General features: G+C 39.8%; 1 protein-coding gene and 1 non-coding gene across 3 annotated transcripts; both read right to left on the reverse strand.

The window, feature by feature from the left end:
* Window positions 1–45,919: 45,919 nt before the first annotated feature.
* Window positions 45,920–224,993, reverse strand: FGFRL1 (fibroblast growth factor receptor like 1). 2 transcript variants are annotated; one of them, XM_088139448.1, is made up of 7 exons: window positions 224,404–224,993; window positions 223,010–223,115; window positions 142,588–142,860; window positions 66,049–66,129; window positions 55,983–56,267; window positions 53,526–53,879; window positions 45,920–51,216 (listed from the first exon to the last, which is right to left on the reverse strand). In XM_088139448.1, the coding sequence occupies exons 2-7, from the start codon at window positions 223,077–223,079 to the stop codon at window positions 50,810–50,812; spliced, it is 1,470 nt and encodes a 489-aa protein (XP_087995574.1). In that variant the 5' UTR covers window positions 223,080–223,115; window positions 224,404–224,993; the 3' UTR covers window positions 45,920–50,809. The 2 variants fall into 2 exon arrangements, with proteins under 2 accessions (XP_087995574.1, XP_087995575.1); XM_088139449.1 differs by lacking the exon at window positions 224,404–224,993 and adding an exon at window positions 224,272–224,297.
* On the reverse strand, window positions 75,449–75,555 carry LOC112540052 (U6 spliceosomal RNA). The gene has a single exon (XR_003084098.2). It is a non-coding gene; the product is annotated as a U6 spliceosomal RNA (small nuclear RNA).
* Window positions 224,994–288,358: the final 63,365 nt, after the last annotated feature.

Below are 288,358 nucleotides of genomic sequence, written 5' to 3' on the forward strand. Positions count from 1 at the left end.
ATGAAAGACACTCCTGAATGGCAGACGATAGAAACCAGCCACCGAAGAGGACCATGCCTTTCCTGGCCTGCAAGGACCTCCTCAAGAGGAAGCTGACTGTCCCCTGTGAGAAACTGGATGTCCTGTTGCAGCCAGGGTGGTGGGGTTTTCTTTCCTTCCTTAATAGCTTGCTTTCTAGATGCCCAGACTAGAGTTGCAAGATAGTAGGACGTTGTTGTGCCATTAGCGCAGCCATTGAACCTCGCTGCAGCAATACTCATAGTCCACCTCAGCTACACCCTTGTTAGGAAGTGTGTCGTCTCCTTTCCTTTTATCTTCTGAAACTTGATGTCTCAAACTAGCGGTACTGTTTGACATTATACATCCTTCCGAACCACCTGCTAGGAAATGCATCAAAGCTTTTCTTGTCAGTTTGCGTAATGCTCCAGGTCTCTGCAGTATCAAGCAAAGCTGATACCGCACAGCTGTTGCAGAGTTTTATTTTTTAGTTTGCAGACATGTCACCATCTCACACTTTTACCCTTCAGTTCATCTGCAAAACTGAAGTTCACCTTTGGTTGGTCTAGAGTTTGATGTCATCAAATGGAACAATAGCATTATGGAGAAAATCTCTCCTGGAGACCATCAAACACTATTTTAATAATGAGGTAGAGACATGGAAATGAGATGCAAAACGTCTGGAGGAAAAGACCGAGTGTTAAAACAATATATATTGTTTTATATATACACAGGGTGTGTGTGTGTGTACATACATACATACATACATATACATACTTTTTAAATTACTCATACATTTTGGCAAGGGGAAAAATGAATAAGCCATTTTTTTAAAGTATAATTTTGGATATCATGATCATCACTATTATACTGTACTACTGTATGCTTTTTTCTTAAATTCTGAATTGTGCTCTAGAAGAAGGGTTATAATCGTAAACTATACTCATGAATTATGCAAGATATAATATTTGGCTCATCAACAGGATTGATTGGGAATTTAACTGAAAAGCACATTTTGTTGTGCTGAGTGAAATTTACTCGCCAGCTGGGATGGTCCAGCTGAAGCATACATAAGTAGTGAATCTAGTGCTCATATTTACTGATAACAGCGTGGTTACAACTTTCTGCATGATTCTAGGCTGCATCAATTAGAAAATGTACTATTTGTGAAAAAATAATTTATACTTTGCAAATTTATGTACATTACCAAATACTCCTTTCACAAGCTGTTCTGTTCACAGAACAGATTTTACTTTCCTGTTTTGTTTTGACTATGTCAGATTTTATACATTTTTATATCAATATATATACAATCAAGTAATAACTATTTTCTCTCTTATTCTGATTATTCTTTTCCTGCATATTATTCAAGGTAGAACAAAAAAAACTTCGTTTCTTGATCTTCCCCTTAGATATGAATGTTTATGACGGTTCGTTACATATTCTCAAATGCTTACTAATCCTTTCCTTTATTGAAAAGATGTCTTTTGGATTTCATTTATAATTCACAACAATTCTAGTGGTTCCTTAGCAAATCAGATATCATTTTACCATCCTCAAGAAATAATTCATTCTAAAATATATTCTGAAAAACAATGAATATAAGATTATATCTACTCCTGTCAATTAACTTTTCTAAAAATTAAATATTTTAATCCTAGGATCTAATATTACATTTGATTATACAATATTCAGAAGAAATATCTTTAAAATATTTCTGATGGATGATGATGATGATGATGATGATGATGATAATAATAATAATAATAATATTTAAATGTTAAAAGAAATGTTTCTTAATAAAAGAAGTACATATTTATATGAAGGCTCAAATATGTATTTTAACTGAATGATGCTGACAGATTTGGACTACTGAATTTTTTCAAAAAAAACTAGAAGAAACTGGCTTTCTATAACATAATAAATTAATTTTAATTTTTTTCCCTGTTCTCCATGGAAAATATATTTTTTTCTGTTAGTTTAATTGCCATGTTTTTGGCAATTGCCAGAGCTGAAAGCGGGAATAGAAACCTAGAAGGGGGGGAAGTTGGGCTTAAAAAGACAAGGCTTTGCTATGTTGAGGCAGACTCAACAAACTATGGTGCTGTACGCTTCTCCTGAATAAAGAAATCTGTGATGGAACTCTTTGGACTCCAGAGGATTTACTGAACTTTGGGACTGAGTGTGCAGACTCTGACAGTTTGCTTTTGAGCATGAAATGTGTTTTATAAAGGTGTAAGTCCCAAAGAATTTAATGGAAATTAGTCCCTTGCTGATATATGTGTCTATGTATGTGTGTATGTACGCACATGCGTATGTGTGTTTGTTTAGGAGTAAAATTAATTGTAGTTAATATACATTAATAGATAACTCTTTAGTAGACCTAATGTTTATAATCTCTCTCTCTATTTAAAATGGGTAATATAAAATTTATTCAGTACTATGAACATGGAAATATCCAGAAATCAAAGTCTTTCTATATATTTGATTTCCTTATTAACATAGTGCATCAATTGTGAAGAAATAGATTCCAGAGTGCTAAACAAGAAGTGCTTCACATGGGGACATTTTGCAGACCACAACCAATGGTTTTCTAGCTGTTCCTCAGAGATTCCCAAAGAACTGTCTTTTCTGCACAATTGTGGGAGATCCACACAAGGCAACAATATTCCGAAGGAAGCAAAATCATCTTAATCTTCATCAATCTTTCATTGTCATGGAGCAGAGGCAATCTGGAGAACAATAAAACTGCTTTTTTGCCAGTTGCAGGCTTGTTACTATAGTTCTGTTAATGCATGCTCATTAAAGGCAAGAGATCCATAAATATTCTGAAGATGGCATACAAATCTGAAAGTAAAGATGATCGAGAATGGAGAGTTCTAGAATTTGAACGGAGTATTGTAGAATTCCCACAATTCTTAGACTGAGAGAGCTGGACTTATTTTCTGAAATCAAATTATTAAGGAAGAAAATATAAAATATTTTCTCTGGACATTGGTCATCCTTAAACTATAACTACATCTTTTTTGGGTTTTTTTGATGTGGTCGTAATATTTATGACTCTGGTCACAGATTAATGTTATCACAAGGAAGACTTCCCATATTTATGGGGGTCCCTCTGAAAACTGTGGGAGCCATTCAAGAGCTCAGAATAGCCCATCAATTTCAGTGGAATTTTCATTAAATATCAAATAAATAGATGTGTTTCTGTAAATTATTGAGACGGTTTTATTTGCAGTTTCAGTTTTGGAATTTAAAATATATTCGAAGTAGCTAAGAAGAAACATTGTTTGATGTCCATTAGGCCCCTAATGTTTCTCCTCTTTCAACTCCTTAATCCCCTTTTAATTAGAAGTTATTAGAGGAGTAACAAGTTTCATGAAATTTTAAAACCCGTAAATAAACATTTTGGTTAAAAAAAATAATGATTAGTAATAAAATATGAAAATCATCTTAAGCTATTTAATTTCATTTTCATTAATTAATGCTAAAACAACATTTTTTTCTCAATAATTCATGCATATGACCCAAATGAACATATATAGAGTCGTTTCAATGAGATGGGTGGTGACAAATTTGATATATAAAAATAATATATATATATATATATATCCTAAAATGCAGTATTTACTTACCTGGGAATAAATCCCATTGAATTCACTAGATCAAACTGCACTATTAGACCAGGTTGTTTCTTGTTTAAACAACAGAATAAATGGCCATGAATCATACACACACACACACACACACACACACGCAACCTATATAACAACCCATCTATCAGAAATCAACAAACTTTCTATTGCATGACAGATCTCTTCGTGGGTATTCTCATACAAATTAAAATGGGTGGGCAGATGAATCCTATTCTGACAAGTTAAAAATGGATATAACACGGCTGTGGATTCTTTTCTCTTGATAAAGCTCAGTGGGAACAATTCGATCCAACTTTTCAGATGAAGCTTCAGTTGAGGCTTTCCAAAAGTTAGTGTTCTCACACTTTTAGCATTTGAAGAAGAAGGTAATGTTTGCTTTTTATGTTGCAGTGACCAATCCTTTCACCCTGAATATCTGATGATATTTAAGCAAATTAATTTCATGACTAGAACTGAAAGAGAAGCCAAAAGAGATCATAAATGTGTGTCAAAAGTGTAAATGGTATGAAAGAGAGAGATTACATATATAGAAGGGTTAGGGATAGATTATAGACATGTTCATTCAGAAATAACTAGTGTAATTTAAATACAGATGTACTCTACGCTGTAGAGAAGGAAGGAGGTGAGCAGAGAAGCCACCAGCAAGTTGCAGATCTCTATTTCTCCTTTCCTGATTGTTCCTAATTTATTTTTAAATGGTTAGATAGTTCTTTAGTAAAACCTGGTGCTCTATAAAGTGCTCACATGATCATATGACATGCAGAGCACAATTTTGGAGAAGCCAGATCTGATCTGCATGGAGATGACCAGTAATCCAGACTCTGCTGAAACTCAAAGGGGCTCAGGACGCCGCATCAACAAAAGATGGGGATTAAAGCTAGATCTGTTAAGTTCTTCCTCACTTCCCTAGGCTTGTGAATACAACTGTAGTGTATAATGTCAATATAATGACTGAATGATTTGGCTTTTGGTTGAGTTTTATTTTCATTTGTATTAAAGAGCTGCCAGTCACATTGGCATACCCGCCAAATGTTTTGGATTCGCCAAGCAAGTTGTTCCCCCAGAAATGTTTCTGGAGGAGACCTAGTTGTCTAACAATAGCAACCCAGAAGTAGAAGGAGAGAGAAAGGACACAAACATGTCCTCTCCTGCTGTTTGGATGCCCTGTGCTTCCCATGTGCGAGTTTGAGGCAAAGTTGTCTACGGCAGAAGGGGTAGGAATGGCCAGGATTTAAAGCAGAAATTTTGGTTACAAGCCACCAGAACACACAATATACGTAATCTGAAGACTGGGCACTAGTTGAACCAAAGAACATTGAAGGGCCTGTCACTCACTGAAGCCAACCGATTATTTATCTCTTTTCTCTTTTATTTAAAATAATGGCCAGAGAAAGATTTCTGCCTACCCATTTTCAAAATCAGTTTAGAGCAGTGTTTTTCATCCTTGGCAAATTTAAGTGTAGACTTCAACTCCCAGAATTCCCCAGCCAGCAATTCTGGGAGTTGAAGCCCACTCATCTTAAAATTGCCAAGGTTGAGAAACAGTGGTTTAGAGGAGTGAAATGAAGGGCCTTTGCTCTCCAAAATAGCTCTTTATTTCTACAACTTGCTTCAGAGCTGAAATTAAGTCCTTTCCTATCCAAAGCAGTTTATTTTCAAAAACTGCTCTAGTGTCCAAGTCAATGCTTATTCACAGCCATATCTTATTTTCAAAATCTCACCGTTCCACTCTGCCAAAAGAGAAATCCAGGCAAAAACATCATGGAACTAAATTCATATTCCACGGAGGGCAGGAGATTTATACAGCTATCTGGAAAATCAACAAAGCAGGCCTTTGGCAAAACATGTTCCTGTGAATTCTCTGCTGGGTACGCTTCAGAATATAAAGGGGTATATACATCTTGACAAATCCAGAATGTCAGAAGAGTAGTCAGTCTTTCTAAGCAGTAACAAATTCTTGGTTCATTTTATACCACCCGGTGACAGCCAGGGCAGGAAATGCAGAACTGCATTTTCAAAGTTTTTATCATACATACTTCACAATTTGCTGTGAACTAAAATTTCAGGAAATGGATATTTGCACTCAGTGAAACAGAAATATGTATGCCTAAGCCCAAAACTCGGTCATTTTATCCACTGCGTTGAGAAAAACAGCCTAGCTGCCCTCCAGAAACATTTATCACAACGTTTTGATTCTCATTCTCTCTCTCTCTCTCTAGCACTGCTGACAAAGAAGGGACCTTTGGACCTCCTCAAGGTTTCCTGAGGATTCGCTTTTTGAAGATGCCCATAGTAAATCACACCAACCTGGAGGGCTTTGGAAACAAGTCTCTCTCTTTCAAGACTCAGAGTAGAAAACTGAGTGGCTTTTGTCTCTGGCAATGCCTCTACAACAACTGCCAGCAAAACAAAGTAGATCTCTGCAGCTTCTATCGAATTAATCAAGGGATAAAGAAATGGAATGCCCTGTCTTTTTTTGTGTGTATCTACCACACCGACAAGGCAAGGATTTTCCTTTGATTTCTGGTAGCTGTCGATTAACATTTTGAAACAAAAGTGCAAGGACAAGACATCTCAGAGAAGACTAGAAATCCATATAGTTGAATTTGTGGAGTGTATAGTTGCCCTGTTCTAAATTCTTATTATTTTGTGAGATTGTAGTATAAACCCATCTTCCTTCCTTCCTTCCTTCCTTCCTTCCTTCCTTCCTTCCTTCCTTCCTTCCTTCCTTCCTTCCTTCCTTCCTTCCTTCCTTCCTTCCTTCCTTCCTTCTTCCCTAGCTGGTTATCAATAAAGCTATTTCCCTCTTGTATGTATTACCTTGAGATCGGATATTCATCAAAACAGTATGCATTTTAAAATTAAGTATCTTACATTTATTTGCTATTAGTAAATAATTCCTGCTCAGAATAAATCTAATATCTCACTTCTTTCACACCGGCAGCCAATCCTAAATATTTATAGTTATGCAATTTGTTACAGCTCTTTTATGAATTTATATAATTTGCTCTAAGATGGAGATGGAAGATGAATACCTTTTTAGGTATTCTCCATAATAATATTGAGTCTTAGGCATGTTCAGTTGAGGAATGTGCACATAACTTTCAGAATTATAGTCATAATTGTGACTATAATAATTATAGTAATAATCTATAATTACTCAGTTGATGAATCAAAATGTACAAAGTACTCACTTTAGTCTTGGTAAAATGAAATGAGGTTATTATAGGCATTGTACTATTGGCTAATAAGAGCATATTTATATCTTTATTTTGTAAATTAGTTTGGAATGAATTTCAAAATATGTCTGAAATATTCAACTGCCTTTAAACACCATTCTTTGCAACAGAAATGGTGAAACATTAATTTGAATTTAATCAAGAATAACCAATAAAATTTATGAAATAAAATAAAAATAAAACTTATGAAAACATCAACAATTGTTGAATGATTTTCCTTGTTTTGAGTGGCAATATATTTTGTCAAATGAAGTGAGTATCAGAATTAGTAATGTTTAAGAAATGTTACAACAGTTGTTGGAAAGGAAGTTAGCTTCCCATGAAATACTGTCACTTCTATATTTTATCTGGGTGTAAATAATTTGGAAAAAATCTACCCCTAGAATTAAATAAAATGATTTGGGGAACAGCTGTGAAAAAAATTATAATAAAGATAAAATCTAAACAATAAGCAAAGATTGTTTGAGCAAGCACCTCTCAAGTGTGTCACGTTTAATTTTGGATAGGAATGTGACTCAGTATTTCAAGAAAGACACAACAATCAATTATAAAGATAAAGGCAATTTTTAAAAATGTTTTCTTATAAAAAGTTGGCCCTCTGTTCCACCCATTAAGAAGCAGCAGATTCTAGCCATATAAATAAAGTCTGAGGGTATTAAATATAAATAAACCATATGGCTAAATTCCTTTATTCCTTAATTCCTGGGTATAAATATTCTTGAAATCTTATAGAAACTAAATACTTAAATTTTCTTTATAGCATAATAACATGACACAGCATTTTAAGGTTGTAGAGCACTATCGAGCTATTATAAATACAAGATTTTATAGCAGCGATGACCTCAGATGAAGGAGTTAGGAATTCTCCTGTCAGCCAAGATAATGTCAAAAAGAACTCAAAAGATATTTTGATGTTGAACATGAACATGACTGAGATCATTATTTAGAGGGGGAAATGAGGTAACACAGTTACTTTGAAGCTGTACCTGGCCTGCAGTGCAGAACAAGTCTAAATAGATTGAAACCAACAAAGATTTCATTGGGTGTCTCTACACGTTTTCCAAAATATAATGATGCCAGAATTAGAGAAGGTCGTTCAGAATGATCTTAGCTGGGTTTAAAGGATTGGAATGGTGAATGAGAAGCATTGGAAAGGGAATGGTTCATTTCACATTAGAGGTTCAGAATATGTCTGCTTCTCAGAGCAAAATTCACCATATCTGTTAATTAAGTAATATCACATAAAATGAACACAAGTCGGAAAAGAAGAAAGATAATCTGGAGCACATTTGATAAACCTGTGATGATTCCACAGAAGAAAGCCATCTCTCTTTGTCCAGCATTTAAGGAAAGGAAGACAGCAATATTAATAGGGGAAGAAAAATCTTTAAAAGACCACGATACTTAGATATTCTTAGGATCAAATCCTTTTGAAAAATAGATGGAAATTCTATGTGGTTAATCTTCTTCTTGATCTTGCTTCAAACATTATTTAAATGTTGAAAAATGCAGATCAGGCTATGAAATTTCATTGAACATGACAAAAAATTCAAACCATGTATTTTTAAAATTTAATATGTTATCATAACAGGTATTAGAGAAAACAATTAGGTACAGCTTGCTCCCTTCTCACAAATAATAATAATAATAATAATAATAATAACAACAACAACAACAACAATTACAATTACAATTACATTACGTTCCTACTAATATGACTGATTGTAAGTTACTATTGTTTCTGTCTTTCTGTGTAGTTCTTTTTGGCTCATTGCAAATTAGTGGCACTAAATCTGTAACATATGATTAAAATAACATCCTTTCTGTTATGCTATGAATATATCAAGCACCTCAAAATTAAGTAAAGTAGGTTTTCAACAGTAATCAATTATTTCCAGAAGGAAAGATGTAGTAATTAATGATATGAAAGAATGGTAGCTATATCATTATCCATTCAGTTTAAAATCAGTCGTGTTTACCTTGTTTTTCTGTGGACTTCCTTCAAAGTTGAAGGATAGTCTCCATTTACTAATCAATGCAAAATAAATTCTCTCCTGGCCTTTTCATCTGTGCTAGTGGCAAATATCCCCAACCAGTAATCTCTGACTCTGAACAGCTCTGAACTATGACTGTAATATTGCTTTTCATTTCAAATTCACCTCTCCTCTCCTGGTTTAGTGCAGAAAGACTAACATGGAAATCTTCTGGAAAGGTCTGTACTGAAAACTGGTGACCGCCACTTCATATAATTCCTTAATGAAGATGATATAAAAGAAAACTTCCGTATTCACCCAGAGTCCCCTATTGTGGAGGAGATGGGCGGGGGAGAAATCCAACAAATAAATAAATAAATAAATAAATAAATAAATAAATAAATATTCTTAACCCAGTGCTCATTTTGTGATAACCTGAGATTAAGACCTTGAGAAGTTTACCTTGCAGTTCTAGATACTACTTAGTTAGATCAACATTAGATGCTTGTAGATTAAAGCATGGTTCTACAATCTTTATGAGTTAGGATCACAAGTAGACCTTATGTGAGGGATCCCTGTGGATGGGCAAGGAAGGGAGAAGCAGAAAGCTGGTATATCTAGAGTAAAAAAAAACTCTCACATTTTGTTACATTCTCTACACGATTTTCCGTGAAATTATGTTCTCTCAGCTGATGTAGAAACCTGTGCCTTTCATCAATTCCTTCTGTGTATGTATATGCCTGTGGTTTCTGTTTCTCTGTGGATGTGTGTCTGCATATGTAAAGAAGAGAAAATGATTTTTTAAAAAAATTAAAAGGTGTCTTTTTATTCTGATCAATTTAGACAGACAGTAAAACTGAGTCTTAATGTTGATCCCTTGTTGTGGAACACACGCCTGCCCCGCTCGGAGGTATAGCTGACATGGGAATTATTTCAACATCACGTTGATTGCAGGCTTTTCCCCAGTGCTGTGTTTTACAGATAGGAGCATAATCATCAGGTTAATTTGTTTTATGACTTGATCGATGCTTCTCTAAATTGATGGTATTTTGATGAATTTCAAATTATAGTAGTTTTCTATTTATACTGATCTGTTTGATAACTATATCCGGCCATGAGATCTATTAATATATAGCGAGTTAGAAATATTTAAACAGGTAAATATTTAATTCCTAAGGATAGGAGAATTTTTTTTAGTCTGAATATAATTTTAACTATTTTCCTATTTTCAGAACTACAGCTGAGATTTACAGTTCTCTAGATTTCGCAATGCAGTTTGTCCATCAAAGAAAAGGCATGCTAGGGAAAAGTCAGTACAAAAATGTCTATAGGAATGAATATGGAAGGTGTTTGCAAAACCTGTGCACATTTGGCAAAATGGGAAACAAAAGTGGAGAAATGTGTATATGGTCATAGGCCAAAATATCAGTTTTACAAACCGAAATAATTAAAAAAAACCAGCCCATTAAAAAACCAAACAGTGAATAAAGTGGGTAATGAATCATATCTCAATAGCGCTAAGCCAGCTGATAGACATTTCCAATGTTAAACTAAGAGCTCTCTTATGTCAATTACAATCCAAGAAAATCTGGCCATGCTCCTAGATCTTTCTATAGATTTCTATAGAAATTACTCTCCTTTTTCAGGTTAGTCCAAGCAGTTAGTTACCAAAAATCTTACTGATTCAGAGCACCAGATCCAATACAGAGGGCAGCATAGTCCCACTTGCAATGCTTGTCTCAATCAACCCACCAAAATAAGGTAGAGAACTTAAAAAAAAAATTTAAGTTCAGCAAAGGAAGCTTTTCAAAAATAAGACCCTGAAGGTGACAGGTTCTTATATTCCTATTAACTACTAATACCAGTAATAATAATTTGATATTAACTATTAACAGTGATAACATATTTTAACTCCATCAGTTGTATTTAAAAGCAGGTTATTGCAAGAAATTGTTCTTCAGGAACAGATAAAAGCATTCTTCTCTTTTTTTCACATTCCTTAATATCAAAGGAGTCATAAAAATGCTGAATATTATAGAAACAGTGCCATTGTATAAAAACTCTATAATGTAACGATTCACTCTCATACTGAACCTAAATATATAAAATTTCTGTGAAAGAGCGATTACATAAACCTGTATGTGCATGTGTTCTCAGGCCTTGGGTTTCTGACTTTTTCCTCAGATTTCAATGAACAATAACTTAATAATTCCATTGCTAAAATATATAAAGATATGAATTTGTTTTAAAGAAAACATCGTCCAATAGCATATTGTACAGATTAGTAACTCTTGCAGAATTAATAACCAGGTTAGAGAGTGTTGGTTTTGGCCCTTTGCAGGTATGAAATCATTTCTTAAACTTTGGAAAAATAAAGAAGAGATTATGAAAGATCAATAAATATCAGCATCCTAAGTAGAGCTAAGAAAAGAACTTGTTTCTGGATGGAATTTAGTTCCAGAACATTTTCTGCAGTAAACTGGTCAATTAACTACGATTAATGTTCTACTTTATGATGTTGGCGTTAAAACCAGATATTGTTGGCTCCAGCATAGCATGTTAGTCATTTCTATAATCACATATAACAGACTCAACATCTCTATACATGCTTTATTTCTCAGGAACACAAATTCTTGCTTATATAGATAGAATGGCCCGCAACTCTAGCTTTATTAAATAACTTCCACTGAGTAAGAGCGTTTAATGAAAACTCTGCATCCAGTTTGACACTTCATGCTATTTTGGTTTCTATTGCAAAGTTAGGAAAATTAAATAGCTAACTTAACAATTGGTTGAAATTAAATCACTAGCTTAAAAATTGGTTGAAATGAACCAAAATCTCACTGAATCTCTTATTGGAGAGTTCCAAAAAAGTTCTGAAAAACATTTGTATCGATTGCTTTAGGGGATACGTAGAATCCTTATATACTGTTAAACCAGAGATACAAATTGCTCAGGGAAAAAAACACACTTTAATTTACACAAAAATACATTGTGAAGATCATAGCTAACTGAGGATTTAAACTTGATAAAACTCTTCAACCATCTGAGAAGCAAGAAAACAAAATGGAAAATAAGATCTATGGATATTGCGAACATTTCAGAAGATAAACATAAAAATCTGAATGTTGAGAACTGGGCACTTAGTAGCAAAGCAAAAATATATCCAAGGCAAACAGAAATTTGGGAAGAAACTGATATTAAACATGCTGTTTAGTTTTATAAATGCAGCAATCACTTTATGCAAGCCGAGGAAAAAAAAGAGTGGGTGCGCCTTCATTTTTACCCCAGAGAGCCAGAGACATTAGACAAGATCTCTGGGTAATACTGGAGCAAGATCAATGGTAACGTTTCCCACCACCCAACACAAACATTTGTGTTTCCAGTGCAGCCTCCAACAGTCCGCTCATTTGCACACAGTAGCCCAGCCAAGATTCAGCTCCTATGCTTCGAACCAAGCCAGCCTAAGAACCCAACAATCCTTGGGATTCCACAAAAGAACTTTCTAAGCACACCATTCCACTTACAACCCCAGGACCTTTTCTGAATTCAGACAGATCCTAACTAGTTTCTTTCCTCTTGACCTGAAGATCTTCATTTCAGTAATTAAAAATGGGGATATGGGAATTTAGTTTGCTCATCCTGATTTGCACCCTCTCAGTCAGTATGCAGACTGCAATGAAGATCAGGGAATAGTGCACAAAATTAGTGAAAAATATATAACTTTATAAACTGATCTCAACATAGATAAACAGAGAGAGACAGATACCCACCACAGATCATTTTTAAAGTCATATAGCAATGTAATGCAAAAATCAGTTGAAATAAATGAAAGAATGAGAATGTAAGCAAAGTGAGAGTTTGTCAACGGGTGATAAGCTGTGTATCAGAAATATTCCCTTTCTTCTTTTGATAGAGAATCAAAACTCTGCTCTTCGATTTACAGACTTTCAGTAATTTACACGTGGTTGTCGTAGAGCTTTATCTGTGAAGGAGACTTTTCATTCCCAAAGATAATTTAGCAAGATAAGGGAGGAAGATTTCAATATGTTCTACTTTCATTCTAAAGGAACTCTTCAAAATATAGGCACAGATTTTAAGGGAATAATATATAGCCTTACAACATTAACTACAAAGATTTTTAAGAAACTTCTAAGTTTCATCAAACAATATAGTTATAAAATGTTAAGTAAAGAATAACCCAAAAATGAAAATAACATGGAGAAGTAAATAAATGAAGTAGTGACTATATTAAAGAAGACAAGCAAATACACAAGCTGTTTGGTTTCTATACTGTGTACAGAGAAATTACTGGAATAAAGTTCATGGCCCAAGATAAAAAAATTATGTAAGTGCTGAAGAACTGTAGCAGTGTACAGTATGAGTAAAATACAATATCTAATATATAATTAATCAATTAGCAATATTTACTGCATGTAATAATAAACAGTAATTTTATTTACAGTAAACAGTGAAGAGGTTAAAATACACTATAGAACAATGTGTATGATTAGATTTTATTTGGAATAAAGTATAATTTCTGTTTTCAGAATTAATCAGTTGGACTCAAGGTGCTTGAGTCTTTTCCATATTTTTTTTACATTTTGAAATTTGTTAATGTAAAGATTGTGACTGCATTGAATGGGATAGTAAATTAATAATAACAATAAAATAATAATTTAGAAAATATATAAATATGAACCGATTTTGGAATAATGCAAGTTCCAAAATCTAAACTTATATTAGCTTATATTGGAAGTTAATATAAGTTTGCGGCAAGAGGCAGGGTAAAACAATATTTGAATTTTACATGAATGAGTTCTCTTTCCATTAAGGCTTATCGATAGAAATGTGGTACTATGCTCTCTTACAGTGCACAAAATCCTAAACATTTCCAGATGCTAAAAAAATCTGGAAACCTTGAGTTTTAACTGAGAGCTTTTTTAAAAAGGATGAATATTGTTCCAAGTATTCCTATCTTGTAATTTCTGCTAATATAAATCCTGAATTACACTCACCTCCCAGATGATTCTACATCTTGTTTAAATAACTTCTTACATGTTCTAAAAGATAACTAAAACAAAAGCTAAAAGCACACTGTCTTGTGAATATTTTTTAAAAATCCACTTCCTTGTCCCAATGGAATATCTCCAATAATAATAATAAAAATGGATCTAAGGAATCGCTTTAAAAGAGCTCAGAGAAAATTTGTAACCATTTCTCTTAGTTAGATCTTATCCTACCCATGTCACAGGATAAACTGTTTTGAAATTCTCTGCACTTTGTAATAAAACATAGGGTGCTGACCTTCAATTAAAACGAGCCTCTTGAATTCATATTATTGGTTCTATGAAATCGTTGATTTTAAATATGGCCAAGTGTAATATATGAATAGTGTGTAACTAATATCTAAACTTTAAAAATACTTTGTCATCATTAATAGACGCAGGAGAAGAACATGCTTCTCAGAACATGCAAATTTGCAAAGTCATTTCTTGTGATGCCTAAATCACCGAGTCATTTAGCATTTTGCTGAGTTGAAGAAAAGTCCCTTTACTTCAAACAACTCAATTTAAAACATCTTCTGAAAACCACATAAAAAGCAAGATGGGAAACAATATAAGTATGACTGAGAAATTTATCTCTGTCATATCCGACTGCTGCATAGGACGGTTCAGAGCTTCCGCCTCCTTTTTCGCCTTCAGGGGGGCCAAATGGTGTCATTCTTCAAGTAGAGCTAGACAGCACAGGCCCACCTTCAGACTATGTCCTGAAGTGTTCCCTGGCTCTGCTCCATCCCAGATTAAATTTGACTCACTAAGCAGATTTCCTGTTGCTTTGTAATTCAAAGAACAAATTGCTAATACAAGTCATGCTGTTCTCTGTATCAGCAGGCACAGGCAAGAAAGCACCCATCACCAGACTGTTACCTTCTGCAGTGCAGAATTCAAATAGTTATGAGAAACCTGCTGGGTTTCCTCCATCGATAATGTGTGACCATAATAATAGCAGAAAGTGACAACTTAATGAGAACATGTTTTCAGTCTACTCTCGGGAGTCTTTGATGCATCACAACATCTCTGACTGCAGGCCAGAAAAGTTGGGGTGGGGTGGGAACAAAAACTGAAGGCATGGAATTTTGTTTCAAGGGTTCTTAGCAAGGTCCATTCATAAATAACATTATTCCATGCTGTTGCAACTGCAGTGATAATGGATATATTTCATGAGATCCAAAGCTGTAAATATAAATCCATATACAGAGTAAGATCCTCAGTCCTACTAATGGTAGCCATAAAATGTTGTGGGTTCCTCTCTCTTGCTGTGACAGGATCTGAAAATGAAATTGCTGTCCTTCCTCATTCTGTAGAATATTAAATTTTCTGGCTTCCAGCCCTCTTCCAAGTTTTCAGGCACAGATTTTTCCAAGCTTGTTATTTAAGACTCTTGAACAAGGTTTGGACCTTGAAGGTCTTTCTGTACATTTCCCAGGTTTCATTTTTTAAAAGAGAACATCAGCATATTTGGTGAAACATGCGCATATAAGAATATGCATATGAGGGTAGGTGGGAAGAAAATGCACAGAAGTTCCAAAGGAAACAAGATTGCCATGCAAAGAACTATCACAGAAGAGTTTCTGTTTTTCTACTCATCTCCCTGAGAGTTTTGGAAAAATCTGAGTGTAGAAAGCCAAGGGGTAGGCTTAGCTGATCTCTAAAACAGGGGGCTGGGGAGAGAGATGATCAAAATGAGTGACCCTGGATAAAGAAGAACTGCAGAACTGGATGTGTTCACACACACACACACACACACATACACACACACACACAGCACCTCATGATTCATTGGCCACTCTGAGTTAGATAACCATTTGGAAAGAGACCCCAAGAAAGTTCCATTCAGGCAATGTATAAGTTGTATGAGGAAAGATTTCCATGCATATGATACACCCTAGAAAAGTCACATTATTGTTGTAATTTGGGGGAGGGGGAGAGCAGAGGTGGGGGAAGCAATTTGAACAAGCCACTAGTGCTTCTTCAAGTGTTCCTGCAAAAAAACCCAGAATCTTAGTTGGCCATATCCATCTCAATATTCAGGGGCAGGGGTGGGGTTATATAGCAGACCACCCTTGTGGATTCAACAAGAACTCAATACCATCTTACAACCAAAGATGTGGAACCGAACATGACACTTGAAGGATTCCCCCCCTGCCCTTGCAAAACAGTATCTTGATTTTAAGTAACAGTGTCCAGGATTTGGAACTGTATTGTTATTGTTTTGATTTTAAGTTGGAACAGAAGCCTGCAAAGGTGTTCCCTTTTCTCACCCACTGTGGCCTCAATGAAAATATTGCCCAGCGTCAAAACTGCTCTTAACCCTGAAAAAGAAGTTTTCATTGACCATAACAGAAGCTTCCCCTACCTTTGAGGACTAATTGTGAGAGCTGCCTTTCATTTAGATCTCAGCAAGGAGGAAAGGGTTAAATCCACTCTTAGGCCACCATGTGATTCCTCCTGTGCTGCCACCCATACATGTGGGCTGATCATGGTAAGGAAAAACAGCAATGTAACCGTAATATGATGAAATTCGTCTGAGGCCAGGCACAGTCCCAGAGACAGATTTCTATGTCATGAGTTTGTTCTGAAATGTGCAAGGAAGTAGACGCGAGAAAAATAAAGTCTCCTTCAGTTGAGCATAACTCTATCTCCATGTTATTTTCTTGGCAACAATGTAGCAATGGTTTGCTACTACCTTCTTACAGAATGTTTTTTCAACTTCTCAAACTAGCCTCCAGGCCTCCCCCACCCCAAAACTGTGGTGGTCCCCCATCTAGTACTAAGCAGATTCTTAACTTTCTGAGAACAGCCATGGCAATGTTTGTTAATGTTTTCCTTTCTGCTGAGCTACCAATGTTGAGACTTTAGGTTAGGAAGCTGGTCTGAGCTTCCATTTCAGAAGAACCTTTGACCAACCTCTCCCTTTTTACAAATCCAGAGTGTCTACTTTTCAGAACAAGGAAAGCTGCCATGAAGTTCAAGAACATACAGAGATGCTTCTGTTCACTTGTATTTCCTTACTCATGGAGGGAGCAGAACTGGCTTCTCTCTTCCCTTAATCTGATTGGGAAGTATGGAGAAACACAACAGTCCTAGGATAGCCCTTGTGTCTTGTCCCCTTGTCTGCATCACTAGGTGTCTGCCTCTGGAGGGCGGGGCGGGCAAGGGGCTTCCCTGGAGGATAGAATCCTCTTTAAGCTTTGCATGAGCTGATAATGGGACAGATTAGTTTCCAGCACCCTCTTCTCATAGAATGTCTTCCCTGTCCTGCCATTTGTGTGCCAGAAAGTCTGTGGCACCTCACAGGGTCTTTTTTTTTTTTTTTTTATGGACAAGATTCACATTAATCAAAGCTCAGTAAATATTTTGCCCCTGCAGTTTTTCTCCCAGAATGGATTTACACAAGGTTATCTCTCTACTATCTATCTAATTCAGTTTATGGGAAAGCATAAGAAATCATAATGTCTCCAGCACATCATAGTTCTTCATGCACTCTGAAACATAAGCCTGACACATTTCATTAAAATGTGTTACTGATTTCATGTATCAGTATTAATATACTCAAGAGAGAAGAACAGTCATCTCTGTAGCTGCCTCAAAGACGCTGAGATAATAAAGCAACATGATTCAGCACCCCGTCTGGTAAGTTTTGGGCGAAAATTTCCTTGCCCCTAATCTCTAAACTATCTTGTTGCCTCTGGCACCTTTAGACCAAGATGAGGCAGGACTATCTGGTTCTTTGAACACCTTTGGTGATTTCCTCTGTTCACCTCTTTCTCCTTAGGAGAATTAAAATTTCTCCCTGCACAATATATTGATTGTTCCTTGCTTCAGACTCTGAGTTTGAATCTCCCTGCCCACCCTTTGGTGACTTAAATCCCATGACAGGATCATAGCCTCAGTTTCTAAGCAACTCAGACTCCTTCAACAGTCAACCCAAGTCCCAATCACAATATCTTCCTGCTTAGGAAATGCTCAAAGCCCGACTTCCAGCAAAACACACCACCCAGCCATGCTGCTGAATTTTTCTGCAAAGGGTTATTCACAAGAAGCACAGCATGTTTAGTGTTGACCCTGACACAGAATGAGTTAGCAAGGAAATGCATAACATTAATATTTAGTAGGTGTTACATCTAAATTTGTTACATACAAATAGAAATGTAGGCAGTTATATACTTGCATGAGCCGTACATGGATCATCTAAATGTCTGTGGTTCTTGGGCAAACCAAATGACCTCTTTCTACAGATAGTAAGATCAAAGCACTCAGTTTAGATACTCCAGCTGTCTTTCCCATTGGCATTTGACATGTAACGGGCCATTTAAATTCAGAGGGTATGTAAACATTTTAACCCTTGGCAGTGGCATCTGAAAAACATGCAGGCAATAAATGGACGCTCAATTCCCTGGGCTGGATACCCGCTTGATGCCTCTCCTTTGAAGTCTAAGGAACGTCGCCAGCTTTTCTAAATGACTTGAATGGAAACTATCTAATAACAATGTGCCTCCTTGCAGACTGAAACACTGACATTTGGAACACACGCCTACTCCGGCTTTCTCCTTGGTGTTTCGGAAGGGAGATGTACAGTTTCTGACATTAGATTGAGGCTAATGGAGACCAAATGCAGTCATTCCAAAAGGTGATTTATAAAGCAGGTTAAACAGCGTAAGCCAGATTCTTGGAGGATCTACACAAAATCAAGTCACTGTTGGTAACTAACCCCTTGTCTGATAAGGCCTACTTAAAGACTAAAGCTGAATTTATTCTAGAGGAATACTTTTGGAATGATCTGTGTGGCAGCAAGACACGTCAAAGATGGTCCACTGGATTGGGTCATCTGCATGGATTTTTTGTTTCCTGAAAACATCTCCAAAGAGAATAGTGAATAAATACCTCCCAACTGCTATTATCTTATGACTTTCCTGAAGGACCTGTTCTCAAACACTTTGTTATTGATAAAGTTCCATGAACAACCTGGGAAGGTACACATCAGAATGCACACTAATTTTCCTTTTCCTATCCAGCACAATTTTTATACTTAGAAGAGCAATTCCTTCTATGGTTTTATATAAGTCAAATGGGATACTCCAGTCAAAAGAGAATGAAGGAACTGGGAAAACAGTTGCAAAGGAGAGAAACCAGTTCTCTAGTTTTGAATTCAGTTGCCATCTATTATACTCAAGGGTGGAAATGGGGACATAAATTGTAGATTTCCAGAGTAGCCTCCAATATACGATAGATATAACTTCAGTATCCCCTCTTTTCACTAATTTTTTGTTGTATGAAATGCCATGCAAAGTGAGCATCAGTGTGGCATATTCAAAGCATTCCTCCTATGCCACATCAATAATCAATAAACAAGAGTCCTCTAAAGTGGACAGCTTACTGATTTGTGAACAAAGGAGTGGGGAGAGGTGTATTACTTTGAACCAGGGACATAGCTGTCTCTGGAACTTGGGCCATTGACGGCTTATCTTCTTCACCATGGTGCTGCACTAGAAGTTCAAAATAAAATGATGTCCCCTTCTGGAAGACTGAGCTCTAAGAACTGCCTCTTTTGAAAGGAATAAATAATGCTTTCTCCCATAATATGCACGGAGTTTGACTATATCTATTTTATTGGTTTTCACAGAGAAAATAGAGCAACTTGAGTTCTGATGTTTATCCAAGCCTTGTTGTTAGAAACACTGACACAGTTTCTGTAGCCACACCATCTCCCTTTTTTGCAGGATTTCAAAGCAGCGAATTAGCTACCAAGCTTCCTGGTCTTGTATTGCTCACTTTGTAGTGATTTTACTTTGGCTTGTTAGCCAGAAATATGCCCCAAAGAGCCTGCTTCCACTTCCTATTCGGGATTCGGCCAAATCAATGCATAACCACATTACTTTACCTTTCGTATCTATGCACACAGTCACACAGTATCAATGTTCTCAGAATAGTAGCAATGTTTGCAGAGTTTGTGGAACCACAGACTGGTTCACCATATTTAAGCCTACTGTGGTGTATAAACAAAGCCAGTGTGGTTATTGTGTGGTTCAGTGTGTGATATAAACCCAGAAAATTGAGAAAACCATAATTAAGTAAACAGTGGGTAAGTGAATATTGCTTTCGGTCTAAAGAGGGAGGGGAGGGGAGGGGAGGGGAGGGGAGGGGAGGGGAGGAGAAGAGAAGAGAAGAGAAGAGAAGAGAAGAGAAGAGATGAGAAGAGAAGAGAAGAGAAGAGAAGAGAAGAGAAGAGAAGGGGAAGGGGAAGGGGAAGGGGAAGGGGAAGGGGAAGGGGAAGGGAAGATTGTCCATAGTTGCCTAGAATTACTCCAGTAATTGAGGTGATAGATATAGATGATAGAGACAGACAGACAGACAGACAGACAGACAGACAAGATAGACTGACAGACCGACAGATCAACAGACTGACAGATAGGATTATGCGGCCATTACTGTACAAATAATTTGCAACTTGATTGTGGAACTAAATTTCACTTTTATTTTGTCCATATAAATGCATCTAATATTTCTCATACACCTAACTACATCTCTTGTCATCTATGCGTGGCTGGTTTCTTCTGGGATGGCTATTCTTTTAGTTTCCTGTGATCATCACCAAAGACAGCTTGAGTTGTTCACAGGTCCTAGAGATCTGAGGAAGATTTATTTGAGGGAAGCTCTTGAACTTCTACCAAGTTCATCTGATTGGAATATAGATTATCCTGAGTGAATGTTCAATAGCTTTTAACAGAATATGCCTTTAAGATGCTTGAGGTTTTCAAATAAATGCAAAATTCAGGGATTGCTTTGAGAGATGCTATAAAACACTGTGGAATTGCTGAGCTTTTAGAAGCACTTTTGGGTTATATCTTGAGATTTTCTAGTAGTCACGAAAGTAAAAGGGTCAAAATATGAGGACTAAGTATGTGGCAATTTTGTGACCACACAAAGCAGCTAGATATCCAGCTACTGAAGCAGTCCAACCATCTTGGTTTATTTTTACTAATTACATTTTTTTCACTCTTATTTCTTAGGATTCAAATACATACTTAAAGATGTGTTTCTGTGGCTGAAACTTGTTACAGTCTCAGATGTCAAATAGGCAGTACTTTGGAGCCAAAATTGCTTCTTCCTTCTCATCAGCTAGAAAAATCACTGTTTGTATAATTTCTACATTTTTTCCAGTTTTCCAAGTTACTGATATCTTAAACTTTTTCAGCATGGGCCACACAGATCTCTAAGAATACTCCAGAAGTGGATAATACTTTTATGCATGTACATTCATATGAGATGCCCCAAGGGCAGAAAAATATGTTATAAATCAAAATAATAAAAACAATATTTTAAAAACTTGGATTTCTGTATGTAGGATACAGAAGGTCAGACTTGGTTTTGACTGGTGATAGGATACCTGGACTTATGTGCACAAGTGATTCACACATCTTTTGTCTTTATGGGAAGGAGGGGCTCCACTCATATCATTGTTAACAAGATGTATAGGTCCACCATAAGAAATGGTTTATGTTCCTCCTCAGTTCTTTCTTTGGACCTTTGTATGAAGAACTTCCATCTGTTTCTTCTTTCATCTTCTTTCATTCTGAAGGAACTGTTCAAAATGACTGTATAGCAAATCACTGCTGCTTTGTCTGATTTGCAGAGTGAAGGCCCTACCTTGACTTGCATCCCTGAGATAGAAGAAAACAGGGCTGATTAATGGTCAGGAGAGGAGTCCAATCTCAAGAACAATCTAGAAGTTCTTATCAGTTCTGCATGAGGACTGTGATTGATCACACTGGTTGGGGATGATTGGGATGACAGTACACATGGAGGGCCATTGGTTGGAAAGGTGCTATAAATAGTCTTTGAGCCCAACATGACTTCAGCCAAAGCTTGGTGTGTGCTCCAAGCATCTACCCAGCAAATTTGCTGTCTGGTGTGTGAGAATTTCTTTCTAGTCTATCATTATTATTCTTTTCCTCCTTGCTGAATGAAATTAAGTGTGGTATTTTTTCCTTGTCAAGGTCATGGAGGGAATCAACCTCTCAATTACTATTACTGTCCTCACTCAGCTATTTCAACAATGTTGCTTGATGCCAATGCAACTGTTCAACTTTTGTGTCTTCAAAATTGCAGTCAAAGACAAGTGCGTTTAATCCAAAGAGACCTCAATCAACTTTTGCTATATTTGTGTTTAAAAGGCAGTGACAGCCCCTATTAACTATAAATAAAGCTGTTACTGCTCTCCTAAGTGCTCGGGAATGTATTTGCATTCAAACACTACCGTCAGTAATACAGAAGATATTTTACACTGACAAATGATCTTAGGGCAACATGATCTAACAAGAACAGTGAATGGATGTTCATATAAAATACTACTATCATCCAAAGTGTTTTGATTTTGTTTCGGAACAACTGGAAATATGAAAATGTCTTTGTTAAATGAGCAGTTTAAATGTTATAGCCAATCACATTTTATCTTCAGTTTAAATATCTACAGGCACTGGGGCATAATTTCATATGATGTGACAGATGTTAAATATTAAAACTAAAAAGTTATTTATAACTTTAAAAACCACATTTAAAATTTTAAAAATACTATTTTTTGAAAAAAAAATTAAAAGTAAATAAAAATAAGATGGTAAAAACCTCATGTTAGGGTACAGAAATTTTGCAGGAATTGGCTCTCTGCTGTGATCCTGTTTGTTCATTAATTTTTTTATAAAAAATTAAAATTAAATTTTGGATCTCAATGGCTGCCATCAAAAGAAGCTGCACTACCATGTGGCTGATCCTCCCTGCAAGAATGCTTTCCAGCAATAACTTTATTCCAATTTATAGCTATTTCAGTGGATGGAAGTTTGTGTGAGAGTCTCTTGAAAATCAGCTTTAATTTGTGGCATATTAAATTGCCCGGTGCTCAATGTTAATGTTTGTGGATCAAGGCCCTGCTGAGGAAAGAGAAAAAGAAACATTTCAACGAGTAGTTATGGAAGCTGCATAATGGAGTAGAATATGTTCTGTTTGTATTTTAGGTCTGAAACCCAAATGTCACTGATAATGAATTGAAATAATAAATGGAAGTGTTGTGATGTCAGAAAAAGTAGGCAGGGGAGGAGCTAATATATACTGATAGCCGAAATGAACTTACAAAGTGTAGGAAGAAGAGTAGAATTTCCAGTACTTCCACTGTAGGATTAGAGGCATTAATTCTATTGACAAAACTGCTCTATTAAGATGTTTTTCCAGTTAGAACTTCATTCTAACTGGAAACCATTCTTGGATTATAATGTCATATCTGGATTTGTGCACCATCTGAAATTTAGGTTTTCTTATCTATAGAATTATATCTTAATTTGATCTATAACTTCTGGTATTGACTTAATGTGTTGCTTATTGTTTATACTTTTGTCAGTGATTTGTCCTGTGTTAACTAAGTACGTTCAGCTTAAAGTTCAATAGGTATATTTGGGTTTTGTTTAGAGATAGGATAAGAAATGTTCTACCATATGATAAGTCCTTAACAATATATTAGAACATGCTAGTCTTTATGATACCTTGGATCCATTGTTTATCCACCCATACTTTATTATTTCCACCTTATTTCCTACTTCCTTACATGCTTTGTATTTCTTTTTACTTATATTCCTTCTTCAAAAAATACTTCATTATAATAAAAGAGAGGTTCTTCCTAATATTGAACCAACATCTGCTTTCCTGTTCCTTGAGGCAATTATTCTGTGCCCTACATTTGGAATGACAGAAAATGGGTCTTAAGTGTGTATTATATGTGTCAGAATGTATATAATATTGCATTCACATATTTCCCTTGATTCCGTCTTTAAAAATCAGTTAAAATCACTAAGGATTGTGCAAAAATGTAACTTGAGCACAATTGTTTCTATGAAGAATGTCATGACAAAAGCGTCTAGTGTAACCTAGCTTGGCAAAAGACAGGCTTTCTGTTGATTTCGTAGATCTCAGTGAAAAGTGGGACAGCTTGAAGGATGGGATGTAGAAGTAAGCCACTTATCCTGGATTCAGTTCAATATTATGCATTGCATCCAAAGATCCATTCCTTTTATGTGGTGGCTGTCAGATTCAGCCGCCACGGCACGGCTAGGGACTTGCCCAGCCGCGCTTAGTCTGTTTCACCGTCCGAGCGCCAGCAAAGGAAAAGGGGGAGTAAGAAACCGCAAACGGATTAATGGGCCAACTGGGACTGCTTTACTAAACCGCAAGTGGATACTTTGTGTCAACGCCAAATTGGCTTGAGCACTGCAGACAAAGGAGTGAGCAGCGGCTCGGGGCAAAGTGATCAGCGCATGATTGAGAGCCCCTGGCTTTGCGGGCAATAGAAAGACCCAGCGAAGACAACGACCACGCCATCAGGGTAAAGCAATCAAGAAACAAAAGAACTGGACTGAATCTGCCATTTCGGTGAAGGGGGGGGATTACTGCAGGTAATTTGTAACCAAGCAATGGAGCTAAGCGCGGGAATGGGGGGACTATAAATTGTGCTGTAAGATGTGCCAAGCCAATCCTGGCTTTGTGTAATTACGTACATTACACTTGAGTAAACTTCTTTGCTGAACACACATGTCACGAGAGTTTCTCTGAGTTGAACGGGGTAAACCTTACAGTGGCAAGGCGATTTTATATAACTGGACAGTTCTGGGTAAAAAGTCAGTTGAATACAGTGGGGTATAAATCCAACAAATAAAAAAAATCTGGGGATAAATCTCTATATCCTTAATGCAGGATCTCTTTGTAAGCTCTTGAACAAGCTGAAAAGTGAGACCTGTATCTGAACCTGTTGATGATCACATTTCATTAATCCTTGTGAACATGCATGTAAGATCTTGTGCAAGCATTTGCAGAACAATACCAGCAGTTGTTTTCCTTCCAGTTCACAGTTCTTTGGCTCCAGTGCCATGTGAGATACCTAAGACTTTGCTTTCCTTATTCCATAAAATAAAGATAAATGCTGCAATGTTCACATAATTCTGAAGAGGGATACAGGGCAACGAAAAATGGCACAACTCTCCAGAATGGTAACGGGTGCTGCCAAGCAAAGAGCCTCTGACTCTACCAATCAAAAGACACGCTCATTTCTCTCCTTCATTGATTGGCTGTGGTAAGAAGAAGCAGTAGAAAATACAGGAGTATCTCAAATGGAAATCTTGACATCTAAACACTCACCCCCGCATTGACATTTGGGGAAAAAGGTAGAGCAATTGAGTAATCAAAGCCTCATGAAAAAACATCCAAAGTTCCATAAACGTATACTATTTGACTTGGAATAGTTTCATTTCAAAAAATGTTGTCAGAGTCAGAGGATTATTTGATCTTCAGTTACGATCTTAAGTGCTGCCCTCTGGAATCACACAACCCTCCCAGAATATGCTTCAGAAAGCAATCTGGCTCTCAAGTCAAAAAAGTTCAAAATAAAAGAAACACTGATTGAGCCACTCAGTGAAGATGGTAAAAGGGTAACAGGTGACAGAGAAAAGGCAAAAATATTCAGTTCCTATTTTGGCTTAGTCTTCTCTGGGAAGAGGGTATGCATTCCACTGGGTGGTTGTGAAGAGCTTGTCGAAGGAGAAGAATTCCAGCTCAGGCTTGATCACAGGAAATAGTTATTGACCCAGTTCACATCTCTATAGGAATTTGTGGATTGTCTCTTCAAATCTTTATCCATTATACTTGAGAAAGCCTGGAAAATGGATGAACTACCAGATATCTGGCAAATGTTTTCCCCGTCCTCAGAAAGCTGGGGGATGATAACTTGGGGATTACAGACCAGTGACCTTCTCCCTCCCTCCCTCCCTCCCTCCCTCCCTCCCTCCCTCCCTCCCTCCCCTTCCTTCCTTCCTTCCTTCCTTCCTTCCTTCCTTCCTTCCTTCCTTCCTTCCTTCCTTTTTCTTTCTTTCTTTCTTTCTTTCTTTCTTTCTTTCTTTCTTTCTTTCTTTCTTTCTTTCTCTTTCTTTCTTTTTTCTAGTTTCATCACCATTAGACAGCAAATGTGGGCTGGGTGGCATGTCTAATTAGATAGAGTCAGAGTTGGGTTGAAAATAATACTCCATGGTTCCCCATCAGTTTGGAGTGACATATCAAGGGGAGAGCCAAGGATATGCTTTAGGGCCTGTATCCATTGTCATAGATGAAGAGGTAGAGGAATGCCTGCCAGATCTGTTGATGATACAAACTTCAGAAGGTGACTACTCTGCAACTTAGGAATTGGTCTGGGTTGAACATTGTGGACCAATTTTTGTTTTGCAGGCGTAAGAAGCAAATCTTAAGTCTTGTAAATCTGGCCACCCTCAATCAGGCCAGACTGTTCATTTGGGGAGGAGAATTTTAAAGAGTAAACTAGAGTCATGTTTTGCCCCTTAGCTCCATTCTACTTCCCTAAAATAAAACAAAAAAAGTCCATAATGTCACCAACCATGCTCCCCCAACAGGAAAAAAAGAGGAAGTGTAGCTACCAAGGTGAAAAAAGGTTACACACACACACACACACACACACACACACACACAGATGCTGAAGGGAAAAACAAAATTCAAATTAATCTAGATAACATGGAGGATCACAGGGCACTGGGATCTTTGGAAAAGGCACAAGAGATTTAATTATTTAATGAGCTACAGTCAGTATGGTCTCTGTGGCTGAAGGTAATAGAATCCCTAACTCTAACCTTAGCATGTGGGCAAGAAAGAAATGTCAAAAAGGTCAAGATAGCAGCCCCAACTACACAACAGAAGCCCCCCCCCATCTGCCATCTTGACTCTTTGTGACTCCCTGTGGATGTTCCTGCCCTGCCCTGACCTTAATCGTCAGCCTCTGCTAAGGAAGAAAGGGGACTTGATACCAATGGGCGAACTGAATACCATGGGGTAAAAAGCCAACACATTTTTTTTCTCCTTGGACGGGTTTCCTTGAAATGCCTTGTTATTTCTCATGGTGATGGTGTCTCATGCATATATAGAGTATGGAAAGAGAGTAGGCTGGAAATGGGTAAATTTCCACCACTTGATCAGTTATCTATCTATCTATCTATCTATCTATCTATCTATCTATCTATCTATCTATCTGTCTGTCTGTCTGTCTGTCTGTCTGTCTGTCTGTCTGTCTGTCTGTCTGTCTGTCTATCTATCTATCTATCTATCTATCTATCTATCATTTTGTTAACAAAATATAGGGGGAAGTAAGAAATCCATTTTAAATCAGGGAAGTGGAGGATAAATAAGTACCCCTTGTTGTTGTTCTTGTTCAATCATTCACTTACTTCTGTTTCTTTGTGACTTTATGATTTCACCAGGACTGCCTGATACAATTCTTATTTGGCACTAAGGTACAACTGTCAGCAACTGAAATGTCCATTAGAAAGCTTGGTCAACAGCTCTGGGTTACAATCCTTTAACTTTTCAAATTTCTGCATTCAGTTTCCTGTAAAAGTACACAACCAATTGTATCAGAAACTTTCCTTACAATTTACGGACCCTTTGGACTTTATAGCTGAAGATTAGATAGTGGGAATAAGATCGTAAAAGCGTTCATTATATGGCCTTTTTATTTTCTACAGAAAAAAAAAAATAGATCCTACCTTAATGTTCATACGTTTTTGCTGCAACAAAACACAACAGTTTAGTAAGTATATACAGTACCTCTACAATATGTATTTGTCATTTTATTTAGGGGAAATAATTTAATAAGGTTTGTGTAAGTGCAGGATGGAGAGTGCTGAATTTTATACACCCTTTCCCAGCCCCCTCCTGCAATTCCAAAATATAATTTATCTCCTATAATTCCCAGACCAGCAGATTTTATTGAAAGGAATCCACTTTCATGAACTTCTGATTTTTTCATTACCATAGGATAACAGGGTTCTCCTTTACAATTGGAGTTGGTGGAATTCTTGATTTTCTGACAAATGTGCGCTGGAAAGATGCTCTACTGAGACAGTTTACATCAGCATGGAAGCCCATCTGTCATGCACTTACCTTTCCAGTCAGCCTTGGAAAGCAGTACTGCATACAGGGGGTCCAGTGCTCTTTTTCCTTTAAACATATTAATAGTTTATACGAAGTATTTTCAACTAGGAATGTGGCTAGAAAAAATATGTATTTTTCCTACTGTTTCTCATTTAATTGGATGAATTTGCTTTCAAAATCTATTTCAAAGCAAAAGAGAATTTTGGTGATTTTTTTTCAGTGGTGGGATGTAATATTTTTGCATTTACTTATCTGCAAGATCATGTGTGTGTCCTGTCATTCACTGTGCAATTGTCTCTCCAGAGATCTGTAGCTGCCCTGCTTTCCCATTCTTCAAATAGATCCCAAGGGATCTAATCTTATCAGATGGGAAGTACAGCCAACCAGAGAGGTTTCTGAGTGATGGAAAAATGGGTAACAGAAAATAGTCACCCCCTCCACCCTCCTCCATAAATAGCTCCAACAAAACGTCAGAATAATTGTAAAGAATTTCTTCAGCACTCCGAGAATAAATCTGAGAAACAGAAGTATGGAAAGAAAAACGTTCAGAAATTTCAGAATACTTTATTTTGGTCAGTGATCAGACTTACATACCATAAAACATAGAAATAAAATAAAATAAAAAGATAGAATAAGATAAACCCAACAAAAGGGGATTTAAAAAGACACATTGAACACACCCAATGCAGATGAAACTTTCTTAGTTCAAGCAAACCACTTTGTACACTGAGTCTACAACACAAGGCTTCAATGAAGACATTGTTGTAAATATAGCTAGAAACAGATAAATAGGTGGGATGACAGTTATTGTAATTACTAGATATGGAGCAAGTTTAACCAAATCCAGCTGTTCCCCATGAGATCCTGTTGAATCTTTCTGGCTATTAAACAGACCTCGGTGATGGCATAAGAGAGTGCATTGCTCTGATCAACTAAAAAATAACTGAGATGAGAAGAATCAGTATGGCCTGCATATTGAGTTTTTGAAGGTGTAATAAACTTGTGTAAGATATCTTGATTGGCTTGACAGAAAAGAAATGCTTGGGCTGTTGTCTCAGTGGTTCCTGACAAAGGTGTTCCTTATGGGGAATTTTCTGGAATCTCCCTTCCAGCATTGCTGGTTTGTTTGGAGGGCATTACAGCATGGGAGTGCCTGGCTCTTCCAAATTTTGATATGGTAATCAAATTAAGATATCTCACAGGCTTGTGACTGGTAACTTGGTTGCCCAAGAAGACCTCAGCAAGAATTAGGCTATGCTCAGTATGATGCTCCATATCAAATATTTCTTATCTGAGGTCCTTCCTGGCCAGGTCCAACCCCACCATAATGGCACACCTTCTCTTCCAACTCTTTTTTCCATTCTGAGATAAAGGGGTCAGCTCACACATATGGGGCCAAGCCTACATGGAAAGTAACAAGCTTTAGCCAAAATTCAGCTGTAAGTAGTCCTGGTTCCATACAAAGAGCAGCATTAGGCATGCACCAAAGTACCTGAAGAATATTGCTTAGGAGCCTGGACCGACCAGACTCGACTTTTGAGAATCCAGAATAAACACTCCATAAAAGAGATGGTGAAAAGTGTTTTATCGTAGCTGGAGTGAACTGGGAACCTCAAGAATAGTAAAAGTTCTGGATATCTGACACAGATTTAGATCCAGATTTAGGTTTACAGGCCAGTGTCCGTGGCTTCTTAGTGAACCCCATGATTTTGGTGAATTGGAAGATATTACAACACAATGTTACTTTTAAGCCTCCAATAATATGTTTGCTTGTTCTACTAAATCCCCTGGCTGTGCTAGAATCAGGGCATCTGCAGGGAAGGAGATAAAAAAGTCAAGAGGGAGGTTGTGACCACGTGAAGCACCACCTCTTTTGAACATGTGTTGCACGTGCGCTACATGTAAAAAGAGATGGTCGCAGCTGCAGCTGCCATCTTGACTTTCTTGACCCTTCCAGAAAACCCTTTTTAGAGCATGCTGCTCAATGGTTTCCACCTGTGAAATGGGCATAGTATGTGCAGGAATATCTGGCATGGATTGAAAAAGTCAAGACTGGCAGCTGCAACTGTGCTATCAAGGATCTGCCCCTTTCTTACATGCGTTGTGTTTCTGACACACATGAAAAAGCATGAGGTTTTGATTGCACTGTCACAGCCACCATCTTGACCTTTCCGACCCCCCAACATCTCTGCTCCTTTGCTTGAAAGGGGTAACCTATGCAATTTTTCAGATAGCAGAATCAAGACCTTCAGCTCTTGCTGCAGTATAAATAACAGTTGGAGCTGTTCTTCACCCTCACTATGGCAAATAGCTAAATTTACCCTTGATGTAATACTTTGGGCTGCAAGAAGACACCCAAGGGACACGCTTTAGCCAGAAGTTCTTGAAAAATGGATTCGCAAATGAATAACCCTTTTTAGTTGAGTGGAGCATCCAAAGATCACATCAGAGGTTACTTAATCATAACTTATTATTTTATTGTTCCAAAATGTTACAGTTACTGATAGGCCTTGGACAGCTCCCCATTAGAAATTTTGGAAAGGTAGATTTGCCGCAGACCAATCTGAGCTCACTCTGGAGCAAAGTGAACTTCACCGTTCACTTCCTCTGCATCTCCTCGAAAAGCCTGCCAGCTTCGTTCTTTTATATAACCAAAATGTCTGGCACTTGCAGGAGGTGCAGAAAAAAAGGTTTTGCACTGCCAAAAACTGACACTGGAAAATGCCTTGGTTGAAAACATCTCGTTTTCTCACTGCCTGATGAGAGAACTGAGATTAATACGATACAAATCAACGCTGATGCAAATCAGCTCAGTGATTTCAAATGTCATCCGTCCGTTCTTGGAACCACTACGGCCTCTCACAAAATAGTGTCCGATTGACACCAAAATGCTAAAAGGGTTTTCCTGGAATTATGTCCTGCTTGATTTCAGGGAATCTTGCTGATTCCAGAGATGCTCTGAGCCAAAGTAGATGTTCTATAGAGAAATATATAGTATTGGCTTAATGGATTGTTTTTCCTTTTTTTTTTTTAAATAGGACATGCAGGTCTTGGTGGGATAATTAAAATGTGACAACAATCCTGAATCTTTCCTTGCTGGCCTTTTCCCCACTCTCAGTTGGTTTTTCCTTTCCATAATTCCAATGTTCAAAGCAAAACACAAATCCAGCTTTCGCATTATGAAGATTGATAGACAGTTTGAACAGAACTTGGATCTAGAAATGTTTCATGGTTTCAGAACTTTCCATTCTGATGTATTTACTAGATCTGTCCCCTGCAGCCACATCCAGTATTGAATAGGCATAATGTGGAACAGATTGTTGTGTACCTGAGATGGAATGAACAGATCTCTTCTGATTTGAGACCTTCCACGAAGATCTCTGGCACCCGGCAATCAGACCACCATTAATTGACCCAATGGGGAGTGGTGAGATATTGAGTAGAGAGCAGTGCAGGGCCAGCGGAGAGACCAAGGAAAGGGAAGGGATGGATAGGGATGGATCTCAGCCAGATTGTGAGCACTGATTATTGAGAATTTGGGTGAAAGCGATGGAAGTAGGTGAACAGGTGGTTCCTAAAGTCCAGAGATGAAGACTAAAATACAGTATGCGATGACTGCAGTAAGTCATTCTAGATTTAGGGCCTAGGGCTGCAGTCTTGCTTGAGAAACACTGATGTTGCTAGTACCAGAAAGGTTTACCAGAGGGTCAAGATGGTGTCTTGGAAGAGCAATATTATCCCTCCCACCTTTGGCACAGGACTGTCCCATCTTGCTCTCCAAGGAACTAGGGCATTGGGGCTTGCCTGATCCTATAGTGAAGGATACACATATGCAGAGTTCCTCTAGATAGCCTAGAGGAAGGGAGGGTCCCAGCTGCATCTCACTAGCTGTGCTCCAAGCATTTTTGCAGTGAAAGAAAAGGAGAAGAAGGTCTTAAAGGGACAGGTTCCTCCCAGCAGAATCAGACTTTCCCAATAGGAACAGATTTCCTAAATCTGCAGACTAAAAAAGGTTGTCCTTCCCTTTTCTCTTTCCTTTGTTGTATTCTCCGGTGTTGAAATTTAGGTTTAATGAATCCCATAGATCGGGGACTTGGCTTTTTCTGTTAATACTTCAAATAATGGCAATACCATATAAAAACATAGCAATGTGGTGAGCATAATGTCATCTTCCAGCTATTGTAATCGAGGGATTAATTGAATGAAGAGAGAGAGAGAGAGAGAGAGACTATTAAATGCACAGAAAAGGAAGCATTTCAAAATGGTAGGAAAAGAAATGTTTCAAATAACTCTGGCTATTGTTGGTAACAAAGAGTGTCGTGGCTTTATTTTTAAGTATTGTAAAATAGGAAAACTATTTTTAAATGATTCCTTTTGAGCAACTAAGACCAAGAGGACTTTGGCTAGACTATAATTAAATCCAGGCTTCTCGTGAAGTATCTTCATGGTAGACCATGGAATTTGTTTCATGAGAGTCCATTGTATGTCCCTTCTAAATATAATAAACAACAGAAAAATGCTAGCAAAGGACATTGTGAAGTTAAAAAGCAACGGTAACTACCCATATTGTTTTATTTTGCAAGTGCTTCTTTGCTTTTGTACTGGTGTACACATATTATTATTATTATTATTTTGGTTGGCTGCACAGTCAGCCCATTTAACCGCAAGGCTCTTCTGACACAGTTTATCCAGATTGTGATGATCTCGGCTTCCATTTTCCATTTCTATGCTTTTCTTTTATTGGAAAGAGGACAAAGTAATCTAACTTTGCCCGGACTGGAACCTTTAAGATTGTGACCCTCAATGTTGCTGCTAATGCAAGGGTCGCCTGTGATGTGACCAAAAATTTGAGGCATTTTTGTGCTCTTCCTGATTCACTGTTTCATCGTTCGACCCATGAAATCTTGATGTGATGGGATGGTTTGGCCTTTACACGACCAGTTTAAATGCGACATCCTCTCCAAGCAGATATGGTGTGCTGGCAAACTGCCCTGGAAATTAATCACCTCCTGCAAAACTGGCTTCATCTACTCATGTTGAGGTTCTGGACAAGGACAGTCTGGGTGCCATCTTGATCTTCCTCCAGTGTGTTTGGTTTATTGATCCACTGCTGAGAAATGAATGGGAAGTTCTCTGTCCAATGAGCCCTGAAAGTTAGGAGTATAACGGTGGGTCTTTTTTTTATTTTTTATTTTTTGGAAGTAAAGCCATCTGGGAAATGCTGCTCAGTCTATTTTACAGTCCATTTGACTTCTGCAGTCATTTTCTGAATGTGGTGCCACTAGAATTAAAATTTAACGATTAACACATTTGTGGACATTCAATCTTTAAAAATTTAGCAGCATCTTTCCAATAAATACAGAGAAAGCATCCTGAATCAAACATAGAAACCCCTATATTATTATTTATTGGCAAGCAACTTACTTGCTTGCTAAGACTTTTGTAAAAGAGCCGCACTCTTCCGGCAGTGATCCTTCCTTTAACAAAGTTGTAGTGTTTAACGCCTCGTGCTCCGACTCTGCTCTGGGTACCTTAAGTTGCAGAACACCATATGTTTTCCGATATTTTCATTGGAAGATTTTCCTTGCTGTCAGAGTCTGAAAGCCTGGGTTGAATAAGCTTGGGGACTGCCATTTCAACACATTATACACATCCCCAAGTACTTTTGTCCAGCCCTCTAGATGAATGCCCTACAACGTATCCTGAGTGATGGCTGCCCACCCAACCTTCTTCTGCCAGGCACTGGCTCAAAGGAGAAGCAAAGCTTTCCGCCACTCCTTCAGAAAGATGGAGAGGGAACCTGAGAGGTTCCTCCAGCCCCCATTAGAACCAAACCCTCTTAACTACACACCAAACTTCAAGAAGGTCAGAAAAGCTCTTCTTCTGTCGCAGGAAAAGCTATTTTTACATTTTTGAAAGTTTAAACCTGCTCTGAAGTTGGATTAGCAATGGCAGATCCCCCACTAAACTATAGGAATCTAAACTAAGGGTGGACAGCTGTTCTTGGCTGGGAATCCAGCTCGAAAATACACTTGATGTACATACACGGCTTCTTGGCTACTCCATGGGTGCCCATCTGTTCCGATGGCCCAGTGCCTGCTTAGCTGCTGGTCAGTCTTTTGCCCTTGGGTAATATCCTAGAGTCCTGTGATGCACCGGCTGGGTTCCGTGGCAAGCAAGGTCTCCTTGAAGAGCTCTTTTCTTCTTTACCCAGTGAGCACGGCTGTAGAACTGCCTTCTTGAACTTCAGTCCCACCTGTTCCCAGCGAATCCCCCGGTAGAAGAACAAATGAACAATAAAAGCTCTGGAATCCATGGAAACTTGTGGCTGTCAACAATCCAGCAGGTTCTGTTACACTGCATTCTTGAAATACACATGATTACCAGTTGGGATAGTCACATGAAAGTATCCGCCTATAGTCAGGCCCCGGGACCAACAGGACAAATCAAATTTCAAAGGAGTGAATGCAGCTGACACTCAAGACCCCACTTGTAGAGGCTACTCAAGAAGAGAGCGAGAGAGTGAAAGCCAGCGAGAAGGGACCTCTACCTAACAGGGCTTTGGGCATAGCAGAAACGTGACCTTAAGCTATTGAGGCTGAGATAAAAGAGAGTGAGGAGAATTAATCTACCTTTAAAGAATGGGAAATGTTAAGGATGAAGCTATTTTGGTCATTTAGGACCAGATCCAAAGCCCATCAAAGGTAACAGAGATAGCACTAAAATGACTGGGCTTTGAAGAAACGAACAACCGTGCAAATGGTCAACTTAAAATAAACACAGGATGCTTCAGGAAGACCCTCGCCATTCTACCTCAACAAAAGAGAAACAAAGCTGCTGGGCACTTTGTGGGGTTTATGTTTAGTTACAAAGCTTCCATGGACTTGGCCTTAGCTGGGCTTCCATTCCAGGTGGGAATTTATTCCCTTACCCCCCCACCCCCCCAGCTTCTCTTCTTCTGTGCCTAATGTGGCTACTTTCCTTTGTGTTCCATCTGTATGCCCTACTGGGAACTTTGGTGGCACATCGTGGCTGTTCCCAGAGATAACTGCAGGTGGAGGTCAAGGAAGGCAAATGATGAAGTAGCAGGACGCTACAGCGATGCAAGTTCCAACCCTTTTGTGATGTCAGCTGGAGGTATGAAAGGGGTGGAGCTGACATTGTAACATGTAGGGTTATCTTTTCGATGAAAGCCTTGAATCCTGTCAATGCTTCTGCGTCCCACCATGATGACAGAAGAATTGGACATTTATTAAACTACACTGGGGCCCATAATAAAAAATTCACACAATGCTTTCTTTTAAAATATGCAATAAAAATAAATACTGTCATATATGTGGAATTAAATGTATGTAGTGAATGCCTAATTCAGAATTTGTGATCTATAAGGCTGCAGGACTTGACACTGTCATTCTAAATAACCAGAGGCACCAGTTAGAAAGGACTTCAACTGTGTGGTCAACTTGACTTTTTGATTCCCCCACACACCCACCCATCCACATAGATGACTCTGTAAGCAACATGTCTTCCTGGAAGAGTCAAGTCACTTCCCTGGTTGTATGTATGGCAGGAACCAAACACTGTATTTCACTGCAAGTAAATGTTCAGGAGAAAGGATCATGGAGAACCAGGTCCAGAACTAAACCCCATAAAAATGTAATAGCAGGACCCAAAACAAGAAGTTTATGCTAGAACATCCTCCAGTGCTGCTGAGTTGAAGTAGTTTGCCCTGGAGAAATGGGTCAGATCTCTATAGACTGATTTGAGAGACTGATCACCAGTTATGGGAAGTGTGTGGTTGCAGTTGTTGTTGCAGCTAAAGGTTGCTGAATCTAAGAGATGATAACCTTTTCACACAGGGGTTCCATTTGTGGAATAAAATAATAGTTCATTTTATAAATCTCTGATACCATGCAAAGGCAAAGTTATTCAGAAATTCAAAAAAATCTGAAAGGACGCGAAAGGAAAAATTGTAGTTCCTCTCATCTTCCATGATTTGGATGGCAATACTGGGGCAAGTCAGAAATGCAAGATTAAGATCCACATTGCTTTCTGTTGGATTCTTTTCAGCTTTGGGGTCCTGAAGATGCCTGAAGCAGCAAGGTCTTCAGTCATTCCTTGTCCTTTTTGGCTGATAAAATTAACCAAGGCAGGACAGATGCCTCTCTGCAGGAAGAGTTGTTACTTCTTGTTTGATAAGAGATGCAATAATCAGAACAAAGTTAAAGAAATATTCTTTTGTTACAGTTGGTCTGTAACTAGGCCAGGATTCTGTTCTGTAAAAGTCCTCTATTCCCTGTCTGATTATCTTACAGACACAGAGGTTGAGGATCTCAGGGTGCAAATAAAGAGGATTGAGAAACAACCACTCTGCATAAAAAGTGACCCCAATTCCAGAAAGACACTTGAATCCAAGGTCCAAAGACCTCGAGCCTAGGTCATTAACCTTAGTCCCCAAGGGCAAGTTTAAAGATAAGCTTCCAACCTGATTTCCAAGCTCTCAAATCCATGCAATTCAGCAAAGACTCCTGCTTGGCATGAGTGCTAGAAGAGATGGAGTACTCAGCTTAGGTCCATGGCCTTATTCTTTGAAGACAGAGTAGTTTGCAGGAAGCCCGACAGAAGGCTTTGGTTACCAAATTATGAGAACTTTGTGTGGAGGATTCTAATACAACAATAGTATTTTGCTGCTATCCTATAGACCAGAGCAGAGAGATCCCTTAAGATGGCAATTGGAGGAAGGTGATTGTTGTTGGTGGGCCCAGCAAGAGGTGGTGTATGCATGTTATTTTCAGTCAGCAGATGGAGAGGTTCATTGGAGGGGCTGGGTAGAATGTTGGAGATGCACTCTGTGGGGAGCCAGAAATTGGCAGGGCGTTGGAGTGGGGCAGCCCTACCACAAAGAAGTGCTGAGAAAGAGATGGTGGCATTCTAGCACTGAGGAGATGGATTCTTGTGTAGGACTGCTCTCCAGGACTGGCATGCTTCAGGTCCACCATTATTGGACAGCATAGCAGGCCAGGAGGAATTGCTGTAGCAGGACAACTGATGATTGGAGTATCCAGAAGAAAAGGACATACTGTGGCACTGCAGTGAGGAGTGGGAACAGGGTTAGGTAGAGGTGTGAATGTCAAACCAACCTAAGCTCTGCACCTCTGCACCTCTTCTTGTAGCCAAACCAAACTGATCATTTTGAAGGAGTAATTTTCATCTGCTGGCTGCCAGGTTCACCTTTGAATGATCTGCTGGACTCCTTGCTGGGCTATTTACTGGCCTGCCCGCAGGACCAATGGACCTTAGGTTTGCCCTGGGTTGGGGATTGGAGATTAGGCACCTAGTCAGCTGTCAACTCTCACTGGCTTTGGGACTAACAAGGGGAACTCAAGTTAGCTCTGCCTTGGTAGCCTTTGGTATAAGAGGGAAGGAAGGAAAAATGCTGTCTTGCTTTCAAGATTCTGTTTTATATATAACCTACTGTATATCCTGACCTGATGTACCTCAAAGGGTTGACAGGTAGGCAGAAGAAGTTTTGACAGTACTGCTGGCTGCTGGCTAGGTTGGACTGTGTTGTTGATTGTTGAGTACTCGGTTAGGTTATTGGTGCACCCCAGGTGACTAATAGACCCAGACAGATTTCAGATGGAGCTTGGTGTTTTCTTGGGGATCTGGTAAACAGTTCAGTCAAGGCTAAGGTTTCTGTATGGAATGGGTAGGTGTTGAGATCCTTAGATCAGTTGTGCCTATATGGCCTCTCTGTGTTCATTTCTCCCTAGTTTTCCAAAGAGCTCTGGGAGATGAAACAATGGAAGACTGATAGCAGCCTACAGTACTGCTAGAGAAAGATGAATAGTAAATCTGACCAAACACGTGTAAGAGCCTATATTAGCGAGTAGAACATGGTGCTAAGAACAACAAAATATACTTATTTTTCCATTCTTGTCACAACTGCAGATGGCCAGCTAGCAGCCCTGTTTAATATGTCCTGTTCCCTGCTGGGGAGGGAGGGATCACTAGAATATCTTCAGAACCACTTTGAGGAATATTCTAGGTATCTGATGAATAAAGTCAATCAGATCTACCTAGAGCTGGGCTCCAATTGGAGAGATCCAATTGAGATGACTAAGGCATAGTTTTGTACCATTACTTGGGAAGTGGGCAGAGTCCTGGGGACTCCTGAAGAAGTGGGGGGGGGGGCAGGGTTCTTGGGACTGTTAATCTGACCACCTTTTAGATCCATGTCCCTCCTGGCTGGTTAAGGCCTTCTAAACATGGGATTAGGGGGCCATGCAGTGGAGAATTTATCTTTGAGTGAGGGGTTGGTTCTACCTGCCTTGATGGAAGAGATGGTTCACCCTCTCCTGAAGAAGTCTTCACTGGACCCAATAGTCTTGGACAATTTTTATTCAATCTCTGTCTATTCTTTTTGTGGAAGGCTGAAAAGATGGTTAGGTTGTAGCTTCAGAGTGCCCTGGAAGAAGTAGATTATTTGGATCTGTTTCTGTTGGTTTTTAGGCCAGCGTTGTTTGCACTTGTTGATGACCTCTGGCAGAACCTGGATGGGGGTGGCATAACCAACCTGATTCTCCTTGATCTCTACATGGCTTTTGATACCATCAGTGATGGTATCCTTCCAGACTGACTGTGGGGATTGGAAGTGGGAGGCAGTCAGTTAGTTCTCCTTTTTCCATGGTCAGTTTCATTTGATGTTGACAGTGGGAGAGAGGGTGAGTTTGAAACCCCTGGTTTGTGGGGTGATATAGGGCTCAATGCTTTCTCCCCTCCAGTTTAACATGAAGGCACTGGGTGAGATCATCCAATACAGGGTCAGGAGTCATCAGTAAGCTGATGATATTCAGCTGTACTCTAAACCATTGGTGTCCAAATAATGCTGTCAATGTGTCTGGAGGCTGCTGGGGTCTGAATGGGCAGGGACAGGTTTAATGAGAGTACTAAGGGCTGAGCTACCAGTGCAGTGTGCAATGTGGAAGCAACGCAAGAGGTAGTTCTTTTTTGCAGATCCAACCAATGGCCCTTGGTGTGTAGTGTAGCTCTACAAAATGCCTCTCCTGTGGATCTAAATACAGATTCATAAACAAATAGGTCTCCCTTAGGTAGCCAGGTTGTACAGCCTAAGTTATTTCAGGCTTTAAAAGTCAAACCAATATTGAAACTGGGTTATAAAAATAGTTGTGGATGGGGCTGTTAGAAGACTCTAATTTGGCCAAGTTTCACCCTTCAATAAATTTTTGAAATATTCTTACTGCACCTCTTTTAAGGCAGAAATCATGGGGATTAGAAAAAAGTCAGAAGAACCACCTTCAAACTGCCCAACAAAGAGCCAAAAGAGAGGTTGTATTGGACCAATGCAGGAAGTGCCTTATTCTAATTTAAAAATTAAAAGCTACAAACACAGTTTAAAAAGTCACCACTTATTATACCAGAAGGGGGACCTGCACATTGGCTCTGATCCTCTGTAGTGGCCCTAATACCATGAAACATGCTGCCCTAGACATCTGATTGGCCCTGTATTCTTAGTTTTCAGTGGGATTTCAAAATGTTGTTATTTTAATGGGCCTTTGAAGGTTGAAGATAGCTAGACAGGCCGTGAGACAGACAGACAGATATTGTCCGTAGCAACTTGAGAAGTAATAGAAAAGCCATCAGTCATGTGAAGCACTTTGAAAGGCTATAAAATACATTGATTCTCTGCTTTGAAACAGGCTCCATTTCAATTTGCAAGTCCGCTTTGATAGGGCTATTTTGTTGAACTGAAACGTTCTTTCAAAGCCTTGCTGAGCCCTATAAATAACAAATTGATAGAAAGAAAAGTCATAGAATTTTCCACCAATGCTCTAATCCAATCAATGCAGCAACTTATGCTGCATGTCAGGGTAATTGAACCCTATGTTTGAAGTCCATGTTCTGAGACACAAGATCAAAGCAAGTCTAACCTCCCAAGTCTGGCCAAAAGTGGGAATATTTGCATGCGTGAACATTCTCTCATCAGTTATGCTAGGAATGGATGGAGGGTGGGGGTGGCAGGAATGTCACCAGCGACAGTTCTACGTTCTTTACGTTCATTCAATGAAAAATTTGACCAGGCTTCAGAAGAGCATGAAACACATCTTGGCAACCTTCAGATGAAATTTTACAGTGTTCCAAATGAAGCTCCACATGGGATTTCACAAATCCGAGATAATTTATTGAGTAGGATTAATCTTGGTGACGGAGCAATATCTCCCATTGTGTTGAACTGTAGGAACGGTGACTTTCTGGGCAGATTTCATTATTTTCTTTAATCTATGGGTGGGGTGGGGGTAGGGGAATCTTGTATCTATTGGTAGTCTAAGTTCTGAATATCTTCAGGTGCAGTTCCATTCATATAAACCCTACACTACATCCACCACTTGCCTGGACTGTCAAATGCAATTCTGTTCAGAGTTGGAAATCTTCCAAGGGAAGGGCAAAATAAAACAATGTCCATAAGGAATTGTGCCTGTGGAATGCAAATGGAAAAACATCACACATCATTCTATTTTTTCTTGAGAGTGAAACAAATGCTGTGACACTAATAAACATCTTGGAATGATGATGACTAATATTAAACAATTATGGATTTTTCAAAACTTTCAGGCATGTTAATTGATTTCAGTTGTGGCTTAATTTGTACAATGCTTTGGGTCTTCTACAGCTTTTGGTGCTACTTGACATCTTTAGAAATGGATTCTTTTTTCAATTTCAATATTGATTACTGGTTGATGAGGTGCCAGCAAGTTGGTATCAACTCTTAGTGACCATGCAGATAGATTTCCTATCCTGGTCTTTCAGGTCTTCCAATGGTGCAATTTCAATATGCATTTCATTACAAATTTGGTTCCTGTTTTATGTGGATAATTCACTTTTGTACAAAAACAAGAGTAAAAGTTTAAATTCCTGGGATTGATTTATTCAAGATATAGTTGATATTCTACTCAAATGAGTACTGAGGTCAGATGCCATTCTCTTCAAAATTATTCTCTAAGTTCTCATATCTACTCTGAATTTTACTAACAAGTTTTCATTGAACAATGAAGCTACTCTGTATTTGATACAGAACACCAATGATGTTTTAGTAATAATCAAAATGTATGATCAAATATGCATTTTAAAAGAAAAGATGGTATTTGAGAGAACTGTATATTAAAAACACACCATTATTCAATTAAATATTTACTTAATTGCACTATTTTTTTTTAAGTGTTCATAGAGCAGTCAGGATGAAGCCAACAAATGGATGTTTACATGGAAAAGTGACATGGATTCAGCCCTGGATCAGCAGCACCCTGCTTGTTTGTGTGTGCGCGTGGATGTGTGTGTGAGAGCGCAAAACTGAGAGTTGCATCATCCCAACTGAAGCCCTGGCCTTTGTATGTGCATGTGGCATTGATGCACACACAGAAAGGACAGGGCATGGATCATGATGCTGAGACTACCATCTTTCAATGTTTGACAGACATCTCCCACAGATGCCACCGCACTGAATATAGCACTGGTTGCAATGAATCCTGAACAACTCAGGACCACCTAAACAGCGCTGGTGGCTGAAAGATTCTCCAAGGTTTAATGCCACAAATCAACTTTGATTTTTAGATGATTTAGTTGAATAGATACCCCCTCTTGCTTTCCACCGTAACTAGCAGGGCCACTTGCTGGCGTTGTGTTCATGCTCTGTTCTGGAATGTCTCAATTGTCTTCTGAAATCCTGTGGAGATTGACACTGGCTTCTGCCTTACTCTTTCTAGATATGTAGTTGGGCAAATTGGGAGTAACTTCATGGACTAACCAGCACTGCCGGTCCTCCTGCTCATAGGGGCAGCTTTACGTTTGATGCAAAGTGATTGAAGGATGGCGACTTCATTTTCATCCTCTCCCAATCTAGGAAGCTGTCTTTGATTACTCTCAAGCCTACCAAGGAAATGGTCTGAAAACAGGGGAAGACAGCTCTCTAACAGGTAGAGAGCCCCACAACCTACAAATCTTTAAATGCTCACTCCAGGAAAAGAGACTGGCATCTTGACTATGAAAAATAGGCTTTCTGGCCTGAGATGCTGGGGAGACAGAGCAGTTGGAGTAAGCAAAACCAACATCTCATTCCATTTCCCGAGGTACAGTTTACAGATGTTGATCAGCGTTTGGGTTTGTATCACAAGCAGGTTAGCATACATATTACAGAAATATTTTCTAAATGACTATTAGCCATCTTCCTCCATCCATATTTTATATTTTATACACAGGTAGTCCTCACTTACTGACAGTAGTTGGGACTAGGAACTCTGTTGCTAAGTTGTAAGGTGCAATGTCACATGACTGTGCCGACTTATGATGGCAGTTCTGGCAGTCCCAGTTGCCATCATTAGGCAAATCCCGCATGGTTGCAGGGCCCCATGGTCACCTGACTGTGGGGGCCCTGCAACGGCCACAACTACAAGGTCCTGTCGTAAGTCCCCTCATTCAGCACCATTGTAACTTCGAATGGTCACTAAGCAAGGACTACCTATACTTTATGTTTCTATATATTTTATCAGACTCTAGATTTGTTGATGTAACAAAGCTAAGGCAACATTCGCTAAATTCTATCACTGAACAACTGGATTAATACATGTATAATTTTATAACATAAAATTACTTACAACTATAGCAAAACTCCAGTAGACAAGTCTATTTCTGGATGCCATTGGCATGCTTTCTAAAATGCCACCTAGTGCCAATTGATTTATTTTATCTGAATTCATCTGAAGCCTAAATGAAATTCAGTCTGATTTGGCTACATTCACTCCCTAGAGTCACTCATTTGAGATGGGCAGCTATACAAATTGGATTAAATAAATAAATAAATTAGGGAGATGCCCAAAATTAAGCATTGCACAGCCTTAAGAATTAGCCTTAAACCCAGTAGGTAGGACAGGCAAGGCATGACTTCTGAAATTCTTTCCAACCCTATAGTGATAGCTCTGCTCTAGATCATGTAACCAGGAGGAATAGAGAGGGGCTCTTAACATGGAAAATTGGCACCATTCTCAGCCACTTTCCAACTGTTGTCCCACAGGGATACATTTGGGTATTTTTATTTTATTTTTTTGGAATTATTTTTCTATAGCCCCAGCTGGATCGTTTTTGAGTTTAATCTTTCTTTGGTTAGCTTCTCCATCTTCACCAATTTTGGTCCCATTCTGTTTGGTTTTCAGGGAGTTATCCTGGTGATGGACAGACAGACAGATGGAGTCCCAAGCCTTTTCAATCACTCCTTTCCAACATCACCAAACAATGAAACCATAATGTCACAATGTCAAAGCACACGACAAAGAAAATAAATGATACCATTTCCTGATAATTTTCACCAGAAAATCAAATGTGCTATACTTCAGAAGATCTTAATGTGCATATAGCAAGTCTTTTGTGAAGTCATGAACCAACAGTCAGAGATGTGCATTTTTGCTGTTACTAATTCAGTTATATAGCTATAATTGACCTCTACTGGGGTCAATTTTGTGACAGCACAGGCAGGCTACAAATAATGTAGCTTATTTATTTCTTCTACTACTTGCCATGAAAATTTTAAACTTGATTTAAAAATAATCCCCTTGGCCAATTTTTTTCATTAGTGGTAGGTGACACTATTCTGATCTTAGATGGAGGGAGAACTTATTCAAGTTACTAAACTACTTTGAGTTCTCGTCCCCTGTCAAACATATCTTACTCAAAATATTCCGGTGAGAATCTGAACAGGCATTTTTCATTTTTCACCCCATCTGAGGTATGAATCTATTAAACAGTTTTAAAGCAGATCATATGGAAACCTAAGAAAAATCAACCCCCCACTCCAAAGGCAAACTTACTGAAGCAAGGGCAAAAAAAGCTACAGCTTATTGGCAACTGTAGAAAATGAAATACTGGACTAGATTGGACCATAAATGTCAGAAAAAGAGCATTTTGCAAATGCAAAATTGTTCTTTGCATGTGAGTCTCCTTTTCATCATCAGAGAGGGAATTTAAATCAACTGTGCTGAGCAATTGTGGCAGACCTTGAGAATGTGGATTGCATTTATTTTCTGATCTCTGCCCAGCTAGAGACTGCAGTCAGTTCCCCATAGCACAATTAATGCAACGGAAAGCTATTCTGAAATGCAAAGGCTGAAGTGGCAAAATACTCTAAAGAATTATATTGTGGCATTTCCATCACGTAAGCATTCATTCAACAACAGGAACCCCCTATCTTAAGGGGTATAGTGTCTCGGTGGTTTCTTCTAAAGCTGTGTGAAATCTGAAGGGACTTTATTTTCAATGCAGTTCTGAGTGAAGTGTCCTTCCACAGCTACTTTGCAAATGCCTTGTTTCTAAAAAAAACAAAAACAAAACGTTGCTTCACTTCAAGTTACCCCAATGGCAGAGGCATCATGGGAGGTGTGGGAGGTCAAAACAACCAAGAGGAGCTGTGCCTGTGCCATCAAAACCACACATAAGAGAATCACATGCATGATGCATGTAAAAAGGGGAAGGGGCTTCGATCTTGCAGTTATGGCATTGAATTTTTGTCCTCCCCCAAGACATTCCTGTCCAGTGGCTTCATTTCCAATAGCTGTAAGAGGATCTGACTGCCCAGAAGCCTCTTCTGGCACTTCCAGTGGGGTATTGGAAGCATTGATCCTGGAAATGGAGCAGCCATTGGCCCAATGGGAAATGGCACAATACAGAAACTGACATCTTTGCTGCAGATTGCTGTCCAGTTCCTTTAATCTTGGTTTTCCTGCACTTTGCAGAGAGTTGGACATGACGATCCTTGTGTTCCCTTCCACAATTCTATGAGTCACAGTTCAGGGTGATAAATACAAGTCTTTTGAATAAATAAACAAATACGTTTTGTGTATGTCAAAAGAGAACATGGAGGCACGTGGGGCTTGCCCAGCCAAGTAAACATGATTATAGGAGTTTTTCCCGTTAGTATGGATGTGAAACAGATGTCATAACCCTGGGTTTTTGGACTGCACCTTGTAATTAACTAAAAACCAATCATTATTAATCAGCTGTCCTTCTTACTTACAGTTCTTCTGTGGCCTTTGTAATATTAAATTCATGGACACCAAGGGTGGTAGATGAGCAAAGCAGCTCAGGAGCTGTTGGTGTCCATATGTATTACCAAACCAAACTAAGACTGACCTGAAAAATATGCTCTTTAGTGGTGTGAGATGAAATGTAGAAATTTATCAATGCACGTCCTGAAATTTTGGTTCAGCTTTGTTAGCCGGGGCTTGAAATCTTGCCTCATCTTTTATCTTTCTAAGGTACTTGTTTCGTTCTTACTTCCAAAGCAGGTGACCCATCTTGTTTGGCCTTGGAAGCTAAGCAGAGTCAGGCTTGGATAGAAGATGACTTGGAAGATTGGGGGGCGGGGGAGCTCAAAGGAGGCCAGGGCAAACCATGTCCAAGTTTTTGCCAGTACCACAAGCTGGATTAAAAATTCTTCATACAAGAAGTAGCATCAGTATTTGGTTTAAGAAAGTGAGAAAGGAATAAAGTAATTGTTTTTAGAGTGGAAGCCCCTTCCTTCACACTTCCCACTCCACATTTAAAAAAAGGGTCTGAGCATCCATTACCAGCCAAAGTTACACCCACATCCCATTTGTGTGATTTTCTAAAATGAAACAAAATTATTCTGCCCCAGAAGACTTTCTTTTCCTCCACCTGGTTGATCCTAAAGCTGTGAATTCTCCACTTCATTTAACCACAGAACAGATTACTTGTGTGATAACATAAAACAGTGGTAGGGGATCCATCGCATAGTTACAGCTGCCATTTTGACTTTTTTAAACAATCCTGCCCCCCAGAAGTCCCTGATTCTATCACTATTTTTAAATGGTGCCATTATAACATTTCTTAATGGTTTAAACTGCATACATAAATCAACACCATGTCTTTTATACATATCTTTCCATTCCTTCTGGTTTTCTATTATGACTTTAATAAATTGTATTAACTGCACAATTCAGTTATTTCATATCTTCTTTTAATTTTCAACTTTTCAATAAAGCTTTCACCTTCAGAATGCTGAGAAATACAAGATTGTCAAAACAAACTTAAGAGACACCTCTAACATAGACACCAAGTTCATTTTTACAATCCAGATCTTATTGACAGGGAATTTATGATTGAACTTTGATCTGAGGGTTTCCCTAATGCCACTTCTGTGGCTCCAGCCCCAAAGTAACTCAAGTTCTTATCTCCATTACAGATGCCAGCAGCTTTTAGCAGTTTCCTGGGTCTGTAAAACAGTTGTGTGTTGTTAAATGATGGCACACCTGTTGTCTTGCTTTGTCACTTTGGGTGAATGGCAGACTATGCCAATTAGGTTATGCCAAGAAAGGAAGGGCGAGATTCTTGCCCAACTGTACACAGGTTCTCAGCATCTCTGGAGCCAAACATCTCAAAAGTGAAAAGGCCAACAATTTCAAGGAACACAATCTATGTGCAGGGAAGAGCAGTTCTAATCATGCATTTCAGCTTAATTCAACGAAATGCCTTCCCTGGTAGCTGAGAGCTAGGAATGGAGCACTTAACATGTACAAACCAAATTACAAATTCACTTGCTTTTTTTTTTTTTTTGCTCAGAACGGGGCTATTTCTAAGTAACAGTGCAGGCTACCAAGCTCCATGTGAACTGGCAGGATAAAATTCTCTCTCAGAGCTGGTTTAGGAATATTTGCTGCCCCAGTTGGCCAAATTATAAGCGCTGCAAAACATGTGTCTTTGGTGCCTGCTGAGATCTTGACCTGATTCTTAGGTGACCACCTTCAAAGCAGAGTATCTCCTCTTATGCAAAGCTTGATGGAATTAGGATTAATGTGGAATTTAAAACAGAACAGCCACTTCAGTGTGTACTGGAACTCTTCCCCATGATGCTTATTAGAGATGCTCATTTAGAATAAGAGAAAATACATTCACAGCAGATCTGTCTCAGAGGTGCGAGTGAAAACTGACCATGGGCCCATCAATATATTTACAGGCAGTGTTCCTACAACACGCTTAACCTGGTTGGCTACTAAATTCAACCATTTTCTCAATTTGCACAATAGATTGAACCATACACTAAAAATAAGCTGGGTTAGTCACCAAACAAATATTTAACCAAGGGCAACAATAACCTAGCCTATATTTCTTACATCAATGGAGGGCAATCATATCCAAGCTGCAAAAATCTAAATGAGCACAAGATGGCAGGAAAGAGGTAAGGCTTTTATGTGCATGCCTCCTGCCACCTAGTGGCCCGTTTGATCTTTGCAGCCCAGAAATTAAGCTATGACACCCCAAGAATAAGATTCTCAGAGGGGTTTCTTAATCCAGATTTGTAGAAAAAAAGGATCAGGTTATAGAAACATTAACTGGATTGTTTTCACTTTCAGAAGCTATTTTATCTCCCAGGCTCTTAAGGTGGGAATTCTTCCAGCCTCTCAGCCATGGCTTCTGGGTGAACTGGCAAACAGGTTATTCTTTTGGCTAGATAAGAGAGGATCGTCCATTCCTCCCAGAATGGGAATCTCTCAGGTTCTAAATACCAATAAAATAAATATGGTACATCTATTCAAGTGCACCTCCCAGATCTTTAACCAGGTTACACATGTTGGGGGAATACAGCCAGTGAGTTCTTAGAATGGTTTCACCTCTTCTTTTCTTTGGCTACTGCCAAAATCCTGCCAAGTTCTCCAGCAGGCTTTCCTCAGTGGCAAAAACATGCAAATAAATCTCTGTGTACAAATCAAAACTATCCAATCTGGATAATCAAGAGCACCTAATGGACTGATTAAATATTAAATCAGTGCAGACTTCTCAGGTGTAATTTTGCACTGGTGACCCTTCAGGTAAGCAGGCAATTTGTAGGCTTCTGAGTAGATAGGCAATCAACAGAGGTAGCAACCCAACAGCCACTTGGAGGTCCAAATGGATTTTATTAGACCTTCTCCCTTTCAAACTAGAAGGGTTGATTTTTATTCAACGTGCTTTGGTCGGTGCTATTAGACTGAAGTTCCAATTTAGACCATCCTTAGAGCTAAGAAAAGTGGAAAAACTTCTATAAATTACTGCCTGGAAAAAGTTCAGCAGTAATTCAGAGGAGACTGATTATTCAAGCCACCATTGTTAACTCAGGTGATCACTTTGAAAGGCATGAAGACTTGATAAGGCAGTGTGTGAATAAAATTTATTTATTCAATCAATCACACCTTCATCAAGGTTTTGTATACGTTAACAAAAATTGCATAATTACTTTAATTCATTTTAGTGGATTGCTCTGGACACCTACAATTTAATGCTCATTTATTTTTGTATCTCTGACCTCGCTATTAACATCTGGATGCACCTCTGTTCTTCCATGTGTTTTGGTGCTTTCTAAACCTACAAACTGATTCACAAAGCAAGAGAAGCTGTGCTTTATCCATTAACTTTAAATTTCACTGGGAGTCAACCCTAACAGCATTTCAAAGAGTTTCAGGATGTGTGTATGCAAAATATGATGACACATTTCGATCATAACACTTAATCCACTGCCCTATTCCTCTGTTGTCAGGAGGTGAATGGTCAGGGTGACTTGACCATTTATTCATTGGCAAACCAATGAGTAAAGCTCTCCAGGAGTGGGTCTGCAAAGGACTTTGGGAAATTCACTTAGAAGCAAACTCCAAACTGAAATCCCATCTGGAGGAAATCGTATTTCCCCAGCAATAAAATACTACTGAAAAAATGGAGAAAGGCAACGTAACTTTGAAAAAATGAGAATTGGATGGCTCTTTTGTCTCCCTATATAGAAGTGAGGAGGTCTTCTAGGAATCCTGTAGCACAGCAGCATTCAGTTTAATGGAAGATGCATTCTTTATGTGTCACCATAAAGTTTAACTTTCCCAAACAGAGTAGTAATGGACTGTGGAGAAAGGACAGGCAGTCCTCGACTTATTACATTACCTCTGCAATTCTCACTCATGTCTGGTTCCACCATATGCAACCATATGGCTATTTTATTTAAAGGCCCCTCTTGTTTCAGTTGACAGGGCTTGCTTGCTCATCACACTAGAAAATAAGCAATGGCTTCTTTGAACAAAACAACAACCAATCAACAACCCCACCAAGGTTTGCTGGACAAACTTTCCTTTGGACCACCGGAGGATAGCCTAGAAAATGATGACTAATAGTCTAAAGGTGCCCATTTCTAATTCTGATGATCTCAGAATGATAAACTGTGCACTGTGACGTCATGATGTCAGTTTCCCCTTTTTGTACTTGTAACTCAAGAATGCACGCAAATATATAAGGGGCAGAGTTTGCATCGAAATGTCACAGGATGGTTCATCAGCCTAAGATGTCAATATCACAGACCCCGTTATAATTATGACTTCAAATCTGGGACATTCAAGATGCTAAATAAAGTCCTATGAGAAATTACTTTCCTCATACTTTAGAGCCTGCTATTGACAGCAACCTGGGGAAAAAATCATGGTCAAAGATATGGATAGAAATGCTTACTTTTGAAGAAAATATACATTTTACAAAATAAATTAAATATACATGACTTTTGCTTAAACTCTATATAGAATTTTTTAAAGTTTAGGTTCTTTTTTTACTGAATTTATCTTTACAGGTAGTCCCCAGTTTAAGAATGAGTTCCGTTCCCAAAGTCTGTCCTTAAGTCAAATTTGTATGTAAGCCGAAACAGTATTTTGTATACTATTGTATAAGTAGTATTGTGTAATGAACTCAAAGCATTGTGTATTCAACTCGAATCATTGTGTATTTAACTTGAATTTTGCTACAGTAGGCTCCATTCTTAACTATGGGTCATCCCTAAACCGGGCGTTCTTAACCTGGGGACTGTCTGTACTCCATTTTAATAGAGTCAAATTTTGCCCATTTCTCCCCCTAGAATTGAAATGAAATATGCATGAATTAGCAAGGTGGATTCCCTCTCCTATCCCTCTCTGGACCTGCAAGTGCATATTAAGGAAATTTATTATTCCCTGGTGACAGATGATATTCTTTCACTTTTAAACACTTTATTTGTGCTCTCATGAAGAGGTTTTCTGCTATAATCCATGAAAATCTGATGATGAGATTTACACCTCAGATAAGGAGAGAATACTAGGCAGGGGTGTCATGTGGGGGGGGAGGGTAAAAAAATCAAGATGGTAGCCTTAAGCAGGCAATCAGAGCCTCATCCTTTTAAAGGCTACCATCTTGGCTACTATCTTGACTTTTGTGACCCCCCTCCCCCGCAGACATCCCTGACAGAGATTCTAAAAAAATCAGCAGTTCCAATTCTTATAATCATTATTATAATTAAATATAAATATAAACTTGAGCTGTACATTGTTCGTTTTGGGGGCAGCTGGGGGAAAGGGAAGCTATAGTTCCAAGGTTTGCAGGAAGGCCTCTAGCGAAAGAGAGATCAGCTTGATGAGCTTGGTTATTGCTAACTATAAGGCAGGATTTCTCTGCTTCACAACTTGAAACGCACCCACACACGCACGCACCCCACACACCCATCCATCCATCTTCTTTGTAAGGCCACTCAAATGCTCCCCTCTTCCGTTGGCACTTTGGCATGGTGCTGCTTCCCTCAGAAGGAGACGGGGCTGGGGTGAACCCTCTTGGCCTTGCATGTTAGCAAGGATCAGAAGCAGCTTTCCTCTTGGTGTCACAACCAGATGAGTGAGCTTCTAAAGAAGCAACCTTGCCAATTGGGAATTCCTTCATTACTCCTGGTCACAGTAACAACACACCCTGACAAACGACTGGTTTGTTTCTTTGGGCTGGGTTATTTCCCGCACACCCTGGCAGTCTAAGCTGATGCAAAGATATCTGGACGCAGTATCACAACGTTCTAAAAGGGCGACCTTTTAACATGGGTAGTGAATGTGCTGGTGCTGGTGTACTTTGCCTTCCACATGTGAATGGGTGTGAGTGTGGATGTCTGTATAAATCTTTGGGTACATTTTGGAAGCCGTGTTTGGAGCCAGGACTGGCCCTTGGGTCAGCAAGTGCTGCTGCTGGGCTACATATTCCTCATAGTTGATGGAGGACAAACAGTCTTTATCGGAGACCTGGGCTGTGCAGACCCGGTCCCGAGGCTGGGTCCTGTGTCCTGGAGTTGCAGCTGGAGGCGAACATGGCTTCTTCTTGGTTTGGCAGAGCCAGAGGATGATTGTCCCAAAGATGAAGACAGCTCCAGCTGGGATCCCAATGATTACAGGCCATGGTAGACTGCTGGCAGAAGGGGCCATTGGTTGGCTGGGGGGCTTGGGATCTGCATGAGATAAAGAACAAAAAAAGAGGAGAGGAATTAGAACCAGGCCAGGAAATTTCAGAACAGCAAGCTGGGTTTGGCATCCACTCCCCTGAATTATGCCTTATTTGGCATCTTTCTTTCAGCCATTTCAAATCATGGAATGGAACTGAAGAATCTGGAAGAACGACCAAGAAGCCAGAGAGCTGAACTAGCATTATGTGACCTCATTATGCAGGACAGCAGCTCAGCTTAGATGTATCACCAGGTTTTTGTCATGGCCACGTTGTGCAGGCAAGACCGCCAAAGATTCTGGAGAGGTTGTGGAGACACCAGGATGTTCACACATGAAGAGCTTTTTCAGGTATTCTGAACTCCAGAGAAATTGTCTGGGTTCAGAGAGTTTTGTTTCAAAGTCAGAACAAAACATGCTCCCTCTTACATGCAAACAGGGATCCTAAAACTACAACAGTGAGAAGGGAGGTGCCCTTAACTCTTTCTTTGCCTTACACTTCTCTTCAGTAAATACACCTAAGGCTATTCTAAATGTTCTGCTTGTCACATCAATGCCTTTGGAATCCTGTGGAGGAGAAACATCTGGTTGAATTATTTAGAGCAAGGAAGTGGTAAGGAAAAGAGAGTTAAGTATCCTGCTCTTCTTCAATCCAAACAATCTACTTTCAGATCTTCTTTTCACCAAAAGATGTGATAGTTCAAGGTCAGTGACAGGTGCTTGCATGTAATGTGTAGTTCATCCCTAGAGCCTTTGCCTCCAGGGAGAGCATATGCAGAATCCAACGTTACCAGGTTTGTATTTACAGTCCACCTTCCCTTCAACTCTCAGAGCCCAGAGATACAGAGATGTTATATTATGTCATGCCCCCATGTATGGGGTTTTACATGAACTTCTTGGAGGGGAGGGAAATTTCTCTATATTTATACTGTGTCCTCAGAGGTGGGTAGCCAGATGTTATTCTATGAGGTTCAAACCCATTGCCAAGAATTGATCCAAGGATCTGGATAGTTCCTAAAGCTGATCCACCATATATAGTCAACTTAAAGTGTGAAAGTTCATGAGTTCCAATTTCTGGTAGGGGTTCGAACCCCACAGAATAACACCTGGCCACCCATCTCTGAGGAGTCCCAGTAAGGATGAAACTGGTCACGTGGTGCCTCCTGGTGGCCACTGTAATTGAGAATCCATTGCTAAAACCTTCCAAATGACCTCTTTTGGTCTGGGTAGAAGGCTAAACAGTTTTGTGGATAACGAAGTTAATTTCCAGTCCCAAACATTGCTTTTTCTGTGTTTTGAATAAAAGCAATGCTTTTGTTTTCATATACAAAGCTCACAGGACAAATCTAGGGTTAGATCTGTTGGGCTAAAATCAGCCATTTTTATAGGAATGCCTTTTAGTTCTGAAATTTAGGAGGGCTGCTTTGTCATCACAGATCCCTGTTACGGGGAACAAAATTGAAATGAGGGATAAAAAAAGCCAAATAAAAGACATAAGAGAATTTATAAGAAAATAAGCAAGGCCTTGACGTCTCTCACGTAGTCTTCTATAGAATTAATGCCATTTCTGTGTTTTGTGTTTTAAGGCAATATGCTATTCCATTCCATTCCATTCCATTCCATTCCATTCCATTCCATTCCATTCCATTCCATTCCATGTATTTTTACTGTAATCTACTGAAGGGTTAAACACTAAGGATGTCAAAGAAATCCAAACAGATATTAATTTCTGGGGCTAATAAGGGGGATTGAAGCCCAAGGGCAATTAAAGTACGAAGTCTGCAAATTTCAGCTTGGCATAAGTTTTAAAATGTGTATATTTCAAATGTGAAAAAGCATACATTTCGGACAGCTATTTAAGCACATATTTTTAAAAGTTGCATGCAAAACTGTTAATGGTTGGGCATGCCAACCATAATAATTCTTTTTTTAAGATGCACCACAAGTAGATGATGACATGGACCAGAGTTAGCTTGATCTGCTCATCTCAAATGTTGATGAGTTTCTAATTCCTGTTCTACAGGAGATGAGTAAGTAACTTCCATTTCCCAGTGGGGTTTTTTGTTTGTTTTTTATTATTTTTTCTTTTTTGTAAGAAGCATCTTTCAGAATAATTGTGGTAGCTGAAAATAAGGTTCATTTAGTTGTTCTCAATGTTAGCCAATCTTAGTTTGAGTGAAGTTGATTGGACATGGGTGATATAGGCTCAGAGCTCAAAGTTCAGTTACAAAGTTTAAGAAAACAAAATTAATACAAATAAATACACCGAGGAAAGACTGAATGGTTAGTAGTTAGTAGGTTGAAATGAACATCTCACCTGGCAACACGGTGAGAAATGCACTTCGGAAGCTATATCCCATAGTGTTTGCACCTAGGCAGATGTACATGCCAGCATCTTCTTCCTTAGCTCGTGTGATCATAAGTTTGTTCAGATAGGAGCCATCAGGACGAGACCAAACGTCCCCGGTGGGCAGTACCACAAACTTCTGCCCGCCAACATCAATGGTGGAATTGTATCTGTTCTCTGTGCCATATTCCACTCTCTTCAGCCACTGGATCACAGGTTTCACATCACTCCTCACCTTACACTGGAATGAGGTTGTTCCTCCATAGTCTACAGTTGTGTTCACAGGGTGTGTTCCGGTAAGAATTGGCTTGGATCGTGTTCTCTCTAGAAATAAGTACAGGCAATCAGTTTCTCTTTCTTATGAGTTCCCTAAACCTTCCATGTGATGGAGCATTTAGTCCTTCTCTCAATGCCAAAGAAATCAAATGCAACCAGAAATTAAGTTTCAAAAGAATCCACAAGGTTTGTTAATCTTCTGTAAGAACTGTAATCAATCCATCAATTAATTACTTGAATTAATTCAATCATTTCTAAATTAAAAGCTAGTATCACTCAATCGCTTTTTAACACATTGCAACTGTTAACCTGAATGTGCGTAAGCATCCTGTCTTCCCTTCCCGTGCCCCATCCGTTTAGTGACTCTGTGCATTTGTGGTTCACAACAGCTTATGTCTCTTAATAAAAATGCATTCATCTAAAAGGTCCCACTGACTCCTAGTTTGCAGATCCAAGTTGGATTTACATTTTGCTGGCAAAAGTGGTTCCATTGTCTATATATCCGGTAGGACAATTCCCTCCATGGATCATAGTTCTTTTAAAGGAAAGCCAGAAAAGATGTACCAATTTAATAATGATTGCAGAGCCATTCTAGTGAAGAACACAGATCATAAGATGTGAGCCTGCCAACTGCACCAAAATGATCATGGAAATTGTGAGGATTAAAGCTGGAAAGGCAGTTAATCCTCACAATTTTGACAGGCAGATGAGCAGACAAGAGCCCAAGAGCTCAGACAGAATAGCCAGAACGTTTGAGGATAAATCTCTTACGTGTCCCTCAGGAAGCTGTTTGTAATAACCCTTCAAATCTTTTTAATAGCCAAAATCTGGCAATTTATGCCCGTCCCACAAAGGTTAACAAAAAGATGCTGTCCTTCTTTATCTTGAGGAGAACCAAGATAAATGGGAAGAGCAGAACTGTGACAAACACTGCCTGGTTTTGATGAAGGGGAAATGCTACATCGTACATGAAGCTGAGACTTGATTCATCTCCCTGTTTCTGCTCCTGGTTTTAATGTAAACACATGTTTTTACTGCTCCACACAGCTGCATCTTTATCAGTCCCAGATGTCCAACAGGCTTGTATCATCTACTCACAACAGGATTCCTCCACATGTGCTTTTCATTCACATTTTTATGTAACTGAAAAAATTATCATCGACGGGCTGATCATTTCAAGCGCTCTAATTGGATATTGGCTTGTGAATAGAAAGTTCCCGCCCCCAGCCTAGCCAGTGCGATAGTGGGACCCCAGCACATCCCTCTGTTGTCGACTTAGACTGGATGGGTAATTTCGGGGGTGGGGGGGGGCAAGGTAGCAGTTACTTAAGCATGGATCCAGAGCATCTGCAAGGGGATAAAAAATGCTGAAATGGCAGCCCTGTTTCTTTGTTATGAGTACTGTGCATGCAACTTATGATGCCTGTAAAGAAAGAGGGTGGTGCTTCTTCACATGGACCCAGTTGCTATTTAGACTTTTTTTGACCCTCTCCCCACACACAACCCCTGCGCAGGACTGAGCAGTCATAATAGGTCCTGCTCTCCTGCTGCAGAGACACAGCTGAGACTGACCACGCAACTGTGAACACTGTTGAGGTTCCAAGTAATTCCAACTTCCTGTTGTTTCTTGGCTGGATCATTCAGATCTTTCACATTTTTTTCTTCTGTTGAGTGGCAGCCAATTGAGAGCCTTCTGATAAATGTTTTAAATGGTCCTATTTCATTCCAACTTCAAAATGAAAACATTCTTCCCATTTTGTACATGTTGCAATATAATAATAATAATTTATTAAACATGTATGCTGCCTGACTCTATCTTATCAATTGTTGATCCTCTTTCCATAGGCACACCTGATCCAAAAGCAAAGCTCTGATATGGATTATACTGTAATTCTGGCCCAACAGGCAGTTGTTTCTACAAAGCTTGCCCGCCTTTTCATATCTTGTAGTATCCACTATGCTATTTACATCTCAGAATTGGACAGAGTTTAAAATTATTTCAAATCATTTCTGATCCCTCAACATGTTTCCTCAGAAGCAGATGTTCCCCTCCCCTGCAGATAAAATGGGCTGAGTCTTGGTGCCAGACAAATGTGTCCAGGACCAGAGATTTTGTCAGCCTTTCATGCTCAGTTGTGGTTCAATACTTACGGATCACTTCAACTTTGTAGGTGGCGTTGATTTCTCCCATTCTGTTGAAAACACGACAGGTGTATTTCCCACTGTCCTCGGGCTTCAGGTTCTTCAAATTCAGTGTCCATCTCTTCCTTTTGTTCTCGCCAATCTCCCGTGATGTGAGAGGCTTGTTGTCTTTTAGCCAGCTGATGTCTGGCCGTGGGTTCCCACTGGCCACGCATTTCAGGCGGATTGAACTCCCCACAGGACGGGCTATCACACGTTGTCTCATCTTAGCAGGCTGCGTAAATCTTGGTCGAGCTATAAAGGTAAGCAAGGCACCCGGAAAAGAATCACTAAGAAACATGCCGTAAGCAGAAAATCTAACAGCAAAGAATAATATGAGCGATATGCCTATAACGTGGGATAGTGTTTTAGAATACAAAGCCAACATCTTTCTATTATAGCTAAATATACATCACAAACATAATACACACACACACACAAACACCTTTCTTATAATGGTTTGATAGAAACAAGAGAAGTTTACACCAAACACTGCCTTGTTCCTTCTGCTATGTTGTTGTTTACTGTGTGGATTTCCTCCTTATTACAAATTTCCTTCAAAAAATTATGGCCAAACTTCACCCAATTCCTTTCAGAAAAGGGGGAGAGCTTTTGCTTAAATGTAGTTGCACCTTTTGAATAAATTACTGTTTAATATTCATACTGAAATAAATTATCTTTATACGAAGAACAAAAGTTCAGTAATATTTATTGGGCTTAACTTGATGAAAACTTCATGCAGGCCCAGCTTTATTAAAATAGATGAAATAAAGTTTTAACATGCTGCTTAACAGTTCTGTCTTCAGTAATTCTGCTTTAAGGAAATAAAATAAAGATGTCCATTGGCAGCATTTCTTTTCCTGCTGACTTTAAAACCAGCATCAATCGGCTATAATGTTGAAACATTAAAGAAATGTGATTTTAAAACCAAACAAAACACAAGGCTTACACAAATATTTGTAAATACAGTGGTTCTTGGTTGATATCTATATTTCTAGATTCTACAAAGAAAATGGAGATAAATAATTTGCTTCATTAAACCTATAAATGAGCATAGATCACATTAAAGGTAAATTGGGGGTATTAAATATATGGGTTAAAAATGTTAAAATGGTATCTACAGATTTGAGATTATGGTTGATTTATCTAAAAATTGTATTTAGGTGTATATTGGACTCCCCAAAGAAATAATGTATTTGAAAGGATGGAGAGCAGATTTTTTTTATGCTGGAGGTATAAAAAAATGTGAGGGCTCACTGACCTCAATATAGTCATGTGATCATTTAGTATCCTTTTGGGATGGTGCATTAATGTATATAAGCAGATTTATGGGAAAATCTCTAAATGTTAAAGATGTTAATCTAATGTTGAATTATATACCAAAGCTCTGGAATTTGACTGTTTATCAGGAATTGTGGTTTTATCAAGCATGGAGGGGGAGTGGCTAAAAGAATTGTATTAAGAAATTAGAAAAGTGATATTATTCCAGATGTCAAGGAATGGTGTTGGAAATATGTCACCTATCTCTTTTGGAAAAGGCAATATTTTGTATTAATCAAAGGATGCAACAATATGTGTTACTATGGCAGAGATTCTGTGATATCTTACAATAATACCTCCATATCATGATTGTGAATTCATTGGGAATCCAGTGACTGTAGATAAGCATAAAATATTAGATTTTTTCCCCTTTTCCTTCTTAATTGGGATTTTTAGTTTGTACTTCTAATTTTTTTTTAAAAAATTCTCTTTTTCTTTAAGACTAAAGATTGTTTTGTTAAAAAAATAAAGATAAATAAATAAAAGGATATTAAATATATGGGTACACATGACGACAAAAAATATTCACTCATTGGAAATATTCTCAAAAGGTATTAAGCGATTTAGAGTGTAATTGTATGCATTTGGAAACAGGTTCCCCTGAGATCTGTGGCATCTGCGGGAAACTGCAGTGACACCAAGATGGTGGGTCATAGTGACATCATCAGGTAAAAGCCATGATTATGTACCTGCATCTCAATGTCTGATGCAAGTAGGCAAGTTGTGGCATTTGTGTGATATCATTGTCCATTGCTCCAGACCCCCATGAGTGAGTTCCATGAGGTCTGCCATATTTAAATGCATTTAACCTCAGTGAGCATTCCTGAACACAACAGGCCCTTTTTCTGAGTAGACAGACATAGAGGGATCCTTTATCAGTGTCACTGTTCAAGAAGACTAAGTCCTAGGCAATTAGCTTAGGCCTCAGTGAATCAGGTGCAACCTGATTCAAATCATTGCTTTGATTTGATCTGATTCATAAATTAATTTGATACAGACATTAGAACTGAATTGGAAAAAGCAACTTCTGGGCCATCAACCTGTAGACATCCAATCCAACAATACAGATCGACTCTCCAATTCAGTTCAGGTCAATGTGTTTCACAGATCCAATCAAATGAAAAAAAAATATGCCAAATTCCAAAACCTCTGTATGTATCTTTCCTGTAATTTGGCAGGTTTCTTACCAAGTGACAGCTCTATGAGATCTACAGTAGAAGCAATAAGCAGGATTAGGGAACATTTTTTAAAATAGCTTCAGAAGAATCCAGTCTCTTAAACATGAAATTTGGCAAGCTTGATCCTTGCAAAAGGTACCTACATCTATTTCTGTCCAAAGTTGGTGGGGAAGCAAATGGTATTCATAGGTTTTCTTTCTCAAGAGTGTCAAATCTAAACTCTTTTTATTCTGGAGGCAAAGAATAACTTCTATTCAATCCCAAGTGGCAGGTGGCAGCAGAGAGCAGAGGACAGAAGATTAGCCCATGTTGGTCCAATGTTCTACCACTTTCAACTCCTCAGCATCTGTTAGCTGGAGTGCCTGTTTCACTCATTTAACAGTAAGGCCATCTGTGTCTCCAGTCTTCCAAGCAACCTTTCCGATCTTGTTCTGTCAGGCTTTTAGTCTGGTCAAAGGGTTAAGATGGCTTGGATTATCTTGAAGAAAGCAAGGGAAATACATCTTTATTGGATTTGTTAAACCTATCATCATCTTTCAGCATGGCGGGCCATGTTATCTCACTGTGGTACTTGTACTAAGTGGCACCACAGATTGTGATGATGGAGGATTATCTCAGATTGTGATGTTGGAACTGATCTGCAGGATGCCATTAAGAGAGATGGTTTGATATTCTGGAGTTAAGGTGTCAACCATATGGCGATGGCTCTTTTCGTCAGGTCCAAGAGCAGCAGCTTCATCTCAGCGCCACTGTCTGACAGCTGTGATGAGCCAGATAAGAGCAATTCGTCTGGATGAAAAAAGATGGAATTAACGGATGGGCCTAAGATTTGGAGAAGAAAAGGAAATGCAGAACTATCTCTAGATCTCATCCTGGATCTCAGAAGAAATGGTAGACAAAAATCAGCACTAGTCAAGGAGTTCCAACTGAAGCAACTATTAAATTTGCTTTTGAAACCTGTACTGTGTAACTATTTTAATCTCAAAAAGTTACATATTTATTATGGTATTTGCTTTGATAGTCTAACAGCCTTTTTAACACCTGCACAAGTTGCTATAAAGGTAGGAGGTGGAGCTATAAGTAGACAGGTCAGAAGGAAATTAACATGTAAAATGAATGCAATTTGCATTTGTCACTACTGCTTACAATTACAATGGGGCAGATATGTCTGCCAATTTAGAACAATGCTTTATGTATCCAATGATAATAATTAAGTAACTGAAATAGTTACAAATGAAACTTAGTTTTGAATATAACTTAACCAAGCAAATTAAATTTTAGGGGGTTATTTTCCCTTGCATGGATATATCTTCAAGCTATAGCCTGCATGGGTTATAGAGAAGCAGGGAACTTTCATCACATTTTAAACTCTTTCGTCTTCCATATTACATCTATACACTTAAGCAATCCTATATGTATTGTTATAAAACCTAATCTTCAATTCAAGCTTGAAGACCTAAATTTATCTATCTGCTAATATTCCCCTAGTTAACTACACTGTGCTGGAATAGATTGAAGGCAAAAGAAGAGGACGGCAGAGGATGAGATGGTTAGATAGCATCACTGAAGCAATGAGCATGAAACTGAGCAAACTCAGGGAGGCAGTGAAGGACAGGAAGGCCTGGCGCGAAATGGTTCATGGGGTCACGAAGAGTCAGACACAACTTAATGACTGAACAACAACTACACTGTGCAATTTGCTCACCTGGACAATACTTATACTGATGTCAGTTAATTACTCATACACATCTACACATGTCGGACAACACATCTGACTGAGGACAACTGTAAAACTCCTGAAAAGGTGCCTCAGAAGCCTTCTTCCTCTTAAGCCCTCCTTAAGAAAACAATCCAAGATAATGCATGGCTTGAAGTCTCGATTTATGACCTTGAGTAACTGAGATGCATTGATGCATTTCCATATTATCTATCTCCCAAGCAGTGTTTTTGAGCAAAACGGGCTGAAATGCGTGGAATAAATAGATTAATAAATCATTTTGGAATTAATGCAATGATTGATGGTGCAAAGGGTTCAGAGGGCTGCTGAGTTTTTCCTAGATAGAGTGGCTTGGCAAATATAGTCTGCAACTGGTGATTGCATTTGGCTCCTTTGCAGGCAGTGGGTTGGCAGGCTTGGTCTGTTCCCTTCCAGATTCTCCTCCTTATCTTGGCCCTCCAACAACAGGGTAAGACTGATCCTCCTTCCCTAGAAACAATGTGGAAGTGGGAAAGGCTGCATGTAAGGCTACTGTGTGAGTCGGTTTTAAAGCGGAGACTTTTGCTCTTAGCTCACCCCCATTCCCCTCCTGGTCAGCTCATCCATCTCTTCTCACACATTGACCTCATATTTCAGATGCATTCAAGGGGGAATCCAACTCAACATCTCCCTCTGCTCGAGCGTGCACCCAGAAACACTTTGAGTCCGAGCAAGAACAAATACCCCATCTCAACATTCTGGGTCTCAGCTACATCAGGAGATTTTATTTCAGTCTCTTCTTATGCTTTGCACAGAAATGCTTTGCTCTTTGCTCCGAGGCTTTCATGTGTAACCTAATGAACAACTTAGCGGACAGCTGGAGTGACAAGTGTGACATCCTAGCTCTTTCTATAGGGATTGGGGTGTAGGTCTTCCCCTGATGATCTTGAAAGGGGAGGTAGGAGAAACTCTCCTATCCAAGACAGTTTGTTATAACCCTGCAGCGTCCATCCATTTACTAGTTCATGTAACCTCTGAATGCCACCACCCATGTTTGCAGCACACGCATTTACAAAAGTAAAAATCCAGTCTATGTTAAATAAGTTACCAATTAAAATTGTCATCTTATTAGAAGATTGCAATTTAAGATTGCTGAATTACAAAGGATATAACCGTAGGGAAACAGTCAGGAGGAGCGTCTAGAGCAGTGTTTCTCAAACTTGGCAACTTTAAGATGTGTGGACTTCAACTCCCAGAATTCCCCAGCCAGCATGCTGGCTGGGGAATTCTGGGAGTTGAAGGCCACACATCTTAAAGTTGCCAAGTTTGAGAAACACTGTTCTTAAGCATCTCTGTGTGCACTGCTACTGTTCAGAAGCACCTCTTCTAAAGTGGCAAAATGCCCATAATGCTTTTCACCTCCATTCCATGCCTTTCATTCTTGTCTTATCACCTTAGGCTCCTATTTGCAGGCAGCCCCCATTTTTGAAGCTCTTACTTCTTTACTGATGACCTCAAAACATTGCAGAAAATAATGTGGGGAACAGAACTAGCAATCAGATTCTGTGAGCAGCCTCTCTTGTTTTACACTCACCATTGATCTTGTTTGATTTCCTGTGAAAGGATCTGATATCCCATTTCACACCCAAAGTTGAACAAAAGGAGCTTGGTGCCAAAGGAAATTTCTGAAGTAGACAGTCTGCTTGCCCAACTATTAAGATTTACCCATGTGTCTGTTACACTGTTTAGCATGACGATTAATCAAATGCATTTATTTGTGTTGTATTTATTTATTTACTCATATAAAAAGGCATGTATTCCCATTCTTAAAATAGACACATATTAAATTCAGCATCTTACTGAAATTAAGGTAACCAAATCCCAGGACAGATAAACTCATGAATCATATTCTTCAGATGTAATTACTGGCCAGGAAACAAGTTAGCTAGCCCAAAGCCAGCAACTGCAACATCTTCAGCAAAGTCACCATGACTTCATTGGGCAAGGTAGTCCAAAATATTGGTGCAGCCACTGAGAAAGCCCTATCTTACTAACCTGACTGTGCCTTCATCATAATTGGCCAGTCTGCATCCTACACAAGAATTTGTAATGTTACTTTCCTTCTATATAAAATATCTGTAATTTTTACATACTCTTTACTCCAGAATCATAACCCACATAATCATAATCCATTCAGAAATGAATGTATAGGAAGAAATAGGTTTAGCACAAGAACATTAAGAACCCCTTAATTTTCTGCTCCCAGTATGTCATCCATCTTCCTCATTACTGATGTGTCGTCTTGGCAGCTGGTAGCCTGTAGTCAACCTTGCTGCTAATGAAATGCCAAGCAGGGTCAAATCTTGATAATACTTGGACAAGAGATCAACAGATCTCAAGATGATAAACTACAGGTAGTCCTCACTTAACTACCACAACAGGGACCGGAAAATTGGTTCTTAAGTGGGGTGGTCATTAAGTGAGTCACCATGTGACTGGACCCAATTTTACGACCATTTTTACAACGGTCATTAGTGAAGCCAGCGTCCCCAATGGACACTTTTTGCCAGAATTTGCTTAACGACCACATGATTCTCTTAACAGCCACATGATTTGCTTAATGACATCATAAAAAGGGTTGCAAATCATGATCATGATTGCAGGGGGTGGTGGGATGGTTTGCGACAGTTGTAAGTATGAGTTCAGGTCATAAAGCACTTTTTTCAAGGCCATCGTAACTTCGAACCATCATTAAATAGTCATTAAGTGAGAACTACCTGTAGACTAGAAACTGGAAAAGGCATCTTGGAAGAAGGCAATGGCAAAACATCTCTGTACTGTTGCCAAGAAAATTACATGTCCATGTCTACAAAATCACAAGAAAATGAAGTCAACTCAAAGGAGAATTTACTACTACAGCTGAATGTAGTGATCTTCAGCAAAAGTGGTCTACATAACAGATGGAGTGTTGGATTTGAACTGGGAAAACCTGATTTGAAAAATCTCATTGAAATTTTGAAAGCCTGTGAGATAGATATATACCTTCCCCAAAACTCCCAGTGCTATCCTACTGTATCAGGCTCCTGTGAGACTAAATTAAGTTAATCATCCATCTATGTTTTTCCCACACAGACCTTTTGGTAGGCTGGAACACAAACAAACAAACAAACAAACAAACTCCTACTTCTGAATGGATATAAGGGTCTCAGGTTTCCTTTTGCTCCATAAGAATAGAACACACTCTTCTTGCCCCTGTGAGAACAACCTTAGTTCAACAGTGCCCTCTGAACTCCCCCTGCCTTCATTTCTGTCTCAAGCATTTAGTTTAGTCATTGTCTCTCTCACTGACACATAAGAATCAGGAGGTAAGGTTATACCTCTGAAGCTGCCTTCTTTCCTTTCTCTCTCTCTTTGAAATAGGTTAAGTGATTACCATCCCCTTGAAAGCTGGTCTCCATTCTTTGGTGTGATACACTGAAACCAGATCTCCACTTAAACAGTTGTGAAATGTCTCTCTCTCTCAGAAAAAAAGGAGGTAAGAAATGAGGAGAAAGAAAGCACAGGAGGGGGAGGCAGGGAGGGAAGGAAAGAAGAAAAAGAAAGAAAGAAAGAAAGAGAGAGAGAGAGAGAGAGAGAGAGAGAGCGAGCACGCACAAGCATTTGTAAGGGAGAGGGTCTCTTTTTAGCACATGCCTGTTCCCCCATTTATGCCTTCTATTAAAGCTTTGCCAGATCATCTGAAAATCAGGAGGGACTCTGGTAAAACTAGGAGGGCACCTCTGTGGTTTTTTGCTCAGGAGTTCCGTTGCGTGTCCTCAGGAGCTTGCTTTGTAAATATAGACAGCTTATTTAAGCAGCGTCAACAGTGCCTCACACCAAGGCCCATAAGAAGAGGTGGAGCTTTGGCCATGCGCTCACAGCTGTTTTAAAAAAACCTGCTTAGGCTTCTGCAAGCAAAGGGGGAGAGGGGCAGTTGCTGTCCCACAAAATTTGAGAAGCCCTAGCGATACGCAGATTAGAATTTAACTATTAAGAGTAAGTGGCCATGTTTGTTTCTTGCCCAACCCCAGCTGCAATGGAATCATTCATTTCCTTCAGGGGGAATGGCTCACACGACCTCAGTTATTATTTTGGGGTGCCACGACACTACAACATTTGAGAATTCCCACATTATGAAAGTGTTTTAGAGGAAGGCCTCTTTCCATTATTTTTTTCCTCTAAATACTTTTGGGACATCAGAAAAACTCAGGGTTGCCCTGAATCTGGCGCTCCTTCGTTCTTCTGGCTAAATGCCCCATTTTGGTGTTGACAAGCATGGGAAGATTTGGTTTAAATACAGATGGAAGGAGACTGGGGTGACGTTCCACTTGAACGCTGGCCATTTTACTTCTGCACTTGAAATATTTTATAAGGAAAATATCATTTTAAGCAGGGAATGTGGACGCAATGATGGGCATGCCTGCCAGTTACCCCAGACAGTCTCAGAAGCAGAGAGAGAACAGGGACTTTTTAAAATCTCTTCCACTCTGGATTACTTAGTTGCATTCTTCTTTTTGCAGGTCCCATAAGAAATGGACAAAGTTTCCTTGCACTGGATTCCAACACAATCCTGTTGTCTAAAGTTATAAAGTGAAGACTTAGACTGAGATCCCCCAGATATGCAGGAAGAAAACACTATGGACAGTGAATATCTGAAGGAATCAGGACCCCCTTCTGAATTTGTAGGGACCATCACTGGCAGGAGATACATAAATCAACCACCCACCCTAGCCTGGTGGGACCCATAATCTCTGATTAGTGAGCCAATTCATAGATGACTGACTTAATTAGTTAACAAGAATAAAAGACGTATTGTAGTCCGCCAAAGTGCTTAAGAAGCTACAAGAGACATGATGTAACAGCTCAGTTCATTTTAGAAGGTTAACCTCATAAGAAGCCAAGAAGGCTAGGCTATAAAAAGGATGCAGCACATTAACAAAGCATGCCACTTGGATTTGATAATGAGCCATTAATTTCCCACATGAAGGGAGCTGTTCAGACTAAAGAAAGGTAACATACTGAAAAGAAAAGGTAGTACTTACACATTTTTACTTCTTTGAACAACAAAATAATTTTGATGGTTATCTACAGTATTACTGGTACACCCAGAAAACAATCCACAAAATTCTCAGTTCCATGAAATCCATGTTTTAACTTAAACTGCTGTTCTAAAGGTTTGCTGAAAAGCACACAAGGTATGTGCAAAAGAAACTTGAGGAAGTTCACTCTGCAGTATGGCTTCTCAGTCATGAGCAGCAGAGACAGACTGGGAGGGAGTTTGGTCAATCTTCCTGCTTAAGTGAACGACCTGGATTTCTTTGCACATATCTGGTCACTGCCCTGCACTGCCAGGGGTTGTTCAGTTCAAGCTTGTTGAGCAGGCATTCTCACACATACAGGAACAGAGGCAGGCTGGCGTTAAAATGCCACAAAAATACAGTCACTCTGACACAGAAAGATGAAGGTATCCCAAGAATGCCAGTCTTCTGCATCGAGAATGTGAAATACGTCAATACAGAGGCTGCAAAAAATATACGGCATACTTAGCATGTGGTCTCTCTCACACCAACGGGCAGAGCAACTACCTAAGGATGCAAGAAATTCACCTCGCTTTCCTCCTCCTTTGGGAAAGCACCCCAGAAGGAAGGACGTTGGAAGCCATCTCCAAGGAGGTGACAGGCAGGCAGAACTCAGCCCATGGGCTGGTGGGTCCTCATCTTGGCCCAGTTGAAACCCCAGTTAATTATGCTCTTTCGTTTTTAACAGTGGCAGAGCTGGTAAGAGGTGATACATCCATGCTTACCCCACAGCTTCCCAGAATGATCTTCTGATTCAGTGTTAGGATTTTCAGGTCCCAAACTCTCCCTTCCTGAACTGGCATCATCTGAAAAAGACGGAAGGAAGGAAGGAAGGAAGGAAGGAAGGAAGGAAGGAAGGAAGGAAGGAAGGAAGGAAGGAAGGAGGGAGGGAGGGAGGGAGGGAGGGAGGGAGAAGCCAAGGGAAAGGAGGGAGGGAAGAAAGGAATATATATTAGTTTTTGAGACTTTGTAAAGTAGTGTTTGGGGCCAGTAATAAGAACATATTTTATTCCATTCCAACAGAGTTAATATGTTCCTTGCCTGTGCAGTTTATTTCCTGTTTTTTTTTTCAGCTGGCCTCTAACATGATGGGAGATTAATTAATGCTTCCATTAATAGCAAACTGAAGCCCTTTTGTTTATGTTTATGGCTTCGTGTTCCCAGGGAGAAGATGGAACTGTTTTACGCTCCTTGCAAATGATGGCATAAATCAAAATTACAGCAGAAAAGGTAATAGAAACTTCTGGGAATCAGTCATACTTCGTCACTTAAAAAAAATCGAGGAATTGAAAAAGTTGTTTATTTTGAAATAAATATTGCCACTTTACAGATGTTTGCTTATTTAGGTCAAGGATCGGTCAAAATGGAACCATTGCAGCAGAGTAACAAGGGGAAAGAAGCATTAGTAATGAAGTTACTTAAGGAATGGGGAGCAAGTACAACACCAGGGTGGAACAGCAGCTATAAGGTTCAACTACAAGGAGAGGCCAAAATTCAGATAATCTCAAGCCCACCCTTGCTTCATCTATTTCACAGAGTTTCAGAGACCTACTTGCCAGAATAAAACAGAGAACTGATTCTACTGTCTTGAGCTCCCTAAAGGAAACGACAAGAGACCCATACATTAAGTTTTGCTTTCCTTATTCCCTACCTCTTTTCCTTGTGGTTCCAAATTAACCACGACATTTCTAAATTATAATATTCTGAAATGGACCTCTGAAAAATGTAGTACCAAAAAGGATCACTGTATTCCTTGTCTTGAGTGTTAGACGAAGAGAAGAGGAGTTTCCATCCGACTTGGCACAGACCTAGTATTTCTCCCTATAACTCCAGAAGTGTGGTTTTCTGGCTGCACTGATGTTCTCTGTTAAAATTTGATTTCTGGAAGTAACTGAACAGATCTTCCAAGCATGCAAGCAGATGGTTTTCCTTCTTCTTTTGAAATACTCTTCGATTGTATAAGAGCTTTGTCTCATTGTCCTGACTGGGGGCCATTCCCCCTGAAATCCCTCTTATGGGATACAAAGTAAAGCTGATGTTAAGTTTAATCGACTTATCTAGCTATCCACCCATCCATCCACCCACCCACCCACCAGTCAATACTGATCATAACTCTAGGGCTACTGAGAGAGACACATGTAAGATCTGGATTTCTGTCTTAAATGTATTTTTGTGGACTCAGCTGGTTACTAGTCCAACAGCAAAAAGCCACATATTTCACATGTTTGTAAAAAGTGCATACAAGTGTCTGTGCACAAGTTCCTCCTGCTTCTGGGAACTTTAACTATATGAATTCTCGATTGCACTGATAATTTCCTCTTAGCCAGCATTACACCTGTAAGACCCCTTTTACAGACATTTCCTTGAGTTTCCAAACCTTGGTTTGGGATCTGTTCTCGTATGGATTCTATATGAGAAAATAAAAGGCTGAGAAATGGCAGAAATTTGCATACAATAAATGAATATTAAAGCCATATTCCCTATCATGGAAACAGCTATTTATAATCTGTAGCCAATCATTCTGACCTCTAGTGATTGAAATGCAGGACATAGTCTTATCTAAGCGTTAGTGTTCAAAACTACAACATAAGACAAACCGAGACGTTGATGGATGCAGGAGAAAGCCATGTTGCAGAAAGAGCACGGCGCTTGAAATCTGGCTTCTAATCTCCAGTTGGACACAAAGCCTATGTGATGATCTTTGGTCCATCTTACCTCTTAGCTTGTGCTACCTTACAGGATGCGTGTGAGGATAAAAGAAAAGGATTGTGTTCTTCTGGAAGCAGCTTGAAGCAGAAAGTTTCAAAAGCAGCAATTACTATCAATGTGGGTCCTATAATAAACATACAATGACATGTTCCTCTTAGGAGTAGCTGACAAAACAAGTTTCAGTGTATCAGCAGCATCAAATTTCAGCTTCCAGTGCAGGACATCTTTAGATGTGCTTCTTGCAGGTAGTCTGTAGCAAAATGTAATAACGCGGGAAACAATGCTTACGAATTTAGAGCCAAGCCCTAAATTTTTTGCAGGGATTGCTATCGAACCGATGCTAAATGCTCTCAGACTTCCTTGCACATTTCAAGCAGGGGTTTTGTCAATCAGTACCTAATCCTCTACAGGCGGGTCTTCTGAGACTAGCCTCCCTTCCTTTGTCTACGGTCTCAGGTTACAGTGTGTCCACCAAGCACCCACACCCCCCTGCCTGAAACTCCACTCGTGCACGCCACCTAATTGGCATTCGCAGCCATACTTGAGAGGTTGCCAAGCCTTTCATGTGAAGCTAAGTGCGGCAAACGCGCCAGATCCTTTGAAGATGCATCTCTGCTTGTTACCCAGCCAATGCCTCAATTGCATACAAGGCTAGTGAAAACTCTGCTCCTTGCATTCCCTCCCCAAAGAAATATGAAGGGGAGTGGCTGAATTAAAAGAGAGAGAGAGAGAGGGAGAGAGAATGAGACAGATCAGGTAACTTCACTGGACTTTAAAAAATGTCTTGACTGAGAAAACACATCAGTGTCCCGCGGCAAAAAAAATAACTGTAACAGACGTAGAGAGTGAAATAGAAGAACAGTTGGTCTTCCTCCTTCATTCAACAATAGCGAAAGAACGAGCTAAGATCTCCCCTTGATCTGCATACTTTCTTTATGCATTGCAGTAAATATTGATGGCTTTATCAACCTCCTAAATTAATATCTGTGTATCTCCACTTCCTAACTTTGCAATTCATATATAAATATGCGGAGTATTCAGCTACTGATCACTGATAGAGCTATCATCCATTAATTTGTCTAACCCTCTTTTAAAAGCATCAGTACAAGAACTTATCCTGCATGCTAATTATCTATTGACTGAGTTCACACATGGAACTGAGCCATTATTTGATTAATCATGGTTTATTGAGTTGATTAGTTTTTATACATTTTTATTTATTTTATTTTTATCTTGCCTATCAGCACCAGCGTGCCAGAGAATTAACCTGAGACTACAAGCCACCATGGTTGATTTCACCGAATGCAAAAAGCCAAACCTCTCATCCTTCCCCTCATATCCCCTCCCTAGTCATAATGTGTCCTTGTTTTGAGTTGCTTTCACCTGGATATAATGGCTAGTGCCCTTTCTCCCAAGGAAGTGACAGCTGGTGGCTTGGATCATGCCCAGATCTGGTGTGTTTTTGCACCCAATCCTATCCATGCCTCATTCACATTTTGTTTCTCTAGCCAGGCAAAGGAATAGAGGTTATCTTCTTTTTTCTTAATGATTGAATTGAGATATTGCATTGCTAAGCTAAATTATGTGTATGTGGGGGGGGGGGAGGTGTTCCCTCTTGGCTTAATGCAATGTATACATCTAGTCCTCGTGGCTCATTTTTCGTTTACCATTATGGTTAAATTAGGCTACGGACTGTAGTTTAAAAAGTCATAGATTATCAGTTCTACGGTTGTATTGTTGTTGTTGCTATAGGTGCTTTTGCATCTTCTTTTCCTTTGCAGAAAATGTATTAGTAATTTGTTATTGCTTTTATGCTTTTTTAGTATCTTGAAGCTTTTCTGAACTCTTTGAGGATGGGAAAATCAGAGTAAAACTAATTTTTGAAATCTACTGAATAATTAAAAATGATCCCATGAAGATCAGTAAGAGGCAGAACATCCTGCCTGATGACTCTGTGCAAACACAACAGAGACATGCTCTCTCTTGAGACAATGAAGTTCAAAAAGAAGGAAGTGGGTTTGCCTGCTCTCCCTACCTCTACTCATAGGAGTTCAAATGTCCACTACTCATCCACACGCAGGAGACCATGGAGGAAAGAGAGGTCCAAGATAGAATAAGCAATCCCCGCCTCAATCTTCTGTAGGATCTTGCAGTGAATAGTGGCGTCAATTCCTGTTAATTCCTTGCATAATTAGAAATAAGTAGAGCTGGCATTCAATGCAACAAACAGAATGTAGAAGAAACACCTGGACTTGGATCATTTTGTCCTTCTCATAGGATCTTGGTTCCATTGTGAAGGAGAATGCCTAAATGGATGGGACCCCAGCAAGCTGTATCAGGTCTTGTTACTGTTTCTCCTTGGAGTGTAAAGATGGAGGAAAGTTGGGTAAGATTTTTTGGCTTTTGTATAAATATAAATTTACTTTGAAAAGGAAAGCTAGGTTGATGCACAAGACAACTTGCTGGAAAGTCTGGATGAAAGAATATATTCTGCTCCTCTTGGAAGATGTAAACATTATCAAGAAAAACACCTTGGCTTTGTGAGAGACCTTAGTTCTGACAGAAGAAGGGTTAGTTAACTGGTTAATCTGCAAGATTAACAAAACCTTGTGAAAGTTAATAAGCCAGAAACCTCTGATATATTTGCTGCAAGCAGGGAATTTCAAATGTCCAGACTTTGTATTTTACAGTACCATACTAAGGTCCCTGATTTAAGCTTGCCTGGTAGAAAATCCAAAATTTGATGACCACACTATGGGACCTGAGGGCAAACTCTCCCTTTTTTCCATATTGAATGTCTTTTGCTGTATGAATGGCTCCATTCATTCCAATGGAGACAAATGGGTGGTCCAGTCCAGTGACAGGAACTTTGGAAGGCAATCTCAGATGAATCTCTTCCCAGAGATCCCTGAAACATTGCCCTAGAGATCTGTGTAGACCCTCCTCAAAAAGCAGAGTTACAACCCTAATCCCTCCCTAACAAACATTTCTATTCCAAAGAGCAGAACAAATTCCATGTTGGCGTAAAACGTCTAGTCTTAAGTAAACCTAAATGAACATATTTACTAGATATGTTTGAGCCTGGTTGAGAAAGAATTTGCATTTGACTTTCTGAGCTGGTTGTGCTTCAGCAAGGAGTGATTTAAGCCAGTGGCAGATTCCAATCAGGGCTCTAAACAATACTCCAGTTTATTTAACTAAAAATATAACCACAGCGGTCCTCTGTTGTCCACAGCATTTTTCTTTTGTAGAGCATTGAGGCTTCTCATGGCCCTAACTCACTACGGCTGGTTTGGGAGCATTCAATGTCAGGGGTCTTGAAAGCTCCATTTCACAGATGAACCAACTTTGCATAAATAAACCAAGCGACCTTTGAACAGAAGCCCAAGAGCTGAGCGCACTTCAAAGCCAGTAGAGGAGGCTGAATGGAGAATGAAGCGATCATCAACCCAGTCCATACATCATTACTGCAGCTCAAAGCAGTTCTCTTTGAAAGAACAAGGGATGAGAGTGAATGAATGAATGAGAATGAAAGGGTGGGCAGAATGTGAGATAGGAGAGAAGTGATGTGACCTGGTCAGGCTTGAAAAATTATAATGAGCGTTTCATGCAGGGACAAAAGAAAGATGGAACAACTCCACTCTCAAGATCTGTTATCAAATTCCAAAGCAAACCCAGCTTCCAATCCAGAGCTAGACTGTTTATAGGCAGTCGCCATTAGACATACGTTAAGCCAAGATTTTCAGAATCTTTGGGAGACAAAGGCACCTAAGAGAATATACCTCTTCTTCTTCTAGAGCACCATGGGGAACCTCTGGAGCTCCAGTACATGCTTTTGAAAACCTGAACTTGTTTCAAATTTGCCTGCACAAAAACAACACAAAACAGGAACCTCTGTGTATACAGCTATCATTTTTAAAAATCTCTGGATCAATAGCTTATTTCAGAATATTCGCAGACACAAAAACATCCCCACGTTGGAAGAAAGACACATGACCTATGTGCGGTCGAAACAGATAAAGTGAATCCTTCACCTAAGAAAGTCACTGAAGACAACCCAAGGTAACCGACTGCTCACTCTTGCTTTTTCTAAAGCCATTCCGAATAATACAATAAATGCTACGAATCAGTTTTCGACACCTGATGGATCAGCTTCTTTTTACAAATTGAACAAAGCAAGTAATTGCCTATTTTAGGATACTGATTAGCTAGCTGTTATAAGATTGTGCTGGATTTCAAAGGGATATAAAAAAAAAGAACCAGGTAACTGCCAATTAATCCATGACTGTTAAGTGGAGGACAGAAAAGAAAGCGTAATAAAGGCTAGAAATTCAAAAGGGTGAATTTAAATCATACAACCAGCTTGGGTCCTTGTCTATCTTAGAGTTTAAAAATGGCAACATGGTGGCAGCATTTCCCCCTTAAGGCAAGGAAGGACTGAAGCACTAGGATTCATTCTCTTACTAGAAATCATATCTATATTATGATATCCTGTATCATAAGGATGGGGAAAGAACAAATTCTTGAATAATAGGGACAAAATACACAAGAACATTCAGGAGCCCTGCACTGCTGTAGATTGAAAGAAAGTGAGCAAACTTCTAAAATCACCTTCTGGTCATTATGGTCAACCTGGGCAGTCCACAAGATTAGGCCACATTTGGACCTTTTAAGAACACAGCATGAACCCTTTCACAAAATGGTCAAATGCTTCACAAAATGGCTGTCCGGATGGGCACAGCCAATCACAAAACATTTATCAGTCTGTAAACCTGGTGAGGATATTCCTTGCTAACCCCTTTCAACCCCTTCTCTGGATCCCCTCAATCATCTCTCAAGCTTCGGTCCCTCCCATCTGTATGATTGTACTTCTGTCATTTTGAATGGGCCACTGGGCACGTTTCCAAAGAAAGCACAGAGAAGCAGTTAACTATTTTGTTTGTTTTCTAAGAATGCCTGAGGAGCTGATGTTCAGCACACCAGATTCCAGTTAATTTTTTATTATTAAAGTAATTTATTTTTTGGAAAAAATCAGATATGGCAGAGACCTTGATGCATGTCGAGCAAGGGGGCCATTAAGTTAACTGGTGTGTGACTGCACCATGTTGAAAACTGCAGGCAGACCCTGACTGAAAGCAATTCTCCAGGATTTCAGAAAGTGATCTTTCTGGGACCCAGCTGTAGCATGCCAGAGACTGAACATGCAAAGGAAATACCACTGAGAAAATGGAGAAGGGATGGCCATGTATGCTAATTTAAAATAAAAATATGACCTGCTTGCACACACACACACACACACACACACACACACACACATACAGAGTTGTGCTGGAAATATGGCATCTCAAATTGATATATGTTTCTTTAGCTAGGTGTGGACAGATTCCAGACTGAGACTACATGCCAAATCTGAGATTTATCAGAAGGTCTAGATCTATTGCCTGCTTGTATGCTAGACCAAGTCATGCAAGAACATGTAAAGTGCTGCTAGTCATGACTCCTTCATGATGGTATGAACTTCTGTAATAAGACTTGTGACTTTTTTGAATACCCAAACTTCTTCAATCTACCGAAGTAGAGATTGGGAATAGTGGGGGGAGGGGGGGGGATCCTCCTTAAGTAAACTGCCTTAAAACCTGAAAAAAAATTAACTTTCCCTGAATTTAACTTTGCAGGTAACTTAAGCTTCTTTCATCACTAAACTGTTGGAAATATATTGAGTAAACATTCTGTGGTTTACTTAGAGAAAGACCCAAGCAGAATCTTTTCAGTATGAAGTTTCAAATGAAGCAGCATATGATTCTTTTTTTTTTAAAATCCTAATAATGCCACTCTTTTTCATTATTAATATCACATTTCTTGCTTCTGGGACAGTCATCAGTTTTAGTAAACATTTTTTTAAAAAAACCTTTTCTCTTAAGAGACAGCGATGACCACAGCCCGGTATTATATTTTAACTGCTGAACTTGATTAAAATGGATATGGTATCGGTATCCAAAAATAGCAATTTGCAAACCATAATCTCACACCAGTCTGGCTAACAATGATATCTGAGACATATGTTCTAGTGAGGCATAGAGAACATGGGCTAAAAGTGCCAGAAATGCTCAGATGTGAAGCTGGGGGTGAAGGATTGTTAACATCATTTTGAAAAAGACAAACACTATTGTTACAGATATAATTTCACTGGCAACTATGTGAGAAAAATTCTCAGTGAAATGTCTCCACTACAAATACTCAGTTCTGAAGATCTATCCAGTAGAACTTTGATTACTAGATTTGGACAAAAATAATTACTTTCCTGATCACTTACCAGTTTTACAGGCCCTATGGCTTATTCTTTTGACCACTAATATTGTGGTTTCTCTGCAGGAAATGCTTGCATTCCAATTATTCTTCTATTTGCAACGTCCCACCCATTTAAAGAGCAATGGCAAAGGACATTGTCACCACAGAAAAACAACAGAATGTCTGCATGAAAGAAAATTTATTTTTGACTGTGGAACATTTTTTAAGGGTGGTGATAAAGCTTAGTCCTCTGAAATTCCAAATCAGGCTTAACAGAAATAGCATAAAGAACAGGTTAAAACAAGGGTTGTTCAGGGACAACCCTGTTCTCTCTCTGTTGGCCCAGAAGTTGTTTTCTTTCCAATTCTCGAGCATTATTTGTAAAAACTGGGGCTTCACTTGCCCATTGTCCAGTAGGTTCATGTGAATCAGGCAAAATCTAATTCAGTTCATCAAGTCAATTTGGAAAGTCAATCTGATTCTGACAGTTAGGAAAATCATATTCAGTTTGGACACTGAGATTTCTGAACTGATTTGGAAAAAGCCTTGTCTGCCCATCAATTCAGAGACATCTGATTCAATGATCTGAACTGGCATTCCAATTCAATTTGGAAAGAAAAAATGATTTAGAGATTTGATTCTACAGTACTGCCTTCCAATAGCATCCATAAATGGAATATACACAACCACTCTATTATCTATCATGGGAAAAACATACCTGTCCATTGGTAGCTATAACTTTCATTTTTATCAGACCAGTACAAAATTTGCCAGGAAGTGAGATCCTCATGAATGGATGCTCACTGATTGTAAGAGACATTGGTTTTCTGTTACATTTCTTTACACTCCAAGTTTTTAAAATGCCTATAACTTTTTTGCTTTTTATCAAAGCTGAATGGAAGATTCAGAAAATTTAGATCACTATGAGTGACATGTGCTAAATTTCATAGGCATCAGCACACAAATTAAACAGCCTCTTGACCACAGTGTCTGCTTGTTCCGACCACTTCTCTAGCACACTCAGTAATCCTATCTCTGATGACACTGCCAAATATACACAAACACACACCTATCAGTAAGGACAAAATGGGCCAAGGGGATGGATAGGCTTATAAGGAAAAAAGACAGAATGATATATTATTTACAACTATTTCTGCAGTCATCCTTGCCCGGGGCTCGTGCTAATCTTCTCTGTATCATTCTAATTTGAGCATATGTGCTGTTGAAGTAAGCCTGATTTACCCATTAAAAATCCAAGAATGAATTATTTGTAGGAAGGATCATTAATGGGGAAGGAGTAAGTAAAAATAAATAAATAAAAACAAAACACCAGTTCAACTGAAAAAAAAAATATTGACCTTAAATAATAAAATAACAAATTTGGAGAAAGGAAGGGAAAGAAAGGGAGGGAAAGAAAGATGGGATGGAACAGGAAAAGATCGGAAGAATATCGAAAAAGGGAACTGAGTCAAGAATGGGAGTAAGGGGGATGAAAGAATAAAGCACTCATTCACATGAGAAACTCTGATGCATTTACAGCAATGTTACATTCTAAGTAAAATGTAGATTATAATTGTCAAAGGTTGCTACTAGGCCAATGGCACAATTCTTTCTCTAGGAATTCAGCACTCTTATGGGAAGTCAAGTACTAGGTAGGAGTTGATAAGATACTTTACTGAAGATACAAATAGCTTTAATTATGATAAAGATCTACGAAGACTAAGAATCTGGCTCTTTATATATGTAAGACCCAAGGTTTAGATCCTGGGTTCTCTCTCCTGCCGTTTTGCTCTACTGTAATGGATGGCTTTCAGTCTATTCCGCATGCTGAGTGATAGGCTGAACCTGCCTGTGTTTACAAAATGTTCTTCATACTCCCAGACTCCAGGTTTCTGCCTTGCTATCTTCAGTATTTAAAATGATCTCTCTAGAGGATATACAGTATAATGTCAGATAAGGGTCTAGAAGGGACTTTGGTGATCATGCAGTCCAATTACTTCCCCACTGCTGGAATCCACTGCTATAGCATTCTTGACTCTGTTTTCAACATCTTCAGCGAACGAGGGTCCATCATCCCATTTGGTAGTCTGTACCGCTTGTGAACAACTTTTACCACGTTAGGAATGTTTTCCTTATGTTCAACTGAAATCTACTATGTTGTAATTTAAACCCACTGTTCTTGTCCTGTTTTCTGGAATAATTGAGAACAAGTCCACCCCACCTTCTACATGCCAGCCCTTCAGGTCCATGAAGACAACTATTATGTCTCCCCACAGACTTCTAAACATACCCCTCCAACTATTTATCACAAGTTAATCCTTCCAGGCTTCTTATCTTGGCTGCTGGCTCTACAAACTAACATTAATGAATAGTCATGGAAAAAAAAATCTCTCCTTTGGTTCAGTATAGAAAGGTCATCAAAATATACAGTGAGGTATTAGATCTCCAAACCATACATACAAATTCTTTGAACTAAAAGTTCAAAGTAGTGTCCATTAACTGTTGGCGCTGTCTGGAAATACATCTAAATAGAATATTTCTCAGTGTAACAGAAACTTACATAATTACATTCAATTAAGCTCTAAAGTGTTCTGGTTTAAATAAATCATATGTATTTAAAGAACGAAAATGTGGAAATACGTTGTGTTTGTTTCTCCCTCCTTTCCTGAATCAATACAATGATCCCATCTTTTGGGTGCTTTGTATCTAGTTAAGCCCAGGCAGGGAGATTATACAAATCTTAATATCTCTTGCCAATTTACCTTGTAGTTCCTGTTTTTCCCTAACTCTAAAGAGCAAATTGATTCTCTAACAACTGCATACCACATTAAATACAGTTAATAGTGCACGGTATATTCTTAACCTCACTGATGGCTGATCACCCCCCTTCCCAAAAATAAAAAATAAAGTAAGGGGACTCTTGAGAGGATTCTGAGTGACTTCTGGAGAAATTCATTCAGAGATGTGAAAACTGAAAGGAATTAGAAAATGAAGGTTAAGATCTATGGACATCCTTTGAAGATGGAATGCATACACCAATGACATCCATCACTATGACTATCACTATGATAGTGATGACATCCATCACCACTATCATCTCTCTAGGATTCTATTATCTCAGAAGGGAAACTTAGCAACTGGACAAAGAAGAACCTGGCAATTCCAGGTGGCCCTCCAGAGGACCTTAAAGATCTGGCTCTTCCCCCAACTTTGGCAAGGGTGGCTGGAGCCCCTTGTTAGGTGTATGATATGTTGCTGTTGAGCAGATTTGCCATCTTGCTTATTAGCTCTCTATTTTGATTGCAGTCTCGCCCCGGTTGTCTCAGCCCGCCCCACTCGGTCCAGCAGAAGGGGCAGGTTGCAGACCCCACCGGTCAGGGAATTTCGATTGGTGGGGTCTAGGCAGAGGGCCTTTTCTGCTGTGGCTCCCGCCCTATGGAACATCCTGCCTCCCAAGGTCCGGTGTGCCCCCTCCTTCATGGCCTTCAGAAAAGGGGTTAAATCCTGGCTCTGCCAGAAGGCCTGGGGGCCAGATGGGGGCTTGCATCTGTGGAGATGGCTGGTGGGGTGATGGGTTTTGGCTTCCCCCCCCAGCATCTTGAAGGTTTTTAGTGCTAAAATATACAGGGGGGTTTTAGGGCATTTTTAATGTATGTTTGTATTTTAATTATTTATGGATTTTAGTCACCGTTGGAGGGATTGGTATGTTTGTTCTTTTTTGTTATTGTGAGCCGCCCAGAGTCACCCGTTGGGGGAAATGGGCGGCATACAAGTTTAATAGATAGATAGATAGATAGATAGATAGATAGATAGATAGATAGATAAAATATTTGTGTTGTTTTTATGCTGGAACCATCCAGAATTGATTGGAGGTGGGCCTAAGTTGGAAAGATTTCAAACCCTTTCTGCCATGGGATAAGATGCAGAGTATGGAAGCACTTGTCCAAGAAAGCATTTTTGTCAGCTACGAGCAGTTGGATACAGGTTTCTTTTGCAGCAAACCTCTAACACCCAAACCAAGAGTTTCGTTGGACTCCTTATGTCCAAATTAAATCACCCTCCCCCGTTTGCTAAAGCTGTCTAAACTGTACGTGGCCAGTCGCTTTTCTCCTCTTTTTCCCCTTCTCCTCTGGCTGATTCTCAAATGTCCCTCCTGGAGACATTCAGGATCAGACAGCCTTGCATCCTGCTGCTCATATCTTTAGAGAACTGTAAAAAGATGCAGCAGCTGCGTCTTTGTAGGCACAAAGCACTATTTAGGGTAGATGTTATACCCACATATACAAGAGAAAAGAAAAGAAAAGAAAAGAAAAAAGAAAAAAGAAAAAAGAAAAAAGAAAAGAAAAGAGGAAAGGAAAGGAAAGGAAAGGAAAGGAAAGGAAAGGAAAGGAAAGGAAAGGAAAGGAAAGGAAAGGAAAGGAAAGGAAAGGAAAGGAAAGGAAAGGAAAGAAAAGAAAAGAAAAGAAAAGAAAAGAAAAGAAAAGAAAAGAAAAGAAAAGAAAAGAAAAGAAAAGGAGAATGTAAGGGAATGTAAGTGTAAAGGACTGGAAGGAAAGAGATAAACAAAAGAGAAATGCATTTTAGAACTATATAAAAAAGTAAAAGAAACCTTCTTTAGTTTGGTCTCAGGGGGAAAAGGGTTGCTCACTCCTGAAATTGGGGATGAATTTAAATAGAAATAGAAAACTGACATAGAAAACTTTCCTCTGCTGAGCTATCCCACAGAGGAATTTCATTGCAAGGTAACCCAGAAGTCCTCTTTATTTCTCATATGTTAGACAGAATACCCTGAAGTAACAGGAAGGTAACTGAAGAAGGTCCTTCTGGATTTGAGGGAGGGAGGGGAGAGGGCTCATAAATGACATAAACTCTATGTAGACATTTACTCTGTGATTCTTCTCCTATGAATACTCAGAACATGATGGAAAGGGCTGGTTAAAAATGGATACTACTGAATAACAAAGGAAGATTGATGTGAAAGGTCAACCCTTGGAAAACATTTTCAGAAGAAGGGATGAAAACAGCTCCCCATGTTATGTAAAATAACTAGTTTGAATCCTGAGCTACAAAAAGAAGAATTCCACCTGGTTATACTTTAATATTTTATAAAGTCCAAGACTTTAAATTGTATCTCAAAACGCACAGGGTAGCAAAAAGGTGGCCTGTTTGTAAAGTCCCCTTGATGTAGTTGTCCACACACATGAACTCTCAATGCCAGTTTATAAAGAATGGGGAAAAGTACTTCTGCGAAACCACATACTGCAAAGTGCCAGGGATTTTGCAAAAAAAGATTGAGAAGGCAAAGTTAAAACATCGCTTGCATATTTCAATTAACAGAATAAAACTCATCTATCACCTGATACACCATCAGTTTTTGCATTTAATTGTGTTGAGTCTTTATCCTCTATAGGAACATACAGATTAAAAAAAAACACACACAATTTTGAGTCCACCCAACATAGAGAAGGGACCTTTCACCTAATTTTAAGAATATAGGAAGGTTCCACACCCCCCACACTCCCCCATTTTGCTCAGCAGTGAGGAATCAGGCACAATTGGCAGTCTATATCCAGGCTGAGTTCTGATTTGCCTTTGCTCACTCTGACACTAGCAAAACACACACGCAGCCCATACACTTTTCAACAATTGTTTGGTATGACAGACCAAGGTAAGCAGTGCCTGGTGCAAACTGACTGTTAAAAGCTGAGATTTATGGCTTCAAGAAGAAGAGGAAGGACACAGCAGCTTCTTCAGTTCCTTATACTAATTCTCTTCCACATCTGCTGGCCGTAACTTTAGCAAAGATCAAGGAGAAGAAGAGGCTTTACTGAATTAAAATATTTAGCATACTGGCTAGTCATCATTCCCTTTGAAACCAATATCCATCTGGGATTTGACAGGCTGGAGCTGTAGCAGTCTTGCCATACCAGATCCCAAAACAGTCCAGAGGGGAACCACATTGCTACAGGTGGATGCCACGAATGAGGGGGTCAAGCCCTTCATCTCTTAGGACCTAACCTCCGACAGCTATCAAACAAGATTTGTTGCTCATTTCAGTAGCCCCGTTAATAACAATGACCTTAATACAATTCTTGGTGTTGAAATCAATAACTCTTCTATAGTCATATTGTTTTTTTTATACAGAGTAGCACTGATTCAGATTCAGACCAGTGAGTCAGCCTAGGGTGCCTTCAGAAACAAAGACGTTAGATCCATGTAGGAATTTATAGTCACATTTTGGCTGGAAAAATAGCATCAAAATATATTCTTAACTATATCAGGTTGTTTGGAGAGCAGGGTCAAGAATATGAAGGTAGCAGTGCCAGCTATGTAATCAGAACCCCAGCCATTTTATATGCATTATGATAAAAAGTTGGCCGGGATTCCGGCAGGCAGCCACATCTGCCACGAGGACTTCTTTGACCCTTTCTGCAAATGCACCTGTATCTGATCATTGTTCCATCTCTACTATACAATGCACTGTACATCAAACAGGTATATAACTACGCATGGGAAAATCGTATTCTCTAAGATGTGTCCCCTGACCTTAGCAAAAGACATTTTAGTGGGAAATAACAAGGAAGTATCTACTTAGAGCATCCCATTAAGAACGCTGATGCCACCTATGTTATTGCTTTGTTTGAGAAAGGAAAAGTCTATCAATAATCTGCATTAATAATGTTATAGATATTCTCATTTTTTAAAAATTTTGTTTTACTCCTCTTGTTGTTGTTTTAACATGAGGAGCTCTGGTCCAAGACTCAAGAATCATAGCACTTGTCCCTTACTGAACATAAATGCAGGCTTTATTTATGCAATTTATCCTCCACCACTGCTACCTCATGGACTCTAGACAGTTTACAGATGTTAAAATTGTACAAATTTGTTTATTTAGTAATGAACGTCTTCCCTCCAAAAACTATAGGCAATGTACAAAATAAAGTTATAGTACGATGCAAACTAGAACACTCTAATATATACATAAAAGATAAAATAGTAGTAGTATCTCCATATTTGGTGCAGATCTTATTCTAGCTACTTAATCTCCAGAGAGTTTTTGGAAAAAACAGGGTCTTGACCATTCTCTGGAAGGCCACAAGGGTGTTGACCATTCCTGATTTGGGGGATAGGCTGTTTCAAGGAAGGCGAGCAGCTGCAAAGAATGCCCAATTCCATGTCTCCTCCTATTATACCCCCAACAGAAGAAGTCCTTCAATAGGTGTGCCCTATTCACATCGTCACCAAGATATCCAGGATCTGAGCCATATATGGATTTTAGGTGATAACCAGTAACCCATGCAGCTCTCATAGGAATTGTGTTATGGGACAAAGCCATGACTGTCCAGGGAATACAGAGGGAGTAGACTTTTGACCAGCTGAAATTTCCAGATGATCTTCAAGGGAAGCCCAATGTAGAGCAAACTGCAGTAATCCAACCATAATCATAAACTCCAATTTCCATCTTGCACGGCCTATTTTAATTATGACTATTGCTAACCAGACTCCAGAAAGTGGAGTTCAGTCTCTAAAACTTGTAAAAAAAAAAAAAACTGTGGGTGAGCATTACTAATGATCAAGGCTAGTATTGATAAAACTCATAACCGTATTTAAGAAATTAAGAAAAATTAGCTTGGGGAGGGGCAGCAATGGGTAATCTCATAGTCAGTTCCTAAAACCTTTACTGTCCTTAAGGATGGACAACTCTACTTTAAATGTATTCGAGGAAAACTTGAGTGACATTACAGTCTCACTAGAATGGGAGCACGTCAAGCATAAGTCCAGCCTTTATGTACATTAACATCTGTCCAAGACCATAAAACATAAATCTGGAAATATGCTTGATAATTTAAACATGGTGACAAAGGCCTCCTTGCCCCAGCATTTTCCAGAAATATTAGCCATTTAATTTCCATTCCAGCCACAGTATAACAGGTAATTGAAGCTTCAAAGTATTTTAGCTTAATAGAATTTAGCCTGGGAAAAGAGAGAAAAAAATCCCTTCCCTTTCTCTTAATTTATTTACATGCTTGAACTTTTTATACTTTCAACTTCTTTGCAAATAAGTTAAAAGCAAACATACCATCTAACTTTTTTTCTAGCTCTAGATTATTTTTGTGATAAGAGCAGGGACTGCAGAAAATATTGAAACAATGGAAGTTAAAACTGTGAGCCGTTTCCTAACTATCAAACTGAAGAAAGGTGATTATCAAATTTTGCAAACAGCAGGAAGAAATGCATTCCATGGTTTATAGTCATAACTGTATTTCAGACCACAAAACGAAAACAAAAGTTTCCACTGGTAGGGATAAAGATGATATTTGGAATTTCGTTTTTATTTTAAAAGGAACCTGCCACATCCTGAACACAAAAACCTGCAAGGAGGGAGGGAGGGAGGGAGGGTTGGTTGGTTTAAAAAAAGGAGAAAGAAAGTTAAAATGGCAGACTTTAACATGTTAGTTATGGTTTCCTTGTATAGTGGCAAACCCTACATCTATATACACAAGAGTGCCCAGTTGTTCTAAATCCAAAGCCTATGAATGCAAGTTTTAAATAAGTGTTTCTGTTCAGTTCTAGAACTACTCAAATGTGGCTCACTGCAAGAATGTTAAGAAGCAGCAAGCAAGAGACCTTGCTTCAAATGCTGGAATTCTAAAGCTAATCTGGAGATGTAAATCCACTGTGAACTCCCCAAGGGCTTTTTAGTACAGTCTTCTAGGCCACCCAAAACACTAGTGTTGCTCTGGAGTGAGGACATCTGCAATAATCACAACTGTGAGAGATTAACAAAAGCGTTCAAAGCACTTCTTGAAGTTCCAGGGCATCTTCAAGTAATCCTTAAATCATGAAAAAAAAAAATGGAATTCTTAGAATATAAAACTGAGGGAACCACAGAATTACAGCAACAAGAATTAACAACAGGGAAACTACACAAAACGTAATAGAAATACCATTGGGAGTCATGATAATAAAAAGTAGGGGATTCTTTGGGGATTAAGGCTGGATTAAATTCCCCGGCTGTCCTAAACAATGTCTAAAAGTTCCCTAACAAGAATCCAATTCAGCAGTGACAGCAGAGGAATCAAGCAGAGGCTTCCGAAACAAAAAAAAAAAATCAATTCTGACATCTGAAACCCCAGTCCCATACAGCCCTGTATGCAGACAAGAGCTGTGACACTTCCAAGTCCCAATTGCTGGAGTGTTCTTGGATGAACTTTTTAATCATAGCACTCAAAGTTTCATTGAACTTCTCCAATTAGCCATTTGTTTGGCAATGGTAGAGGACTGACATGAGATGATGAACAGCACAGGCAACCTATAACCGCTCCATCACTCTGACAAGAAGGTAGCTGCTACTGTATATCAGTCTGGATCTCAAGGAGCTAAGCTATCTTGGTAAAAATGTCAATTTAGTCCTGACTTACACTCTTAATATTTATCCAGCTTCAGGGTATTGCCTTGGGCCATCCAGTAAATGTGATGTGCAGTCCGTATCAGTAAATACATACTGCTTCCCTCATCATAAGCCCATGATGTCTACTGCCATTCTCTGGAATGTAATGGCACCTTGCTGTTTACCACCTTCTGGCAAACATCACTTGGATCTCTTGGATCTTGAATAGGTTCTACTCCTTCTCTTTCTCTTCCTTGACTTCTCTGTAATGCTCCTGGTATCTCTGTAGCTCTCTTCCTTCCTGTGGGTACATTTCTGTCTATCCACCTACTGTATGGTCTCTGGTTGGGCAGGTTCAACATTTGCTTCCAGAAGTACTTGCCCTTTCATCTTGACAAGTCACTCAGAGCCTGGACCTGAAATAGGTCCCATGGCTCATCCCTGTTTCTCCTGTAGGAACAGTATATCCCTGGTTTCTAAGGGAAGCTCTGAGCAATCCCTTCCTGTCAGGATCAGAAGACCATCTTGACTGACTCTTGATCCTTCTCTCATGGTAGAATGGTCTCCCTACGTGTTCTGTTAACTCATCCCCTCGTAGGCAAGGCATCAGGATGGTCTTCCATCACTGAAATTCCCATTTCCCTTTCCAGCCTTTGCATTGAAAAGGAGGCAAAAAATTATTTCTCCCCCATCTTTGGCAAAGAGCATTTCTCCTTCATCTTTGGCAATCAGCATTTGCATTCATGGTGCCTTAACCATGTGTTGATTCTGACAAGCAAAGCATATACAGTGGAGATTATGGATCCAATATCTCTCTAGTCATTAACGAAGAGCCATCCACTTTTACTTCCACTCACTTCATGGGTAGAATATCATTCACAGAGAACTTAGGAAAGTATCTTTGTATATATGTATGTATGTATATAGTATATGCATATGTACTATTTATAGACTGCCTGACTCCCAATGACTCTGGGTGGCCTACAATTAAAAATAAAAAATTCAAAACACACACAAAAAAGAATCATGAACAGCCTCAAAAACAACATGTAATCAAAGAGAACTCATCCAGCATCCTTCATCTGCCTCAGACCCTGGGAGAATAGCCAGATCTTCAATAGCTTTCTGAACATCATTAGGGTGGGAGCCAACCGGATCTCAGGGGGGATATCATTTCAGAAGGTAGGTGCTGTGACAGCAAAGGCGTGCTTCCTGGGTCTCTAAGGAGACACTACTTATCAATGAGACCTGAAGCATACCTACTTTTCCACATTGCACCAGACAGGCAGAAACAACCAGAGACAAGAGGTCCCTCAAATAACCAGGCCCTATTACTGGGAGCTTACTCTTGTCCGTGAGCTTAACACTGAACCTGATTTACTTGGACCTTCACTTGGGACAAGTACTCTTCAGAAGTTCCACATCTCCACATCTGAAGGCTGATATGTCAGGAAATCTGCTCCTAGTGGTGGCTTGGGAGGTGCAAGCACAAACTGATCTAACTTAACTGATGCTTGATGTGGTGTAGCCATTGAGCCACTGACAGGGCAGGGATCCTCTCACCACAAGAATTCCCTGGGGAGGGTTGGGGCAAATCCTACATGACAAAGTGAGCATCTCTATCACGTAAGAAGTGGATTCCAACTTGTGTATGCCTGATTCTGTCTGGCATGAAAGGCAGGGAAGGGATTGTGTCAGGATAGTGAATGCAGGCTGGCCTTTACAACTCCTGGTGTAAAGAGAGCAGAGAGGTTTCAACCAGTGTTGAAAAAGACCAGGTTTCATGGTCTCATCACCCTATCTGAATAACTGCAATATGAGGTCAAGACTTACATAAATGTTTGAAATTAACTCTTAGATTAAGAATTAACTAAGGCCACACCAGGCACTAACAAGGAAAGCAGGTCTCTTTTTACTCTTGCTGGAAAGCAAATTTCACCAGCCTTTGTCTGTTCCACAATTGTTCTTCACAGTTGGTCCAGAGAAGACACATCCAGCCACGGGCTCAAGTGTCTGAATGTCTCTGTTTGACCTCTCTCCGTTCCCCAGGGACAGCACGAGGAAGATCAACCACATCTAGCTATTTTATGGACTTTATTTTCCTTACAAACATCACAGAATGAAGAACGCCTCTGCTTTGTTCGTTCATTTTGTTTTCCTTTGCGTCCCTTGTTCCTTTTAATTTCTGCAACATATATTTTAAGCTGTAAATGTGACATCAGAAAAGGTCTTCTTTTCACTAATAAGCCAAACTGCCTGAAGAAGAGGCATCTTAGAAGGGAGGAAGGAAAACAAACAAAACATTTCAATCTTCCCCTAAGTAACAAATCCTGTGCTTATTAGTGTGTGTGTATGTTATTAAACAAAATAAAAAAGCTTGTGGAGGTTGGCTGTAAGGGTGAAGCAATCAAACGTCCAAAGGAGATGGGGGTCATAGGCAGATTTGGTGAAGGAGTAGTTGGGATGACGATGTGTTCGGTAGGGAGTCATATGTCAAATGGTTGCTGCTTGTGCCTGGATTCTCAGGGGTTGGCTATTCACTAAAGTGCCTATTATCGGCTTTGAACAAAACCCCAGCTAGGCCCATTGCAGAAAACAGGGAACTTGACACCACGTTATCTATGATCACGCTACTAAAATGTACTCCAGGTGGAGCTTTTAACAGGTGTTCACCAAAATTCTTGTCTGCCTGTTCTGAAAGCTCTGCATTTCATTTCCAAGTTCAGTTCAAAGTGCTAATCCTTGCATTACAGTCTGGCTTCACTTGGCTTCTTGAGTAGGCAGGGAGGGAGGTCTCTCCTCCACCCCACCTGGCATGCTGCTCTTCCAGCTTTCATCTCAGACTTGTGATGTGACATACCCTTCCTCAGACCCCTTTACCCACCATCTAAAAACACAACATCCAAACTATTTCTTATTGCTCAGAATGAACATCAGAATTCAACCTCAGCACTCTGGTTTGAACAACCTATTGGACTTGACTACCCTAATAGAGCCATTTTGCTATTAAATTATTTAATTTCAATATTGCCATTTCTTTATAAAAACAAACCCAAACTCCATGTTCATGGAGAAAAACTATTTATGTGGTCACTGACTTGATGGCACATAATCGTTCAATCAAAACTCCAGATCCACTTGCTATGAGAAACTTGGAAGTGAAGGCACTGCTGATTGTGTGAGTGAGTGAGTGGGTGGGTGGGTGGGTGTGCAAATTTAATCCAGAATTCATAAATACCTTTCCCACCTCCTATTCTAGCTAACATGATTTAGGACACCTCAAATTCACTCCCTCTTCCCTACTTGCAATTCCTTTGTTCATTTGAAATATTCTCAAGTAAGGAAGAACATTTCATGTCAACACTGGACAACTTGAAGAGCAAACCATGCTACACTTTTACAGAAGATGCTATTCCTTAGAAATGGGACTGGTCTGGAAAATTTCTTGGCAGACTACTTCTTATCATACTGGTCAGACTGATACCTGAGGGAAACACACACACACTCCTTCACTCCTGACAGCTTGGTTTTGAACTCAATTCCTAAGGAGGTCTAAAACCTTAAAAGGGCAAAAAAAAGAAAAGAAAAGAAAAGAAAAGAAACCCACAGAGAAAGGCAAAGCTAGAATGATAAAATCAAAGCTCTGCAATTTCGGATTTCAGCAGAAACCTGAAAGAAAGCATTGCAAAAGGCCTGCCTTTTTCTATTTCTTTTCTTCCCTAGTTCTTCTGCTGGTGTTCTGTCTCAAGAGGGTTACATTCTCAGACCTGAATACTTCTAAATTAATTGGCTGAGAGAGTTTCCCTCCTCCCTTCCTTTTTTCTTCTTCAGCTGAGATATACACTTGTAAGCCATTCCATAATGAGCTACTGTGTGCTTGTAGGGCAGGAGGGGGACCAGCTACAGAAGAGTGGAGGAACGGGAACCCCAGGGAGAAGAAAAGAAGCTTGTACTTATGACAAACACTCCACGGGGAAGCCATGAAAAGCCCACCAAAGAGAAGAGAAAGTGCTTAAAGAGACAACCCACCCCCCCTCCCTCACCATCCAGCACCTTTTTCAAGCGGGGTCCTCGACCAAATATCTTTGCTGTCATTTAATGAGCTACAAGTTTTCTTTTCTCCTGGACAAAAAAGACTTTTTTTCCCCCTTTCTTGAACATAATCGCAGGCAAACGTATCCCAGCCGTGAGGTCAATTCAAATCTTGTTCCTCATGTTTGATGGTAAGAAGCAGGAGAAATGCTACAAGCCAACGGAATGTCCTCTTGGCGTGAATTCCATCATGATATCAGCTCCTTGAGGAGCTGATCTGCTGCCTTATTCTCAGCACTGCTATTATTATTTCTCCAGTACATTGAAAGGCATTTTTATTTTATTTAAGTTCTCATCCTGTCAATGTGATAAAACAGGGTCTTGACTCTCAACAGACTACCTCCATTAGCAGGGTATCTTTGGGGGAGCACAGCTATAGCTTTGTACCTTCAAGTTCAGTCTTGACTCCCGGCAACTGCCTGGACAAGTCCATGCAGTTTTCTTGGCGATGTTTTTGGAAGTGATTTGCCCTTGTCTTCTTCTTCCTGGGGCTGAGAGAGAGGGACTGGACCAAGGTCACCCAGCTGATTTCATGCTTAAGGCAGGACTGGCACTCACAGTCTCCCAGTTTCTAGCCTGGTGCCTTAACCACCCCACTACCCAACTGGTTCTCTCTGTGGGGAGGTGGGGGTAACAAAAATCAAGATGGCATGCATGTCCATGTGATTGAAGATCTGCAAGGTGCGGCTCTGACTACACAGTTGCACTTGCCATCTTGACATTTTTCATCCCCCTCCCCGGAGGCAGCTAGTAAATGCAAAATGCCCCATCAAGGCCAGTCCTGTCTCCTCTGCCTTAAGTAGCAAATCCATGGGCCCTGTGCTGCAACTATCACACAGCCCTTGAAAGTGCCCATTGCTCTTGGAATTAGCTGGCCTCTAAGAAAACGAGTCCGTGAGAAAAAGACACCTCAAGTTGTCTACCAAAGGGCATTTCTTGCAGGGAGTACGAAAAGCAATTAATGAGCAACCACAGGACAAAGGCCGTTCTGAAAGCAACACACGACACTTTTGTGCATTCTGCGTAATTACGTTCATCTCCGTGACACAGAATACCTTTCTTGAGTAATGCCTCAACAAGGCAAAGTGGAGAATGGAGCCATTTTTTGGTTGGAGCCAAAAGAAAAGCAGAAATCAAAAGACAATGTCCTTTGGGTAATATGATATAAGGCTTCACAGCCAGCCAGGCACTTTCTCAAGATGCCTGAGGGGAGAAGGTGCCAGGCCAGAAAGCAGGAGGTGGGGAGTTCTAGTCCTGCCTTAGGCATGAAAGCCAGCTGGGTGACCTTGGGCCCGTCCCTCTCTCACCTCACAGGGTTGTTGTGGTGGGGAAAACAGGAGGAAGAGGGAGTACTAGGTATGTTCACTGCCTTGACCTATTTAAACAATAATAAAGGCGGGATAAAAAATCTTTAAAAAAATTGGATTTCTCTCCCAAGTCTTCCCTTTCCTTTAACTGTTCCAATTCAATACGACCAGCATGATTTTCAGAGTTTTTCCCGTTTGCGCTGGAATTATGTCAGGAGTGGGCAGCCGTTGTGGATAGTTAAGAGCCACGGGATCTTTGTTGCTTTTGCTGTCCTCTCTAGAAATGCAAACACTGCCATATTAAAGAATGAAATAACACAGACCATATTTTGCTGGGCAAACTGAAAAACCAATACAAAACGCAAAATCGTGCCTTAAAGGAGTGGATTACAATGTACACCCCATAACCCAGATTTTATTTTATTTTATTTTTATTTTTGGTGCCTTTGAGTCAGTGTTGATTCCTGGCAACTGCCTGGATGAGTCCCTGCAGTTTTCTTGGCAAGGATTTTCAGAAGTGGTTTGCCATTGCCTCCTTCCTAGGGCTGAGGGAAAGTGGCTGGCCCAGGGTCACCCAGCTGGCTTTGTGCCAAAGGCAGGACTAGAACTCACAGCCTCCTGGTTTCTAGCCCGGTGCCTGTAACCACTACACCAAACTGGCTTTCCATACTCACGTAATGTAACTCAGATACAACAGATTACTTACTACCCATTGGAAGCGGAATAATCCATAGCACACAATCTACACAGTCTGGCCCTTTTTGTAAAAGAAACATCAGGTTAAATCTCAAGTTCTGTATAATAGTCAGGAAAGCAAAGGAAAGGCTCTGATACTCAAAAATGCAAGAGACAGCAACCAATTAAAAGGATCTTTCTGAGCTTCTAGTTCAATAAGAAGGCTATATAAATAGCCTCAAAGAGCATATTTATTCCTAAATCATACTGATAAATTATGGACATGTGATAGAACTTTGAAAAGTAAACAAGAGCAAACTCAGCAAGATTGATGATAAGCTTACTTTTGTATTGTCCTAAATATGAAAGGTAAAGTCTCCTTTAGGCAGAAAACAATACTCTAATCAAGGAACCACCAAGGAGGAAACCGCAGTATGTCCCCACCAGAACTGGCAAGGCAAGCTATTGCTTATAAACAGGCAGCAAACCCCACACCCATGCACTGATGATGTTACCCAGTTGGGTCATGAAATGGCTGCAGGTCAACAACCAAGCTTCAAGAGGACAAGAACTCCACAGTTCAACCCTGAGCTACAGATATTCTCTTCTATGGGAGTCTTCCTTAGGTCAAGCTCTATTCCAAGTAGACATATACATGTGGTTTTCTTGGACACCATACAGAAATGCTTTCCCACTACCTCCTTCTGAGATATTTTTTGTGATTTTCCAGTCTTGTCTGCAACCATAAGATTTCAATGTAGATGCTCATCTGACACTGCTTAGCTTATTTTGAGGACAGCTAAGGTCTGGTTCTTCTTTGAGGGCAGGTAAGGTTAGGTTGGAGCTGGTGCCTGCAACCTACAATGTTAAGACTCAGTCAAGCTCCATTTCCAGTGACTTCATGGAACCATTTTTTTCAACTTCCAAGTTTATCCCTGGGGTTTCTTGGTCATTTCCCATCAAAATAGTAACCAGACCTAGATAGCTAAGGTCTCATTGATTTTATTCTGTACAGCATTAGTATGGTTTGATTCTTTGATATCTTTATAGGAGATACAGTAGGAAATACACACACACACACACCCCTCTATTTTTGACCAACAAAAGATTGACCAGAACTTTCAAACTGAGAGAAAACAGAAAACAACATTAAGCATAATCATATAAAAATGGGAGATATGGGTACTTTATAGGAAGAGAATTGGAATAGGTACTTTAAGAGCAGAGAGACACATTTGAGCATCAAAATTTGGTGTTATTTGTTCGCGCACTCCATTTTTTTTAATTGGTAAGAACTATCCTGATAACATTCAGTGGCAAAGATATACAAAGATTTGGAAAGGAGGCAAATATTGTCTCAAAGACCTGTACCTGTCCAATCTTGCAGTTTCTCAAATGAGAATAATGATATTCCAAACTATAAGGAACTGTGGGGGACTAAGAGATAAACTGGGGAAGCCATAGAGAGGACAGAGAGCTCCTATTAAAGGAATTGGGGCAGAGGGCAAAACAATCTTAAGTGGAAGGAAGAGGCCAAGTGTTAGTAGAAACATTGTTTTATGGGACAAGAGCAACAGTTCTCACTATGTGCTTTTGGAACTAAGGAGCAAGACTTCTCCTGCAGATCCCTCAGAGAACCAATCAGGCTTGTATCTTGCAGGAGCTTCATCTTTTCCTCTCATTCTTACACATATCCGGTCCACCCTTGCGCAAGCCTACTCCCAATGTTCCTTGTTCCTGGACTTCCATGAGATCTGTTTCAAAAGAGCCTTTCACAACTTCCTCTTTCCCTTTTGTTGCACTGGCAAAAGCAAGGCTTTCAAGAAAGGGTCTTTGGAATGTATGTTCAATCCAAAAGTTTGTCCAGAGTCTTCTCCTCTGTTTTGAAAAATACACTCCTGGCATTCCTCTCAGTTCTTTTCATTCCCGCAACCTTTTGTTCAATCAGTCCCCATTCCAGGAAAGGCAGTTTAAGACACAGGAGCAACAAGAAGGGAAGTGGGGAAACTCAGCAAGGCTACAAAACATCTTGAGCCAAAGTTCTTGGCCCAGAGCAAGAATGGCCCAGTGAAAACAGTATTGTGTGTGGCCCAAATGCAATGGGTGACTTGGCCCAAGGCAAAAGAAAGTTGTCATTTGCTTTTCTATAGGAAATTAGCCTGAGGTTAATGGGAAGAACTTCACCCTTGAATGCCCTATCCACCATTTCAGCTCTTGTCTTTTTGAAAAAGAAAAAAATAATAATCTCACCAGCAGGGGGCAGTCCCTAGCTAACCATGGCTGATCTTAAAAATTCTAACCAGCCTTGGATCTGGCATTAGCAGTTGGTTACCAGAGCTAGAGTCTAGCTGGGAAGTTGAAAAACCTCTCAGAAGGTGGCAATGGCAAAGCTACTTGTGTCGCCAAGAAAACTGTATTGACATCTCCCAGCCACCAAACATGGACTGCAAAAAGCATGATGACAGCATATAGCGGCCATCTGGACTTCTGCAGCCCAGATCTGGCAGAGCTTTGAGACTCAGCAACTCACTCTGCATACAGAAGTGATTAGGCAGGTCATCCTTGGGGTACATTTGCAAATTGCCCTTTTTTTTCACTAATCGCAGTCATGATGCTTTGGAGTTCAAATCAAGCCAGGCTGAGCTAAAGTTATCTTTTTGCTGCAAACTGGATAGTTCTCTAGGATGAAAAATTCACTAGCTGCCATGAAGTGCACGAGGACAGTCTCCTGAAGAATACTGTTCAAGCAGAAAAAAATGGTGAGCTAGACTGTGAAGGTAAAAAGTAGAAGCAGAAGGCTGAAGCAGGAGAAGGGTGTTTTGCAGACACCTGCTGTGGTTTGAGGTTTTTATTTTTCAAGGCAGAAAATGGGTGCTCCAACCACATCCATCACACTTAGAAATCTGTAAATCTGCCTTTATCCTCACATCTGGCCCAGCATTTCTCATCCATCAGGAGCACTGCTCAGCCATTGCCACAATCTTTACTGCAGCAACCCCCAACAGCTCTGAATGCAACGTTAACCAAGATACTTATTTTATTATTTGCACCAGGGGTTTGAAAGCTGAAGCTTTAGGATCAAAACCCTTTTCTTCCCTGCTGCCTTGAGTCTTCTTCTTCCTAAAACCACTGTCAACTCACGAGTGTGTCTTTTTTTTCAGTGATCATAATAAAATAAAACTTTCCATCTGTCCTAAATCCTGTGGTTAGGCTCCTTGCAGGAATAGCCACTCTCAACTGAGAAGGATAAAGGATTAATTCCTTTGGCACAGGTCATATAATTTTAGCTTAAAATCAGATGCAGTTCTGAACAGTATAATCATCTATATCAGTCTTTTGAATCAAAGTGAAAAGGGATGGTCTAAGGATGCTTTATCTGTGGGATTTTTACTGGATAAGAAGCATCAGTCTTATGGCTCGCTTAATCCAGCCTTCTAGGACTGGATTTGAACCAAAATGCCAACTGTGAACTGTAAACTCAAATGTCCACACTCAGCTCTTTAAACTGTAGCCATCAATAGCAATACTTGTCCTAGTGAAGATAAGGCCTGTTGGTTTCTTTACATATTTTTCAGTTTATATGAAAACCAAGGTTCTCCAGGAATAACTCTTTGGTCTTTGTTATCCATTTTAATTTTTTTTTTGTTTTTTTTTCACATCCAGAACCAATACAATCGCTGAATGTTGTCTAAAACTTCAACCATTTACGCCCTCTTCTGCACTACACAGAATCTCAGCTTCTTCTGACAATATAATTGTCTCGTGAGTACACAAATTGAGATGGAAGGGATTACTCATAAGCATACAGTCAGCATACCACTTTTGGAAGAAGTTGGTTCCTTGCAAAGGAAACATACTTTTATTTATACACCGATGGGGGAGAAGGGGGTTAAATTACCACACGTATTTAAGAACATCAAAAGAAACCATAGTAGAGCTCTTTGTTTCATTCACAATAAAGGCAAATTATTTTTAGCAAATACAAATTAAATATTACCCCTCTGAAGCGACAGAAAGGGTGAGGTTTCTCTCACCTGCTGTACTGGGAACTTATGTTAGTCTTCCTTCATGTAATTTTATCCTCCTCTCCCATCAAAGCTATGTGGGTAAACCTTGAATCACTGCCCTTGCTTGCTTGACTTACAAGAATGTCTTTTGAGCAGACAAGTTGCCGTCTTCAGATTTATTTTCCCTTCAAATCCCTATTTTTAGTGTCAAGTCAAGATGACACAATAATAAAAGGCATTATTAATGGAAAAATGGCAACAACCCACAACTGTTAGCTCAACGCAATCCTATCACAGATTAATGTTTTCTCTAACTTGAAAGTTACACACACACACACACACACACGTGTGGAAGAATTCATCTCTGTACCTAAAGGGATGGAACAGAATTCTGTTTAAAGTTCTTATTTTATGAGCTACTCTGAATAAATAATTCTCACATTTTAATAGATTACTAAGCATGCCTTTTGCAAAGCTGTACAAAGGCAACACTTGGGACTAGATTATTGTACAGATTATTTTTTCCCCTATGAGCTTGCCACCTTTATTCTGTCTCATCACAGTCTGAAGGGCAGAAACTTATGATATAGCCTTCTTGCTAGTCTCCTCAAATTCTGTATCTCTTTCCCAAAGTTATTTTATTTATATATTTATTCAGATAGAGATCTCGCCTTTCCTCCAGCAGCTCAAGGCAGCACGTACATTTCCATCCTCCATTTTCCCCACAAGAGTTTCCTTGTGGGGTAGATTGGGCTGAGAGGAGGGACTGGCCCAAAGTCTCCATAGATGAGAGCAGACTTGAATCTAGGTAGCCCCAATCCTAGCCCAACACTATAATTCTGACTCCACATTTTACTTTATCTACCTCTTGGCAAGGTGAATAGTTTGTTCTGCTATCTGTGGATAGGCAGAATACCCATAAAACTTTATCCCTAAATCTGCTTTTATTTTTCTCTTGACTTAGGTTTCCACTACACCTAGTCTAAAACATCAACCTATAGAGAGGGCAAAGTTGTTGATTCGTACTACATCTGGAAGCATTACAGAGCAGTACCTCAGTTGGCCTTGTGGGAAACCGTTGCATAGCTGTGTTCTTGTATAAGCCTACTGACTTGGATGGTAGTTTTTGCTGCTCGATTAACATTAAAATGGAGGCAGGAAAATGGCATGATAAATAATGGTTTGGGTCTACATTCCCAGCTTCAAAAATCATGGATTATTAAACTGAGAATAAATGGTCAGGCTGCCTATTTCTTCCTGACGTCTCTGAGAATTTAAATCAAACTTTTTGCTCCTGACATAACAAAGAGCTTAAACAGGGAGGAAAGGATGGAGGAAAACCCTTTGACCACTATCTTTATTCCCAGCTTCATAAATCAGGCAGAGGAAACACCAAATAGGCTAAAATGCAATGACTGATTGGTCCAAACTTGATGGAAAAGTTAGATCCAGGACATTGTTCAGTCTGCTTTCATGAATTAATCCTTTCACCACTCTGCCATGTGAATCCACAAGCTGGTTTTGTTTTAAATTGCTCCTGCTAAAGTTTACGTGTCCAGTTCTATTATTTTTGTCTGGTTCCTTGAGAAAGTGCTACTTATTCACAGTATAAAAACTGCCATCATATGCTTGCTGAGAACTTGCACCTGGCTTAAACATGGCCCTCATTAAACTGAACTTGCATATTATTTTGTTTTCATTAACTTTTACACCCTCTGTAACATGATGACTCTTGGGGTACCCACTGGCAACTTCAAGAATAGGTTATATTGACTACATGGCTACTAAACAATTAGAGCATGACTCTTAAAGCAAAACTCATTAATTGTGGGGCCTTTTATCTTTTCACAAGGCATGCTTAATGAAACCATAAGCACACCATAGTCACATACTCATTAAGGAAAGATTAAGAATTTTTTCCCTCTCTCTAGCGGCACTAAACTGCCTTTACAACAAAGCAATTTTATGTTGTGAAAGGGCAAGTGTACACTGACTTGAAACTACATTTTATATACAACTTTGGTTTCAGAGTCTTTATATGTATTTAAATAGTGCTACTAGACATTCTTCCCCCAACATAATATTTCTCAAAGGTGTTGTCCCAGAAACCTGGTTTCAAAAGGTTTGAAAATACATAACAAATTGGGTTGAACTACATTTTGTAATCAGGAGCTAATGGACACATGAAAATGCTGACTTGGGCAGATTTTTACCAACTGAGAAAATGTCCCAATGAAAGTGGGACTCAGCCCAAATTAAAATTTGGATCCACCTGAGTCTTCATTAGTGATTTTGCATTTGGAAGGACACTGGGGCTATTGCCTAAGATCTGAGTGAAGTTTGAATCTCAGGTGGACTGAAGTAGTTTTCAGCTGATGGGTTTAACTCTTGGAATCAGATCACCATTGGTACCCCAATCACAGTGTCTTGGGGTGGGTAGAATAATTTTATAATAAATTCCATGTTATTGCTTTCCAGTCTTTCTTTAAGTCCTGATGTACTGAGATGTTTAACTAGATGACTGGCTTATCAACAGACTGATTTTGTAGAAAAAATGATTAATCTCTTTTATTTCTGCTTATCCCCAACAATCTTCCATTGCATTCATGCAGGGGACTTTATTATTCCTTACAATCACCCGTTTCCTTTGCACAAAATCCAGCATGCCATCACACTTTGTCCCCAAAGAAACAAATAAAATAATATTTTGAAGGCATGAAGCTCAGAACCCCTTGCTTTAAGCTTTAGGAAATGTGATAGACTTCACCTTTTCATAATAAAGTGGTATCCTTTAAAGTTTAGGTCTGTTCAGATTATTCGGGGAACTCTCTGAACTTTTTCCATGGAACTAGAAATTTGCGGTGGTCCTTTTGCAGGCCTCCCATTGTGCACACAGTGAAGTGCAATGGACTATTAAACAGAAATGCAAAGTATTACTCCCACCTGCCTGAAATTTGATTTCCCCAACTTAAAGCCCTCCAGATGACTTCAGACTATAACTCACAGAATGTTTAGCCAGCATGATCATTCTATGAATCAGCCTGGTTACTGAAGAGCAAGCACAGATTAGGAATTAGTGATCAGTTCTTCTAATGGGGGCGTGGACATAGGGTAGTCTCCAGAGGATCTATACTGGGACTAATGTTTTTCCATGTGTCCATAAAGGATATGGTGTTAGGGGTAAGCAAAGACTTAGCACTCAATGTCATCAAATTATTTAGAGCAGGGTTCCTCAACCTCAGCAACTTTAAGATGGGTGGACTTCAGCTCCCAGAATTCCCCAGCCAGCCATACTGGGAGTTGAAGTCCACCCATCTTAAAGTTGCTGAGGTTGAGGAACCCTGATTTAGAGCAGTTAAAACAAAAAAACTGTCGCACATGGAGAAATGGGCATTCATTCACTAATGCAGTTTCTGAGAAAGTGCAGCATGGGGAGATTCCATCTGAAACTATCTAGGAGATGCTTTCATCTGAACATACAATGTTCTGTATTTAAGCACTCATCTTACTTTATTTCTTTGTACTTTATTTTATCTTACACTATTTTATCTCACTCTATTTTATCTATTCCAATTTATCTTATCTTACCCTACTTTATCCTATTTTTTTCCATTTTATCTTATTTTTATTTTGTCTTATTTTATTTTGGGTGATGCCCATTGTTTCCAGATATGGTCAAATGGTGAATCAATAAAAATGCTACCTAAAAAATAGATCCTGGGGCAGCTTTGAAGGGCCATTAGACATATTAATCAAGTATCAAAGGCCTCTACTCACAATGGCTGTATTTTGCCCACAATAATAGTTATGATAGGCCTCTTAGAACCAACTGTTAGAGGACATGAGTGGGAAGCTATATTGCACTCCCATCTAATTTTTGTGCTTCCCATTGACATCTTGTGGTCAACAAGAGAACAGAGTTCTGGACTGGACTAGTCTTTTGATTGAATGAGCTGAGCTCTTTATATTTTTGTATGTAGAACAATCTGAATGAGAAAGGCCAGTGGTCTAACCGATATTATTCTCAACTCTAAGACTGGCAGCCAGTCAATAACACAAATATAGTGCCCCATTCTAGCACAAAATCACGGACATTCTCCCACAGTCCCTTCCTGATATCACATTGATCCTTCCATTCCAGTACCTAAAATTTAGTTTTGCTAAGAGATACTGTAATTGGAATAAACTAAAAAGTGAACTGAGTCAAAGAACAAAGGAAAGAAAGAGAATGTGTTAAAATACTGGATGACAACTCTAAGTTGCTTGTGTGAGATGGGCGACCCTATAAATCAAATAACTGACATGACTTTAATACAACAAACCAAAAATAAACTCGATTTATTTTTTTTCTTGGTTAAATGATGACAGTTATATTGTATGCAAAATGATAATTATGATGCATGTAAAAGAATAAAAAACAAAGATGACTCAGTTGATAAAGCTGAAAACACCACCATTTAACCTCTCTTGGAAGACTGTGAGGATTGGCAAGGGTTGTGGGTAATATTTTCACTCCATTCCCCTCCTTTGATGCAGATTCACTAGTCTTTATCATTCACCAGCCTTCTAGTTGCTTCACTGGAAGTCTTATATATGAAACTGGTCAAAAGCTAAGGTCAAAGACTGAAAGGATAAAACAACCCCATAACATGTGTAGGACCTCCAAGACCTGTTGCTACATGTTAGTGATGCTAACATAAAGCTATTTTTGAAATCACTAAAGGCATTTCATAAGCTTTGCCCCAAACAGAGACATTCTTTGCCTGGGCAGCCATCTCTCTTGCTGTCTCATACATAAAGTATTTAGGCTGCATTGAATAGGTTTATCTATAATAATATTAAACAACAGTAAAACCTGTTTGGTAAAACAGTTACAAAGAAAGAGGCTTCTAGTAATTACAGTAACTGAAGTTAGTGTATTGTTCTTGCCAAACAATGAAATTCTGATCAAACATAACCAAGGACTAAACACGTCATGCAGTGATGTCTGTCTCTGCTAAATAATGCCTAGCTTACTCGTAGTATCTTAAACAAAGATGAAAATAGCTTTAAAAAGGTATTTAAATGGAATTATAAGAAAAAGCACCATGCAGCAGAAGGGACATCTACTCCTAAGTCAAGGTGTGTTTTCAGATGGTAGAAATAAAATGCCCGGGTATAAGAGGTAGCCTTGGCTTCCTGGAACCATGGTCAATTATTGGAAGGTAGATGTGGCAAATGAACTAGCCCCCACTAACCATGCAGCCTGAGCAGGGAAAATCTTGCTCGATCACTGTCTTCTATCGGACAGTTACTTTGGCCACACGTTTAAGCAAGAAGTCATGATTGTTAGACTAAAACCCTAGAAATATTCTAACCCAATGATTATGAAGATTCTCTCTTAAAAGAATTGATAGTGGAGATAACAAAGTGGTTAATGATTTTATGTTGGGTGTAACACCAATAATTATGGGCATTTGCAGAGGGGACAAGTGATGTCACTGGGACATCATCACAGCTTCTACTGGCTGCATATGCTTAGAGTTAATAGTATGTAAGCACCATATCATATGAAATCTTTTCTGGTGCATCAGATTCATTATCACAGCATGTCATATCCCTGATTCTGCAAACTCAGCACCAAAAAATGCTACCCCAGGCATGAATCCTGAAAACTGGCCCAGTGATGTTTCTTATGTTTCCAGCATCTTCATCAGCGTTCTTCAAGAGCTAGTGCAGGTAACCTATTCACACAAGAAGAGGAGGAGACAAGCATGCTGTTCTCTAACCCTACTCTTAGGACTGCAGTAGGAAATCACCTCTTTTTCACATAGTCCAGAATCCTGAAAAATCTGGGTTCTAACTTTTGGAAAGAGGGTCTTTAGATGGCGAGGACCTCTGCTCAGTTGTCTTTGATACTACTGTTGCTTATTTTTCCTTGGAGACATTTCCATACTATTACATTCATTAGTAATATTTAGTGGATGCCCAACAAGTTGACATTTTGAAAATTGCACTTACTGCTTTTGCTCATGACTATCTCTAGAGAGTATCTGAAATACCACATATATACGCATCACTGATTTGGAAGCAAGTGGGGGAAATAAAAATAACAAATACACAATTCTGAAAGAATTTGTAATTTGTGACAAACAATTAATCAGGGGGCTTAACTAAAGCATTATTGAATACTATTCAGAATGCCTGTTCTGAACAAGGGCTGAAGACCTGATCAACATCAACGCTATTCAACTAATATTTTGGGATTATCTCTTGGGGGGGAAAAAAAAGATTGAATTAAGCAAGCATAGCACCTGTTCACTCAAAAATGCTGCAAGAACTTTGGCTAAGCCTGAGACTCTGGGTTCACTGCAGGTACACACAATAGCTTTCTTCCAGCCATTCATTTGTCTAATCACACACCTGCTTTCTGTCCTATCTGCCTTTGCTCTGCAGCCTTGGGAGTGAGTTTACATCATAGCTCTCTTGACACAGGTCAGGGGTCAAGGAAGCTAGTAAATCACAAGTAAATAATGCAGGGCAAGAGATTTGAAGAGGGAAGAGAGGAATCCTGGTAATAAGACTGTTTCTTTGATGATGAACAAATGTGCTTGCTTACCATCCTCTTTTGCTGAAATCCTATTTAAACTCTGTTTGGTCATCTGCATCCTAAAAGGTCTCTCTGAATAGCAGGCATCTCCTAGTTACTTTGGAGATTTTTAAGTAAAGCTTAAACCTGGTCTATAGTGGGAGGGGAAAGGCCTACTAAATTCAAATGTACAGTGACCAAAAAAAGAAGGCTAGGTTTAATTGGGTTTTCCCAGTTTCTTCACAGCATGGAAGCAGAGCTGCTTATTTTTTTCTGAAGGAGATATAAAGGTACCCTGAATTCATGAGCTCATTCCTGAGCATCTTCAGACCAGCACCTTCAAAGTTAATCTACCTATTGTGTGTGTTGATCTGGGAATGGATGTTTCAGATTCAACTCTCCTTGCTTTTTAAAAGAAACTAGAAATGTAGTCAGATGACATGGCAATTAGCGTTAAGCTGACTAACATTTCAACGTCAATGGGCAAACCTAACAGCAGAAAGACTTAAGTCAGTACAGAATGTCTTATTTTTTAAAAATGAGATCAAACCAGCTAAAAGTTCTCAGAATTTCTTGGATTAGAAGGACCTGCTTGGCATCACTGCAAGCTCTACAGACAACTATCAAGGTAGTGTTGACAGTGAAAAGGAGGTAAAGACAGGAATAAAAGGTATCAGCTCAAATTCAGATGCAAGACATTAACTTGGCAAAAAGCCATCCTTCCCAAGTTTGACTGATCCCCATAAAGTGACATCTAATCTCCTATTACAAAAGTTCAACTTTTGCCGTTTTAAAAAGTAAATGTTAACTTTTTAAAAGATGGTTCAAGAAATATGAACAGACGTGCACCCTCAGCTGTATGAAACAGAATGAATTTGATAAAATTGCTTTACAACTTTAAAGTTGGTTGTAGAGTCTGATTGTTGTTGTTTAGTCGTTAAGTCGTGTCCGACTCTTCGTGACCCCATGAACCATATTGCGCCAGGCCTTCCTGTCCTTCACTGCCTCCCTGAGTTTGCTCAGTTTCATGCTCATTGCTTCAGTGATGCTATCTAACCATCTCATCCTCTGCCGTCCTCTTCTCCTTTTGCCTTCAATCTTTCCCAGCATCAGGGTCTTCTCCAAAGAGATCTCTCTTCGCATTAGGTGACCAAAATATCTGAGCTTGAGCTTCATTATCGATCCTTCCAATGAGCAATCAGGGTTGATTTCCTTTAAGATTGACTGGTTTGACCTCCTAGCAGTCCAGGGGACTCTCAAGAGTCTTCTCCAGCACCACAGTTCAAAGGCATCAATTCTTCGGCGCTCGGCCTTTTTTATGGTCCAGCTCTCACAGCCATACATTACTACTGGAAAAACCATAGCTTTGACTATGCAGATCTTTGTCGGCAAGGTGACGTCTCTGCTTTTTAATATGCTATCTAGGCTTGCCATAGCTTTCCTCCCAAGGAGCAAGCGTCTTTTAATTTCATGGCTGCTGTCTCCGTCTGCGGTGATCTTGGAGCCCAAATAAATGAAGTCTGTTACTGCTTCCATTTCTACCCCTTCTATTTGCCAGGAATTGATGGGTCCAGATGCCATGATCTTAGTTTTTTTAATGTTGAGTTTCAAGCCAGCTTTTGCACTCTCCTCTTTCACCCTCATCAAGAGGCTCTTTAGTTCTTCTTCACTTTCTGCCATTAGGGTGGTATCGTCCGCATATCTGAGGTTGTTGATGATTCTCCCTGCAATCTTAATTCCGGCTTGTGATTCTTCCAGCCTGGCATTTCTCATGATGTACTCTGCATATAGGTTAAATAAGCAGGGTGACAGTATACAGCCTTGTCGTACACCTTTCCCTATTTTGAACCAATCGGTTGTTCCATGACCGGTTCTAACTGTTGCTTCTTGGCCCGCATACAGATTTCTCAGGAGACAGGTAAGGTGGTCTGGTACTCCCATCTCTTTAAGAATTTGCCACAGTTTGTTGTGATCCACACAATCAAAGGCTTTTGCATAGTCAATGAAGCAGAAGTAGATATTTTTCTGGAACTCTCGTGCTTTCTCCATGATCCAGCGAATGTTGGCGATTTGATCTCTAGTTCCTCTGCCTCTTCGAAACCCAGCTTGTACATCCGGTAGTTCTCGGTTCATGTATTGCTGAAGCCTAGCTTGTAGGATTTTGAGCATAACCTTGCTAGCATGTGAAATGAGTGCAATTGTGCGATAGTTTGAGCATTCTTTGGCGTTGCCCTTCTTTGGAATTGGAACGTAAACTGACCTTTTCCAATCCCGTGGCCACTGTTGCGTTTTCCAAACTTGCTGGCATATTGAGTGCAGCACTTTAACACCATCATCTTTTAGTATTTTAAATAACTCAGCTGGAATACTGTCATCTCCACTAGCTTTGTTGTTAGCAATGCTTCCTAAGGCCCACTTGACTTCACTCTCTAGGATGTCTGGCTCAAGGTCAGTGATCACACCAGCGTGGACATCAGGGACATTAAGATCTTTCTTGTATAGTTCTTCTGTGTATTCTTGCCACCTCTTCTTAATCTCTTCTGCTTCTGTTAGGTCCCTGCCTTTTTTGTCCTTTATCATGCCCATCTTTGCACTAAACGTTCCTTTCATATCTCCAATTTTCTTGTAGAGATCTCTAGTCTTCCCCATTCTATTGTTTTCCTCGATTTCTTTGCATTGTTCGTAGAGTCTGATGGCATCATTTAATCCTGTATTTTCAGAAATTTTTCTCATAACACCAAAGTAGCCCGTGCTGAGTCTTAATTCTTCTGATCAGCTGGCCAATGTACTGGTGTCTCTGAAAATAACATAAATGCTCTAAAGCCCAGAAGGGCCTATTCTAGTGTTCCTCAACCTTGGCTAGTTCTAGATGTGTGGTCAGCAACTCCCAAAATTTTCATCAACAATTATGCTGAAGTCCAAATATGTCAAGTTTGCTAAGGTTGGGAAAAAATGACCTATTCAAAATTAGTGAACAGCAGGACAAGACTCCATAATTTCTGAAAATTTAAAATTTTGATGAAGAAGGGAAGGGATCAGAAATCTTGGAGTAAACTCAGATGTTTCACAACCAATTTATTTACCAAACCTAAACTTTATTTAAGAACATTAATGCATTATATATAATATTGTTTATAATGTAGTTACTGTGTAATATTAATACTTGGTTCCTAGAGACTGAGAGTTGATGCCATCAATATTATGATAAATAAAAAGCTTAAACGTGACAATCATTCTCAAAATATTCACTCTTCCACTAATAACGTTTAGTATATTTAAACCTCACAATATATCCTGTTACGTTTATTAGCTCAGAATAGCTGCAACTGTCAAAATACATTCAGTCATAGAGGATTGGTACAAGCCATGATGACATCCCACGTGTCATGACATAATTGCATGAATGATGCAAATTGTAATTTGCATCAAGTCGCATCATCCTTGAAGAAGCCCATGCTTGCACTAGTGTTTACTAGCAGTATAAATGTTTTTCTGCCCACCAAGGAAGTGGTATGGACTGGAAGAAATGGGGAGTTTAGACAAGGGGAAGGAGAGGGAGTGTGGCCATGTAAGTTTCACTCTATGGTTGTGTCTTTAATGGACATTCTTTTTGCTCTTCAACTTAAGTTGCACTTGCAGGAACACACTGGAATGGCAGCTCTGTTCTGGTTAAACATTTGCATGTGGAAAAGGGAGGACCCCAGAACTTGCTAACTGCTATTTGCCTAGCTGGTCTACTCTCTTGGTGTAATTTATTTGTTGTTAGTTCATTTGTTCAGTTATTCATTCATTTTATATGACCACTCAACTTGCAGGGCGACTCTGGGTCTTGTTAAAGGCAACAGAGAAAACATCAGAACAAAAACTAAAAACCCTGTCTGAGGCCATTCACATATCTACCCAATGAAACCCTTAAAAACAGGCTCACCTAGCACCCTGGCCCAATGCCCAAGGGAGAAAACAGGTCTTCAGTAACTTATGAAAGGTCAACAAGGTCAGGGCCATCCAGATCTTGGGTGTGTGCTATTACAAAAGACAAGCACAGCGGCAGAGAAGGTTCACCTCCTGGGCCCAATGATATCGTTGAACAGAAAGGGTTTGGAGCATGCCCACCCTGTGGGATCTTGTAGGACAGGCAGAAATAATTGGAGACAGGTGGCCTGTCCCACAAGATCCTTTGCCATGACTGGGTTATGGTTGCTGCAAAGGTATCGGCAGGATCCAGCACTTTTGTCAAAATGAGAAAAGCAACGTCGCATCACTGTGAAGCAAGCTCTACCCCTTTTGTATGTACATGGGATGTTATGAAACACGTAAAAGAGGGATGGTGTTTGCATCGCTCTGACATTATGCAGCTTTTGTCATTCATCCCCTCAGACGTATCTAGGGTTCTGGATTTGTTAAACACCGCTGTTGACTTGCTACTGCTGAGTTAGGCAGATGTCCTCAGAGAACCCATGCAAGACAGCTGTTTCTGCCCGTCCCAGAAACAATAGGATGTTCAGGCATTCTTGGTGATAATTGTTTTCATTTGCTTTTATTGATACTCAGCAAAAAAGGGACAGAGAGGCAAACAGAACAATCTCTGCAAACCATACCACGAAAAAGAAGGCACATGAGTAGAAGGATCTGCCTGAGTGCTCCAGCAATGGCCGGCTGAGTCCCCAGCTGTCAGACTGCATGTGCTATAGCCTGCCAATGCCGTCGATAACATCTGTTTGCACTGCACTGCACAAGCCACAGCTGGTAGCCTCCATCTTATCTGGTTATTCCAGCAGTGAGCTTCTGAATTCTCACTATAATTTCAGTGCAATTTTGGAGCAGGGGAGCAACAAGCAAATTTTGAAGGAGAGACATTGATCATCCACACAGCTGATACTGTAACATTTATAGTCAATATTATAATTTAACCGTCTCAAGAGATCCTGACATAGAAGTCCTAATGTGTCTAAACATGGAACATACATTTTCTGTGTAAAAGTAAGTTAAAACTGAGTAAACAAGCTCAACTCGGCTGTAGAATAATGCTAGATAACTAATGTTTGCCTCTATATTGAATATTATTGTCCTGTGGCTTGTAAATATGGGGAAAATTGAGATGATGTTTTCATTATGCATTCCTCAACAGGAAAGTCCCATTGTTCCTTTCCTGTAGCACAGGATCCGTAAGTGAGATACAAAACAAAACGCATTCCTTTGCTCTTTGGAGAAAGACAAGGATGCAAATCTGAATAATAACATGTATCTATGTACGTACCACTTTGAGACTTGTTTTAATGGGAAGCAATACAGAAATATTTTCAATAAATAAAAATATTTTTGTATTTAGAGCTTCAAGTCCTGCCTTTCTTTCCTTGAACTCAAGAATAAAATTTTAAAAACCATCTTAAAAAAACATAAGCAAGACAGCTGTTTTTCCCCTTCCCAGAAACAATAAAATGTTCAGGCATTGCTGATGACAATTGTTCTCATCTGCTTTTATTAATAGACACATTGATAAAAACAGTGCTTCTTTAATGGAAATGTTCTTGCTTGTTTTTACATATTGCAGTATTGACAGGCTGTACATGGTGCCTGCAATTGTCATCAGGCTAAACTAAAACCACAAATGATATATGGAGACCATGTGAAGGAACAAATGGAAGGAAGGCTTTCTTCATAAGAAGCAAGAAGTACAAAATGATGAAAAATATTATTGCTCAAATGTAAGGGGCCTGCAGAAGTTCCTTGGCATATTTCAAACGGCTGTTAACGTTGGAGCTTATTAAACTAATCTTTAATTTAGCAAAACGTGCTTTCTGTTGCACTGGAAGAAGCCCTTCACGGTCTCCTTTACTTTGGTCTTATGCTGTTTCCACATAAAATCCAGGCCTGTGTCAACTATTGCTCCAAAAATCACAATATTCCCATGTATATAAGGGTAATAAGTTTCTGTGCTTCCTAACACCTCTGTTATTGCCTTAGCGGTGTGCAAACAATAGGTGTTCTGTTCTGCATGTAGACTGCAAGTGGGTCTAGTCTGCACAGACAGTCCTGTGAATATGGGTCTCAGAATGGGGTTTGCTTCCATGAATTGCCAGATGAATTATAACAGAGGCATTCCATCAAAGCCTTTATACTTTAAAGAGGTAAAAAATATGTTCTATTATTTATTATTATTCTGGAGTGGTAATTAAAACAGTGGTTGGTTAGAAGCTCAACGCAGTAGTTGCTTTAAGAGCTGCAGCAAGCTAGGTGGGACGCCATTTCAGCTACAAGGTTATTTGCTTATTAAAACCATCACACATCAGGATAATAGAAACAGTCCTGTTGTGTTAGTCGAGTTGCTCATTCACCTTGTGCCCCACGAGCAGCAACACTGAGTCCTAATGAATGTTTTTGAAACGAGATGAACAGCCTATAGCTGATTCAGCGCTTGCAGGAGGATCAGAATGCAACAGCCATTTTATACATCTTTTCTTAGCACGTAGATGTTTACTTAAATGGTGAGTGGAAAGGAGTCAGTCAGGGGAGGTTGGGTTATTTAATGTAAAGGGAACTACCCCCAAATTCTCTGTGATTAAAATGCTATCTTTGTCACAGGGACTCAGGACTTGTTTTTCAATCTGTGTTGTAAAAACCAACGTAGTATTTTCCTGGCACCACAGAGAAATGGCTGACTGTGCGGTTGTTATCTTGCAAAATACACAAACCAGGAATTTCTCTCTTAACCGACAAAGTACAGTGTAAGGTTGGCCTGAATCTGCAGTACTTTCTACCTTACACAACACCCCTAACCAACCAAAAAGGGGGAATTTTCCCTTTTATTTCCTGGGAAACATATTTGATCCCAAAAAAGAAAATCATGGCCAAGAAGACACAAAAAAAGGACAGAAAATGTATATTCCTGCTTGGGCAGGATTTATTATCCATGTGCTAATCATTGTTGGGAATTGATTAGTTACCCTATTCCTCAATATTTTTCCTATCCCATTTCTTTAATCCATAAGTCTTTTGGATGGAAAATTAAACCAAAGCACCATTCATACTCAAAAAAATCCCCAGCACCATTTTTCACAAAAAATACAGAAATGAAGTTCTAGATTTAATTTATGGCCCTCTCTTATTATTACAAGCTACGTACATTCTTCCTTCTAAAAATCCATCTGAACCTTCAGTTTGAAACACTATTTATTTATTCATTCAATTTATATGGACACTTATCTCAAATATATGACTCTGGGTGCTAACCATGAATAAAAACAAGATAAAAACATGATAAACAAGCCAATAAATAACAGTGCTGGATTAGCTACTCTAGTTTCTTTCTGAGTTACAGTCAGTATCTCTACCTGCTCAGAAAGAGAAAAAAAATCTTGCATTTAGTAGAGAGGAAAAAACAACAACTATACAAACAAGTGAGAAAAATTCCAATTCAGATTGTAAAGTTGAAACCTCTGAACTGAGGAATAGAAAGATGATACGAAAATTCAGTTCACTGTTTTGACTTTTAAGCATTTTTTTCACTGCTAGTATTCAACATTCTTTAGGAAGAAGACCCTCAACAAGACGAGGCAGAAGATAAAACTCCAGGTGTTTAGCAGACAGCAATGGTGGGTGAACACTCCTCAGCTTGGTTTACAGTTTGTAGTAACAAAGAAGTATTTCCCCCCCAAGAATCCCATCCTGACTCACACTGTTGGCTGCATCTGCTTGGATGCAGTTTTAATTCTCATATTCCACATTGCCTCTGAGCATAGGAGTGTGTTTATTTTCTTCTGTGGAACACTGAAGGTTAGGTATAAATTACTGAAGTTCTTCAAAATACAGCTTTAGAATAATCTGGCATTAGTTGAGGGTTTGGGGAAGCCATGCAATAGATGAAAGTATTCCACTGAGTTCTATCACATTTACTTCCCAGTAAATGCATGTAGGATTATAGACTTAATTATATCAAGACCAATATGCTTGATACTCCCTGAGCTTTGCCTACAAGCATTTTCAGCAGACTGAAGGAACTAAACACCCAGTACCCGGAGAATCAAAAAGTTAAGGAACCTCACTGAATAAAACAACTGATGAACTGAAGAAGAGCATTGTTAAAGCTCCCAATATCATTGCAGAGAGCTGCTACAGATGTAGTCTTCTTTGTATAGAAATCAAGTGTGCATTTCTCAAAAGCAAATCCCTTGATTTCAGGAGAACTTACTCTCAGGTAAGACCTACTGTGCCAAAAAGCATCTGGCTATTGTCTATTGTGAGTACCACTGCAAGTGGTCACATGATCCTGCCTTTTGTTTTGAGAGGAAAAGCAAATATTTGCAAAAGGGTACACTGTGACATTCTCAAGCAGAGCTGTTCCTGCTTGATTCAAGGGCATTTCTCTTGGAAAATTCTCTTCAAAAACTGCTCTTAAATGGCTTTTTATCTGAAATGCATGGTAGAAAGGCATGCAATCAATCTTTAAGGTCAGACATGCTTGTATGACACCAGCAAGAGCACCTGTATCCATCTCGTGTCAAGAGCTTATGACTAGCTTTGTCTTTTTCTATTCATCTCTGCCAGCTCAACCTGTCAGAACTAGCAACTCAATTCACCGGGCTCTGGAGGCCCTTTGCACATCCCTTTCCATTATCTGCCATAAGGGAGTATGTGGCGCAAAGGTTCCTTGCTTACAACCATCCGTGTTTGATGGTAAGTAATGTATATACAGTATGCCGAACCTGCATAACTCTGAAAAAGATGGGTGGGGGAACAAGGAGTGTATGCTTACCATGCAGTACTTACCTCACACTTTATCACGCAAGCGTGGTTGTGACAGGCCATTTGCTTTACACAATGTTTAAAAATCCCCCAAACTGCATCTCTCTCCCTATTTCCACAGGGGAGTGGAGTGAAAGTACTCTGCAAGTAAGTGACCAGACCCAGTTCTGTTCATTCAATCCAGAGCTGCAAGAGAAGCTTCACATCCTTCCCCAGAAAAGGTAGTCAAGAAGTAGCCAGAGTCGTTAACAGGTGGGGTGGGGGGGGCTATGAACTTCATAAATAATATATTAATAAAGTCAGGAACTTATAGAAATGCAATATAGAGTTGGAGTCTATAGAATCCAGATAGCTAGGAATTAGGGACATTCCAAGGAACTGAGTGAGAAATTGGTTGCGGAGAAGCAATTCAACCCCATTACAAGCCAGGCAAGGGATATGAGCAAGGGACTAAGGACTAGTCCACTATATTTTTAGAACAGCAACATCAGAGAATGCTGTTTATGAATGAAAGCCCAACTCTTGCTGTGATTTACATTTTTACAATCTGTAAAACTGTACTATGTACAGTCAGGCAAATGTTTTATCTCTTTTGCATAGATGTACATAGTAGGTGGCACCACAGTATTCATCTCTACCAGCAACTGGTGGGAGCTATCTGTATATAACCAAAATAGTCAATAAATATTTACTTTCCAGATAACTCCCTTATATTTCCATTTTTCAACACTATCAGGTCTCCTTGAAAGTCACTTGTTGTTTTTCCCAAGGATTGTTTCATGAGGGTCTGCAGCAGTTGAAGGAATAATTCCTCATCAATCATCCTAAGAACCAAAGTTCAGTGACAAGATGTAGATCAGTGTGTTGAAGGTTTAGCCAATTATGGGATGGATATAAAAAGCCTAAGAGTTGTGATAGATTAGAGCACAGGTTTGTCTAACCCAGCATTCAGTTCCACAATGGCCAACCACAAGTTGGTTATTGATGATTATGATATTCTCCAGTCACCATATCAGATGCTGGACAAAATCTCTTTTTGTCTATGATGCCTATTATCCTTCCAGGTAGGGAACACCAGGATTAATATGGAATACTAGGGTTGTAAAGTGGATTGATGCATTCATATGAGCTGCAAAAAAGGAACAGAATACGTGAGGAAATTTAGCTCTGTCTACGTATCAGTCTAGAGGAGGCCTAGCAGGCAATTTCACATTTTGAGAGATGTCCTGCATACTCTCAAAAAATGGCTGCCATGGTAGAGATAGCCAGCCACCTGAAACAAAAAAACCCAAAAACTTTTATTGGAAGGCAAACTAATGAAATAGTTCTGCAATCTATTCTTCTCCATAATCTGACAAGCATGGCATTTTGTCGTCACTGTGGATTTAGAAAAAAAGACTAGATACAGTAACTTTCACAGCAGTCTGTGGGATTAGGGAGTGATATGCATCTTGGTGGGTTGTTAAACATGGTGTATATATAATGTGTGTATTTGGCAAGACCTAAAACAAGGAAAACATGCTAGAAAACCCTCAAGCTGGAGTTGAACCAGTTTGCCAGGGAGAATTGGGCAAAACTTCCCACACAGTGATGTGAGAGACTGATCACCAATTAAGGAAAGTATTTAACCGAAGTTGTAGTTAAACATGAAGTAATAAGTTACTGAGTCTAAGGGGACATTACTTTTTTACACAAGAAAATAAATAATGGTAAAATGAGCATTCTTAAAGAACCCAAACAATCCTAAGATACTCTCTTTACCAAAGACCCAGAAAATGAGCAACTAAAATAAAAATGCTTTACAAAACAGTCCTGAACCTTGGGAATAGATTTAAAATGAATTCCATGTATATTGGTAGAAATGTTATTAAATATAACACTATTTAGGATATAGAAGGCAGGTACAGTACAGAATAGAACCACCAAATTAATCAAAGGAATAAAGGACCCCCCTCCCAGCAACAGTACTGTTTAATCTTAAGGAAAAAAGGAAATGATAAATGTATATAAAATTCTGGTGTGGAAATACAGATAAAGACTGATTATTTCTCTCTCATAATATGGCCGTCTGGTGAAACTGGATAGTGTGTGATTTTCACCCAGCTATTTAACTGAAACTATGGAACTTCCTCTTACAAGAAATAATCACTCTCTTTAGTACGTATGTCAGTATGCCTCTTGAGGCACTTTGGTGAGGAACATCAACAGGAAGCTGGTACAGTGCCCTGTAGCTATGGCCTGCTGGTGGCCTTCCACCATCTGGTGACTGGTCATTGGCAGGAACGAATATCGGTTTATGGACAGATTCAGCACAGGTCTCTGGATGCTCAGATATTCATAGACATTTACCTGACCATCTTGTAATTCTGTTCTTCTACAGTACTGAAATACCAACCTCAGTGCTCCCGTCAACAAGAAGAAAAAAACTAATAGCTAACCAATCAGTCATCACCATTATAGACCTTGAATGTAGAATTCCTCTTATGAATTCCAGTTGGTTACGCTCATATACATGAATGAATATACGTAGCTCAGAATTGAATGGACCTTGCTTGCAGCCATTTCAGGAAGCAGCACAGATAAACTGGATCAAGGAAGAAACAACACCCCAATCAAGGCTAGTAGGACAAGCTTTCATATTAAACAGCCAGCAAACTCCACTCCCCTGTGCCCTGATGATGTTACCTGGCATGGTAATGACATGTCTGCAAAAAGGAACACAAGCTCAAAGAACACCAAGAATGCAACTTCTACGCATACATATTCCAGTCAGTCGTGAATATAGTAATTCTGAGACTGAGGCGTTTTACCAATCTGAGAACTTTTTGCATAGCTCGTGAAACACTGATGCCCCTAATCCATACTCCACACGTGGATTTTTCTGCTGGCCACCAGATTCCATTATTTTCAAATGAGAAGACCACAGTGCATTGTACCCTGGAGTTTCTCAGCCTACGTTCATGATAAATAATAGTTCTTTGTTCCAATGCTCCAATTCCCACAGCTTTGTCAGAATGCTCTTTTCTTTTTGACAGATACTATATTTTTCTGGCTTCTTTTCATATCTAAGTGACAGCTAATGAGTTGGAAACCACAGCAGGACAAATGTCTCTTGCTCGGTGTGGAACTTCATTCCCTCTACTGCTTTCCTCTTAAAAGGAAGAAAACAGCAGCAGACTTGTGGACTGGGTCTCTAGGCTCCCCAAATTAGTCAAGGAACTGAGTACAGAGAAGGGGCTGTTCTCTGCTCTTTTTCTCTTTTTAACAATTGCTCTAAAAAAATCCCATGCGTGCCCTTTGGTTATCCATGGACAGAGCTTCCAAATCTAGCCCAGCACATTACATTACTTCTGGCTTCTAAGGACAATAATGAAACCTCCAGACACCAACTTATCAAAAAATTAGTGCTCGTTAATACCAAGGCTCAAATTAGACTCCTGGAGGCCAAAATTGGATGTGACATGATCAGAATTCCCCATGCCTTATTCTATAATGAAAAGCTGGTAGGGAGAATTGCAGATCAGAGTTGTGGAACTCAGAATGGAGTTAATCCTCCTCACATACCACTGTCTGAAATTGTACACATCCAAAATATGGAGAGAGAAAAAAGGCAGGCATTTGCTTTATCTGTTCTCTTTCATCTCCCTAACTAACCGCAACTTCACTGCAGAAGACATGCACGTTGGCTAAGGGAATCCCGCAGTTATACTGAAGTTCTCACATCATCTCTAAAGATGGACTTTCAATGTGTTCTGAGTACCTCAGAAATACAGTGTCAAAATTGATAGGGCCCAGTCTTCCTTTCCAATGTTGGTGGGGATTGTCATTTCAAAACCAAAACCATTCCAGTTCTCTTCCTTAGAACTATGGAGGTCTCAAGGATTGTTCCCAACAATCATTCTTCTGAATCCCAACACAACTGTGGGAAAGCTCACTCCATGTTCAACTCCAAGCTGGACAGGAGCATTGCTCAAAAACAGAAACAACAACAATTACGAACACTGATTGGAGGAATAAGTCTGGATTGCTAACTTCAAAGCCAAATGTACAAAGGGAGCCACATTTTGTGAACTGCATATCTTAAATAACACCTCAACTTGCATTTTTCAGGAAGTGAGCATTGTGAACATTCTGAAAAGGCTCATTTTTGGCTCTGTGCTATATTCTAGGCTTTTTTATGCACTCCTGCAGATTTGTGACCGAGACACTGTCCTAACCATAAACACATCAGAGCTAGAAATTAGTAAGTGGATTCCCAACACAGCTGGTGTAAACAAGACACCTTTTACAAAAGTCCAGCATGATGCACTGCATCCCAGAGTAAAGCAGGTGTTTGGGAGAGTGGTGGCAGGAACAATCCCGTGTCACAAAGAGCTCAGACTATCTGCTGCTTTATCCATCCTCTCACCATGGGAAGGCTGGGTGGGCAGACAGCCAAGACCCCCAGATGCACCAGACACCAACACATGGCTTTGGTTTTATTCAGCATTTGCACTAAATAAACACAGGAACATAGATTTGGGTTGTCAGACAGAAACCTAAATATACAGACCTGAATTGTGGAATATTAGGGTTGTGGCTTTGGGGCAGGAGGAGGATTTGTTTTTCCAAATGAGATTTGCTTAAAAGGATAGTGAGCAGATCTAAACACTGCCCTGCAATAATAACACAGCAAATTAATTCAACACTTTGTTATGCTCCTTTGTCTCCTCTGTTACGCAGAGCAGCTGCAGCTGGGCTAATTTAAGTACCCTAGATATCATTTCCCCCTACACATGTGTATATGCACAGGCACACACACACACATGTGCACGCAGAGCAATTGCCAGATACCACATCTCCTGCTGGACGTCTGAAAAAGATGTCCCTTTCTAAGTAGCTGTAACAGAAGGGCACAAATGACTGTGAAAGCCATGGGGGTGTCCTTGTGATGGAAATAGTCAATGCACCCAATTTATAGATCACAAGAAGCAGGACTTTCACTGACTTGCCCTCCCATAGCTACTCAAAAAGGTTACAGCAGTTAAATCAAAAATGCAAAACCTAACATTAAATCAATACAGTTAAAATCAAGTAACATTTAAATTAGACAGATGAGCATCTTGCTTCAGGAACCTCTCCAAGAGGTCTTCTCCCGCTAAGTAACTAGGCAAGTACATAGCAGGAGAGGTGGCCTCTCATGCCCTAAGTAGCTCTTTCCCACCCCAGAGTCTCCCTAAAGGCATCCCAGTCAGGACGCTTCCCTAGGGTCACAAGAGGTTCAATTTATTCTCTATACCTGCCGGCTCTTTACTCACAAGGCTAATATTGAGCTTCTGGCCATTTTTAAAGCCAATGGCCCTTCGCTTTTTAACAAGTCTCTGACATGCATTCATGGATTGCACTGTGAAAGTATTTTTGGGTAGCTGCCTTTACAACTGTAATGCACAACTGAGCTTATGTGGAATGTAGGAGGTAGAGTGCTGGTCCAGGAATATCCATGTAGGAACCATGGTGTCATGTAATATAATGCACTACCTTGCTTTTTAAGTATGGTGTAGGGGCAGAAAGACCCAGATTTAAGCCCAGCCCTGCCATGGAAGCTCTTCAGGGACCAATTGGCCAATAAATCTCTCTTAGTCCAATCCATCTGAGAATAGTGATAGGGCAACTCTATTTACGGGGTCTTGCACTCCCCAAGGAATGGTGGGACATGATATCAATGAAATAAATAGACAAATCCATTGCAGATCCCTCTCATTTCAACAGGAGACAAGCGGTTGCAAACCTTATGAGAATGGTTCATGATAAGCCATTACGTATAACATATGGTTTAAATGTCCCCATTCAAATCAGTGAAAGCAGGAAAAGCTTATATTTGGCTGAAGTGTGTCCTGCACATTCAGTTTATATATCACTGCCCTGTTTATAGTAGGGAGGGGCTAATCTATATGAATCGCAAGTGTAGAACAAGGTCTAGGCATCTGTTTCAGATGCATTCAGCTGGCCCTGGCAGTTAACAGACTTTATGGGACCAGCATAAGATCAGGTTATTTTATTGCAGTCAATGACCAGCATACAACTAAAATAAAACATGAATACTATACTCAGCTATACAATAAAATTCTATTATAGTATTTTGCAGTCTAATGAACAGTGCATGGCATACATGGAGACACAAAATTTAGCACTAAGGATTGAAGGAAACTCACCTGGTGCTGTCAAACATGTCAGTCCAAAAGTTTCTAATAGCTGAAAAGTGTTTAACAAGCAATTTCCAAGTGATTAGGAAAGGAAGTATGAGAACCAAGTATCCTTTTGAAGGCACCAACTGCAGTTTGAGCAAGATGGCTTCTCCCTCATCTCCCAGAGCTCTAAACTCGCCAGAGACCACGATCTTGCAGTCTCCCTGCGAGGAGCAGCTGTCTGGAGCATTTGTAGGCAATCTCAAGTCCTCTCCTTGTCCGGAGAGGAATTACTGAAGAGCCAGTCTACTTATTGGCTCTTCATTCCACCACAGTCATCAGCTTTGCTGTTTATTTGGTCAAGGTTAAAAAAAGATGTGTTGTTATTTCTGGTAACCATTAATGGACTTTTGCTGACACCAGGGCTGAAATGACGATCCTTGTTTATAGGTAAGCGATGGGATATGGGAAGAAGACATCATTTCTTATACTTTAAGAGGAGTTGATGACATTTTTAAAATTGTTTATACTTGTTGTGATGAAGGTGGAAAGTCACTTCTTTATATATTTTTCTTTTTTCTTTATTATATTCTTATAAGAATCTCTTTCTTTTCTATTTACCTTTCTATTTTTTCTTTTTTCTTTTTTCTTTCTTTTCTGCACTTTCTACTCTTTTTTATTATTAATCTTTTTTAGTTTGTATTAGTTTGTATTGTTGTAATTATAATCTTTAATAAAATTATTATATTAAAAAAAGGAATTTTCTGAAGGATAGGATAAATCAGCAAAGTTGGCAATCCCTATAAAATGAACACTATAACATTATAAAGCTTGGGGGTTTTGCAAAGGCACAGAAATAAATATATTATGGAATCTATCAAATAACACCACAGAGGGCAGAATGTCAAGCCTTGCCAAAATAAAGGCATGACAGTGTTTCAAAGATGTAATGTTAATAAGATAGAAAGACCTACTGTGTTTTTAAAATCCCATGATTCAACAGGCTAGGAGTTAAGCTGTGATCAGCTTAGCTGTCACAACCCCAGATATATTGTCCGATAAATCTTTTAGCATTGTCAAAACCTAGAAAGGATTACTATTTGGGGAAAAACTTCTCCATTCTTTGGCCAGCACTAGTTTAAATTCTATGAAATCACTGGGACCAGAAATACCGGGGGGGGGGGGGGGGGATCAGTTCAGCCATAGACCAAGAACGACACTAGCCCTGGTCTCCAGAAACTTTAGCCCCCTCCCCAGTTCAAGGTGAGGACCAGAGTTTCTAACAGAGCTGGGACAGATCTGAGAAAGTTTCATTATATAGTTTCCATTATAGCTCATTTTCTAAACATACAAATTTGTATACCAGAAAGAAGCTGAGGGCAAACTAATCTTCTCCCTTAAGGGCATGAAATGACAAAAGTCATTAAACAGCACCCCAATATAAATGGGGTGAATGAATGAATACAGGAATAATTATGTACCTGTTAATTTGCTAGGTGTGTGTGCCTTTTGATTTTGTCCCCCAAAACTAGCACTTTGAATTTTTGGTAGTCAACCACCAGTCTTTAAGTATTACAAAGGACAGCTGGCACTCTTTTCCCTAACCACCTTGGAGACAGATGCATCATCAACATATAATAAAATGGGAATCTCTTTATATGCCAGGAAAGGAGGATAAAGATTTGGGCCAGAAAAGGCCAGAAAAGCACAAGGGATTATATTCTATTTGGTAATGGGCTGGAGGGACATGAAGTGTATTTGTTCTGACATATATTCCATGGGGTTCCATGAATATATATATAGAATGTGTTTTGAATAGTCCTTCTGCTGGCAGAATCATACATATTAAAAAGTAATTTAAATGGATAAATAATTGATTGCCATTTTTCAAACTGGAATGTAATTTTATAGATGCATTTTAGCTGAATTCTGAAAGTATCTATATGATGTCCATTTAATGTCAGACTCATGCATGTGAGATGGGCGGCTATATAGATTTACCAAATAAATTAGTAAATAATGGTTTGGTAAAAAACCTCAGTTTCCTGACAGTCAAGGAAACCAAGCCCATAGCTTGAGTTAAACCTCAGCTTAAACTGAATATTTTTTGCTTTTACTCCCTTGTAAACATTTGACAAGGACAAAAATTACACCAGTAATTCAGAGGAAAAACATGATAGGCATTTTAATAACATGATCCACCACTTGTGATTAGAAACTCATATCCATCATCAGCCAACATTAGCCCTCTCTTCTTATTTAAGTACAGAGTTGCTCTTCTTGTAAAATACATAGCAAGAAATGCCCCCCGATTGAATGTTTAAAAATTAGAACCACTTATGAGATCAAAAGCATTCTGATCATGACCAATCAGCTATCAATGGAAAGGCTATGTAGTAGGTAGGACCATATCCTCCTGCTTACATGTCAACTCCACTAGTTAGACCAGGAAATCATATTTTGCAGATGCATGGAGGTCCAAGATACTTCGATCTTGGATGCTGCATGTAATTTAAGAGATATCTCATAGAAAATAAGACAAGTATCCAAGTGCTGCTTTTGGGGGGGGGGGGAAGGCCACCCATAGACTATAGATTTAATCTCAGTTCTCTTTATGACAGACTGACTCAAATATTTCATTTATTTGAGAAGAAAATCAGCCCTTTTAGTTTCATGTAGATGTTCTATGATGGGCATACTAGATGTCCTATCCACATAGAGAAACAAAAAGATGACCCTTCAGCTCAAGATGTCTTCTTGCATCTACTATCCTGCATGCTCACATGAAATCTATTGGTACATGAGTTCACATTTGCCTTTGTTCAAGTCCTGTTGTTCTCCATGTACATTCGAGAAGGTAAAAGGGTACATAATTTCAGTTCAGAAAATGGAAACTTCTCAGGAGGACTTCCTAGGAAAGAAACCCTCCAGGCACGGTGAAAGTTAAAATGGAAAACCTGACACCTTTTGCAATTTCCTGCTTAATATATAACTGTCAGCCATGCCTAGCAAGTTATTAGACTGTGGAATGCCCATGTAGAGTTTCCTATCTTTGCAGTATCATGGCAGCTGAAAAAAAGAGGAAAGTCTTCTTTACAGCCCTCACTTTCCTTTCCCACAATGTTTACTCAGCAAAATCTCTGCATGCAGGCCCTCATTGTAAGGTTCCCAGCACTCTTCTATACCTATTGCTAAGCCAGTAGTTAAAGAAGGTTTTCTGTTGGCATTTCTCCTTCCTTCGGAACATACAATGGATTTGTGTGGTTTGAAGGTTTGAGAGAAAGCATTTGCCTGGATATTCCTATTGCAGAATGCATCCAAAGCACATCAAATAACCATCCTCTAGAGCAATGTTTCACAACTTTGGCAACTTTAAGATGTGTGGACTTCAACTTTCAGAATTCCCCAGCCAGCATGCTGGCTGGGGAATTCTGAAATTTGAAGTCACATATCTTAAAGTTGCCAAGGTTGAGAAACACTGCTCTAGAGAGCAAAAATCGAGCGTAAGCTTTTAATTTGGTCTGGTAGCCCCTCAATTCTGTCTCCGAAGAAGCAATGAATGTCTTTCCTCACTGAGGTTTTTCTGTTGTCAGTTCAGAAGTGGGGAATGAAGGGGATTTCACTTTGATATATTTCTCTGAAACATAATTTTGAAGACAAGCTGAACATCTACTAGAACACATTCTAAGTGGAATGTGTGCTCCTAAGTATATAGTTTTCAACAGAATAGCACAAGTACAACTGCACAGAGGTACAGTTTTAAAAGCGGAGGGGGGAGGACAGAGAGAGGAAGTAGCACCTACAGGTTTGAGATGTGAAGATGGCAAGTTGAAGACAGTTTTAAACCACCAGGTTTTAGTACCGAGGAATAATTATGAGATGCCATAATTCACATGGCAAAGTTGCCAACATTCCCCTCTGGAAGACTCCAGGCCTTTCTTTCAGCTTGCCCCTCCGCTAGAAGGAAGAATGACATCACGGCCACTTACCAAGATTGATGGGCCAATCAAAACAACAGTTACTGACCAACAGTACTATTACATGGAATATTTTTGGAACCGTTGCCTGCATTCCTGAAAGTCCCTTGCTCCCTCGTCCAAACATATCATGGCCTAAAAATTCCTCACATTTTCTTCAGTGGCATTTCTTGGGGGCCTGTACAATGGGGCAGTTCTTTCTCAGAGTTGTGCTTGCACTGAAAACATCCAGGCCAATGACAGAAGGCAGCAGTGAATACAGTGAGCAAGAAGAAATTCATCCTATTTCAGACTTTGGAGAAGAAGAATAGGAAGAACTAGCATCTGATACCTTTTGAGTTCCACATCAAGAGATATAAACTTCCTGCTATAAACTTCCCACCTTCAACTAGCTCCCTAAGTTGCTGAAAATGATATAGATGAGAAAATTCCTGATTTGGATGAAACAGAAACATGACGAACAGAAAGCACAAGGCATTTATTTGCACTCATTCCCATCAGAATTCAATGGCATCTGAAAAGTACACAGAAAAGGGATTGCTGACTATAGACAGAATTCTATTCTATTCTATTCTATTCTATTCTATTCTATTCTATTCTATTCTATTCTATTCTATTCTATTCTATTCTATTCTATTCTATTCTATTCTCTTTCAATTTAGATGCTGCCCAACTCTAAACCAACCCTGGGCAGAATGTATCCAAGCCCCATTGGGGAACAGGAAACCCTTCTTGATGGATCAGTACATTATGAACCATCAACCTAGATGTAAAGATCCTAGTGATTTACACGTTGGTTTGATATTCACAAAATTGTGAACACAGAATTACAAAGATTGTTATATGTGAACGTGCTCTTGAGTTAAATAGTTCAAATTTGGAATTCATCACTATATAAAGAACTGTGGAGGTTTTATGCATCGGGATAGCAAAGAAGATAATCGTTCAATCTTGAAAAGATGGATTTATTACAGGTGCATATTCTTGAGTTCCAAATATAATCTTGGCTTCATTCTGGATAATGAATTGATATTCTATCAATATAGCAGAAAGACTGATGGCAATACGGTATGTTACATGAACTGTTTTTTTCTTTTTCTGTTGTGTATTGTTCTCTTTTCTTTTTTGCATTAAAAAAATCACTTTTTTTAGAAGACATGCACTATGGTTCTATAAAAATACTTTATTGATTTTTTTCCTGTCATAAAATATTACATTTTTTAAAAGAAAAGTGATCCCAGTGATCGAATAACAAATGAAGTAACTGGGGTCAAGTAAAGTTAGTGCAGTCCACCCCAAGAACAGAGTGTTATTGCCATTCCAGAAGAAACACTCAGACCTTAAACCCAGTCTGTGCAATTTCCTGGCCCATCCTTAAATGCTTTTGGGTTCATCATCTCTCACTTTAGTTCCAACACCCAATTTTTTGCATTTAGTGATGCTCTGGTATATGTCTGATGTTAACATGCCCCATTCATTTCCAACATTTGCAAACTGGAGCAACGCCTGTAACAAGATGGAGCATTCAGAGACAGAACTTTCGGACTAAATCTCAGAACCCGAAAACAACAATGGCTGGACAAAACAGTAACAATCGTTTCCTTTTGTAAAAAATAAACGTGGATTGTATGATGAAGCTGTCAGATCAAAGTGTAACTGCTGAAAGCGGGTGCAGCTCTGCAAAGACTTCTGGAGCATCTTGCAAAGAAAATAGAGCGTAAGCCAAGTGGAAATTAAACTAAATTTCCAATTCTAGAGGTTTAAGGCCAGATTACACGTTGATGCACCCCAGCTGTTATAGTTCTGGCTTTGAGGGTGGTGTTTAGTGTAGAAAGGGGGGGGTAGGGGTGCTTCAACCTTTTTTCTCAAGCTTCACATCTGTACTGCTTGAAAAGTATTTTGCTCACTCAAGTACCTGCTTTGGTAGCACTAATCCCAAGCATGGAAAGAAAGCAGAAACTGAATGAGGACCACAGCAAAGGGTTAAAGTTCACTACACTCTGTGTTGGGACCTCAGTTCACACAAGATGTTAGCCAGCTCAGGTCACAGTACCGAGCTGACCTTGGCTGATCTGAGAAAGAGAGGCAGGGTCTATTCTAATTACTACTTGGATAAGAAATCCTTGGATCGTATGTAGCCCAAGAAGTCAAAACTACATCCCAGATAAAATGGTTGTGCATCACTAACATCCAGCTGCCAGGAAAACTATGTGGACATGTTCACCTAATAATCAGAAATTGATTTAGACTCAAAAGGAGTCTTTTCCCCTTTAAAGGACCAATTCATTCACATACAGGTAGTTCTCATTTAGCAACCGCAGTTTGGACTGGCAACTTGGTCATTAAACGAAGTGGTCACTAAGTGAGACATCCCATGACTGTGACTGTGCTTACAACTTTACACAGGACAATACATACTAACTGACTGTAACGGCAAACATGGGACTGAGAAAGAGATGCTGCGAAGGTCGTAAATGCAGGCATTGGTTGCAAAGTTACATTTTCATCACTGTCATAAATGTGAATGGTTGCTGTCCGAGGCAGTCACTAAATGAGGACTGCCTGTATCTTCAGTTTGGTTAACCATGGTTGAGGATTCTGTGTGTGTGTGTGTGTGTTCACTCGCAAACCCGCTCTGTTTGGCTAGTTTATGGTCCAGGGTACTGTACAAATTCAGATAATTTATTAGTTTAGCAACTGAGTTAAATATGTCCTATGAACCCCCTTAGTTTGGGTCTTAAGTCATAATCATAAAAAGTCATAATCAGCAATAAGAGGAAGTGGGAACATACTAGTCTTTGTAATCACTTTGTAAAATACTGAGCTAACCCTGATTGATTTATCCAATGACCCATAAAAGGTGACTTACTTCCCCTTCATTGATGGAGATGTTCAAGTTAAGGCTAGACAACCATCTGTCATCTAGATTTAGACTGCTTTAATTTAGATTCCCACATTAAGCAAGGAGTTAGATTCACAATCAACTGCTTTTCTCTTTGTTAAAAATAAGCAAAAATCATAATCAAAAGTAGTAAAATCCTTTTTATTTCCAGCCATATCATAAAAATATAGAAGAAAAACTGAAATAAAGTTAAGCTACTTAGAAGCTGTCTGAAATGAAAACAGCCTCATGGCCCACAGAAGAAAAGTAAGGAGGGAACTAATCTAATCTCTCAGTAAACAATGTTCCAGGGACAATGACAAAAGCTGAACCTAGCAGGCATGCAAACAAGGCCTGGCGCTGAGGATCTTGGAGGCATCTGACCCCAGATTATCAGGGACTTTAAAGATCATTGTTAACGCTTGGAACTGTACTTTGCAAAGAATATGGAGTCACAGCAGCTGACCTAGGAGTGGTGTCATATGGTTATGGCAATTAATGGCATCTCCACATGAAGTACATGACAATCATCTTGTCTGGATCAGGAAACAAGATCAGCCCCACATTTGGATAAAGCCACAGCTGCCAATTTAGATGACATGAGAAAAAGCCACACGTAGCTTCCACCACTGCCTGTTCTTTCGCAGTGTTCAAGAGGGCTCCAAGCTATCACCTCTGCCTTTCAGAGGAAAAGCAACCAATGCAGGACCAGCTGAAACCCCCTCTCCAGAACCATCAGCTTCTACAGCTTGCAATTCCTTCAAAAGTGGTACTTCAGAATGCACAGAAGTGCACATACAGTGCCTCTTCTCATTAAAGCAGCCATGTCTTTTCCAGGTGAGAGTTTCAGCAGCTGTTTCTGCATCTCTGGGCGTGCACCGAGGCATCACTGTGCAATTTTCCCAGGGCCTCTTTCAAAGGCTTTGCATGGTCCTATCAGTTTCCTCACTTCCAGGTACCTCCATCTTTTCTGGATTACATTTCAGCTGTCTATCGTCATCCATCCCAAACCTGATCCCAAATTCCTGTTCCGGTTCTTTGGCATGGAAATAAGGAGCATTTTCTGTAAGAAGCATTCGCGTGGAGAGATTCACTGGCATCTTATACCCTGCCCTGAAATCTGATTCGATGCTGGATGGAACAGAAATGCTTTAATAAATCTACAATCAACCAGTCAAACATTTAATTATCACTTCCATAATTATATGAATAAACAAATGCCAGACCATTTATGCAATCTGACCCATGCAAAAATCCAGTGCTTACAGATCACTGACACAGAAAACAATTATGTGCATATTTCTTCATCAAGAACCATTCCAACATCTCATAAATATTATCTTGGGTCAAAGACATCAGGGGGAGGGTCAAAATGCATGCGAAAGAGGTACAGGGCTTCAATTGGCACTCATGGCTGCCATCTTGATCCATCTAATGCCAGTCTTAGGCCTGATTCTTTTTCATACAAAAACTGAGAACTGATGTGTACAATCAAGTCAGAAAGAGTCTAGCAAGACATCTTCTCAAGTAAGAAATTCAAAGCAATACCATTCTGAACAATAGCTTTCCATCTTGGCTGGAACACACAGACATGGGAGAGAGTTCCATTTTCCCAGGAGTTTTTTTTAAGCTGCTCTAACATTTTTTTCCTTATGTGTAAGCATGATATGCTCTTGAACTTTATCCAATGAGATCTAGTTCTGCCTCTGAGGCAGTGCAGAAAGAACCCTTCTTTCTCATCTTCTATTTGAAGAATAGATCCCCTTCAGGGACCTGAGTGATCATGCCATTCCCTGATTTCCAGCCAGTCACCAGGCAAAACATACTCAAATCCATCAATCATCTTTTCTGCTTTCTCTGCACCGATCCTAGTTTATTTGCATGCCCAAAACTGGGGACAGTTTCCACATTAAATCTAACCAGCGCAGACTAAAATAGAATTATTATTTTAGTGTCATGACCAACTCAGGCTGCAAGGAGGAAGTGGTAGTGAAAAGTACAGAAGCAGAGCCCACAGCGTCTCCCTTATCCTGAGAGCTGGGCCCTAGCTTCAGGCCTAGACTAGATGCTGCATATTCCACCTCTACAAACCACCACTAGATGGTAGCAAAGTGATTCAGAAACATATAACCCTTTGCTACCCCCTAGTGGTCATCTGGATTTTGCAGTCCTGATGTAAGAAACGAATTGCTTGAAGGCAGAGATGTCTGTATGTGTGTGTGTGTGTGTGTGTGTGTTAGAAAGTCAAGAAAGCAGCCCACACCATGCAATCAAAGCTCCACCCTTCTTTGGTGTGTCAAAAAGGGTGGGGCTTTGATCACATGGTTGTGTTTACCATCTTGACTTTTTGACACACACATGCCTTCTTTGCATGAAGATAAGTAAGATAAAAATGTAACAGCCTTAGTTTATTAAAGATATTTGTAAAGAATGTATGACCAAATGCCTTGCGTCTCTTGTACAGTGCCTTATAGTATCAAGACTCCTTCTAGGAGATCCAGACATGGCCTATAACTTTACATTCAAATTGTATACCAAAGGAATTCTCTGCCATTTTATTGATGGCCTTTTACTCATTGCACCTACTAAATTAATCTTTTAAATACAAAGCTATTTTGGGTTTTCATCATAAGCTTATCTTTTCAGCAAGATATATAGACCAAAAAAATCATTTAGACTAAACTGAGCTGTGTAAAAACAATCTTATCTGTGACCTTGCATTCCTTTTCCTCCCCCCACCCCATCCTCCTGGTTTTTATTGAAAGCAATAATTTGCCTGTATGTTTCATCATCCATTCAAAAAGGAAGTCTTCTGAAAGCCAGTCTGTTATAGCGTCCTCCAGGGCATCTCTTTTCACAGCTCCAGTTTACTTGTCTGAGTAGGTATGGAGTTCAATTTCATAACTATCTACTATGCCTTTAACTTTGTCAATCAGGAAGATGTATTCCCTTCTCCTCTGTTCACACCACTTCTTCATGAACCTTTGGAGGATGCCACCTGTCTCCTCAACCATGTACTTGCAGGACCTTCTCCAATCTGGGTAACCAGATTTGTCAGGAGTGAATAAGTTCTTTGTCCTGAGGTATACAGCATTTGGGAAACCTTCTGTCAAAGTTAGCAGGACCATAACCAACAGTACTTGGTTTCACACTTTTCACTTTCACACAGTATTCCTCATTGGATATATGTATTACTTAAAAAAATTAACACCCACATTCTGACACAGTAATAATCTATTCAATCATGCCTGCACAAACACACAAAGAAATCACATTCAAATGTAACATGCAAGTTCAACTGCGTACACTCAATATACCCTGAAAATTCTCCCCTTCCCAACCTAATTATGGCACAGGGACAGTTTTGGGAGGTTGTCACAACGTCCAGATTATAGCAACCCACCCCCCAAAAATACCCTCTGTCTAGTTACAAAGTATTTTAAAACTCTCCATTGACATCCATGTAGGATTATTAAAACTTTTCATTACTGTGCAGGGTGAAGAAAAGAGTAGGAACATAATAGGCTATTCAAAGGTACATTGCTATAGCATCTAGTCCAAAGACCAGATGTTCCCCACTGCTGCTCAAGAACTACTTAATGATGGGAAGATGAAGCTGGTAGACCAAATAACGGAAAGTACCTGATTTTGTGTTTTCAAATGTCCCAGGCAACATGGAGGCTCCATTTAACTACATCTAAGAGCAACTGGTAAGATATTTTCTTCTACATGCATTTATCTAATGCATCTTAAAATACCACCAACATCTCTTTAGCAGCAAATTCTGTACGTTAGTAATGACTGAGTAAGTTGACTCTTAGCGACTACACAGATGGATTTCACCATGAGGATCTATCCCCAATCTGGTCCTTCAGGTCTTCCAATGGTACACTCACCACCACTGTAACTGAGTCCATTCACCTTGCTCCTGGTTGTCCTCTTTCCTGCCACCTTTCCTAGCATTACAGCCTTCTTCAGGGAGCTAGGTCTTCACATAATGTGTCCAAGTAGGATAACTTGAGCCTGGTCATTTGTGCCTCGAGTGAGAACTCTGGGTTGATTTGCTTGATGATTCAAGCTGTCCACAGTATTCTCAGGAGTGTCCTCCAACACCGAAATTCAACAGCATCAATATTCTTTCTATCCTACTTCCGCAAAGTCCAAAGTTACTAATAAGTTCCATTATTTTATTTTTTTTAACCTCTTCCTGAAACACGCCATTCCTCTTTTCAGATGATGGTGGCACTCACTGAAAACAGCTCATCAACTACCATCTCTGCAAACTATGAGCATAGGATAAGAAAGTACCTGGCAATTTCTCCTCTCATTCTCCCACCAGGCCATGCAGAAGTTTGACCTCCACGGGAGGAAGACAACATGTAGACATTCTTCACTGAAAGGATATGGGGTTTCATCCCAGTGCTTAGACCCAAAGCCATTTGGAAAATGTTGCATGGGACAGGCAGGATCATGTGGGAAATGACTACACCAGCACTGCATCTCCCAAAAGGAAGACTTCAGCATGGCCATGGGAGCTGGTCCTTCAACCCTATCATTCAAATATAGTAAGAGTGTTATAAGCTGCAGCCACTATGCTGAAAGGGGCAGGACTCCTTCATCACAGACACTGTTGTAGAAATGGGAATGTCAGCAGACATTGCTTGTAATACAAATTATACCTTTTCTGCATAAATGGAAGAGACTTGTCTTTTTTTCTTTTTGCCACTTTACAACATACAAGAACAGGTCTACGTTCATTCCTCTGGATAGCCGTATCTGGTAGAAGACCACTTGGGGATTTAAATTAGTCCAGAATGCAGCAGCTTGATTGTGGGCCAGGTACACACTAGCATGAGCAAGTGGTACTGGTGTTCTGGCACCTTCACTGGTTGCTTATCAGCTTTCATGTGCAATTCAAATAAGTTTTTCCTTTAGTAAAAGGCGAAAGATCTAGATGAACTGAAGAGAAACTAGAATACTGGTTTGGACCCCTAAAGTCCTTCATGGCCTACCATCAGGGAGGACCATCTCCTTCTTCCAATTTCAAGCTGTCCATTGTGCAGTTCCTGGGAGAACCCATTAGCAAGTCCCCACTTTTGGGACATGAAAGCCTAAAGACCTTGTTTCTCTGTCATGATGGTGGAACCATGGAATTTGAGAAGCATCTACCTTATCAGATTTAAGGAAATGATTAAAAACAGGACTACTTAAGAGGGTTTTTGATGCTAGAATGCAACCATCTAGTTATTTATTTCTTGTCATTTGCTCCCTGTTTTTAGAACATACATTTTTTTAATATTATGGTGTGGTTTTTATTTTTGATTGTATGTACAGTGGACATTTTATTGCAAATTACTGATTGTAAGCCAGTAAGAATCAACTGGTTGGTCTTTAGCAGCATCAAACAAACAAATGAATAAAACTGATTGATTGACTGATTCACTGATAAAAATATAGGCAAGTATATTTTGCACTTTCTGCAAGCAGGAGGAGGAGGAGGAGGAAGAGGCACTGAAGGCTAAAAAATGATGGAGCAAATAAATCTGGACTGAACCTTCTATATTTGCTATGCTTTCATCATTAGTTCTATCCTACATGACAACATTAGTTAAGCTTGGTAGCATGAGGAAACCCAGTACTGAGGAAATCAACATGCATTTAAAGTTTATTTAGAATCAACTCATTCAATGAATTCCAGATGCTGACTTTCATTGTCACATCATGCTAGGGCAGCACAAATCTGAAAGGATGCTTCATAAATCAATCTGCCAAATGCACATTAAACCTTACACTCCACTAGCTATTTTATGGGGGAAAGAGAGAGATGCTCCTAAAATACCAAACACACAGTGACTTTTATTGATATCTTAATTTGGACCAACAGCATTTTTAGCTTCAGAGACCCCTACATACCAAAAGGGATTATTAAATCTTATGAGGCCAAAAAGCCCAGAAACATTCTTTATAGATATATCTTATTAATGTATCAATTTGAGATGCAAACTTTAAAGACTAAATGAAATAAGGAACTGGAGAGTCCCATTTTGTCTAGGCAATGGGAAAATGTTTTAATCTCAATACCAAAAGCCTCATTACAATACCACAAAAATAATATTTTAGATTTACTGGATCTCATCGTGTTTGTACAGAAAAGAAATGAGTAAATCATTGTGTTGCTGGAGATGCAATCAGAACAGCACTTCATTAAAATCCATGTTTTTGCAATGTCCTAAAATTACTATGTTCTGGGAAGAAGAAATTACCTACATGAATTTGATTTTGAGACAAAATTTAATATTTTTGAAAGCACATGTGTTTTTGAACGACTTTCCTACTGCACAGAAATTAACAGCTGGACAAAGGAAATAGATTCTCCATGCCCTTATTATTGCCAAGAGATTAGTTCTTCAACATTGGAATGACATATTTATGGCCCCAATTACCCAGTGGATTGAAGGCATGATGTTCCCTGTGACTTATGAACAAACTGACTATGTATCGACAATTACAATGAAACACAATGATCTTTTATTGAAATTGTTCTGTAAAATTTCATATCTATATCTATACCTTTATATATGCATGAGAAACCTTTATAATTAGTTTTTTCTCATTCTCTTTTTTGTTATTCTTTTATATTTTTTTCTTTCATTTTTTTCCTTTCTGATCTGTTCTATTGCATAAAGAAAGAAAAAGATAAAGGACTGGACCTGATGCAAAATTTTATGAAGATTTTCTTCGTACTATAATTGTAATAGAGAAATAATATCTAGGACATATTTCCCTGAATAATTATGAACATCTTAATATGGAAATTAAAAGCATTGGTGGGGGTATCCAATCTACCCATGAAGGACAATCAATCATGTAAAAGAGAATATTCTAAGCACTGCTCCTGCAGAGAGACTTGCCCAGTTCACACTGACTATAGTCATGAAGAATTCACCCAACAATTCATTACAAAATATCTTTGTATTTCATACAGCTTGCTGTTGCTATGCCAATAAAAGTCAAGAAAAATATAAGCCAGTTTAAAACCACCCCAAAAGAAATGATAGCTGAGGCAACAATCAGACCAGAGTAAGAAGAAATACACTGTACGCAGTATTCAAAACTAGACCGTCACTGATGATTAGTTTTTTTTAAAAATGCCTATTCTATTTAACTTAAGAGTATACACATCAAGTGGTATTGAGAATGTAACTACATTGTTACTGAAAGAGGACTCCAATAATAGAGATATCTAAGCTGCTAAGATAGAAGACATAAATGTTTTGAACAGTTTGAACTTAAGCAATACTGAAGATGCTAAGATTTGGAGAAAGAAGCTTTTAAATGGCTTGCATCTTCTGCTCTGTATCTGAGACAGGTTTCTGCTGATGTACCATCTACCCAGTTGCTCATTACCATTCCTTCCTACTTGAACTGAGTAAGGTGATCTTAGATTATGTTCAGAAGCTCCAAGATGCTGGCTCAAGGGGAGATCTCAACTTTCATGCTGAGACCAACTAGACTGTAAGATCTGCGATCTAATAGTAAAGGAATAAACATCCACTGTATTCTTTTCTCATGGGACCTATATATTAAGGTTAGAGTTCTCCAACATGCTACAGGAATGGGAGATCTGTTAAAATGAACAGAGGGTAATGGATTGTTAATAGCTTCTAGAGAGCTGTAGATTTGCCAGCTAATGCTTGTCATTCTCTAAATATAAAGTTGACTCAGGCAACTGATGTATCACAAACAGTATTTCATCTCCCTGACCAAAATTTGAACAGTTCTTTGGTGTACACAGTGGAAAAACTGTTAAAAAGTCCAGGATTTCAGTTGCATTTGACAAGGACAATAACAAGATCACAATTCATTGCTGACCTAGTCTATGGAGGTGATGGTGACAAAGGAAAAATATTTTGCCTTTGCATCTCTAAACTGCAGAGTTGAGAGTCATTCAACTCTGAGAGGTTAATAGAACCATTTTCTGAATGTTTTATAGCCTGCAGCCAAACCGGTAGAACCTTCAGTAGCACAGCCTGACAAATCTCTAAAGCAGTTTGAAGTTAAAATCCCTCACATCCATCACAAACTATGACTCCAGAGTTAATGCTCTCTGATTAATAGATGTGATCAAATCAAATTAAATCAACACTTTATTTCAGCCAAAAGATTAATAGATGTGTTAGAGCATCAACTCCTTTAGTGGTATTGGATGACTCTCAAGGATTGGGAGAAAGTGTTGAACCAAATGCATTCAAAAACTTGCACGCATGGTCTGTATGCCCAAGGTGGACTAAAATGAGTTCATGAAGGAGTAAAAGCAGTCAACTCCCGGCATTCTTAAAAGAAAATTATTATTAGATCCATTTCAATATGGTTTCAGGGCTGGATTTGGAATCTGCCCTTGTTATCTTATGAGCGAATTTCTGCAAAGAACAAGCACAGCTATACATTCTTTTGAGCCTCTCAATGATTTTCAGTACTGCTATAATTCTGGACTGGGTTTCAAAGGCGCTTTTTTGAGTGGTGGTTCTTTTCTTACCTTGATTGACTGAATCCACAAAGTACTGTTAAGGGTTATTGTTGTGCCTTTGTAGTTCTGCTACAGGGTTCTAGAGGAGATCTCAGTTTCCATGCCAAGATCATATTCTATTTATCCTCTATGCTGTTTAACAGCTCCATGAAACAACTGGAGAGAGGTTAGCCAGAGATATGGCTTTAGGTGTTACCAATACATAGATGACTCATTTTACTTTAAATTCTGCTCTTCATCCAAATAAGGCAAGTTAGAATTGAGGCAAGTTAGAGTTCAGAATCAGTACCTAGGTATAGTAAAGATGGTGAGAGCTAATAAACAGACATACGAGTTTAGAGAAGACAGAGCACTATTAGAAGGTACAATTGCTCAGTGAGTTGAGTTCAACCTGTTCTAAAGTGGACTGCATTTCTTCCAACAGCATATGTTTTATTTGGGCTCTGCTATTGTCACTGGAGGCAAAATGGGCCTCTGTAGCTCAGAATGCTTTTTTATCAGTTCAGGTTGATAGCCCAACTATCACTCCATCTGGAGGGAGATAACATAAATGGCTGCAATGAGCCACTTCCTATTAGCCTTTAATTTGAATTAATGCCATGTTACATTGATGTTTGCATCTGCCTTTGATCTTACAGAAACTTCAGATGGTCCACAATAAGGTAAGTAAGTCTATTAACAAGGATAGGTTGATATTATAGGAGTATTTTACAGTCAGTTTCCAAGCCTAAATCAAAGCGAACCGTAGCCAAGTGACATTTCATTAGGGTTTCCTAGAAGATGTTATAGGTCCCTTTTCTGAGCCATAATTGTTTAAGTTTGGCAAGGGCTAAGCTTCCTCTTGAAAACCGATGTCCAAGAAGTCCATGTTATACAAAAAGCTGTTGAATTATTTCATCGTTGAATGGACTAGTTTGCCACAGAGATCCCCAAACAACAATTTTGCACAGTGTAGGAGAAAATGCATACTAAATGGAAAGATGGAAAGGAAAATGCATACTAAATGGAAAGATGGAAAGGAAAACCTTTTTGTTTTTAAGTCTGTAAGGTCAGGTGAAGTCCTTGCTTGTACTGTATGGGTTGCACACTCAAATACTTAAAATAGTCAGGGGAACAATCTGCATTACAGGTAGTCCCCAGGTTAAGAACACCCGGATTACAGATGATCCATAGTTAAGAATGGAGCCTACTGTAGCAAAATTCGAGTTAAATACACAATGCTTCAAGTTCATTACACAATACTACTTCTATAGCATTATACAATAACACTGTTCTAGCTTACATATAAATTCGACTTAAGGACAGACCTTGGGAACAGAACTCGTTCTTAAACTGGGGACTACCTGAACTGCAAAGTTGACGTTAAAATCCCATATGTCCCAGGTTGTTCCTGGAATATACTGTGAGATCCTGGAGTAGCTGCACCTTCATGGATGGAGTAGCAGCTCTCCTTGCTGGAGAGACAGCAAGGTAATGTTTCTGAGACAGATGACTGGACATAAAAAAAAAAAAAAAATGGGTAGCATTCTTCTTGTGAACTGAGAATACAGCTAGAAGGATGGGCATCACCTGAGAGATCCAACAATGAAGAAGCCACTTCAGTTAGAGCAGTACCCAAAATCAACAGGCCAAGAGCTGCCTTAACACTTTCCCACTCCCCTTAAAAATACAAGGACTAGTGCAAGATATTGGCCCTGTCCCACAACACACTTACCCCGGTCAGATCTTCTGGCAGCAAACCATTACACTACCTGGGTCAGAATCCCCATTTGAAGAAGACAGAGTCTCATCCACCTTCATTAGAAAGTGCTCAATATCATGTGATCCTTGCAGCAGGAAAATAGTAGCAAGGCTTCATGACATCACTGGTTCCTTCTCCACTGGTCAGGCACAGGCATGGATTGGCTATGCACCCAAAGATCTAAAAACCCCAGCAGGTTTCTAGGAAAAAAAGCTGCCTTTTCTCTACAGTATGTGCTAGAGGCTGGTCCAGAGTGGTAGCAGTTTTATGAGTTCTTGCTAGCTCTTTGAAAAGTGCTTAGGAATGGAGGGGTAGCTACAAAGACAGCCACGACACAAACTCCACCCCTTTTGTACATACATGTGACATCACAACACGTGCCCAAAAAGGGCAGTGCTGCTTTCATTATTTGATACCACCCTATAGTTGTCTTTGAGTAGACACATCTTCTATAGAGCCTTGGTCAAAAGTCCTTCTGGACCAGCTGATGCAAAAGCCCAGATGCTAAAGGGGCAGTTTCTGCTACCCTTTCTAGGACTGTAGACCAGCATGCTGGCTGAGGAATTCTGGGAGTTGAAGTCCATCCATCTTAAAGTTGAGGAGGTTGAGAAACACTGGTCTAGACTGTGGACAGCTCTTTGCTCCAGGCCACACAAACCACAGCAGAAAACATTATGCAATTTCCCCAAAATATGCAGTGATGGAAATAAATCTCCCCAAATGCACAGGCACTCTCTCTCACACACGTGGAAATGGCATTGTCTACAGCTCACATCATTCTGTAGTCGCAGTAGTAGTAGTAGTAGTAGTAGTAGTAGTAGTATGTCATCAGTAATGAACAGTTTGAAATGGAGAATTCATCCCCAAAGATTCTTTTCTATTCAATTCACCCTTCCCATTCCAAACACACCTTTTTATGTTCAGGGTTTGTGACCATCTCCTTCTCAGAGCAGACCTCTGACCCGACCCTTTGCTCTTACTTTCCCTGGAAATTCTTGACATTCCTCATCCCAGAATTGTAAACCAGGTTTATTCCAGAGAGCCATTTACTGGCCAAAGGGCATCATGGCTACCAGAAAAAGCCAACACCAGCTTGCAGTTGTCAGGAGACAGAGCAAACAAATAAAGCATAAAGACTGGCCTGGACTAGGGATTGTGACGGCGCCGTTCCTCTCCCCTGAAAGATTCCTGGGATTTCTCTGGAGAGAAAAGGCAAAAGGCACGTCAGGGTGGGAATTCCACCCTGTAGTTGAAGAAGCGCTCGCCCCTCTCTCGTCTGCCAGTCAAGCAAAGGCTTGTCTTGTCTTCCTTTTAGTTAGAGATGGTTCATTGAATGTAAAAGCACAGAAATAAAACACAAACAGAATAAAATGATTCCTGATGAAAGGGAGTCTCATAATAAGGGACAGAAGAAAAGTGCAGCCTTTTTGGTTTTTATTGTACTGGAGGCCAAATCATTATTTTCCAAAGTGGGAAGACAAAGCTCACTCATCTATGCAGACCTACCACTGCGCTTCTCGGGACTGTAGCTCCAATCAGGCCCTTAGCAATATGAATAGAATAGAATCATTTAATTCTAATAATGTAAACAACTTATGCAAATATCTTTATTACGAGGAGCACTTCATGACTTCTCTTATTTAAAATAGACTGCACATGACACATCACCATCAAAGGTATCCTAAAGAAACCATGAAGACATCAAAAGGGCAAAGCACGTGTGATGATGTCATCACACAAGACCACAATTATATACTTGTGTCGTGATGTCTGATGCATGTACAGCAGTTGTAGTGTCTACCTGATGATGTCATCATGCCCGTGACATCATTAGTCCCCCTTTCTCCCCCTCTGGATGACCATGATCTTCTTGGAGAAGGATTACAGCCCCCACCTAAGTTAATAAAAGCTGTAGTCTTTTACCAGTGCTTTTCCTCCAGCCTTATATGAGACAACACATTTATATTGTGGGCTCACATTCTTCTCTACATTCCTGGATTCTCTGAAAAGATTCACTGTGGATCCACTGGGTCATTTGCCCTTCAAATTTTCGAATCAATAAAGAAAACGAATGTTTAAAGCGAGAGGGAAATCACAGTCATTACATTCACACATGAAATCAAAGTTATTTACATTAATGCTGAATGAAATATTCCCAAGTGTTGATTTTCAATTACAATCTTGCTGTTTAGAAAAGGGAAGGAGAAAAATGTTATTAAAAAAAAACTTTCCACTGTTTTGCAATTTCTTTTCCTCTTTTGGCATACTCCTTCTACACACCACCACGTTTTAGCCTTTCTCTGCTTGATCCATTCAATCTGGGATCACCCAGTGAGCAAAGTGATGTCACGACAGCATGTAGCTAACATATCACGTCACTAAAAATAACTGCTGTCAACCCAGACATAGCAACCTATCTTTGCTTGACTCTACTTCTTCACAGCCCCTCTACAACCTCTTCTGGCTTATGCAAGTATTGAGGGGGCTATGGCAAACTGTGTCTTCACTGTATCTCCTCTTCTGCTTACTGATTTCAGTACCTTGTGTCTTCAAGGGCTTTGTCAAAGGAAATGAAGACCTCCTCACATAGACCAAATGCACAGTTTGTTGATGGTGAATGTGGTTGTGGAAATGCACATCCTACTGAAAGCAACACAGACTCACACAGCCTGAACCGGTACCTGCTGTAGACGCAGATCACACACAAAGCATCATAATAGAGGAAGAGTCTTTGGTGTTGAATTCCTTTGATGGAAAGTGCACTTAGATACCAGTATCAATGGACATCTCCAATCAGCCAGGTACGACTAGATCAAGGTGAAAAAGCATTTTTTTTTCCTCTCAATCCCGTTGTTCACAATCCTCTTCTGAGCAGTACTGTACTTTCACACACACACAAACTACGAAAGAAACTGGGATCCACAAATATTTGTAAATCACACTTTTCCCAGTTAAGGAAGCGTATTTTCCAAGAGAAGGAGAAGGAGGAGGAGGAGGAGGAGGAGGAGGCGGCAGCTGTCGAAATTTGCATCCAAGGTACAAGGTGAGAAAATAGAAAAGGAGCTTCTCTACTATACATTTTTTAGAATGGAAAAGTACTGCCATCCTTTTATATAACTGACTTGGTTTTATTCAGATTGCTGGCCATGAAGTGAAAGTACAAATAACCACACTATTCTGCTCGGTTTGCCTTCTTATTGTACCGCGGTGCTGTGTCGCAACATCTCAACAAGAATCAAGACTGTGATGTTCAAATAAAAGAAAGTGTTGGATTCATTCTCTAATAGCATAGACATCTCTTATTCCAATCTCCTTTACAAATGCTTCTTGACAGAATCATAGGTTCAAAGGTTTATTTTGACAGAAGCAAAACGCCTTGAAAGGAACTGATAGAAGGAACTATTTGTCTCCTACTGCCATGAGTTATTATATTATTTTGTTTACTTCAAAGGGGAAAATGGATGGGCAACCATCTTCTCCTATCTAATGCAGGCAAAAGAAATCTGGCATTTTATGGATGATGCAGTTTGATGGATGATGCTCCATGCTTTAAACATTTTTACTTCTCAACTCCTGAGCTGTACAGCTGCTCAGTTTTATGCAGAAATCATAACAGAAGGACACTGAAAAGCCATGAAGCTGACAACAGAAGTAAACTGCAATCATGGCACGGTGGAGTCTGGCTGACATGATGAACACAGCACCATCTCAATGTTAATATATCGTAAATCTGTCATAATTAATAGGCTAAGAGGTCATAATCTTATTTAAAGAAAAAAGGAGAAGCTTAAGTTGCAGGATGAAATGTTTGGAATAAAGTAATCTTTTTGTATGCTTTGAATGGCTAACATATTCATAAGGAACTGAATATTTTGATAGGGAAAGCCCATGTGAACTTTTCGAGGCTGTTATTTGCAATGATGCAATGTAAACATTCACTGCATATTTAACAATGTGGATTAATATAAAATACAGTAAGTAGGCTGGGCATATATAAACACATTGTTTTATTGGGCTGAATACAAACTGAACGCTGAAATCCATTGTTTAGAAAGAGGATTTCCCCCCCCCCCCCCCACATTCTGTTGAAACCAGAAACTGAAATCTGCATGCAAATTACTTGGTTGAAAGCTGAGGACACTACCTTGAGAGCCAAAAATGCAAAGGATCTACAAGTCCTGGTAATAAAAGTCAAGGAGCACAGTGAAAAAATGGGACTGAAATTAAATATAAAGAAGAAACTAATGACCACAGGTAGAAAAACCAGCCTTAGAACTGACATCTAAGTGGTGGATAGCTTCTGCCTTTTACGATCATCAACAGTAAAGGAACAATCAAAAAATATGCTGCAGATTAGCACTTGGTAGAGCAACCATGAAGGCCTTGGAAAAGATATTCAAATGCCATGATGTGTCTATACCTACAAAGATCAGAATAGTGCAAGCCATGGTTTTCCCTGTGACACTCCATGGAAGCAAAACCTGGGCTCTGAAGAAACGAGATAGGAAGAATATTGATGCTTTTGAACTTTGGGCTTCAAGAAGACTCCTGAGAATACTGTGGTCAGCCAAGAAAACAAACAAATGGATAACTGGACAAATCAACCCAGAGTTCTCACTCAAGGCATAAATGGCCAGGCTCAAATTATCATACTTCGGAAACATTATGCAAAGACCTAGCTCTCCGGAGAAGGCTGGGAAAGGTGGAAAGAAAGAGAAGATGATGATGACCAGCAGCAAGGTGGATGGACTGAGTTATGGTGGTGCCGTTGGAAGAGCTGAAAGACCAGGTTAGGGACAGATCATCATGGAGACGATCTATCTATGTGGTTACTAAGAGTCGACAATGATTTGATGGCACATAATCAATCAATCAATCAATCAATCAATCAATCAATCTACCACATAGGTTAATGTGAATATCAGAGAAACTATTCCAGGTTTGCAAACTCTAACCAGGCAGAAAAAGTAATAATTACAGAGTAATTACATTTTATTTAATTTCAGTGAGTGGTATTGGAACATATCAAAGCAGCAGTATGAAGGGGAGGGGATAACCTATGACAAGTGGAGAAGACCAGTGGTTCTAACATGGTTCATTCAATTCATTCTATATTCATCCCCATCAAATTGTGCTATATTCCTCAAGGAGATGTATAAACAGGAAGCAGCTCTAAAGATAGCTATAGCTATAGCAGTTTAGGGATGCAAATAAAGCTAGAATTCCTAAAAGAAAACTTTCTGAAAAGCTGTGCTTTCCTGGTTCTGTCTAACTGCTGAATCCTCAGTCTGAAACGCAGCCACTAAGAAATATCAACAGGAAATGGACATCTTAACAGAGATGAGTCTACGATGTGGGGAGAGAAAAAGAGAAAGATGAGCATTTCCCGCATTCCCATCTACCTAGACGGAATTTACAGCAAGTTTAGACAATTCAAACAGAGTATATCATTGGGACCGTTGGTTAAATTAATTATATTTTTAAAGATTTTGGTTTTTTAAGGCATTGGCTGCACTTGCTCCTTAAAAATAAAAGACAGTAGAACCATAAGTAGGTGATCTCTCTTGGTGCCTTTCCTGATTTGGGATTCAGTCTTTGGACTTTGCTGCCCAAGATGTGTGGACTTCATGCTGGCTGGAGAATCCTGGGAGCAGAAGTCCACACAACCTAAAGTTGTTGAGGTCGAGAAATGCTGGTATAGACCATCACCGTAACCCGAAGTGTAAGGCAAGGCGTTTTCTGCATTTCAAAACCAAATTTTGTTGACAACATCTGTTCTGACTGATTGATAACTGGCATAGGGTGATCTGATCATCTGATTCAGAAAGTAGTTTAGCTTAGACAGTGATTTAATTTCTGTCACTAAATGAAAAGGAATCCATTGTATGGACTCAATCCAAATACTCCTTGGATGTCAAGACCAGTTGAGACTATGTTTTCCTTTCTTTTAAAGTAATGCTAATAATAAATATAATTATGCAGGCATAGATGTAATAGCAGTCATATACTCTAAAACATCTGCAAGGAATTGTGGATTAAACATCTCCATATGTCTTCCAGGGTTTAAATTTACACTGGCAGCAATTCTGCTTTGCATTTGTCTACCACAGAATGGAACACGCTGGTGAAACTGTATACATGTACGTATATGTATGAATTTCATGCTTAGGTCCATGGAAAAAAAATATCTTTTCGTTTCCTTTAAATTGTGAACAGGTGTTATCACCTTCTTAATTTAACTCCCATATTAAAACTGAAAGAAAGGGAAGCAAGAAAATCTTTTCAAACTAAAGGATTTTTGTTGGCCAACAAATGAAGGGTTGGTAAGCTGCACTGTGAAACAAGTCAGAAAATCAAATAACCCTAATAAACATGAGAAAAAGAATTTGTTAGAGAAACGAAGAAAGGGAATGAATGGAAGCTTTATTTTAACCCTAGAACAAACAAAGGAAGTTAACTTTGCCAGTGGCTACATTTGAGATGTCCCTTTCCTACTATATGAAAGACCGAAAGTTTGCCACAGGCAGTTGCCTCAATTTCCCCTTTACAGAAATGGGGCAACCTGGACACTGGGCCCTGGTGTGTTTTCTCCATTCAAGAGCACATCACACCTCACACAATATGTGTGTGTCCACGTGTGGAATCTCTTCCATGAACGGAGGTCTTTAAGGACATTCCTCCCACCACTCTTTTTAATCAGAAGGGTGACAAGCGTAAGGTGAAGAGTTATTAAATTTATTTATACTTCTTGTGATGAAGGTTGGAAGTCACTTCTTTCTATATTTCTTTTCTTTTTCTTTTTTATATTCTTTCTTTTCTTTTTCTTCTTTCCTTCTTTTTCTTTTTTCCTGCACTTTTTCTTCTTCCTTTCCATTTTTTTCTCTTTCTCTAAGATTAGTTTGTATTAGTTTTTACTACTGTAATTAAAATTCTTAATAAAAATTATATTTAAAAAAGAAGAAGGGCGACAAATGTATGAGAAAACTGGAAAACCTGACCCAATTTTAGACCCACATCCTTAAAGATGCATGTAAATAAATGGAGCCTGTGCAAGAAAACTCTGGTTTGTAGCTCTTCTTCCTTCCATTAAGATCCCAGTTCATATTAATATGAGCAACAGATGAGGGGAAGACATCCCAAAGTTGACTTTTGATTCTGTGTTTAACTATCTTGATCTACTTTGTGCTACTTATTAAAACAAGGTCGATTCTCTGGCTTCATTTAAATACCAAGTAAGACATCATGAAGGAACTCTTCCTGTGGAGACTTTTCAGATAGCAAAGCGCAGGAAGTCATAGAGGTTGCAGAGTTATGGAAAGATACATAGATAAAATATATGGCAGTATAAGCAGCTTTGCCTCTGCCACCTCCATTGAGAACGTCAGTACCAAGAGGACACCAACAAGATCAGTGATAAAAGAATTCTCACGCACCCTGAGAATAAAACAGGAAAACATAAGCCCTGTTCACAGGAAGAACGCTTCTAGAAAATTAAAGAATAAATGTTGGTCCTCAAGTTAAGAGACAACACCAAAAAAAAAAAAAAATCTGCTTTTCAGACTTTCTACATTAGTGAAAGTATTAGAAACAAAACAAAAGCCTTGCAACAGTCTTCGTTGGTTTGTTATCTTCGAACATTTGGATTTATCAATTACCATAAATGCATGCATACTTTATGGGGCCACTTCGCCTTCGATAGGCCATTGCTGAATGACCAGTGGTAAAAAAACTGTGACAACAAAAGAGCATTCAGTACTTGCCAGAGAAAAGGACTTAAGTGGATTATTTTAAACATAAGTTGCACATTTTTGTACACGTTTGTTTTTTGGGAAGATAGGTAATTTTGTAGGATAACAGACTCTTGTACTTAATCCATGGAATGTTAATTCTGATTAAATAGGAGACCAGTCCCTCCACTGTAATTAGCATCTCGAGTCTTGTGGTAAACCACAAAGTCTATTAAGCTCAACGATGAGAAGAAATTCTGCTTTCTCTTTAGCCTAGTTAACAGTTTCGCTTGTGGATCATGCTATTTATCCCCATCCTCCTTAGCAGAACAGCACAAGATTTCTGGAACTTAAGTCCAAGACCTACAATCATAACAGAAAGAATTGAGGCAGAAGCAGAAGAATGAATACCAGCTTTGCCACAGAAGGCAAAAGGCCATTCTTGCACAATCAAAATGTTCAAGGAAACCTGAGTTGGAGAACTTACCACAAAAGTTACCCCAACTGCTATGGCAGGATGGGTGTTGAGGAAGAAGAAAGAGAGTGCTCTCTTTAGTGGTTTGTTTTATGTGCTCCAAGGAAAGAGTGCTAAGCAGAATCCCCCCTCTTAATCACATCCATGAAGAGACAGCTCTGCCTTTACAACATGGTTGCCTGTCATGAAGAACCTTCTACGAACAACAGCCTTCCAACCACGGTGCAAGAAGAGTCAGATCCTTTGCTGCAAACAGCGGCTGCGTAAGAATGGAGACCAACTGTTCCCTTACACAGCCAATACTCTGTATTGAGAGAAGAGGAGCAGCTCACCACTCTTCATGAGGTGACAGGAACACCATTTTGTAGGGCCTGAAGAGGACTACATTTGCCAGCATGTAAAAAGGAGGAACCACCTATCTCAAAACCAGATGGGCCATATTGATTTTCCTTCTAATCTACAGAATCCTACCAGTTCAGATATACAGTATAAGATTTAAGAAAGCTCAGTTTGTTTCTCACCAGCCCCACCGTCCTGTTTATTATATAATTAATATTCTAGAATCTTGCACAACATGGAGCAAAAACTGGGAGCTTTGAAAAAGGAGTATTTTCAATTGCTCCGTCCTTTCTTTTCCTCCTCAATGTCTATTTGCAGCCGCCTTCTCCTCGTACGCAAAGATATTTTTATTCTGACACAAAACAAAAACCAGCTGTTTACTGAAGTAAATGGTGTGGTTATTTCTTTCACTGTTTGGGTTTTCATTAAATTATTTGCTATGTATAAAATAGTGTTTCATATTCTCTCTTTTAAGTTCCTGAAAGCGTTCATGCCCTCTAAAAGAGGTTTCTGTTTTACATTCTCAGCCAGCTTTCAGATTTCGTCCACACTTCTTTTGGTAGTGTTTCTGAGCTCACCTTTCCATTGCAGAGTGACCACCTCTGCAGCTGCTGGGGTTGTATCACTCTTGTTGTTGTTTTCTACTTTCCATAACTCAGAAACTTTCCTGGCTGCCTACATTTCCTCAGCTGCAAAAGCACCATGGGAGGGTTCCTCCTAGCAACATCTTTCACTGGGACTTAATTAAAGCAGGGGGAAAAAACCAGGGAGCCTGTAAATTGTGGAAGAGATGAGTATTCAGTGGATAAGATCTATCCCTCAAACCATCTTGCCACTGATTTTACCCAAATGTCCTCCTCCCTTAAGAAAAAAGGAGCAAAGTGAAAGCCATTTCTTTCCAACAAATTGAAGGAGAATGCTTGGGGGGGAGAAACACACAGGCTACGTTCAGCAAAGCAATAATTTTGTTTGCATGTTATTGTTGACTACTTCAGGTACTACCGTTCACAGAAAATTCATGCTGTATATTAAATAATATATATTTACGCCAGGCCTTTAAGTGTTTCTGCAGAGTAGTGTGAGCAGAACGCTGTGTAATTCTAGTAGTACAAGACAATCCCCACCACCACCTTTTTTTTTTAACTCCACCTTATGGCAGGACACAGAATGCATTCTCCTGAGACTCCATTTTTAAACTGTGATGGAACAGAAAACATTTAGGCTTCATGCCAGGTTGTTGAATAATTCCAGCACCTACTGTTATTCCTGATGATAACAGGAGTCGTGTGTCCTTGCTGTGGAGACTGAAACACACGTTTAGTAAAGAGGCTCTATGTTCTGGCAGAGACCACAAAGACTGGAGTGACCTCTTGTTATCACCCAACTTTTCCGGCATGGAACTCACCGAGATCTGTGTCTCAGTGATTATTAGATCACGCCTGTTTATTCATAACCTTTGGCCCCAGCCTTGACTAATCTTATCTTGACGCTGCTGACTGCCCTACGGAGATGTGCAACACCCCCACTGCCTTGGCCATCCTCAAACATTGGGACAAACTAGTTTGACTAGAGGCTGGTAGATTATTTACAGAGTGGATATATCAGAGGCAGATCTCACCCCGCATGGAACACAGTGAACTTTTGCTGTACTCACCGATCACAATGAGGGTATAGTTCACATTCATGCTGCCAAAACCATTGGTGGCCTTGCAGATGTATGTACCTGCATCTTCACTTTCCACTTCCTTAATTTTCAGGCCTTGCTGGAGGACGCGGAACCTTGTCCATCCACTGTGGATGGTCCGTCCATCTTTCATCCACATAGTAAGAGGTGGCGGATCACCTTCTACTGGACAGAGAAGCTTAATTGTTCTTCCTAATCTTACAGATTGCCGGTGGATTACTTTATCAGCAATTCTGGGTGGGCCTAGAAAAGAAATAATGAAATTCAAATGTTATTTAGCAATGTGCCTGAAAGCAATTACAATAATGCAATTACAGATTACCTCAACATGGAAACTAGTCACTTTGAAACTATGGTTCTGAGGTAGATCTGTAACCTTAAGAGGTCCTATGGCTACTTTGGCCACTGCAGAGGAGGGAACACTGGGCTCAACAGGATGACATATCTGGATTAGGCAGCTTGGTATAAATGCCAGAAGCCTGGATTTGGGCGGACAGCAAACTATCTCCTTCTTTTGGCTGAAATTGGCTCCAAATTTGGCTCCAACACTAGCTCTGGAAAGCTGAGGTCTAGATGAGATTATAGGAATGCCCCAACCTATTCCAAATCTACTGTCAACATTCACATCCTCACATAACAGAGGCCACATTGATAAATGGATTCAAATCTCATATGGCCTCTTAGAAGCACTAATCATATTAGCCAAGTTACAAATAGAAGCTGAAGGGCCTTCCTCAGCCTTACTTCCTGCACAAACATCAGAAGAAACAGACATCTTTATGGCCATACACTACCAGTTGTCTGAACCAAAACTTGGAACCAAAATGAGCAATGATACTAGCAGCAAAACAATCTATTTTTCCTTCACTGTTTTGCATGTGTAGCAATTCCCTTTCATAGCATCCAGATGGGGTTGATGAACAAACAAAGAAACTCTTATAAAAGTACACCAGAATGACTGCAATCACAAAGGAAGTGTTGGAGAGCATATTCATTTCACTTAAAAGGGTCCAGAATCAGCTGATAAAATATTAACTGGCAGTTTATATCTTTCTAACAGAAGATAAATCATCTGCCTCTAAAAGTTAATAACTGCATAGCGTTCTCTTCCTACTGTAAGGATAGAATATAATAAAGGACAGGTATTGCCCTTTATGAATATATGTGTATGCAAAAATCTAGCACAGACAGAAGCTCATTTTCTACATACAGAGCATTTAAAAATGAGGATTATTTTATGCTAATTTTCACCATTTTTCTGTGTCTGATTTCATCACTGACCAAAATAAAATGAAACAATGAAATGATATTGGTACTGAATCTATGAGAAAGCTCAGGCATTTTTCCCAACCTATCAAGTACTACACCCTTGGGAGGTACAGAAAATGTGATTTTCCTAAATTCAACAATTGAGCCAACGGAAGAAAAGTAAAAAGCTGAAGTTTGATCAGACATTAGGAATCAAGACTGCCTTTCTAATGGATACTAAATATTAGGGTACTGAAAAAACCAAATGGGGGGGGGGATCACCAATTAATGTTGGACTGATATCTCATTACCATTCCTGGTAACATTTGATAATAAATTTCAAATTCAATTCATAATACAGCAGACACATTGCTATAAGAAATTTTAACAACATATAATCAAGAATATTTCCAAACACATTGAAACTGGGAGTCTCCAATCAGTCCATTTGCATTCATACAGGTCGCTGGATTTTTTAATTTAATTTAATTATTTGTTTTTCAGTCAGCACTTCCAAAAGCTGATGCCCTCAGCACATTGTATTCTAAAGGCATTTGTTACTGCCTCAAGCTTCCTAAAATTAAATCTTAAATATTCATTATATTCATATGGTGACATATGCTTTACATTTTGCCTTATTAAACCAGCCCAGCAGATCTCTACTTCCTCCCCCCGCCCTCTCTCTCTCCCCCTTTTTGCCGGAAGACCACTTAAAAATCGCTGAAGGTCTTGATAGACCACTTAACACACTCATATTACAATTACATTTTTCTGCCATGCCCACATTATCGTTAAACCGGCCTTGTATTATGAGAAGCATGGGCCCCTAGGCCTTTCTTGATAAACTCAGATCAGAATGGCCTTGATCTCTGTTATTGGAGAAGAACAAAGTCATATGCAGGGCAAGTATACATAATCTCGACTATTTGAATGGAGTTTGCAAATCGCAGTTTGAGAATCTCTGCCCCACCCCTACAGCTTTCTGTTGCTTTTCTCATGTTCCATACATTTTTGGTCTAACTAGATTCACAAAAACAAGCCGTATAAAATATGATTGAAACAAGCTAATCCTATCAATTGTACTGGCAGCGAAACAGTATATTTGGAGAGCAGCATAAAAGAGGTCAAGTTTCAGAAATGTGGAGAAAACGTTTGCACTCTTGCTCATTCTCACACACACACAAACAGAAAATCAAAGGCAGGGTAAAATATATGCACAGTATGAAGTTACACAGAATGCAGGTGTGTTTATCTGCGAGGAGGATTTTATTTCCTAGTATAGCTTAGCAGCATCCCTAAGAAACTACAGTGAAGCCAAAATAACAATATACATGCAATTTTGTCTTCACCCCCAACACAGTTACACACTTGCGCTGCGATGCCTGATCCTAGCACTGCAACGGCAACATTTGCAAGATGCCATCTTCAAGGTCATGTTATCAGTTGTCTTGCTCCACTCTCCCCCCCCCCGCCCAACATCCATGCTTAGGAATCAATTATGAACACAAAAGCCCTCTAATTGTGACTCTCTTGTTAATTGCCTGGTGAAAACCATATTACCACTGGAAATGTCCTTTAATTTTTTTATTGTAAATTATTTTAAACACCAGTAGTTTGGAGCAGCAACTGAAATCTGTGTAAGAAATGTGAGATTTTGCTGTAAGTGTAATACTGCCTTTTCTCACTCAAACAGATTATGTTTGAACTGACAATTCTGAGCAAAAATACATTAGTTCCGATTTCCAGTTCCAGGAGGGCTGGTGCAAGAGAACTTTCTGCTTGGTTTGCCCTGGGAAACGTGACACAGTAGGAGGGTAAGCAACTTGCAAGCTAGTATAAATTTGACAGAACATAATAAGCAAACATTTAGGATAATTTCATTTGTTTCAATGCCTCAGCTTAAAGAGAAGCAGACAAATGGGCTGATTTATTTCCCTTACTTGGAACTACAAGCAACTGGAATACTTGCATAGCCTAGTTATTTAAAAAGAGGAAAAAAAGTCCACCTGTCACAAGGAACAGCTGACCCATCTTCAGTTTAGATCCTGCTCCTCTTCTACCAGATACCACAGATGGGGAATTTAGCTTGTTTCTACGCTGAAACCTAAAAACATACAGATGTCTTTTCGTTCTTCCCCTTGCTCGTTTCTGACCCACTGAATCTAGCCACTTCATTTGGGACACCATACTTTAAAAATGCACTAAAAAATCTTGACATCAGGAGAATTCTGAAAGCAAATGAGAACCATGTTCAGTCAATACCAGAACAGTATTTCCCAGCTGTCAGCATCACCTCATTTAGTCATTCAGTATTTCAGAGGAAAGTCTACTTTAATTATTTACTTAATTCATGTTCCCCATCTATACTTCAGATGTTCTGCACAGAAATGCATACTGCTTTATATACCAATTAAAGTGTATTTACAAATAAATAAAGCTTATCGTAGTGACAGCCTGATCCCCTCCTGAAAGTTAGTGGCAGCCTACAAAATTACATCAGTCACATTTATTTATATACATTTTAATTCTATGAGGAAGTTAATATTTTAAACAATAGTGTCACATGCACAGAAAAAGGATACAGGATACATTGCACTTTTTTCATTTCTGTCATCTTTGGAGACTCCAAAAAGTAAGAAAAAGAAAATATGATGCCACATAAAAATAAAAATAAAAAAAGCAGAAAAAGCCCCATTCAAATCAAACAAGCTGAACTTTAAGACATAATTTAAACCGTTTACATTTTTTTAAAAAAATGGTCTAGATGTGAGCCACCTCTGAACTTGACCTCAGACCAAATGATCACACTGTTCACACGTAAACACACCTGTACTCACCGTGACTATGAAAGCCAACAAAACAGAAAGTATATTTTTAAGTCAAATGAGGGATTATTATTCCACGTATGAAGGGTCTAAGGCACAGTTTATGCGAAGAACCAATTTTTTGTCATGAGTTGGAAACTAAATGCTGTTGGTAGGAGCAGGTCTCTGAAAAACAATCCCTTCTCTTTCGGACTTCCTGATTTTGTGCACCTTTGCAACTGAACGTGTTGAAAGCTTCATGTGGGTCCTCGTCATATCTAAAGAGAGTCTGAGGAACAAGTAAATAGGGGTGTCCATGGCAGGGAGGTCAAAAAAGTCAGGATGGCAGTTGCAATTGGGTGATTGAAGCCCCATTTTTTTACATGCATTGCAAGTAACCTTCCACTAAAGGGAGAAGATTTTTTTAAAACTGCAGATTCTAAAATTGTGAAAGACAAGGAAATAAATTACGGAATTTAGGCACTTAAGTCAGTGAAACAGAACTGCAGTTTTCCCAGCTTGCCTTCTCTGTTGGCAGATCCTTCTTATACTGAAGGATAAATACATTGAAGTGTCATATCTAATCATAGGCATCTGTAGGTTACCACAACAATGAAGAAATTATAGGCGTATGGTGACATCATGGATCCAAGCTTGTCTTTTCATACTAGTGTCCCAACATCAGATCCCTGTCTGGAAGTCATGGGGTTTGCACTGTAACATTAGGATGTTCCCCACAGATACTTAAGTGTGAGTGTGAATCTACAGTTCACAAAGAACATCAGGAACCAATCAATGCTCAACCTCTCTCCAAACAAGCTGAGCAACAGGTACATATGCAAAGAACATCAACCATCAGTGCTCTTTCCTCCTCACTCAATACTGTTCATTAGCAACAAAAATCTAATTCCCACTCCACACAAAATTAAAATAAATCCTTAGTCCCCCCCCCTCCATTTTTACAAATCCAGTTGTAAAGACATGTAAACAAATGTCCTGAAAGTCTCTACAGGTTCCTGGTTACCACCATGCCAGATCTCAATTGCATTCTGAGCCTCTTTGACTTATGACAATAGCATGGCACCATGCCAGACATTCTGAGACGAGGAACTATTTCCAAGACCTAGGACCATGCCTGTGTGTTGTGATATCAGACAAAAGGAGAAAAACTCTAGTGAAGGAAGACAAGATGCTGAACTTGGAAAGTTAAGGGAGAAATGATGGACTTAGACCAGATTGCTCATAAGAGCTGCAGAACCACAGCACAGAGGTTTCCTGACAAAAAATGAAAGAATGTGATTCAAAGGAAAAGTCCACTTTTTCTCCAGCTGCAAGAGAGGGAGGGAGGAAGGAAGGAAGGGGAAAGCATATCAGCCTTCCTTTGAGATCATGAGAATAACTCATAGGTAACATCTTGTTCACTTGGATTAAGAGAGGCGGTTGGATTAATACAGTAGAACAGAGGTTTTAGAGGTGCTTAATTTGCAAATTAAGAGATTATCCAGACAGCTTCAGTGGAGCACATCAGGCACTTACAGTGTTTTCTGCTGAAATCAATGCTTAAGATGACTTGACAGTCCCTGACCTTCTGTTTCTAGACTACAGTATACATCACACACACTGTACACAGAATCATCTGTTGTCCCATATTTATAATGGATTGCTTACAGAAGGCCTTCACCTATTCTCCCATGGCTCAGGGCTCGCACAAAATACTGCCAGTTGTCCTTCTCTAGTTTCTTTCAAGTAAACCTCATAAGATGGGTTAGACTCTTTTCAGACCTATATGAGACAAAATTATAGCAGAAATTGCAGATGAATTCAGAATACCACTAAGAAAGCAGCAGAAGTAGTGAGGGATTAGATAAAATAATTGCAATTGTGGATTTATTTATTTATTTATTTATTTATTTATTTATTTATTTATTTATTCCCTGCCCATCTCCCCCCAATGAGGAACTCTGGGCGGCTCACAACATATTAAAACAATAAATAAATATACAATTAAAATGTATAATAGCGCACATTAGCTTTCCAACCACTCTATCCTATTCCATGCTTCTATTTCTCCCTGTTTTCCTTTCCTTGTCCAATCCTCAGCATGTTTTCTGCTCAATGAGCATGTTCAAACTATTATTTATCTCCATTTGTGCATTTTCATTCCCTTTTTGGGGGAGACTGAGAAATGAACAGAAGGATGATTGCTTATGCTACATTAAAAGCCCAATATTTCTCCACTGAAGCTCATATGACCTTCTTGCCACTACAGGCACTTGGTTCTGGATGAAGTGGACTTTTTAGATCCATTTTCAGCTGGCTTCAGGCACAGGCAGGGAACAAAACTTATTCTGATTGTTCACAGGGTGAATCTTGGTAGAAAGAGAAGAGAGTATAACTCAATTCTCTTGGACTTGTCAGTTGTGGGACCCTTCTGGGATAACTGGACTGAACTTGAACTTAAGTCAGGGTGATCTGACAAGGTTCTTCAGACGCTGCACAAACTGTAACTCTGCTCTGTAGCACTGGCTGGGATTCCTCTGGGCTCAAATTTATCCCTCATTTATTTAACACCTACCTGAAACTGCTGTGAGATGTGAGAAGAGTCTTCATCATATGAGACAATACTTTCTAGAGCAGGGATGGGCCCCTGGAGGCACAGTTAGAACCTAGATACCTTGTTTTGGGCACTTTCACAAAATTATTCCAGTCAGAGCTTTGCCTAGTCACTCATTTATCAGAGAGAAAACTGATTCCTTCCTGCAACACTTTTTAGTTCTAACCTCTGTTTTTCTAAGAGGTTCTACAAGACCTATTTTTGAATTCTTGGAAAGAAAGAGGTGCACCAAATCATGTCATGTCAGATCTGGAAGTCCGTGTCTTACAGTGGTGAGGGAGGGTTCCTTCTCTCTTGCATTAATTTCTCCCCTAACATTTTAATACCATTGGATGAATGTTCTGGGACTATTAATCTTCTTGCCCTACTTACCATTTGTTGAGACTGCCTTTGAAAACAATTCAGAAGCTTCAACTGGTACAAAATGTGGCAGCCAGACCGCTATGTGAGTATTGTACCCATTCTCCAGTCATTATACTGGTTGCCAACGGACTTCTGGGTCCAATTCAAAGAGCTGTTTTTTAAAAAAATTCAACCAATAGCATACAAGGTACTCACTTAGGTTTGCATTGCAATGCCGACCATCTTGACTGACTTGACCGAGCTGTCAGGTAGACAGCTTGACCAAGTGGTCCAGACCCCCTGGATCACTGCAATCCTTTTTATCCTTTAAAACCACAAACCATAGACATGACTCCTAGGTTTAGCAACTGAACCATAACTTCCTTGGTGCTAATTTTACCATACTTTCCTGTTCTATTCGTCCCTGTCACGTCTGTTCCCATCAACAAGTTTGCTTAGTCTTGCATTTTTACTTATTTCCTGTTATCACCCTACAGGTCACATTTCAGCTAACTTGGCTTTATTAAATGCAATCAAAACTAACATTAAGACATACAAAAAGCTACTAAAATTTTCCTCTCACAATTCAAAGAAACATTGGTTCTCTGTGGTGGCTCCCGTTGCTTGGAGTACCTTATAACCAGGGGTTCACCTGGCACTCTCCTGATTTATCTTCTGCAAACAGTATTAGGTGGTTTAGTTGAATGTGTGAGCGATCCTCGTATTGTACTATTAAGTTTCATTATTGTTGTTCTTCAGGGTTGCTCATGTTAAATCATGTTTACTCCGATCAAGGTGGTAAGCAAACAAAGGGAGCCAGTTTGGTGTAGTGGTTAAGGACCAGGCTAGAAACTGGGAGACTGTGAGTTCTAGTCCCATCTAGGCACAAAGCCAGCTGAGTGACCTTGGGCCAGTCACTCCCTGTCAGCCCTAGGAAGGAGGCAATGGCAACCCATTTCTGAAAAATGTTGCCAAGAAAACTGCAGTGACTTGTTCAGGCAGTCACCAAGAGTCAAAAATGGACTTGAAGGTGCAAACACACACACAAATAAAATTCTAAGGCTCCATTAGGTTCTAATGGAGAAGCCTGTGATATTCAGTGATGCTCCTCCAATATCCTTAAAGGCCCCTCAAACTACATGGTGTTTCCTCCCACACATTCCCAGTGTTATTTGCAAGCAGCACCTGTTGACTGCAAACTCTTTCTTGGAAGATTTCATTCAAATATTGTGGGAACAGAAGGGTGGCCTTCCCCATCAAAAGATGAATTGATGGTACACATTAAATTTTATTTAAATACATTAAGGAATAAATTAAAATCAGGTGAAGCAAAGAACATGGTGTTCCAAAGGAAGTGTCTTTGGCAGACTGAAACCTGAAGGAAGCCTCCTGTCCACTTGTTCCACAGACTAGCACAGTTGAGATCCTGTTGCTCTGAAGGTAGAACTTTTTGCTCCTTCTGTGAATGCTGGGTGGAAAGAGATTTCTGCCAGCCTTTTAAGGAAGGCCAGGTCAAGAACTACTGGAACTTTGCTTTACTGTTGCAGGGTATAGTAACAGGATCTTGAAAGGCCAACAGAGTTTCTCTCTCCTGACACTTATATCAAAGAGAATCAAGGTGGGCAATCTTGAGTCTCTTTCTCACTTCCGTTCAGGGCAAAGCTGATGTCTACATACCACTCATTTTCCTTCTTTAACATTATCTCTGTACTCCTCTAAAATTTTATAGTTGAAAAGATGCACTCTTTTTTTCCCCTCCTCTTCCTTATCATGGGGGGGGGGGCTGCTCTTTTTCAAAAACTCCACCAGAGAGAGATCTGCAAACTGCAAGATCTGCTTTTCACCTTAAAGTTCTGATTCACAGAGAGCTTCTCTTTTCTCACAGACACCCATGGATTATTTGCAAGGATGGAATGAGCCACCCTAAAGTGGATTATTCCCAAATTTGTGACTCAATCCTGAAGCAAGTGAAAAAAAAAATAGCTTGAAACCTTCTTTTGGCTGAGTCTGAACATGAGACTGTCAGAAGAGGCATTCCCAGGTCCTTTGTGAAAGAGCCTGCTTCCTGAAACTGGGACAGAGAACCACTCATGCAGATCAACAAAGTCTGCTTATGTATGTATTTTTTAAAACATCACCACTTCAGTTTAAATGGTAAGTGCAGCATGTCAGCAGAACCTGGCTGTTTAACCACAAAAGATAAAAACCAGCTATGCTAGTCTTTTTTTCAAAAAAGAAAAGCTCCTTTAAATCAATTTTATCTGCTTTAGTATCTGCCCTCTTCTTATTTAAGAAAAGCCACAATATCTTACACATCCTCTGAAGTGAATTCTAGAGTTCACGCAGCCATGTGGCCCACAAGGATATAAAACGCAATTTATGATTCTGCAGGAAATGTCTTCAGATCTATGGTGTTTGATAGTGACTTGAACAGAGTGATACAGTTTAGTAACACTCTAAAATTGAAGGTTAAGTACTTTCCCACCCCACACATTCCAGAGTGCACACAGACCTCTTTTTATTGTTCATTCTAGGCAAGCAGGAGGACCCTATCAACAATTGTTTCAATTCAGCCTTGTTATTTTTACGCAAAGGAGCTATTATCTTGCTGGAGGTTCACACAGGACCTTCACACAATTACTGAACCACATCCTCCGAGACCATTTGGCCATGATTGAGTTCCAAGTGATTTTTATAAAAACATGAAACCTAACAACAGGAGCGGAAATTCCAAAGAAGGTACCTTTCTTGAAATGAAAAAAGTAGATGAATTAATTTATGACTATTATAATTGCAATAATATGCTGGGCTAAACTAATTCTTTTATACTAAACTCTTTTTTTTCCCCTTTGGGTGAGACCTTGTATGCATCCAGAAATTTGCAAAGGGGATGTCCACTTGAGTTGGGGAAACTCTGAAAGGTTTAGGAAGAAATGCTTCAGAGCTCACAATGCAGAAGCACTCTGTTCTTCATTAAAGCAGCCCAGATAGCAGAAAGGTGCTGTTCTTGGGCAAGGCCAGAAATATTTAATTAGGCAACAGCTACAGTTGTAATTATTCAACAGCTAAATCTAGACCTTCACCATCATAAAGCATGTATTCTGCATTGAGCTATGTTCCCACCATTGCATGACTTGATTAAACTTTAATTCAACAATTAGAAGCTAGATAAAATGCTTCAAGAGCTAAGGCTGGACACAACAGACCACTGGGCCAATGAATCACTGGAACTGGCTGGTTGCATTCAGATGGCTTGGTAAACCAAAGTCTTCTGAATTCTCTTTGTATTGTTGGTTGATCATGCTTTTTTGATTCTCCCAGCAGCAGGAATGGCTAAACATAAGCCACAGAAGCTCCTTCCAGTTTGTTTAGCAGGACATCCAAGCCAAGATCTGATCCCATCTAAACAAACCAGATTTAGAAGCCATAGTTTGCTCTTAGCTTCCAGTTCAAGCTTGTTAGGGCCAGGACAAGCAGTGATGTTCAAGTGCTTTGCAACATACCAGCTTAAAGTATCACAGTTCTCTCTTCAAAGGTTCAAAAAGAAACTGATTATGTCCATGAGCAGAGATGTGATTCCAATTAGTTTTTATATGTTGTTAATGTGTTTCAAATTCCCATGTAGTAACAAGATCTGCAGCAAATAAACAGGAACCAGATCATAAGACCCTGATAAAGATTTCTTCTACCTCCTACATGAAGAACAGTTGAACACAACAGAACACATTTTTCTATTTACTGATCTATTTGCTCTACTTGCAAACTTAAGCAAGGTCACCGAAGGGGAGATGTTCTTTCTGGCCTTTTCCCCAAGAACCCTGCCTCAGAAATTCTTAGCCTCCAAGAAATCATGATCTATCCCCTGCTATCTAGCTACTGTATGACCAGCTGGGATGTAGGGAAGAGAGAGAGGCTTAGCAGTCTGCTGAAAGCACTCTAGTGTGACAGTGCAAGAATGTGACAAGCTGGGGAACCCTGGGAACTGGAAGACCCACCAACATTTCTCATCAAATCCCAGAGGTGTCTGAGAAACAGCACCGTTTGTCTGAATTCTGTGGCTACGGGTCCAAAATACAACTCCATGATGTCACTGCACTGGCAAAATACACTGCAGGACATGCCTACCTGATGAATGTGGAGACACAAGCAAACTGGAATACCATTTAACAGAGCTCAGTTACCTCACAGTCTAGCAATGTGAAATCCCTGGAGCTCCTTCCAAAGGAGGCACGGGAAGTTTGTAACAAAGAACTTTCTTTAAAAAAAACTCCATCTGGAAATCTCACAATGAATTGAAACTTGCCTTCTACTACTTCGCTGACGAAGCTTGACATAAGACAAAGTAGTACTCACTTCCACCCACTCACTGGCCTGTGCAGGCTTGGTCATTAAAAGAGCAGCTGCCTCAGTCTCTTACTTGCTCTCTTGAATTACTACAACGGCGGCGGCAGGACTTCTACCCAGGGAACCAGACCCTCCCAACTGTGTGAGGGAGGGGAGGGTCTAGTTAAAGACCTAGCTAATCCCCCATTTCTCAGCAGGCAGGAGTATGCAAGGAGAAGCTGCCTCAGCCTTGCATTGCTCACCTGCCCACCCCTTCCTCAGTACTCCTTTCATTTCGGGGCAACCTTCAGCAGGACCATAGCAAGAGAGTGAGTAATTCGCCTTCTGGGTCACCGTTCTGATTTACTCACACTTTTTGCTGAACAGTGTGGAGAACTGGACTATTTGACTCTAATCCTGCCAAACTACTACTGGAAGTGTCGATGAGAGAGTTGGATTTACAAAGTGCCGACACCTCCATAGCACGGTTGCTCAAATGCTACAGGAGATTCCGCCTAGGAAGAATGGGAAAAGCTAGGGCTTAGAACAATCTGCTCAACCCCTACTCCAAAGCTAGTTTTGCAGAGTTTTCTCTGGAGCACGGGGCAGGTGGCTCCTCAGTGGCAGGAACCCCACCCTTGTTCCACTTTGTGGGATATTCCCATGTCTTCCTGTAGCAAAGACACTCTGGGGCCTTGTCCCATCTCCCATCTTTCCCAGATCCTTCCTGCACGCAGACTGGTTGAAAAGCAGTCATTATAGGAAAAGCAAATGTAGTAAGAGAAGAACAAGGGGGGCAGCCAGTTAACCCCTGGCGGCCATTTTTTCTGCTCTCCCATTGGCCAGATAGGAGCATTGCTAGCCCCACAGAAAGATGCAGTACAGTAGCAAAGACACAGAAAGTGTGTGGAACAGCCCTCTCTAAACATTTCCACAAGTATTCAAAACGCCTCTTTGCATGAACTGGAAAATCAGTTTGAAGAGTTTCAAGTTGGCTGCATACAGATGGAACAAAAGGTGAACCCGCTTAAATATTCTGTGTTTCCTTGAAACAAGATTTCGGAATGGGGCTTCTTTTGAAAATGCTTCTAAAGAAATCTCTTCTTAATCTAAGTTGTGTACGCCTAAACCTAATCTTGCAGACAGTCAGGAACGTGGACTGCTGCCTCCGTCCACTCCAGTATGTAAGGATTCACCTACAAATTTATCTCTTTTTGTTGTTGTTATTGCTGGCAACCTGGTACTGGCTGACTGCCAGATCAAACCTCCAGTAGTTTCTGTTTGGTATACTGAGAACATGAGGGGGCGAAAAGAAGGGAGGGAAGGGAAGGGAAGGGAAGGGAAGGGAAGGGAAGGGAAGGGAAGGGAAGGGAAGGAAAGGAAAGGAAAGGAAAGGAAAGGAAAGGAAAGGAAAGGAAAGGAAAGGAAAGGAAAGGAAAGGAAAGGAAAGGAAAGGAAAGGAAAGGAAAGGAAAGGAAAGGATGAGGGAAGGAAAAAGAAGGATGAGGGAAGGAAGGTGAAATGAAATCTGCAGTGCTCCGATTAAGCTCTAAGTGACATTTGGGTATATTCTGCTTGTAATTCTGTGTCAAGAACCAGACTGTCATTACTTGCTCTTATCCCACATGCATCACCATCTTATTGGAGAACCCCAATTTATGTAATCTGTCATTTATTTCGAGTTTTCAAAAAGAAGAATTATCTGACAGGATGTTTTCTCCAAGGTCATCTCTGGGCCGCTCCACACAAACTTACAAAACACATGTGTTTTGTTTCAGTAACAATCCACCTAAAATGTTGTGAGTTCAACCCACTTTGCACATCCATTTTCAAAACCTCATCTTTATAAAGCTGAATAACACTAAGCAGGAATTTTGAGAAGAAACCAAATCAGAACTGTGCTATATAGGGACATGATTTAATTGTTTGCTCCCTGCATCTTTTTCCCCACTGCAAATCCCCACCACCACAATTTCCTCTACAAAGACCCTATTTCTATTGAAATGCTTCTTCAAGGGATACAAGAGAAAATAGCAGAAGAATCAAGCCTCCTCCCTCTCAGTATTTACTTACAGTCACAATTAAATTGTGACTTACAGTCACAATTAAAACCAAGATACTTTGGGGCTACTTTTTCTCAAAACACAGAAACAAAAGCAAGTTTTCTTTTTTAAAAATGCATTTTTAGGGCAACATGCAATTTGACCTCCAGACCAGAAATGTGCAGTCTGTTTGTTGACCTATTGGCTGGGAATGCTTTTTCTAAAATTATAATGTTTTTAGGGAGGACAATTTAAATCCTCTACTCAAAATAGTAGGTTGCAACCGCTGAAAAGCCCTCTCCCACTCTGAATGGTGGCCATTTTAGTAAGGAGAAGGCCTCTGGATGAGTTATTCTTTATTGTCAGTTTGTGGTAAGGGAAAACAACACAAAAACCACCCCCACAAAAAAAAAAATGGTAAATTTGGCTCCTGCAAGTTCCTGTGAAATCAGAAGCCTGTTTACTTAGCACTTTTGCTTGCTCGCTGAGTTAGGTGAAGAACAATGCCGAGAAGATCAACGTTGAGGTTTCATTTAGACATGTCCAAGTATACAATCCTCCAATCTGTTTATGTTGGATGCCAAAGTACCAGGTATGTTATTTTGTGTCAGCTCTGTCTACTCCAACTCATTTTTCCCCCAAGTAAGAAGAAAATATGAATAAGCAAGAAGAACTTTTAATACTGTTGCACTCGACTCTACCCTCACTCCTCCAGATCCAGCTGACTTGCCTTTTACTACTGCAGGAAAAATAAATCTTACTCCTCAATTACTTTGAATACTTTTTTTTAAAGGAAAGACCCAAGGTATAACCTTGAAGGGGAGTCAGGAAACAAATTTCTTTTTGCCAATGATTCCTTTTCATGGTTGACTGCAATTCCCGTGAAAGACCTGCAAGTTGTTTAATATCAGTATATCATTTATGAGTCATCAGAGCCATTTGAGATATCCTAGAAATATAGGAAATGTGGTACAGAGGTTAAGCTGGTAAAATTGCCCTTTGCACCATTTTTGTTTACTTGGGCAAAAGGAAAAGGATTTTATCACCTTCCATCAAATCCTAATGAACGCATGTTCAAAAGCAATAAAAACAATAGTGTCAGTTGTTATTATTGCTGTTGTTACCTTCTGACCACCTTTTAGCCCCTGCACCACTTTCTATGCTGTTCCAGAGCAAACAGAAGTGCTTTTTGAAACGTTGAAGTAGCTTTTTCAGTAATAAAATACAGCTCTCCCAAGTTGTGGGAGTGAGCATGGTTGCCTTAAAGAGCAGCTGCCTGGTTGTATGGAAGTGAGCGGCAGCTGAATTTCCCCACCGTTGGGGGTCAGAGTTGTTTCCTCAACATGCCAACTGCTCTCATGTGGGTTGGAAGGTCTGCCCCCTCACCAGTGTTGATTGCTAGCACAGATGGGTTCTATAATTTGGGGAGGACATTCATCTCATGTAGCCAAATGCCATAGTTGGTCCCAACCACAGAATGCACTGATAGTGGAGACCAAGGCCAGCTCCTAACCCAAAAAGACCCTTCTCCCTCTGACACCTAGATGGAATGGAGGACTCCAGCAAGAGATGATGCTCCCATCATGATTTCAGAGGCAGCAGAAGACCATTAGCAGGGATGTCCACAAGGGGGCAGTCCAAAAAGTCAAGATGGTGTCATGACTGTGGAATCAAAGCCCTCCTCCTCTTGCACATAAGAAAGGCAGGGCTTTGATTGCACAGTCATGGCCACCAACTTGACTTTCTGGACTCCTCCCTTGCAGACACCCCTGCCAAGGAGCATCCTCAATGCTCAGTGCAACACAAATGAGATGGGATTTTAAAGACAAAGTGACTGCGAAAGTAAAGGGCATCCTTTCATTTCAGACATGGAGACCCCTCCAAATAACAAATAAATGTTCTGCAGCAAGATTATCATATGCAAAAAGCTGGAAAAGTAATGAAATGCCTAGAGTGGAAAACTGGATTATAAAATTAACTGAACTTGCAGACATGGCGAAGCTGACCAGTTTGGTCAGAGAAAAAATGATAAAGACTTTTTAAAAGACTGGAAACCTTATATGGACTTTTTGCTGAAAGAAGAAAAAAATGAATTGATGGTTTCAGGATTTGGAGATTAAAAAGGAGACGAAGAGGTTGGGGAAAAGTTTAAGATGATAATTACTTGATAGAAAGAAGGGCGGAAGGCACAGTTTTATGGGGGGGTTCCTTTAAATTTTTTTGTTTCTCTACCTCTTATCGTCTATCTTTGTTCTTGTTTGTTTTGTATATTTTACTACACTGAAAAATTCTAAATAAATAAATAACATAAAACAAATGAATGTCTAGCAATAGCCTTATCCCTTATTAAACAGTAAATTGGATGCGGTGCCTGGAAATAACAGCTTTCACACAAAGGGGTATGTCAAGAAGGTCACTAAACGGACAGGCAACCGCATGGAGTCTCCAGCAGGCTCACCCGCAGCCAGGCTTAGAGTCAGCATACCTAACTGCCATTTTTCCTTCTCCCTTGCTTACATAGCACTACATTTGGAAAATACAGTTTTAATTCAAATTTCAGTGAAGGTAATAAATATCAAGGGCTGTAAGCTAGACTGGGAAGACAAAAAATTCCCAAAAGTGGAAAACTGCTTCTGAGTTGTGGCCAAGAACACTGTGTTGTTGGATCCACTTAATCACCAGTTGTCCAACTCAACTCAAGTCCAACTCAAGGACACATTTATCCTTAACAAATATAAACTCAACTCAGTCCAACTCAAGGACACATTTATCTTAACAAATATAAACTGCTTCAAGAGCCCAGTAGGTATATGTATTTTTTTAAGATTAGTAATATGTTTCTATTATCTATAGCAATTGAGTATACAGAAACGAGATAAAAATAGCTAATATTATAGAGAATCAATCAATCAATCATATTTAATTGGTCAATGATCAGCAAAATTTAAAAAAAACAGAAACAGAATAAGCAAATGGATAGAATAATATACTAACAGCTAACAAAATAAATCACATAATAGTATAGCATTCACTCCTCTATTACTATATTGATTGATTGATATTGATTGAATATTATAGAGAATGCTAAGGTTTTGGAAAACAGCACAGTTTATTCGCATTTTGGGTGGCATAAAATTATTGGGAAGAAAAATATTTTTATTTGTTAGAAGTTCGTACAATCTATGATGGGGGTAAGGATCTGCCACCCCCATTTTGTGGCTTCTACCACAGCCCAGACTGTACTGCCAAAATTCAGCAACACAACAGCTGTGTTTCAAGGATTGTTTTTGTGATTACTTTTAGCTAAAAGAATGGTGAAAATGAACCTGTGTAGTCCCTGTGAGGCACCTCTGCATCTTCCTTATGCTCCTAAAAATAGGCAAAACTGGCCCAGAATATTCCCTGCCCAAAAAGCTGGAAAAGGTTGCCACCAGACATGTCTTCAGTGCTGATCCACGGGTGCCGGAGAAAATAAAAGGTGGGGGAAAGATGGAGAGTCCTGCTGGAGACTGCAGAAAGAAATCCATTTCTTTCCTCCAGCAAGGAGCTTCTCTAGGATTCTTATTCTGTTTGCAAAGAAAAAAAAGTCCTTCTATTTGCTGAGAGGTAATGCTGGATGTAACCACATCACTATGCCAGTTGCTGAGACTACAAATCTATGTGCACACAGTGGAAAGAGGTCCCACTTATTTCAGCCAAAAATATACACATAGGATTGGACCAAATGTGAACCTTTTGCTGTCAACGGCATTCTTTCTAGCCAGTTCTGCAGCTAGGATTCCCTTCTTGTTCCACAGAGAGAAATTCAGGAGCTGGAAAGAAGCCAGCAGATCATTCATCATAACCATTACTCTAAAATTGGGAATTATAACATAATGCATTCTTTTCTAGTAGTTTAGCAGGGATTAGTCCTCCCTCCTTCCCTTCCCCCGCTGATTTTTGCAAGACTGTCAGAAAGAATCTCCTTGCTTGCTATAGCACCAGTCTGTGGACTACATAGACTTTAACAGAAATTTTATTATAGAAAGCAACCTTTTTGGATCATCCAGCTCCCAAGTTCACAAATATTGCCAGGTTTTTGCTGAACGGCTGGAAGCAGTGAGATGACTGAAACTTCTAGTTCAGAGTTGTTTTTTAGATTCATGATAGAGCTGACATGGGGCTGAATTCAGATACAGGTGGTCCTCACTTAACAACCATTCACTTAGTGACCATTTGAAGTTACAACGGTGCTGAACAAAGGGACTTACAACTGGTCCTCGTACTTACAACCATCGCAGCACACCCCCCCCAGTCACGTGATCACGATCTGGGCACTTGGCAACCACCTTGCACCAACAATGGTTGCAGCATCCCAGGATCATGTGATTGCCATTTGTGACCTTTCCAACTGGCTTCTGGCAAGCAAAATCAATGGGGACTGTGTGATTTGCTTAACGACCACATGATTCACTTAATGGCCATTATGATTTGCTTAATGACCGCTGCAAAAAGGGTCATAAAATTGGGCACAACTTGGGTCATAAAATTGGGCACATCTGTCCCGCTTAACAACAAATGTTCCAGTCCCTATTGTGGTTGTTAAGCGAGGACAACCTGTAACATACTAAACTAGGCTAAAATAAAGCTAGTATGAGGTCAGCTTATGGTTCAGTGTTTTGGGGAAACCCAGCTGTTGTCTTAGCATGAAGTGAGTTATCATATGAAGCCATAAGACAGTTTTAGCTCTTTGGGCATTATATGTTACATGAAAAGAGCAACTGTGTTTTGACAGGGTTTAAGATGTTGTGGACAGCCAGGCAAACATTTGTTTAATATGGCAACAAGAGCAGAGAATTGTGCAGAAGAAGCCCTTCAGATCTGAGCAAAGCATTTCTTCGAACCAGCAAAGCAAAGCAGTTCTCGCTCCAAAACATGCTCTTCCTAATTCATGCACAGTGCACACAGAGGTCCACTTGCAAAGCCAAGTGGCCAACAGAGGGAAATTGCTCCATCTTGATGCTTCCTGTTAACACAGGCCCATCATAGATTTTGCAAAAATTACTTATTTTATGTGATTGTGCTTGATCTGTGAGTGTCCACTTATGATTCAGGGCTATGCAGGTTCTCCATTTCTTCATGTTAAGGTGTCCATTCATCCATTATTTCAGAACCACCAACAATCTGGTTTAAAATATTTCTTCCCACCACCAACCACCTCCAGTAAAGATTTACAGTAAATGTGTTTTAAAAATATATCCTGGAAGTGGCACCTTTAAAAAATAAACCTAAACCCATCTCTAGGAAGTGCTGTAAAAGTACTCTTGGGAAGAACTAGAGCACAGGGAACAATTACTTTTCATATTTAGCTTACTCCCAAGCCTGAACTCTCCAAGTGGGATTTTCATGATATTTCTACCATTCTGCACATGCATTGGGAGTCTTACTTACCATAAAGTTCAAGATACTTAAGTCCATTCACAAGCATTTTGCAGAACATACTAGGAAATTCAGAGCCACCCCTAGCAGATTCTAACACAATATCCAGTTTGTTATAACATTTTGTAACCCGCCCCCCAAAAAAGTTCATAGATGAGTGACCACTGAGAATCCTTGCCACTGGATATCAACCTAGAAGCCTTTGGGGCCTCTAAGGAGATTGCCTGAAAAAGAATAGAAATACATCTCCAGGAGCGTCTGCAGGGGGAGTAAAGGATGTCAAAATGGCAGCTGTGCCTGCACGACCCATATGAGAAGGAGTGGGGCTTCGGTTGCACCGTCATGGCTGCCCTCCTGACTTTACTGACTCCTTCCCGCAGAGGCCCTTCGAGTTAAGAATGGATGGGAGAAAGAAAAGACAAAGTGTTAAGTTACATTACGCAGCCTTTTTTTCGGGGGGGGGGGAACTCCCCAAACAGATTGCATAACCATTCCAGAAAGTTTATCATTCTACTGTTCCTAAAAGTAGGCATGGGAGAAAGCAACAGCAAGACTTTTAATCTGTGCAACTGAAGAACAAGGAATCACAGATATCAAAAACGTAACTATTCAAATAAAGCAAAGGTCTCATCCTTAGAGGTGACCAAAAAGAAGATACAACCAGACAACCCCGTTCATTCATTTCTGGACTGAAATTCTCAGAAGTTGCAGACAACCTTCAAAACCCTATCAGGTTTCTTAAATTTCTAACAATCAACACACTCAAGACATTCTTCTTGGAGGTTTGCACTCCCAAAGGTCTTTTAAGCAATACATAGATTCACCTCTCTATTTACTTCATTCTAATAAAAGGGTTTAGGCTCTGTGTTTTTAGTCATTCCTTTACAACCCAAAAAGGGTTTTGTTCCTAAAGCTATGAATCAAATCTTTCAGTTGTTATACATCTTCACAGTCTTTTTACTGCAGAAAAAAAAGGGGGGGGAGGGAACCTGGAAACAGCTAAAAGTTTTCAAGAAGTAGCCTCAGGGTCCGAACAGATGTCATGAGCCACTTCCTACAAATTAGAAAAGGAAAGTAGCCCCTCGGGTTAATTACAAGGAGAAGGCCACACACCGAGCAAGCCAGGAGATACGTCTAACACATGGAAACAAGGGCTGGATACTGTATTTTGAGAAAGGAAGCGTGAAACTTATTACAATTTCCATACATTCTCTTTTCAGGGAAAACTCAGTTGATCATCTCTTTTCAGTCATAGCATGTGCATAATGTCAGGCTTCATTTAATTTTAGGAACACCAGCAAACATTTACTAAGTATTACTTCCTCCAGATTTTCCCATCATTTTCAAGTTTTCTTAGGCCACTAAGCTTTAACCTTTGGCGTGAGAAGTTAATATTACCACAAACAAAAAAATGATGCATCAGCTACCCTTGTAAAAGAGGGCACTGGTTGTCAGGCTTGGTCTTTTCTTCTAATCCCAATGAAACAACAAGGATTCAATTACTTCCCAGTATTCACAGAATGTAGTGAAAGGAGAGCCTTACATGACAGCTGGTGTGGTGTAGTGGCTAAGGTGCTGGATTAGGAGAGATGGAGGCACTTGGACTGGATGGTTTGGTCAAAATGGCCATGCCATAGCAAGCTCCTCCCCTTTTGTACATGATGATGCAGTGTGATGTAACAATGCACGTGCAAAGGAGGAGGAGCTTGAGGGTGATGGCATGACACCATTTTCATCACCTGGCTCCACTTCACCCCGCAGACGCCTCCGAAGGGGAAATCCAGGTTCAAGTTCATCCTCAACCCTGGAAGCCCACTCAGTGACTTTGGGCCAGTCGTTCTCCCTCAGCCCAGCATACCTCATACGGTTGCTGACTTGCGGGAAAACAGGAGGAGGGAGAGCTATGTATACCTTGGGCTCTTGAATGAAAGGTGGGATATAAATCTAATAACTGGTGAGCAAATCCAACAACTTTAAAACAAGAAAGGCTCAATGACGTTAAACACAAATACTTCCCCATTTAAAAATGAAAATACCCACCTCACACACAAATATAACACAGCTATGTTTGAAATTCAACAAATCTGAATTTGTTGAATTTCAAATTCAAGTGATGGACCGATTTCAGAATCTTTCATTTGTCACTTTAAAAAGCCGAAGAAGTATCTATAAAGAAAATGGGAATACTATGTTCCAAAGCTGTTTAAGTCCTCAAAGTGATTTTACTGGTAGAAACAGTTGAATTGGGAAATGAGCTTTTCTTGGCTTCCTGACTCTAGCACACTGACTGTTGTCTAACTCTTTAGAGCAGTGTTTCTTAACCTTGGCAACTTTAAGATGTGAGGACTTCAACTCCCACAATTTCCCAGCCAGTCCACACATATTAAAGTTGCCGTGGTTGATAAACACTGATCTAGACAGTAGGACAGCAAATGACTTTATAGCAATTTCTTCTGACCATCAGGCTTCTATTAAAAACACAGCTTGCTAGAAAAGAAGTAACTTATGGAATGAGCTCATAATTTTGTAGCAGCACCACCAGTTTGTTCCTCCTCTACGCAGTTACTCCTTTGCCGCCTTTTTCCAAGATGCAGGTAGCTAAGAAGGAGACAATAGCTTTGAAGAGTTTAGTGGTTAATGGAGTTGCTGTCTGGAACAGCTCGAGATTTAGAGGCATTTTACAGGGTGACTGAATTCATATCGTGTATTATTTGTTTGATTTTGGATTAGCCTGTTGTGGGAACACAGCCATTGAGGTTTGTAAATTATGCTTAATGGCTTTGGATGTTGAATGAGCCCAGACAATTGTGGTCTATGCAATAAAACATGGTTAAAACTATGCCTCAGTTACCACAAATGACAAAGCCTTCTATGTTTGAAGAACACATTTTAAGTATATTCTAAATGCCTTCAATGTTATTTTCTAACTAGAAACAATTAACATTCAGAAATTCTCAACCTTTACTTTTATTTCTTTGGGAGAAAGCACCATATTGGTTTGTCTTTCTGTTCTGGACAGAAATTATTATTTTGCTTTTGCTTTGCATACAGAAAACTGCCAGATAACCCTGTTCAGACATTTGCCTGAATGGGTGGAGAGTTGGAACAAGTTGGAAAACTCAACGTGGAGAGAGAACAGAGTCTGGCATGCAACCCTCTCTCCTCTTTCCAGCTCCCACATGTTCAGGTGAGTGTTTGAATGGGAGTATAACTCTCCACCTGGCCCAGGAACCTGACCCCTTTCCACCTGACCCCTTTCCCCCACAGACATCTTTATCATCTGTATGGTGTTTACTTGCACAAGAACAAGCCAGGGCCACCTCTATTTTACAACAAGGGAATTAAGGCTACACAGCAATTTTATTTATTGGTTTCCTTGGCCTTTCTCAAAGACAGGGGCCCTCCCAGGCAGATCACCAAGCAAAATGTGCCTAAAAGTGCATAGCAGATGAAGTAAAAGCAGGATATAAAGACTTCTAGTCTACACTGAGCCACTGGATCACAAGAAAATCTGTTCTTCATCTACAAGCAACATATTCCAACTTGGCTTATATTCTACACAAAAGCAGTTAGGAACTGAAGGAAGGAGAGACAAGGAGAATTGGAGAATAAAACAGTAAATGGTCTGAGACTTCTTTTTTTTCCCATAGCGATGTAGCAAGAGAAATGTGCAACCTTAATGTGAACTAAAGAAACCTAACCTCTCCTTGCTTGTTTCCTACCCTTTGAAGACAATGCATTTCGTATTCTCTGCAATTACCATTTGAATCAATAAAAATCCAGCATCCTGATAAAGAGTGAGGTATGCTTTACTAGACCTCCATCCCCAAAGGTAACTGGAGGAGCTAATTTTGCATTAGCTATTGTGGCAGCTCAGATTAGGTTCTTCAAAGAGTGTCTCTCTTGTTCAAAGACAGGGTCCATATCTCGGCTGAACATTAGTGTTACTTGATAGGACTCACATACAGCTCCACCTTGCCCTTCCTGGTGAATTGGGTTTTAAAATGATCAGCAGAAGAATAAAGGTCTTTTTGTCATGGGTTGGATCCATCCTGAGAAACTGATCAGGGCCCAGGACTGATTACCTCCAGGGAAGTCAAGAACTGATAAACTCCAGTGTCTTTATGGAGAATCCTTTCTAAGCTGTCAGTTTTCAATTCTGAGTATGAGCTCTCTCCATCTGTAAAGCAGTCTTCGCAATGCATCATTGGAACAATGAAACAAGAATGTCTGTAACAGGGAATGAAATATTAAGTTAAGTATCCCATCCCCTTCCCCACCCCACACACATAATGGTACTATTTTGTATGAGTCTCTTAACATTTTGTTCTAAGCAGTTCGTCGTTTTTTTTAAAAATTGTATACTGTACCAGCAATGGCAGTTCTTACAATGTATGAAAAGTTGCAACTTCTGCATAAAATTTCATATGAGAAGCCCTTAGATATATAATTTGGTTTTTTTTCACTCTTGTATTTTTTTTTATGTTCTGTTTTATTAAACAAATAAAGGCCAAGGAATATATGAAAAGTGACTTTGTACATATGAAACCCAGGGGGGGAAAGCCCACTTATATTTCAGTTAGAGCCAGTTTGGTGTAGGGGTTAAGGTATTAGGCTAGAAACCAGGAGACCGTGAGTTCTAGTCCTGCTTCAGGCACAAAGCCAGCTGGGTGAACTTGGGCCAGTCACTTTCTCCCAGCCCTAGGAAGCAGGCAATGGCAAACCACTTCTGAAATCTTGCCAAGAAAACTGCAGGGACTAAATTGGGCAGTCACTGGGAGTCAAGACTGACTGGAAGATGCGTGCGCGCACACACACACACATACACACACACATACACACACACACACAAAATCCAACAGAAAGATAGCAATAGAATAATTGGCAATTGTCATTTTTACCCAGAACCATCAATTCTGGGTCTACAGCAATTCATAGTTGTTGTTTTACCGAAACACAGAAAAATATAGTTTATTATAAATATACCTTTTGTTTTTAAATTATAATCCCTTTAGCTGGGGAAAATAACACTCTATGTAAACCATTTACCCTACTGTGAATATCAGCTTCCATTTAAAAAAAAAAAAAAAGGCAAGATTCTATTTCTTATTATCATGAAAGTATATTGGGGGGGGGGGGGAATTGTCATTGAAAAGTCAGAAATCCAAGATGGGCAAAATATAGTCTTTAGAATAAGAGCATCTTCCTTTCAAAACACATAGAGTAAAAGTAAGCAAAATAAGTTGTCTAAATGTGTGCAATTTGCCCATTTTATATAAGTACAGTATTCCATTTCTTAAGTCCTGTGGTTGGTTCATCAGCTTTAAGGGGGTAATACACTCAGCGCTTTGCTTAGTTTCTGAACTGCCAGTCACACAAAGAGCCACTAAATTTTGTTGTGTCTGTTAGAATGTGCTAGGTGCAACCAATGGAATGAAATATGGAAGATTATTCTGAGTGCTGGGGGGATGGGAGCATGAGAAAAATGTCACTGTATAGTAAGGACATGTCCCATTACAATGATACATGAACTGATCAGTTTAACTCTTCCAACAGAAAGCACGTTACAAAGACGCAGAGATGCAACACATCCCAAATAAACACCATTCAGTCTAATTCATCAGAGCCCAGGTCTCACACACCTATATTGTATGTCCTTTTAAAATGTTCAGAGAGAGAAATGTAAACCATCCAGTATGAATGGCCAGCGATGGCAAGAGCTTGCAAAATGGGTGATAATCTAATCACTATTTTGAGTCCACAGAAAAGACACCGTAAGGCATTCTTTGCAGTGCTAGAGCTGCACTAACCCATGTTAGTGTTGCTGTCCTTCCTTTAAAAAGATTATTGTACTTCTTTTCATGGTTACCACTGTCCTCTGAAGGTGGTTCAGAAACCTCAGCTGTTGCAGATTACAACCACCAGGAATTGGCCAATCAGCTCATATGATATTGATATTGCTCCAAATATTCTCAGTGTGTTTTTGAGATTAGTGTAAGCTTTTTAACATTCAGAAGTTAAACAGTTGGGGCCCAAAGCAATTGAAGGACCAGTTTCATTCATATTAGTCTTCTCCCCTTTGTGATCATTGACAGACAGCTTTTTTGCTCGATCACCACCAATAACAGTTAAGTTGAAGAGGAAAAAGAACCTAGAAGTTCCATCCCTCAACGAAATTAATGATGATCCTCTGTTACAGATCTTTAGAGAAGTCCATGGAGTTCCCACCATTCTCTTAAAGTGTGACCTGTTGGTTTTATGTTACATGACCTTCGGGTTTTACCCTTAACTGTGATTCAACAAATATATACACACACATATACACTTACTGTAATACATACACACACACTCATCTGAAAATGCTACCAAGTAGAAGTTTATGCCTATCAATAAGCAGTCTGTTGATTAAGTCCAAATGAGAGCTATGTAGTACAGTGGTGAAGATATTGAAGTGGAGAGACCCAGCTGATGTCTATCCTTCACCGTAGAAGCTCACTGGATGACTTTGGGCCAGCTACTCAATCTCAGTCCAACCTACTTCAAAAGATTGTGGTTGTGGGGGGAATCGGTACCATACTGTGCTTAGATATAAGTATCTACCAAATAAAAATAAACGGAGTTACAGGTTAAGGAAAGCAAGTTACTTGAGAATAACTGAAATCACTTTAGAACAACTACTAAGCGTTCTGGGCTGATCCAGGGACAAACTTTACCAAAGAGTAATCACCTTGTTTAAAACCTACGTGCTATTTCTCTGTTGCTTTTTACACAAAGTCAAGTAAATCATTATCTCTTCAAATAGAGCTTGCTAGATGTCTAAGCTTATAATTCACATGCTGGCTTCTAAGGTTATTTCTTGCATCTTAACCACGGAATTCTGTAAATAGGAAGAATCCTGCATCCTCTCACAATACAGGAGAGTGAAGAACATTAGCCAAGGCTTAGAGCCAATATTGTCTAAAGTCAGATTAGGACATTTTGCTTCCTCAATCAAAGAGGAAGAAATAGAAAACACACCATCAGATGTTTTGGCTTGAAATTATACTGAGAACGCTCGCCCGTTACACTGAAAAGTTTAATACAGGCAATGCAACAGAACTGTGTTTACCAACAGTCTGGCTTGATATGGAGACGTTGCCTTTAACTGAACTGAAGACTAGGACATCAAATTATATACTAATCTATTTATTAAAATATTTCTGAATTGCTTTTTGTCCCAAAGGCCTTGGGGGCATTACACACCTTTCAAATCAACGTTTTTGACATTTATTCTTATTTTTAAAATTGCATGTTACCTCCTACGAGGCTTCAGTGACTGCATATTCTTTTCCTCTTTTACTTGAGACCTTCCAGTAAACCTAAAAGGGGTTTTGTACCTCCCTGTACAGGATAATACTTGAAAATCTAGGCTGATAAGCGTGCACATGCAGGCATCAGTGGTTGCATACACTTGAAGAACAAAGAGTCAATTTACTGGGATGCAAAAAAAAAAAAAAAGCCACATCTGTCAAGAAGACAGTGTTTTGGATTCAAAGGCAGAGAGATACTTTGGGGTACATGCTGCACCTTCTGCAATGCCTAAATCTGCTGAGTCTTTTCCCAAATCAAACAGCTGCCGCTGTAGAGATTTTTGTCTTAAGGGAATACAATTCTGCCTTTGAATCTGAAGTGCGGCACAGACTTCTGGATAAAGCACCCATTCCAGATGTACAATTGCCATCTTTCTTAAACCAAACCCTAACCCAACCATCCAGCATTATTCCAACCCAAGATCGTTGCCAAATCTGGATAGGAAGAGAAGAGGAAAACGTTTTTGATGGTCACTTCAGGATGCAACATCCATCTAAAGCAGTATTTTCCAAACCTGGCAACTTTAAGATGTGTGGACTTCAACTCCCAGGATTCCCTAGCCAGCATGAAGTCCACACATCTTAAAGTTGCCAGGTTTGGAAAAACATTGCTCTAAAGCTATTGAAATACCCGTCTCTGGACCACTTCTGTTCAGCGGCACACCTGAGCCTATCCAGCACTTCTCACTGACTGTTTATACAAGGATGTCTGCTGAAAAAAAAATCTACCTACTTCTTCAATCTGTATTGTCCTCACAGTTGACATAATTTGACACCTGACTGCTTCCCTGAGATGGGGAAACCTTAGTTACAGAACAGAAATCGGAGTTTCACATTTTTCTTTAGGCTTAAATTGACCAATCATGTGAACCCATGGTAGCTGAATTCTTGGTAGCTTTCAACTGTTACTATATTACAAGGGGGGTAAGAAGAATCAAGGTAATTTTACACTGAGAGAGATCTGACTGAATATGCTTAATTGAGTAAACTGTATGGAATTAATATGAGGGATGAAGAATCAGAACAAGTTAGAGTTTGGAATGAAAAGTTTGTGTGACTGGCCCTCCTCGCCTGCTTTCTGGATTAATGCATCCACAGTCACACAACATCACATGAGAGGAATCATCATGGGAAAAACATTTCCCTGTGGTTGGGTGAGTGTGTGAAGAAACCACACGCATTTCTAAAGAGGTTTCTGTTCCCATTCCGATGCTGTGCCGTAACTTGAACAAATTCCAATACAAGTGTCTAACCACAAGAGAAACACTAAAATGCTTTTTTTACTCTGCAGAAAAGTTTTGATTGATAAAACAGGACTTCACACTGGTCCTATCCTTTTATAACCAGCCTGGCAACTAGCTGCAGTTCTTCTGTTTTTAATGTTCTCTAGTTTTGTTTTGGTTTTTTTTAGAAATAGAGTAAAAGTAAAAACAGAGAGCCCCAAATAAGAAGCAATAGCATTTCTTCATCATTCAGTGCTGAAAATAACCTGTTACTCTCAGAAGAATAAGCAAGGGTTCTTACGTCATTTCTAAAAGGTTGTTAATGTTAAAGGTTAATCCTTAAGTTTTTAAGGAATGTTGATATATTTACACTTAGATATTTAAAAGATTTGTGTCCTGAACATATTTCTAAAGTGCTATTTTTTTGGATTTTAGGGGGTATGCATGCAAATTAATTAAGGCTTTTTTTATATAACTGAGAGACCCAATACTATAGCAAGCTCTTTTTAATATACTTAGCTGAATGCACTGTACCTGCTTTTTACAGCTCCTTTAGAAATCTGCCATGAGGCCACTTCCTTTTCCTAAAACCACATACCACATTTGCATCACCCACACGCGCACACACATATGTTCTCCCAAGAGCCCATCCACCTTCCTCGTCAACTGCATTTCAGACTCAAAGCCATGGAAAACTGCACCAGTCACTTCCAGAGCACCAATCAGCTTTTCCATTTGCCACCTAGCATGATTTCCCAGGAAGCCCTAAATGGAGAACGCTGTTTACCAGGACAACCCAAGCTGATTTCAACCAGCAATGTACATCAGGGGAGAGGAACATTATGTAAGCGTATCTCAGTACTTGCAGAAGATCTCCACCAGCAACCTCTACATAGCAGAACGTTCAGTTATGAATTTCTGCCATTACCTTCACCTTCTGGACATGCATTCACATATTCCAACACAGCAGTGACCTAACTACAGGTCAAGATTCCCTTGAGTCAAGCTCAATTCCTGGTGACTAACACAGAAGTGGATGGCCACTGCCTTTTTCTGAGATGTTCTTTTTCAATCTCTCTGTGTGGCTGACAGCTTATAGATTTCTTGGTGACATCCCTTCCAAATATAAATCAAGTCTGACTCTGCTTAGTTTCTCAAGGTCAGCCAACCCTGGCCACTTGCTGTAGACTACTTGGTAGTTAATTAACAATACCTTCCAGCTTCCTCACCTCCTTATGATTTCATTTATTTAGGTATTTATACCACTTCGCTAAGTGGTGTACACTCAGTGAAATACATAATAAAACAGAATCAAATAATAAAACTATAGGGTCGGTTTTCTTTCTTTCTTCTTTTCTTTCTTACTTTGTATTCTTCGTTTGTTTGGAGTTACCTTTTTTCTGATTTTTTAAAAGTTTTTTTTTAAGTTTAAAGATTATTTTGTTATTTGTGTATCCACAAATTAAATATTTTTTTTAAAAAAGTGAAATAATCAGCAATAAGGCACAATAGTAATAAAACTAAGGAGTCTCATAGCACAATATTCATGGGGCTGCAGCTCTTTCAGAACAATAAAACAATAATTCTGTCTTCTGATCATTCTTCCATTCTTCTTGTCCTGTATTTCTTAAGTGTTTTCTAAACATGTTTCTAGCTTTTAAAGAACAACAATGTACTTTAGGCCCTGGGAGATCCATCAACATTCAGGTCCCTTTAAAAACTAACAAACTCCTCAGCACGCCATTGCAAAGATGCTCAGTATCTCTTACAAACAATGTATATATATTTACATTTCCTTGCCGCCCATGGAAGCATGTTATGTATCCCCGACATCTAAATTGCCACTGATAGGGACTCTAAACCATGGCCATTATCTTGCTATATTTCAGTTGATAGCTAAACTATGCAAAGCAGACTTGCTGGAATCCAAGCAATGACAAAGTTATCAGGCGCAAGAGTGCACGAGGGTTGGGAATTCACTGGAAACCTTCAGAGGCCAGATGAGATTAAGCAGGGTTTGTTGAGGCTCCAAGAATGCCAGTGATTCAGGAATTACACACAAAGCTTATTTGCTGCACACAGTGCCCATCTCTTTCAGAAACCTGTGATGACTAAGAAGGGCTCTCTGTTTTTCTGAAACTTTCCCCAAACTGTAACATGTTTTATTTTCCAATAAATCCAGCAGACAGAGAAACAAAGAACAGGTTCCAAGAATGGCTGACCTACTTCATATAAAGATTGTCTTCTTTAGGTGTAGGGGTGCACAGTGCTAGCTTCTGCTTACTAAACCTAGCATCCTGGGCCGATGGACACGTAACATGGGGATACCAAGATACTGCAAGAAACAGCAATCTTTTCACATCAGCAACTGGGCTCCACCTGGAGATCCTTCGGCTGCAGTGTTTCCAAAGACCAGGACAAGCCACGAGCTTCAAATCTATCAACCCCTACCCAGTGGGAGAGAACAGCGAAATGCCCCCATCAATTACAGACAGCGCAAGGGAACGATTCCACTCTTTTGCAGCAAATGCAGTCAGGGAGAGTAATCCTGTCTACTCCTATCTGTTTCGGCCTATTCAAACGTGCAACGTCCTTCCCAACTATACCCCCAAATCTTTACCACTTTGATTCTGCTGAATGTATAATGTTTAATGGACCAATCAGAAGCCCAGCAAACAATTTATAATTTTGGTAACTGCTTTTTTATTCTGTTTTTAATTGTTAGCCACCCAGAGTTGTGTATTTGAGATGGGCAGCCGTATACATCAAACAAACAAACAAACAAACAAATAAATAAATAAATAAATAAATAGCAATCCAGCGGTGGACAGGAGACTAAAAGTGAAAGTGCATACTTAAAGAACTATATGTTAATTTCCTTTTAATACCAAAGACGGCAAGCGTTTAATATCTCCCAGTACAAACATTTGAATTATAGTGGCATATAGTATTAATCATTTAAATAGGAAACAATAAACACATTTAACTTCTGCCCCCTCACCTTTTTTTGTGCGGGGTGATTTTTAAATTGGAAAACCACAATAATGAGTGATTCAAACATGGCCCTGAACTCTGAATTAGCATTATTTACATAAAATGCAGCAAGCTTCAGGTTGAGGGAAACCCTCTTCCTTCTCTTCCTCTAGCAGAGGAGTATATTGGAAATATCTTTTTCTATTTCTAAACTAACTCAACTGTGTCCAAAGGGACAGCCATATTAGTCTTCTGCAGAAACAACAGGCTTTTGCCACCTTAAAAGTATCTAGCAAATAAATATTCAAAGGTGGGACTTAGTTAACTTGGGAAGGAATTACACTGGCCACTACATTAAGATGAAAATCTAACACTGCAAGGAAATAAGTAGTATTGTATCATAAAATGTTGAGTATCTCTACCTTACACAGAGTCCATTCCTACTCTGTCTCCCCTTTTGACTACTTATAGATGGGTAGCTATACACTTTGGGGTTGTATCTGCAATAAGACTGGTATCTTTCAAAAAAAATTTTGAGATGCCAGACATCACTGCCATCTAAAGATGCTCAGAGAATCTTTAGAGCACACTGAATCTTAAGAGCATGTCAGGGTCACCACTAGCACATGCAGCCCCAGAGTCAACATGCTACAACAGCTGAACAAACAAAAGTGAGTGTAATTACTCTAACATTGCTTCCTTCCACCACATTTCTGGCACCATGGTGCCATCCACAACCACAATGTTGGATTCAAAGGAACAAGCCAATTTCAATGGAGCAGAATGAAGGCCACACACACAAAAAGAACACTGAACTTATAGAAGGCAAGACCACAGCCACCCTGTATGGTATGAATATACTAGAAAGGTGAGATAATTATTCTGAATGAATGGATGAGCTGGGCATTAACTCACTGTGAAAGGACAATTTTGTAATAGAAACTGGAGAGATTGGAAGAGATCTTTGGGGGATTGTTCTGGAAATAAGGATCTTGGAAAGACTAACAGAAAACGCAGCAGGATTTCAGTCCTGGCTGTTCTGCTACAGAAGGCAGAATTTTTACTTCATAGCCATGGGACCTATCTAAATGGAAAATTTATATAGGATTGCCTCGTCCTGACTGTGTGCAGGAGAGGAAGAACAGAACCTTGAGAAGGTTTGCTCAAGGAAGGAGACAGCAGGGTTAGATTGGAGTTACAGGACCTTGGATAGCTCCAATCAGAGCCCTGTTCAAGTGTTCAATTGAATACAACCAAGGCAAGACTGGGTAGGGAGTGTGGGAATGCATGCAAGCTCCGCCTCCCAATATCCTAGAGCACCCAGCCTGCAGCATGACGATCTGCAAAACAGTGTTCATTACTCCCCTGAATACATTCCTGATCAGAAAGCCTATCTTATCAGCTTAGTTCTTCTGAATCCACCTTAGTTGTATTTGGACATAGGTGAACATCCACACAAGGCTAAGGTCAAGACGTTAGTTATGTTCTTTTACCTCTCTTGGGTCATACTTCCCTTCCTTGTCCCAGCTAGATGGTATCACATCATTGACTTTCGGCCTGATTAATACTTGGGCAGGAAACACCAGAAAACCAAACCTACAACTATAGGCTTAAAGGGGAAGTCAAACAACATCCTGGAAAGACAAGGGCAAAGCAATGAAACTGTATATATTCATGAAGTCACCTTCAGAAGTAGAGTCAATGGAAACTTCACTTGTACTACAGGATTTGCCCCTTAAATGAATGGGAGAATGAACAGGAGAATTAAAATGGGACCCTAGCTTTCCATCTCTTCTTCTGCTTTGCATGTTGTCTGCACTGGAAAGCAAGAGCAGGAGGAGGTTCTCTGGCAACTCTGACACATAGACCTTATGTGTCTCTCATATTTCAGAACAGCACTTGAGTCTGGACATGTGGCCAGGATTAGTATCAATCCTGCTCGACTCACCTCCAACTGGAGGATAAGAAAGAAGATGTGATGCTAAACTGAAAAAGACAGAGATTAAAATAAAGATAATTAATTGTTTTTCTTATTACCATCAATACTGTCTTTGTAACATCTGGTTTTGTTTTGCTCCAGCTGTAATTGTCTTCTGTCCACATCTACTGCTATTTTGAGGATGGCTGATCTTGGGGACTTTCAGCGCAAATCAGTGGAGCAATTCTGGTCTGGAACAACCAACCCATTGACCGAGCCACAAACATAGTTTATGCGTTCCTACTTCTATCTGTAGCAGTACGCTTAAGCATTCTGGGACAAATGTAAATAGCTTTTGTTTGTAAATAAAATATGGACAGAACCATCATTTCCTCCAAGTTTAATTTCTGTTATGGAAGAAAAGCTTGGGTTTCCTATGAACAGTGCATAGGGTTGTAACCTTACAATGAGATTCTTTGCAGGCCTACCTAGAAGAAAGGATTGCTAAGTATCTCATGAGCTTTTAATTAAGAGAGATATTCTTTACTTTTTCTAAGTAAGCTTTCTTTCAAAAGCTTTCTGTGTCATATTCTGACTTTTTTTAAGCAGCACTCTCAATGTTTTATTGGTCTTCAGCTTTATTTCTTCCTCTTAGAATTAAGCCATATCATCCACAGGTAATTGCTAAGATTTCAGACCAGTGATTCCCAACCTAGTTTTTCCTTTTCAGTTTTTACACTTGGCTTCTGTAGGGATACATACTAACTCCAAGAATAATTAAATTAAAATTAAATACATCCTGTACCCTATCTAAAGAAACTCTGCTGTTAAGACTGGTTTTCCAAGCTTTCATTGATCTTGGTGCTAAATTCGTCTGAACTAACACAAGTGGTTAATTTTCCAGTCAAAACCTTTACTATCTGTTTCCTGGAAACCCCTGTGAATGAAAAATCTCTACGTTTGTACTATTTCTACATGCCGCTCACAAATCCTGGGAAAAGAGCCAATGGCAGTCTTTCTAATTTTGTTTAAGCATGATTTGATTTAAATACTTTACGAACAAGTTGGTTTCTGTTGGAACAGTGATGGAAGATCATGCCAAAAAGATATGAACTAAAGATTAATTTCTTCCTAAAATTAAAATGTACAGTAATAAGGGATTCTCAGAATGCAAACCTAATTAACTTTTCTGCATATATATTATTTATCAAGGAACTGGAGCCCTGGATCATTTCAGCTTTTAAGCTGTACGTAATTTGCCTGCTGTTTTTTGTCTCAAACCTATCCCTACCTGTTCTTCCTTGAACTTAAAAATTATGGGCTTGTTTTACTTCCAGACTAGTATTGTTTTGCCAAGTTTTAACTAACCAGGTTAGGTCTTCGCATTCAGAGATGCTCTAACCATTCAATATCTGATTTACAATCTGGTTGTAATACAAATCACTTAACAAAAACCTTGCACCGAGTTTTGAATTTTTTCTACCACTAATACAACTTTCAGATACTGTGAGCAAATAGTAATCATCCCTCTACCCTCCAACATTAATTTTAAAAATCTTTCGTCAACTTCTATTTTTGTAGCTAGGATTTAACAAGAAAAAATTTTGAAGAGAAAAAAAAAGATGTTCCTATTGAACTACTAGACACAGCATTTTGACCACTGAAATTTCAGAATGGGAGAATATTCAACTTTTCACAGACTCTTCCTGCCTGAGTCTGGTGTAACTCACTCTCTGTTAAGACAGATGGACTAAAACGCAGTTGCTAACAATTGAGTGCTTGGGCTAGGAATTCTATGACACAACATTAAACCAGTGGCTGATGGCGATAAATAATCATGTATCCTAAAGAGCATGTGGCAACAGGCCATATATATGTAGGAGATCTGCTCCTATGTAATCAGTCTAAGCAAAATGAGATAACTGACTTTAGAAAACCTATTCTTGTTGTTGCTTACATTCCAAATATACATACAATGCACTCCAGCTTTCCCCGGGGAGAAATTCACATAAGAAAGGCACGCAGCTTCCCAGCAGCAATTTCCACAGGAACAATTTCTGGATAGCGATGGCATCCATAAGAAGCCTGGATGACCCATTGGCTCATTCCAAACTGAACAAAAACGGTTAAGGACCACTTCTATTTTTAAACCAACCAGAACTCCCTCTTATGTCCTACCTTAGGAAACTCTGATGAGTGAGCAAGCCAGGAGCATAAACTATAGTTTAAATCTTGCTTAGCTGACCTACCAACAATAGGGATGAACCATCTGCAGCTCTCAGTGGAATTTCATGCAGGTCCTAAAAGGGGGGAAAAGGAAGCAGGAGGGGAAGCGAAACCATGGAAGGGGAAAAGCTCTCACAAATACCCTTATGCAAAGGGGAGAACATAGAAGGAACCAAAATAGATGGGCCACTGGAGGAAGATGAAGGGAAGTGTGCCAAATCAGCATAGGCCTGGTAAGGGCTGGACAAAGAGAAGGGACTGGCAGATTTGAGAAATTAAAGCCCTGCATGATTCTGACTTGGATCCATGAAGCCCTCAGCTGATGACTCTTCAGGGAATTCAAGTGTCAACAGGTGGCCACCTTGCTACCAGCTCACCAGAATGGCTCAAATCCAGATATGACAGGCAAATCTGGCCAGTTGAAAAGTGGAAGCGAACGCTGCTCTTGACTTTGTAGACACATCAGAGAAGAAAGCGGGGGAGGGGAGGGGGACACTAAATGCTCTGTACCGATTTTCTGTTCAGGATAAGTGCATCTTTCTGTCCCCTGTAATTTCTCCATGCTTCCCTGTTAGAATAGTAAGCTCCATTGTGGATTTCTCTCCCTCGCTTTAGGCTTTCAGTGCCCCAGTCTGTCTTTGCTTTAACGTGGTGGTAGTAGCAGCAGCAGCCCACATGCCTAAATTCTGTTCTCATTAGTCAGGTGACCTTTGTGTTGATTTAACTTTTTTTACGGTCTCCCAAGATTGATCTTTCTAACACAGGCCCCATTCATGTTTAATCACAGCCTCTGTTTAACTTGTCAAGGCTTCTAGGATATCCAGAAAGCTTGAGCAGTGTCTTTACAGTATGTTACTCTTGTTTAAAGTTACTTCTCTTTGGCTCTGAAACATGGACTCAAGGTAGAGTGAATACAGAGTGCATATTCAGATGTCCCTTATAAAATAACTAATGGAAAAGTTCCTTGTAAGTTGCAGTTGGAACTCATTAACACAAAGGAACTGTGTGGGGATCTTCTTCAGGAGTCATGAGTTGTTCATGTTACTTGCTTGCTGTTACAGGAACAGATTGTGACAAAAACCATGAGTTTGCTTTAGTATCTGTCAGAGCTGATACTCTTTATTGTAACTATAAAAACATCAGCAACAGTATGCTGGAAGAAGTGAGAAAACAAGAAAAACTCAGTGTGCATCACATCGACCCAGGGAGACTAGGCCTTATATTAAGACAATCTGATGTCAATCACAATATTTAACCCCATTAACACCAAACTACAATTTCATCTCTAGGGGTGGAGAAAAAGTTCCACATAGGAACACTCCATGCACGAACCATGGAACAATGAGTTCAGGTTGCCTGTGCCTCAGATACAGTTCTGGGTTATTTTTGTCTGTCTACAGAACAGACATGGTTTTGGTGGAGGCAGAAGTGGTGGAAGAAAATGGAAAAAGCCAAAAATGTTGGTAACTGGGGGTGGGAGGTAGAGTGATGAGGGAGGGGAGGGAAATTGCTAGGAAAAGCAGGGGGAGGTGGGCAAGTGGGATACAGCGTGCTGTTGGCAGCATTGCTAGTGACTGAGGGAGGGAAGAAATGCCGTGGGAAGATCAGAGACAGACAGGGTGGCAGAATAAGCCACACTTGGGCATTGGTGGCAGCAACTGAGGGAGGAAATGAATGGAAGACATCAGGGAGATGTGTTTTAACTTGCCCAATCTGGATTTTGTTTTATCCAGAGCAACCAAAGCATTCTGGGTTTCAGTTGTCCAACTGCATCTGACCTGATGTAATGGTTTTGTCTGAAGTTCAAACCAAAGCATTTTTTCCCACTTTGCATTCCTTTATTTGTCTCTCTCTAGGGCATTTCCATTCTGGTGTGTGCTGATGTATCTACTATATCCTGGGCACAAAGTAGAATGAGAGGTGACACATCAATTGCTCTACCACTTTTCTTAATTATGCATACTTCCAAAGACATGGGCTGCAGATGTGGGGAATCAGCTCAGGCCGTCCAGATATCACCAAGATGTGAAAAAGTCCCAACAAGCATGGCCAATGATGAAGAATTCTGGGAGATGTACTTCAATATATCTGGATAGTGACAAATTCCCCAGCCTTGGTCTAAATGATCTTTCTCTGTTGACCTGTTGTATTGCCACTGCCTCTTGATCTCCATGGAGGCCCAAGTAGAAGAGTGAATGTGTCCATTCATTTTTCTGAGCAGCACATTCTAAAGGCAACTTCAGACACTGGGCTAGGATTAGGAACTTGGCCAAAAAGTCCCCCTCAGTACATACTTCTTCCCCCACCACCATTTTTATCTTCAATTAAATAAATATTTATCTTGCTGGCTTGGGGGGGGGAGTAAGAGTCACCCATAAAACCGAGCTGTAAGATCAAGTGATTTGGAATTATCTGTGAAAAGGAGAGCTACATTTTTTGAAAGCTGCTTTGTCATGAATTACACAGTGATCCTGGCAAATGGAATTACCTCAAACTTGGCGTCCTTCCTGATTTCTTCAAACATGTTTCTCTGTCTGACTTTTTTTAATGATCCAACCTTGGAATATTAAAACTTCAGATTAAAAGCCTGAGTCTAGATGCAAAGTAGAAGCAACCCTCAATATCTGTTTAGGGAAAGGGGGTCCTTGGGATATTTTAATTAGGCTGGTACAAATCCCTGTCCAAGAAATCTTCAGTGAAACCTCTAGCAACCCCACTTGCAATTGAGCAGCCACCTTATTATACAATACAGAGGAGCTGTCAAGGCTTTTCTGGACAAAATGCCTTCTAGAATAGATAGGCCAGCATCTGTGATCTCACAGAGTCCCCACATATCAGGAAAAGAGAAAGAACCAGGGAGGCTCCTGTATTCTGATGTCTCTTTCTTCAACCTACTGAATGTCCATATGATGAAAAATGTCCTCACTGTCCTTGGTTTCCCAAACTTAAATAACAGCGACAGGGCTGTATTCTGGGGCATTCAGGTCACTTGTGGGGATTCAGAGATGGTTTATAGATAAACCTCTGGGGAAACACTTAGTAAACCCACCATAAGTCAGCCTGCCACCTTGCTATGGCCATGATGAAGAGACGTAATTCCTCCTTTCTTTTTATATTTCATCATCAACATATAGCGGTATAAACTTACTTATTGACAAACATTGGATTTGTGAGTTATATGAAAGTTTTGTCTCTGGTGAGGGAACTATCAGCACCTAGATGGGTCTCTTGGTAATAAATGTGTACAACTGAAACAAGCCCAGGATGACAAGGAAAAGTTACAATGAATACAAATGAAAACGGGAATCTTCTGGTATGCTGTGAAACCTCGTGGCCAAAATTGTATTAAACAAACAAGAAGGTATTCACAGGAAACACAACCCATGAGGGAAATAAAGCAAAAAATATCCCATTAAATCTCTGAATTCCATGATGACTATTTCTAAGTGAGGGTCAAACATAATGGCTTTAAGAAAGATGTCCATAGTTCACAGTTTGGTCCAGATGCATTAACATCCTCTAGAACTCCTGAATTATCACTACTGAAATGTGTTTTGGATTATACCAAATCTATTTTTAGCTCTGTATATTTTTGTAAAGATTTTTATCTTTTTTTATCACTTTTTTACTTGTAAGAGTCACTTATACAGTGAGATGGGCAGAGCATAAATTTGATTAATAAATAAATGAATACTTTTTAATGGCTAATTAAAGACTATTTTTAAGGTTGATGCTAGTTATTTGCAAGAAATTTGGAATACAGAGTTGAAAATATTGTGAACTGACAAAACAACAGTTAAAGATCTTAAAGAACATTCTGTATTTTTCTTAGTATCTTAAAATTCAACAAAATCTTTTTTTCCCCCCCTGCTTACTGGATATCACAGAGAATGCCTTAAAAGAATTGGTGTCAATGTTGTTAGGCTGGAAATATAAAATGGAGGGGACACAAATAATATGGGCCTGTCATATTATTACTCTACTTTGGTGCAATATTCATACACCAAATAGGGTTGTTGTTAATATGGTTTTAGGAAAAAGAATGAAGTTTAAAGCTCTTAGGGAGAGAGATTTTGAATTATACACCGAACATTTGGAATATATACTTTGGATTTATCTAACATGGAGTGTAGCATCATCATGACCAAACAGGAAACTGAATCAAGAAATTCATGCTCAACTTTAAGAAACAGAATTGTACACACATTTCTTCCTTCAATATTTCACATAAACCTGAAAAAACACACTGCTGCTTTAGTAAAGCAAATCCTTTAAGAAACACCTATTTTGAAGCTGAGAAGCCTGGAAAAAAAAAAAAAAAGATCCACTTGCTTTAAGGAATAGAAGAGGTTGCACTCGCATGAGTTTTAGAAACTTTAAAAGTTTTAAGCACTTTTTCCAAACAGTTCTTCTACATCCCTATTAAAAATGGATGGCTAGAATACTATAACCCGGTTTGTATATACCATTTCAAAACTCCTGTTCCCAAGAGGCAAATTAGAGCATAGGGTGAGAAATTATTCACACCAAGAAAACTGAGTATGAATGGAAACATCAAAAGTTGTACAAAAAGATAATGTTGCTTGTGAAGAGAGAACCACTCCACGGAGTCCTCTTAACTGGGATTACCAACAGCCAGTTCAAAAGTTGCAGACTCCCTTGCCATTATCTTTTAATACCAACTATTAAGGAAGCGGCCTTCTCCCAAAGGTAGAACGTGAGCATAGCAGCATCCTCTAGCACGGTTCAGACTTGTCATAGGGTCTCTGAGGAGGGTCTCTGGGTTGAAAGCAAGAGCTCCAGTAGCTACAGAACTGCAGAGATCATTAGCAAGTTACCAAGTGAAAAGCTTCCATACCATTATATGGCACACATGTAACAGATAGACTCAAATACTGAATTGCCCACATGGAGTTCCTTCCTTCATATGGGATTAGAACATCTGAATAATTACTTTTATTGGAGTTATATGCACATGATGAATTATTGTGATCTACGTTTAAATGAAGTGAGATAGTGGGACATAGCATCTTTAGTTATCAAATTATCAACAGAAATCTTTTCAAATATGACGAACTTCCTATCTTAAGAACACAGCAGAAAGCATTTCTTCAGAACCTCCATCATGGTCTCCTATTGTACAAAGTAACTATTGTACAACAGCTTGATTCAGTTTCCAGTACCACATTCAATGCTTCCAGAGGCCCAGGTACAAGAAATGCAGGCCCAGAGGTTGATGGACTGCTTAGGACATGGACAACTGAAGGCCCAAAGGGAAAAATAAAATATCAGACTAATGTTTTTAAATCCTACTGCTACGATCAAAAACACTATACATCTGTTCTGAATTTACTATTGTGTGTCCTCATACCCTACCACCATCCTTACTTAACCAGCTGAAGAAACCTTGGTCCTTTTATATGAACTGAGTTATAAATGCAAAGTTTTCCAAGCTAATGTTTCTGTCCTGCACACTTTGTAATTACAGAAAGTAGTTTGCAAGGTCTAACATTAGAGAGGGACCACAAGATTACAGAGGGATTGTGGGCAACCAAAGATGAGCCCACCAAAGCTGAAACCATGGTGGGTCAGAACAGTAGAAGAAATTTGAGGAACCCAAAGCCTGTCAGCAAAGTAATAAAACGTAGCAGTGTTTTTATCCCATTTCATTCCATCATATCTGTAGGCAAAGTCAGTGATGGTTTTTCTTGCTCATTCAGTGACTGAGAACAGAAGAGTACCATTCTCAGCGCCAGTGACTACGCAATCATGTTTTGCCTGCTTTCGGGACTCTCATTTTAAACATACTTCTTTTGAAGGAAATCTTGTTGATTTCAGTAGAACTCACATCCAAGTAATGTGTTTAGGTTTCCAGGTACTGCACGTTTCAGCGATTTCTCTCTCTTGAGTCACACCAAATTACCAGCTGGGAAACAAAAAGGGAATCCAATTTCCTTAATTCCCATGAGAGGAGGAACCAGGTTTGCCATCTAGAATTTCTGAGAGTGAATGTTCAGTCTTTGGGAATCCCACTTAAAAGACATCATTTATCATGGCTGCAGCTGGGGAGAGACCAACTGCCGACACCTGTCTCCACTACAGCCACCCTGATCTCCGGAATGAACAACATTCTTGGAAAGTAGCTTAGAACAACTTCTGATAACAAAGATCACCTTCACAGGCACAGGAATTACATACATTTTAGAACAAATACTATATGTAAAGCAGACTAAAGATTATTGCTAGAAACTTCAGAGTGCTTGCAATTGGTTTTAACATTCCTTTTTATTTCCCACACAACTGCGGATGGTATTCAGGCAAGACGAGAAGCTCATCTGGGTAAACTGTATAACAACGTTACTGACTTCAAGGCTGCCAATGAAAATCATGAGTTCCAAACTGAAATAAATCAAGTGACCTTCAAAATAAGAACAGGGGGAAAAAATATGGGAGAAAATCAGAAGATCAACACAAAATCCTTTTATAAGGCATGTTGCTTCCCATATGGGAATATGGTGCGTTTATGTGTTACATCTCACAGCTGGGCTCAAGTGTACAACCATCCAAACCAAGAAGAAAAAACCAACGAACATTCTAGATGATCTTAATGATGTTATCTATTGTGCTGAAGGAAGTATGGAAGAAGAGCAGATAGATGGTTAAAGGATGGTTAATGGTCAGCAATAACATTAGCCTTTCTGGCAGGATGAATTTCTGCCCAGCAATATTTTATTAGGATTGCTTTTTAAAAGTACCCCCAAATCACAGAATTCCAGATATCGATATGTAACAGGGATACATATAATACAAAACGCATTATAATAAGAATACACTGGAAATTAAATGCCAGCACCTCTATGTTCACTGATAAGTCAGTTGGTAACAGACAATCAGAACAGAGCTGTTCTCATCCTGCTCACCAAGTCCATCAGTTAATGAAAAACGAGCAGGCATAGAGAGGGATTCAAGCATGCACGGAGCAACCCGCTTGCATCTGGAAAACCAGAGGATATTCTTGGCGAAGAGCATTGCTGGAAAAGGTAACCTTGTATCTTGCTTTTCTTTCAGGAGCTCATGGTAGAATCCACAGAGCTCCGTCCTCCCATTTTTTCCCCACAACAACCCTGTGAAGTAGGTTGCATGGTGACTAGCCCAAAGTCACCCAGTGAATCTCCCTGGCTGAGGACAGACCAGAACCTGTTTCTCCCAATTCCTAGCTGCTAAACCAGTATATCGCAGAGGGTCTTAGCTGAGAGCGACGAGGTTCTGGTCTGGCTGAGGGGGAGCAGAACCGTTGTGGGCCTCCACAACGACGGACCAACACCTTCACTACTGCACCACCGCTCTCTTGTAGAATCAAGAGTGGATTCTTTATAGCAATAACAGCTCCTAACTCTTAAGTATTATTTAAGCAACAGACTGCACTTGTTTAGTCTTCCACTATGTAAGCTCACTGTGTTTGGAGGGTAGCAAACTTAAAACCTAACTGTGCAAATCATTATCTCTTAGTCTGAGTTTCTTATGGTAACAACACAAGATAAATGTCTACTGTAAACTTCACACGGTCCTGGGAACATTTTTACACGTATGAAACCGTCTCAGATCATCAGATCAGTTCACCAATCTTACCACCATCTTCTTTTAAGTAGTCCTAACACCCAACCAGAGCTTTTCCTTGCCCCAATATCTGAGATCTATTCATGGGGGTATCAGGAAGAGAAATCTGGGCATTTCTTACAGTGTTTGTGATCCACTTGATGAAATCTGAGTAAGAAATTGTTCCGCATCAGCTGACATTTGGGGGAGGAAAGGCACTGCAACTGAAATTGCTAGCCTGCCCCACCATTAAGATTCATAGCATTTTACAATAAATACATGCTAGATGAAAGCAAAGTAAAACAGTCAAGACAACATAAGCAGCCAGTGTAAAACATTAAAATAATAATATAAAGGGGAAAAAAAACAAGCCTCAGAGTTATATTGTACTATTTTGTTTTTCTTTTTGGATAAAAACCTACTTAGCTAGTCAGCAAGCATTAGGCAGCCAAATGCAAATGTTTTTAATTAGACATGTAAATTCCAAGTGAGTAGATCCATCTGTAGATTGAGAATCAGAGAAGGTACCTTGATTATCTTGCACAACCTTCTCTCCTACTTCACTCTTAGAGAAACCACACACTTTAAGGGTTTATAACGCAGCCATACACATTGCATTAATTTTCCTGATGACCAATTTACTATCACTTAGAAAGAGGAGGAGTGGTCAGTTGCTATAATGTAAATTAATCCTAATGCTCCAATGCAATAACGCTGGAGTTTATAATCGCAACAACAACGATACAGTAACAGCAGCAGCATTTCCATTAAGCTTGGGGAACATCTTCCCTTATCTTCTTTCATTCATAAAACAGAGAGAAAGAGAGGGAGAGAGACCAGCAAGTGGTACCAAAGTACATGAGAATTCAGGCCAAGCAACTAAGCAATTGGAGCAAGTCTGCAGGTCTAGAGTGAAGATCCAAAGAGGAGAAAGAAGAATGGTCAGTCCTATTGGTGTTAATACACAGCTGCATCATCTGCAGGATTACAAGCAGACAACCTCTGTGTGGATAAGTACAGGAGATTTTATTTCCATCTTGCTCTCTCCCCAAGCCGTGGCAAATTATAAACCAGTCTGCAGCTATCCCTCAAAATGCCTTCACTGCCAGGGTGCTGCACCTCTAGTCTTCTGGCTCTGGAAAGCTTTCCCCAAGGCCACTGCTCTGGGCCTTCTTCCCAGAGGGCTTCAATGCCACCCAGTTTCTGTGGCTGCGTCCCTCTCTCCTACATGGCAAACATGGACTAAGACCATGCAAAGGAGGCATATCTAGTTCCTCCCCCACCTGCTGATAGCGAGGGCAGGGTGCTTTGCACCGTCTTCCACCGTCTCCTTATCTTGGCAAAGGGAGGGAGCCAAAGCTCAAGGACACCCCCAAATTAAGCGGAACAGTCTGCTTCTCCGGCCTCCCCTTCAGATATTTAGTGCAAAGGCAGGCAAACCAGTCCAATGATGGTGGAGAAATAGGAGACTGAGACAAAGGTTGGCATGACCCGTCACACCAGACAGATGGGGAACTGGGGAGGTTTCCTTCTTTAAACAATGTCTTTGAGCTTAGATTTCCTTGAACAGTATTAACCCTTACTCTGCCTCTCAGTGATGTGGCTAGAGAGAGAGCCAGTTTATTGTAGCTCACAGTAACAGATTTTTCATTATAGCGAAAGTGCCAGTAAGCGTCTCTTTTTTTTCTGCAAAAAGAGTAGAACTAGGACTGCTGCTGCTGCTGCTGCTGCTGCTTCCTCCTCCTCCTCCTCCTCCTCCTCCTCCTCCTCCTCTTCTTCTTCTTCTTCTTCTTCTTCTTCTTCTTCTTCTTCTTCTTCTTCTTCTTCTTCTTCTTCTTCTTCTTCTTCTTTTCTTCTTCTCCTTCTCCTTCTCCTCCTCCTCCTCCTCCTCCTCCTCCTTCTTCTTCTTCTTCCAAATCACAGTAGCAATAGTGGCTTGTTTGTTCTGAAGATAGGCAGAGGCTACTAATGACAGTGGAAGGTGGATAGCTTTTAATGTTGCAAACCACAGTGCAGGAAGAAGGGCTGTGCAGGCTCCCTCCTCCCCCTCCACTTAATCTGTTGCCTTCTGGCTTGCCCTTACACTACAAAGCAGCAAACTATGGCGTGCACAGGCCCTTCCAACCAAGTCTTGCAAACCAGGATCGACTTAGGGCAGCTAATTTTGGTTGAAAAGATCGGGTACCTCAGAGTCTGCTTTATTCAAAGGCAAGTAATGATCAAGGCAGGAGGTTACCCCATAAGGCAAAACGCACTCACGAAAGAGAAGAAACAGTGAGGCTGGGTGCAAGCCCTCTATTCATTCCCAGCACATGAGACATGCCAAACATCAGTCCCCATGTCTCTTCTCTCAGCTCATGTAAAAACTCCACCTTAGGAAGCTTGTGATGCAACTGCTGGGAAACAGGTGAGCAGTTAACCTGCTTTGTAAAATCATTCTCGGACATTATCATATCAGAGTATAAGGGGATTATATGATGATGCTCCTCACATCTGGAAACGGAGAACGGGAAATGGGAAGGGGGGCTAACTATAGGGAAAGGGAAGGGGACTGGATTCAATAACCCCTTCCAATTTAAAGACAAGTCTTCAAAGGGGCATGAGGGGATAGGGCAGAGTTTGAGGCCCTGTGCCTGCCTAGTGAGGCCAGGCTTCCTGGACCATTGGAAGCATTTCAAGTCTATTCAGACCCATTGCATTCGGCACTGGGTAGAACACGCTTGCAGTACTGCATCCACTTCTGGACTCCTCATTTTGAAAGAAGCATGGAGGAGCTGGAGCAGGTTCAGAGCAGAGCTATCAGAAAGATAAGTGACCTGGAAACCGAGCCCTATAAAGAAGGGTTATAAGAGCTGGGCATATTTATTTTGCAAAAGAAAAAGCTGAAGGGAGAGAGGATAGTGGTCCGCAAATATTTAAAAGACTGTCAGATACAAAATGGCAGGGGGGCTACTTTTTTATTGACACTGATGGGAGAACAAGAGCCAACAGGTTGAAAGTAAAAGAAAGGAGATTCGGGCTGAATATTAGGACCAATTTCATGATGTTAAGCACTGTTAAGCAATAGAACAATTTCCCTAGAACAGTGGTAGATTCCTCCTCATGTGAGATTTTGAAATGCAGGTCAGTGGCCTGTCAGGGATAGTTTCGCAGGTCCATTCACAGAGCAGTGGTTCGATTATAAGGCCTAGAAGATCCTTTCCAAATTGCACATTCCATGATTCTGTTCTGTGATTTGTACACCTTGCCCTAGGACATGTATTTCCTTCAAGGTGCATACGAGGATCTTGTCTTCATAGCAATCCTCTGCAAGTGTTTAGACATGGCTGGAGCAAAGGAAAGAAAGCCAGCCCTGGAGGTCTGACACTTAGTTTATTCTCAGAGCACAGCTAAAGTGTTCTAAGTAAAACTAGCACGCAAGAACAACAGTACTCAATATCCCTCCAATTTGCTACCCAGTTCCTGATGGTTTCTTTCTAAAACAGATTTCAGTTGTTCTCTCTTTCTTTCCTCTGCAGCATCACTCACATTCCTGGATCTAGAAAGTCAACTTCCTCTTACCAACATATTTTAGACTATTAGTAACCAAGCCACACCAAAACTGAAAGACGGTCATTTGGCTATGCAAGGAGAAGAGTAGAAAAATAATTCTCAAATAAAGGCAACCTTTATAACTCTTTATAACCAAATAACTCTGGTTATTTTAAAGAGGTATGCTTCAACCAAAGCTTTAGATACCAAGAGCATGGGGTAAGAGATATCATCAGCTACTGCACACAATGCCGAATCTGTGGCTGTACCAAATATGGAAATCAAACAGTTCAGTACATGGAAAATACTCGCTCAGAAGACAGAGTCACAGAGCAAACCTGTGCACAGCTGTGGTCTCGCAACCAACAGGCCAGGAAGAAAAACAAGAGGTAGGGACAACAGCTGGATCAAGTAATCATAGCTTTGTAACTGCAGGAGCATTCTGCCTATTTTTACATGCTCAACTTTGCCTTGAAGATTAAGCATAATGAAGAGACATTACATGCTCAAATTGTTAATTTCATGGCTATGGTCCCTACAAGTGGGAAGGCCTATTCATGGAAAGTAGGGATCTTCTCATATAAATTAGACTTTGCTATATAAGCGAGCCTTGACTAATTTAGATCTTAGAAATAGCTTGCTTAAATCAGAATGGGGGCCTTGGAGTTATACTTCCTTCCTTTCAGTTCAGTTTATTTTATTACAGCCATAAACCAGTTCGGAATAAATTCAAAATTAAAATATACAACTCGCAAGAGTGAGTAGTGAAAATAAATAATAGTATACAAAACTGTGAAACTTATGACTAATTAAAAATAAAACAGAATAAACTAAAATAAATAATCAGCTTATTTGGCCAAAATGACATTTCAAAGCTGCTTCTGGATATGTTATGGCAAATACTAGAGGCAAAAGGGTTTAGCAACATTCATGCAATAGATATAGATAAAATTATTCTGAGCTAAAAGAATATTTGACTAACAGTGAGGCTAAAAGCTTCTGGGGTGAAACAGTATAGAAAAAGGACAGTGCAACATGGGTCAATGTCTTGATTGCTCCTGGGAGTCTTTTTACAAACAGGTCGATTTTGATTTTTCAAGCTGCAAAGTGAATCGCATAAAAAAAAAGTACAGGTTGTCAGTAAGGAAAGTGGGAGTGAAGCAGAAAACAAGGCAGAAATGGAAAAGGACTGTAAGAAACCAAAGGGGAAGGACATTTTTTTTCTAAAAATATAGGGATATGATATAATCATGCTCAAAAACATTCCATAAAATCATGCACTAAGTATTTGCAGAAATCATATTTGTTTCTTTAAAAGAAATACTTGTTCATTTAAGGAACTGATGTCCTACTCTTTATACTGAAAAGGCAGTTCATTAAAATTAAACTGTTAGATAACAATGATTTGCAATCAATATGCAAAACGTATCATACACACACACATATTGCTGAAAAACCTGAGACAAGAGAATAAAAGTAGATGTTGAGGCAGGAGGAGAAAAGAGTCTGGACAGCAAAAAAAGATTAAAAAAAGAAAGAAAGAAAGAGCAATCCCTGATCTCAGATAAATCTCTTAAACCTTTCAGAGTTTTTTTTTTTTTTAATCACAAAAAAACATTTTGAATTGTGCCAAACCACAGACTGAAAGCCTATGTAATTTTCTAATACTAAAGTCAATACTACTTCAGTTATTGCAGTCAATAATTCAGCTGCAGTATGTTGTAGGAGCTAAAGCAATGTTTTTCAACCTTGGCAACTTTAAGATGTGTGGACTCCAACTCCCAGAATTCCCCAGCCAGCATGGCTGGCTGGGGAATTCTGGGAGTTGGAGTCCACACATCTTAAAGTTGCCAAGGTTGAAAGACACTGAGCTAAAGGTTCTGAACAGTTTTAATCATACATACTACATTACAGCAAACTGAATGGATGTTTCAGAGCATAGAGATTCCTGCCCAGGCTGGAATCCCTGTTGGTGAATATACAAAATATTGAACCAAAGAGATTATTTTGAGCTTTTAATCTGTTAAAAAATGCGTGCAATCATCACGGTTTAAAAATAGCAGGCAAATCTCTTTTTGGTGGGGTAAACTGGGCCTTACTCCACATCGTCATCTTGGCTCAGTTCTGACGAATCCATTTTTAAAACCCTTTGCAGAATTAAAAAATTCCCCCAGGCCCTAGGTTAGGAGATTTTGTGCCAATCTGGACTGTTTCTGACTATTTGAGGCTGTTTGAAGTTGCCTCTGCTCAATACATTTTATTATATGTTAATGTCTTTTTCTGTCATTATGTACTGTTTTTAATTGGGCATGCCACCCTGAGTCACATATTGATTGGGCAGCTATATACATTTCTTTAAATGAATGAATAATGTAAGATCTGATGAGTGGCAGATGAGGGTGGAAATAAGCTAATTGGAATAGGAAAGAAAGACTGGGGGAAGGATATAGGTGTCAGCCCCCCTAGGTAGACCAGACCAGGAAATCAACTCTGCAGGGAAGCTAAAACTGCTTCTACTGAGATTGGCTATAATAACAGGATCTTCTTGCAAGTCTGACTGTGCTGCGCCTTCTTATACTCCAGTGAATCAGGGAGGTGTCTGCCTGAGCCAAGCCACTTCCTAATGTTATCTTGTTGTTCTGGATTAAAAAATGTTTCAGCCCTCTTTGTTCTTGCATATTTTTGTCAAGGTCATTTTCCTTACTCTCTACAGTAGGTAACAGATATGGCACATAATGATACATGTGAAGGCAAAGAGACATGAGTGAAAGCTAGTTGAAGGCTGGAGGATAAAGAGGGAAAGACACTGTAGAATAGTGAGAATTGTCAGGAAAGCACGGAAGGCAATGGTATCCCTGCAGAAGGTTGGAAAAGGAGTATAATTGGAGGTGGCAGAGAGTGGGTCAGGTCCACCTTCTTCCTGCTGAGATCAATGCTCCAGAGAAGAGCAAAGGGGGAAGGGCAGCACCCCAGATCAGAGTACTGAGCAGTCGACACAAGCATAAATGTTTGAGGGTTTGAGGGGCTGCCATGGATCCTGAAAGCAGATCTTGGTGATGCTGAGAGACTGGGCTTAGCTGCAGCAGGTATGGTAATTTGAACCACCTCTGCATACTAATCTTCCTGAGGGCTCAGAAGACAACATTGTCCTAGACTGGAGACAAGGACCATTGGTCATGCCTGGAGTGGGAGAACAGAGGGTGGCTCAGACCCACTTCTGCCTCAGTGGGAATACCAATGAGGGCAGGAAGGCCATGCAAAGTTGGGAGATGGAAGAAAAGATGGAGGGAAAGTGGATGGAGACTAGCGGATGGTAGAACTAGCTGGGCCAGAACTGCCTTTGCACAGAATTATAGACAGCGAATAGAAAGAGAGAGTAGGTGGGGCAGGGGTGAATGTAGGCTCTGTGAGGACTGGTTGGGCCTGCCAAGGTTGGGACAAGAGGGCTGGGTGAGCAACAAGTAAAGGTAACCAACCCATCCAGTTTCTTTGGCCCAGATGGTATGCTGAGAGTCCACCCCCCAAATAAGATTAAAAGTGGAATGCTAGATCAAATTGCTTTAAAAGTTACATCCCTACTTTATGAAAAAACTTAGCTCCAGGGACATGAATGGAGGCCCCCTTATAGCCTTCCAGGGGGCAGTCAAGACAGAGCTCTTCCTAGTGCCTTTACCAAAAAGGGATGTAGACTACTCTCGGTGCACAACTTGGTTTACCAGGGAAAATGATGTTATTATTTTGATGGCTTTCATATGAGTCTAAACAATCAAGAGTCTGTATGAAGTCAATAGTACAGAAATACATGAATAAATCCATGTCCACAATAAGCACCTCAGTCTAAGCTTCTGAAAAATGTTTCACATCACTAAAATCCACTTTGGGCCTCTAAAGGTAAAGCTGGATCTAATAGTATCCCCAGACTGTGACCGTGATCCATAAGTGGATGCTGAAACTCATCCACAGCCAGTTCTGTTTAGGAAATATCTAAGTCTATTTGCCTGGAGTAAGCTTGAATTTTCTGCCCTCCCCGCCCCCTTACTAGGTTAATACTTGAATGCCTCCTCTAACTTAGAAGAGAACATGAAGTGGAGATGTGTGTCATCTGTATATTCACAATGTTGCATCTGAGAATCCCCAAAGGTCTTCACTTAGTCAAACAATCAGTATGGTTGGGGCTAGTTAGTTGTCACCCAGTTCCATGACCCAGAAATGGATGTCCAAGTAGGAATGCTCATGTTTGGCACAGCCCTTCTACCACCCACACAGTCTCAAAACCACCATCTGAGAGTAGCAACTGTGACACCATTTCCATTAATTCAGTTGGGGACTAGGGGCAATTACCCAACTTCTTCAGGTATCAAGTTTCCTCCTAATTTGGAAGACATCTTAGTGATTGAAATGGTAGTCTGAGAGACCACTGAGATTCCCTCCTTCTTGGCTACTGCAAATGTATCACTGCATACTAAGAAACACACCTCAGCTGGTTCATCTATTCCAGCTCACTGACACAGGTCCATATGCTATTAGTAAATTAGTAACTTCATATGTGATTAAACATGGATGATTGATGTGTTAACCTGACATTCACTGTCATCAGTAGGTATGATGACAAGTTTGTACTACAGTTCAGATCCCTTGATAGGGGAGAGCAAGAAGGCAGCATAACTCTATGTTGCTAAGCCCACTCCTTTCAACTAACCTTTTTTAATCCCCACTACCATATCCCCCCTACCTAGAATTCACCCATTCCCCCAAGCCATGGATCTCAGCACTGTGAGACACATTTAATTCACTGAGAGTAAACTGTGTATTTAAAAGATACAAACACCAGCAGTTAAAGCAATCAGTCTTACAAAATGCCAAGGGAAATCTATGAAACTACCTCATAAATGGTACCAGAAAAAAAGACAAATATTGAGTTAAAATAAAAGCTGCACTGGTTACCTGAAAAGCAAGAATTAGCTGGGAAAACGTTCCATGAATAAAATGTCTTGTTGATGGATGCAGATCAAGCAAGTGCCAAAGGCACAGAATTAAAATACTATTTCAAAAGCTCTGCCCTGCAAATGTCTACATCATTACCAGCAGAAATTAAAGATGGCATTAATGTTTAAATGCTTTTGCAAAAAAAAAAAAAAGGTCTCCACGTTAAAAGATCCCCAAAACACAGACAAAGAATCCCTCGCTACTAATAATTCTAATGGGAGATAATGGAGGCTTCTCTCTTTCAAACAAAAATGTCTCAAAGGACGCAGAGGTTGTTTTTTCCAAACCCAGCCAGGCATTACTGCTGCCACCCTCACTTTCCATCAAGCTTTTACTGGGAAACAAAACAAAGGAAGAAGTTAAATCCATGGGAGATTTCCAATGAATACTTAACAATCCCTTCTAGGGACGAAGGAGAGGGTGACAAAAGAGATGGTTTCAAAAAGCTGGTTTCTTACTAGCCTTTAATCAGTTAACCTCTGGTTCCATAGGGAGGGGAGGGGAGCAGCGGCAGGAAAAAAATAGTTTTTGTCCATTCGGTGCCAAGAGCTCAATGCATAAATACTCAGCATCTTCAGAGGACAGTGAATGTCATTCATACATCAATCTGTCTAAGCCACAAAGGATGGAGCCTGGATGTGTCAGGACACATGTGAATCCAGACCAAACCTAGACCTTTCAGTGTTCAAGCACGTACATCTTCACTTCTCACTATCAAACTTTCCAGAGTCGGTAGAGAAGCTGCTTAAACGACAGGGCCTGGGTCATTCATATTGCCCTAAGCCACAGTTTACTTAGGTTTGGTTGACTGAATTGGCTGGGTTGCGCAATGCAGGGATCTATCATCATGTTTCATATACCACAATGGCTGAGTTCTCACAGCATCCTAAGCCAAACCGCATTTTGGCTTGGAGCATTGTCTGAACCCAGTCGGCATTTTTGAACAGGCACAAGTCAATAAAGAAAAGGAGTATTCCCGTCTTATTTTATTCCTTCTCTTTCTTCTCAAGCTCTTTCACAAATCATTTAGCAAGGGGTCTTTGGTCTCCAAATTGTATATGCAAGCTTACCCTTTATTTACAGGTATGTTAACTACAATGTTGGATTCCATGACCTCCTTCCAAAATTGTGTTCTTAGAGTCAGAAAGAAGTTGACGTGAAATAAATGTACCCCAACCCCTAAGCTAAGCTTGTAATCAAAGCTATTCACATATACAAGTAGAAAATATAAATTATATCCTTTAGTGACATTTACATTTAACATTCTCAAGTTTCTCCTAAGTTGTCACTATAGGATGAAGGAAAGAATATTTTATTTTTAACACCACTTGTTGGGAGGTAGAAACAATTCCACCTGGGGCATCGGGGGGGGGGGGGGATCCAAAAATGGTGGTCACAACTACGCAATCGAAGCCTTGCTACTTTCTAGGGAGTGTCCTGCATCACAAAATGGGTAAAAAGGGGGCAGGGCTTCAGTTGAGTGGTTGTAGCCCCCAATACCCCACAAATGCCCCAAATTATATCTTCTTAAGTCATATGTAACTAAAGAACTTAATCTCAGAAATTAAGTGAATACCTTCTATCTCTTTTTTTTAATTGAAATTTTTTACAGCAATAATAAGAACCTAAAGCAGAACTGAGAAAACAAAAAAGAAACAGAGAAATAACAGAAAAAGCTAAAACTGCAATAAGAAAAAAAAGAGAAGTAGAAAAAAGAGAAAGAAATAAAGAAAATACAAAGGTATAAAAAAGTGGCTTCTGATATTCTTCACAGCAGTTTTAAGTACAATTATATTTTAACCTCTCTTTCTAAAGTTACATCATGACTCTCTTCTTTTTATAATCTTTCCTGCCTAATCATCAAAACCATAAATCAGAAGTTCATTTTTTTCATTTTTATGCAAAAAGTCCATAAGAGGTTTCCAGTCATCAATAAATGTAGATATTGTCCTTTCTCTAATGAAATATCTTCTACCTCTTAACTCTTATTCCAAACTGTAGCTAGGTTTTAGAATGGTTATCAGCCCAAATCAACCCACTGCGGGATGAAACCCTCTTCACTGAAGTTATGGGCCACAGATATAAACCATAACCATAAACCAGTGCAGATTGGTAGAGACATATTTTTTGACTTCCCAGTCTAGGGCTGAGAATGACTGGCCCAAACTCACTCAGCTGTTTCCATGCCTAAGAGAGCACTAGAACTTGGGTCTCCCCATGGATAGATAGGCGATTGTGAGGTCATTGGGGTGCTCTCATACTTCTTAGCAATAGAAGGGGAAGAGTGAGACTGAGGAATTCCTGTATCAATCACATCCCCCATTCTCCATTACTAGAAAGAGAAAATGGCTCCCCACAAATCAAAGAGGGTTTCCAAATGGCTGTCTTCCTTGTTATCCTACATTTCCTTGAGAATCTGCATAAAATTCTTCCTTGCAAGTCTGAATCCTCCAATTCAAGGAACCTTTTATTCAGAACATGTTAAATCAATCCTGCTGAAATAATACGCAATTATTTCTTTTACAACTCTTAGATCTTCTTTTCAAGAAATACATGATAGACTAGCACTTGGTGGCAAAGCCATGAAAGCCTTGAAAAAGCTATTCAAAGGCCATGATGTGTCTATACCATTGGTTCTCAACGGGGGCGGTACCGCCCCCCGGGGGGCGGTGGGAGGATGCTGAGGGGCGGTGAACTTGTTTTGGGCGGTAGGGGGGCGGTGGGCATGTTTTGAGCAGTAGAGGGGCAATGAGCATGTTTTGGCATTCGAACTTAATTTTAAAACTCCCCCCAAAATTTATTAAATCGATTATCCGGTTTACACCATTTGTACCAGCAATAAAACGAACTTATGCGACGGCTGCCCTCATGCACTTCTAAGAATGGTGAGATGAATTTGTATTCTAGGTAGGCTGACCTTGAAGAACTCGACACTACGATTCTTCTCCGATCCCAACCAGCACAGCGCGTGCGTCAGCTGTTTTCCCGCGCGATTAATCGCAGCGCGTGCGTCAGCTGTCTTCCCGCGCGATTAATCGCAGCGCGTGCATTGAGCGTCCTTTCAATATGAATGTTTGATTTGACCCGTGTTTCTTGAGTTGCTTTTCGTTCGCTTCATTTTTTTTGCATTAGTCATTTTAATTTTAATAAAAGGAATGCAATTACCTTCCAGGGCAAAAGTATCGAGTTAAATCGAACAAATTTGGTGTGTAAGTCTACTGAAAAAAATTACTTAAAATTTTTGCCTTTTATAATTCAGTAACTCCCCCCCCCAAAGGGTGGCATTGAAAAATTTTCCACTCCTTAGGGGGACGGCAGCTTCAAAAAGGTTGAGAATCACTGGTCTATACCTACGAAGATCAGAATTCTGCAAGCCATGATATTCCCTGTGACACTTCATGGAAATGAAAGTTGGACTTTGAAGGAGCCTCATAGAAAGAATATTGACACTTTTGAACTTTGGCGTTGGAGCCAAATACCATGGGCAGCCAAGAAAACAAACCAATGGATCATCGAACAAATCAACCCAGAGTTCTCAGTTGAGGCACAAATGACCAGGCTCAGATTATCCTACTTCAGATCATTATGAGAAGATCTAGCTCTCTGGAGAAGGCTGTAATGCTGGGAAAGGTGAAAGGAAAGAGAAGAAGAGGATGACCAGCAGCAAGATGGATAGACTCAGTTACAGTGATGATGAGTGCACTGTTGGAAAAGCTGAAGGACCAGGTTAGGGACAAATCATCATGGAGAAAATCTATCTATGTGGTTTCTAAGAGTCGACAATGACTCGATGGCATATATTCAATCAATCAATCAATTAATCAGATCTTCTTCAGATCACAACACAAAAGTTAAGAACCCGGTGTCATATTGATTGAAATCTTTCTGATGCAGACTCCATATTGTTCTTGGCACTGTGTGCACCAATGTTTAAAGGAGTGAACTAGGTAAAAGGACTTACAAATATTAGACATCTCTGCTAGGTCAGAAATAATCCATGAAAGATTAGAAAATCATTGCACTGTGGGGCACTCACTTGAAGGAGTTTTGTTTGCCTCAAGATGGACCTCCACAGAGTAGCTGCTGTTGTGTCTGTTGTTAAATTGTTTCCAAACCCCAAAATATGCCATTACAAAAGACGCAAAATCCTAATGTAGAGAAGTCAATAACACTCTCATGACTGGACCTCCCAAAGTTTCATACTGTAAAGCAACTGTTGGTATTTTCATTCTATATTATGACAATTTCACATACCTAGTAGAGATGTCTAATATTTTTAACTCCTTTTACCTAGTTCACTCCTTTAAACATTGGTGAACACAATGACAAGAACAATATGGAGTCTGCATCAGAAAGATTTCAATCAATATGACACTGGGTTCTTAACTTTTGTGTTGTGATCTGATTGATTGATTGATTGATTGATTGAATAGAAGCAAAACCAAGTTTGCTTCCAAGCACTGAGAATGAGAGATGTTGCCTGTTTCAACTCCAGATATTTGCCATTTTCAAAGTTCATATGTCTAGGAGTATGTTTAAATGTATTTCTAACCATGTCCTGGATGGAGTGGCCCAAAGCTTCTGTGCTGCATATGAGAATCTTTCCAGTGATTTACTCAGTTGTTTACACAGAAAGATGACATCATTTGTTTCTCAAGCTTTAGAACTTTCTCAGTTTTCTGAGTGGGGAGGTCTTCCAATGACCTCTCCTATCAAGACACCCCATTCCCCCCAGTTCCCTTCATTGCTTATCCCTGCTCATCCCCTCCACTTTTCCTTCCCTGATAATCTGTGGACGCATTATACCACTTCTTCCCCCAGCCCTAGAGAAAAGGAGGCCCCATCAGTGGGAGAAATACATTTATGCACTTTTGGAAGAAGATGACTTCTCTCTGATTGCAACCCAGCTTTGAATGCCCAGTCATGGAAGGTACGATTGGTGCCAGCCTTGCTTTCTTTTCAGTAACAAATCCAAACAATCTACTTTCGCCAGACTTTGTAAGTGTAATGGTTCAAAGATGATTGATTCACTTCACTGCTTACTGGATGGTTGGATAATTTCCGTGTCTTTTGCCATGTAGTTGTCGCTATTATAAGGTATTTGCCCTTTCATAATGTCATGTGCAGCACCCAGAAAAATAAGGACTCTAAGCACTTGAGAAGAAGTTCTACAAATAATGCATCTTCTCTCCAGAGAAGGGCCCTCCATGCATGTGTAAAGAGCAAAAGAGCTGTGTGGATAAGCAAAAGATCACTTCTTTTCCAGATTTATTGAAGTAATAAAATGTAGAAATATGCTTGGAGTCAAGCTTATCTCCTGGCAGCTACATCCCTACCCTTCTTCTGGGTTTTCTGTTTTGTTTTTGTTTGTTTGTTTGTTTACTTCCCAGTCTGCCTGAGAGTCCTGGTAGTTCCCCCTCTAAGTATTAACCAGGCCCGATGCTGCTGAGCTTCTAAGAGCAGCCAAGATCAGTTAAGTGTTGCCATGTGCTAAGGGGCAGCACCAAGACATGATGAATTAGAAGCAGGCCACTAAGATCTCTCTTGGCTTATGTGCTAAGTATTTAGTAAAGAGCATTTACAAGCAAGTGCTTACAGAACACAATGTCCTTCTTTTCACCCTCTCCTATCTTCCCACCCAGAACGTTTCTTTTCCTGATACATAAAAACACAACTTAGCGGGGATACAACCCCCATGAGAAAAGCCTTATTGCAAAGATTTTCACTGCCCTCTAGTCCGCAACACAAAATCCCTTCTTTCTGTTCAAAGCTCTGGTAGAATCTTTTCCACTAATCTTTTTCCATTTCATTAAAATAACAGAGGCTGCCTGTCTCCTGGGAAACCCTGACACGGGATACAGAGAAGCTTCTATCATTAGTAATACATGGAAGGATAATTTATGTATGTGTCAAAGCCATTTTGGGAAGGAAAAACGGAAGGCCGACTCCTACTTTATGGTTCCATGCTACAGCAATCAGTCAGACATAACCCAATTAACTTGATTTGGAGATCTCAAAGATTAGCAAATGGACTCCAACTGAAAACCTCAAGAAAAAGTTCTTTTGTTTATAATTTGGCCAGCCTAGTACTCTGTCACTAGCAAACCTAATGGCAAACCACATTAATCCCTCCCTAGAATATACAATGTTTGCATCTCTTATCCGAGAATCTTACAGAGCTTCATAATGCTTAATTGTTTTTTGCATCCTGATGGTGAGGATGAATTGTACCCCTCTTTTCATGGAAAAAAAGAATTGCAGACAGATTGAGGATTACATACACATCTGCTCTTATCCTAACAAGCCATCTTCATCTCCACATCACCATGGATGCTCCTACTCGACCAGTTGGGTGGATTTAATTCTCTGACTCCATCAGGACGTCCCTGTAAATTCAATTACTAAGACAGAAGGAAAGACGCTTGAAAAGAAGAAAGCAGAAGTACCACAAAAAGAGAATTTGGTTGAAGACACAGGCAGTTTTGGGAAAATAAAAGTGTTCCTTGTCAATGCTTGTAAATTCCTCCTGTTCCAAGATCCCTAAAAATGCACACAAAATGGTTGTTCCACCAATATATGGTTGCGAGGGAGGCCCGACTTCTGTGTTACTTGGGGCTCAGATATTTCATTTATAATGTCAGAAATGTTTACTTCCTTTTGAAACAAAGGTTTCATCATAGTTGTATGAACTAGAAAGTTTCAAAAGGTCAAAGTAGCAGCAATAGTTGGGAATTAGTGAGAGGGAATTACGCTTTGCTAATCTTAAAAATGCATGTAATAAAAGAGTAATTCTGGCGATAACAGCTAAATTACTATATTTCCTTTTAAAAACCTATCCTTCCTATGTAAGTATATAGAATTTTGCAGCCACAATAATGCTGTAATAGACAGTTTGCTGTAAATGCAGACATATGACACTCACTTTTCCATTCCTCCTTTTCCCCATTAGAATATACTGTTGACAATCAATTTACCTCTGTTAAAAGTGTGCTGTTGAAGTAAATTCCATGTGCTAACACTGATTATGAGTGGATAGATAGATAGATAGATAGATAGATAGATAGATAGATAGATAGATAGATAAAAGATCTAAAAAAGGGGAAACTGAGAGAAATGAACAGACTCAAAGATAACAGGATGGAGTTAAACCCACCATCATTAGGACATCCTCAAAATGCTGGAATGGTTAAATTGAAAGATAAAACCTTCTATAGCACAGATGACAGGAATGAATCAAGCCATTATACCTCAACTGTATGTTACATTCAGGTAAGTGCAAGAGAAGTTTGGCAAGTGGTTTTGTTAGAGACAAAGAGTTGCGGGGGGTGGGGATTTAAGCTAGAAATGGAAGAAAAGAGCTTTCTCCTCTCCCCAACCACCACTTTGTTGCTCCAGATGGTGCTCTTCTCCATAAATGTCCAAATATGCGCTCGCTCCTCCAACTTCATGTTTGGATAGAAAAGTCTGGATAGACAATTTTGAGCTGAGAAGTGGGGGTGGGTGGGTTAAAGGGTTAAGACCTCACTCATCTCTTCCTGTCACTTTCTCACTTCAACTCCCCTAACAAAAACAGCCGTCAGGTTTTTTGTCGTACATGGTATGTGCTGCACCTTAATCCAATCTGCTGGGGCTTCAAGCTATATAGTTTTTATTCAGTGATATTTTTGAAATCTGTCAGTGGGATTACAGCAGAGTCCCATCTGGCCATGCTCACTTGAGTTAAAGGGAGCTCCCACAGACCTCATCTACCTGATCAAGAATCCTGACCAGTCAAGGTGGACTGAAATGTCTAGAAGCAGGGCCTGTTTCCATTAACACTGAATGAACACTGGTTAGGAAACATGGCAAGAAGGCAGGATCCTCACAGAATTCATGGGATGTATGAGTGGGGAAGGATACATATGCTAGTAATCAGGCAAAGTTTGTTTTAGTGAGGTCCTACCCAGTAACAGCACATGCATTCTGCAAATGCACATCCGTATGTTGCCAAAAAACGTGAATCTGAGCATAAAGGGAGGCAATAAAATGAAGTTTGGGAGAATCTAAACATCTGCAGATGGACATAAGCAACAAAATACAGACTGAGCATGGGAGGGCAAGGAACAGGAAGAACAGAAAGGGAATGGGGTATTCTGAAAATATATTACTGTACTGTTGGCTTCACTAGACTTCTCAAGAAGAACATTCCACATTTTATCGAAGATCCCATTTATGAAATCCAAGTTCTCACTCTTGCTCGAAGTATGCCGCATTTTGTGGTCATAACAGCTGTATTTCCTTTAACAACATTTCTCTGCATACTTCTCCTACAGAATTCTCAGTAAGGATATTTGGAAACAGGTCTCTAGTTTCTTCAGGAAATACATATTATTTTTAAAAATAAGCTTTACGCAGAGGTTACATGAATTGGTTTGCTAAAGGCCAAGCAGGACACTCAAGCTTCTGTAGCTCACAATGATACTTTGCTTGAAAGTCACCTTTCTGACTTCCAAGCAAAGCTCAAAAATATGTTCTTTAAAGGCTGGTATTAAAAATAATAGCAATATTTATCTCTTATATACATGATTTTAAAGAAAAGGGGGAGGCAATTCTCGTCAGCTCCAATCAGCACCTAAACAAAAGACGATTTGGCACAGTCTCAAATTTTAGAGGATCAGAAGTGCAATTCATGCACTACTTTCTAAAATCAAATTACATGGGGGGTTTTTTAGAACCCTGTAAACACAGAATTGCTTTTTAAATATTTATTTATGCCTTATTTATTAATTAGTAAAAGTAACTAAAGCTCACAGGAGTCATGCTTGACTCCTGGAGACCTCATGGACCTTCATATGGTTGCCCTGGGATCAATACTATATATAAATTCTATATAATAGATATTTAACATACAAATTCAATATATAAATTGAATATTTATATTCAATTATTATTCAATATATACATTCAAATAAATAAATAAATCTCCACTGCTACCTCCCAGGAATTTTTTTATGAGGGCTTCCCATACCCTGTTTAGCCTTTTGAAATCATCTAAGACCAATTAGTTGCTACCACTCAGCCAAATTCAAATAAATGCATCTTCTCACTATTCCTAGCAGTTTACGTCAATTTTTAATGAGCAAATTGCAACGTGCAGTAAAATATATTAAAAATAAAACAAATGCTAAGATGACTGAGAAGCTACACTCTCTTCAGAAAGGAGCAGATTCATAACAGACAAGCTCCCACCAGCATAAAAACACCTTTAGTAATTTAGTGAAAAAGAGCCAGAGAAGAGGCCATCAGAGAAGGCTTCCTTGACAAAATGATTGTCCAGTAATAATGATGCAGCCTTGGAGAAAGTCCCGTTTCTTGCTGCAACCCACTATAGCCCACTCTAGGTGGGACGTGGGTCCAAAAGTAGGCCAATGTTAATTATATTCAATGCCACTGAAAAATCCTGTAGAAACAGTAGGAATGTATTTCCCTATTTGCTGCTTTGTGGCCAGGGCAAAATAAAGTAGCCAAAGTAATCTCAGTCCAAGAACCAGGTCTAAAACCACATTAAAATGGATCCAAATTAATCCATTAGTCCAGAAACATCTGGAGTTGAGATTACATGACACATGAGAAAACTTTCCCCAACTGAGGTATTTAAGAGCAATCTATTTCTTTCTGATTTTGCGAAGTTCAACCTCATACATGCCCTATTAATTATTAATATAATTAATAATTTAGGTTTACTTGGTTTTAGTTGAGCGTGAGGTGTAAGTTCCAGCTATTGTACAGCCTAGCTTTTGCTTTGCATGTCATGTGAAATGAGTCAATTGTGGCTTATTCAATAAATCAGAGTTACACAAACCACAGTTAAGGCTTTGTGCAACTCCAGCCATATTGCACCGCGGCCACAATGATCTATGGAGGGTGAATTCAACATTTTGGGAGGGGAAAAGACCTAATTAATTTGTTTCTGAGCAGCAGCTCTAATCCAGTCATATATCTTCTTTACCAGGTAATATTTATGGGATGAGCAGAGATATCATTTTACAGACAATGGTTTGCTTCCAACCACTGACATTCTGAGAATCCCATTTAGTTAACACACATACCCACTTCCTCTCCTCTTCTCCTCCATGAATTGATCTAATCCCCTGTTAAACTCATCTAAACTACCCCCCAGCACTCCACCTTCTAAAAGTGAATTCCATATGTTTTCCACCTGTATCACATCGTTCTTTAGTCATCTTGAATCTATTTCCCATCAATTTCATGGGGTGACTCCCTCTTCTAGAAACAGAGAAAAGTTTCAACTTGTTTTGTATCATATTCTTTATCCCACATGATTTCACATATCTTCAACTTCTCCAGTAATACAGCATTGGCGTATTTATTTATTTTTTTTAAATCCCAAAGGGGCTATCTCATCAGGAAGGATGTGGAACTTTATACCCTAACACGCCTGTATATGTTTATTCGGGCTATGCAGTACTTGTGCAGAAGTGCTAAGGAGCGTTGCAGGGGAGCCCCCATAAGTCTGCAAGTCTTTAAAACAGCCTCACCTTTTCCTAGAATTGTGCACTCAAAGCACTGTTTGCAGTCGAATTAAGTTTATTCCAAAATAAACCTCATGAAGAATGTTCAATACACTCCTTATGACTTAGGGATGAAGCTAATTCATCAGAAAGTCTTATTTTCCTTTTACAGGTCTCCCCAAATATTATTTTAAAAAGGATGGATGTCACGTCTTTTCTTCTATGTGTTGACATTGTAAGAAAACTGAGGGGTCTTTGACTCATTTGATTTGGCCATGTTCTTTAATGGCTCCACTTCAAGACATTATATATTATATAAACCTTTGGGGGAAAACAGAGTAGTTAAAGATGTAAATGTGAGGCTGAATTATACCCCAAAAATACAGAATTAGAAGTCTTATGAAGAATTCTAGCTCTATGGAGCCTGGGATTCAATAAAAGAATTATCCTTTTAGGTGGAAACGAAGCCTGTCAGAGAGTGGATTTAAGAGATCCTTTCTTTTTCAGTTTTTGAAAGTGTTTTCTTTTTCTTTTCCTTAAATTTCAGTACATTTTATTACTATTATATAACTGTAGCATGACTATGTTATTTTTATCTATGTTAGATTTCACTACTGAAATATTTTAGAAGTGAAAAATAAACCTCATTTTAGTAATTGCTGCCTGTCAAATAAAGTTCTAAAATCATCATCCTATATTTATTTATTAGAGATAAAATCCCATTAAACTCAAAAGGACTGATTTCTCTGTAGACAGGAACAGAATTGCACTGTAAGACTTTTGTCTAAATTACAAACCCACAGATGCTTAAAGCCTTTCTCTTAAGAAATAAATTAAACACCCCAATAATTTGGTTTGTTGTTGTCATTTTATTCTGAGCTATATCTATATCGCTTTTATACTGTATTCCAAAGTAGCCATAACATAGATGTATTAAGCTTAATGTTACAGTGTCTTTTATTTTCAACCCTTTTCTTATATACACTTATTTTAATTTTATTTATAGAAATATTTTGATTCGCAAAAGCCCTCAGAAAGCAACCTGAGTTTGGTAATTCCCTTGATTTTTTTTTCTTTTCATGTTTTTTAAAGAAAACCCTATTTCTCAAGGGACACTAATGCACTATTAAGAAAAACCCCTTGTTGTTGTGCCTGCTAAAAGAAACAATTGTTTTGGCATAGATTTAACAGCTGTTTTGGTTCTGTTTGGTTTTACTTCCCCAAAAAAGACATCCGAGATGCTTTAGCAAAATAAAATAAAATGAACCACTAACACAAACAATAACAGGTTTTAAACAAAGCATCAAAACCGAAGTTAAATGCCACAACCTCAACAGAAAAATCATTTAAAACAGGCCACATTGAAATGCTCCAGCAAGCATTGACTTTTTCGCAGCTGCTAGCCACCAAATTGCTTACATTGAGCCATTCACCACGATCTCAGGATTTCTTCCTGTTCTACTCCTCCCCCCTCAGTTTATACGTGAAATTAAAAAGTGTTTTGCTCCAGGGCAGGGCCACTGTACACTTCCAAACTACAGTGCGTGGACCATTTTGTTACCAATTCTCTCAGTCTGGAAAGGTCCTTCTGAAGGTCTTCTCAGGCAGATCCAGGTTTCACCATCCTTATGGGAGGGATGTTTATGAAGAAACAACATCAGCTCCTTGCAGGGGCTCCCAGCTATTCCACAGCTATTGAATCCTGCCCTCTGCCTCCTGAAACCAATCTTTTTATGCCACAGCTACTAAGTTGTTAGCTTTAGCAGAAGCTTTTCAGAAGCCCAAGAATCTATAGGATTGCCACTATCCACAAGTCTGATATTCTTGAGAGTTTCTGAACGTTCACAAGGCAAGATTTCTCTTTCTGGAGTTTTGCAAAACTAGAAAAGTATTCTGATACAAGTTTGCAGAAGTTTTGTCTGGAAGACAAAACCTGCTGACCTTCCTTCACTTTTCCTTATGTACACAATGTCACATTATTCTTTCCTCAACAGCTGTCCCCATAGAAGCATGGTTTTTCTTCAGTGATGGCTTGCTCTTTAGAAACATAAAAAGGTTATAAAACATTCTTGTTTGACAGTAATTGACAGGTAGAATGAAATGGACAAAGAAAAGCTGTCTGAAGTCCGAGAGCTGCCTTTCAACATCTCATTTGTAATGTGACAGAAGGAACGGCTGGGGGCAGGCAATCTGCTTTTTGTCACTAGGAAAATGACCAAGAGAAGTTCTGGTCAAGGGTGACTGGCCTTCTACCTCTGACCTGACCTCCAGCCCTCAAAAACCTCAAACTCTACCTCCACAACTGCAAAAGATCACCTCACCACTGCTGTGTCCCAAGAAAGGAATGGTCTATCCTCTCACATGCAGATGTTCTCTTACCTTCAAGCTCTCTGCCACTGACTGCCCCAAGCACCTGAGATACATTACCAACTCCTGATCTGCTGTGAGAATATCATGCAGGAATGTCAAGGACAGTTTGATGGTTCCATGTTTGGTGGACAACCTTTTACATGCCTAAGATACCACATAATATTGGATAGGGGTTGAAAGCTGCAAAGTCAGAAGGCCACATCACAGACAAACTGGCTTGGGAATAAATTTGGAAAATTTTCACTGGGATTTAGGATTACAGGTTGCCTCCCCTATTAGGACCCGGTGTGCTGAAGTTCAACCACCTGATGAGAACAATCCCAGGATACATATTCATACTTGCACTGTGCTTCTGAATGCCACCAATGCCTCCAGCGAACACTCATTTCACTCAGAGGGTTAGCTATGTTAGCCCTTTTGTAGCAAAACCCACACAGCATCAGGAGGCACCATAAAATCCAAAACAAACATACATTTTGCAGATGACTTTATTGGATGATGAAGGAAACAAAACTCTGTGTTGCTTTTATTTTCACTCATGTGTGGGCATGGCAATGCGCAGAAGGATCAAAGCTTCAATCACACAATCTCAACTGTCATTATGACTTTTTCATAAATGCACGCACACACACACATCCTGTGGACATCCCTGCCTTCATTTTTCATTCAAGCTTATACAGGGAGCAGAGTTACCCAATATCCATCTTTTAACCCCAACTAGATTCTCCAATGTTTAGATACTAAACTAAACTCACAACGTTTAAGAGACTCCTGGCAAACCTAGGCTTTTGAGTCAACATTTCTATCTTCGATGACCAGAAGGAAAATGCTGAGGCCACAATATTTTCTTTAGAACAATGTGCAACCTTTCACTGTTATATCACAGCAAGTGAAAGGTAAATTATCCATTTATCTTTAAATGTGAAACTTCACTACAAAGAGACTTTAATGTGGACTTTGAAGTTCCCAAAATATGCATCTACCCCTTACAATTGTGAGATTCTTCCATTCTATAGAAAGCAGGGCACTAACATTATGAAACCCAATAGTTTTGTCTACAAGTGAAAATTTTGTTTTGAATAATAAAAGCAAAGAAAGAAAATTTGAAAATAAAAAATGTAGCACCTCAGGGACAAATTATAATAAATCTTTTACTGCACATGCTAATCTACATGTAGGAGCTTTTTTTTATATGTAGGGGGAATGCTTTAAAATACAACGGTTGAATACCGTATCAATCTATCCAGCAATTCCCTTTTTTTTTTTTTTTAACGGTAAGCCACTTTGTGTCAATAGAAAAGTGGGACTGAAGTAATAGACTAATCAGCTAAACAAACATCTCACCCTGCATGGTGTGTCGAAGTTCTGTTGAATTCTTTTTGAACACTATGGAGATTTTCTCGGGCAGACTAGAAACTCCTGAAAATTGAATCACTAACAAACAGATGGAATATCTGCTAGTTCAAACAAGCAGCAGACCAAACTATATACGACTATTCATTCACCATCTTCCACATCCACAAAGTGGGAGGTGGATTACCTAAGTTTAATAACAAAAGATGCAGGCAGGTGAGGAATCTGACTTCTTGACTTATCTTTCTCTTCCCTGGCACCAGAAATGATCTGGGCGAGAAGAAAAGTGCCCAGAGTTGCAATAAGACTGAAAAAGGAGAATGTTTGCTATAAAACTTAATCCCTCACCCTTCTGCTGATATGGAGGAAGCAGATGCACAAACAAGAATGCATTTGGCTCAGATCTGGCCCCACTGAGCTCAAAAACAAAGTCTCTACATTATAACCTTCTAAGAATCCAATTCTATTTGTAGGAAGCAGGAAGCTTTTTGGTCTCTCTTCAAGAAAGGATGAAATTAAAGAGGCTAATCACATGATATGAGCCTCTGCCACTGCGGAGCTGTTGCAGTTATTAAAGCATCATGGAAAATTGCTGTTTTTATGAGGTTTTCTGTACCCGTTCCATTTCACTGCATTTGCTCCTACTTGGCCAACCTTGTCCTGTTGCTCCTTCTACCTCCAAGCTACCCTCTGTTTAGCAACGATTAGTGAGACTCCAAAATGAGAATCTAAGTTGTGACAAAACTTTGGCTGATCAGAGACCTCAAACTTGGCACTTGGTTTTGGCTTCAATTTCTCTTTCTCTAAAATCAGCTTCCACCAAGAACAATGCCTGCCGTTTAGTATCAACAGTGGTTGGGGTTTTTACGGCTCATGGACACAGACCTTACAAAAGGGCCATAGCTCCCTTTAAAATGGTGATGGAGGGTATGAATGGAAAACTGCATTCCATAATCAGGGCATTGTTCTCTCTAAATGGACCCACAAACATGCTTCTCCACACAGTGCCAGGGAAGGGTGTGTGTCTTGTTTTTAAAACAGTAAATTATGTTAATTCATTTCCTCCAGCCAAACAGCAGTAATAAACTTGGGGAAAGAGGGGAGGGGAAAGTAAACAAGAGTCTATTACAAGAAAGTGGGAGGGGAGGTAACGGAAGAATGCAGCCAAATGCCTCTTTAGGAGAAGACACTGGTTTCAGAGTTCAGAAATATCTGCTGCACTCTACCTTGAGTTCTCTGGAAGCATAAATGCAGCTATTTTCCTAGTTTTCAACTTGATGGACAGCTGGTAAATTCAGGGATCCAGGAAATAAAGAGTACGTTACGCAGAAGCCTTATTTATCATCTCGGCAGCTTTCAGCCACGTGCTATTGGAAGCAAATGTCAACTTCAGCCGACATCCAAACAGGGAGCCAGTCTGATGTTTCTATCATGAAAATCATTCCTCCATAAACCGCCTAGACCAGATCCACTATATGACCTTTCCAAAAAGGGCCATATGTTGTTCAAGGAAAGAGCTTATCCAACTCCCCGCTTTGGGGAGGGAGGGAGGGAAGGCAGGCAGGAGAAGGACTACTACTACTGAATGGCTGTAGAAGAATTAAACAAAAACCTCCCTTGATTCCTCTTATGGAGCTGATATTCTTTAAAGAAGAAATGTCCCCCTGGCTATTGAATCAGGATATTCTGGGTATGGTAGCTGTACTTTGGTTCCCTGCCCCCAAATGAAGTTAATTATCAATTAAGAGTACAACATTGTATAGACAAAAACGCTATCCTTAACTCTCTGTATGGGTCGCCATACAGTTTTGATATTCCCCTTTATAGCTAGCTAATGACCACTAAAATTCTCCCGCCCCCCTTTTCATATGACCAGCAGTGTTTCAAAGCTGGTCATTTGTTACTCTGGTAGCAACGAGCAACAATCAAATATTCTAATGGGAAAGTGTAGGCGGCCTGAGTTTTATCATTGGCCTGAGTTTCAAAATTATTACTTATCCCAGGACAGAAATATAGTAAGCTTAAAGTGAAATACGGTCTCCTCTACTCAGTTACTGGGCTAAAATCAGTGCAGCCAAAACCTGTTCAACCAGATACCTTGTGCAAATGTAATATATTAATATATTGATCTGATTACAGCATGTGGGTGAGCCAAAAGCCAAGTAGCTAGCACAGGTTGCTGCTAAGTCAGAAAAATTTTAACTCAGAAAAAAGCCTTCAAGAAACTATGATTCCCTTTAAAAGTGGACCAACATTAAGTATTTGCAACATTTGGGTCACATCAATTGACACAGTAATTCAACCACAGGGCAAGTGACAACATATATACCATGGAGGCTATCACACAAACGATGTGTTATATAATTTGCAAATGAGATCAGGTGCCATTTGCACGATGATGGTGCAATCCACACAGTGTCATTGTGGCTTGCAGTGGGCAGCTATGACTAGGTAAATAGTAAAAAGATGCCTATTTGGCTTCAGTGCCCTTTTTAAAAGTGCAAGTTAGGGAAACAAAGTAAACAGAGAGTTGTGCACACAGTCATGGACGTTGCACAGCTCACAGCCATCCAACGTATGCACTAAGGGAAGTTGGGGAGGCCCTCCGTGGGGTTCCATGGGAGAATGCTCCCTCCTGGCTGGCCCCTTCCTTTTAGATAATGGTTGAGATAGTCTATTCTACCAAGCATTTGGACGATGCCAACAACTCCAGGACCAGATTGTCTTTTTAGATTCCCTATTATAAATTCCCTATTTTCTTCTTGAGAAGGAGTCTTCTTCAGAGCCTCAGCATTGTTCATTTTAAGGGTTGTTAATCTGTACTGATGGTTTTATTTAAGACTGTTTTTACCACCCTAGGCTCCTTTGGGAGGAAGAACAACAGAAATATAACAAAGGAATAAGTAATGAAAATTGCATTAGTATCAAACAATGTGTCTGCAATGCCCCCAAACCAAAGGATGAAGACAAACTAAGGTCATTAGACACATAACTTGATTCAATTAGATGTACCCCAGATACCTCCTCCATGCACCCTTACAGCATTTTTTTCCTCTAAAGGTGCTCTGTGTGCATTTTAACCCAACAGCCAATTCTCAGGTTACATTTTTCTGCATGAAGATCCAATGTTGTGTGAGATATCCTACACATTTCACAATATAGCAATGGTCCAAAAGTACATTCCATCTTTGTTTGTTACAAGTTTGGATTTCTGTACATAACTTCAGTGTAAAAAGAAGCAGTCATATATTGGTAATTTTAAAACAGGATCAGAAGAGTCCTTGCAGCTGTCTGAAACAACTCCTTTGCAATAAAGGAAAGAACTTCCAAGAATGTGAGGCTAGAATCATCATACTTCGTTGCCTCCTTAAGGTAAGGAAAGCATAAATACTGAATGTTAAACAGATATTATTAGCCAGCATGCAACACTCCCAGATGAGCCATACAAGGAACTGATTCAATTCTCCTGAGCCAATTTCCACCCATTCGGGGAAAAAAAACCTTTTTCTGTGGCTCATATTAGCAGGAAGCCCAAATCTCATTAATCCTTGACAAAATGAGTACGGACAGTGCTGTGTTTCCGATTGACTCAATTACGTCTATTGACGACAAGCACAGACATGTTACTGCAAGCCTTCATTATTACTTCTACTGTGTCTATTTTCTTTCTCTGGAGCCAATGAATGGAAAGTTGAAAAGAAGACATTGTTTAGACGACCTAAGTTTGTGAAGCCAGCATCGAGAAATCCACAATGCAGAACTTGACTTCTGCAGCCAACCTTACCACAATCTTCTAGATGATCTGCTATCAACCCCACTAGTATGGTAACAGATTTAGAAGATTTGTTTGAGAGAGAATTGTTTTATTTAAATGATTAATAAATACATAATAATTGAGAGAGAGAACAGAACATGTTCTGTTCATAAACCCCTCCATGTGGACTAAAAAGAATTTCTTGATTCAGTGCTACTGAGCATGCAAATTTTCAAGAATTTAATTCATATACAACATATTTAAATACTTTTGACATCTACCCAACATTTTTTTTTTTATTTCAGTTGTGCTGGGAAGGAGAATTGTGTGATTGTAATGGGATACTTTCAACGGGACCATCATAAGTCAAGGTTTACTCAGCTATTTTTTAAAAAATCCAAAATGAGTCTTGTGTGAATCACTAAATGATGGAACACAAAGTACAATTTTGCTAAGCTTTCCAAAACTAACCTTTTATACTAATTGCCCAAAAGATCCACAAACCTAGCCAAAAGGTTAATAATGGTGAGGTCCTGCTATGGTTTAAATAAAATAAGTTTTCCAAAATTGTATCTGGAACTATTAGTGATCTGACTTCTCATATTCAAATTCTGAGAGTTTCAAAAGTGCACACTAAAAAGAATGAAAACCTGATTGTTTTACAGCAAATCTTCCAGTATTCCCTCCATAGCCACATGACCAAATACCTAAGATTGTGTAAATCTTTCATAAAATAAATTTACCAGGCACAGAGAAAAATTGTTTTCTTTCCAACCAAGAATGAACCTTTTCTTCAGCAATTATGAAAGGAAGCGAGAGAGAAAGAGAGAGATTGGGGACTAAAAAAGGGCAGAAATGAAGACAAATTCAAGTTTTCTCCAAGAGGTCTCTGTTCCCAATTTACATTTTTCTTCCTTTCCTGACGCTCAAAATTAAGTTTGAGCACTTAATGTAAGAAGTAGCCTCGAGTTATTGGCTGGATTTCTTCCTGAAAATTGGATGGATTTTGATGAAATGAAACCGTTAGATTAGTCAAAGCACTCCTGGATGCCATGTTTACAAAACTACAATAAGGAGACTGTGTAATCAGGGCAACGAACCAAATGTAAGACAGCCGATGTTTATCTGACTTATGAACCGAGAGGGGAGGGACCTGAACAGGGTTTAGATTTGGAGAAGAGATTTTTGCGCAAACACCGGCAAACTTTAGACCTGCACAGTAACATATATTCACAGCCCTCATTTCTGAATAAAGCAATGATTCATAGAACTTTACTCCAGTGCTCCAAATGAAATCACAGGTTTGGGGGCACACATATGTTTTCTCCATTCGTACTGTGTCTCTGTGCTCCCATTCAGTTAACTGCCAAGTCTAAGGCCTGTTCACACACGGTTTCTCATACTGGTTTGTTGTTTTTTGTTTGTTGCTTGTTGTAGTAGTGCAGGTCAGGCATATAAAGAGTGAATGTGACAAACTGGTGTCTGGAAAGGCAGATGCCATGATCAAGAGATCCACTGTAGCTTCAATTCTATGTTGAGCATACTACGAAAGACAAAGCCAGGTTGGTTGCTGTGCACTCTGTAAAGCAGCTATAAGATTGATAGGACTTCATTACAAGCAAAGCTTAAGTAATGTTAACCTCTGTTGAATAGTGAAGCTAAGGATGCTCTTATTTTTGATACACATGACAGGCAAGTAAAAAGAAGTGGAGCAATTGAGAATTGCTGACTTTCAAAAAGATGCCGTATGAAAAAAAGTTGAGTACAAGTGTTGAGGGACAAGTTGGCCAGATTAAATGATTGTGCCCACCATCTGGGATTCCACTTCTCTGATGAAGAGTCCAGAAATACCTGATTTTAAGCATGCATTTAAGAAATATTTAAATATTCAACCAATGAATATTCAACCTTTTTAAAAAAATTAATAGAGATCATAGTCATCAAATCCAAGCATGCTCAAACTGAAGCATCCCTGAACAGCCTCTGTTTAAACATGCCCAATTAAGGAAAGGCTACCACCTGAGCTGAAAGAGCAGGTTAGGGATAGGTTGTCATGGAGAAAAATCTATCCATGTGGTGGCTAGGAATCAAAAATGAGTTGATGGCACATAATCAATCAATCAACCACTTGAGCACTGTCTCCACTGTCAAGTTCCTCGTACGATTAATACATTTTTCTGAGCATTCAAGTGGAATCTGCTCTCCTGCAATTTAAGACCAATACTCAGTACCCTTCACTCTGAGATGATAGAGGGCAGATCCTGGTCCTCTTCTGTGTGAACCTTGTTGGGTATTTGAAGAGTGCTCTCGTGTCCCTTTAACTCATCTTTCTCAAGGCTCAATCTTCAAGGTCCTCACTCAAGTCTTCCCTTCTGGACCACTGATCATTCTCACTGTTCTTTTTTGCACCTGTTCCATGTAGAATACCTGGATGAAAACGAACATTTTGATCTGCAGTCCAAGAACATGGTCACTGTCCATTATGCCATTCAGAAGAGAGTTTCAAATTCTGATCTCCACCACAAGAAGGTTATCGCTTCTCTAAAGGCTTACAACAGTTTTCCCACTCATCCCCCTCTGACAGAGTTAGTGCATGACTGAAGCAGCCCTCCTTTTCCCAAAGCAATCCAAATCTTTTACCTATTGGCTAGATTAAGGTTGCAGACAACGTTGTTACTACATGGTAACACTGTTGTTGTCAATACTCCATTGTTACACTCTGGGAAAGCTAAACAATAAACAAGGGAGTGTAGCTTTTTGTTCAAATTTAAATATAGATTCTTCTCGCTAGACAATTTTCAAATCAAAATCAATAGTAACAAGCTGAGAAAAATAAATAAACCTGCTGATGTTCCCCAGATGTGATGGGGGACACCAACTCAGAACTGACTAGCATAGACTCTTAATTTGAGCAAATTTTAATTGACAAATCCAATATTACATTATCATCTTCATCATCATGGTGGTTGTTATTATTATAATAGAATCCTTCCCTGAATACACTAAGTATCAGCTAAAATTAGAAAGACTTTGATCACAGCATTTCATATCAACTCAAAAGGACGCTTACAAAATGTTTATCAGCAACCATCTCAGGAAAATCTTTAGAGAGCCCCATCTCAAACCTGATAGCCTTTCAGTTCCAAGCTGTTGCCCTAAAATCTTTTATCATATAATGCTCTAGCTATTCAGAAGGAAATCAACGATGACCTGAAGTCCTACCATCGTCTATGCAAACCTTTTGCACTCGTTCTGCATTTTGTTTTGGACACAGAACCCAAGATTTGTATGGTACTAGGTTCTTGTCAAGTAATGGACAATTATGATATCCTCTTGAAAAGTATAATAAAATTTGCAGGCACTGAAAGTAGACTCATCCATGGACATACAAATATACATATTTGACATTAAGCTGTGTGGTATGTCTATTTGTGATAGAATTGTTCCCTTCTGCAACTAATAAATATATTATATAAAATATATAATATATATACTATATTAACATATATGTTAAAAGAAATGTATACCTCATTCTTTAACCAAAAATCTCTGTTTACAAATGTAATCAACAATTATTCAGTGTTTAAAGTCCCTTCAATAAAACTTTATTTCATCTGGACAATCCACGGCACTGTTTAGTTTTTAAAGCACGTGTTTTTTTTCAAAGCCTCCAAAACAGTCGCAGGAAAATCCAAGGCCTCCTGGTTAAATAGGATTTTAAGGCAAGGAATGGAAACTAAGTATTAAAAATGCTCCAGATAAGACTGAAGGTATTTCAGTGAGCACTTCTTAATGCAGCATGAAACAGAAGGCAAACGTTTTAACATAAAATAAAACCTTTGTTTTTGGGAAAACCAAGGTGAAAGCAGTTTCTGCTAAAGTGCTGCAACACTGGGATTAATTTAAAAGTGGTTTCTTTGAAAAACAAAATGATTTTACAAGGCGCTGCAGCCTCAGCTGGGGTATTACACATCTCTGGAAAAAATAAAGCTATGTTGATACTCTCAAACTGTGTAAATAAAACAAGGACTTTGGAATATTCTTTTCTCAGGATGAATCCAAGGAAAAATTCAGTGAGTCTTTCTGACAGTTTACAAAGAATGCACAGAAACCTCAAAACTGAGAGTTCATGAGCTTTACGCATCTCATTCTACTGTAATTTTGATGCCCTGACTGAGCTTGTGGGACTTGCTTAGATGGGACTGAGTCTCAATCGACTTAAGCAGGACTTCCTTCTCGGCTGGAGAAGGATAGGAGCTGCCTTACGCACACAGGTGTGTTCCAGCACCTGGCCAAAATTCAGTAAAGGTTAACTATCCCTACAAAAATTCTGGCATGCCCAAATGCACTGGGTCACCCATGCTGTTGTTTGACATTCATCACCCATGCTGACATTTACATCCGTTCACTGAAATTGTCAGCATCCACAGATTTTTGTCCAGTAATTTAGATTAAGTATTATGAATCTTGTCCAACCCCATTCCTGACTCTGATCCTTGATTTGTAAAATGCCCTGAGACATTTTTGGAGATTCATTTTGGTCAGCAAATGTAATTAAATGCCTGTTGGACGTGTTCTTAATTCTAAGCGATGAATAATTTTCTTCTAGCGCAAAATGAAAGATTTTCCCTAATCTGTTATCTGCTGTCCTCACTAAGACAGGTCACAGGCATTACACATTTCTGTCTAGTAAGTAAGTGGAAGTCAGAAAAGATAAACAAATCTACAGGAAAATCAATCACAGGGAATCAACTCCGATAATTTAGTCTGACATATAATTTTTAATAAAGTACAAAACAGCACTCTGGGGCACGACAAGATCTCGGCCAATGTGAGCAAAGAAACCTATTATCTGCTGCCAAAGAGTTAATAATTCCTAACCCATTCCAATCAAGCAAACTCTCACAGATTTCAAGGGGCGTTGTGGTCTGACAGTACAGATCCTTCACTCAAAAATCAAAGGAATTTGACATAATTGAAGCCAAAATTGAAATAAAAGTGGCCCTCATAGTCAAGAATAATAATGGAGTACCAAACTTATTACTCAAATCCTTTCTAATGCCTCCGTTATCTGAAAAAAGGCAATTGTATTAAGAGCAATATAATAAAAACTAAACAGCCTAATTGAACAATATTTTAAATTGAATAATCATTACTTTGTTTCCAACAAATGGTATTTTTTAGGATATTTTCAAAATCATGGAGTTATATGGCAACTATCAATAACTTCTCACCAAAATGAAAACAGCAGCCGAAACCACTGGTTTCAGGAACAAATCAACCAGGAAGCTGATATGTCTTTTCCCAAAACTTCTAAATACCCCATATGATACCTGATACAGATCATTCATCCCAGCCAGGTGCCCCCTACTCTGACCATAAAGAGCCCACCAAGGTGAAGAAAACATCAACCTGCCAGACCTCGAAGCAACCCCTGGGCTGCTTGTCCCCAAGAGACCACGTGAGGAACACATTAGGCTGGATTTCAGAAGCTAAAGAAATGTGGCTAAACATGATGACTCCCATAAGTGGCTGACATGCCATGATCTCATCCCCCACTAGGAACTGTGGTTCTCTTATGCACAGGTAAGGATTTTATGGCACCAGTCCTGCTTTAACAGGTCTAAAAGAAAGTAGAAACTCAGAAGGAATTTTTCAGTCCCTGAACATATGCATAAGAACTCTTGGTAGGGGAAGTTATTAAATCTCTCTGTCAGCATCATTAGTACTACTGAAATGCCATCTTATTTGGAGGATGGAGCTAGTATCTCTTCTAATCATAAATTATCCAGACCAGTCCCAAAAGCAATTGCGTGCTTCCTATTAAATAACCGGAGGTGTGAAATCTTCAGAAGAATGGCCAAATTCTGGGCCACCGAAATAGCAGTTAGAAAATACAGCCACCTCCATTAAAGCATAGCAACATACTCACTAGATACTAATTTCTTTAATCGCCACATATTGCAATAAATAATTAGCGTCTGTAGCTTCTAAAGCACATTTGCAGTTGGCTTAGAGGTTAGAGTGATTTTGGTGAATGTTCAAGAAAGACTATACTATGCTGACATTGTAGCTTAAAAGCCATATAAAAGATTTCTCCATTCAGTTGTTATTGTTAAACCCACATCAGAACCTACTACAGTGGTGTGGTAAATGTCACAGAACATAAATGTGGGTCCTTCTTAGCTGTCATCATATCCCATAGAAATCAGACAATAACGTAAACAATATTTCACTAGATAGAACATAAAGTCATGCTTTAAAGGCTGAAATTTAAACTCATGTCGTTCTGACCAAATGCAAAATAAGTGACTGATTATGGAACTGGATGTCTGATGCCTCCATTAAAGATAATAAGCAATAACGTGATGGGGTGGGCAACCCAAAGCAATGTCCACCCCCTAGTGACAAGGAGGAGGAGCTACCTGAGATGGCAGAAAGATGCAAACACAGTAACCCAGTTTGAAGGGTGGTGTGTGTGAAGGTTGAGGAGGGAACCAGAGGTTCTCAGACCTATATAAACACGTAACACCCGCTCAGCTTCCAGAACACCGAGCACCCTGCCAAGATTCTGTTAATTCGTAGGAAGGCTGGGAGTTAAAAACAACAATGTTTAAACTACCGAAGGCATAAAAGCATTTGCACACTCTCACTAGCAATGGGAAGTCAACTGCTCTGTATGGCTCTGTGCTTATCTGCAGTCAGGACTCTTATCTAGCCAAGCTAGGTCTCGTGCCAAGTCTTAAGTCATGTAGTGTCAAGAGATTTGGAAATTACTGTTGAGTCTTGGTGTGGGAAGCCTGACAGCTTGACTGCCTACTCACAATCCCATTGCCACAAGAGGAGAGAGGAGAGTTATCAGCTAGAGCAAAAAGAATGGCAGGATGGCTGGAACCCACGGATGATGCTGCACACTGCCGATCAGGCCATCAGTGCCCTCCTCCAGTATCTGAACAAAGCAACTATGCAGATGAACTAGCCAGCCCACGTGATGGGCTCTCATCCCAACCCTCATGGTGTGGATCTTTCCTGCACAACTCAGGAGCCCTGCAGAAAAGAAATTCTTGGTAGAGTATATGCTCTGGACAGGTAGTCCTCAGTTCATGACAGTAACCGGGACCAGAATTTCCATCACTAAGTGATATGGTCATAAAACACATCATGCGACTGCATGGCTTAGCAACAGCAATCCTGGCAGTCCCCCTTGCCATAGTTAACCAAATCCCACCAGTCGTTAGGCAAGGACCCACCCCAATCCAAGCCATTCCTGGCTTGGTCCCTCCCAGCCCTGAGCCTCAGTAAGGTAAGGGACTGCCTCCTCTTGAACTCCCCCCACCTGCCTATCTCCCCCCCATCTCTGCCCTTTTGGCTACCCGCCTATCCTCTGCCACCAGCTGCCTTCGTCGCCCAGCCCTGCCTGCCACTGCCACGCGCCACTACTGTACCAGCCAGGGCCTTCTTTCACACCACCTTCTTTTGCGCCAGTGCAGCTGGGGCTTCTCTTGCGCCCCACCCAGGGCCCCCATTCGCGCGCCAGCCAGGGCTTCCATTCACAAAAGAAGCCGGTGCCTCTAAGAAGGCCCCAGCTGTGCTGGCATAAAAGAAGGCTCAAATTTTGTTCACATGACCGTGGGGACTTTGCAATGGCTGTAACTTTGAGGACTGGTTGTAAGTCCCTTCATTCAGCATCGTCATAACTTTGAACGGTCGCTGAACGAATAGACATTAAGCGAGGACTACCTCTGTTAATTAAGTGGATGTGCGCATCATTTGGAGTTTCCACCTCATGCAACAAAACAATTTGGGATAATGTTAATACTTCCTACAACATTTCTGAATATCCGTCACATAAACATGGGCTCAACTTCAGCCTAGGAGATGCTCAATGATTAGAATTACGGTTACTCCATAGCAGTCTTCCCCCAGTATGGCATCCAGATGTGTGGATTTCAACCTCCAGAATTCTCCACAATATGGGCCACACAGATTGGGAAATGCTGCTCCACTGAGCTTCCGAAAGATTCCCTGTGAGGGCGACCCATTCTGTACCGCTTATAAGAATTATTGTTGGCCTCAGGTATGTTATGTTTTTCTTTTGGTTATTTCTTGTTTACTGGTTTTTAACCCGCCCAGTTTGCAAGCCTGAATAAATGAACAAATTCTCCAGAGTACCCAAGTCCTAACATTAGCAGAGCCTGCTGGATCAGAGCAAGTCTATCCATTCCAGAATGGACTGCAGCTACAGTGAACCAGGCGCCCAAAGGACATCAAAGTTCCATCCTGCTCGAGTTCCATCAAATTAATATTAAGAGACACATTGATTCTGAGAAGTAAGCATTATGACTAATAACCATGGATACGTTTAATGGCCTTCATATTTTATCATAGCAAATGGCATAATTACGCTACATACAATATGCACATTCTTTTATCTGTCTTACATTTTCTACCTCTTCACAGGATGAAGCTTGATTTTTGTTTTATGAAAGTTTCTTCTCTTCCTCCTCCCCCAGATATAACCCTCTTACTCACACCTTTTCTTCAAGCTCCAAAACCTGGACAGTTTTCTTCACAGGAAGATTGTTCCAGTCCTTTGATCAGGGATAGCCGACAGAACCAATTCTTGGGTTCACATCAGCTCTCCTTTCCACTTTCCTGCTAGGCCATTTCATGGATGCAAATGCCTGTCCAGAGAAAGTGGAAGGGCCCTTTTGGAGTGGAGGAAAGTCAGTTGCCCAACTGATGTGGAAAGTTTTCCAGGAAGAAGATAATCAGTTTCTGCTCATGCTTCCACTTGTTAATCCAAACAAACTAACTATTTTTAATCTGGCTTATTTCTGGAATCTAACCTATTTGAATCTGTAGTCCAGCATAAATATATTTTGGCCATTTAATAGGGAACCAATGAATATTGAATCTGCCCAGGTAAATGACCCTATTTTTAAAAAATGTTGGTTGTTCCACCTTGAAGGTCTGTCAGACTGTCCAAGCATTGATAGTTCCACCTAGCTCCCTCTAAGGCTTCCTGTTTAAACATTCCTGATTTGTAGATCTTATTACGTATGTGTATATTTACTCTGCCCTATTCTGAGGCTCAGGCTGAATTATACTGCTCCTCTGCTAAACTGCATGTGTTTATAATATAGCCAATCTGACAAACATAATCTCGAGTCCCTTTCACTCTATAAAAGTGACTCCTTTCATTCTCATTCCAATATACAATCTTGTTACCCTAATATTGTCTCTCAACCCCATATAACATACCCTTCCAACTCCTAATAAATAATTCCCACAGGCATCTGGAGAGAATGCAAGTTGAGGCATATGATAACACATGTTGGTGAGATGTAATTAAACCAACACCATGACTTGATGGCCTGACACTAGCACGTAATCATGGCATTTGTGTGACTACATCACTGTGCAAGTGTTATCCATTTGGCATCATCATAGTTTGTTCTGGATGCTACTGCCTGTCCCTTAATTCAAGGACTAAGAAATAGATTTGTTATTGGTGGATGTTTGAGTTCAACTGAAATGTAGATGCATTCCAATTAAGGGTTTAATTATGAGATATATTTGGAGATGGCATGAAAGAGAAATAATGAAGTCTGTCTTATCATTAGAAAGGATACTCCTTCTTTTCCTCACATTTTACACTAGAGCAAACTGACTTGATTAAAATTTGGTAGGGCTACAAGGAACCATGAGAGGCCAAAGACGAATGAGATGTCAGTTCAGCTTCCTGCTCTACCTTGTCTAGTTTCAACCCAAATTATCGCTTGGGCTAATAAGACTGGACAGCTTTTCTAGTTAAATTATCATATGGAGAAGGACAGAATAACAATTTACAGGCACGTTTTAAAAACTAGCACTTAAAAGTGAATTGGTTGGATTCAACTCAAATGATATATTTATAGCACACTAGATGGTTCTCACATTCATCTAGATGAAGTTGTCCTTTCAGACATTGGCATAAATCTCTGCATTTAAATGGAAAGGCCAAGAGTGTCACTTACTGTTTACTGTTCTACTTTTTAGAACCATATTAGATGCTCTTGATTCCGCTAAAGAAAATTCCAAATAGTTTTATGCAGCCATAATTATGAAGGAACTTATCATTCTATGACTACCACAGGTCTATTTTGAGCAATCCAAACTTCACAAGTTTTCACTCTAACATTGATTTCCTCTGCAGACATGATGAAACCCAAAACAATAAACATGGCCTTTTTAATCAGAATGCCACATTTTAGACATGTAATAAAGAATCCAAGATAAAGAGTGTAAAAATGTAGCAATTAAAAGTCTGCAGACTTTACTCAATACCCTTCTTGTCTCTAAGTCTTTCTAGATTCTTCACTGAGTTCCAAACGATGCACTAATCTATAATCTATTAAATTAATAATAATTTATAGCAGCATTCAATAAATTCAGCTATGTCACCATATTGAGAATAGGACTCCCTGCAGGCTTTTGGGTGTTTCAGGTCTTTGCTTTTTCTCCAGCATGTAAAAAGGATCAGCTTACTCTACAACTGTTTCTATAAAAGATTTGCTAGGGAGTAAGGACAGTGGGGAACCAGACAATAAGCACACACCCATTGTTTTTGCAAATTTTGGAGTCTTTTCATCTTGGACTGACCTACCTACACATGCGTGACAATGTTCCAGGCTAATATCAGATTTAAATGGTAAAGTAATTCAGCAGCAGTCTTCAAGCAAGTCAGGTATGATCCATCTAGTTGAGTGTTATCTCAATAGATTGCCAGCATCTGACAAACAGATTCATTCCTAGAAATAAGTCTGGGCCTTTTCTATGGAAACCTCATTTAACTAAGTCATTCCCTCCAGAACCCAAATAACAATAGCATCCCCAGACGAAAGAAAATATTCTGTGTTTACCTGAAGAATGTTCAAGCATCAGTGGAAGGGACATACTTTGAACTAACTCTAACTGGACAGTTGGGTAAACAGGGTCTGTTTGTACGGCAAAAGAGAAGAAGCGTTTCTTACTAGGAATACATTCTTCATGCCAACTTGATTCTAACTCCAAAAAGGGCTACTCCAGTCTTCTGATAAGAAAGGGACAGTAACACCTCACAGGCTTGTGCAGAGTTCTTTAATCCTTGGTTGGTTTATTCTTGATAAAGAATCCCACATTTGCCCCCCACCCCACCCTGCTGCCACCACCTTACTGTTTCTCGGCCTTCTCCCTGATAAAGGCCAACCTGTTTAGGGGAATATGATCATATGATGGAGCCACTGGGCTAAAGTATGTGCTAGCTGTTGAGAACTGTCATTTGTCTGTCACTTAGGGGAAGTTAATGGATTTGTTTGTTTAGTTAGTGTGATTGGGAATACGCAGAGCTGGGCTGGAAGAGATTAGAGGAGGGGAGAGGCTCTCTTGATCCACCCAGGAATGCAATTGTTTTCCTTTTCCTCCAGACTGAAAACTGGAAGCCAACTGTGGATTTTCACACCTAAAATTCAACAGCAGTGGAAAGCCCCAGAGCACACCTGCATGGGCAGGATAGAAGGACCAGAAGAGATAGAATGGGTGTTTGAGATGGGGGGGGGAGAGAGAGAGAGAGAGAGAGAGAAAAGGAAGGAAGGAAGGAAGGAAGGAAGGAAGGAAGGAAGGAAGGAAGGAAGGAAGGAAGGAAGGAAGGAAGGAAGGAAGGAAGGAAGGAAGGAGACTGCATGTCTCAAACACCACTATTAGACAGTTTCTGGAAAGAAGTCAACCGGAATAAAAAAAATTTTTAAAAAACTCATCTACTCCCAGACGGCTTCATTTCTGTCCCCTTACCTCTTGCTGAATCAGCAAATGCAAGGATCCCCAGAATAAGCAGCACAACTGGGATTTCCATTTTGAACATCGGGTGGCTAGCACTTCCCGGTTTACTCTCTAAAACCTGAAAAGGAGAGAAAGGGGAAAGGGCCCTGTGAAGGCAAAGCACCAAGCCTTATCAAGCCTTATCAGCCCAGAACAGAGCAGAACAGAAGAAAAGTCTGCCCTGTAACTTTTGACCCAGCCAATCAAGGAAGTTATTTGTAAAAACCTCTTCCACTCTGTGCAGGTCTAACTAAAGCTTGGAACCACTTCTCACCCCTGCTGAACCAGAATACAGAAACACAGGGGGGCGGGGGGAGGCGCTAATAATGGATCAGGCCATACATGGATGTTCTTCTTTGGTCCACAAGGAACTTCTGTTAGCTGCTAAAGCGCTTCTCTAGCGCAGACTGGCAACAAACAGGTACAGAGCGTTCACCAGATAGACTGCACTGGCCTGGAAATCTCTGATGAAGTCCCACTCGCTATAGCTGTCTGAATTCCTCTCTCTTGTAAACTCCCTGATTTAAATGTTCCCTGCCCTCGGGATACACAACAATCCATGTCAACCATCAGGCAAAGCAAACAGCAATTACACCCTGCCATTAGCTTACAAATTTGAGCCATCGCTTCTGGGCTGGGGGGACGGGCGGGGAGGCGTGGGACGGGCGAAGGGAGGGCGAGCTCGGGAAAGGGACGGAGGCGAAGCCCAAGGCGCCGCTTCGCCCCGATCCACGCGAAGCGACGGCGACCAGAGCGGAGCTATCCAAAGAGACAAGGGATCGGGGGGGGGGGGATGGAGAGGGGGCCCTTTGTTTCGAAAGCATTTTCTCTCCGCGCCACCTGAGCGGCAGCCGGATCGCAGGCGCCCGATCGCCCGGTTACCGCTCAGCCGCGCCGGCTCGGCGCACGGCGCCCGCGGAGCGCAAGAGCGCAGCGACCAGGATCCGGCTCCGCGCCCGCCGCCAGCGCCTCGGCTCCCAAACTTCGCCGAGCCGCTCTTCCCTGGCGGGAGACGAAGCGCCCGGGCCCCGCGCCCGCCCAAGGAAAGGCCGCCCGGCGCTCTTCCCCGGGGCTGCTCAGCACACCGGCCGCAGCGGCCCCGGGGCTGCTCAGCACGCCGAGCCGAAGGGATAGGCAGCCGGCCCGGGGGTCGCCCGCCTTGCGGTCCGTGGCGGAGCGTCCCGACCGGGATGCGGGGCGGGAGAAAGGGAGAAAGAGAGGAAGAAGGCAGGCACCTGGCAAAGCTGCCCATCACCGGGAGAGCGGGCGCCGCCACGGCAGCCGCCACGTGGGAGCCGCCCGTTCCGGCGGCAGGATCGCGCGGACAAGTCGCCGGGGGCTCGGTGGGCAGAAGGAGCGCTGCCTACCTGCCGCTTCCTCGGAATCCCGCGCCGGCCCAGCTCACGCTGCCTCCCGCGCCGGAGGCGTCCCCGGGGCCGGTCCGCCGCCGCTGCCGCCTCCGGGGCGCCCCATGTGCCGGGCGCTTTCACCGCCGCCGGCGTCGCTCGGCCGCTGACAGGCGCCCCGCGCCCCGCAGCCTCTGCCCCGGGGCCGCCCTCCGAGTCCCCGCCGCGGGCGTCGCGCCTGGGACCTGCCGAGCCTCCAGCGCGCGTGCCTTTCAGCGCCGGGCTCGGCGCGCCCCGGGGCTGAGCGCCGCGCCCCCCGCCACCATCGCTCACCACAAAGGAGCCGGGCGGCGACGGCGGCGGCGCCCCCAGCCCCGACGGCTGGCTCCCGGCGCCCTGCGGCAGAGCCGCCTGCCCGAGCTCCGCCGGCGAGGGCTTCGCCGCCGGCGAGTGCCTGACACCCAGCGGCCGGGACCGCGCCAGCGCCGGAGCCGCGGCGGGATGCCGGGGAGCGTGGGGGGGGGGGATGCCGTCCGCCGGAGGCAAGGCGGGCGCGGGAGGGGAGGGGGCGGCGGCGGCTGGGTCTCCGAGCGGAGGGCGAGGAAGACTGACCCCCCCGCCCCGCTCGGGGATCCTGGGGAGCTCGGAACTCCGGGAGCACCTCCCGGCCCCGCCCCGACTCAACTTCCCACCAATCGCCTCCCTCCCTCCCTCCGCCCGGGCCGCTCGCCTGCCTTAACCCTTTGCTTCGCCGCCCGCGGAAAGTGCCGCCCCGCCGCCTCAGGAGGGGCTGCTCGCCCGTCGCAGGGGCCCGGCGGGAGGAGGGCGCCAGCCGGCCCGGCCTCGGCGCCTCCAGCCTGCGCGCTTCCAAGCCTGGAACGAGTTCCCGCGCTCTCGGACCAAGCTCGAGTGACCCCCGTGGACCGCGAAAGGCTGCCGTGGCCACAGCCCGGCCGGGAACCGAGAGTCGCGGAAGGCAAGCAGCGTTGGAGCTGGGCTCCAAACAGCCAAGGCGATCCCGGGGCGATTCTGGAGCTTTCTTCTCCAAACACCCTAAGCCTGCAGAGTGGGGGCGCGCAAGCTGGGGTGCATCGCCCCCGCCCCCCTTCAGCCGGGCTGGTTTTCGGCGTCGTAGAGTTTCCGCTCCCTACGAGCCCCCCCCCCCCCCGTCACGCACCCAAATCCACGCCGCTTCGCTCCCAATTGCAGCAGGATTGTCTGTTGCAATCCGGAGCAGAACTTCTGGAGGCGCCACAGAATGCCCCCCGCCCCTTTCGCCAGAGACCCTCCTCTGAGCCCCCTCCCAAAAGGCCAGCTATTTGAAACGCAGCCCAGGCAGAGCGAGGATAGGAGAGAATGAACAAAAGCACCTGAGTTGTCTAGCCCTGGGGCTGAGTCACAGGTAGAATGCAATACGCAGGGGAGGGTTGGCAGGAAGGAAGACGCTGTTCCTCTTGGCGTCCGTTTTCATTTGCAGGGTGAAGGAATCAGTGGACGCCAACAGCTCGACTGCAACTTGTCCGTACCCCTGCTGGCTCTCCAAAGTTAGTAGAGCAGTTAGCCTTGTCTCCTCCTCCTCCTCCTCCTCCTCCTCCTCTGTGACACATCTTGTACGGGTGGAAATGAGACCTTTGCTGCTTTCTCCCGTGTTCTTCAGGAATGGAGAGCACTCGCTTCTTTCCAGGAGCTGATTCAGGGTCTCTTCTGTCCCCAGAGAATGGCCCGTTCTTCACCTTGACTGCTCACCTGAAGGGGTCGTGTTGTTCATTTTTTATTTCTTGAAAGTTTGGAGGAACAGAGTAGAAAGGAATGCCATCTCAAGACTCCTAAAGACCCAGATTCACAAAATGCAAGGCAGTTAATCCAAAGTACAGCACACACTGCGTGTTATTCCTGACTTGCTCGGATGGAATTACAGGATCGCCGGCTGGTAATGTAGAATTCATGATTATTCAGTACTATGCCTTTTTGTATAGAAATAAATACAGCTTAATATTGCCTACACAACGTAGTTATTTAATGTGTGCCATATCCATATCATGCCATTTTCCATTCCTCACTCACAACTAGACCTGTTTAAGACGACATAGCATCAATAGCATCAATCACCACATTTTATTGATTGATTATTAGGTTTATAACCTGCCTTTATTTTGTACACCTCATGGTGGCGTACATAATACTCCCACCTCCTGTTTTCCCTACAACAACAACCCTGTGAGGGCACCTTAACCACTGTACCAAACTGGCTGTCCAGTTTAATATGTGCAAGATAGTATCCATTAGCATAAAACAACCTCTGACCTAAAATCAAAACCCTTAGCCATAGAGTTAAAAGAAATTAGGAATATTGCTTTGTGGAAAGAAGGTGGGACAGTGCAACTTTCTTCTTTAATCCTACAGGCCACTGTAGAAAATTCAGTCCAAATTAGCAAGCAAAATGTGACTTGTGGCACAGCTTAGTAACACTGGAAGAAATCTTGAAACATGTCGTACCGTGGAGGCTGCAGGGTTCTCCTCAAGGGAGTTCTTCATGTCAACGCAAGGCCTTCTCCAGCAGTACCAGCCTTGGAAGTGTCCAGCAAGGTTTTTGAGTAGCGCGGCTGCCTTGCTTCGCTTTGACTGTGAGGGCTGTCGCTTCGCAAAGCTCCTCCAGAGACGTGTTTCTTCAGAAGATGACAGAAAGAAGCAACAACTATTCCCACAGTAGGCCTGATTTAGAGAAAAGTAACAAAGGACATTGGGAAAAAATAAGCAAGTCCTATTGCGCCATAAACCTTCAGATTCTGGTTCTTCTTCTGAAGAACAAACTGTTGTAGTTATCTTCAGGATGGACTGTCCACCATCTGAAGGAATGCATAAAGAACTGGGCTTCTTTCTTAGAGAGCATTGGCACATCAAATAATAGATTCACAACATCCATAGTAAGTCAACCGTTCTCATCAGAATCTCAGCACCCTTTTTCCTAAGAAGTGTGAATCTATCACTCATGATTCCGAAACCAGGTTTCACCTATTTCAGTATTTGCCTGGAGCTATTAGCTCCCATTCTGTGTTCTTCCTCTCTCCTGGTCTCTGACAATGAAGCCCATAGGAAGAATCCTCAACTTCCTGCAGGTGGCAGGTCCAGTTCCTTTCCTATGGGGTTATCTGGGGAGTTTCTCCCATTATAGGTGCTACAGTATAAGATGCAGAGGTCTTTTTCAAAGGAAGAGAATTCCCATATGCCAGGGGTACAGTTGATTATATCAGGCCTGCAAAAAAATAATTTCCAGGGGTCACATATAGTCTGCTAGCGCCCGTTTTGCAATAATTACACACACACATACAGAGCCAAGTGGACTGGGTCAAAACATGCAACCCACTTTCTTCATTGTGGAGATTTAAAGAGTAAAATTGGTGCCTCCCCCCCCCACCTTTTCCCAAGCCTTTTGTGTTGCGTATCCCCTTCGAAAAGCAAGCTTGCTCGTGTCCTGCCTGTGCATTCAGCTCCCATTCTTTTAATGTAGTGATCTACTTACACTCATTCCACAGATGAAAAAATAATCAGACACTGAACTTCTTGCATGCTCTGTTCTAAAGAAGGAATTGACAGATCATGGTTTGCAAGCAGACCCTGAAAAGTTGGGCGAGTTCTTCAGTGAGTTGCTTTCCAAAATACTAAGGTGGAATGCTGGGCAGCGTAACCAGGCAGACAGAGCCCACTACAAACATTCTGTGTCTTCTCTGGGTTAGTTTTCAGTTTTATCATCTCCTGTGTAGCTCCTCTGATCCTAATTTACTTCTTCTGCCTCTTCCCTTGAATCAGAAGAAAAGGAGAATTGGAACTGGGTGTCATTTGCATTAGTGACCCCACTTTGCTTCCTTATTCACTTATTTATTTATTCAATTTAAATGGCCGCTCAACTCTGGGTGGCTAACAGAGAATTAAAAAAAACAGATTAAAAAACGATAAATGACAAATATAGGAGCCAAGATAAATCCAACCAACGCCATCACAATTCCATATAATGGGGTCTGCAGGGGGAGCAGAAGTTAACTGTAGCTAAACTATGCAGTTAAAGCCTTTATCCTTTATTAAAAAGGGGTGGAGCTTCAATTATTATTTTTTATTAAATTTGCATACCACCCAGCTCCCAACAATTCTAATTACACAGTCACAGCCACCTCCTTAACTTTTTTTAACTCCTGCCCCCCAACAGCCTTGAGTCCATATCACCTCACTTACCTAAGTGTACTATAGCAAGGAGAGAATCCTGCAAGATCTCAACATATGTTGATTCTGCTGCCCCTCTTTGGGAATCTGCTATCCGGATGGGAATGGACTGTCTCAGTTCCCACTTCAGAATCATACTATGAAGGATGATATCAAAACCATCTGCAAAATCCAGAAGAATTTACAAGGGCCATTCTCCCTCTTTGAGAAGCAAGATGGAAAGATTATTGATGCTTTTGGACTTTGATGTTGGAGAGGACTCCTGAGAATACTGTGGACAGCCAGGAAAACACACAAATGGATCATCAAACAAATCAACCCAGAATTTTCACTCAAGGCACAAGTGACCGGGCTCAAATTATCCTACTTTGGACACATTATGTGAAGACCTAGCTCCCTGGAGAAGGCTGTAATGCCAGGAAAGGTGGAAAGAAAGAGAAGAAGAGGATGACCAGCAGCAAGACGGATAGACTCAGTTACAGTGGTGATGAGTCCACTGCTGAACGGGTTAGGGACAGATCATCATGGAGAAAATCTGTGTGGTCATTAAGAGTCGACAATGCCTTGATGGCACATAATCAGTCACCCTCCTTCTTTCTTCTGGCATAGAAACAGATCTGTGCCATTCAAGCACCAATCCCAGATAAGTCATAAGTGCAGTGAGTTAAGGACTGTCCGAAGACAAGGGCCTTCTGGAGGGACGTTACGTCATTCTCTTTGGCCGGAATCTTTGGGCCCCCGTAGCATTTCAGTGGTTGTAAAGGGGAAGGACAGACATGGAGTTCTGGAGAGAAGCTCTCCGGGAACTGAAGTGCTACCTTCTTAACCTTGCCCATAAAAGTTAGGCTTGTTGGGAGTTGGAGTTTGAGAATGTGGGGAAACCTATGCAATATCCGTCCCTGTTTCAGAGGTTGTTAACAGCAATGCTAGAATGATTCCCACAACATCTTTTTAAAACAAGAAGGATACAAAGCATGAGGAGTTCGAGAGGGTAACCATCTTCCATGCACAAACACCTATGCAAGTAGCATTTTCCCCCTTTCCTAACCTTATTTTTGGTTCTTTCCATCAGAAATAATTTTTTTAAAGTTGTAAGTGCCCCAAAATTCATTTTGCCATTTCTGGTCATATTTTTCCTGCTTCTGACACCAGTGAGAAGGGGATAATATCAACAAATTGACATTCACCAAAGATGGCAATGTTTGGATTGCTGACAGGAAAAAATTATTTAAGTATGATGAGCTCACTGTATGAGGTAAAGTATCTGTTGGTGAAGAAATGCATGTGTGTGTGTGTGTGTGTGTGTGTGTGTGTTGTGTGTAGGAATGAAGTATCATGTAATATTCCATGTTAATGTAGTGTCACATACCATTGTATGGAAATGTTCCATCTAAATATGAATAACATAAACCAATCTAGAGACACTCACAAAATAGACTAAATACAAGCAAAAGGGACATTTTAAGACATAAAAGTAACTGTTATTGTTGTTGCTTGAGCTGAGATGAAGCATCTGATGAAAAATGCTCCGGCTAGGCAAATACATTTTGTTTTCGTTTTTGTTGACTAGAGCCATATGCCCACACACCGACATACGTATGTGATTTAAGCTTCCAAAGGTGTACTATTGCTACAGTTGCTATGAGTATAAAGTTTCTTACACACACTATTTATTTATTTGCTTTGTTTATTGATTATTAAGGTTTCTAAGCTGCCCCATTCCATACTGGTTCTTATTCATCTCAGCTCATCAGTTCTTCACATCTCAATTTTTTTATAAACATGATTCGAGGAGGAGGAGGAGGAGGAGAATTTACAATCTCATTTTTAATTTGTTCTACTGTTATAATTATTTCAAAGTTAAGTTTGCATAGTCCTAGGGATAACTACAAAGCTGGCCTTTGGGGAGGGTTGTGCAAGAGTATCATTGGGATCTCCCTGGAGGATTGATTTTACAACCCATCTGGATGATATATCTAACTTCATTCTAAGATTTCCCAGCTTACAATGTAGCCCTGAAAATACAGTTCTTATTATGCATAAAACAAAGCAAGTAACAAAAGGTTAAATTTGGTTTTTCATTATCTGCATCCAACCGTACTGGAGGATTGTCACCAATTCCCTTCACTGGGTCCTCCAACTCTTTATGCACATTTTCAGGAGTGACAAGAACTTGCAGGAAAAATGCTAAAGATTGCAGGCAGGATTCAAGAGTTCCCAAGTTAGATAGCTGGAACCCCAAGTATCCACTACTGTAATTCAGAAGGGCGGAAGGAAAAGGTCTAGAGTAGTGTTTCTCAAGCGTGGGAACTTCAAGATGTCTGGGCTTCAACTCCCAGAATTCTGGGAATTGAAGTCCACACATCTTAAAGATCCCAACGTTGAGAAACATTGATCTAGAGTTTAAACAGAAAGGAAGGAAGGACTCTTCTGCCAATCAATCTGAGATGCTGAAATGTGCGAAGATTTGTGATTTGCTGCCCAGCCTGCATATGAAACCTGACAAGATGGGGATATCACCCGTTTTTTCCAGCTAAAGCAGAACAACCTAAAGCACTATTTTTCATTCTGATTTAGTAGTTGCTATTATGTTATCATTTACACTGCTTTTCATTTTTATTGACACATTTATTGTTTTAAGCATTTCATTAATCCTGAACACTTGGAAGCAAATTAAGGATCTGACATGTGTATAAAAACCAACAATTTCAGCATTGGCCATCACAGTTTCAAGGCGTCCTGTCAACATAGACTTCTTCCTAGTGAACAGTTTAGTTCCCATCTTGTTCTCTCATATACATACTTGTGAAGTCACCAAAGATTGCACATTCTTTTAATTGAAATGCCTTGTCCTTCCTCCCTGGTTAAGCATTTGATCACTCATGACATGCCAATGATTTTATCCCTTATAACTAAGGAGTTCACTTCAGAGAGCTTATCATCCCAGCCTTCATACTCAAGCATTGTTCTGATGCCTTTTGCACTCAAGCAACCACTTGCTTCAGTCAGCTTGAAGTCATTATTCTCTATCCCCGTCTCAATAGGAATTCTTTCCTTGTTCTGCAGCAAAAGCATGTTCCTTAGCTAACGCGACAAGCAAAATGTAGCCCTGAGCATTATTCTCTGTCGTGAATGCATCAGACTAGTCCAAGCATGTTCATCAACTCGCAGTTGCTTTGTTCATTTATTGCCACTCTTGGAAGACCAAACCACATGCTCAAGACCTTAGAAAGGAATGGCTTTATAACATGTGAATGGTACAAAGGACCAACAGGATAAACCAATACTGGTTATAACTAGCTGCAAGGAAGGAGACTGCCTGCAAGCATGGGGAAACAAATTATCTGGAAAATCTACCTTAATTTTCAGTTTGGACTAGGAACAGTTTTGTATCTGGGAAAAGGCCTCCGTGTGATAGTTTGTCTTCTGAGCCAAAGCTGGCATGCAGACCCATTTTGAGCCCAAAATCGTCAGCAACATTCCAGTGGTTTCTACAGGCAAATTTTAACCTTGTCCAGGACAAGGAACCTATGAGACAAATTGTAGCAATAGTGTTTTTTCCCCCTTTCCCCTTTTAAAAAAAACCTCTGGAACTAACAATGAAGCAGTATTTGGTCTCTCAGAAGGCCCTCAGTTGGAATAGTGTTATTTTGTAATTCAGCCCATTTTCCAGAAGGCTGTTGGGTGTCCCTTAAAGGAAAAGATTGTCTCCTTGAGCAAAGCTCATGCAGTTTCCTTGCAACTGTACAGAAGTGATTTGCAATTGCCTTGTTTGAGGATGGGGTTTGGACCAATCTAGCCTAAAGTCCTAGGATTTTCCACCGAAATATTAATCAAGTCCATATCTGCGTATCTTTTTGCGATCAGCCAAGGTTGGACAGATGCTACCACCACATCAGGCTGCATGTTGGTGGTAGAGAAAAGAGGATGATTTCCATTTGCTGCTTGTATAACCCCACTGTCTCTTCAGGGGTTCAAATAAAGCTACAGAGGGGCTTTATTGAAAAAGTAAAAGACCATCACCCAAAACAAGAGTTCTTCTCACATGCCCTCCCGAAAACATCATCTTTTTTTCCTTTCTCTCTTTTTTCATTTACACCTATAATGAGGCTATCCCCTCTATGCATCTGATGAAGTGAGTTGCAACTCCTGAAAATTTAAGCCTTTTGCCTCTTTTCCATTTTGTTAAAGAAAAAACATTTCAGCTCAGCCTTATTTTTCTCAGCTGCTGTTGTATTTTTTAAAAATCATAATTAATCATAATGGTAAAAATTTTAAAAGGGAAGCCAGAGTAAAACATTGAAATTAAAAGAAGTATTTTAATAAAAGCTACATGGCACAGGGTACGTAATACAATATTATGTGCTATCAAATATAAAATAACCAAACTTGGGACTTGTAATTAGGAGGCTATACAGTATCTCTGAAGCTCAATGTAAAGTCATATTTATGTAGGATTCCAAATGTTTCCTGTTGATTGCCATCTAGTGGATAAGGAGAAAAACGTTCCTAAAAATACATGTCAAACATGGGCCTTTTCTAAGATGGGTACCAGGCTGAGAACTGTATAAATTAAGTAGATGGATGGATGGATGGGGGGAGAGAGAGAGAGAGAGAGAGAGATCAGTTTTAGCATGTTAAGGTATGTACAATAAATTTTGAAACTATTTGACTGTTTAATCATAAGGGACTTCTACTTGTGTTTTTCATTTGCACTTACTGTATAATCAGTCTATCCCCTCTGTGCATCTGATGAAGTGAGCTGCAACTCCCCAAAATTTAAGCCTTTTAATAAAATGTGTTAGATGGAAACGGTGCTACAAAAGTCTTTCTGATTTCTGTTTGCATGCATATAATTCACATACATTCATAACCCTCTCCCTGTCTCCTTTTGGGAAAACAACATTATGTAAGGTGGTAACCAAATGAAATGGAAGCGAAAGTTGGACTCTGAAGAAGCAGGACAGAGAAAGGGGATCGATGCTTTTGAACTTTGGTGTTGGAGAAGGCTCCTGAGAGCCTTCTTGAGCAGTCAAGAAAACAAACAGATGGATCCTTGGACAAACCAACCCAGAGTTCTCACTCGAGGCACAAATGACCAGGTTCAAATTATCCTATCTCAGACACATTATGCGAAGACCCAGATCCCTTGAGAAAGTTCTGATCCTAGGAAAGGTGGAAGGAAAGAGAAAAAGAGGAGAACCAGCAGCAAGATGGATGGACTTAGTTACAGCAACAATGGATGCACCATTGAAAGACCTGAAGGATCAGACTGGGGACAGATTGTCATGGAGAAATTCTATCTGTGTGGTTGCTAGGAGTTGAAAATGACTTGATGGCACATAATCAAAAAAAATCAAAACCCACATGAAAATAACCACTGAAGACGGGGTGGGTGGGGGAGGAATGTAGCTAAATCTAGTTTATATCACCAACATTTATTATACCTTTCCATTCCTTTCTGTTCTTGCAAACCACCCTGGCTTCCATCATATCCATGAGCCATTTCAAATCTTGCCTTTTGGGAGGTTTTATATATATTTATATTGCCTTTTATTATTACAGTAATTAAGTTATTCTTAAATAATGAGGAACCCACATTTTCCCATAAGGGTTGGGTGCATTATCCCTACCCCCAAGTCTAGACAATTTTTTATCCATCTAACAATTAACATTTGTAACAATAGTCAGCTTCTACCAGTGATTTGATTCAAAATGTAAAAGTACAGATAAAGTTTCCCAGTTTCACCAGAAATGTTAATAATACGAGAGAAGGAAGGAGATTTAAGAAGATCAACAAAAACAGAACTATATCCCAAAGGAATGTCATTGGGTAAAGTTCTGTAGAGGTGGGTGGGTTTCTGTTTCTGTTTCTGTTTTGTTTGCAGATTTCATGCACGCTTTTTTCAGCCTAAATTTAGCAAATCAAGTTTACTTGAATTCACTCACTTGCCTGCATCTGATATCACGCATGGTCCAATGTCTAGAATTTATAAAATGTCATACCATTGTAAGGAGAGATCATCTTCTTCTTTCAGAGCAATGAAAATGTCCTAGGGCGGATGAGGTTCCTCCTCCACAGAAAATATAACTAGGATTTTGGCAGGATTTTATGCTTCTTCTCCTATCTCCTAACTAGAGAAGATAGCCATGAACAAATATACTGAAAACCACAGCTATCTTCTCTAGCTCGGCAAGAGTGGAAGTAGCGTGCATCCTGTGTACACTCTAAGTATCCTTTGTACACACTAAGGCTCTAAACTCATCACTGTAATCTCTTTTCCAGCCAGATCAGTCCAAGTGCGCCACACCAAGTGATTAGGTGTCCAAATGTACTTAAGCACGTGAAAAATTGAATATTGCTTCAATTCAGCATGGGCAAAAAGTAAATGCACCAACCTGCTTTATTTTATCTAAACAATCTGAAAACAGTTTAAAATATCCTATTTTCTGGGCTATCTATAAGAATCTCTCAGGCACAACTGACATAAATAAGCTAAATGTTTTTGTTTTGTTTTTTTAAGAAAAAAATGAGCGCACAACCACAGAGAGATTTTTTTTTTTTACCAAATATTTAAAACATTGCATTTTTCCTAACATAAATCTCAAAGCACTTTCTTGCATCCCGTTCAGCATCTGCTACATTGTTCTCGTCTGTGACAGTTAATCACGGCAAGGCTCATTTTTTAACCAAATGGTCTGTGTTTACCTCTTTCCTGACTTTAGATTTGAAAAGCCTGACCTTGACATCTAGCTTGTAAGGAAGTATCTTAATAAGAGCTCAGGATTTTGAAAATCTGCTTTGCTTTTTATCGTTTCTACCAGCTGTTCCTCTCTTTTATTACTTTTGCAGATTTTTTTTAAAAAAGATTTGATTTTTTTTTTACTTTTTCCCCCCCAATGGGTTATTTCATCATACCGTCATGATTTTTGCACTGAGAAGGAAATGGCAGGATTTTCTTAAATAGGGAAATGAAGAAAAGGTTCAACACTTGGTTTATTCCCACTCCTGACTTTGATTCCTAAAGCTCCTGATCTCTCTATAAGATGGAGCTTCCCCTTGAGGGTGGGGGCAGAATATAGAAGCACAGAATTATGGAGCTGGAAGGGACCACAAGGATCCCCCAGTCCAACCCTTTCCTCTACCAGTGTAGGAAACCAGTTAAAGAGCCAGCTGGTCTAGTGGTTAAAGCTCCAGGTTAAAAACTTCTGTGGGAGATTAACTGAAGGTGTTATCACATGCCTGTTGTGCAATAATTTAAGCCATTTGAATATTAATAAATGTTTTAAGCAATTATTTAGCAAGCACTAGAAGCAAGTAGGTACATAAGGAAAGTTCCTATGTTGTATCTGTGGTTAGGCTACAAGAAGAAGCTGTTCAGAGCAGCTAATGCTAGTTTGATATTTAGCAGGTACATTTTGTGGGCGCAACTTAGTGACCTGGGTCAATTTTAAAACTTTGTCTTTTTATAATTAATTTGTAACCCATCATATTAATAATCTTATGTTTCCTAGACAAAACAAACCTCATCTTGAGAAGAGAGAGAAAATGCAACAGGAGTTCCCACCTACCGATTTTTCTTTCTCCAAAACTATCTATCTGGGAGTAAGTCCCGTTGAATACAATAGGACTGATTTCCAAATGATGAATAATTATTCAATAAACAAGGGCTATACAAACCATGGCTTAGCACAAGGTATGAATCCAGTCTTAGTGTATGAGTGCCATTTTGAACAAAATAACAGTTTGCATCTTTAGACGTAGGAACTGTTGCAATAGATATAGCTGACGAACCTTCACTCACGCATGCAATTTTCTCCCAAACTTGAAAATTATTGATTTGTTGTTTATACCTATCATTTCTATTCAGTATGCATCACAGCAAAACTGGGAGATCTTTTTCTCTTTTCAAAACAATGTTATTTCTCAGTGTTTGATGAAATGCTGTCATTGTCCACCATGATGATCAGTCAGGCTGTCCTTGCAACAGAACTGTTGTATGGCTGTAATTCAGTGGAAAAGAGAATGGATTAGTGCACTGTCTGGAGACCTAAATAAAAAAGACTGTGTTTAAAAAATAAAGAGACATGTTTGGACAGAATGGAATAATTTTGGCAAAGCTCAAGCAGAAAGAGAAAATAATTCCTTTTACTACAACAGGACGTAGATGTTTTTTCTTGTGGTTAAAAGCAACACTTCTCAAAGAAGAATGGGGCTCCACTTGAAGAAGGCTATGATGCTTCCAAGAATAAATGCTGTATTGAAAATAAACTTATGAAAGTAGTTTAAAAACATTGAAATGGCAAATCTTTTATTCAGTGTGATTAAGCAGAGAATATTCCAAGTGCTTCAGACTAAGTTCACATTTAAAAAATATTTTATCAACCCAGAAAAAAGAAAACAAATAAAATTCATGGTCATAAGAGCAAATGTCATTTAAAAGTCCAGATAGTCATGATTGTTAATCCCATTTGACAATATTTTTCTAATTCTTATACTCAACAGACACATCCCCAAAAGGGAGAGATTATAGGCCGAAAGAAAATTGATAAACGTTAGCAACGTCTCAAATATGTCAGCATAAGCTATGAACTTTTCTTAAAATAAATCAACTATATTCTCAGACTCTTCCAAAGGAAATGAAGATGTAATTTGATTTCTGAAAATTAACAGAAATCCTGGGAGAATCTTCCTGTGTGCATAAAAGTTTGTATATGGAGAAATGATACCACAAGGTCATTTCTTCAATGCAACCATCTTTTTTTTCAAGACAGACATGTTGAGAAGGAGGTAAGTTTCAGAATGGCTTTCATAGTCTCCAGTTTTGAATATTATTGAAAATTTGTTGGGAAATCTCAGACAAGCAGAGAATTCAAGGAGGCCTAAGAATACTTCTGAGCTACAAAGTTCTGCAAGGAAAAATGGGGGGAAAAAATCTAAAAACAAGAATAAGAAGGCTTTTAGCTAGATACAGGAAATATTTAGAAGTTGTTATTTCTGCCAAAGGTGGTGTTTACAGAGCCCCTACTGAAAAGATGTCCAAACATTTACGTACACCTGCCATATTACTGTTTCCCTTTTTCTAATCTATATACGGAAACACTACAGTAAGTGTTCACTACAAATTCACATCTGTAGAAAGAGGTTGTATTTAATTTTGGACCATGCAGAGATTATGTCAGTTTGGGTTCACTTAGGGATTCCTTGAACGATATAGTTTGACCAGCTTTTGCATACAAATTTTTCATTCAATTATAAGTAAGCTTAAATGAGAAAAAAATGTCTTCACCTTCCTTTGACCTTCATAATTCCATTGAAAAAGAGTTGCTCCAAACTCAACACTTTGTATATGAGGCTATCTCTGCTTACTCCATTTCTATTTATTTCTGTGGCAGGTCCAGCCATGAGGACCTTCATTGTCCTTCATCTTGGCATCTGAAGGGCTAAGAAAAGTTTATCAGGGAAGGTCATTTATCAGGCAGTATAATTTGTGTCATGCCATAACATCATTACTGATCATGAGGCATATCTGTTAGGGTGTTATGTCTCCTGAATGAATCAACAGAAGATAAGCACAGCCAAATGTTGGGTTTGGGGTTGTTTTTATTTTTAATCCCTCAATTTCACAGATTTTTTTTTAACAGACATTTATCACACTGGCAATCTCACCTTTCCCACATGTGTTTGGATCCTCTTTTTGAGAAGTCAGGAAGCTTCAGAAACTCTTTCCCATAGCAGTAATTCCCAAAAGAGGGACTAGCATAGATAGTACAGAAAGAAGGTGTATTGGGAAGTCAGAATGGCATGAAGGTTAAAGTTGTTGGACTCCCTTGTTGCAGGGAGACTCAGGTTCACCTCTGATATGGAAACTTATTAGTGACTTGGGCCAGTCACTCTTGCTCAGTCCAACCAATCAGACAGCGTTGCTGTGTGGAAAAGTTGAAGAAGGAAGGCTATGTAGATCACTTTGGCTCCAAGGCAAGGCGAAGTCTAACAAACAAACAATTAAGACAAATTTCACTACAGCCATTGTTTAGGGCACTACCCTTTAGGCCATATGGGGAAATAATCCTAACGTAGTACTATTTAGTAAATAGGGGAAAATAATACTGGTGAATTCAATAGGCTGGTTGTAATCATGAAGAAATTTTTTTAAAAACTATCCTTATCATCCAAGAACCTCTGGGTGTTGGGTCAGGGTGTTAGATGAACCCGTCCTATAATGATTTAGCAGAATGATTGTGTTTGGCCTCAGATGTATTTTTAAATTGTTGATTGGTTATTTTTTGCTTACTTGTCTTCACATGATGTTAGCTGCCCAGAGTCGCACTTTGTGAACTGAGTGGCTGTGGAAATTGTTTAAATAAGTAAGTAGTTTCTATGGACTCCTTTATCCTGGTGTTCTTCAGTCCATTGCCTGCCAGATGTTAGGGAGATGAGACCTTGCAGATTTGGAAGCAGTGCTTTACACACTTGAAATGTGCTGTAATTATGTGTAAGAATATTTACATATTCCCATAAGTTGCGTAATCACATGGAACTTATGATTAGAGAGGTGGTGATGTACAAACTATGTCAGGCCTCCTGGCCTGTCTCCTTCCAGATTTATTACAGTTTAGTTTCCCTCATCCGTTATGAGATGGCCAACTGGAGTTCAATGGGTTGGCAAGGCCAGACTGGGCACACGAATATGCACAGCATCAAAAGCATTTCAACATTTCAAGCCTTCGATTCAACCTAGGAAGCGTGCCTTCTCCATCCGGCGCCTGCCCTCTGGAACAGCATCATTCTGCCCTGGAGTCCTTGAAAATCTGGCCATTCTCCCAAGCCTCTGTCAGTTTCTTATTGGTTTGCTGGGGGGTGAGGGGAAGATTTTTGGATGAACGTGATTGTTTCCCTCTATTTTATTGTTCTTTACTTTTTAAAGTGTCAGCCACCCAGAGTCATTTGGAGCTGGGTGGCCTCTAAATTTAATAAAGTCAATTAATTCATCCCCATCTCTGGGAAGGGGATGAAAGAGCTTTCAGCTGCATTTGCATAGAATCAACAGCACAAGGCTTGGAACTGAGTTCTATGCTCTGCACATCAAACATGTTTTCAGTCATACTCAAACCAGTCTTACATCCATTTCCTCAAAAGTAATATGCACTGATCTGAGTGTGATTTATTTCCTAGGTAGTATTCTCCAGACTGCAGGCCTCTTCTGTTAGGGATCCGGTTTTTCCCTGAGCTTCACCATTCCATTGAAAAACAGCTGCCCTTGTTACCTTTCCTGAAAATCAGTGTATATTCTGGCCACTGTTTAAAAATAAAACGGAAAACCATTGGAACAGAGGAGTTGCTGGGATGTGAGAAAAATGTGGCTGTAACAGAAGAAGTGAAATTCAAAAGTTATGCATGTGCTTCCTCCACTGTATTACCACAGCCAGATTTTCAGCACATCTTGGCCTATTAAGAAAATGTGAAAAAGATCTTTTAAATATGCAATTTGCAATGTCAGCACTGAAGGAGCTGTTTTTTGTTTGTTTGTTTGTTTGTTTGTTTGTAATAAACAACACATACCCATGTTCTCCCCTCTTCTTTGGTTCATGTTGCACACAGATTGCCCTCTCCATGTATCCTATATTCTAGGGCTAACAGATCTGGGCTGCAAAGTATTTTAATGGTCACTAGATGGCAGCAAATAGGTAGGTTTTCTATATCTATTTGCTGCCATCTAGAGGTCCTCTGGAGGTTTGCAGACCAGATCTGCTTGATTGCTACAGAAATCACTAGGTTCATATGTGGCAAACACTAAGAGAAATTTAATTTTAAGTTTCCGATTTAAGAATTTGTAAGGTCTACACATGGTCTTCACTGTTCCATCCTGGAGCATTTATACTACCCCATGTTCAAAGAACTATAAAGTTAGGAAGCCCATATTCATGAACAGTCACTGACAGCCAATGTGGTACAGTGGTTAAGATGTTGGATTAGAACTACAGGGAACCCAGGTTCAAGACCCTCTTCCCCATGGATGACTTTGGCCCAACTGTTGCCTCTCAGTCCAAAATACCTCAAAGGATTAGTGACATGGGGATAAAATGAAGGAAAACCTTTCCAACCCACCTTGAGCCCTTGTAGAAAAGGCAAGATACAAATTAAATAAATAAAAAACAAAATCGTTAGAACATCAGATTTGTCTTTTTATTCCATGGCAGATGAAGTCAAGAGCCCAGCTGATCTGCATTTTTGGTCAACTGGAAGATCATAACCAGAAATACTTTTGCTCCTAAGGTAACAAAGGAGCTACCTGTGTTCCTAGAGGTAGGAAAGAGCTATCAAGGTGAATAAGCTCTGATAGCACCAACCTTCATGACTTTTTGAAAGACCATCCAAACTAACATCTGATGGCATCAACTTCTTCAAAAAAAAAGTCCTTTTATTTGTCTAGAATTTGCCAGCAAAAGTTAGAGCATCATGAGAGAGGGAACAAAGTAATCTGTCCATATTTTCCACACCATACATGATTCTATATACCTTTATTATATCTCCCTAACTGGCCATCTCCCAAATGTCCATTTTATGAGTCAGTTTGGTGCAGTGGTTAAAGGCACCAGGCTAGAAACCGGGTGACCCTGAGTTCTAGTCCTGCCTTCAGCACAAAGCCAGCTGGGTGACTTTGGGCCAGTCCCTTTCTCTCAGCCCTAGGATGGAGGCAATGGCAAACCACTTCTGAAAAACCTTGCCAAGAAAACTCCAGGGACTTGTCCAGGCAGTCTTCGAGAATCAGACATGACTGAACGGATTAAAACAAACAAACAAGCCTTTTCTCCAAACTTAAAAGTCCCAAATGTCCATTTTATAATGTTATTTTTTTTTCTTTGCTCCTTTTCTAGTTTTACAATATTCTGTTCAAGATGTCATGACCAGAACACTATACAGTATTCCAAACGTGTGCATACTGAAGATTTATATATCTGGCCATTTTATTTTCAATTTCCTCATAAAGATGCCAAGCATGGAAATTGCTTTTTTCACAGTAGTTCTACACCAGTGTTTCTCAACCTTGGCAACTTGAAGATGTGTGGACTTCAACTCCCAGAATTCCCCAGCCAGCAAGGCTGACTGGGCAATTCTGGGAGTTGAAGTCCACACATCTTCAAGCTGCCAAGGCTGAGTAACACTGTTCTACACTATGTCAACATTTTGCTGCATTGCCCACCATAGCGCCCTGTGCATTTTCATAACATTGCCCATATCGCTCCCTGCCACCTTGTACTCCAGTAATGTAGATGTAAAATTTGGTTCTTTTAGAGCACAAATGTGTTTCCTTTTACACCGCACCACAAATGCCATTTTAAAGCCTATTTGCTCAGTTTGGAAAAATCCCTTGGCAGCTCTTCACAATTTCTTTTTTTATTTTATTACCACGAGCAGTAAAATCATCAGTGAGCTTGGCTACCACACTGCTCTCCCTTAATCCTCAATCATTTATAAACAAGTTTAAAAATACACCGAACCCTGCAGGGCCCCACTTCATACAAACTTTCCAATGTGAGAATTGTTCATTTCTTTGTATTCTCTCCTTCTCATTCTTTCAAACAAGTAATGAATCTATGACTGTGATTATCTTTTTATTCCATCACTGATGAATGTGTTCAGGAAGTTCAGGTGAGGGGGCTGAAAATCCATGTACTCACTGTCTGTTGGTCATCCCTGTCCACCTATTCCTTGACATTAAAAAAGTCTTGAGGTTTACTGAGTTAAAATGTACCTTTACAGAAGCAGTAATGGTTCGTTTTCAGTGAGGCTGGGTCTTTCTCTTTATTAAGGTTTTATTTTAGACCAAGTTGAATTTCAAGCTAAGTGCCCCACAATTTCCTGCATGAATCCTTGTAGCCCGATTAAAAAATTAGTGCAATGCTTACTATTTCTCAATTCTTGGATTAAAAAGCTTGAGGGAAAGTTGCATACTGTATTTTTGTTAGAAGAACATCAAATTCATATTTGAGTGCTGGTGGGAGGGGAGGGTGCCTTCCATACAGACTTGACACCTGGTGAGTGCCTAGATGAATCTCTGAAGTTTTTTGGTGAGATTTTTGGAAGTGGTTTGCCCTTGCCTTCTTCTTCTTAGAGCTGAGAGAGAAGGACTGGCCCAAGGTCCCCCAGCTGGCTTTGTGCCTAAGCCAGGACGAGAACTCACAGTCTCCTGGTTTCTAGCCTGGTGCCCTTAACCCAGTGTTGTCCAAACTTGGCCACTTTAAGATGAGTGGACTTCAACTCCCAGAATTCCCGAGCCAGCATGGCTGGCTGGGGAATTCTGAGAGTTGAAGTCCACTCATCTTAAAGTGGCCAAGTTTGCACAACACTGCCTTAACCACTACACCAAACTGAATCTCTTGAGTGCTTTAAGAACTCTCAAGCAGAGATGTCCAAACCTCAGAATGTGCTTATTTTAATATGGCAATTAGACTTACATCTTTATATCTCATTTTGTACGCTTATTATTATTATGTGCATTTGTCATTCTCTGAGCCTTTTCCTGAAAAAGGTAGACATCTGTCTTATTACCTCAGCAGTGAAGTTAGACCCAAATAAGTTTTCCTTATCCTCGTTTAGCATGCCTTTAACACCCAATGCCCAACAGCCTCCTTAATCCAGACGCTGAATGGGTTTTGTTAATGTTTTTCACCTTTTTTTACTGATTTGTTTTTTATCGTTTCTACTTTTCTAAAAAAAAATGCATTTCTTTGCAGAAGTAATTTGGTTGGTAAAATTGTGCCACCAAGATATTTGGGAATTACAGCTTTCCAAGGAAAATTAGATTGCACGGTCAGCCTTGGAGGAGCACCTTTAATGAAAATGCTGTTTCCTGTCCTAGCTGAGTCACAATTTGCCATCAAAATAAATAAAAACAATCTGAGGATGAAGCAGTTGGATGTATCCACATTGTATCTGCCTTTGAAGTGTAGGGAAGGGCTCTAAGCAGAAAGAGCTGGGTGGTATTTAGTAGAACAAGGTTTTCCTATGAAGGACAAAGCAAAGCACCCCCACAAACATATACAAAAACCCCTACTTGGGCTAAATGTCAGTCATCCTTCTGTGCCAGTTCAAATGTCAGCCCTGAGCATGGCCCTTATTTATAGCCTGCAATTCCAGAGATGAAAGTGGAAATGCAGGATGGCCAAGATCAAAACGCAGGACAAATATGGTGTGAAGTACTTCTTAACAATGCAAAAGAATGAAGATGCCACCTACAACATTAGCAGATTTTTTTTCTCCCCCAGGGGATAAGTCAAGGTTCAGCTAAGCCTACTAGTTTCATATCAGCAGTGGGCCACGAACATACAGCTTGGCTCTAGATCTGAACTGCTCCAAAGCTCAGAGATCAAGAGAGGCTATAGTAGTCTTCAGAGGCATATCCTAAGCCAACATTTCTTGGTGCTTAAATTCCTGGTCTAGTTTCAGAAGATCCATCTTTAGTCTACATCAGAATCTTTTGAAGTCCACTCATGCATGATTGCTATTAAAATATTTCAGTTTATCCTTCTAGGTACAATCTTTTGTGATGTACAAACCCTAGCAAGCTAATGCCTATCTCATTTCCGCCAGAACATGTCCACTCTATAGCTATTTATCTTGCCAGAACAGACCCAATATAGGAGGATGACTGTAGTGCTGAACTAACCTGAGAACAACCCACATCCTAATTCTGCAGCCAGGAAGTTACACGTAGGAAGCATCATTGTTTTTCTGCTTAACATGACTGAGAGTATCTCTTCCTTATGTCAAAGTGTAACAGAGTCTTCATGATAATAATGGGTATGGTTAGAGTAGACTTACAACGATGGTGTGCATTCAGAACACAGCAGAAGAGGGGAACACATTTTTCATTAGCCATTTTCTGTCCCGGACATATGCAAAGTTCCTGCCATCAGCTTTGTAGCTAATAAGCCAGAGCAGAACATGGTAAGTAATATCTGTAGCCTGTGTGATGAAGACTCTGGCCTGGGGAAAGGGGGATATGGCTTAGAAAACCTCCAAGAGCCGAGGTCTGTCTATCAACGCCATCACTGATCACTCACTTCTGTGCTTGGACCCAGCTTGCTCTCACTCCACTCACCAAACGTTGTATATTGGGGAACTTTCTTCTGGAAGCAGCAATTGTTTCTGCAGAAGTGTCAGCAGTCTAGGATGTTGCCTGTCAGAGGGTGACTCACACACACTGAAGGGGACCCTTGGCATGCCCCACCCCCCAGTTCTTGCATTCCCAGCGAAGTGGCAGAAAAGCAGGACACTAAGCGTTGAAGTACGTACATGGCCGGCTGTAGGAGGCCTGCGGGGTCAGAGGGTGAGAAGGAAAAGCAGGTGTGAGAGAGAGAAGAGAGAAGGGATTTCTTTTTCAGCACAAATACAAGGAGGCAGTCAGAGCCAACAGCTGAGCATAGATTGGCTGAGACAGGAAAGGTAACTTCTGCTTGGTTGCCATTTTGTCTGCAAGAGGCCCAGACATGGGCAGAAATAAAGAAGCCCCTTCTCTTGGCATCCTTGTTAGGCTTCTCCCAGGATCAAGTGGATATTGTGGCTCTTGGTATCTGGATGCCTTGCTCAGAAACTGACTTTCATTCATAGGCTTACCTACATAACTTAGCTGGGTTCATTCCTTTACTGCAGGGCCAATGGAAGAGAATATTCATAGCTCAGGGTTGAACTGTGGAGTTCTTGGTGCTCTCTGAGCTGGCTGGCAGACGTTGCATTACCATTATCATTCAGTGACGATGTTACCTAGTTGGCTAATGAAATGTCTGTAAGCCAACAGCCTAGCTTGGAGAGCACCAAGGACTCCACTGTATTGCAGAGTAGGGAAAAGGACACCATGTGGATCAGAAGATCTAGGCCTATTGCAGGGCACAGTAATCAAACTCAAAATATAAACCTGCATTCCAGGGTTTAGATCCTAGGCTTTCTCTTCTGCCTTCCCCAGTGAATGGACACTCATGTCAAGCGGGTTCTACATAAGGCTACTCTTAAGAGCATTTGGAAACTTCAGTTTTGCAAACTTTAGTTGGGGCAAAATGTAGCAGCCAGACTTCTGAGTGCACTGTAATGGAAAAATGCCATGCCCATGTCAAAAGATCACACATCTACACTGTTTTCCCATTGTTTCCTAGATATAATTTAAGGTTGCTTTTTAATTTTGAAAGCCCTAATGGCATAGAACGTGACTAATTGAAAGACCCCCTAACTTAATATGAACTTCTCCAGAGATTAAGGTTATGTTGTGGACAAGACTCTTTTAATAGCTAGTGCTGCTTTTCTCAAAGATCCCTTCGCCTGAAGGTCTTTTCTTCCTCTGCATCCAAACTATGGAAGTTGCTGTTCTGGGAATTATATCAAGGCCCCACACTTTTCATTTTTAGAAAGGAGTTAAGATGCACTTCTCAACCTGATCTTTGGAATTATTTTACAGTTATGTTAATATTTATGCGTCTATTTTATTTGTAACTGTTTTGCTTTAGTTTTAGTGGGTTGACAGCCACTTTTTAAATTCATTATGTGCTATCCAGTCAGTGTTGACTCTTAGCAACCACACAGATAGATTTTCTCCATGATGATCTGTCCCCAACCTGGTCCTTCAGGTCTTCCAGCTGTGCACCCATTGCCACTGTAACTGAATCCATCCACCATGCTGCTGGTTTTATTCTCTCTCTTTCCAGCATTATACTCTTCTCAAGGGAGCTGGGTCTTTGCATAATGTATCCAAACTACGTTAATTTTAGCCTGGTTATTTGTGCCCTGTGTGAGAACTCTGGATTAAATTGTTTTATGTTCCTTTCTTTTTTTTTCGTAGCTCTCCATGGTATTCTCAGGAGTCTTCTCCAACACCAAAGTTCAAAAGCATCAATATAGATTTGGAATGGTGAGAACTTAGCAGATACATTTTGAAGGTGTCACTTCAAAATATGACTGTCGGTTCAGTTAACATCTTCTACAAGACTAATGTCTGGGACCAACACAGTACTGAGGAATATAACTGTGTTTTAGGCAGACTTCATTAGCAAAGAAGATGGTTTTGTCTTGCTAGGAAAATAAGAGCTGTTGTACTCCACCACTTCAAGCAAAAGTTCTAGCACAGTGCACAACTGCTCTTCGTTCAACCACTGGTGGTCATGAAACATATAAATACAATTTCTTTGTATTGTATACGTTTATTCTTTCTCTTTTTAAAATGTAACTCTGTAAATATTTATGCAAGCTGTCAGAATACTGTATGCCAGTTCTTTATGAATTAGCACATTATTTTCCATCAGAAGATAATGTGAAAAGATAAAGAAGAGAGAACTTTCTTGGCTAGTTTGATTAAACCAATGTTTCACTGTTTGGATTTTTTTTTCTTTTGCATAATCTGATCGTGATGAGCAAATACTACATGATTCCTCACTGGTTACTGGGAACAAATCTATTGTCATGGTTTTGTAAAACTGGAGCCAGATGGGTGTGTGTGCGCGTGTGTGCGTGCATCTGTGTTTTATTGGTGACCAGTTTTCTCTAGAGGACAATTTTGTGCTTGAGAGGTACTTGGAAGTTTGCGTATGGGAAATAGAATTTTTTTTGAAGTATGTATTTTAACATGCACTAAATAATAAAACGTGGAAAATAAAATGAGGGGGGAAATAGAAAAGACTGCAAAAAAGAACCCACATAAATGTAGTTGGGAGTCTGTATTAAGTACCTTTGTAAACCTAAGCAGAGACACGCAACAGTTTAAACATCCTTATTCAATATTTCTGTTGAAATAGACCTCAGCTGGAGGTAGTAGATTAGGAATTACTTTGTTTATATAACTAAAAATGGAAAGTAACTGTGAATAAAACAATTGTCAATTAGAAGATTCTTCAAGACTCTTTGTGGCAGAGTTAATTTTTCATCCAGTCCTTTTCCCCACGCTTTTAAAGACCGTTGATTCAGAAAAAGATGTACTTTACTTCTCCAAAGCTGGCAACTATAAAACACAAGTCTGTGGTTTTAACTTGAAAGGGTCAAAATAATATTTCAGGTTTCATGTATATAACCTTCATCACTCATCTGCTTGTATGAGACAGCTTGCCTGATTCTAGTATATATTTATTTAATTGTGTAGAAATTAAAAAGTGAGTCTTTTTCCATGTACAAAGTCCAATCCTGAAGAACTCAAAGGGTTTTCAAGCAGAGTAACATTTTATTTATTTTTTATATATATTGATCATACATGCCAGTGAATCATAATCAATTCATGGTTGCTTTCAGCAAAATAAAAGAACTAAAACCATTATAATATCAAGCTTGTAATTCTTTATTTTAGGAAAAATAGTTATTTTGATTGTGACCACATCATCAAGCAGTGACAAAGGTGATGTCATAAGTCCTTTCACAAGAGAGGATCAAGATTACATCTTTTTAATTGCTACCAATCCCATATAATAATTATTACTAAATATTTGGTTGTTTTACTAGGTTTATATTGGGGCATCTGCAGAAGGAGTTTAAAAAAAACTGAAATAGTGGTCATGACCACATGATTGAAGCCCCACCCCTTTTTAATGTGAAGGTATAAATAGGGGTAGAACGTAGATCTGCCCTCTTGAATGTTTGACCCCACCCCAACCCCAGTCATTTAGATGTCCCAGACATTGTCACTTCGATCATAGCTCATTCTGAGCACAAATCCACTTGGACTCAGATGATGTTCCATAGATTCTTCAAGGTTTTTTTCTGTGTGAGTGATTCTTTATCATTGCTGATTAACCCACTATAACTCACACCAGAAACTGAATTTATTCAGTTCAGGTCGAAAGTGAGTTAGAACTATTAAGATTTTGAACAAAGTTATCACCTGCCAACAGATTTATTCTATGTTTTAACATTAAGAGCATGAATGTTTTTATTGTTACTGATATTCTGTGCTGATACTTCTGTGACTTAAGCAAAATAAGGGAAAAATAATCCCCCTTCCTTATTTCATTTATTTGAAAGATTCTGTATCTGCTCCATTAATGCTGATGATTGTTTCTTCTGATGAATACAACTGATAGACCAACAGCAATTAAATTTGGTCCAGATCTCATTTCCAAAAACAAATTGTTCAGAAATTTGGATTCTGCTCTATCAAATGCTTTGAAGACACCCCAAAACAGTAGGATATTGTATGAAGAGAAGAACTCATACAGAACAAGATGAAAGAGATGGATAACATGGCAAGAGATGAAACAGGATAGGATGTGTGGGTTTTAATTTTGGTTTGGGCTGGGGTTTTTTCAAATATGTAGTAGCATAGTGAAGTTGGTAGTAAAACTTGTATATTGGTATGTAGCACCAATATGCTAACACTTCAGATCTTCAGTGCTTTTTCACTGCAAAGTGAAAGAAATACAGGTAGTCCTCGACTTATGACCATTCGAAGTTACAATGGCACTGAAAAAAGTGACTTATGACAAGTCCTCGCACTTACAACCATCACAGCATCCCTGCAGTCATGTGATCAAAATTCAGGCACTTGGCAACTGGCACATATTTACAACAGTTGCAGTGTCCCAGGGCCGCATGCTCTCCTTGTGACCTTCCCACCTGGCTTCCAATAAGCAAAATCAATGGGGAATCGCATGATTCACTTAACGACCACTGCAAAAAATGTTGTAAAATCAGGTGCGGTCATGTGATGCCTTGCTTAACGACCACACTGCTTAATGATGAATTTTCCGGTCCCTATTATGGCCATAAATTGAGGACTACCTGTATTTTCAGTCATCATCATTCTGTTGACAGTCTATTCAGCTGTATAATTCTTTCAACAAGTCTGGAAGATATGTTGATAAGATTAATCCCATATTGCAGATGGAAAGGTTGAGTTCCGCCTCCTTTGAGGGCAGAAAGGAGTATAATAAGTTCATGGCAGAAGTTAAGATTTGCCTCAAGGTGTACCTGGTTCATGCTCAATCTCTCAATCATTATGCTCCATCAATATACGTTAATCTTGACTGTTCAGACTCAGACTTTTCTTGTATGTTCTTTTTTTGGAAGCATATTTTGACATAACCTTGTACTTCTGAAAGTTATAGCCAGTATGTTTGGCATGACTGGCCACCTAAACACTATCCCTATTCATTTTAAAGGAACCAGACAGATTTTATTTATCTGTTTGTCTTCAGATATGTCTTGGCAAGCAGTTCTCAGGGCATGTTACCTCAGTGTGACTTTAGAAGGGATGATTCTTCTCGGAAATAGTTTCCATCTTTCCTCATCCTTATTGGCAAGGTCATGTGTAGAACTTTGCGGATGGATGAGGAAAACCTTTCACAGACGGCAAATCAAACTTTGTGAGATAGGTGATGTTGCAACCTGAACAGTGTTCATCCTTGTCTTCTTTAATTATGTCATTTTCCCCCCTTTTTCAGAAGAGTGTTGAAGCTTCACATACTTTAAATGCATAGGATTTGGTTTTAAAACATGATAATGGTGAAGTTACAGAAAGAAACAAGTATTCAAGTCTTGAAATGGACAGTTTATGCTCAATAAATGGAAGACAGTAAAGTGGGTGTGTGGGTGTGTGTCTCAAGGTTTGCAGAAGTGCCAGAACCAAGCATGGGAGAGGAGACTAAGTGGGAAGATGCTCCAAAAGCTTAATAGTGGACACCTTCTGCAGCTATGAAGTCTTGGCTTTGGGTGGAAAATACAGAAAATCAGCTTCAGTGAGGCCACAGTTACATTGCTCGTAATATTTTATATAAGGACACCCTTTGTTATGCTCGTCTGTTTTTAACAAAATTCCATTTCAGTGGACACATTCTAGTATTTCTCCACATGAAGAATGCTTCCTAACGTGTGCAATGTAGAATGCGTCCACCAAAAGTCTCACATTCAAAAACATACAACGGATACATCAAAACCTAAAAATCAAGGCAAAACAGAAGCAACCAGCTGAATTGGATTGTGTAAGATTGTTATTGTGGCCCCTTGTCTAAAAAGTCTGGAACGATTTGTTCTTCCTGAGTAGGGAAGATGCTTCCAGGAATTAAGATAATCTTTTTCTGCAACTTTTGCAGGTCTTTTGAGTTGTGACAACCAGCACTGTATGTTGTACTTCAAATGTGGCTGTACCATAGACTCATATAAAAGTATTCTTGCAGCATTCTTTTTAATCCCTTTCCAATAACCTTAGCACGGAATGTGCTATTTTACCCTTATATTTTATATCTAAATATAACTTTATATTTTCAGTGAAATATCACTCTTCAAGATCTTTCTAATGATTGGTTGCTGCTAATTCAAACCTGATGAGGAGAAACAAGACACAAAATTAAATGAAAATAAAAACCATAAGAAGAGACAACAGAGCTAAAGCAAAAAGAAAAAATGGGAAAGAGAATAATATGTTTTAATAAATCTACATACAACTGAACTCAGATCTTAACCCAAACCAATTCAACTCTTGACTATAGGGGATAATATTGATGAGACGTTCTGGGAGGTCAATAAAAACTCAGGGCATATAAGACTAGATGTGTCTATTCCAGGGTTTTAAACCAGGTATACTAAAATCTTTTCATTGGAGCAAAATACTTTTCTTAGTTGCTGTGTGACACAGCAAGTCCAAAGCTATTCATGCTTCAGTAGGAACCACATTTTGGAGATTCTGCTTTCAGGCTTACAATCTTGAATAATTTGATCCCATCTCCAAACGTGGCCACTCAGTCATAATGTCATTTGCAATCCAGTTAAATAGCACAAGTCTCAGTACATTTTCTTTCCTCCATTTCAGAACATGTCCTCTAGCTCCTGTTGTTTCACCAGCCAGTAATTCATTGGAAGATCTATATATTTCTACTCCATGCTTGCTAAACTTTCTTGGCAGTCATTAATGAGAAAAAATGTTGATGGCTTTTTGGACATGCAAATATACAACACTTTTTGCAGCACTCCACCCACTCCAAAAATTTGAGGAGTCAGAACATCTCTCAACAAATTTTGTTCTCCTCCACCACGCTTTTATACAGGGCCAAATGTATAAAAGATAATGAGCTGAGTGATTCACAGCAGTTTCTGGAGATAATGCTGTTGTTTAGATCTTTTCTTGACATTCGAAGGACTCTTGATTTAGCCAGATGGTGCATGACAACTCCACCCCCAAGCCCCAGCTAATGCTTGTGACATCACTGCTGAGATTTAAGCCAAACTCTGCATTCTGGATCGGTAGGGACTTCCTTTGGATGCAGGGCTTATATAGAGAGTTGCCTTCTTCAAGCTTCCCAGAACTGTTTCACGTCAAGTATAAATTAATTTACATAACAAATCCATATTGTGATATGGTCAACCATCTTGATGCCTTTTCAGCCAGTTATGGTGTGTGGGAGGTGGTAGTGGGTGGAATCAAGCTCTGTCTGTGCTCAGAATAGATGTCAAGCTATTTAGGAGATGAATTTCCTTTTCATCACTAAGGTCTTTTGCTAGGGTCAGGGGGGCTGTATGAGACCTGGGCTAGGCACTTGGGTTGACCTCAGCAAAGAGTTTCACATCATGGTGGTGACAAGATCCTTGTTCCTGATGCTTCACTTTGCTTTCAGAAGAGAGACCAAGTTGTATTGTAAAGCACCCTCGCTAAGTACGCTGTACAACGTTTACGACCAGTTGAATGGTGCCAGTCAGCAGCCACCCTTCAGACAAACTAGCTATAATATTTTTAAAAGGTCTGCATAAAACCACAGTTAGCCACTACTGCCTTCTTCGCCATGTGATGGAATACACATACACAGCTATCCAAAATTGTTTTTTTCTGTCACTGTGGAGGTGTTGGAGATTTAAATTCAGCAGGACACCTTGATAGAGGATGTTTCTGAGTAAATGCAGAATATTAAAAGAATGCCAAATTATTAAGTAAGTTTTATTTACAGCCAAAAGACCCAAACAGCAAATTACAAATATAATTTAAAATTTGGCATGAGATAAAACAGTTTAACAAATAAAATAATTTATAAGTATTACATAAAACATTCAAAACTCTAGATTATTGATGTGCTACTAAAGACCTTGTTTTTAAAGCCATATATATCTGGCTGTTGCCTCTATAATTTTAGGATTTTCATCTGCTAATAAAAATTAAATATACTCAGAAATATCTGTTCCTGGTCTTGATTTTAAAATAGGCCAGATAATATCCTGCCAAAAACTTGTAAAATTCACAATAGAATAAAATGCAACCCTTCATTTCAAGATCACTATCATTACAAAATCTCTGAGAGGTGGGGATCTTTGGAAGTCTACTATATAACATATTTGACGGCAACACATTTAATCTGGCTTTTGAAAAGGCTATTCTGTATTTACTTAAATATAAACTATTAAGATGTATAGAGAGCTGAAAAGTGTGTTTGTAATTAAGTCACAGGTAGATGTGGAACTTTGGCTTTTGCGATTAATTCCTGTACTGAATTATCCCATAATCTTTAAATTATGAAGTAGCAGAAAGTCCACTTAAAAAGAAAAACGTTGCCTTAGATGCAGTGTATGGGTTTATCCCAGCTCTCAGTGAATGCCTGCAGACATCTATGATATTTGAAGCAAAAGTTAAATTTATTTAGAACTAAGAAGGGGAAAGTCTCATTTCTATCTCAACTCGCCACATCTTGAAGGGAGGGAAACACAAAAAAGACGAGGAGACATGAAGTTCCTTGTCCCTTAAACATAGAGACTCGTTTACCTAACAGGGAAGAAAGAGACCGAAGGTAGCTGGTGAAGACCCTCCCCATCATCTATCTCTGCCCATTTGCTCTAGTGGTCCAGACAGCTCATAAGTTCAAAAAGATGATGCAATCCCCAACAACATGCTGGTGCTCTCCTTGTGAGTACTGATGATCTAGTATTGTGCTCTTCTCTGTAATGGGTAATTGGTGTCTTGTGAATGCAGTAAGAGATGCTTGAACACCCAACTGACTTGGGTACCTGGAGATCTGGAAGATATGATGTGATACTGCAATTAAAGCAGATCTTTTTCAGCAGAACTGCTAACACTCGGGGCTATGTATTATTCAACATGTGCTTAATTACTACTTCTATTATTAACCTGGAAAGATGTCTTTCAGAAGGACTTAAGGAATAACATCCCTGAGCTCACGTTTGGTTATCATAAACAGTCCGCAACATGTTACTAATTTTTATTACATTTTTTTTTTAATTCTCAAGGAGAGAACAACATTGACTTTCCTGGTTTAGGCTGCCAAACAAATTGGGTTGGCCAACCCATTCCTAATAATTGCATCCAGCATTAAATAGTAACTACTCACCAGACCCCATGAAGCATAGCATTATGAAACACGTTAGGGTTCACGATTAAGTGAAGCACAGTCTGATATTATCATCTGGTAGAAAAAGTTTCTCTGGGTTGAATTCCTGGATGACATATGGAGTACTTGGCTTCTCTTGAGAGTGCAGTTCTGGACTCCAGCATTCTCAAATAACTGGAGTGTACTTGGTCTGGTCGGTGAGTCTGTTTGCTTTGGCCTAGAAGAGGAATCCTTCTCAATGGTAAGAAAGAGATCCTGAAGACAAAACAAGCATACCTTTTTGTCCAGGAAAAGAGCTTATTTGATTTTGGGGGTTTTGTTTTGTTTTACCTGCCCCCTTAATGTTCCTGGATATATAGAAGAAGCCAAAATAAATGACTCGCCTGTCAAAAATGTGGTTTGCTACTGCCAAGTTGCTTCTGGTCTGTTACAGGCAGCAAAAGGAAGTGAGAGATCACTTAAGCATTCATAATATTGCTACAGAATTTAGTTAAAAAGCTAAATGGCAGCATTTAAACTAGCAGAGGTGAGTATCATTCAAAGTAATGAGCCCACCCATAATCTAGGGGGTATGATCAAAATTAGGCAGTAAGTGGTTCTGATGGCAATAACCAGTTCTCCCATCAGAACTGGTTGCTGCCTAACAAACACACTCCAGGCCCAAATTTGATTTACTTTTTGCTGAACCAAAAATACATCTTGGACAATCTTCTAAAGGTCCGTTATAAAATGAACACAGGCAGATAAGGTTGCCATCTGGTGGCTGCAGAATTAGACAAAGAAGATGTTTTTCCTTTTATAGCTTTAATCTTTACTGCAAGCAGCATTCTTGATATATTTCACATTGATCTTAGCACCCATTTCAGTGCCTTTCCTACACATACCTATTTCTTCCTTCCAGAAGTACAGCTTCTTTTTCATTTCATACGAACTTCAGTGGTCACTCATATGGCAGTCATCTAAATCAGCTCAAACATAACCTTGTTCAAGAAGTCCAAGGCAACAGGCGGGGTTCCTCTCATCCCAGTTACTCCCTTTTCAGTACTGCTACAATATAGATGCAGTGATTGTACTAGGATTGTCCACATGATAGCCAAGGAAGAATTTGAAACCTAGTATCCCCAAGACAAGAAATTTCATTAGTTCAACATCATCAGTAATGATGGAACCCCAAAAAATTATTCAAAATCCATGTGAGATATAAGGGTAACAAACACATGGAATAGATCATGAAGTGAAACAATCACTGGTTTTATTTCTTCTCCTCTTTTCTTACAGTTTTCAGTTTGAGACCTACCTTGGAAGATTCAACGCTGCTCAGTTCCAACTTTCCTAAAGAAGCAATTCTGTCCTTTAAAAAGCAGTCATAAATATGCTGGTTCATAGGGGAAAAAATCCAAAATGCATAGGTTGGACCAGCTACAGATTTGCTGGAGCCCACCAAAATTGCACCAAAGAGCAGAGCAGCTTTTCTGTTCTCCAGAACGCTTCAAGTAGTTATAACAGGCAGCGCACGGGGACGAAAGTCCAAATACTTTGTCCACATGCTTCAACCCACGAGGTCTGCAGTTCAAAGCCAGTCTGGAATGGAGCTTACAGAACGAATGCATTTATGAGCGAAAGGTGTTAAGGTGTTAATTTATACCTTGCATTCAAGGTCAAAGAAAAGGGATGGGTTCCTCTTACCATGTTTCTTGCCTAAGCAAGGTGACAATAACAGATATCGATCTTAAGTCCACTGTGGTCTGAATTCTGCCATGTAGCACATTTGCTGAAAAATGGAACAGAACTTTTGCCTCCACCTGCATAGACGCTGCTCCTTGAAGAAGATCTAGAGTAGCTGGAGTCACATTTGCTTGAGTGCAAACTACAACTCTCCAAGCAAAGTGGACTTATGACTGGCTGGTGTGGGTCTTCCGGGCTGTGTGGCTGTGTTCTGGAAGTTTTCTGGAACTTCCAGAACACGGCCACACAGCCCGGAAGACCCACACCAGCCATCGTATGCCGGCCATGAAAGCCTTCGACAATACATTGGACTTATGACTGTTCAGGAGAAGGTGAACACAGATCTCCCTAAAACATTCCAGTTGAATGAATGAAGTCTAGAGAAAAACAGGACTGGGACCAATGTATTTGCCCAGCCTTGACCACTTTCAAGCCCTTACTCATTAGAAGAAATGCCCAAAGAGATCTCAAATGTCCATCTCTGTAGCACATTTCCAGTGGTGTTCAGTGGGTGGATGTGAGGTCTGAACGATCATCCCGTCTTGTCCTTCTAATTAAAAAGAATTGAGCTTTGGAAGCATTTTTGAAAAGTACTAGAAACCATGTTTAAATCTTTAAATGTTAAATATGTTAATGTGATGTTGAATTATATACCAAACCTTTGGAATCTGACTGTTTATCAGAAATTATGGTTATATCAAGCATGGGGGAGTGGCTATAAGAATTATATTGAGAAATTGGAAGAGTGATATTATTCCAGAGGTTAAGGAATGGCTTTTGGAAATGTGTGATTTATCAGTCTTGGAAAAGGTGATATTTTCTACTAATGAAAGGATAAAGCAATATGTATTACATTCACAGAGATTTGGGGATATTTTTTACAGTAATATTTTGTACTAATTACACTATAGTTCTATATGATATTTATTAGTAAACTATTAACTATTGGTAGGTTTAATACAGAAGATTTAATATAGATTTAAGATTTAATATAGAAGGTTTTTTTTGCTTTTCATAGTTTATTTGGGTTTTTATCCTTTTCTTTTCTTTTTTTGATTCTGTTATTTTGTAAGTTTAAGGATCGTTTCATTTAATTGTAATTTTAGTGTATTTAGGGTTTTTTTAATACTTCATATTTTCTATTTTGAAATAAAATAAAATATTAAAAAAGCACACAAACAAGCATTTGCAGGAATTGAGGAAAACAAAAAGTCTTTAACAGACAAACCAGAATGCAAAAATATTAATAGCTTGCAAAAAATACTTAGCAGGACAGAAAAAAGGAATGGTGAGAAATCTTTCCTAGCCTTTATCTCTCTAATGAACTCTTCTTCTTTCCATCATCATCTTCACATCATCATGACCATCATCAATGCTGAATTCTTTCTAATTTCTTTTTTCAGACTGAAAGTAGAAAATATTTCTGCTTCCCCATGTACATACAAAAGAACCCTTTCTTTGGAGCAAAGATTCATAGTTTCTTCAACCTTTTTTATTATAATTGTTTCCATGACAAACATGCTGTGTGTTTCCTGTTCGCTGTTTCTATCATCTTCTTCTTCCCTGGCAATCAGCAATCATATACTGAAGAAAATGACATCATGATATTATATAGCCAATCAGATTTGATTAATATGTGATGACACCCTGAGGGTAAATGAGGACAAGAAGGATTAATCTTGAGTGATCTCATCCACCCTCATCCCTCGGTCAACTGGATATCACAGTACTATGTGTTGATGTCAGTGAGGATCAGAGGGACACCAAAATATTTTCACAAGGAGTTTGGAAGATTTTTAAAACTCTGACTCCAGCACTGCTGCTAGTATAGTTTTGTTTGGTATGCATGACCTCTTGGCACATGTGCAACTCAGTCCAGAGAGTGATCTGAACACAAACGTTGAATTCTGGGCATCAGCCCCCCTGACAATTGCAGAGCAATTCAGGAGAATGGAGGCTGTACTTAAATCAGTGAGATAAACTTGAAAACAATAGGCAAGTTTCAGCCAAATTTAAATCAGTGAAATAAACAAGAAAACAACATGCTTTGTGATGCAAGGAACTCTTTTTATGGTCGTGTGTCATATTTTATTTACTTCTGGAATTATAAGCCAATTGGTGCTGTGTATGACTCCATATTTTGTTGAATAAGATCCTGAATTTCTACCCCAAAGATCTGCCCTAATAAAATTATTATCCCCTCAGGGGCCACTGTGGAAGGGGAGGGGGGTCAAAAAGTCAAGATGGTGGTCGCATCCAGCCCTTTTTAAAGCATGTGTGATACATGCACCTGAGAGAGGAACAGGCTTTGAATACACGGGCACAACTGCCATCTTGATTCTTTGATTCTGTGATGTTCCTGAATCCTAAATAGGCTACAGTGATAGATTATATCATATATAAAAAAATATTCAGCTCCAAGTTATTCAAAATCATACCACCGAGGTTTCTAACTTCCCAATCACATCTTTCAATAATTCCTCAGCATACCACTAGTTCCTCAACTAGTCATATCTGGCTAAATATTGGAAAGAATTTACGTCAACAAGCACAGTTTTGTCTTGAAATAAATTTAGACTACACACCTGTGAGTGCTTCAAATATATTTGACCCTGCTGAAGGGTGACATAGTTTCCAGGGAGCATCCTAATCTGAAATAGTTTCTCTGGTTGCCAGGAATGTTCTAAAAGGGAGGAAGGAGGGAAGGAGAGAAAAAGGGAGGGAGGGAGGGAGGGAGGGAGGGAAGGAAGGAAGGAAGGAAGGAAGGAAGGAAGGAAGGAAGGAAGGAAGGAAGGAAGGAAGGAAGGAAGGAAGGAAGGAAGGAAGGAAGGAAGGAAGGATCTTTTCAATATTTCTTTTTAACAAATAAGGCTCTGTAGAAGTTAATTTTCTGAACCAGAGAGTTTTAAAAGCCAGATCTAGTTTACTGAATCATTTTCAAAACTCTGCTGGCTGGATTAAGATCTCCATATTCTAAGAGAGGATGAACTACAATTCTAGTTTCTTAAAAAAAACTTCTCTTTATGAGCATTTATTTAAAACAAGTCCATATCACTCTTCAGTTCAAAAGGCAGAGGATGGTCAGAGTAACTAATAAAAGTTACTTACCACCTGGCTTCTGTTTCTGTGGGCTAGACCACTCCAGAACTAAAACTGAGTGTAGTCAAAGACATATCTTGGACTTTTAAAAAAGCAGATTTTCATAAATTCAGAACAGTTTAATCTATGACACAACCCTAGTATCTCACGGCAGGAGAAGCTATTTGGAAAAGAGCTCAAGATGGTGGGACCTGCAGCACAACTGCAAACAATTCCAGTGATGGGGAAAAAAGGAAAGACCGCAAAGACACCAAAGTGGCTGCACAAATATCCAGATCCAAGTACCTGAATACAAAAAAAAAGAACAGGTGAAGGCTCTGGGAAAATGGACATATTTTACTGTACCTTGGCTATCCAAATAATAATAATAATAATAATAATAATAATAATAATTTATTATTATTTATTAGATTTCTTAAGGCTGCCTGACTCCAAAAAGTCTCACTGCCCTAAGTTGGTAAAAGTGACCTTGCACCACAAAAAAACTTATTTTCCTTTAATGACAGTTGGAGTTAGAAGCACCTCTACCTACAAACTTGATCCTATAAGTTTAAGACAGTCTGTTCCAGAAAATGTGAATAGAATTAACTTGGACAGATAATCCATCCATTAACACTACCTTTGTCTAGTCCAAATTGAATTTCAGCCAGTTCCAGCCAGAGTAATCACAGCCAATGGCTAGGAAAGTTTTAAAAATTATAGACTGTACTTATGTCATTATTTTATATTTATTCATATTAAAATGTATAGGCATTCTTCAACCTAATCATTTCTTGAAGTGTTGGTATACAACCTTGGAATACATTGTTTACATTTCTTAAATTTCGCTATTCTTTTTCCAAATACTTTTTTTTACAAATCTATATGTTTTCATCTTTAATTTTGTAGTTTATCTTCTACAACCGTAGTTGGTTATGATGGTCTTACCAGATCAGAGATACAATTCTAAGTGTTGGACTATTCACTCACATAGTTTGGAATTACACTACCATTGTCATTGACCCTGATATCAATAGGATTGTTAATATGATTCTGAATCAATCTCTGGGCATTAAGGAGACATATTTTCTTCCTGGACATATCTTCAGTATTTGAAATCTGTCAAGATATTCAGAATTACTGAATTACCATACAACATTGGAAGGAGAAATCCAATGATTTGCAACAATGTGGGTCAAATGTTTTGCATGTCAACAGTTGAGTTAGATTTTTTTTTTTTCAACAAGAGGCACAGAAGACTTGGGCAATAGGGTCAAAGTTTCAGGAGTTTTGTTTACAACTTTTTTTTAGGGTGCTTTTCTCCATTCTTTCTTTTTTTCATTATTAAAGTTATTGTTGAATTAATGCTGTACATGTGTTTATACTTTCTTTTTGTTAATTTGTCTAGCACAACAAAATTATTTTAAAATGTTCTGCAACAATAGCCATGTCTAAAATTGTCCAGCTTCTACACACACGAGCATGATCTTCTCAGAACCTAAATTAGCTAAGCTATCAATACCTGCAGCAATCTTTCTTCTGACCATGTTTCCCTTACTTGATCTTCTAATGAAATGAAATATTAAACCAAAATAGAATTTTCCAATGTAAAGTATGTCATTCTTACACACTGAAAATGGAATTTTAGAACCGGATGAGTCACTTTCCTGAGTATGTCTCCTGGATGGAAGCAGCCTGTCCCAGAACAACGATTCAGTAACCTCCTTAGATGCGGGGGAGTGTTTTGAACATTATTTATTGAACTAATTTATTTCTCAAGATACACTGGGCAAATGCTTAAGACTGTATTCCCCACTAAGACATGTTCTAATGTAAATTTATTGCCACCTCTGAAATTTCCAGTGATTCAGGAATGGGCCATTTCTGCGATCTAAGAAGTGCATTGCAAAATCCTTCCTGCAAAAATCAGACGCTTTGCAACTCCAGCAATGTGCCTGACAGGAGTACAAATCATTAAATGCATTTGGCATCCTAAAGGAAATCATTTGCAAGACAGGTGGGTCTTCGCAGCCCATGGAACCACCTATAAAACTCTGTGTTGTTTTTACAGCACAGGCCAAATATGACAAGAATGATATATTAACGGCGGGGACTTCTCCTCCATGACTCAGTACAGGCCGAATGCATCTCTTCCCATTCACATGTTGCAAAGAGGTGCCTCTTTTAACTGCTACTGCCTGTGCATCTAAAGTAGTCACGCAAGGCAAAGATAACCTAACCAACAAGCTTTCATTCTGAATGAATGGCGTTAATTAATGGATATTCTTGGAGAAGACCTTGATCAAATTAATATTTCCAGAGGAATCTTAACAAACTCAGACAAATGTTAAATGTTCATTAATGTTAATTAAGTGTATTCACCAGATTGTATGCAAAGATTGGCAATTTTCATATTTCATTCATCCATGTGTTCACATGGGTTATTTGCACTATTATAACGAAAGTGTCTATGTTTTTAACAATATTAGACTAATGTTAATAATCTAACTAGCTGAAAACTTATGATGCGAATTGCTTTTCCATCATTTTATTTATTTATTTGTTTGTTCATTCATTCATTCATTCATTCATTCATTCATTTAAAAGATGTATATGACCACCCATCTTAAGCAACTCAGGGCAGCTCGCAACAATAATATCACCTGTAACAGCACTCTTCATCGATGAGGGAAGCTCACATTGTTAAGTGTTGGAAGACAATTCTGGAACTTCAGCTGATGCACAACGAAGGTTCCTGCATGACAGTGCTTGGGGTTCAGGCCTATCATTCCAACATTTCGTCAACCGCATATGGACGTCCTCTTTTCCAAACCTAGTGCAAAGTGTTCGTTAAATGTTTACGATCATCATGAGATTGGACGATGGCCATTCATTCAATTTTTTTTTAATCACATGTTTTTATCAATGACTGTCAAATCCAGTCTCCCTCTAAAAAAGGAGCATCCAACTCTGGAAAGCTTCATGTAGGAGATTTGCTGGTGTACTGGTTGGTTTCCAGAAGCTTCTTCAAGTCTGTGTTAGGGGAATAAAGCTGGTCTATATGAAATTTTAATCTTATCTGATAGGACATTTCTCAGGTTCTTATCTCTGAGCTGGGGATTTTTAAATTGGGGATTAAGCATAGATGTGAATGAGGGATATGTCGCTTGTTCTCAGCTAAATTCAGCTCCTAATGTGTGAAGTATGAAAAGCAAACATAAGTAAAAATATAAATAAATTGGATTTGTGGATAAATGTGTGGATTTTTAAAGATATTAAGCAGATTTCAATACGATTCAAGCCTCCTGATGAAGATGTATGACAATATTAAGAAGTGCAAGCTAAGTCATGTGAATTTTCTTTAGGGGAAACTTTTGAAGAAAGCTGCAGTTATATTGATGATACATCACAAGTGTGATCTTACTGTTGGAAAATGAATCATTCAGCAATAATTTTAATATGTTCAATTGTCCCTCTTTCTATAATGCCTACTATTTGGTAAATATATGCAGTAAATACATAATAAATGTAAATATATTGCCTGGTTTAATGATTTCAGATCAGTCATCTGGAATTCTGGCTTAAGGTAAGAACTCAGCTGGCTTTTAGAGTACAACTTTTGTACTAGAGATTTCTTTCTCTCTTCCTTCCTTCCTTCCTTCCTTCCTTCCTTCCTTCCTTCCTTCCTTCCTTCCTTCCTTCCTTCCTTTCCTCTCCTATATACATGAAGGTTCGTTCAGATTAATTGTATGACAAAGTGACCTCTAACCTCTGGGTTCTCAGAAGACTTCAACAGGTGCTTGCCATGAAATGTGCAGCCAGACTGTTGAACAAGCTTCCATCTGTTGCAAACTGAAGTTGAAGGAAATTGATTCCAAATGTGCTCTAGCAATTCAAGGATGTCTTATCCATTAGTTTCATATTTAACATCTGAATGCCATACATCTTTGTCTCAGCTGCGATTAGCTGGCTCCACAGTATTAGCACCTGGTGAGAAAGACCAACTTAGGAAAATATTTCTGTTTTCAGTTCGGAACCTGGGCCATACAAGAGAAAGATATACGGTCAACAGTAGCGTACTACATCCCAATCCAGCTGTTAAGCAACTGTATGTGCATGGCTTACATATGATTTAATTTCATAGGAAACTGAAACTGTGGTGCACAACTCTGAGAAGTAACTAAAAATGCAGATCAAGCACTTTGTAACTAAGCGATGCCTGGAGGAATATATTTTTATGTCAAATATTTTAACTATTTCACTTACTGTAGAATTGCTTGTCCTCAAACCATAAAAAATAACAGTGAAAAAGAATTATAATAAACATAAGCTTTGGAAACAAACATGTAACAAGGGAAAGGGAGTACAATTCAAATTTACAAAAATTACAAGCCAGAATGAAAAAGACGGTAATCAGTGGTTTACAATTCTTGGCTTGCTTACAAGTGACTTGGAGCCTGGTTCAGACAATGCAGTACTATGTTCTCTGTTTCTGGTTAGCTTAGCCACAGCTGGTAGAAACAAGTGGACATTATATAAAGAGGTGTTCTCAAACTGGGCAACTTTAAGATGTGTGGACTTCAACTCCCAGAATTCCCCAGCCAGCATCTTAAAGTTGCCCAATTTGAGAAACACTGGGTTCAACTCAAGAAATGAAGCGGATAGACCCCATCAGTTTCTGCTATGGGCCTATCATATATCTCTACTGTCATTATTGTAACTTTTCCCTCCTGAGAGTAATTAAAGTCTGTTAATTAAAGTCCACATGACTGTGGAGTCATGTCCTGCACATATGATGCTATATAGATGACCCTGCAATGTTGTAATGGAATTTAGACCTGAATTTAGATCCTGGGGAAAGTATGAAAGAGCCATTAAGTGGAGAAGGATGAAGCAAGCCATTAAGGGGAGATTTGGAGAATACACAATTCTGGGATGGACAGAAGCATGGGGAAGAAATTCAAAATAACCCTGCCTTGATTTTGTTTAATATAAAATGGGGCAGAAAGAAACTTGGGCAGGCTTTCAAGATTCTGTTATTCTACCTTACTACATAAACAGCATTCCTGTGCATGTTTCTTGACCTGGCTTACCTTGAGGAGCTGGTATCCATCTTGAAAGCCATACTACTCTCTCACCAAACCTTGCTTTTAGAACTTGAATATGGAGACAGATCCTCGGGTCTCCCTGTTATCCACAGAACAAGTCGCCAAGGCATTGTTACAGCATCAACAGCAAGTGGATATACAAATAACAAACCTGAACAATGCCATGATACAATTATCATAGCAATTAATTGGATGACTTGCCTCATCCAGGAGTAGCTCTAGAACTTGCTGACCAACCAGTATTCCTTCATTCTTGTGGAAATCTACCTGAGCATTGGGGGTTGGGGTGGAGGATCAAGACCAAAGTCATAATCCAGATGTCCACTTGGAACAAGGAACAATTTCTTTTCCATTTCATAACATGCCATAACTGCATATACCGACAGGTCACAGGAACTTATGTGGTCCTCCATCACAGGTGTATAGCAGAAGCAACCATGAAACACCTAGAAAGCATCACTTTTGCCCTGTTTCTTTTCATTCTCCTTTTCTCTCAGAAGCTTGTGAGTCCTAAATCCCTCAGCAACTGTTTAAAAGAAAGTAAGCTTCATTTCCCTGTCTATCGTTTTAAGAAGTGGAATCATCCATAAGAGTTTGTAACCAAAGCCCTCTGGGTTTGTAGTAGTTTTAGCAAAGATATCTATGAACAATGACTTCATCACTGTGGATTTCCAATGCATGTACTTTATTTAAGCTTTTAGTTGGTTCCCCCCACCACTAATATTTGTTCAAAGCTGGATATGTCTTGACCAGCAGCAAATGCAGAGAGAACTGGGGTCAAGTGGTTCCATGGGCCATGATCAAAGATCCCTCTGCTTCTAGTCGGCCAACTCAACAAGAAGATTTTATGAAGGCATTTTAATTGATCTTGGTGCACTTGATGGTTCAAGCTTGGTGAACATTAGCATGTGGCCAGCATCATTTTCTGAAATCTAATATATTTTCCCTTGTGTCCTATGATAAAAGATCAATCAAAATGCCTTTTTAATACAGTTTTTAAGGCCCTTGTCTAAGAGAAGATGTATACACACAACACTGCTTGTCTGGACATTCCAGTCCTTCTGCTGCAAGGGAAGATGGGAGACTGTCAAGCATGAGAAAACATCCAGGTGTCACAGACCTTCTTTAACATTACCATCATTTCCCCCTCCTTCCACTTTTGATTTGGGTCCAGATAAGAGAGGGGATGCGGTGGCGCAGCGGCTTAATGACGCTGAAAGTTGCCAGCCAGAAATGGTCGACGCTTCAGCGGTTCCAGTCCAGCCTTCGCGTTAACAGGGTGAGCTCCTGTTTCCTCCCCAGTTCCTGTCAACCCAACAGTTCGAAAACTCACGTGAGTAGATAAATGGGTACTCTCACTCCGGTGGGAGGAAAAATGCTGGCGGCGCCTTGCAAAAGGAGTTGGGAGCAGTTGCTGGGTAGCGCAACTGCGCTCACCCAAAAAGGGCACGAAGCAATGGAAACCCCGCCTCCTGCGCTCGCCAGCTGGGCTCTGCTCTAGGAAGGAGGCTCTGGCAAACCACTTCCGAAACACCTTGCCTTGAAAACTGCAAAGGACTCGTCCAAAGCAGTCACTGCAGGGTCGGTAACGACTGAGTGCAGATTAAAAAAAAAAGAGAGAGTCCCAACGGAAGCAAAAGTCACTTAGTTCTTACATGGAAGACCACCACAACATCCCAAGCTACAGATGAAAGTGGGAATTCAAAAAACATTCAGGAAGAAGGCGATGGGATCTATTCCCAAAAAACTGCATGGATGGGCGGAGAAGTTGAGTTTGACTTGAGAGAGACTTCAAGGAGAAAGAAGGAACTGAGTAGAACTGAAGTATCAAAAGAACTGGGTGGTCTCCACCCCACAAACACCATAAAAGCACTTGCTGTTCCCTCTTTTGTGGGCACATCTGGCCCTTGTAACTTTAGCGGGTGACTATATGGCCCACCAGACTTTTTTACCTGTTGCAGAAATGAAGCAGTGAGAAATTAACTAGCTGTGTCCCCAGTTGCAGTTAAGAGCCAGCAGAGAGGGTAGGCTTAATAAGAAAGCTGCACTGGAACGCTTTGTTCTTTTCCTTGAATAGACAAAATGTGAGAAATAAAGTGATATTGTTCAGCTTTTGACTCCTTTATGGCTCTGCTCTCTAGCTAAGCAGCTGCTTAGCAACATGGAAATACAGCGGCAGATATTTAGCTCAGTAGTGCCACCCGGTGGGCAGTTTGCATGCACAAAAGCTTAGATTAGGTAAAGATGGCATGGCTGCCATTTGTTAAATTAGGTCTGAGCTGTAACAAACCACATGGCCATTAGGTGGCAGCAGAGTCATACAGAAGAATACAAGTTGCCTGGATTATTGGCCGCCAAGAGGTGGTAGTCCTAATTAAAGGGATAAAAACTTCCCCAGGAGAAAGCAAGGCTGCCCTATGACATATAATGTAAAGGTAAGAATAAGGTAAGAACGGAGACATTTTAAAGAATTGTATAGAAACCGGGAGACCAGGAGTTCTAGTCCCATCTTAGGCACAAAGCCAGCTGGGTGACCTTGGGCCAGTCCCTCTCTCCCAGCCCTAGGAAGAAGGAGGCCAGGGCAAGCCATGTCTGGAACCCCTTGCCAAGAAAACTGCAGGGACTAGTCCAGGCAGTCACCAGGAGCCAACACTGACCTGAAGAGTGAAAAAGATCTTGCAATAAATAATCTTCCAAAATGAGTGCAGATCCATCATAAGAAGCAAAGGTTTGCAATGTTTGTATTCTTTATCTCACACAGAGACACTTTAGCTATCCACATTTCTTGTACCACCTTGCCTAGCACATTTGCAATCCATAATGAAAGCTTTTCCTCAAACCAACCCTCAAAATAGGCTCGTGTGGAGTTCAGTACATTTAATTTAACCTAATTACACAGTGATGATCCTGCTGTTTAGCCAACTCACGGCTCACGGTAGAATTAAGGGTAATGTTCTACTGGAAACAAAAGCACGGCAGCTTTTCAGACTGAATCTCTTTAAAATAATCAAAGCTAAATTTAGGGATGTTCATGCATATTCTCCCTGTGACATTGGATGCAATGTCATTCTGTGAATTCTACCTCATATTTATTGGAACAAAGGAAACTAAAGCTTTCAATCAGAAGAGGAGCTGCTGACTACCACGCGTTGATTAAACACATTGTATAACACATAACATGAACTATGCATATGATCTTCACAATGAGGATCAAGCTGATGTTTCCTAAATAGTCTTCTTATGGTTGGTCAGTTCGGTCAAGGGGAAGGGACCATTATATAATAAACAGTGTTTAGTATATTCAAAAGGATTTTTAAAAAAAGATTAACATATTATCCATCCTTCTTCAAAGTAGCCACCTTTCACCCCCAGATATGTAGAGAACATCTGAAAATATCATAAGAAAAGAAAACCCAAATCCTTTGTACCAATGTTTCTCAACTTTGGGTACTTGAAGATGTGTGGACTTCAACTCCCAGAATTCCCCAGCCAGCATGGCTGGCTGGGGAATTCTGGGAGTTGAAGTCCACTCATCTTCAAGTGGCCAAGGTTGAGAAACACTGCTTGATACATTAGACAGTTCGCTTAAAGTTGGATTGGCTGAGTTTATTGCTGCCTTGTTACACTATCAAATAATATACAATGGTGAGTTGCCAGAAAGATGCAGACTGTCCTCCTGCTGACAGACCATCCGAAAGAGGCTGAAACAACATTTTCTTAATACTGAAATGTTTGGATTTTTAGCCCAATCTCTGGAATGCCCTTTTTTACGAGAGCATAAATATGTAGATTGGTCAATGGCTATTTGCCTCATTTCCAATAACTTGGGTTAGACTCGAGGCCGAATTGTCCTCTTTTCTCTCTCCCTCCTCTCTTGGTGATGAGGGCCATTAAAATATTGTTTGATGAAGTGCCACGAAGTTGGTGTTGACTCTTAGCAACCACATAGATAGAAACTCTCCAGATTCTCATATTACAAATACCATCAGACTTGGTTCTGATAATACATTAATGGTAATAATCATCTGAATAACCACTATGAATAATTATTATTCAAATAATCGCCCCTACTGTATTAATAGATTCATTAAACTTGTTCTTAGTGCCACCTAAGGATTTACAATAATCTTTAAAATTACTTTAAAACAAAATAACAGATTGGAAATTCTTAAATGCAAGTTCACAATTTCTCATCAATTCAGCTTTAGCAACAATATCCTTTCAACTAGGGCAGTGATTCTTTACGAAAACTGGAACTACACACCTACCCAACTGTAGTATTAAGCTGTCTACAGTTTAGGCCACTAAATAGCTCTACATTGAGCAAAATGGAAAAAGGTTCTAAATAGGTCATCATCCCTTAGTTATACAAAGGTATGGTTCTCTGTGAAATGATTGTTCTTATTTACATATTCCACTACTCTAAACATATATTGACCTCATACATGAGAAATAGCTCCAGGAATTTTTCTAGATGCAAATGGGGGGAAAATGGGCCCAACCCCTTCTTTCTGTCTCCTCCCACCCCCTAAAGCTGAAGAATAAATGCCAGATCTTACCTATTCCTGTGAAGTTTTTCAACTAGGAAAAATGATGGAGTGTATCACTACTGACATAATCCCAGACGGAAGAAGACTTTTTATCTCTCTACTCACTGGAAACTGGCATTAGCAATATTGCTAACTGGGTGAGAAAAACTGGATGGACATTTGTGGTCATCAGGATGTCTGCAGCCAGATATGTTAGTCCTACTCTCTCAGTATCAGTTGGGAATGCATGGCAGAAGATCTTCTCTGTAGCACCTCACCATTGGCATATATTTCCCCAATTCATCTGATTTCCATCCCAGACTTTCCTAAAGAAACTCTGTCCTGAATTACGGTAGAAGCAGTGGCCCTTTGAAACTTCCTAAACTGGGACCATAATAATGTCCTGTGGTTCCTGGGTATATTATGAAAAACATTCCCAAAAGCTGCCAAGCCATAGGGGAAATATATTATTTGCAGATGCAAGGTCTGTTGAAGAAATGTGTTTTACTATGTTTATAAATCTCTAGGTCTTTAACACCCTTCATATGTTTACTCCAGGAGGCTGATTCACTGGTTATGAACTGGGGACACAGACAAACTCTTGGCTTCTGAAAAAGCAGGATACTGAAAGAATCTATTCAAATCAAAATGGAAAATGCTAGTCTTGGAAAGTATGGAAGAAGATTGCAAGGCAGAATGGTCAGGCACTCAGCTGGGTGTGATACCAAAGAAAATGTTTTAAAACTATTTACTTACAGTAACTAAATAAAATCCAAAATCCAGCAGGTCCATAGTATAGGAGATCAAGTATGTGAAAATAGTATCTGAAATATAGATGTTATGATTGACTTAATCCCATACATTTGGGAAAGGTGATAACATTAATTGCATTTTTATTACCTTTGTACGGAGACACAAATGGTATTGCTTCAGGCTCCTTATATTTAAAAAGAAAAACCATCTTCTAACAGCAACTTGTTTTAGTATGCTTCCAAAGAGAAAATGTAACACTCTGTTAAAAAATGGAATTTATTAATGGTGGAAAAAGTTATCGACTAGGGGCATTGAGTCATTGGAAACTTTAACTTGGACTAGAAAATGTTCCATCAAGGCCCACCTTGCAACAATTCAGTACTGTTTCTCTTAAAGTAACCAGAGCTGTTAAAACAAGGTTTACACACATGTACACACACACACCAATTTCTTTTAAAGCACCACTAAATCATGCAATAGTGCACAGAAAATAAAGACAAAGACACTTCTTGTCCATTACACTCTCTTGGGTTTCCAAAGCTTGCTTTCCAAAGCTCATGGACACAGCATTGCTTTGCTAAGGACTCTAAATTTTGTAGAACTTTAAAAAGAAAAAAAAATGACTTCCACAATTCAAGCATAATTACAGTCATGTGAAGAAGAAAGTACACCTTCTTTGAGTTCTATGGTTGTACATATCAGAACATAATAAAAATCATCTGGTCCTTAGCAGTTCTCAAAAGTAGGTAAATACAACCTCAGATGAACAACAACAGATGACATATTACACCATGTCATTACGTAGTAACTTAGTGAACTTATTGTATGAATGAGGCTTTGTCCCAGTTCTCAGGGAAAGAGATAAAGAAGAGGAATTATTTGCTAGGCATTCGAAGTGTCATTCCAGAGTAAAATAAAGTTGTCCATAAATTATATATGATTACTGCATAAGCTATGTCCATGGGTCACGACCTCAGATATTGCTTATAAACTGTTACTGTTATAAACTATTTGGGGACTGAGGGCATAACTCAAGAAGCACTTAGAAAGAGGTTGAGCCAACTGTGAGCTACTAGTGATCTCGGAGATTTATTTCCTTTGCCACTGACCTAACTATAAAATATAGTAGGTGACTTGCTGAGTATTTCATGTGAATTGTATATGCACTGCCTAAATTAAGACATTTCTTCTTGTCTTTAAATAACAGGCAAGTATTCCATAAATCGTGGCCAACATAAAATGTAGGTGATGGAAAATAGCATGTAATGGGTCATTTGAAAAAAAAAATGTTTGAACAAGTGAAGGCTGAAGTGGTTCAACCAGAGAGTGAAAAGAGCAACCCAGGAGATAAGTGTATAGGGTTCCATAGGTCCTATCCCATTGCTAAGTAGAAGTGCTGTCCACCCATCCCTGCCCACTAGTGATTGACAGCATCTTCCAACATCATTGAGGCAAAATAATAATGATGAGGACAGACTTTATATCACAACAACGTCTGGGTGACTCCTGCAGATACTGTAAATCACTTGTAAAGAAATGGTTCAAGTCAGCAGAAAATGATGCTGGCATGAAATCTACTGTCCCCCTTTCAGAGCCCTCTCCTGCCTTGATTGCTGGTTGGTCCCAGTCACTGGTTTCCATCCAAAATAATAGGTGACAAAGGTTGACAGATTTGACACTCCTTAAGGCAGCCCTTGGATGGTGTTGGAAAGCTTTGAATGATTATGCGCCATCAAGACAGTATTGACTCCCAGCAACCACATAGATAGATTTCTCCAGGATGATCTGCCCCCAACTTGGTCCTTCAAATTCCAATAGCCTGCCTTATTCATAGGCTGGGGACTAGATGAATACAATATTATGGGACGTTTGCACTGAATTAGATTAAAGTGGGGCACAGTCAAAAAAATCTGAACTCTATTATTAAAGTAGCTGTGTCATTATGGAAACCTGTAGCCCTCCAACTACAATACCCACCAATCCAACCTGCATATCCAATGCTATGATGCTGTGAATTACAGGTCAACAACATTTGAAGGATCTCAGGTTTCCTACACCCAAGTAATAGAAAAGGAAGAGCTCACTTAAGGCCCGTCTTACCAATGGACCTGATGAGAAATGTTCCTCTTGCATTTGTCTAATACCTGCAGGATTTCCAGACTGGAAATTCCATTTTCCTGTTAGCTGCTGATGTATAATTGGCCATCTCTGTCTGTACAGGATACTATTTTTTCATCTTTAGCTTATACAAGGAATGAGTAACTCGGCTATTAATATAAGGGCTCTTATAAATGTATTTTGCCATGGATTTGTAATGGGGCAAACCATCTGCCTATCTATTCTAGCAGTACTATTACAGGACTATGTAAGTTCACCCACAACTTCAAGAATATCTACATCACACCTAATGTTGCTTAATGTGTGGTCACTTCCAAACAAGGGATCAGCAACCAGATTTGGGATGCAAATCTCCCACTAAGGGGCAGTAAAGAATTAGAGTTTTTGGAATCCCTTTGCTACCATCTAGTGGACTTTATATTGTTTGGCTGCCCAGTTAGGGGTAGCCCTATTCTAAAGCAATTTTGTCTCTCCTTTTTCCACTTCAGGCATTTGATGAAGTGGACTGTGATACCCCCAATCTTATGCAATAATAAACATGTTCCTATTTAAGATGCCTCAATACTCTGCTACTGTTGGTGCAAGAGACTCACATGGTTCCTCTCTGGCAACCAACTATACCTTACAGAAGTGTGCAAGCCGTGGTATTCTCTGTGACATTCTATGGAAGTGAAAGTTGGACTTTGAAGAAGCAGGAGAGGAAGAGTATTGATGCCTTTGAACTTGGTGCTGGAGAAGACTCCTGAGAATACCATGGGCAGCCAAGAAAACAAACCGATGGATCATCAAACAAATCAACCCAGAGTTCTCACTTGAGGCACAAATGACCAGGCTCAGATTATCCTACTTCAGAAACATTATGTGAAGACCCTGCTTTCTGGAGAAGGCTCTAATGTTGGGAAAGGTAAAGAAAGAGAAGAAGAGGATGACCAGCAGCAAGGTGGGTGAATTCAGTTACAGTGGCACTGAGTGCCACATGGGGAGACTTTCAAGAACAGGTTAGTGATAGATCCTCATGGAGAAAATCTATCTATGTGATCGCTAGGAGTTGAAAACAACCTGATGGCACATAATCAATCAGTCAATACCTCAAAAGAATAATTAGAACCTTTTTAGATTTAGCTTGATTGAAGTTTTAAATATCTCCCCACACCAAATCTGATACACAGATACCAAGAAAGGTCATATCAATATATAGTTTCAGGACAGTTTTGTGAATCAGTTCAGTAAATGATAACTGTTCAGATCCATTACATGACCCTAAAACACGAGATGGCGCTACAGAATGTGCTTAAAATAAACCAGATTATTCTTCTGCCTGGGAAGAGCAGTACTGTACTGAATTATTCATCTGAACAGCTGTCTGAAAGAAATTCCTGAAAGATCAGATTCTTGCTAACAGAAAGAATTTGTCAGCCAGTCCTAACTGATCAACTGTTCAAATTTTATAGCATAATACTAATCAAAGAAGTAAGAGAATGGGATTTTACTTCCAAGTATATGAAAGATTATAGTTAATCAATTACTTCATTAACCAATTGCTTCATTGATTGAATTGCGTATTTTAAAAAATCCAACAGTTTGAAGGGTAAAAGCTATTTCTGTTCGTTTGTTTTCATTGGAATTTTAGTGGAAACTTGAGTTACTTAGACTATTTCAGTGGGTCTACATTGTGAAGGAATTACTCTGAATCTGGTCCTTCATTCTTAGATACTTCATGGGACTCTTTAAGTACAGTAGTTTTTAGATAATGTATGTGCATTTGCGGCTCATATTTAATTTCTCTTTCTTCTCCCACATAGGCTGGAATGCTTTCTTCTAACAAGTTTGTCAACTACTGTTTTTAGAGCTATTTATATTTTAAAACTGAACCAAAATGTTTTAAAAAAAAAAAGACGGAAATGTTCCTCACCAATACCTTGAAATGCTTTCATTCATTCAACTATCTCATTTTAAAATCTGTCTCATGGGAACAATATCATGTTCTTCCCACTGACAGCTGTTTATCTCACGAGAACAAGATTACTGTACCTTCAAGTCCGAAATGGACTGATACAGAGTCTCTGATGCAAATGTGCAGGAGTTTTGGCCAGATACTTCTAGACCACCATGAACATCACCTCTTAATTTCCCCCTCTGGACGCCACTAATACTTAGTTGGGCAGGCTGAAAAATTCAAAAACATCCAACAGTGAGATCTTCACTTGAGATCCTCAGTAACTTTAAGGGGGTTCATGAGATGATTGTTATGCATGCAACTGTTGTTCTTGCAGGCACCATTGTTGTTGTTCAGTTGTTAAGTCGTGTCCGACTCTTCATGACCCCATGAACCATTTCGCACCAGGCCTTCCTGTCCTTCACTGCCTCCCTGAGTTTGCTCAGTTTCATGCTCACTGCTTCAGTGATGCTATCTAACCATCTCATCCTCTGCCGTCCTCTTCTCCTTTTGCCTTCAATCTTTCCCAGCATCAGGGTCTTTTCCAAAGACTCCTCTCTTCGCATTAGGTGACCAAAGTATCTGAGCTTGAGCTTCATTATCAATCCTTCCAATGAGCAGTCAGGGTTGATTTCTTTTAAGATTGACTGGTTTGACCTCCTAGCAGTCCAGGGGACTAGGCACCATTACAGTGGTACCTCGGGTCACGAACGCTTCTGTTCACGAACTTTTCAGTTCACGAACAGCTCTGGTCGCAAAATTTTGCCTCCGTTCGCGAATGCCGGATCGGGTGATGAACAGGATCCGCGGCCATTTTCCCTCCCGTGACACGTGGTCATGGCTTCCTGTAGGGAGGGGGACTCTCCCTCCAAGCAATAACCGCCTCCCCACCCGCCTTCCTGTCCTCCACGCCAGAAGTCGCCTCGAGCGAGGTTAGCGTTCTCTCTCTTCGTACTGTACTTTGTGTCATATTTTTGTGGTTTAAAAAAAAAATACATATGGTTCAGAACGGATTAACCGTAATTACATTGAACCTTATGGGAAAATTTGATTCGGGACGCGACCAAAATCGGTTGGCGACCAAATTCGTAGGGGTCAGAACGGATTAACCGTATTTACATTGAACCTTATGGGGAAATTTGATTTGGGTCGCGACCAATTCGGGTCGCGACCAGAGTCGCGGAACAAATTAAGTTTGTGACCCGAGGTACCACTGTATATATATATTATTATGTTTGGTTGTTTTTATGGTGTTTTAATCTGTCAGCCACCTAGTGTGGTTGCCTGCAAGATGAGTGGCCATCTGCACTGACAATAAGTAAATAAATAATAAAATATATATTTGGAGCTAGAGAAGTAGATACAATTTAGGTGATGGTTTTGAGGGGTTTTTCTTAGTTTTGTTTGGTTGCCGTTTTTGTTGTGGTTATTTTTCTTTTCTTTTCTCAGTAGTTTAGTACAGGTTTTTTACTTTTTTACAAACTTTTTTTCTCTTCATAGCTTGTTTTGTATGAAAAGTTAGGTTTCTTTCTTGAAGTGTTTAATTCTGTATAATTTATATATTCTGTATTATTCTGTATATATTCTGTATTGATTTATATACAATGCTACAAACTTTAAAAAAAAATTTAAAAGAGATGTTGGTGGTTTTGAAGTTTAATCAAAAATGAAAAAAGAAAGCACAGCGTTGAAATCCCACTAAACCAGTGTTGTCCAAACTTGGCCACTTTAAGATGAGTGGACTTCAACTCCCAGAATTCCCCAGCCAGCCATGCTGGCTGGGGAATTCTGGGAGTTGAAGTCCACTCATCTTAAAGTGGCCAAGTTTGGACAACACTGCACTAAACAAACAAATCTTTTAATACAAATCCACCTTCTACCTCACAGGCATTATGTATCAGCACAGTCTGTGATGGCCATCCAAAATGGATGTCTTCCACCATGTTCCAAAGTCACATTAAGCCCTACTGAGGCATTAAATGAATGGTCTGCCCAAGAGCGTTTTGGATAAATCCTCCTTTTTCCGCTAAAGTTGCTCAAATATTGCTGCAAACGTTAAGGGCATTCAGCAGAAGTCTTTGCAAGAAAAAAAGGCCTCCGCATGTTCAGTTGTGACCATGCCGGCTTTCACAAAACCGGAAACCTGAACGAGCTCAGATCAAAGTCAACACACACACTGCAGTTGCACTGACAATGGTGTTTCTCCTAAACAGATTTGTGCTGAATGCACACAAATGCCTGCAGAAGAAACTCATCACTCACCGAGTGAGCAGTCCACTATTCTAACACCTAAATTGGAATATTGTCTATTTAATTTAAGTGTCTGTAAACACTCAAGGCCAAGTAGGCTGAAAATGCAGAGAGTTATATTTTAGTGCCTGGGGACGGCTGAATTAGGCACTTGACCAAGTTCCCAAAGTAGGCCAGGTCTGCACACAGACTTACAGACTTGGGAAGAAAGATGACCAGGGTTAGAAAAGAGAGGGAGAGAAATGGTGGATAAATTAATCAATATAAGTATTTCAAAACAACTGTACATTACTATGTTCCTGTTTCAAGAAAGCAGAGTGGGAAGGTACTCTAAGAACATGTTTTCATCTTACCCTTCTCTTTCTCTCTGTCTTCAGCTTAATTATGCCCATTCATGGTTACTTGACAGATGGCTGAGCAGGAGAGAGGTCATCTTATCCTTGGCCACTGAGGCACGAAATCATCTTCAACAAGCAGGAACGCAGAGGAAAGATTGGTGGGGCCACTGTGCTATTTTTTACAAAGTATATATTCCTGGAATGTATTTCCAAAGCCAGATGTCATTGTTGATCCTAATACTTTTGGATACAAGCAGAGTGCATTTCCTTCACTGGATGCTTCTACTGATGTACCTGGGCTTTGGGAAGACCTTTCTCTAGATTGTAAGAGAATAGTTGGAAAGATTAACTTTGAGTAGAATAAATTCTCAGTCTTGAATCAATCAATTGTAGCTTATAATTTTATGTAGGGATTTATAATGGCCACGGTTCTTGATACTTTACATTGCTTAAAGCTTAATGGTGGTTTTTAGTCATTTAAAGCAATGTATTCAATCATTCATAATTTACTAATGAGATACTGGAAAACTATGACCTCCTTGACATTTTTTAGATTCCTTGTTTACTCATTTGTGCTTTATTCTTTTATTTGTTTTCTATTTTCTGTTCATACACTTTCTCTAAAAAGTTAAATTAAAAAAAAGAAAGATTGACTTCTTTAGACTTAACCACTGTTGCATGAGGCACAAATAATGGGAGGAAATAAACATTACTCTACTGTATAACAGAATACACAAGCTATTTTAAAAAAATAATCAGAAATTCTTTCCAGTCAAGACAGGGAAAGTTGAGATTATATCATAGTAGGATTTGCCAAGGTTAACTTCTCCAGCTCAGATAAGATCCTCACATTTAAGTTGAAAAAATGTGAAATGGGATCCTATTTGATATACTTTTCTATCCTGAAACAGGAAGTCCATGGCTCACCTCTCACCTCTTTCCTGTGCTTCAGAAATGGCCTTAAATTATTGGAGGGAAAGCATGTGCATGCGTATGAGCGATTCTGAGAACAGGGATCAAACTTGGGCAAAGATTAGTGAAGCAAGTTTTAAAGCAATAACAAAAAGAATGTTTGTGTCAAATATCCCTGACACAAACAGCAGGTAGTGTAATAGACAAATATGTAAAAATAAATAAAATTCTATGCCTTTGAGTCACTGTTGACTCCTGGCGACTGCCTGGACAAGTCCCTGCAGTTTTCTTGGCAAGATTTCAGAAGTGGTTTGCCATTGCCTCCTTCCTAGGGCTGAGAAAAAGTGACTGGCCCAAGGGCCCCCAGCTGGCTACTTGCCCAGGGTGGGACTAGAACTCACAATCTCCCGGTTTCTAGCCTGGTGCCTTAACCACTGCACCAAACTGGCTCTCTAGACAAAGATGGGGCACAGAGTAAATCCTCAATTATTTATGCCCCACTGCCCCCCTGTGGTCAGTAGGCCATGCAGTGCTGAAGAGTTAGTGTCACTGAAATCACATGTCCAGCATAAATAAGTTGTTGCCAGCCAAGCTGGAAAAGCCTCATAGAATCATAATTGGGAGGACCCATTTAGTCCACCAAGACCAACATCCTGCTCAGGACAAGAATTCAGATTAAAGTTATCCCAGAAGATGGCTGTGCAGCCTGTTTGAACACATCCAGGAAAAGGAACTGATCACCTCTCAGAAACTAAACAATCCACCACTGAATTGATCTTATTTTTAGGAAATGCTTTCTAACACTCAACTGGAATCTGACTTGCTATAATGAGAATCCATTATTCTTTGTCCTGCACTCTGGAAGAATAGAGAACAGCTCTCCAAGCACATTTTCCAAGGATTTATGGCCTGATAGGACTTTGGGAAAGTATTCAAATCCACAGTGGAGAAGATTCAAGCAATATTTTTCTGCAAGATGCTTAGAAATCAAGTAACTCTGTAAAAGACATCTCTGATTATCCTGTGAATTAATATGAAGAAGCTTCCTTGCCAGTCAGAAAAAGTCTGTAGCGTGGCAAACCCAGTGCTGGTAGATAAAATATGATTTCTTTGCTACAATTATTGCCACTAAGTTTGATAGTTGATGTAGACAATTTTCAGGTGCACATATTACAAGAGTTTCTTGATTCAGTTACCATCCTAAATGCTCCCTCACTGCCAACTTGCTGATCTTGCCAGGAGGGAAGAAAACTTATGAGCAATTGTGCTAATCACCCAAACTACCTACTCCAGCATTAGTTCTACCAGTATGAAATTCCACCAGAACTTCCCACATCGTGGCTCTGTCATGCTCCAGCTTGGTCCAGGCAAACTGATTCTTCAAGCTTATGGTTTGGGAACTACTGAACCAGCCTATCCTGCTCTTACACATTACTTGCCTTGCTTAACTGTCCTTTGGCTTAATCCTCAATCTTCATTCAAGAAGGATCAATGAACACAACATACTTTGACCAGAACAAAAGTAAGAGCCCTTCCAAAAGATTGAAACAGACTGGCACTAATAATATTTGTGGTTTTGGGTTTTGTTTTGCAGGACTAATGAAATACTACATGTTTTATTTAGAAGGCTAATGTAGGTGAAAACATTTGGATGCTCAAAAGGCTTGATGTAAATGTTAAGTATTAAAATCATCCCTTTTTTCTTAGACTCAAAGAAAAAGCACGGGCTATGTCCTTCTGGTTATGTATACTTATATGCACTCAAGAGAGTAAAATCAGACTTGCTCTGCTTACAGCAGGCCCATTGAAATGAATTGCACTTAAGTTAATAATATCCAACAAATATCCCCCAGATTTCCAAGTGGCATAACATTTGGATTTCACCCAAGGACCCCAAAGGGTTGAGTTATTGTTTTTTACAACAACTAACGCTGTAAAAAAGTTGTGATAAGGAATCAATTTGTAGACATTCTATAAAATGTAGTAGAAAGAAAAATGCAAATGAATGGGTCCAGAAGCTGTTCTTTTCCCAACAGAAGCTATGAATTGCCTGTGACTTTTGGCCTCTTTGATATTCAAGCCTCCATCTTTCTCTTGTGGCTGACATTTAATCCAGATGGAAAGTGTGGAAGTATTCAGACATGACATTCTAGGATCATGACATCATCTGTAAAACGGCCTATGATCTCAGCCAATAACTAACTACCTGTCATGGGAATTGTCATTTATCCTTATTAAATATGTAATCAAGATGTTGAAGAGAGAGTAAGATCAGGTCAACTGAAAAGGAATTAAAGAAAAAGGAGCCATTTCCCCAGATGCCTTTAATTCAAGTGCAAGACATTTTAAAAATGCAAACACATTATTGTCACAGGAAGCGAGACCAGCTGGAAGGAGAAGCATTTGCAACCCAGCTCAAGATGAATAGAAAGTACTGACTGGTTACATGCATGTTGGGTTAAAAAGGAATTACAAGTTCAAGCCCTAAAATCCAAACTGCTACTGATTTAGAGTAGGACCAGCTTGCACATTTTGATCTCTGAAAGATTCCCTATGCATATTCTGAAATTTGAACTGGAGCTGTAAAAGTTCTGAACCATGCTGATGGTAAAATTCCAAATTATCCCTGCTTCTCCTGCTCTTCAACCTATCCACAAATTTTCATAACTGCCCAGAATCATTGGAGTCAGGAAGGAGAAGGAGAAGGAGAAGGAGAAGGAGAAGGAGAAGGAGAAGGAGAAGGAGAAGGAGAAGGAGAAGGAGGAAGCAGCTATGAGTACAGGCATATGCCTCTACTTTTTTCTCTTTCCCCACAAACATTTGTCCAAGTTGAAAGTGTTGGTCTGGTCCATAAGGACCAAAACACCCTCTAATGGTGGCATCTATCTGAAGCCTAACCTTCCAACAAAGGTGAAATCTGTCATTGCATCTGCCACTTTGAAAACATGGCCTTTATTCATTACTTAGTAGCAAACATTATGAAATATAATGTTGATTTTAGCAGCTGTGTCTATATTATTTTGCTTGTGATGCCCATTGTCTGTACACCAGACAGGTGAGAAATGATGAAGGCTTCTTTGTTGGTCTCCTTATAATTTGTCCTGTAAAGTTCCTGGATATGATTCTCCTGCCATATATCATCTTAACAGATGTTTCTCTCCTCCTTGGCTGACTTCCCAATGCCGTGATATTCCTTCAGCCACGCCAGCATGGAGCCAGGATGGTCCTATGGGCAGGCAAGAACATTGTGTCCTCGACAGTCATTCTTTCCATGGTGTGGGGGGAAAAAAACACTCAACAGGTCTATCCATCACAAACAAACAGACCCCCTTGGAATTTACTGTGCATCTTTGTGTATACATTTAAAAGCAGAAGTGGGGGGGGGGAATCAAAGTGAGGCCTATAAGAAAAGGTGAAAGCATGGAATTCATAGGGGTTCAAGTATACAGATCCATTTTTTCCCTCTTATCCAGATCATTTTGGGGAATCCCATTTTGCAGAGATGAACAATCCTCCTTCAAAAGAATGAATTAGATACTGGGGAAGACTCTTTTAAGCAGAAGATACTACAAGTGTTGCAACAAGAACTTGGACTGAATTTTAAAAGCTTGCTTAGGAAGAGACGGTGAGGGGTTGGGGGTTAGGGAATTATTGTCCCTGGGAAAGTAGCTTTCTTTAGTTCCTGTACTCACAACCCTACACGAACACACACACACACGAACACACACCAATTAATAGAGTCAAACATTTTAAGGAACCATGAATGGGGAGCTCAGAAAAACAAGGCAGCGATGCCAATTGCCAATGTTTGCTTTGGGGTTGAGCTGAAAAGTTGGCGTCAGTCAGGGCAAAAAACACGCCAGTGGAATGTTGCATTGAAAGGAAGCCGCGTGTCACTCAGTACCTGGCAAAACGCCTAGAAGCAACGGGTTGCCTTCAGTCTTTTCCTTAGTTCTTCTACTTTTGTTTTAATTTGGTGGGTTGTTGTCATTTTTGGTCTTCTTAAAGCAAAAGTAAGAGCTGAAAGCGAGAGCTTTATTGCCTCAAGGCACAAGCTTAAAGGAAAACGGTATTTCCACTTCCCGATTGTCCTTCTTTAAATGCCTTGCGGCTCTAGCAACATGCTGGACTTGAATGAGTATAACAGTTGTGCTCAGCCCGGGCCACCCCTGGGAACTGTCCTTTGACAAGGAGGATAGGAAACGTGCAAGATAAGGCTGAGCATCCCACCCACATCAAACTTTAACTCCCAGAATTCATAAAACTGGGGTGGCAACTCACTTGTAGCTGCCTTGGACAATGGTAGAACTTTCTTTTGGACATAACTGGGCCTAGTAACGCAAGGACTTCACTGATTACTACAAGGAATAGGCAGAGGAGGAGAAAAACAGTTATCTAAGAAGTATCTAAGGTATCTAAGAGTTTTTTAAAGTTGGCTGTCACAACTTCATGGGCACAAGGAAATTCACCTTCATGATTTATAGAACATCTATGCAAAACATTAACTGCTCTGCCCCACCATAAAACAAGGCCATCAGCTTGATTCCTTGGCAGGGGGAAAATGCAGATGAGCCCAAGATTATCATGATTTAGGACAGAGGATTGTTTGGGCAGTCTAGAACTTCTACCCCTTGCTTGTACTTACCCCATGTTCAGAAGCTTTTCTGTTTAAGAGAAGCCAGAGGAGGAGGGGTGTCCACAGGGTGTTTCAAAAAAGTCAAGATGGCAGCCATAATGGTTTGATCAAAGCTCTGCCTCTATTTTATGTGTGATGCATACAAAAATTGGGAGAAGCCTTGATCACATCACAATGTCCACCATCTTGACTTTTTTGAGCACACCCTGCTGGCACCCCCACAAAGAGGGGACAATAACCATCCATGTCAAGCAGAAATAACTTTATGTAACTGAAAAGTTCTGATTGCCTTGCTGGTTTCTTCCCTTTGTAGTGACACACCTTCTAGAGGTGAAAGATTAAGTATGTTCTAAGAGCAAAATTAAAAATATTTCACTTTTTTGACAGTTAAAATCATGGGATGCTAGTATACCCTTTAAAACAACCTTCCCCAACTTGTCTCAGGCCCTATCCAACTGCCAGGGGGTGGGGGAGTGACGGAAATTGTAATCCAACGTCAAGGTTTTATTCCACTTCTCTATCTGTACATGTACAATGCAGCTTGCCATGATTACAACAGTTTAAAACTGTGGGAGATAAAATTCAATCCAAAAGCAGAAAGAAGGGAAGGGAAGGGAAGGGAAGGGAAGGGAAGGGAAGGGAAGGGAAGGGAAGGGAAGGGAAGGGAAGGGAAGGGAAGGAAGGGAGGAAGGGAGGAAGGAAGGAAGGAAGGAAGGAAGGAAGGAAGGAAGGAAGGAAGGAAGGAAGGAAGGAAGGAAGGAAGGAAGGAAGGAAGGAAGATGGATGGACAATAACAACAGCAAGAACAATTGTGATAATACTTTCATTGTTTAGGTCCCATGTTGAGTACTAAATCCAGCCCTTAAATCACACTTTGAGAAGCAGTCAGAGTAACTGTGATTAAAAAAAAAAGATGAGGCAACAAAGATTATCACTGAACTGAAAAGGAGGAGAGATTGAGAGAAGGCTAGGTGAGTTTAGTCTTGAGAAAAGGGAGGATGTAAGAGTACTTTTCAAGAATCTAAATATGGAAAGCTGGATCTTCCCCTCAAGTGCTGGGATAAGATGAGGTGGGAGCTTGTAGATAGTTCTGTCGGATCCATCCAAGGAGGATGGCTGAGGTGCCAGATTTCTGTTTTTGGTTTTATTATTGTAGTTGTTTTTCTGGCTTTTATTGTTGCCATGAGCCAAGCAGAGTTATGTTCTTAAGATGGGCAGACATACAAATATTTTAAATAAATAAATAAAGAGGCATCACAAAGACTCATTCTCTATCATCCCAGAGGGCAAAACATGGAACAATAGTCCAGATATTCTGGAAGGCAGATTCCCATTGAATTTTAGGAAAACCTTGATGACAATAAAATATGGACAGTAGAACCATCAAAGACATGGTAAGTGGTGGGGGTGAGCTCCCTTTGACTTGATATGTCCAAGCAGAAGCCAGGAGCCATTGCTCAGAGATGCTTCAATGTGGATTCCTGCAACAGGTTGGACATGATGGCCTCAATGCCACCTTCCTAAGGTGGGGGGAGGGGGGGGAAGAATGGCAGCAACAGCAGCAGCAATAGTGACAACTTTTGGAGTCTTGATACAGGTAGTCCTCACTTAATGTCCATTCGTTCAGCAACTTTTCAAAGTTTCAACAGTGCTGAAAAAATGGGCTTGCAACCGGTCCTTGAACTTACGACCATCGCAGCACCCCCATGGTCATGTGATAAAAATTTGAGCCAGCCTGCATTTACGACCACCACCCCTGCTGCCCCTGCCACCCCCCACAGCTGACCATCATCTTTGCCTGCCTCCCCTCTGCTGGGCTCACCATCCCAGCCACATGTGGAGAGGTGCAGCGGCTCTGGGGCTTCTTGCACCCTTGTGCACCCTCCCCCACCCAGCAGCAGCCACCCCCAGCCTTGCTGCTCCTTGCCAGCCACCCACACACCCTTGCACACCCTCCCCCAGCCCCGCTGTGCTTGCGCTGCCCCTTGCTGGCCACCCACGCACCCTACACCACTCAGCAGCAGCCAGCCCCAGCCCCACTGCTCCTCACTGGCCACCCGCACACCCTCTCACACCCAGTAGGAGCCACTTACCTGCCTTTTGGCCTGCTTGTGAGCCACCTGAGACTTGCAACTTCCTGCCAGCTTCCCCATTGACTTTGGTTGTTGGAAGCCGGCAGGAAGTTGCGAGGAGGTCCTCGCTTAACAATCCACAATCCTCGTTTAACAATGCCAATCAGGACTGCAGGGATTGCCATAGCTAAGTGATGTGGTCACATGACATCACGTTTTGCAACCACATCACTTAGCAACGGAAATTCCGGTCCCAATTACCATAATTAACCGAGGACTACATGTATTTGTTTATTTTTTACTGTTTTGATATTATTGATTGACTGTAGTCATAAAAAAAATCAAACTGACAAATGGGCTGACAGCTCAATATTATAATGGACTTTGAAGAAACAGGATAGGAAAAGATGCTTTTGAAATTTGGTATTGGAGAAGATGCCTGAAAATATCATGGACTAGCAAGAAAGCAAACCAATGAATCATCAAACAAATCAACCTAGAGTTCTCACTTGGGGCACAAATGACCAGGTTCAAAGTATCCTACATTATGTGAAGACCTAGCACTCTGGAGAAGGCTCTGATCCTGTGAAAGTGGAAGGAAAGAGAAGAAGAGGACCACCAGAGCAAGGTGGATGGACTCAGTGACAGTGGCGATGTGATGGAATGGTTTGGTGAAGGCCGCGCTCGGGGAGATAATCATTTCCTTAGCCCCCAGAAAGAGCATGGGAAGGTGAAGAGGATGAGACTGGCACCACCCTAAGGAATTCGCACTGTTTGCTTGCTGGCTTGGGAAGTTTAGATTCAGTCTGGCAAGATTCTGTCTTGTAAGGTGAAAGTTAATAAATGCTATAGAACTATATCTGTACTGTCTCGTGGAGTTCTTTGGGCTGAACCTGACAGACGATGAGTGCACCATTGCAAGACCTGAAGGACGAGGTTAGGGACAGATCGTCATGAAAAGAAAAATTATCTATATGGTCACTAAGAGTCAATAATGACTTGATGGCACATACTCAATCAAGAGGAAGAACAATTGGAACAAATTGGTCAAAAAGGATGAAAGAAATTAAACAAAGGCAATACCACAAACATGGGTAGAAACATATTTAACTTTGATCCGTAAAGAAGGGAACGATGCAGAGAAACCTCAGTCATATAGACCAAATTCCTTACTGAATGTTGATGACCATTTTTTTCACCACAATATTAGCTGAATGTTTAAAGAAGTGTGTTCCAGACAAAATACATAGAGATCAAATAGGCTGTATCCCAAAGAGGAAAATGAAGGAAAACAGCAGATTTGTAATAAATGTGTTGGAATATATTAATAAGAACAAGGGAAAAAAGCAGCTATAATATTTCCAGATGCAGAAAAAGCTTTTGACTACTTGGAGTGGCCATTTTTATTAGCAGTATTAAATAAAATAAACCCTGCAGAAAGTTTTAAAACTTGGGTAGAAAGCATATGCCAATGGCAAACAGCAAAGATTGTAGTAAATGGAGCACTCTCTGGAAACATTTCAATAAGCGAAGGATCTAGACAAGGATGTCACTCTCTCCTTTCCTATTTGTGATTGCTTTAGAAATATTAGCAGATAAGATTCAAAACAATAAAAAAATATCAGGCATCAAGATTCAAAGAGAGGAATATAAATTAAAATGTTATACAGATGGTGTAGTTTTGCAACCATAAAGTGTAATAAGACAGCTGATGAAAACTATTAATGGTTTTGGTGAATTTTCCAGATGCCAAATTAAGGGGGAGGGGGGAACAAAGATAATAACAAAACATTTCACTCAAGAAAAAGAAGACTTTATGCAGAAAGAGCCTGGGGCCAGATTACAAAAGATGCACTGAAATACTTGAGATTCCACCTGACAGGTAGCAATAAAGATATATTCCAAAACAATTTAATAAATTGTGCAGAGAAAAACATTTTGAAAGGTGGAGTCCTTGGGGTTCTCTGAGCTTGGTTGTTTTCTTGCAAATGTTTCATTACCCAGCTAGGTAACATCTTCAGTGCCGGAATGAAGTTTGCTCTCTGTTTATATACAGTGGCTTGCCCTGCCGGTGTTGGTGGTGTGTGTGTGTGTGTGTTTTCCTTTGGTAGTTCCTTGATTAGGGTATTGTTTACTGCTTGATTGTCTGGTGATAATCTTGGTGTTAATCTCTGCTTATCTGGGTGATGATTGCTGGCAAGGAGATGTTCTGGTCTTTTTGTTTTCTTTTTATTGTCTCTTTTGAATAGTGTGTAGATGTCATTTATCTCTATGTCCCTGTTGATGGCTGACTTGTCTGAATACCAAGTTTCACAGGAATTCCATGCGTACAACCAAAAGGATGGATCCAGTATGTAGATGATACCTTTGTTATAATAAAAAGGAACAACTAGAGAAGACACATGAAACTTACCAACAACATCTTCAAAGGAATAAAATTCACTAGAGAGGAAGAAAACAACAACACGCTACCCTTCCTGGATATCCTGATCAGCAGAGGAAGCAACAGCAAATTAGAAACTCAAGTCTGTCGTAAAACAACCCACACTAACCAAGTACTCCATTACCAAAGTCACAACCCAACCTCCCACAAGAGGAGCTGTGTAGGAACATTATTCAAACGAGCGCAAATGCACTGCAGCAACCCAGAACAGCAGAAAAAGGAAACAGTCCACCTATACAACATCTTCCAACAAAATGGATATCCATTTAGCTTTATCAAAAAATGTCTGACCACTCAACCTACTGCAACACAACCAACACAAGCTATGAAAAGGATAACACTGCCATACATCAGAAATGTCTCAGAAACAGCCAACAGACTATTACAACCACATGGCATCTCCGTAGCACACAAACCAACTAAAGCCCTCCAAAACATCTTAAGTAAACCAAAAGACCCAGTAGCCCAAGAAGCAAAAACAGGAGTCATCTACAACATACAGTGTAGTGACTGTAACAACCACTATGTAGGACAGACAAGCAGAAGGCTAGCAGAGCGCATCCATGAACACCAACTACCAGTCAGAAGACACGATGAAAACTCCTTAATCTCACAACACATGGACAGACTCAGCCATAGTTTCAGCTGGGAAACTGTCAGCCTCTTAGACCAAGCTAAATCCAAAAATGCGAGAGAATTCCTGAAAGCTTGGTATTCAGACAAGGCAGCCATCAACAGGATCATAGAGATAAACAACATCTAAACACCATTCAAAAGAGACAATAAAAAGGAATACAAAAGACCAGAACATCTCCTTGCCAGCAATCATCACCCAGATAAGCAGAGATTAACACCCAGATTAACAGCAATCAAGCAGTAAACAATACCCTAATCAAGGAACTACCAAAAAAATAACCCACTCCCACCGACACTGGCAGGGCAAGCTACTGTACGTAGACAGAGAGCAAACCCCACTCCCTTCTAGCACTGAAGATGTTACATAGCCGGGTAACAAAATGTTTGCAAGAAAACAACCAAGCTCAGAGAACCCCAAGGACTCCACAGTTCAACCCTGAGCTACATATTTTCCCTTCTGTTTTGAAAGGTGGAAAAATTTTAAACTTTCCTGGTTAGGATTAATAGCAATAGTTAAGATCAATGTACTACCTAAGATAAACCTTTTATTTCAAATGTCCCCAATTTGCAGATAAAACTCTGCAAGGTCAGCAAAGAACATCAACAGATATATGTGGAATGAGAAAAAGAGTAGAATAAAGTTTAAAATCTTACAATACTGAAATGACAGAAGAGGACTTGGTTTTCCAAAATTTAAACTACATTACTATGTAAGTGGATTGTCATGGACAACAGAATGGATAATATTCCCAAATAGCAAAATGTCAATATCACCCATGGACTTCACAAGTATTTATGGCATAAGGAAACAAAAGAAGGTAAAAATCTTGAAAGGACATATTATAAGACAGTTCGATAAAAAAAAAACCCAGAAAACAAGGAACTCCTTCAAATCAATAACTAGTTCAGCAAATTCACCACTAGCCTCACCTTCAAGTCCTTTGTATTTTGGTCATAACTGCAACAAGGGAAGCATAATTACGTATACAGATATAGTACATACAGATTCCAGAAATAGATTAAAGACACAGTGAAAATGATCTGGTGAGGGCAGGGATCTACCTTGGTTGATGTATTTACAAATATCTGGAAGAATAAAAAGTGACCTTGGAAAAGAAGGAGAGAATTTAGGAAAGATCGCAGAATTTGAAACACTAATACGGAATCAAGACCACTTATTAGGACATCTATAAACCGCTATTAAAACATGACCCAGAGACAGAACAAATTGAAATTTGTATGATAAAGAGGGTACAAAATTTTAAAGAAACAATAATGATAAAACACTAGGAGGAATTATGGGGAAAAAATCAATAAAATTTAATCCAAGTTATAGCCTAAAGGAAAATTGGCATAAAATGTTTTACAGATGGTGCGTAACTCCATCAATAATTCAAAATGTAGATAAATCATATTACAAAAAACATTGAAAATGTCATGATAAGGAAGGAACATTTTATCATATGTGGTAGTTATGTAAAAAAAACCTCAAAAGTAATGGAAAGAAATACGTAGCATTATGGAAAAATGGCTAAAAATATAATTTGAACTGAAACCTCAAATATTTTTACTATTTATTGTTCCAGAACATATAAACAAGAAATACCAAAATTTGAAAAGAGACCCTTTGACAATCACACCAGATTGGGAAACTAAACTTGGAGAATACACAACAATAGCGAAACTAACATCATATACGTATTTATAAGAGAAGCTTAATCGAATTCAAGCACAAATGGTTCCTGTATATATCATACATGACACAACAAACAGACTTAGACATTTAGAACATGGTTTCTAAGGGAAAAACAAACAAACAAAAATAGACAACGTGGACCAAACAGAAATTAGAAACACTTCCTAATATACTGACTACATTTGATAGTACCATTTGCAAGCAAGGAGCTTGCATGTCTATTCTGTGTAGAGTT

The sequence above is a fragment of the Python bivittatus genome, unplaced genomic scaffold (assembly GCF_059951505.1).
Source record: "Python bivittatus isolate LINGU-HERP-01145 unplaced genomic scaffold, Pbiv_v1 ctg000210_np1212, whole genome shotgun sequence".
NCBI lineage: Eukaryota > Metazoa > Chordata > Lepidosauria > Squamata > Pythonidae > Python > Python bivittatus.

Coding starts and splice junctions, on each gene's coding strand:
- FGFRL1 (XM_088139448.1), bottom strand. CDS start 223,079: ATGTTCAAAATGGAAATCCCAGTTGTGCTGCTTATTCTGGGGATCCTT. Junction 66,130..142,587: donor CTATACCCTCATTGTGATCG/GTGAGTACAGCA, acceptor CGTCTTTTTCAG/ATGATGCCAGTTCAGGAAGG. Junction 53,880..55,982: donor CTACAAAGTTGAAGTGATCC/GTAAGTATTGAA, acceptor ACTTATTTCTAG/AGAGAACACGATCCAAGCCA.